General features: G+C 51.8%; 8 protein-coding genes and 1 long non-coding RNA gene across 21 annotated transcripts; 4 read left to right on the top strand and 5 right to left on the bottom strand.

Moving 5' to 3' along the window:
* Positions 1-34,298: 34,298 nt before the first annotated feature.
* On the bottom strand, positions 34,299-74,018 carry IGSF9B (immunoglobulin superfamily member 9B). Its single transcript, XM_055819428.1, is given in 23 exon segments — positions 34,299-34,647; positions 34,960-35,081; positions 43,652-43,968; positions 43,970-44,626; positions 44,628-45,279; positions 46,623-46,668; positions 47,415-47,576; positions 48,991-49,075; positions 49,225-49,451; positions 50,101-50,276; positions 53,068-53,179; positions 53,498-53,648; positions 53,749-53,841; positions 55,489-55,605; positions 56,955-57,095; positions 57,961-58,103; positions 60,528-60,673; positions 60,782-60,923; positions 61,754-61,871; positions 63,029-63,180; positions 64,682-64,828; positions 65,938-66,135; positions 73,734-74,018. Coding segments are annotated over 23 exon segments (4,392 nt in total). The 5' UTR covers positions 73,798-74,018; the 3' UTR covers positions 34,299-34,423.
* A 36,771-nt stretch (positions 74,019-110,789) lies between these two features.
* Positions 110,790-143,341, top strand: JAM3 (junctional adhesion molecule 3). The gene is made up of 9 exons (XM_055819483.1): positions 110,790-110,894; positions 135,448-135,513; positions 136,396-136,509; positions 137,359-137,511; positions 137,736-137,938; positions 138,286-138,385; positions 138,733-138,862; positions 140,092-140,146; positions 140,761-143,341. The coding sequence occupies exons 1-9, from the start codon at positions 110,849-110,851 to the stop codon at positions 140,794-140,796; spliced, it is 903 nt and encodes a 300-aa protein (XP_055675458.1). The 5' UTR covers positions 110,790-110,848; the 3' UTR covers positions 140,797-143,341.
* On the bottom strand, positions 110,902-131,617 carry LOC114011909 (uncharacterized). The gene is made up of 7 exons (XR_008749922.1): positions 129,447-131,617; positions 128,729-128,863; positions 125,710-128,100; positions 124,538-124,654; positions 114,579-114,869; positions 113,359-114,330; positions 110,902-112,447 (listed from the first exon to the last, which is right to left on the bottom strand). It is a non-coding gene; the product is annotated as an uncharacterized LOC114011909 (long non-coding RNA).
* Positions 143,342-144,365: 1,024 nt separating the features above from the next.
* NCAPD3 (non-SMC condensin II complex subunit D3) lies at positions 144,366-173,457 on the bottom strand. Of its 2 annotated transcripts, none has more exons than XM_055819476.1 (35): positions 173,304-173,457; positions 172,993-173,147; positions 172,144-172,306; positions 171,107-171,291; positions 170,067-170,246; positions 169,612-169,679; positions 169,263-169,350; positions 167,744-167,877; positions 166,965-167,037; positions 166,230-166,355; positions 165,795-166,047; positions 165,218-165,280; positions 164,964-165,047; positions 162,133-162,206; positions 161,061-161,195; positions 160,054-160,274; positions 158,333-158,524; positions 157,917-158,014; positions 157,670-157,785; positions 156,189-156,296; positions 155,560-155,674; positions 155,357-155,464; positions 154,121-154,359; positions 153,295-153,374; positions 151,835-151,972; positions 151,375-151,508; positions 151,021-151,220; positions 150,306-150,416; positions 149,730-149,888; positions 148,817-148,974; positions 148,449-148,582; positions 148,242-148,319; positions 145,361-145,435; positions 145,186-145,246; positions 144,366-145,093 (listed from the first exon to the last, which is right to left on the bottom strand). In XM_055819476.1, exons 1-35 carry the CDS (start codon positions 173,413-173,415, stop codon positions 144,970-144,972), a joined length of 4,542 nt encoding a protein of 1,513 aa, XP_055675451.1. In that variant the 5' UTR covers positions 173,416-173,457; the 3' UTR covers positions 144,366-144,969. The 2 variants fall into 2 exon arrangements, with proteins under 2 accessions (XP_055675451.1, XP_055675452.1); XM_055819477.1 differs by having other exon boundaries at positions 149,733-149,888.
* A 71-nt stretch (positions 173,458-173,528) lies between these two features.
* On the top strand, positions 173,529-184,137 carry VPS26B (VPS26 retromer complex component B). 5 transcript variants are annotated; one of them, XM_055819480.1, is made up of 8 exons: positions 173,931-174,067; positions 174,850-175,033; positions 175,636-175,703; positions 177,451-177,607; positions 178,439-178,603; positions 179,392-179,567; positions 180,246-180,388; positions 180,977-184,137. In XM_055819480.1, the coding sequence occupies exons 2-8, from the start codon at positions 174,957-174,959 to the stop codon at positions 181,121-181,123; spliced, it is 933 nt and encodes a 310-aa protein (XP_055675455.1). In that variant the 5' UTR covers positions 173,931-174,067; positions 174,850-174,956; the 3' UTR covers positions 181,124-184,137. The 5 variants fall into 5 exon arrangements, with proteins under 5 accessions (XP_055675453.1, XP_055675454.1, XP_055675455.1 ...); XM_055819478.1 differs by lacking the exon at positions 174,850-175,033 and having other exon boundaries at positions 173,529-174,067; XM_013298496.3 differs by lacking the exon at positions 173,931-174,067 and having other exon boundaries at positions 174,913-175,218.
* Positions 184,138-184,649: 512 nt separating this feature from the next.
* THYN1 (thymocyte nuclear protein 1) lies at positions 184,650-190,394 on the bottom strand. 5 transcript variants are annotated; one of them, XM_055819488.1, is made up of 8 exons: positions 190,245-190,394; positions 189,143-189,224; positions 187,886-188,115; positions 187,348-187,416; positions 186,570-186,662; positions 185,788-185,883; positions 184,992-185,142; positions 184,650-184,881 (listed from the first exon to the last, which is right to left on the bottom strand). In XM_055819488.1, the coding sequence occupies exons 2-8, from the start codon at positions 189,183-189,185 to the stop codon at positions 184,835-184,837; spliced, it is 729 nt and encodes a 242-aa protein (XP_055675463.1). In that variant the 5' UTR covers positions 189,186-189,224; positions 190,245-190,394; the 3' UTR covers positions 184,650-184,834. The 5 variants fall into 5 exon arrangements, with proteins under 5 accessions (XP_055675463.1, XP_055675464.1, XP_055675461.1 ...); XM_055819489.1 differs by having other exon boundaries at positions 189,143-189,227; positions 190,245-190,387; XM_055819486.1 differs by lacking the exon at positions 190,245-190,394 and adding an exon at positions 189,857-189,995.
* On the top strand, positions 189,980-196,982 carry ACAD8 (acyl-CoA dehydrogenase family member 8). The gene is made up of 11 exons (XM_055819482.1): positions 189,980-190,193; positions 191,244-191,344; positions 191,758-191,927; positions 192,658-192,767; positions 193,022-193,098; positions 193,377-193,514; positions 193,929-194,064; positions 194,167-194,264; positions 194,495-194,647; positions 195,198-195,300; positions 196,076-196,982. The coding sequence occupies exons 1-11, from the start codon at positions 189,980-189,982 to the stop codon at positions 196,126-196,128; spliced, it is 1,353 nt and encodes a 450-aa protein (XP_055675457.1). The 3' UTR covers positions 196,129-196,982.
* A 603-nt stretch (positions 196,983-197,585) lies between these two features.
* On the top strand, positions 197,586-222,795 carry LOC101915393 (beta-galactosidase-1-like protein 2). 3 transcript variants are annotated; one of them, XM_055819355.1, is made up of 20 exons: positions 197,586-197,722; positions 200,586-200,645; positions 201,904-202,101; positions 202,701-202,769; positions 203,086-203,181; positions 204,732-204,840; positions 205,144-205,236; positions 208,140-208,221; positions 210,721-210,785; positions 213,016-213,100; positions 214,104-214,241; positions 214,887-214,967; positions 215,201-215,307; positions 215,687-215,833; positions 216,257-216,328; positions 217,237-217,315; positions 218,526-218,613; positions 220,434-220,548; positions 221,481-221,597; positions 222,083-222,795. In XM_055819355.1, exons 1-20 carry the CDS (start codon positions 197,640-197,642, stop codon positions 222,167-222,169), a joined length of 1,971 nt encoding a protein of 656 aa, XP_055675330.1. In that variant the 5' UTR covers positions 197,586-197,639; the 3' UTR covers positions 222,170-222,795. The 3 variants fall into 3 exon arrangements, with proteins under 3 accessions (XP_055675330.1, XP_055675331.1, XP_055675332.1); XM_055819356.1 differs by lacking the exon at positions 200,586-200,645; XM_055819357.1 differs by lacking the exons at positions 221,481-221,597; positions 222,083-222,795 and having other exon boundaries at positions 220,294-220,544.
* A 127-nt stretch (positions 222,796-222,922) lies between these two features.
* B3GAT1 (beta-1,3-glucuronyltransferase 1) lies at positions 222,923-263,355 on the bottom strand. 2 transcript variants are annotated; one of them, XM_005236618.3, is made up of 7 exons: positions 262,891-263,355; positions 242,048-242,182; positions 241,767-241,913; positions 238,377-238,885; positions 235,070-235,366; positions 228,036-228,153; positions 222,923-226,787 (listed from the first exon to the last, which is right to left on the bottom strand). In XM_005236618.3, the coding sequence occupies exons 3-6, from the start codon at positions 241,876-241,878 to the stop codon at positions 228,067-228,069; spliced, it is 1,005 nt and encodes a 334-aa protein (XP_005236675.1). In that variant the 5' UTR covers positions 241,879-241,913; positions 242,048-242,182; positions 262,891-263,355; the 3' UTR covers positions 222,923-226,787; positions 228,036-228,066. The 2 variants fall into 2 exon arrangements, with proteins under 2 accessions (XP_005236675.1, XP_005236674.2); XM_005236617.3 differs by having other exon boundaries at positions 242,065-242,182.
* Between the last annotated feature and the right edge of the window lie 208 nt (positions 263,356-263,563).

Raw genomic sequence — 263,563 nt, 5'->3', positions numbered from 1 at the left:
GCCACTTGAACTGATTAACCAGCTGTTTTGTTTATTTGGGTCCCCGTTAAGCGATGCTGCAGAGTCTATATTGCCCACACAGCACCTATATTCTGGGAAGGAACAGGGTTTAAATGGAGATTTCTAGGAGATGCCAAGGGAAGCACATCAGTTCAGGACAGCGGACTCAGCACCATGCATTTCATCCCAAAAGAGGATGGTGCAGAGAGACAGCAAAGGGTGTTTCAGGCATAATTCAAATTGGGTACCTAGAGTCACTCGACATTTTGCAGGTCTTGTTTTATTTAACCAGCTCCGGTGATAAAGATAGAAACCATGACAGGGAGGAAATAACTTGGATCACTGCAGAAGAAATCCTCCCATCTTAATACTGACGGAAATAAAGGACCTACAAAAACCCACTGGCAATAGAAGATCAGCTCAAAGCATAAGGAAGGACCAGCAAAACCTCCCTGTGTATCTACTTAGCGCTAGCAGGCTGCTTTGGCATAAAATAAAGTGCTTTCTGGTTCTGCATTCACCTTAGCTTGGACAGAAAGTACAAGCACGAGAGGTTCCCTGAGGAAAAGCACCTCCAGACCGGGCCACACACTTTCTGCCCCAGATATGGAAATACCCAGGGACGCATCAGGTCTCCCAGCTTCAGCAGAGCTCTTTGTCTTTCCTCCTCCCAGGTGGACTCAGCACCAGAAATAGGGGATCGGTGGGGTCATTCTGGTCTAGAGGGGGAAGGAAACAGCCTCGCGCAGCACCCAGCTCCCCCATCACAGCATTTCTTTTGACACAAGGCTCTCACCCCACCAACCCTGAAGGCTGGCAACATCCCTCCCACCCGAATCACACACAGCCACGAGGATGGCTGCAGAGCAGAGGTACCCACGCACGACAGACCATCACATCCTTCTGAACACCGATGCTAGACCAGCCGGGCTGTGCAACAGCCCCACATCCCATGCAAAAGAGCGGGGAGTCCCTTTTCCAGCTGCGGAGGGAAAGATGCTACAGCTGTCTGCAGGCCTGGCGGTGACACCAGTCGAGATAAAGGAGAATTTAAGGTGCAGAGGAGAACTAAGCAGATCCTTGTAGATTGGAGCCGAACAAGATAAGGGAGCAATGATGAATATAGACACATTACGCTAGGACAATTCAAAGCACATGCAATTTTGGCGGATCGGAAAAAGCGATAGCGCAATGTACTTACAGTCCCCCAGCGATTTGCGAAGGCAGCGGGCAAGGTTTCCCCGTGTCAGCCTCAACCAGGCTCGGGCAGCCACGCTCTAGAGGGCAAAGAAAACAGACTTTTAAAAATCATCAGCACCTAACCTCAGGAAAGAAAGCCTACGCTTGACCAACAAGTGCATTCCTCAAAGCTTGGGCAATAATATTTTTACTTGCTGCTTATTTTACAAGACATCGGTGGAGCGCACAGCACAATTATCAAAGCCTTCAGCTCCCCCGGCTCCTAAATGGAACAGTCAAGGAAAATAGTCTAATTTGACAATTTTCAGTCGGTTGAAATGATACGTGGAAGAAAGAAAGCATATTATACACTATTTGATAAATTATCCCCATTATACGGATGGCAAATCCAAGCCCAGGAGATGTGCAGGGCTGCTGAGAACAGAACACATGTTTCTGGCAGCTACTGAAGGGCACCGCCGCCGTGCCAGGTGGAGAAGCCCTCCTTTTCCACTCAGCCCTTGCCCACAAAGCCGCAGGACAAACCTAAAGGAACAGGGGGCAAATAGTTGGCAGAGTCAGGTCCAAAATTTTTTCCCCCTCCTGCCACCTGCAGGAACCCCACTGCTCCTGGGAACGGTCTCATCTTGACCACGCTTTTCCGTTTTCCTCCTACTTCCCCCGTGTTCACCAATTCTCATCCCAGTATGTTGTAACAGCCCCATGCAAACACCGGTCCAGGTATGGATGCCCAGCTCCTCCCAGCCCCACATGATGCTGCAGAAAGGCAGGGGATGGCACGCACGCCCCAAGGGGATGCCCATCCCATCAACACCCCAGAGAAGGGGTCTGGGAGCCATGCAAACACCCCCTCCCCGTGGTCCTGCACACCGAACCGCCATCCCCATCGCTCCCGTTCTACATAAATGTATTCATGAATTCGTTCAGAAAGTTCTCCCTGTGCTCGAGCGGGTGCTGCTTGTAATTGCTGGCGGCCAAAATCTGTTCTGTTTTTTCTGGCTGAGGTACCAGGCAATCATCAGCTGTAATTATTTCGAGTCTTGTTACAGATGGATCTCCAAGCTTTCAGTCTTAAACAGAATTCATTATTCAAATGGCGGCTCCAGCCTTCTGCAGCAGGGTGGGCACGCGCGCTGCTGGCCCCCCGCAGTCGTCACCAGCAACAAATGGTTGCAGGAAGGCGAGGATGGTGGTGGGATCTGCTTGTCAAAGCCACCCCACTGCAGTTCCCCACCGGTCCCACCTGGCATGTGGTTTGGCTCAGGTTTGGCCCCAGGGGGAACATGGGCATCCGAGGGGAGCGGCGCTGGTGCTGGCTGGGGATGCGGTCAGCATCATCCATGCCAGCTCCAGAAAACCTCCAAACACTGGCTCTGCCTGTTTCCAAGCTCACTTTGGGTATGTGACAGCATGAGAGAGGAGCCCTGCGGGCTCAGGAGCAGCTGAACGCACCAGGGCAAGGTGTTACCAGACCAAATGGCAAAAGTGAAATTGAAAAGCAAATCAATTTGAGCTTTTTTTTTAGCCAAACTATCCATTTCAGCATTGTTTTCACAAAAAAAAAAAAAAAAAGGAAGTCCAGCTTTATGTACTGTACAATGACTTTCTGCTTTCAAAACAGATGTCATTTATTATTTTAAAATGCAATAAAACACTTTTGAAACTTCAAAAGTAAAACATCCAGAGATCCTAAAAATATACCAGAAAACATTCCCCGACCAAGGGGAAGCACTCGCAAGGACAGCAGCAAGCTCAGGGCAGGCGGGGGGGCACAGCTCACTGCCAACGATGCTCAGGCACAAACTACCTGGGGACCTGGCACCAAAAAGCCCCATGCTCACGCTCCAGGAATCCCAATTTACAGCCTGACTTGGCAGGATTTCGGCACAGCACACAGACCATCCCCATGAGAATCCGTGTCCTCCTGATGCTGAGCACCCAGGGCATGCAATGCACCACCGGCAGCCCAAAACCCACCACCCGGGAGCATCGTTTCATTTTGCTGATTGAGGCCGCTGAAATTTTGGCTTCTTGTATTAATGCCACAGAAAAACCCTCACGCTCGTCAGACTCAACTGGCTTCACTTGGCGAGGGTTTGCAGCTCCCGGACATGCCTCCCTCTCCTCCCCTGGAGCTGGCAGCATCCGCAGCCCCCCCATCCTTCCCCAGCACCCTTAAACACACACAGTGCATTCATCGCCTTACAGGCAAGCGAATGCACACCTCCTGGCCTTTGCCTATGCTCTTTGCATATTTGCTCACTGAAATATTCACTGAAAAAACACTGCAAGCGTTTTACGACATTTTGGGGTTCGGATCCTGAGCATGCACAAAGGAAAGGAGGGTTTTGGGTTGCAATTCCCAGCTCCTCTGCTGAGTCCCTGGGGCATTAAAGCCAGGCTCTCCTTCCCCCACCTCCAAAGAGGTGCTGCTCTGCTTTTGCGGGTACAATCTGGCTTAAACCCACAGCACATCCCCAGGCTACGGCAGCAAGCAGCGCAGAGCCCTGGCTCCAAGCTGTTGGCAGCCAGCACGGGAGCAGAAATCCACCTGGGAATGTGGGGGCTTGCAAATCTCTTCCTGCACACGGACCTTCGTGCACGCCAGCAAACCGTGCCGTGGGTTTGCTTGCAGGCACAAGCAGAGCCCGAGCCGCCGCAGAAAACGCTCAGCAAAACTTTTGCAAGCAAGAGCAAAGCCTTGCAGGGCAAAAGAACAAATCCTAACGTATGGGTCACACCAGGAAAAGCCAAGGGTCTGTGGCCACCCCCTGACCCTACACCCGATGCGCAGGGGGAAGGCGTGAAGCCCAGCAGCAGCGTCTGCAGCGGCCGCATGGCATCAGTCCAGCTGCACGCTTTGCTCTCCTCCGGCTTGACATTCCCTTTCACGGAGCCAGGCCATCCCTCTCCTCCCTCCACAGCCATGTGGGTATCGGGTTTGTGATGACATCTAGATTTGCAGGGAAAGCATCTCATTTCCTTTCAAATTTTCAATTTTTCTCTGGGAAAAGTAAAAAGCGTTGTTTCCTGGCTGCCTTCCAGGCCAGAGCGGGGGCAGTTTCCAATTTAAAAAGTCAATATTTTCTGCAGGAAATTTCAGTCTTGGGCTTTTTTTTTTTTTTTTTTTTCCTTTAAAAAAGATCATTTTTTGACAAAGTTTTCCAGGGGGAGGGGGACACTCGTAGCAGGCAGCAAAGTGTTGCTAATCTTATGCACATACAAAATGGAAACACTGCTTCCTGGTGGGATTTCTGGTACTTTGTTTTTATAAAAATTTTAATCTCTGTATCCCTCCTGCTACTGTTTGTATTTTTTGTGTGTCTATTTGAAAAGCAAACAATATTGCCTGCTCCTGCGGCGCTCTGGGTTTGGTTTTGCTTTACACTTATTTATTTTGCTCAGCAGTTTAAATTATTAGTCCCTGACCCTGCAAATATCTTATTGCACATGGATCTCTGTGCATGCAAGGAAGACGTGCCATGGGTTTGTTTGCAGGTGCAAGCAGGGCTCTTGACCCTGGTGGAGCTAAATGCATTTGAACCCAAGAGAAACAGACTCTGCTGGTACCCTCCCAGCACAAAGGCCAATTTCAGCTTTATTTGCACTAGCCCACCAGGTATCAGCTCCCCTCCAGTTTGGTGGACAGGCTGGAAATGGGATGGGGAAGGATGGGGCTGAGGGCTGTTTCTGTGGCCTGGGAGAGTGGGGAAGGCAAGCACAGGGGATGCTGACACCAAGGAAAGAAGGAGGAAAAATCCCCTCCCGCTCCATCCCCCTGTTCCAGCAGATGCTGGCTCAGGGACCAGACAGAGAAAATGGCAAAAAGTGCTGGTTTGTGTCAACATTAAAAAAAAAAAAAGTGTCTCATTTTCTTTCCTGAAATGAAAACCTAAATGAAACACGACATTCCAGGAGTGCTGGAGCTAATGAAGCAGCTTCCCTCTAGATTTCCGCCTGGTGGGTAAATGGCTCTGGTGCCTTGGGGTCCAGGGGGAGCCGAGCCCATGGGGCTGGCTGGGGGGGGGGGGGGGGGCAGTGGCAGCGCTTTTGGGATACCCCAAGCCTGGTTAAGTCAGGGTTGGTCCACAAATACACAGCATCAGGGTCCAAACCACACTGCTCACTTCCACCCCCCAGTTCCTTTTTCTTTCTCCTTTTCGAACCTTCCCCCCTGAAGCAGATGGCCCCAGCTCTCTCCTACCCCCCTAAACCCAGCGTGACACCCCCAGCCCGGGCTCGGGGGCACCACACGCACACACAGCCCCACTCTCTCCTTCACCTGCAGTTTGGGGGTACACAGGCAAGGGGGGTCCCTCCCTCCCCCAGGACACAGCCCTGCAGCCTCCATCCCTGGCTCCCCCAAGCAAAGGAGCCAGCCCCCCACGCTGGGCTTGTTAGCAGCTTCAGGGGCAGCGCAGGGGTGGGGGGGGGGGACGGGACGGGAGACACAGAGCCCACCAACCCAAACCCTGCTGGCACCAAACTCTGATTTTCTTCCTCTGGGAATCTGGGATTAATTTTTTATTCCTGCAGCCCCCAGGTTGGGACACATCGGGAGCTCCCCAGGGAGCTGGGCAATGCCTGGGCACACCTGGGGACACTGAGTGACACCAAACACAAGCCCTGCGCTGGCAATGTACGGGGGGGGGGGGGGGGGGGGGGCGGTATTTGGGGATCACTTCGCGGTAACCCCAAAGCCCAGCCAGCTTCTTTTTCGCATGGGGCACACGCAGAGGGGTCCCGAGGTACAGGGTGAATATCAGCTTTTTTATTTCCCTGGAGCCTTGCAGCCGCTCTGGGGCACCCCACAGCAGTTTGGGGAGCGATTTGCACGTTGCGGCTCTCTCCCAGAGGGAAAAAAAAAAAAAAACAGAGGGGAAAAACCACCAAAATCCTCTTTGCTGGCACAGCACAGCCAAGCAAAGGCGGCTGCACGCAGCAACAGTTGCACGTGCCTATTTAAAAAACTAACACACACCTTTCAATTGTAGCTAAAAAAATGTAGAAAACGAAACGAGAAAGAAAAACACCACTCACCCCCCGGCTCCTCCACATCCTCAGGCTCTCCCAGCGTGCAGCAACCCCCCCCCCCCCCAGGGGCTACTGGGAGCCCCCAGCCAGGGGCAGAGGGCAGGGCTGTGGCAACGACCCCAGATTGCCTGCAGCTGGGCAGCCCCAGCTGAGCCCCTGCTGCCTTTGCTAGCAAGTAAAAAAAAAAAAACCAAAACGCATCTGCAGCCCTGGAAGGGGTTTTGGGGAGGTGATATTTCCATGGTTTTTTTCCACGGTGCAAAGAGCTGCTCCCTGATTTTAGCATGCATTTGTTAGTGAGAGGCTCAGTTTTCCACAAGCAAAGTGATAGGGCTGGGGGTTGGGGGGGTGGGGGGTGGGGGGTGCGGCTTGCACTTGGCCCTGAAAATGGGCTGACCCCCCGGTGCACCCCCTGCCAGCAAGAAAAAATTGCATTACAACAAAAAGCGTGGGTGTAGCACCCCAAAGGGACCCTGAAAACCCCTAGTAAGGCCGAAAATGCAAAGAGCTTATCCTCAAGTTTATCACGCATCGATTAGTGAGAGGCTGTTTTTCAGAAGCAAAGTGATAAGGCTGGGGGGAGGGGGCACACAGGGCTGGTCCCTGAAAAGGGGCTGCCCTCCTGCAATCCCCCAGGCATAGCCCCCCTGAAAGCAAGAAAAAACTGCATCACAGTAAAAAGCATGGGAGTGTCACCCCAAGGGGACCCCAAGAGCTGCAAATGCAAAGAGCTGACCCTCCACTTTATCACCCATTTATTAGTGAGAGGCGGGTTTTTACAAGAAAATAGGGTTGGGGAGGGGGGGCTTCGATTTTGCCTGCAGCAATTCCCTGCCAGGCAGCTGACAAAGGGTGCAAGCCCACAGTCCTTGCCCAGACCTGGAGATTTGAGGTGCTGGGGGGGATCCCAAAGCCACAGGCTCCCCTATTAAAAAGATGCTGTAAAATGACAACAGGAGAAGCACAGAGAAATGGGGGGACCCCTGCAACCAAAAGCCCTTTGGGAGGGAGGGGGGCTAGGGAGCACATCCCCCCTGCACACAGTGGGTGCTGGAGCCGGGAGGGTGCACATCCCACCGGGGTCAGAGCTGGCCCCAAGGGGTGCTGCAGGCCCTGGGGAGCCCATGCAGGGCCCCCCCACAGCCACCCTACTCGAAAGCTCACCCGAAACCACACCAGCAGGGATATTTTCCTGCCAGTTTGCAATGCAGCCTTTGTGTCTCTCAGAAAAACAAAAGCCCCGAAGAAACGCAATTAAAATATTATAATTATTGGTGGTGGAGTATTTGCTTTTATCGGCTCCTATTTAAAAAGATGCAAATAGAGGTGGTTTTAGCATTCCAGTCAGCCTGGCTCCCTCCTACAGGGATGGAAATACTTGGTTTACTCAACTTTGTTGTGTTGATTTTCTAGTTTCCCTTTCATTTTTCTTTTCTTTTTTTTTTTTTTTTTCAGTACTCACACTCCTTCCTTGACAGCCTTCCATTTGCTGGCTCTTCTCCCCATGCTCACCCAGAACAGAGCCCTGTACTGGGGGGCTGCACCGAGCCCCCCGAGCCCCCCCCCCCTTGCCCAAAACAACTGGGCTGGCACTGGTGGGTGCAGGGCTTAGATGGGGAGCAGAGTGCTGGGCTGGGGGAGACAGCCTTGGACATAGGGGGTTGGATGGGGATGGGATGGGGATAAACGTGGGATAAGGGTGGGGATGAAGATAAGGATGAGGATGGGTTTGGGGATAAGGATGGGGATGGGGTTAGGGGGTGTTTGCAGGCGAAGCAAGGCAAGGGCTCGGCTGGGGCAATTGCAAGCCAAAAGCACCCTCCTCTGGCCAAAGCCCCCCCACCTACAGGGTGCTCGACAGCCCCAGGCCCCACCCCAGAGCCCCTCCAGAGCCCAGCACCACAGACCCCACACAGGACTGGACACCCCAGTGCAGTGTACAGTGTGCTGCGTACAGTGTGTGGTGCTGGGCTCACATGCACCAAGCATCCTCCTGCTTCTTTGCTTTTCATCAGTGTTAGAGATGACAAAGCAGGTGACTAAGAGGCCACTAAGAGCCCATGTCCCCGTGTGTCACCCCAGCTCCCCAGCAGTTCCATATCTGTGGCTGGCTAGCATGGAGCCATGCCAGGCTAGTGATGCCCAGACCATGAAGCAAATCTCCCCCCACCGGGGAGCAGAGAGCTGGCTTTATGCTGGGAGCCATCCCTGGGGACAGGACAAGTTGCAGAGAAGAAGGGACCAGGGGACAGGACAGATAAGCACCCCTCAGCTGCCAGCCCCCAGTCCAGCCAGCGATGCTGCCCACCACACTGCGCTGGGGGGCCGGCTGCACTGCACAGTGGCCAGCTGTGATCAAACTGGATTATTTTGGCCGTAGGAGGGCAAGGAGCGATGGCATGCTGCTGTACACCCCCGCCAGGGATGGGATGGGTGCTAGGAGCTGGTGGACACTGGGGGAGGCTCATTGCTGTTATTGCCATGTCTTTCAAAACTCAAATTATCATGCTTTGTGGTAGGACCTTTGAGGTGCAGGCTGCATAGCCTCGAAGTGGGGCAATGTACATGCTGGTTTTGTCATTGTTGGAGCTTGCTGTGGAGCCTAAACTTCTCCTGCTGCACCTCAGTGTGATTGCTCTAGTATTTTCTTTTCCCTCTCCTCTCCCAGCACCTCCTAACCCAGGTGGGACAAGTTCCCCCCCATCCCCACAGGAACACAGACCCATGCTGCCCACCTCCCTTCCCTACCCAGCATTAAAAGAAGGGCCCTGGGAGATCCCACACTGGATACTCACAACCCCTCACCAGCACCACCCATTAGAAAAAAGCAAATTTCTGCAGGATTCTGGTTTTTAGAGCTCAAGAAGAAGAAGAAGAAGAAAAAATAAAAGCCAACATCAGCAAAAAGAAAGGTCTTTGCCCTTCATTACACTCACAAAGCAGCTTCATCCATGTCCAACCACCCCCTCACAATGCAGTACATAGCTACTGAGGCTAATTAACTCACTAATTAAAGATTAGAGCACTGTTGTTGTTTTTTCCCCACAGGGACAGTCTTAAATGCAATCCTGCTAAGTATTATACAACGTCGTAGTGGTGGCTGTGGCCATCGGGTTGGGTTTGGAAAGGGCGTTGCAACCTACAGAGGGTGGGCAGAGCTCGGCAGGACACACAGCTTCCAATTCCTTGTCCTTTGCACTTATTTTGGGAAAACAGAGAGCAAAAGGCAGGGAAAATGCTCGTGCGGGTCGCTGGGGGTACACCCTGGCTGCATCATTCCCACCCTCTAGCTCTGGGTGCTGGTGTTAAGGCAGAACAGTTGAGTAAGGAGACGATACCACAGGGGGAATGTGATTAGAAATAACAGGTGAAACCAATTCCCTCCCCTTCTCCCCCCGCCCCTCCTCCCTCCAAGACCAGAAAATTGTGAAAAAAACCCAGTGTTTTGTGAAGTTTCAGACAGGCAGGGGGAACCAGTGTGGGTAAAACCCTGCAGGAGAGCAGTGGGGGCAAAAGGGGGAGCACAGTCGGGCTCCAGCTGCTCACCCCAGCTCTGGGGGTCCCAGCAGCATCCCTCCCTATGCCCGAGTACTCCCCCCAGCCCCTTTCCCCTTGCTCTCACTCCCTGCATAACCTCAGGGCAGTGCTGAGTAAGGCTCTTGTCCTGTGTTATTAAGTTTACCTCGACCGTAAAACCCACAAGATTATAAAAATGCAGAAAAGGCCATTTGCTCCTCACCTCCTTCGTCCTTTATTTTGCACTTTCGATCAGATTCCAGAACAGCTGATTCATTTCCTTGGTTCTCACCCATTTTGGTGCTGGGCTCTCCTGCCAGAGGGGGCTCCCCCAGCCCTGACCCCTGAGGTGGGGGAGCCCACCCAAACCCCACTTTTCTCCTAAAACTAGCCCCTCTCTTGGAGCAGAAACACTGGGATGTTTTCCAGGCAGCAGCAGTCCGGCTCAAAGCCCCTAACAACCATCCTGAGCCTCAAAGCAACAGGCTGATATAAATGAATCATACCAAGTCTTTCTTCTTTTTATTTCTCTATTGTTTGCCCTTGTTGTGGAGAAATCTATATTTTAACCCTAATTGTCTCCCGGTGGTAATGATTAAGGCATGGCTGGTGATTTGCATTACAAATGCCACAGGGCTTTTGGTCCAGCCCTGATGAATCCCAGGCTGGGTGTCCAAAGCCCATTAACGTATTCTTGTAAATGCCTCGCTGGAGAAGAAAGCTTCTCGCTCCTCCAGTGGTCACCATTTCTTGTTCCCTACCAAGCAGCATCAAAGAGGGGCAAGGCAGAGACTCTCAGAGTTTTGTTTTTCCCTTGGGGCAAGGGAATCAGCCTGGAGCTGCTTTCCTATCTCCTCTCATTGTTGCAGCAGGAGAGCTTGGTGCTGGAAAAGGTGCTGGCCCAGACCACCCTCGCTTGGCTTTGGTCACAGTTTCAAGTATTTTCGCAGGCTGGAATTAGCTGTAGTAATTCAGGAGCAAAATCTCTACTGGGGGAACAAACACAGCTAACCCAGGGCGAGGTGATGTGCTTTCAAGTCATCCCTCTGAGTCATCTCTCACACATCTGAGGGGATGCTCTGCCAGACACACACATACCAAGCCTGTCTGTCTTACACGTTTCCTTCCCCTGACAGCTGCGAGCACATCGCTCCAGCACCGCTCTGCTATCTGCAGTTACTACATGAAGGGGCAAGCAGTTCTGCTGCAGGCAACAGCCCCAGGGGTTTAATGCAACTTCTCCTAATACATTAGGGATGGCTTTTGCTGTGCAAATCTTCCCAGCAGCTCTACATGGAGCAGGAGGGCTGTTCTTCCCGCAGCTCACCTCCCGCTGAAACGAGATGTTTGCCCTGCCTGGGGATGTGGGGATGCTTTCCCCAACAACTTTCTCGCTGGTCCCCAAAAACATCAGTCATGAAGAAGCAGAGCAATACCAGCTAGCCAAGAGCCCTCCATCCACCACCCCAAGAAGCCATTGGCTCTCACCTCCGGCTTCCCAGGGGCTGTAAGCACACATACACATGGTGGTGGTTAATACAGCCTCCCGAGCAGGGGAAAACCCAAAACAGATTTTGTTGGGGGAATTTAAAAGTTATATTTGGAATTAAACACAATAGAACAAGATCATTACATAGCCAAAATACCTATCTAAAAAAATATTTTATATGAAAACGGCATATTAAAATAATTCCCACGAGGAATCGCACAAAGCAGCAAAAAATTTGAGAGTGGAAACAAGTTTGTAAATAATGAATATGTATTAGGGGAAAAAAATGAAATATATTCACTTAGAAAGTAGAGTAGTTGCTAGGCTGGTAAGTATCAGTCTATAAAGATCAAATTGCAGCACAGCCCTAGTTTATTTAGTCTTATGTGAGGTTTTGTAAAGGCTCTGTCCAACTCACTCAGCAGCTCCATAGACGGAGTTTTCCATTATTGTTTTGCAGATTAAAAAACACAGGCTGCTAGTTGAGGAAGGACATTAACCTTCTTTTTTATTACTTTTGATAAAATTACATAACCAGTTTCATTATATTTTCACATCTCAATGAAATGAGCAGTTCTGCTGGTCTTTACACATTCCCCTGCAGCATGTGAAACTTAGCAGTGTTGTTACAGGTTATGAGACCCCAGAAAGAAAAAAAAAAAGAAAAAAAAAGTCAAAGCATGTGTATCTTTATTCATATTTCTCAAAAAATGCAAAGATCCACACAAAAAGGATAGAAAACCAGTGCGCACATACAAGAAAACAAGTCTTCTGAGTTGGAATAAATTAAAGAGGGTGATGCAAATCCTGCTAGAAATCACCATTTGGAAAAGGAAAGGAAAAAAATCATGTCTCTTGACATTAAGAGCTAAAAACACACCCCCACCTCAAATTAGTTTTGGATCCACCCCCTTCCCAACAGGCAGGGCTGCTCATAGCCCGTACCAGAGTCACGCTGCATCCCTAGCTGCATTGCCTACTGCAGCCCCAGGGCTGCCCTGACACCCCCACTCCCACCGCCACCCCCAGGGAAACAAAACCCAGCTTCCACCAACACCACCCAGTCCCACCCCATTCCCAGGAAGAAATACCACCAGCAAACAACTGAAGAAAACCTTCAGGTTTGCTAAAAACAAGGAGGAAAACCAAATACATACATCTATTTTAAAATTACATGAGTTTGGGGCTGTTTCATCACGCAGCACAGCAGCCTCCCCAGCACAGGACACACCGCATCCCTCCAGCCTCCCCCCCCCAGCAGCCCCACCTGAGCCAAGCTCTGCCTGGAAAAGAAACTTCCCAAAAGCTCTTTCCTTGCCCAATGTGAGCCAAAGCACTGCAGCAGCAAAAAGCAGGACCCCCACACAGCACCATCACTGAGAGCATCCCTCGGAGTGTGGCTAATAAAGGCGAGGAGGAATTTCCCCCCTGTTCCTCATCGAAGCTGATTAGCATGAACCGCTAAGGAGCCTCAGTCAGCTGTGGGATTGGGTCTCTGCCTTTTGCTGCAATGGGAATGTTGCTGATTCAGCTCCCCCCACCCCACCCCCCAAAATCCTAGCCTGGGAGAGGGCAGTGAAAAAGGCAGCGCCTCACCCCAAAAGCTGGAGGAGAGCAGCGGGGTGCAGCATCTGGGGAGATTTGCCCCCCCCTCCATCAGCTCACCTCACCTCCCGCACTGCAAAGTTTGCCCAAGCCCCAATCCCACTCTATATTATCCCAAAATACGGAGCTTTTGGGGTCACAGAGAACAAAGGGACATGGTGTGGGGCATCTCCCAAGGGTTTCATGAGGGGACAGAGAACCCGTATCTGTTTCCACAGGAGGAGGACACACACGAGTGCCACCAGCCCTGAGCGATCCCAGTGCTGCTCTCAGGTCCAAGCTGGATGCATCCCACCAGGTCCCCTTGGCTGCAGGGACGGCACCGCGTCTGCCGCAGGGATCTGGGGCTGCGAGCTGGTGCTCTGACCTCAGGGCTCCAGAACAGCCCAGCGCTTGGTTTCATCAAAGCAGAGAGGTCTGAGCATCCAAAGCCCTGAAGCAGGGAGGGGATGGGAATAAAGAATAAGGAATAAAGAGGGCTTAATAAGGCTGGCACATATTTATTGATTGCATTTGAAACAAAACATTACAGTTCGCATGGAAATGAACTTCAGTCCTATCTGAGCCCGTGGAGAGGGGCCAGCTCCTCCTGCTGCTGGTAGCACCACACAGAAGTGACAGCTCTGCGTACGGGTAGCCACGCAAACACAAGCACATCTGGAAATTCAGCATTGCTGGAGGAAGCGGGAGGCCGAGCCAAGCCCGTCTCGTGCCGCAGCGTTAGGAAACAGCCCGTCCTTGCTAGCTCTGTGAAACGGGCGCTGCTGCGCGGGCTTTGCCTGTTGCTGTTGGTGAACGTAAGGGCAGATCTGATATCCATAAATCAACATATTACTCATTTTCAAGCATTGCAGCCTGACAGCTGTTACATGAGCACATTGTTAGGAACTGTCAGGGAGTGATACATAGTGCCTTTTACAACATATGTTGACTTTTATCTAATGTTGTTCCATAATTAGCCCCAGGGAGCAGGAATCTGGGCAGCCGGCTGGCTGTGTGATCTCGGCTAACCTTTCCTGCCGGGGAGAGAAGGGCAGAGCTGGGAGAGCTGTGAGCCAGGGATGGTTCGATGGATGCAGGAGAAGGCAGGTGGAGTGCCGAGGTGAGTGGTATGCGCTGCCCATCACCCAGGGATGGAGGGGGTCCTGTTCCCTTCCCAGGTCCCTAAGTGTTTTGGAGCCATCATAAGAGGTAAAATAAAGCCTCAAGGACTTGGGAGCTTTTCTCCTGGGTGGAGCCCTGAAGTTCAAGCTCAAAACAGAGTGGTGGCCCTGGGGGTTTGGGGTGAGGAGGGGACCCAGGGATACTTCTCCCATGCATGGAGGGAGAGGGAAGGCAGGGATGATTTACTGACTGGGATAGTAGATAAATGAAGGAGCAGATGGTGGAGTTAATGAGTGGAAAGGGTAGATGGATGGACAAAGAGATAACAGAAAATATGATAACGGATGGTTGTGCTTCCACCCGGCTGAGGACGAACGTGCTGATGTGTCCTCCCAGCCTGGATCCTCTTTAGGAGCTGGCGATGCTACCCATGGAGGACAGGCTCTCACAACAAGCTACTGGAAAAGCTGGGAGCAGGACCCTGTCCAGCCAAGCAGGAGAGGGTTCTGGTTCCTCTGCAGCAGCACAGCCATACCCAGCGTCTCCCCTCAGTCCAAACACGATGTGATGAGCCTGCCTGAGCTGGGCAAACCAGGGCAGGACCCAGCTCCCCAGACCATGCAGATGACTCTCCGGCATGCCAGGGCTGTGTTGCTCTCAGGCACATGAACACCCAGCAGCCCACAGCCACCTGGACCAGCCATCCCTGTCACCCTTCGTAAGCATCTTTGCTGTCACCAAAAATTATTACCCCTTCTCTTTGAAATATTCCCAGGCTCCTGCTCCAGTAAAATAAGCATCAGAGTATTCAGAAGATGTTGGTCTTTACAAAGCAGCACTCAGCTCTGTGGTTTCATCCCAGAGGACTGCTGGGCTGCGGGAGGGGGACCCTGTCCGACTGCAGCAGCCTCCCGGCCCCCTGTGCTGTTTTCCCTTCCTAGCCGCAGCTGCCCGAGCTTGAAAAACAGGAGAGGAAAATAAATCAATAAGACATAAAGATAAATATGCTTTTCAGCACTTGCATGTTGCAGCCGATTCCTCTGGACGTGCCGTGGTGGCTGCATAATTCATAAACTCGCCAGTAATATGCAAATGGTGCAGCTCCCGCCAGGCTGGCCCAGGCGGGCCAAGCTCTTCTCGCCAGCAGCCGTCACGTCGGGGGGCAGGCAGCAGCAAACACACCGAAAGGATGAGAGGTGCTGAGCCCCCCTGGTGCGCAGCGCTGGGGTGCAGAGCTGCCACTGGGGCAATGGGCTGGTTGGCAGGTTGGGCTCCAGTGGGTGCGTGGACGCCATCCATCGCTTCCTGCTGAGCTGCAACGCACATTGTTTTGGTGGGGTGGGGGGGAGAAAATATTCCCTCCCCCTTTTTGCGTGCAGCCCACCCTGCTCCAGCGCCCTGTGTCACCCCACAGGGCTCCCCAGCGTTTCAGGGCTGGATCCGCACGCTGACACGCCGGTGGGGGTATGTCCAGCGTGATGCTCATTCCCACGCAGGCTGGGTCCTGAGGAAATCCTCCTTTTGGGGCATGAAGCACTCATGGACTGCGGGACCCTGCTGCAGAGTGAGCCAGGAGCAGCCCCAGGTCTGGAAGGTGCTGGAGACAGAGGCATAGCTCAATCCACAAAAATCACCCTGGCCAGCCCCACAGCCAAGCACAGACCTGCTCAGCCCCTATCCATTTCCAAATCTTCAAGGCAGCGCTTTATCTCCACCCTACAACAGCCATTTCCACTGACGTCTCCTAGAATAAACCCCAGCCAGTACGTGAGAAGCTCTTACAAAGCAGTTGATAAAACCCTACACACTTGCCTAACGCCAGGCAGTCCATCAGCCAACTCCCCCGCAGCGCAGCACGGGCACCAAGCGGGGATGGGCAGAGATGAGCAGAGCTGCACAGCCCCCCAGGCCCTCTCACTGCCGGGTTGCTGCTCTTTTACTGGCCAAATAATTTTTTTCTCCAGATTTTTACATGGTTCCCCTCACACTGGATGAATGGAAGGTGCAGGGATGAGCCAGCAAAACAGCTCCTCGGAGGAGCTGCACGCCCGTGAAACCAGGGGGGTCGTGCCACCACCTCAGGGACTGGATGACATCCCCCATCAGACATCAACCCTGTCCCAGGGAGCCCATCTTCACCGCACAGCCACCACCGATGGGTCTGATCTGGGGATCTGGGTTTTTAAAGAAGAGGATTTGCGAGGCATCTCCTCCCAATCTTTCAGACAAACACAGCCAAGAAGGAAAGTGCCGGGCTAAGACCTTGATGCAGCAGAAGGGCAAGAAAACCTACCAGCTTTCATGAGAGATTAGGGCAAACGTAGCTGCATCTTAAGCTACTAAAGGCTTATAAAAGCCCTGAAGAATATACTGCACACCTTGGAAAAACCTTCCAGGGCTTCACTAAGAAAAGTCAATTTAAAGTTAGAGTGCAGCCTGCTTCGGTAGAGAGCCATTCCCTGCAAACAGCAAGCCTGGCCTGCCGGAGAAGAGAGCTTTTCAGGGAAAAAAGGGCTCTGGGTCCTCTGCACTGAGCCACGGTCCAGCTCTGCTCGCCCAGGAGCAAGTGCCAGTCTTCGTTACAGCCAGGAGCAATGGGTGTTAATATAAAACAACACTGGCTTCTCAGATGACAAAATATTAAGTCATCTTAACAGCATAGCATCGAGCTGCCAAAGTGGGGGGGATGAAAAAGGTCTGTGCCTCATCTAACCCCATGGAATCGCTGGTCAGCTGAGAAGGGCAGATCCAGCCCTTAAAAGGGTTTGTGGTCCTTGCACGAGCATCCACTCCAGCATCCCTCAAGCAAATTCCACTGTGTATTCCCTAGGAGAAATACACAAAGGATGAGACCATGGCAAGAGGGCAAATCCAGGGTGAGGGAAATAAAAATATAATAATAATTAAAAAAAAAATAAAATCAAGCATCTGCTAGACAGCAAGGCTGGAAACCAAAGCACAAACACCAAATACATCTGCAAGATGCAGGCAAAATTTTTAATTTTGGAAACTGGCAAAAGATTTGGGATGGCTGGAGAACAGTCAGCACTTCCTTTCATGCCTGGAGGAACTGACAACTTTGCATAAACAATTTTCCTTCCCCCTGATCTGGAAAGGCTGCCACCAAGCATCAGGAGAGGCCAGCACCAGTGCCTTGCCCAGCAGCTGACTTGGAGAAAGCCAAACGCAGCAGGATCCCTGGAGAAATGACATTAATGGCCCAAGAGCAGCGGGAAGCGGGTCATGCAATGGGAGAGGGCTCAGCAGCATCTGCCCCAAGCGCAGCTTCTGCTTTCTGGTCGAGGGACCCTGGGCTGCCTCCTAACCAGCAGCCCTCAACCCAGCCATCCTGAGCCCCACAGGCAAATCTATTTCCCTGCCAGGTTAAATGCCATCCACAGGAAACAAGGCAGAGGAATTAAAAATAATAGCCTGCCACAGGCAAGCCCCCACGGACTGTGCCAACCCCAGACGTGCGCTGGCACCAGCTTATTAACGCGATGCCTTTGCCTCAGCCATGCACCAGCTCCGGCATGAGAGAAGGGACACCAGGAACTCGGTTTGTGTTTGCCTAAGCCAAGCAAAAAATCTAACCAAACATGGCATCAGGGCTTGGAGGAGCTGGGGATGGGGCTGGAATATAAAGCACGGCTGCTTCCCACAGATCAGAGGGCAATATTAATAAACCTGTGGACAGGAACTAGAGGATCAGCTGGTAATATTGATAAATGTAAAGCAAAGACAAAGCAGCCAGGGAATATTGGACAGTAATGTTGATAAAAATGCAACGGGGACCTCCTTGACACCAGGCTGCAGGCAGCCCTGCCATCGCAAGCACCACAGCCACCAGCCTGCTTCCCAGGTGAGGGATGGCACAGGGCATCCCAAAGAGCCTCACAGCTCAGCATGGGGTGAATTTTGGCCTGACAGGCTGTTACCCCCAGACCTGCCACCCTGCACGTCACAGAAGCGAGGAGGCACGGGCACAGCACCTGGCATCAAGCCTGAGCTAGGAGCTGGGGCTACCCAGGGGGACAGGGAGCAGGGACAGCAGCAGCCAGGGGCTGTGTGTGGCAGCAAAACGGGGTGAGCTGGGGGCACACTGCACTGGAGATGCTCACTTCTTGCTCCATCGGCTGCAAGGATGTGTGCAGGTGCAGCAGAGCTGGGGCTGAGGGTGGAGCGCAGGGCAAGAGCAGCGCGGAGGGGATGGCACAGCCTCCGCAGCTCTTCGCCTTCCCCGGTTACCTGCAGTCCTTCACCGCATCTCGAGCTCGAGAGATGGAAAATTTTCTCCCACCCTTGTACAGTCTCTTTTGGAGCAAAGGAGCTGGTGGCAAAGGCACAGCTGGGACTCAGTGCAGAAATCCAGCACAAAGCCACCTCTCCATCTGCAAGGGACCTCCTGCAGCCGCTACCCAGCCTTGCCCTGGGCACCACACAACTCCCATTTTCCAGCAGGAGAAGGTATGGGGAGCAGGACAGGGGTCCCTTGGAGCCTGCCTGGGTGCTTGGCTCAGAGCCACCCCCCACCAAACACAGTGCGGCCCCCCAGCACCCAGCCCTGCCTGTCTGCACAGCTCCCAGGGGAGGGACATCGGCCACCAGTGACCTTGGGTGTCCCTGAAGCCCCTCTTGCAGGGATCAAGCTCCCATGGCTGCGCAGCCACTGCTCCGTCCCCTCACAGCACTGCTTCCAGCCACCCCTCCGCAGCCCCCCTGCCAGCAGCATATCTGAGCCAGGGGATCAGAAAGAGCCGCCGAGTGCATTTTAAATAAAAGATCACATCTTTCAGAGCTATTGGAGTGATGATTTAAACATGAAGTCAAAGCCAGTAATGGTGTTGTCAGAGCCATAGTGGTAACGCCAATCCCTAATTCACTGATGGGCAGTAACTGTGCCCCCAGCCAGACCTACCTGCGGTGGGCACGGTGCTCTCCCCTGGGGTGGCAGGTACATCCCCTCACCTTGGTGCAACCTCCCTTCTCCCTGCCAGCATCACCCCCCACCAGGGGAGCAGAGGTTTGGCCACCACCAGAGCTGGGAAAGAGGCAGGGGCCAGATCCACAGCCCCACTGGAGCAGAATGCTGCTGGGCTCTGGGAGCCAAAACACGATTGTTAACCTGGGGAACGCTGGAAATGCCTTGGCTTGTCGGCGACTGCAGCCCAAGTCATCTTCTCAGCTCCCGCACCCTTGGAAAGAGCCCAACCCACTCCAAGAAGTCCTAGCTCTCCCTGTGGGGCTTAAAAGCCCTGCCAAGGGACACCTGTGTGACTGCCCCCCCAGCCCCCTCAGCACAGCTGAGCCCCCCACCTGTGGCGGCTGTACTGGGGGTTCACAGCTGCCATGCATTCCAGCACTCCCCCACCCCAGCAAGCACCCTGCATCCCTGCAACACCCAGCCCCTCCAGCCCGTGACCCGCACACCCCTTCATCAGCTCCCGCAGCATCACTGAGCGACGCGAACGCGGGGGTCACAGCTCAGCAACCTCCTATCTGCCTGCTCATTTAATGCAGCACGGATCAGTTCCCCCTGCAACATAGGATCCAGAGGCCGGGGGGGCTGGCTCCCCGTCCTCCCGGCAGGGCTTCACCAAGCGTGGAGCAGAGCCGGGTTTGAGCACCTTAATGGCCGTAATGAGTCCTGAGCAGCCTGGCTGGGCGGGTTCATGAGGGGCAGCATCCAGGCTCTGCCCACCCTTGCTGGGGTGCAGGGTGTTGCGGCACGAGGGTCTGCAGTCCCTGTGCCCACAGAGCAGAGGTACGTGGGGTCCGTGTGGGAAAGCCCGGGGTAAGCCGGGAGAGGCAAGGGGCTGCCCTTGGCAGTTTTGGGGAGTGGTGTGTGGAGAAAGGTGGCCGGTGAGGGATGTGCAAGTGGCCTTTCCCTGCACCCCTGCTCACTGAGGGGATTTAACTGGGAAGCCCCAGAACTGGTACCCAGAGATGCTTCAGTGCCCCGAGCTGCATCCCCAGCACGCAGAGGGGTGCGAGGGCAGCACACCTTCCTGCAGATCATCATTGCAGGGAGGCTGGGGGGGGGGGACTCCTTGGGGATGCCAGCACCAGGGGGGGCAGCAGGTATGACCCAAGGGAAAGCAGGCAGACAGGCAGAAAGATGCAGCCCCTCCATCCCGCCCCGCTGGGGGATTCCCGGAGGGCAGAGATCTGGAGGTGGTCGAGGTGGCCTCTTCTCCCTGCCTCCTCGCCACCTCGCCTCTGCCGGCGCTGGGAGCTGCCGAGCCGGCACCGCCACCTCGTGGCACAGCCACCGGCAAGGCCAGGGACAGTGCGGCACCGCGCACCGCGCACCGCGCACCGTGCGCCGCGCACCGCACACCATGTACTGTGCACCGCACACCTTGTACTGTGCACCGCACACTGCACCGCACACCATACACCGTGCACCGCACACCATACACTGTGCACAGCACACCATACACAGCACACCATGTACTGTGCACCGCACACTGCACCGCACACCATACACCGTGCACCGCACACCATGTACTGTGCACTGCACACCACACCGCACACTGCACCGCACACCATGTACCGTGCACCGCACACCATGTACTGTGCACCGCACACCATACACCGTGCACAGCACACCATGTACTGTGCACCGCATACCATGTACTGTGCACCGCACACCACACCGCACACTGCACCGCACACCATACACCGTGCACAGCACACTGCGCACCACGTACTGTGCATCATACACTGCACCGCACACCGCACACTGTGCACCGCACACCACACACTGTGCACCGCACACCGCACACTGTGCACCGCGCACCGCACACTGTGCACAGCACACCATGCACTGTGCACCACACACCATGCACGGTGCATCGCACACTGCACACCACACCATACACCATACACTGTGCACTGCACACCATGCACCGTGCACCACATACCACACGCTGTGCACTGTGCACCACACACCATACACCATACACTGTGCACAGCACACTGCATACCGCACACTGTGCATCGCACTGCACCCACACTATACACCATACATTGTGCACCACACACTGCACACCACGCACTGTGCACCGCACACCATACACTGTGCACGACACACCATACACTGTGTACCACACACCGCACACCACGCACTGTGCATGACACACCATGCACTGTACACAGCACACCACACACCACGCACTGTGCACAGCACACCGCACACCATGCACTGTGCACCACACACCATGCAATCCTGGACAAGGCACGCACTCCATCGGTGTACAAAGACTTTATTAGCAGTGGAGCTGCCTCCGGATGAATCAGCGCCGAAAAGGTGGCAAAAAACTTCAAAGGTAAAGAGGAGCGGAGAGTGGGTCAGCCTGGGTAGAAGAACAGGGAGAGAAAGGGGAGCTGCAGCAGCAGGTGGGGTGGGCTCCCTGGTCTCAGGGGAGACAGTGAGGGACCCAGCTCGCTGCCCAGCCTCACCCTGTCAGGTGGGTTGCGGGTCTCTTACCTCCGAGTCATCACTTGAAGCAGGACCTCAGCATTGGTGGTGGGCATTGGCATTGGGCACGGTGTCCAGCTTGGCTTGGAGCGACAGCTGGGACATGCTGCAGCAAGCCAGGGTTAGGGGGGTGCGTGGGACCCCCTGCCCCCGGCAGGCAGCCGGGACCAACCGGCCCTTTCCCCTTGCAGGGGATGGGGGTTTGAAGCCCGTGGACTTTACTTCCCAGGAGCGGGGTGAATGAGAGCCTGGGCTTCACCTCGCCAAGGGCCAGCAAGCCAGAGCACACACCGTCTCTGGGTGAGGGGAGCCCCAGGGAATGTGGCAGCCCCCCCAGCGGCTGTGTTTGGGGATACTCACAGGTTTTCCATTTGCTCCAGCCCTGCCTGCACTGCCTCGTCCCCTGGCATGCTCAGCATGCAGCAGACCTGGGTCTGGCTGCAAGAAACACACCGGTCCCCTCAGGTGCTGCAGCCACCACTGCTGAGCTCCCCAGCCCGGGGCAGTGGCATGTCCCACCCTGTCCCCAGCAAGTCCCAGTGGGCACCACCAGGCTTTACCTCTGCCTCAAGAGCTGGATCATGGTCCTGTCCTCCAGGAAGGAGTGGCTAAGTGACCGTCTCAGTCGGCACGCAGTGAGAGCTGCATTATCCTGCCGAAAGGAGAGGGGGGGAGAGGGGGGTGAGGTGTTCGGGGCCTTGGCACAGGGAGCCACAGGGTGCAGAGACCCTGGCCATGGCACTGACACAGGGCGGCTGAATCCTGCTGCCTCCAAGGGCGCAAATGGGAAGGTTTCTCATCCAGGGGTGTGTTTAATCCCAAAGAATCCCCTGGGACCCCCTCCAGCTCCTCCCAGCTGCACCTCCCCGAGCCCCCGGACACTGCCGTGGGGCATGGCCACGCTCAGCCCACAGACCCCAACCTGTGGGTCCAGCCCGCTCGCCGCTAAGCATGCTGGAGGAGCCGATGAGGACTCTGCCCGCTGCGCCACCGCACCAGCTGCCATCCACCTGAAGAAGCTGGAGGTCCCGTTTTCAACCTGCAAAGGCAGAAAAGCCGCCATCAACGTCAGGCACCTCAGCTGGCTCCCCGGGGACCAAGCATTGCATCCTGAGCACCAGCCCTGCCTGGTGTGAAATCCTGGGAAAACCTCGCTGGATTTAAATCCCAGGCTCCCCTGGGTTGGCATCGGCATTCGCACGCCTCAGCCTCACCTCATGCAGCAACTGCTCCATCGGTGAGACCGCTCCCACGTCCACCGCAGGGATACCCTGGAAGAGGTGCAGCCACTGAGCGCCCCAGCCAGTGCCTGGGGCGGGGGGGTTGGAACAAACCTGCTGCAAAGTCCCCAGCGCCCCTAGCAAAGCCCCTTCCCCGCCCCAGCGCTTACTGGAGCACTGGCAGAGGGGGAGGCAGCACCCAGCCCTGTCCGTGCTGTGCTGCACGCCAGCCAAGTGGAAATGATGGCCCCTGGCACATTATGAGGTCAGAGGCGGAACCCTCACCATGACACCCGCATTCCAGCACGGGGCTCTCAGACACATGGGGCCAAAGGAGGGCTGTGGAGAGCAAATCCCAAGGGTGCCAATCCCAATTCAGGGCACCCACAGGAGCCAAGAGCATGGCACTAGGCTATGGGGCAGGGGGATGTGGGGCGCAACCCTCCTAGGCTTTTTCATAACTCACCCTGTGAGCGTGGCTGAATGGGACAGCAGAGAAGCATTGCTGAAGGCTGGGGAGACGCTGCAAGAAGCCCTGCGTGGCTGTGTAACTCAAAGAGCCAGCAGGAGGACATACCTCAGGGTACCCCAAGACAGGGGAGAGTCCCCCTTATATCCCATGGGATGCTCAGGGCAAAGAAAAGCCCAGCATCCTCCCACATCCCAAGGGAAAAGCATCCTCTCCGCAAAAGCAGCCCACCTCCTCCCCACAGCCCTTCAAGCCAGATCAATAACATCTACAAGTCAATTTTTTTTAATTTTTTTTTTTTAGGAAATGTTTATTTATATCAAAATACAAAACATTTCTGAAGCAGGGTGATGTTACATGAGGAGCAAGTTAATCGATTCCAAAACCCATCATTCTCCTACAGCATGGCTAGTTGTACGTAACATTGCAACACTGCCAGAATTTCTTATAGTGGGTACATTGAAATAATAAAAAACAAAACCCAAAAAGTCAATCTATGAACATGCAATGTTACCGGCGATAAATTGTTCAGTACTCAGCAGGCCTTAAAATCCCAACAGGCAGAGACCGAGGGACCAGCTACTCCCAGTAAGGCAGGGCTTCAAACTCGTGTCTTCCAATGTTTGTTGGCTTATTAGTGTTTACTCGTTAACTGACAACAGTCCAAGAGCCAAAGGGACCCAACTTTCTTGGCAGAGTGGGATTATTGCTTAGCGCTATCAAAGCGGACCCAGCTCCCGGCCATCCCCAGGGAGGATGGATGGGGAAGGGCAGGGACCAGGCTCGCAGGGTGAGAGCTGCGGAGGTCCGGCTGAGCTGGAAGATGTGGAATCCCCCCGGCTGAGAGGGCTCATCGGGTTGTTATCCCCTTAGAATTAAGCTCTGAGTTTGCTGCCTGCGGTGGGGGGCGGGAGGCGTCTCATTAGCACCCAGTTGGAAGGAGAGTTTGGGGTGAGGGACCCCCCACTCACGCCCCTCATCACACACCTGGGGAATGATGCTGAAATTTGGCTTCCCCTCCCCATGGTCCCGGACCAGCTTGGGGCAGGGCTGCCGATGCCGAGCATGCTGCCATCGGTCCCTCCTGCTGGCATTTGAGTGGCCTCGGTGAGCACAGAGGCCGAGAGCAACAATACAGATACAGAGAGATTATATAGAGTGCGGAATAAGTTTCGTATAAGGCTTTGGTACAGCACCATCATGTCAGATTTATTTGTAAATCGTTTACAGAAAAAAAAAGCTTACTGAAAAAATAGTGTTTTGTTTCTCTTTTTTTTTTTTCTTTTTTTTTTTTGTTTTCTTCTTTTGAGGAACATACCTGAAGTTCAAAAATTAACCCTCTAGTTGCCGTCTGGGCTCCCATCCCATGCTATTTTTGCTGTGTGCCATTTGTAAAACAAAGCAACTCGAACCCAACTCCCACTAACCTGTTACACAGCCCGCCCAGCTTGCAGCGGCCAACGCTTCGCAGTGCACGAGTCAGTAATATCAACACCACAGAGAATCGGCAGCTGATTGCTACTCACTGTTTAGTAAAAATTAAAATCATCGTAATAATAAAAAGAAAAAAAAAAAAGTCACGACGACAAACATTATGGAACCAGTGGTACTAAAGTTTCCTTTATTGTTATTGTTATTAAAAAAAGTCAGTTCCACTGGTTACCATTGAAACAGCACCAAAGAGCACCCTAACGTGTGTTATACATCGTAATACTAGACATTCAAGAAATGGAAACGAGGTTGGATGGTCTAGTCTTTATATCCATAGGCAAGAAGTTCTTCTTAAAAAGAGGAAAAAGTTGTCTCATGCAACCAGAGACCTGTTGGGTCCGGAAGAAAATCCTGCCTTCAGGAAAAACACTATGGAGTTAGGAGGGAATTGAATCAAGAGCTACCTATGGAGGTCTATGAGGGTTCGGAGACTCTACAAACCTATCAAAGGGGATTAAAAAGTCAGAGCTTCCCAGGAGAGCCAGGGATGCTCCTCTGGGAGAGCTGGAGATGCTCCCTGGGGGATCCAGGGATGCTCCCGTAGGAGCTGGCACACGGGTGCGATCTCCAAAGGCCCAAAGGATAGCTCGAGTAACTTACGGCAACATAGGTGTGTCCACAAGGATTTAAGGGCTTTCCCCACGCGGGAAATGCAAAGGGACCAGAGCGCACACAGCCGTATGAAGGTCCTGCAGCACCCCCGGGGCCATGCGAGCATCCCCTGTCTGCTCTTGCCAGCCCCATGGTGGGGGAGGGGGAGAAAAAAAAAAAAATTGGCCTTAAAGTGCATCTGGGAGGGCAGGGAGCAAGTGCCGGCATCTCCCACCAAGCCGAAAGCTCCCCGAGCAGAGACGGGCGCTTTCCCATGGAACTCTTCCCCCCGCTCCCAACAGCCAAGTGGGAAGAGCCTGGGATGCGGGGCAGGAAGCAAAGACACCCCAAAAAGCAAGCTCCCGTCAGATGCGCGCAGCTGCGGTGGATGGAGGAAGCAGCGTTGCATGTACAAAAGAAAAACCTAAATAAAACCAAGGGAAGCAGGACGATGCTGTCGGCGCAGCCGCCCCTTCATCCCACGGCGCCCGGGGAGGAGCGGCTCTTTATGTGTCTGTTTGGCATCCAGAGGGTTAACGGTACTGTGGGAAGTGTGCTTTGTAAACATTTATTTCTTTTTTTTTTCCTGTTTTTTTTCTGTAAGTGATTCTAGGGGAGATGGGGAAAGGAGAAAGCTGCCTGCCCCCCAGCCCACCCCCAGCAATACCCCAAAGCCCCACCGGCTGGGGGGCAATGCAGCCCCCAACCCGGACACCAACTGGCGAGAAACCTCATCCCTTCTCTTTCTCCTCACATCCTTTTTTTTTTTTTTTTTTTTTTTAAACATATAAAATACTCACTTATGTATTTACCGCTAATAAATGCAAGTTAGTCCCATCAAACATGCTTTGCTTCGATATCAAGAATTGGTGCTGAACAAATCTTGGCTTGATATTAGAAACATCCCCCCCCCAACCCTCCCTCCTCCCCCCCCCTCGACGAAGAAGACAGAAATATCATGGAAAATACAGGTGACACCTACGGAGGACACGGTGCCGCTGCGAGGGGGCCAGCTCCCGGGCATTACATTCGTGCCTCAGCCCACCAGGGACGTGGCATGACAACGGTGGGGGACCCCTGCCCAGCCCCAGAGGGATGGAAGCACCCAGGGGCTGTGCCACCGTCCCCCACCTCGCTGCAGGGACATCTGAGCCCCAAAACCAGCATCTGGGTTCCCCACAGGGCCAAGGACTGCAGGACCCAGCCTGAGGGGAGCAGGAGCACCCCTTGCTAATGCCCAAAGGCAATCCTCAAATCCCACCGCAAGGAAGGCGGAGGGGATGGTTTGCCACTCCCAGGCATCACTAGGTACCAAAACTGGCTCTTCTTCCCCTGACTGCTTGTGGGGAAGGGGGCAAGGGGGGCCGGCGGGTCCGTACTGCTTTGCAGAAAAAGCCCCAAGCATCCCCGACCCCTTCCCCACCGTGCCGGGGCTCAATGCGGTTTCACCCATGGGGGCAGGGAGAGCCCCGCATCCCACCGTGGTACCCAGCCGGGTACCGGCAGCCTCCACACCCCCAGTAAAACCCTGACGGTCGGAGACCTTTTCCTTGCTGTAGAGGTATTGACGTGCCTACAGAGAAGGTGCCCCGCTCCGGCTGGGTGCGAGGACCCCACCGTGGCCACCCAGGTGGCTCCGCAGGGCTCCACAAGCCATAGGAGGGTTTCATAAACCCGAAGGATTTATGACGGTGGCGAGGACAAGTGGCCGATGGCACCCGGCGAGGTAGCAGCGTGGGGAGCCCGTCCCCACAGCATGTCCCCCCGTTCCGTGCCACCCCCAGCCGGGTTGCAACCAGCCTTATCCTTCCCACTGAAAATAGCACCCTTGGAGTTGAAATTCATCTTATTTCTCTGAAAAAAAAATAAAAAATAATAACCCCAAGCAAGACACAGCCCACAGCGGAACCACCACCACCTCGCCACAGCATCGGGCAAGCCAGCAGCAAACAGGGCACCTGGGCTCCCCCCATCCCTGGGCTTTTCTCTCTTTTTCCATTTTATTTATTTTTTTTTTCCCCGCTATTGAAACAGCAACACGACAGCAAACAGCAGCGATGCCGAGCCGGTGGTGGGACGGCAGCCAGAGCTGGCGGACACCCCCGGAGCCCTGCGAGCCCCCCAGCCTTGCCCAGCCCTCCTCTCCCTCGCCACCGTATTGCTCAAACAGCACTAGGCATGGATACAAAAATAAAACAGCTATGTGACTTAGATATATATAATTTTTTTTATATATATATATATTTGTATATATATTTTTGTCTATTTATAGGTGGATGGAGAAGCAGAGAAGCCGAAGCGCAATATAATGTAAAAATACTCGCTCTGCTCCCACTGTTCAGACTCCCCCCACCTCTGACAGCCTCTCTCATGCTGCACAGAAGTTTCTGACACCTATTACTAAGGAATTATTTTAAATATTTATTCTCCCCCCCTTCTAAAATAGAAAGTAAATATATATTTGTTTAATTTTATATACAATGCAGTTTCAATACACCAATATCATTTCTTTAGAGATACTGGGGCTCACTTCTCAAGTATTTATTTTTTTTTTTTCAAATGTAAGTGCTGGGGGGGAGGGGGTGGACATCAGAGGAGCTTTCAGACCACAGGACTGCCTTGTCCCCCTGGGAGGATGGACACCCCCCCTTTGCAGCCCTCTTGGTCCCCTGTAACCCCAGGAGAACAAGAACAAAAGCCCCTCTGGGAGAGAAATTGTCATTTTGATGGTAAAGCAAAAATGTGAGCAAACTCTCCTCCCCAGGGGATGCCAGCCCCTCTGTACCACATGTCCCACCCCACTGCAACCAGTATAAAAGTCCTTAGCTACCCACTACAGTGCATGCTTTCGACATCTGAACCCCCTAAGCCTGGACCAGCCTGTCTGCCCCCCGCTTCTCTTGCCCACCCCCTCCCCAGGTACGGTCCTTCATCCATCCATGCACGTAACAAAAGACACCCAGAGCCCTGGGGATGGGGGATGCTCATCCGCACATGTCCTGAGGTCACCCAGCGCCGCCGGGCAAGTCACCTACTGCCACACGAATGAGGAGGAACAGCACAACCTTAGACGGCACAAACCTGCTGGGCCAAAACACATATAAATATGGAAAACCGGGAAAACACAGCACCGGGTGGCTCCCGCTCATCCCAGTCACCCACGGGAACAGGCTCCTGTCTCCAGCGCTGTTCCAGAAACTTCCATGCACCAGCCCTCGCCACGCAGGGATGTACAGACTGATGGAAATGAAGGTCATGGCTAAGTTTCTCCAGGCACCTGAGTGTCTCCAGCAGGTGACAGAGCTCAGCCGTCACCTCCAACAGGAACAACTCGCGCTCCCCGGCCTCTCCTCCCCAGCAAACACCGGGAGAGAGGAGTAAAGATACTCAGCAAAATTACAAATAAAACCCCAAACTAAGCCGAAGGGGGGAAATGGGAGTAAACAGCCTGTTTTCTTCGGGGGTTGCCCCATGCCCAGACAGCATGGGGATGGGCTCCTGGGGAGCAGCGGGCATCCAGCAAGGAATCTGGCCGCCCCCATGCCCAGCACCAGTACACATTGCCAGTACCGGCTCTGGCGTCAATGGGGAATGAATCCCCTCTATGCTTCGGATCCTAAAAGTCCTGCTAATGAGGGTTAAAAAAAAAAAAAATAAAAAAATCACAACCCAAGGACGTTGTGAATAACATCTCGCCCCACCGAGGAGCCACTGCTGGGACCGGCTGGCACAGCCGGCGCCGTGTTCCTCAGCCCAAGGGACAAATTTAGCCGTATCCCTCTCATCCCTTCTGACTCATGCTTTTCTGGGAAGAACAGATGCAAAGCAAAATGCTTTCACATGAGTAACTGGAGAGCAGCATCTAGAGGGACTTCAAGGGAAGGGTTTCTGCGTGGAGGTGCTTTTTCTTTAACTGATCGCACCAGAGATGAGGCAACGTGACATCTCTTCCCCATGTCATGTCCCATGTGCATCGGACACTCAAAGGAGAGGACCTGTCACTCCTGCTCCTCAATATCACAGCTCGGGGTGAGTCATAGACAATGAACAAAAAAAAAAAAAAAAGAGGGGATAATAAAAAAATAAGTGATCTGGTTGTGTGCAGCGGGGATGCAGCGCCTGTCGTGCCTGCCATGGGGCAGCTGTGCCTTTCCATTCCCCAATCCCCCCAGGCTCCAGCTGCTCCCAGCCCCCTGCCCGGCTTCGTCCATCCCAACCCCCCCCCTCCACCGCAGCTCTAAACACTCTCCCCTAGAGACAAACATAACCCCCGACATGCAAATCTACTGGACTTCTGCATACCTATCTATCTTTGTCCTACACTTCTCTATGTATTTATATCTCATATATACAGTGTGTTTTACTCCGGTTCCTTGAAAAAATTTCCTTCCACAAAAAGCATTGACTCGGGCAGCCTGGGGCCACAGCGAGCCCACGCGGGACATGTGGAAATCCCTAAAGCTGGCAGCCGGTCCAGCCTCACCGAAAAATACCCCCAGCCAAGAACTACAGCTGAAACCAACCCCAAACTCAGCAAACTCCCCAACCGACATCACTGCCTGAGGCAGGAGGAGAAACCACAGCCCCAGGCAGATTTCATCCTAGCACAAACGGCAAGGTAGGAGCAGCGAGAAGTCTCAAATACGTGCGCTGTGCCCGGGTGCCACGAGACATGACAAAGCCCTGCCGAGCACAAACCCTGAGCCCTCACAGCCCTGCAGGTAGGTGCAGCAAAGCGTTATTCTCTCTATATTCCCTTTATTTATTTATATATCCAAACACCATCACCTCCAGCCTTCCTCCAAAGCGGCTGGTCCTGAACCCGCTGACAAGGAGACAAACCCCAGACCAACCGCCTGGAAGCCACCAGTGACCAAAACCAGCCTCCAAGTCGCAAGTGACCAACGCACAACAGCAGCGGCGAGCATCCCACTGCATCCCACGCTGGGAAAGCCATCGCCCGCTCGCACCAACGTTCCCCACCACCCCCAGGAGCCTGCGGGGACAATTCCCTGCTTGGGGGGCACCCGGCAAGCTCACCAACTGTGCCGGTGTGTCCCAGCCCCGGTTCATACTGGTCTGTGGCACAGCTGGGAAGAGACCACGGGACCCTCCAGCTCCCCCCATCCTACAAAACCATCGCTCCAAGTGCCTGTGGGTGCAGTCAGTGGCTGGCACCGAAGCGGGGCCCCCAGAAGCCAGCCCTAAATGCTCCTCTCTCCCCACTTACACCAACTTGCATTTTCCTTCACGTCAACATTGCAAAACCAAAACATCAGTGGGTTTGCACAGCAAAGTCACCTTACAAATACGTGGCCGACTGCTCAGCAGCTGCAGCTGGGAAAGCAGGCAAAGCCTTTCCCTGCCCCGCCGCCTGCCTGCAAGGAGGCAGCACGGGGCTGATGGAGAGCGTGCGAGGCATGGCTCCCCACGACCACCCCCTCTCTCTGAGGGATCTCAGTGATGTGATGTCCCCGTACCTACCTCTCCGCGTCCCCTCCCCTGGCTCGGGGCGGCTGACTTCTGTAACCCCCGCAGTGGTGCGAAAGCGGCGCTGGAGCATCCCCACTGCAGCCACCTCACAGGCAGAGGCACCTGCAAGGACCACTCAAAGCTGGGACGGTGCGCGCTGCGCTGACACCTTGGGGGAGCCCAGGGACAAATATTCTTGTGATTCAGAGGCATTTTGTCACCATGGCCAGGGATTTGCCAAGGGACCTGATGAAACACATCACGTTCGCAATGCGCAAGGAGGAATCATACGCTTACTGATAAAGCAAGAGCCGTCTACCTCAGACAAGCTTACAAAATAAGAGAGTTTGGCCCAGGAAGATAAAAATCAAGATATATTTTGCAGCATGAAAGAAAAAAAAAATAATAATGAAGCAGCAGCAGCAGCTGTGTTTGCAAACCACCAAAGCGAAACGAAGTTCAAACAGGGATGAAATGGGGGAAGCGTTTGGCATCGTCTGACACAGCTTCGATGTCCCAGGTCCGCGGGAGGAGAGAGGAGCGACCCCCTGAAGGGCATGGAAACCAGAGGGTTGGGAGAAGCGAGGAGGTTGCCAAAGCAAGAGGCGAGCCCGTCTGCCAAAGCACAGCCCGAGTCTATCAGAAGGTAACTCGGTCTAGCGGGGAAAGGAGTTAAGGATGGTTTTAGGGAAGAGCCGCTTCCATGAGGCGCCCGGGCGGGATTTCCCACTCCAGCAGCGTGGCAGGTACACGGCTGAAAGAGAGAGGGCTGCCGCTCCAGCCTCTAAAGGGCGAAGACCATGAAAAGCAGGGGGCCCAGCGGCTCAAAACACCTGCAAAAGGAAAACAACTCTCAAAAGACTGACCCAGCAAGCCAGCGCGCTCCGTCAACCTTCCCTGCACTCCGAGTCCTCTAGAGCTCCTTAAGATGGGACAGGGGCACAGTCCCGAGGTAGCGACCTCAAGAGCCTGAAGACAGCGCCTTGCCCATACAAACGGGCGTCATAAATAGTTTGGAAAGCACTCAAACGAGAAAACAACCTTCTGTTAGAGAGGTTGAGGCAACGAGAGCGAAAGGAAGAGCAAGTCAGCCGTGGCACGGCCAGCACAAAGCCTCCACGCCTCCCCCCAGCCGGGGCGTCCCCCAGCCCCGATTGTCACCTGTCCGTCGGGGCAGCCCGGCTCGCCACACCGCTGACGTTACCGGCGAGCTGAAGTGAGCCAGGCAGAGTTTTCCCCGCTGCCGAGCGGGCGAATGGCATTAAATCAATTCAGATCCGAGCAGATTCTAGGGAAATCCCTAAAACACACTCAAACAAAAGAAATTCGCAGTCATACTGTTAGCGAAGTTGAATTCTCACTTCGATAGTTGAGGTTCTTACATCAGGTCTCTCATCACGTGCTCAATAAAAAACCCTGGTGCAGGCTGGAAAGAGAGGGGCGCTTCTACAAGACACCCCCCCCCCTTCCCGAGACAAACCTGCTCACAGTTTGAAGACCACCTACACGAAGTTGTTAAAGCTCGGAAATATCTCGTTCATGATTTAGAGGATTCATTGTCAAGTGGTTCAAACCAAAGTCAGGGCTTTGAGATTGGAAAAGACGCGGTGCTCTGCTTTTCGTGGTTGCAGGTTTCCAAGCATCCTGCTGGAAAAGGAAGCACGACCTCTAAAACCAGATGCTTCTGGGCAGAGGGATAAATGGGCTCCGACCTAAAAACTGCCCGGGAGCGTGGCGTGGTCGGGGTGCCGCATCCCGACCGGCCAGCTGAGAGCTCACGTCTTTCTCCAAACATCTAAGCCCTTTGAGGTTCAACCAGCAGCAAGAGCAATAACCAAGGCAAAGCAGAATTAAAGGCGAGATTACAGAGAATCTCTTGGCAATTCTACCTGGGAATAAACAAAAGTTTAGTATGCAAATGGAGAGCCTGGGGCAAAAAACATGCCTACAGGCTCTTCAATTCTCCTGACGCTTCTTCTACAGCCTGAATCCACTCAAAGCAAGAATATCCACATGAAACACTCGGAATTTTATTCCCAGGCAGGCTGGAGGGTTTAGCACTTTACCGCAGAGGAAGAAGTGTGCAAACCTGGATGCAGTGGTTGATTTTACCACTTAAAAAAAAAGAAATCTCTAAATATTTTAAAGGTAGGAATCACTTGGTATTAGCACTCAGCATTTACATAGCACTTGCAGTCTGTATGTGACCAAGTGCTTGTCCAAAGTGCTCAAATATGACTTTATCCCCATTTTACAGATGGGAGAACTGAGGCACAGAGAGGTTGAGTGACTTGCCCAAGGCCACGCAGTCAGAGAGTGGAGGCAGAGCAGGAAAGCAAGCCCGGCTGTTCTCAGAGCAGGCTACACCTTTCCTGCTAAAAACCAACAACCACAAAAAAACCAAACAAAAAAAAAAGGCCTATGCAATCCAGAAAACCACCGGCCGCTAAACCTACCCTAAGCATTTTGAAGAGGAAATACATTCTGGTGAAGAGTTAGAACAGCATTACCGGGAGGGGAACAGCAGGTCTCCTCGGATGGGGCAAAGGGAGGGACACGACCCCGGCGGGTGTCACAGCCTACATGGCTGGGCTGGAGCAAGAGAAAGAAGGGGAAAACAGTGAAACCAGCAGCAACGCATTTTAAGGTGACACGAAACGCTGGGCTTAGCTTTGCACAGTCGCTCCGAGGAGCCATCCATCTCCATCCGCAGAGCTGGGGATTTTTCCAGCCCCTCTTGCCCGGGCTCAGCATCTGCCGACGGAGGCTTTGGGGACCACGCAGCCAAACCCCCTTTGCTCACACACCTGTGGCAGCATCTCCCCATTTTGCAGTTATGAATAAAGATGACAAACGTTACCGTAGTAAGAAATCACATTACTACACAGCACTGAAGAACATTTGCCAGCGATATACAGAGCGTCAGGCAGAATTAATCAAAACCACCCTCAGCAAAGCTGACACACACCGTATCTGGGGGGAAAACACCCTCAGATGAAAACAGTCCCGCACCTGCGTGCTCACACGGAGTTGAGCACGCACTAGGTTCAAATGCATTTGCACAGACAACTGGTGATTTCTCACATCTCGGACTGATTCGAAGGCTCGGGGTCTTTCTGGGTTTCCCTTTCAGAGATAGGTAAGGAAAGATGCCACGGATGGTTTTGTTGCTGTTGTCTTCACATAAAAGGAGGCTGGGAAGGGGGACGCAGGGAGGTTTTCACAATTACAGCTTTCCTGGGATTATTTGGTCATGTTTTTATCATAATCAGATTCATGGGATTACCAGTTCCCGTCTGGGTTGTTAGTTTCTTGTCAATTAATTACACCCTGTGTCATTTAATTTCTTCCGGCGATTGAGGGCCAGCTGCTCAATTCCACACTTTCTCCCTACTCGCGTGCTACGGAAGCAGATGTTATCAGCTCCACCTATGCCTTTTAAGCCTAGAGATCTTTCCCGAAACCAAGGTGCAAAACGCCACCCTTCCCACCCCACCGAAGCCACCTGGGTTGGGGGCGGGGGGAGAAGCAGATCCAAGGAGCGTCCAGCCCCAGGCATCCTCCCCGTCCCCCCCAACCTGCCCCAGGGTCCCCCCCAGCTCATCCCCGCCACGAGTCGCCGAACCCCCCGGCGGAGGCAGCAGTGTGGGGGTGCCCCCCCCCCTCTTCCCCATAGCCTCCGTCCCCCGGCAGCACGATGTCAGCTCCCTCCACCCCCTCCTGTTTAACCTTCTCGAGCTGGCGCTAGGCTAAAGCAACGTGGCGTGCCCGCCGGTGTCGTCGTGGTCCACGCTGTTGAGAATGGCCGTCTGGTCTTCGGGGAGCTGCCGGTGGCAGAGGTCGTCCTTCAGCGCCGAGAGGCGGGCAAAGGGGTCCTGACGAGGGTGTCTCTTCTTCTTGCGGAGGCAGACAGCTTCGTCAGGCCACAGTACCTGAGAGCTGGGAAGCTGCTGAACCTGGGAGGCAGAGCCGTCTGCAGGGGGAGAGAAGGCAGATGGGGCCGCTTGGCGAGAGGGGAGAGCACTGCGCGTCGGGGGAGATCAAATTAACGCTCAAAAATCAAATCCGAAACAGATCACTAGAGATGGGAGAGGCACGCAAGGGGTAACTCCCTTTGGAGCAGGGGAGGGACAGCCATCCCTTCGGGGGGACAAGTGGTGAGGGCAGCATCCCGCCACGGGCTTGGAGACCCCCCCGGTGCTGAGGCTGGCAGGGACGTGCCCGAGCTCTGCCCACGGTGGGACAGAGGGGATGCTCTTGGGGACCGCAGGGTCCTCACACTCACTGGGTTGTTTTCTGGATTTCGAGGAGCCCTTGGATGACTTTTTGGGCTTCTTTATCCGCTGGTATTTCAGTGCTTCGAGCCTCTCAGGTGCAGCAGCGTCCCCGGACGGAGATGGACGTTTTCTAGGAAGGAAAAGCAGACAGGCGCCATCAGCGGCTCTCAGCCACACTTGGGACTCTGGACGTCCCCAGTGAGGGATTGGTCGACCCCAGCCAGCTCTGCCATGGAAAAGGAAAAGGTGAGAAACCCAGGGCCGAGGGATCGGGGCCAGCCAGGCATGCCGGAGCGCAGGGTGGAGGAAGCGAGGCGCCCGCACGTGCTGCTCTGCGGGGTCCCCGCCGTCCCCCTGCGCCTCCTCCACATCGCCGAGCAGTGCCACCGGTCCCACCGGCCACGTCCAACGCCCACCCGGCAAGAGAGCCGCCGGCACCCCAGCTCACCTGCCTGCCATGCCAGCACCGCTAAACAAAAAAAGGACGGGGCAGATCCTATGTCCGATAAGGCATTTCTGGGAAGTGGTGGGAAACCCCTTGGGATGGAAAGAGAGGAAGAGACAGGCAGAAGCGGCACAGCAGCATCGACACGGGCACCATGAGCCACCTGGGGTGGACAACACCGGCACCACAAGCACCAGGGAGGCAGGATCCTGCCCACCCTGCTCCCACAGCCAAAAAAACCAGGGGCCACACGACAGACAGGGACACGAAGGGCACACGCCGACACAGCCGGGAGCAGTACCTCGTACCCAGGTCCCTGCTATAGGCGACAATAGAAACGCAACAGCATGGGAGCATCTACTCCGTTCACACCAAGCGGCTGGGAGCTGGGTTTTCCTGCCCTGTGGTACAGGACATTGAAATGAAAACACTGACAAGGTTCGATTGTGAGGGACAAGGAGGGGGTTTGCAAAGGGGTCTTTCCTGCAGGACAGCCAGCAGTTGTAAGCACTACTTTTCCAGCTTTAGCCCCTGAGTAACTCTTCTACAAGAATCAGCTCATGGTTAAGCGGTCTCCCCTTTGCAAAGGGATTTTTTTAGTTGGGTTTTTTTTTTTTTTTCTGTTTTCTTCACTGTACCTGTTTTTCCAATCCAAGGGCTGGAAAGCATGACTGCTGTAGGGAACAGAGGAAAACCTTTTCCTTAGGACAGCGGTCATCCAGCTCTCATCTATAACACATCACAGCATCCCCCCCTCTTGCTGCTTTCTCATTTCCTTCCCTCTCTCCATTTTACATTCACAACCCTCTAAGTTGCACCAACGCTTAATGCCACAGAAGGCTGAGGCTGCAGGTAACGACCTGGGATCAAGCCAAGTCGCCATCAAGCAACCTGCATACGAGGCATCCAGAGGCGACAGAAGAAGCACCCACAAAGCACCTTTCATTGCAATAAAGCCAACGCTCGAAGCCAGGCTCCAGAGAGGATGGATTTAAACCAGCACACCTCTAACAAGCCTGTCCTACCCTTCAAAGGAGGAGATGACGCTCTTCTGCTCTCACAACTTGGTCACCAAAGGTCAGCGACCCAACCTTTTCAAAACAGCCACGGAGGGAACAGCGCTCATGGCAGCTCCTGCATTTTCAGGCGTCTGTGACTGGGGCAGGGATCAGCCATGGGCTCCTCACAAGGCACCAGGATGGGCAGGCAGAGGAGCCGCCTCAGCTGGCTGCAAGGAGGCAGCACCAGTGCATTCAGACCCCTGCTTTCACCCAAGAGCCGTGGATGAAGTCAGCCCGGTCTGTCAGTAAGCTGCAACCCACCGAGCACTGCAAAACCCCCGAGGGTGCTGACAGGAGCAGCAGTGAACGGGCGAGCACACGGGCACAGAGCCCCAGCATATCCACCGAGGGTCAGTTTGGAGCTTCTCCTCTCCCCTGGGTTTCAGGTGGAGCCTCACCGGCCCTGAAGACACCCTGCAGGCTTTCCCCTGCAAGTCCCCACATGTGCCACCGCTGCAGAGCGCGGCATGACAGCAACGCTCCACTCTGCGATCCCAAGCGGCTGCTGGAGCAGCGATACTTCAGCTGGAGTGGCACAGGCGAAGAGCTCCTGAGGGATTCTTCCCCTTGGGAAGCAGAAAGGGATGTTTTTGAAGACGTCTGTGATTGCGAAGCTTCTCAGTTCTGCTAGCAGCGTTGGAGAGCACCATGAAAAGCGCAATGTGAATTGATGAAGCAGCTGGGGCACAGCAGATGCAACAGAAGCCCAAACACTGGGTATAGAAAAGCCCCTTTTCATGTTTCCCATCGCAACAGAGACATCAAGGCGCGGATGCTCCTGGAGAGGCTCTGTTCCAGCTCTCAGCAGAGCAGCACATCAGCTGAAGATGAAGCAACTCGTTAGACAAGCTGGTAGTCCTGCTGGCTGGATCCAAGCGAGAGCTTTCCCCGTAGGAAAGATGACATTTACACACCCATACGGTCGCAGTGCTTGAACGCCTTCTTTCCCAGTACAACCAGCCTCTCATGAGAAATGCTGCGAGCGGCGGCTCCCAGTTCTGTTGGGGCGCTGCCCACTGAGCTCCACCACCTCCACCACGCTGCACCCTGTGCACACAGCGGCTCAGAGAATGACCCCAGCGCCCCAGAGGGGCCAGCAGCATGGCACCTCCCTGCAGTCATTCCCACTTGAATGGTCAATAGCAGACTCTTCCCCATTTACATCCACCATTCTGTGATTTGTGCAACAGTTAACATCCATGCAGGTGCTTGGCTAACGGTGACCTCAGCTGCTCCAGCCCCAGTCCATCTCCCACAGAGCTCACGTGTGCCAAGCCCTGGACATCAGCAAGCTCGGTGATCCTGCCACCGTCCTGCCCGTCGGCATCTGCCTTCCACCGCCTGTTTCCACCACCCAGATGACTTTGCTAATATTAAAGTTCAACTTGTAGAAGGCTCTTACTCTTTCCATATTTTTTTTTCTTCTAAGACGATGCTACTGTGGCATGTTGACAAAATTAGACAGATTTACACAAGGGATTATGAGGAAATTGCCTGAAGCTCATTTCCACGAGTTCTCCGTAATTGGACTTGTATTTATACACACATACATAAACAGCAAGCGCACTGAACCCATGTGTCACCATAAATACTGTCTGACCTCTGGCAAGGAAGAGATACAGAGGAGGATGAAACGATGCTACTCACCAGCCAAATTTTATCTGCTCTACCCACCCTTTATTTCTTCACAGGATTCCAATTCTTTCAAATTAATTTTCATTTTAAGCTCAGCCAAAAGCCTCTTCCTGCCCCCAGAGTTAGCATTTTGGGCAGCTGCCCGTACACGACAGAGAGCTTGAACACCAACAGACGAGAGGTTCAGGGAGGTGGGTGAACTTCTAGAGACTTCAGTGTAGAGCCAAGCAAAGGAGCTTCAAGAAGCGCACATGAATTCCTGACGCAAGCCTCCTGCAAGGTGCCACAAACACCCGGAGCAGTAGTTTTCCTCAAATCTTCAAAGGACAACCCTTCTGAACGAGCAAGGCTCTGAGCTGCGCAGAGAGAGGTGTACTGGAAAGGATGCAAGGGTACTGGGGGACCTCAGAGAGTCCCAGGATAGGAGGTAAGCAGGAGGGGAGAAGAGCTACGCAACCCAACAGGCATCTCAGCTGCTCTTCTTCAAACGTCTTTCCATGTACAAAGCAAAGATGTAAGGGAGAAGGCCCATGAGATCATCACTAACCTCTTCCCACCCAAAAGGGGGAATCCACATAAAGGAAAGGTCCAGGAGATTCAAGGGCACAATACACGTCTTTCACCTCGTGGAGGTCTCAACACACATTCCCTGCCTCCTCCCCTCTTTGGGTCAAGCCACACTGACATCCAGGAATAGTTTGGACATGTTAGAGCATCCACTTGGACCAGTCAGAGCATCCACTTGGACCAGTCAGAGCATCCACTTGGACCAGTGCCCCCCATGTCTCAGCCACCGTGCCCTTCAGCCCTTCATCTTCCTCAGATGAAGAGCTCAATTTGCCTACACGAGGCTCCATCCCAGGCTCAAGTCCTGTGTGGTCCCATGAGATGTCCTCCAAGTTGGAATTCCCCCTCCGCTCTGAGACAGCGCTGGCTGCTGCCTCCATCCCAGCATGCCATCGCGCATCGCTTGAGATCCTTCAGCGCGAGAGGTGCTCGAGAAACACAGCGGTGACGGCCCCTTGCCCCAGAGCTGCTGCTGCTGCCAAGGCACCATAACGAGGGAGGCAGGGGCTGGTCACAGCAGAAGCACACCAGAGAAGGGGGTCCCTTCTACAGGTCTGCAGACACCACAACTCATCTACACAACAGACTTCACCATGCTGACGAGAGAGGAGCGGGGCGGAGAGAGGGCGAGGGAAAAGGGGCCGGACTGGAGAGGAAGAGGGGGATACAGTCACGGGGAAGGGGAGGGGGAAAGAGGAAGAGAAATGAAAACCAGGAGTAAGAAAATATATAAGTAAATCAAAGAGACTGAAAAGAAAAAAATAATAATAATTAAGAAAGAAAAGAAAAACGCACTCAGACAAGCGGACTCACAACTTCTCCAAGCGGGAGGAGGCATGAAACACATGCAGAGGATCAGCACATGGACAGTCTTTAAAGGGGAACCTGTTTTCTTTCAAGCGGGGAGCGAGGGGTGCTCCTCCTCCCGCACGCCTGGCGCCGACATCCCTTCGTCACCCAACGCTACGCCGCAGCCAAGCACCCGACCTCCCGGCATCGGCAGCGCTGCCCCGGCAAGGGGGGGCCGGGGGGGCCACGCAGGGCAGGCTGCGGTGCCGAGGGACGGGGGAGCTTGGTGCCTTGTCTGTGGTTTTTGGGTTTCCCTCTGCAGGGAGACGACAGCCTCCTCTTCCCAGTGAGGAAACGCATCGCTGCGCGCCGCATCCAAAGAGAAGGAGATGGGAAAACTGCTCGTGCCGACTCAGGAACGGCACTGGTTAAGCCTGCCCGTCGGTAAAAGCTCCCTGACCTTCAGCCAGCAAAAGCCGCTGTGCTGCAACCGCCACCGAGCCCCGCAAACTGCCTCTCCCTCTCCTCCTCTCAGTTTTTATTACTGCAGCACAGAAATCTGGCTGGCCTGGTATAAAATCCCTGTGCTCTGCACGCACTGACAATTTTATGACCCCGCATCATCAAGAAATTACTTGGCTGGGCTCTTTACAGGATTTCTCGCTTATTAAAGTGAGATTTATTCTTCTAGCTTCCCCTTTTTGGGGATGACGACTCTGGAGTCGCTTGGGCAACTCCCACCCCAAGCAGCATCTCTGAGTAGGGCGCACGGCTGCTCCTCAGCAAGCGTTCTGCTGGGCAACATGATCCTGCTCCTGAAGCCCCCATCAGCCCCCGACACCCAGCACCGGATCAGGAGCCAGCCAGGATCTGTGCAAGAGCCACACCGAACTCGGGTGTGAGCCTGGACTCGCCTCTGCTGTTCTAAAGCCACGTTCACTCGTGTCCCTGAACACTCCCGGAGCAGGGAAGCGCCACAGAAAAAGAATAAAGAGCCACATCCTCAGTGAGGCTTCCCTGTTTCTCCAGAAGTCTGGCACAGCCCAGACCTCCCCTAGGCTTGGTGCTAGCTTTGCTCCTCGTGGGACGCTTTGCTCCTCATGGGACACCCTGCCCTGGGATCAGCAGGGAAAACCAGAAGGTGATGGCCAAGCACCCAAGAGCTTTGGAGGCTGCAAGGCTTGAACCGGAGGGGTTTTGCCATGCCAAGAGGATGGCTCCTCCATGGAGCACACATCCTGCACCTGCTCCCAGCACCGGGACCCAACACTCCTTCCTCACCTCTCCTGCTCTCCCCACCCCAGAACAACCCTCCAGGTCAGGTGGAGGAATTCGCTTTCTCCTGGAAATATCCACCTGGTTTCTCTAGGCATCCTATCCCTCTCTCGTGAGGCTCTTTTCCAGTCCAGCAAGGCTCCTCGGGCTGCTAGGAAAGCATCAGCCAGGACTTCGACTCTTCCCGTCCAAGGCAGCAAAGCTTCAGTTTTTGTAAGACCTGTCCTAAGGAAGCTTGGGCATGGCCAGGCCCTGGAACAGTCGCATCTGCAATCCCACCTCTCCCTTCATAACCAGCCTGGCTGACATTCCCTGGGGTTGGGAACGATTTATCCCGTTAGGCTTTAGCAGTTTTAGTGAGATTCTCTGCTTCTAAGGTCCGAAAACCATCTCCCGATTACCTCACCTCAGTTCTAGGGATGCCTATGGCTCCATCTAGGAAACCAGCCCCGTGAAGGCAGCTCAACAGGTATTTTCTTGGGAGACTCTTCCAAGATCTGCTTAGGGCTGTTTAATTACAGCTAGGTCAGAAGAAGTCTTAAAAGATTTCTCCAAGGAGTATTTCAGAGGTGGGGCGGCACGGTTTGCTATGACTACACTTGTGATGGGAATGATAAAACATCTCACTGGCAGCCTGGAACCGTAGTTACGCTGCTGCCATCCATGGCATCCCACCCTGAGAGACAGACTTCTCCTGTTTTCCGTGACTGAGGAGAGTTGGGAAAAAGAAAACAGATCCAGGTACTGATGGGAACAAAATTCTCCACGGCCTGGACTGCAATCGGGGACTGACTTTCAGAGCCCCACTCCAAGCTGGTTGCTCCAGATGTGGCTGTTCTACCTGGCTCCAGGAGGTGGCCATGAGCTCCTCCTGGTTCAGATCATCTGGGACAACCCCACCTCCACACATACCTCCCTAACACCACGCAAGCCCTGCCAGGGCCGAGGGTGCCACGTGTCACCGTCCCCCAGGGAAGGGTGGCCACGGGGAGACCGCAGCTTGGCTCATCCCAAATCCCAACGCGAAGGCACGGCTGCCACCACCGGGCTTCTCCAGCCCCACCGCCTCCCCGAAGGCAAGGGAGCAGCGGCGTGCTGCTGGGAGGGGAAACCCAAAAGCCACAGAGACTGTGCGTCCAGAGGTGTTTCCTAGTGTTTTCGGATTCCTTATTCCCCTTTAAAGGAAGAGATGGTATTGGAAAAGCCCCTTCCATGTCCCCTCTCATGCCCCGCTCCCGGCCACCCTCCACAGCACCCACACCATCCTTTCGGACATGGATCACCCTTACCTATTGAGCTGAGGAGAAGCTTGTCTCGACAACACTGCCCAGATAGCTGAGATTAATCAAAAACAAAGCAGTTATCAACACCCGCAAGGAGCCGAGCTCCGCAACACATCAGCACGTCAACAACTCCAAAGGAAAAAGGAGGGAAAGAAACCAAACCAAAACACAAACGAAACGAGGCTGGAGAAGAAAGGGGGAAAGAAACAGAAGAGAAAGGAAAAGAAGAAACGAAAACAATAATCAACAAAGCAAATGGAGACACTGCATAAAAGCACGGACAACAGTGCTGCTCTAACACAAATCTCTCCTGGAGCTGGGTCTCCTCGGGGTGCCCCAGCTAGGAGACATGGACCTACGTCTACGTGCTTAATTGCCTCGCTCCGTAGCTGTGTTTTCCAGAGGCACACACACGTCCTTTCAGGCTCATCCAGCTCCTCTCCCTCCCCATCCTCTCCCCTGAGCCCTCCTTCCTTCCCCCTGCGCACCCCAGCCGTGCCGTGCCGGAGGGGTTTTCTATGGCCATAACGCTTCCAGGTACCAGAGGGAGGGAGTGAAATGCGGAGGGCACTGCGGGGTGAAACGCTGCCTCCCCCCTCCCCGAAACACACGCCTCTTCTCCGTACGCCTCCGACCACGCCGGCTCCGCGGGGCCGGGAGCCCTGGCCCCCCGACTCCTCTCTGCCGCAAGCCGGAGAGGGGGGGTTCGACCCCACCAGACAACAAGCCGAAATGAAGCGAGACGAAAGGATGGGACGAAAGCACGGCTACGGGGTCTGAGGTGCTGTGAAAGACTGAGAGAAAGAGGAGAAATACAGAGAGAGAGAGAGAGAAGGAAAGAAAGAAAGAAAGAAAGGAAGAAAGAGGAAGAGAAAGAAAGAGAGACGCTTTTTGCCTGGAGCAACCCTGGTACCTGGAAAACCAGCCGCTACTGTCTAGTGCAGCCACATCCCTCTTTAGGGCAGGATCTGAGCGTGCCGGCAGCCTCCCGATCTCCGCTGGGGTTAGTTTATTTTTATTTTTCCTCCTCTCCTGACATGCTGCTGGTGTGGCTAAGTCCTTGATCTCTCCCTGCCCGCGTCCTGGGGCTGCAGCATCCCTTTTGCAGGTGGGGCGGTGACCATGATAGCTGTTTCTGTCATGCATTAAAGCTCTCTAGACTCCGCGGGAAGGAAGAGGAGGAAGACAGAGGCGCGGCGGCGGCGGCCCTAACGTTCGAAGAAAGCCAAGAGCCAGCAGCTAGAAGAGGAAACAACTGCCAGTGACACCAGGACACTTACCTACGCGAGCCGGGAGCCAGGCCTTTGCACGCCTGGTAGACGGCCCATAGCCCGAGTCATGGCGCTCTCAGGCTCCCAAGGGAGCAGCCGGGGAGGAGGCAAGCGTGCCACCGGCACCGGGATGATCGCCTGCCTAAAACCCAGCTCTCCAGGGCAGCGGCCATGCAACCCGCGCCCGCGGCACCAGCCTCTTCCTAGCAAAGCCCGCGGGATTCCGTCTCCAAAAGGGATGCTGCAGCGTGCCCAGAGAGACCCTAAGAGTTGGGATGGCGATGGCGGGGAGGGAGTCAGAGGGAGCAGGTGAGGCAGGGTGGGGGAAGCCGGGGAGGGGGCCGGGGGGGGCACCATGGGGCTCACGCACTTACCCCGTGGCGGCTACCGTGGTGGATGTCGGCTCTGGTTGGAGAATCTCCTCGCCGGCCCTCCTTGGAGAAGGGATGTCTCCGAAAACATCCATGGTGTCCACGGGCAGGGAGGAGCCCTGGGAGCCGGAGAAGCCAGTGGCCAGGGAGGCGAAGGTGGCGGTAGGTCGGTAGCTGGGGCTGCCCCCCTGGCTGCTCGGCGCGGGGGATCCCGTCGACGGCGTGGACTTGCGGGAGAAGCTGACCGCCGCGGGGGGCTGCAGGGTGATCTCCGACACCTCCGCCTGCTGGATGATGCCCGGCCGGGGCCGGGCACGGGCGGGTCAGCTCCGGGGAGCTGTTGCGGGAGCTGAGGGGGCTTTGGGTCAGAGGAGAAAGCCTCGAAGGTTGTAGCACCACCTGATGTAAACTGGGCTCAGCCCTCCTGACCTGCCGAGGGCTGGGCCGAGGTCGGGGTTGGGGCTCGTACCACCTGGTGTCCAGGCTGAATGTGCTTGTGCCGCTGGGGCCGACGGGCTCGGACGGTTCGTGGTAAGGCAACACGGGTATGCCCATACCTTGGCTGGTATGTCTTAGCTGCCCTTGACATCCCATGGGTTGCATAGGTTTGTCCTGCCACTTGGTGGTGGTGGGCACAGAGGGTTGGCCCCTGCCGGGTGACTTGCCGGTCCAGCTCTTTGGTGCCTCCAGGGGCAAGATGCCCGGGTAGGACGCGGGGACCACCTGGAGGGAGGTGGGGGGTGGCCCTCGAGGAAGGCAGCCGGTGGGCTGGGTGCCCTCGGCCGCCTCGCAGGGCTGGAGCTGGTGGGGGAACGGCGCGGGGGCCAGCTCCAGGCTGCCGAAGGGGAACTCGGCCCTGCCCCAGGGCTCGGGGGACCGGCCCCCCGTGGGGGTCTGGGCCAGGGGCAGCGTGCTGTTGGAGGCGTTCTCCCCGTTCTCCTCGGGGATGGTGGGGTGTCCAAAGGGCCCCTCGGGGGGGCAGCGGTGGGGAGGACATGACTGAGCTCAGCGGGCTGACTTCTGGCATGTAGAAGGGCGGTGGGTCCACCTCCCCGGGGCTGCTGCTGCTGAGGTAACCGTAAAACTGGTGGTGGAAAGCCCGGGGGGCCGGCGGGCGGGCCTGGCCGGTGGCCTGCAGGGTGCCGGGACCCTCCAGCGCCCGGTGGAACCGGGGGCTGTATGCTGGTGGCTGAAGGTAGGACTCCTGGCTGGAGGAGAGAGGGGTGAGCTGGGCTTTCAGGGCGGTGACGGAGGTGGGGACGACGGGGTCGTCATTCTCCTCGTCCGACTGCCTGAACTCGGGGTACATGTCAGTCTCCTCCACGAAGGGGAAGCCCTCGATCCGCCGCGTCTTCAGGGAGGGCTCCATCTCCGCCGGGTCCATGACAAAGCGGCCATCCGGCCCGCGGCTGATGAGCTCGATGGGGGTGGTGGCCTCAGCTTCGGCCTCCGCCTTGGAGACGCTGTACTTCTTGCTGCTGATGGCTCGCTTGGTCTTCTTGTAAAGGGAGAGTTCCTTCTCCTTGGTGGGGCTCAGCATCCGCTTGGCCTGCGGGCCCTGGTCGTCAGAGGACTCCGAGGGTGGACGGAGCGTGCGGATGCTCTCAGGACTCACCTTGCCGGAAGACAACCTAGACCACAGGGGAGAAAAACCGAGAGAGTCACCCAGGGGAGGAAAGGAAATCTCGCCCAGAAGAACCACCGGCCGGATCCGGAAAACAAAGCACTACCAGCTCTCAAAAGAAGAACCACCGGGAGAAATTTGCGGAGGCTAACCAGGACAGCAGAGCCTTGCCCAGCCGTGGCACAGGCCAGAGGACCAGCAGCAGCGCACATCATCCCCACTCCTCGGAAGCGGAGCTTGGCACACTTGGCATCCCCCCCGGGGCAGGCAGCTCACGCCAACACCTTGGAACAAGTTCCACCAACGCCTCACAACAAGCTCCGCAGCCCCAGCAGGACAAAAGACAGATCCAGAGCTCACTTCCAACTCCTTCAAAAGGTTTCCTACATTCACCTGAGCTATCCAGACCCAGGAAAGCCCCCGAGAGGAGGGATGTCAGGCAAACGTCCCCTCCTGCAGAACTCCGCATCTCACTTGGAGACACTGACAGATCCATTCCAGACCAACTTTTTCCCCCATTCTCAACACTCAAGGCTGAGAGCCTCAAAAGGCAGACAGCATCGAAAAGTTCACTCATCCCTATCCAGAAAGCTCCGGACAGACAGCACCGAAAAGGAAAAAGTAGCAGATCCAACAGAGACAGCGCAGGCATGGTTATCTCAGTGCAATGGACGAACCGAAAAAAAAGCAAAGATTAAAGATCCACCAGCACTGGGACATCTTACAACAGTCGAGGAGCCAAAGCACGAGGCATCCGCATGTCAGACCCTCACGCTCACATCGGGAAGGTGCCCCGCTGTAGCAGCTACACATGGTTTTGATGGGCTCTGCAAGGAGCTGCGGCTACTCCAGCACCACGAGCCACTACCTTTGGGCACATGTGGAAAGAGGCTTCAGCGGGGCACTCTCCGTGGGGAAAGAAAAGATACAGGTGTAAGATTCTCTGAATTTCCCCAAGAAAAGAGCCAGAGAACGACTCAAAAACTACACCGAGTTTGCACACAGGACTCCACAGGCAGCAGGCTAGCCCTTCTCCTAAGGAGCCCCTTCAAGCTGGGGGTGTAATTGAGTTCCAACAGTCAACTCCAGCTTTGGTCAACGTTCACAGATCCAGCGGGGTCATCTCTTAGCTTACGGTCTGCTGTGTTTTTTTCCTGCTGCTTTCTGCTCCAAAGCCCATTGGCCTCTTGTGAACTGTTGTGTTCCCTCAGGTTCAGGGAACGCCCCAAACAACTCATCAGAAGCAACCAAACAAGGTCAGACTTTTCCATTTGAGTCTTGCAACAACTGTAAGGAAGGTGGCACCTTGAAGACCCACAGCTTGGTGCTGCATCTAAGACAGATACTTACGGGGACTCCAAACTCTTCCTGCAGTGGGTTATCGAGAGAGGAGGGTCTGGAAGAGAATAAAAAGGGGAAAGAAGAGAAAACGCTAAGGAGGCGCAACACGACAGAGACAAGACAAACAACATCAAGACCACAAAAGACACTCAACAAGAAGCCAAGGTTTCATTGCTCCAGTGCTTTAATGGTTGCTGACAACAAACAGCTCCCGTCACAGGGTCCTGGCCATCCTGCTGCCGCAGCCTCGCAGGCTGGAGGAGAAGGAGCCGATTCCCCTGCCCTCTCCAGCTCCCCGGCCGCCCTTCTCCCTACCGGCCGCTCCGGCACGGCGGCCGCAGTCCCAGCTTTCAGTGAGCAGAGCGGCAGGGTCTCCTTTGCGGGGCTCTTCTCTAGCCTAGGGCGGCCGTCGGGCACTGCCCGCCGCGGGCTGGGCGGAAAGCAGCTGGGGAGCCCAGCTCCGGGGGGACCTCGAGGAGACAAGCGGTCCCCCGCATCTCTGGCCCAGAGGACACCCCAGCCCTAAGCCCCCAGCTCTAGGAGTTATCACCACGCCAGAGCGCTCCCTCGGAAATCCCAGGCTAGTTTCTCTGTCGCCTCGTCACCCACCCTGCCTCTCCCGCTCCCGACCACGGGCGCTTTCAGGCACAGCCGAGGGATGAAGTCAGGGCTTCACCTGAGGACGCGCACGGACGGAAGAAGAGACAGACAGGGAAGAAGGTTACCACCACAACACAACCAGGGGAGAGAAACGAGGAGGAAGCGGGAGGGAGGAAGGAAGCACACGGGGGATGGGCTCACCTTTCTTGCGCTTGAGCTTGCGTTTGCGTTGCTTGTTGACGAAGCAGGCGGCGAGTGTGCTGAAGAGGATGGCGGCAGCCAGGAAGCAGATGGTGGCAACGATGCCAGCCAGCACTGGGCGGGCTAGACCCTCGTCCGTCAGGTCAGGCTGAGGGAATACGTCTGGGGGGGGAAAAGCCCAACAATTAGGTGTTACGAATATACTCCTGCCTGCTGCCACCCCCAGGGACCTACGACAGTGTGCAGGCCACTGGTACTAGGAACAATAATCGCTAAGTAAAGGGTCTGCCTTCAGCCCAGCCCACCCAGGGAGAGCAGTCAGCGCAGCTGCAGGCCACTGCCAAGGGATTTAGCAACCTCATACCACATAAACCTTTTGGCCTTCGCTGCTGGACACCCAGGGAAGAAGCTTCCAAGCCACAGGAATACACATTTATATCTACGTGCACACAACTGCACCAAACCTGCAGTTATCTCCTGGCCAAACAACCCCCTGCAGCAGCACAAGGTATTTTGCCCTGTTTGTCCACGCTTCCTTCCAGCTTTGCAATGAAAAGTGGGCTCCAGACCCTCACAACACCTAACCATGAGCCCATCTGAACCGCCAGCAGAATTCTGCTGCGGCCATTTGCAGATGCCAACCCTGCCCACCGCAGGGCTCCTGCCCTGCATCCGTACGCCCCATCAGCACCCATTCACCTGCCGGGATCCCCAGCCTTCAGCCTGCGAGGGCACAGCTGCCCGGGGTAGGGGCACATGCCCTGTGGGTGCTGCCAAACCCCATCAGAAAAATGGTGCGAGAGGAGCAAGGGCCGGCAAGTAGGCAGGCAGGCAAGCAGGCAGGCAGGCAGGCAAGCAGGCTCTCAGCACCGTGCTGGCACCACGTGGGGGCAGAGAGAGACCGCTGCATTCCTGCGCACAGCCGCGCTGGGTGGCTCCTCAGCTCTTCCACGAGGGCATCAACGAGAGCATCAACGCAAGGTTCCCCGCATCCCCATCTCCTCCTGCCACCCTCACCTTCCCCATCGCAATCACCTACCCTCCCCTGTCCCTTCCCCAAGGAGCATCCCTCCAAGCACCCAGGGTGCAGGGTACTGCAGCGTGTTGCAGTCTCCTGTTGCAAAGCTTTTTTTTTCCTCCTTAGACTCTGCACTGCAGCGCTACGTTTCCCTCTCTGCACCTTTCATTCCCATTTCCAGGCTGCGCAGTGCCTGGTCCGAGCTTTGCTCTCCAGGCACCCTGCAGAGCCAAGATCCGCTGCCACTCTGCACCAGCAGACGCCCGACAAAACTGCGCTCGGCAGGAAGGACTAAATAGGGCGGTTTGTCCTCGCCGGCTCCGAGTGCTGCTGGTCTGTTTGCATCGGGAGGCAGCACAGGGTTAGCAACGTGCCCAGGACACTGATCACAACTGCGCACCCATCAGCCCAGACCACAATCCGAGCGCTTCGGGCAAAAGCACAAAACCAGCCACCACTGTCATAAGCAAGCACTGATGCATGACTCCAGCACCAGCTCAAGCACCTGCAGAAGCAGAGATGCTCCCACAGCTGGGAGTAGAAGGAGCCACCCCTTACCTGTACTGGACACGCCAGCAACGTTGCTGGGTTCGCTGATGAGATCCTGCATGACTGCCAGGACCCGGAACTCATACCAGGTGTCCTGAAACACCAAGCACACCGGTCAGGACCCTCACTGCAGCCCAGCATCCTGAAGACCCCAGCACGGGGACTGAGCCACCCCAAAAGCTTCCCCAGGGCTGCAGCAGATGCTGCAACACCAGAGGTATGGCATGGGCAGGCCCTGCTTACCTGGGACAAGTCCTTGGCAAAAAACTCGCTCTCAGTCCCCAGGATGCCATCGTCCAAGATCTCCCACCTCTCCGCGACGCGGAACTCCATGATGTAGCGGTCGATGGGGAAGCTGTGGTTAGCGGGAGGAAGCCACGACAAGAGGACGCCTTGCTGTGTCCGGTTGGCTGTTAGGCACCTCGGTGGGGTAACCAACACCAGAGGCTCTGGAGTTGTTACAGGGAATGCTGGAGACAAAGCAGATGGGACAGGGACACCTTTGAGACGCAGCAGGGGGGAGTGCAGAGGACGCTCTCCCCACGTGTGCCCCATCAGCGGCAGATGGACCACCGCAGCGACGGCGGATCCCACCTTCCAGGAGTTTAGAGGACATCTCGGGCACGTGCTTTCTTATCTCAGAGATATGAAAGTGGCCTTCCAAAAAGCAGGGGACTAACGATGGCGTGGCTCCAGGAAAAGGGGCACAGCATTACAAAACCTCCTGCTTCCTCCCACCTCCGCCTGAGACAGCTCCCAGGCAGGCACCAGCGCAAGGCCCTTTGTGATAGCTCCCACTCGGAGCTGCACGCAACTGATTTTGTGCTCTATTAATACCTCCTGACCCCAGCTGAACTTAAGGAAGATCTGAAAGGTGACTGGTACAGTACAGCTCTCCCACGCCGTCTCTGAGGACAAGCTTTCAGGAGCTTCATGCATCCAGCAAAGTCTACGCACTTCATCCAGGACCCTCCACAAACTACCTCCAGAAACTACTGCTGCTGATCACCATCCCTGTCCCCAGCAGACAGGGCACACGGACCAAGGCAAAGGGCCATCCTCTCCCCAGACCTCCTGAATCCCTTCCCACTCCTCCTCTTGTGCCCGTGGAGGACCCACCTAGAGTGTTCACAGTGACCACCTCACTGAAGGAGCTGGTACCCAGCTTGTTTTGAGCCAAGACACTGAACTGGTATGCAGTCTCTGGTTCCAAGGTATCCACCAGTAGCCAACTGGAACCAGCTGGCACAGGGAGAGACAGCCAGTCGTGGGGGCCAAACTGGGCTCTCTTCATCCTGCCAAGAGAGAAGGGAGTGCCCTCAGGGAAGGTGCTTTTGACAGGGAGGACAAAGAGGCAGCATTAACTTCTCAAGTGAAAATGGAGCTTTCCTGAGCAATGGTTTGGTTTGAGAGCAGCGATGTGTATGGACGTGGGGCAGCCACTCGCCACCCAAGAGCTGACTCGGGGATGGCGCACACGAGGACTGCCAGGCACGGGGCAACATCCCGTTGTGCCGCACCAGCATTCCGCGGCTCATACCGACACTGCCACCAGCCCTCTCCCTCCGCCGTGCACCACCGGCACCGTCCGAGCAGGGTCAGGGATGAAAGCAGTGCCAACAGCCCCACTCTGAGGTTATCTCCGACAAATTTCTATGGGCAAAATTGGAAGCTGGTGCGTTTTTACTCTAGTGAGTGCTGAAAAGGGGATGGCTGGAGCAGGAGATGGCCCCGTTCCCATTCATACCTCGACAGCTCCCGAGCCAGAGCCAAGTTTTCCCTCAGCCGTAGCCCTGTGCATGCAATCCCACAAGAGACATTTACCTAAATCACCATTTTTGCCATATTTGCAGAAGTCAGGGGCTGACAGCACAGCCCAGGGCAGAACTCGGAGTTTGGCAGCACAGCAGAGGCACTAGCAGGGAGCACAGGACAAGCCTCCTTGCGGGGGTCTAACCCACCAACCCAGGGCAAAAAAACCACTCCCAGTGCCTTCCCAGCATGATCCCAGCACACGCGAGCGTGCAGCCACCTCCACCGGCCATAACCCCACCCGGAAGCAAGAGCCCCACACCCCGAAGTAGCATCACCACGCTGCAATGATACTGCAAGTATCTGCGCTCGTGTTAGAGAGATGCTCTCGGGAGTCCCAGCCCTTGGCTGCAGGTTTCAGCAGTGTCCGCGGAGGATTTGGGAAGGATTACTGCAGACGGTCTGTTCTGCATAGGTAAGTGGGCATATCTATAGCCACCGGCATCCAGCCAGGTAAATCCACCGAGTAGGAAGTAAAAGATGGAGCGAAGACAAATAATGCCGCTGTAAAGGGAGCAAAATGTGAGGCAGGAGAAGCAGCAGCAAGCTATGGAAAGGAGCGAGTTGGTGGAGAGCCATGTGCGTGCAGCGTGCCTCCACCAAACGAGCGGCTGAGGGCAGGAAAGCCAGTGTCGCCCAGCTCTGGCTGGGACTACAGCTCCCAGGATCCCCCACCGATGCAGCAGAGGCATGGAGGGGAGCAGCTCATTGCCCCTGAGCAGGTTTCGCTGCAGCATTCAACACCACCACCTTTGCATCCCTTCTCCCCAGTGCTGCAGCGGGCAGGCACGCACGGCAAGGGGCTGAGGGTGGGGAGAGCAGAGGGGAAATGCAACCCTAAATCGCTGCCGGAGATGGGAGACCATGTAGGCAGGCAGGATGCTGTGGTGGCCCTGGCCATCCCTGGGGAGTGGGGTTTGCATTTCCAGCATCAACAACCACGGAAGCGGGAGGAGAGCGTGATCTCCACAGGAGGTGAAGCCATGTTTTGCTTCAGCATCCCATAGCCACAGCAGGGAGGAAAACACACAGCTGGCCAGCTCTCCGGGTGGTACTAGGTGACCCAGCATCGTCCCAGGGAGCAGCACAGCCAACAATCAGGGCAAGACGGGTCTCTCCCTATGCCAGGTCCCCACAGCACCCTGCAAATTCCCTGCGGCAAGCGTGGTGCAATTCCCGTGCTGGCTGCTCTCCCCAGTGCGGGCTCTGGAAGAGCCTCGAGGAGGCAGGAACCTGGCAGCAGGTTGCAGAGCAAGAGCTGCAGCAGCTGCCACCTCTCTCCAAGGTGAGCCACATCCCCGGAGAGGTTTAACCACTCCCTCCCAAGGATGAGGATGCTTTCATCAGAGCAAGGTCTGCACCGCTCCGCACTCCCTCCATCCCTCCTCCTTTCCATCTCTCAGCACAGCAGAAATCATTACAGGCAGCATCTACCCTATCTCCATTCTATCAGCAGTCTCCATCAGGGCAAAGCGAGGCAAGGAAGGAAAGGGAGAGCGAAAAGAAAGGCTGAAGAACACCAGCCCAGGTCTGGGAAGGGGAGGCAGTGTCCCTTCCACGTTTCCAAGGGCTCTTCAGAAGACAAAGCAAGTGCAGAGCACAGAGCAAACCCCAACCTCGCTGCAGTGATGTTTCACCCTCCCGTGCCCGGGGAAAGCCAGCAGGGCCCAGCCCAGCCCCGTGATGGGAGGGCAGGATGCACCCACTGGCTTTGGGTACCGGGTAGCGTGGGCTGGCAGAGGAGCGACGATGGGAACAGCCTCACGAGGCTCAAACCCAGCCAGCATCTCACAGTGGCTGGCTGAGAACTCAGCTGGGATTTAACCTCCTCCAGGGAGCCACAGAGCAAGGAGAGATCATTTCTGCTTAGTCACAGCTCTTCCAGGACGCACTCTACAAAGGTTGCATTTTCCAGCCTCTCCCTGGCTGTTAAGCTCCATAAACAGTTTATCTTGAAATTAGATGCCAGAGGCAAAGTTACATGAATGCAAAGTATCTCCCTTGTACCATAAGCAGCATAAAACCTGCTGGGGCAGACAGAGGTACTGGCTAGCAAGGAAGGGAGAGGAGACACAGGAACTACGTGATCCCACCACCACCCACCTCTCCAAAGCACCAAAGAGGAGCTCAGCCCTGTGATGCCCAGGGACACAGAGCCGGGCACGCCACCCTCCCCCCCCCTCCTCCCCCCCCAGCTGCTCGAAGCTCGGATCGGCTAGGAAGGAAAAGAAGCAGAGAGCAAAGCATGCCGGGATGACTCACAGAGGGCCGTACCAAACTGAGAAAGTCTGCTCGTATCCACCGTCGTAGCCGGGCTCCCAGGAGACGTTGGCTGAGGTCATGGCGACCACAACGTGCACGCTGGTCGGAGCGTGAGGGCTCGTGCCTGCAGGGAGAGAGGGGACGGGTTCAAGGAGAGCAAGACCACATGGCTGGCCAGCACAAGCAAGGGGGCTGGAAGGGGGCTGCTCCCAGCGAGGAGTCATGGGGACCAGCCAAAGGCCACTGGGAATTTCTGCTAGGAACAGCTGTGCCCACGGGGGGCCAGAACAACAGCGCAGAAAAAGGCAGCTCCACCTGTAAATAATACTTAAAGCAGACATTGCTCTTGACGCGAAGCATCCCCATCTCCTGCCTCGCCTGGGGGACTTTGACCCAGACTCCCACCACCGGCCGTCCCCCAGGACCCGTCCCCTGCCCGTACCTACGACGGTAAGGTGGGTGCTGGCAGTAATGCTTGCGACAACGTTGGTGGCGACGCACTCCCACTCGCCGTGGTCGTCCTTGCCGAGGGAGCGGATCTGCAAGGTGCCACCGGGCAGCGTGTTGTGCTTGCTCCTGCTGGGCTTCCCTACCTTGGGCAAGGAACGGGGGGAGCCGGGCAAAGAGAGAAAAAACACGACTCAGAAGCAGTTTGCGGGGCAGGGCGAGGTGGCAGTGGGGTCACTAAGCTACCTGCGCGGGCCAGGGGACACCGCCGGCCACCGGCAAGGGGTCTGGTCTCTCCGGTCGCGGCAAGGCAGCCGGTTCCCCCATTTTCGAGAGGACCTGGCAGGGCAACGTGAGAGGCATGCGTCAGGGAGGCTGGCGCTCAGCACTCACACCCAAGCGGCAAACCCCACGGCACTCGCACAGACACCGAGCCCTGCTCAACCTCCAGCATCCAAAGCTGAAACCGCTGCAGAGGAAGGTGCTCACCGGCCGTCCCCAGCACCCTCCCAGGCACTGCCTGCCCCAGGAGATGCCCAAACTGCCCCTCAGCCAGAGGCAGAGGAAAGGCAGGACCCTCCACGTCAGTGGTTTGGGCAGCAAGGGCCCCACAGGGATGCGGGAGGATGGCGTGTGTGGAGGTGTCCGGGAGCTCTCAAGCCGAGTGGAAAGATGGATCTTGTAACAACTCATGTCTACACCCATCGGCCAAAGTTGCGCAAATCCCACGTTGTCCCAAGTCCTCTCCAGCTGTTCTTCACACAGGGGTCTCCGGTGATCAACACCGGGACCCACCGTTCGATGTCATGCAGGACGAGCAGAGGAGCGGACAGGCACAGAGGCTTAACCGTGCCAAGCCCAAGTCTTCAGGAGTCCTTCAAGAGACTGGTCAGCACTGGTGGGCCAACGGGAAGCGAGGGACCTTGCTTCTGCCACTGGGAAACTGAGCCCAGCCCAAGCCATCCCTGACTAGTCAGGGTGGGGATAAGCCCAGAGTCACGACATGACGAGGATCGCCAGAAGGCACAAGAGGAGTTGAAAAGAAACCTGAATAAGAATGGTGAAGGGTGGGGGAAGAAAAATAAGATGGAGAAAAAGACTAAACAGCCAACAGGTTTTAGGTAGGTCACCTGCAATCTAGGTGAGTCATGGTCCTCCCCGTGCTGGTAAAAGGAACTCAAAGAGATCCAGCATCTCGCACCACAAAGACCGAGGACGGTGCCCACTGGGCAGCACAGGGTCCCTGCTCACCCTCAGGAGCCCTAAGAAGGGGATGGGGGGCGTGGGGAGAAGATCCTGACAGGGGGACAAAAAGCCCAGGAGGTCCCCTGCGCAGTGGCTTTCCTATGGGAGCAGTGAAGGTGGGAAGCCAAGGGAAGGCTGCAGGAAGACTGGAAAGCCCTTACTGCTCCCAGGCTGTGCCACCACGCCGGGTCCTACCCCGCTCTACAGAGGGACAGCCTGAAGTCACCATGTCCAGTCCAGCATCATTAAAACAGCTTCTTCCCAAGGTCTTCAAAGCCACGGGGCAGCAAAGCAGCTGCTGACTAGTCCAGCCCCTCGCTGAAACACAGCCAGGAGACCCCCCTGACACACTCTGGTGGCACGTCCATTCCCACCGCGGGAGGTCCGCGGCACCAGAATGGCATCGCCGGGGCTGCCGTGTCCTGCCGGTGACCACCTCGCAGGCAGGCAAGGAGGGAGGGTGTCCTGTGGGCAGCGCTGGCAAGGAAGAGGTGGGGGGCCAGGGCAGGGGCAGCGCTCAGCTTTGCGGATGCTGCCGTGACGGTTTCACGGGATTAAAGTAGTCAGTGGCCACAAGCCGGGTTTCCCCCACCCACCTGCGGGACAGGACGGCAGTGGCTCAGCCCAAAGCGAAGCAGCTGTACCTGCAGTTTGTTCTTACCGGGACAGAGTGTGGCTTCTCTGTCTGCAATATTCACCAAAAGCCAAAGGCACTGCAGATTTGTCTGGCAGGCCGGGTACCTTTCTCCAGGCGATGATGGGAAAGGGGTCTCCGGCAGCAGCGCAAGGAATCAACAGCTCCCTCCCTGCCTCCTGTCTGTACTCCCAGCCTGGTAGCACCGTGAAATAGGGGGGGTCCTGCAGCCAAGGGAAAAGGCAAGGAGGGTCAACCCATGCCAAGTCTCCCCGCGCGCAAGCGGCAGCCCCACCACCAAAAGCAGCCCCTCTCCAAAACAAATCACCGGTCGGGGTAAGGTTGAGGCATGGCAAGGAAAGCCGTGGCGGAAAGCGTGCACTAAGGAGGCTCTACAGCACACCAAACCACACCATACAGCCAGAGGGAAGTGTTCTCCAAAGAGCCACTACACTAGAGCATCTTACTTCAGTTTTAAGGAGGTAAACAGGAAAAAAACCCACCCACGTGACACCAGACATCAACCTGATTTCATTGACTCCGCAGCCGCCTTAGCAGATACGTGTGTCTACGATATACAAAGCATTATCATGTAAACCTCAGCCAGACACCATGAATCACCGCCGCTCACAAGCACAGGACTTTTTGTTCCAGGAAGGGAGAGGCAGCAGCTCCCACCACAGCCACACCGGGAACTGCACTGGGAGCCCAGCGTGCCTCGGGCTCCGCACACTGCAAGAGCACACGGAGCATCTCTAGAGCTCACATCATCCATTTATTAAAACCCTCTGTGAACCCAAGCCCGGGCCAGCAGGGCTAAGCCTTTCGACGGCAAAAACGCCATCCCAGGGACATGTTTCCTCAAACTGCCCTGGTCCAGCACTACCATAGCCTTATACTCATCATACACTGGCTGCGGGCCCAGCCTGTGCCAAAACCCGTGCTGCTGCTCCAGCAGGATCCTTCCCCTGTGCCAGGCAGGGTGCACTCAGGGTTTGCCTGTCCTGGTGGGAAGCACACCGCTGACCACAGCCCAGATGCACCTTCACACTCAACCTCTGCGAGTCGCCTTCAAGGATGCTCACGAGGGCCTGCGTTCACTTTGCTCAGCACAAGTAAGAGAGATGAGGCTCAGAGCAAAAGGTGACAGGTCCTTACTAAGGTCAGTAACGTTGGTGGGAAACTGGACAACTCTGGGGGCACGGAGCCCTTCCTGAGCTCTTTGCATAGAGAAGCGCTCAGAAAAGCAAAGTAAAACCTGAATTTCTGCACAGAGTTAACCACCAAATAAGCAGCACGGGGAAAAAGAAGAAAAAAACCCCATCCCTTCATCCACCCCTGCAGCGCTGTGCTGAACAGGCAGGCAGGGTGAGCGACATGCACGCTGCAAAAACCGTGTTCAAAAAAGCCCATCTACAGCGCGAGATACCTCTGCAAAGCGCACACGCATTCACACCGCCTGGCCTGGGACTCCAGCACCCCGCACAGCCCCGGGAGCTCCTCCTGGCACCAGAGGACACTACTCACTGCAAACATGCCAGCTGCAGAGCAAGGATTTTAGCAGGCAAGTTACCTTCAGTACCAGTCGGGCAGGGGGAGACTGGCCCATCGTACCCAGGGCGTTATAAGGCACACAGGTGTAAGTGCCGAGAGCATCTTCAGTTGCCTCCTCTATCCGGATCGACCCGTCTTCCAGCAGGTTCCAGCCAGAATACTGCGGCAGCGAGAACGAGAGAGCTGACTTATCCTACACCCACCACGGCTTATTATTTCCCCTTCAGCCCAGCCCCCCACCTACGTCCAGGGCGGCTGTCACATCCCCGGGAGATGCCCAAGTCGATTCCCATCCAAGCCATCTCCTCAACTGCAGGGAGAGGAAACATGGGCAAGACCAGCCCTCCCGGGAAGGGTTACCCTACCCTGCACGCACCCGGCGACGTCCAGGTTTATCTGGCTGCTGCTCTCCTCCCTGCACGCTGCCAGCCTTCCTCAAGTAGCCCAAAATATTTAACATCAGATTCTATCACGCTCCCAGTAAAACTCACCCTGGTGGCACCAGGAGACAACCTCACCCAAGGGGCTGAGGGCACCAAGGGCCAGGAACCCCCACAGCAGCAACAAGTTTTAATTCCATTTAAACCTTGGATCGTTAATATTTAAGCAAAAAAAATTTCAAATACTGAGCGTTTGCTTTAAATATTTAATGGCTAATATCCTTGCTCAGACTATCAAACCGTGATTATAGGAAGACAAGAGACTTGTTAGAAGACCCTTTTAACCATCAGGTGCCATTGGAAAAAAAACCACCAGGTCCATCAGGAGGTGACTTTAGGGGGAAGCAGGCATTAGGTCTGAGAGATGCAGACAGCGTGTCTACACGCACCCTGGGCTCCGCGCAAGAACCCGAAGCGACTGTCCACAGCTGATAAGGAAAAGCATCCTCCCGCCCATGGGACTTGGCCACTGACGGGCAGGCTGGACCTGCAGGCTGCCCGGTGATGCTCACTGGTGTTTGCAGAGGATGTGAGGGCCAAACCCCCTCCGTGCCCCCACACATCCCTCTCCAGGGGCTTCGTTACCTTCTCGATTCGCAGGGGACGTCCGTCTTTGTTCCACTTGACCAGCGTGACTGGGGGCTCTGCCTCGACCGGGCAGCGGATGTATCCGTGTATCCCGATGGGAACGTAGATGACGGGGGGCATGTTCACCACGCGGGCAGGATCTGGGAGAGCAGCAGCAGCGCATTAGCACGGGGACAGAGCCTACCTCTCCCCCACCACCTGGCTTCAGAGGACCTACATTGCTTTTCTAACGAATTCCAAACCCAGCCCCCACCCTGGCTCCCGCAGGCTGTTATCTCCAGGCTTGCTACACACAAATCCGCTGTAATACCTGGCATTTCTGGGAGGCTTTACTCATGCCCAGGTTGTTCCTACCTGGGGCTCATTAGAAGTTGCCTTTAAGAAGAAACATCAAATACAGCTGCTCCCACATCCATACCGACCTGCACCCTGCTGAAGCCCAAGCTGCTCCACCACGCTCAGCCTGCAGGACACGTGCAAGGCGCCGGCCCTGGTGGCTTTTGCACACCAGCAACGAAAACTACTTTGACTCCTCAGCTTTAAAACCCACTGAATGCAGCAACTGAGATGGGAGAATGCATCCATGGCCGAGCTGCGGCGAACCCTTTACCTCCTGTCTGTTTGTATTCGTAGCCTCATCGAGGCTGGGTCGCGTTGAGCATCAGCCACCTCCACCCTTTCCAACAGGATGCAAAAAGCTTAAAATATGTACCTAACCCCCCCCTGCGCTGCACCACCCACGCAGAGAGGCGTCTCGCAATCCTCCAGTCTAGAATGTGTCATTAACAGTGCTTCTAAGAGCTTTTTAATTAAGTGCGAGTGGGTTGGAGAGAATCTAGACTTTCTTTAATAAGCAGCTTTTTAAAAAAAAGTTACTTTTAATAAGAAGAGCGAGTATTTCTACAATCTCGTCTAGACGCCAGCAGCACGAGGTTATGGGAAAATCCTGACAGGGCTTACGCTGCATTAAGGGATGAAGGCAATTTTTTGGGGGTGCAGCATCCCTGCACTGCTGATGCAAAAGCGCAAAGCCAGGCATAAAGGTAAGGTGTTTGGGAGGAAGGGATGGAGGATGCAGAGGTGCCCTCTCCTTATTGCTTTCTGGGAGCAAAAGCAACCAAGTTTGGGAGCTCGGCTCCCTCCCTGCTGAAACGCATAAGCTCAGCCACTCCCCAAAACCGTGCGCCCCCGGCAATGGCACCGTAACCCAGATTGCCAAGTGCCGCATATGGAGCGGGCTTTGCCCCCCTCTGCTTAACTCCACCTCTTAGGAAATGTAATCAAGGGCTCTGGCAGCGCCAGAGAGGGTAATGGGATCGAGCCTTTCACTACTAGGTCACTGGCTGGGGGCCAGCCCGGCTCACTAATGACCCAGAGCCACGTTCCCGTCCGCCAGCTGCTTCGGTGGGTGGGCAGCCTCCCCCCCCCCCCCCCCCCCAGGTGTCAGTTTTGAGAAGGTTTGCTCCAGAGGAACAGGGTTTGGCAGCACAAAAGGCCAAGCACATCTCCTTGCGCTGAAGCCTTGTGGGGCCAGCTGAACAGCAGATTGTCCAAACACGGGTTTTTCCTGCCGTTAGAGCTATTTTTAACAGCTATCAGCCTTGACAAGTGGTCCTGGATTAGCGGCAGGGCAGATGTAACGGCCTGAGGCTGCAGCTTTCCCAAGCCAGGCACATCCAAGCCCTGCATCACGCCTCTGCCTGGCCACAGCCACACCGTCCCCCTGCCCTTTCATCCAGCCCCAACAGGGAAGCGATCGGACCCACCAGCCCTTCCCATCAGGGCTCCCCGCCGCCCCGGGACTTCCCACTTCCCAGCACCGGCTCTACAGGCAGCAGCTCTAAGGCAGCCTTCAAAACCCAAGTTGCGAGCCCACTCTCTTCAAGCCTGTCTTTCATTATAAAATAAAACCACCGCAGTCTTTTACAGCGGAGCAATATTGCAATTGCGAGCAGCAGCAATTGAGGCCATTACTGTCGAATGCCACACTACCCATTACCGCCTGGGGAGCCCAAGAGAACAAGCGTGGGAAGCGACACTCCTGCTACAGCCCCTTCTCCTCCGCTTGTTTAGATCAGTTACCGCCTGAAAAATTGACACGCAAAGCTACCGAGCTCACAGAAAAACCGTGCTGCGGGAACAAGCCCCCACAATAAATACCAAAAAACACAAGCAGGTAGTAGAGATGGAGAGCCCCGATCTGGTGTTTCCCTGCCCAACGCGACACAGCTGATGAGGACAGCGTGTCGGCAGCAGGGCTGGGAAGATGTCCACCTAGTCAAAACCCACTTGGACCCAAGGTGGACGCTGGTCCTGCTGGAGCGGTGCTGCCCAGGATGCTCAGGCTGTTTTGCTTTCTTGCTGCCTGCACCCTACAGGCACACGTAGGATGCTCTCAGCCCTTTGCTGAGGATGACCACATGCTCACCCAACGGCTGCTGTCCCATCAACCCGAGCCTCCCAGTATTCTAAGGGGAGCACAGAGCCTCTGGGGCTGCCTCAGAGCCAGGTATTATCAATCCCAGCCCCATCCCTCAGGATCGGGCCCCGCTGCCCACACTCACACTGCACTGTCAGGTAGGCAGAGGCAGATGGCGAGCGGCCCAGGCTGTTGCTGGGGATACAGGTGTATTTTCCAGCATCTTCTGGCTTGACACGGAAAATGATCAGCGTCCCGTCAATCAGGATTCGCACCCTCAACTTCAGGTCGCTGTGGGAGAAGAGGGGATGAGGATGACGGGGAGACGGGGGGCAATGCCCACCCTGCTGGGAGCAGGAGGAAGAGGAGGACATGCTGCCTCGTCAGCTGCAAACTTACTTCTTGAAGTAGACGTTCTCCTCCTCCCAGTACCACAGGTAGGTGAGGTTCCCGGGGTATGCCTCAGCTTGGCAGGTGAAGAGCGCATCCTGGGAGATGTTGACCGTGATGTTCTCCGGAGGGGAAACAATAAAGGGAGGTCCTGGAGGGAGGAGAGGAAAGCGTCACCCCCACCAACCAGTGCAGCTGTCCCCACAAAGGTTGCTCAGGTTCAGCTCCATCACAGCATCGTTGGCTGGGAGCTGCTGGTGGGCTCCAGGGCAGAGCTGCCCCCAGTCCCCTGGGACCACAGGGCACAGGGGCTGACCTCGAGGAGCACGGTGCGCCCCATTCTTCCCAACCCCCTCCCCTGATCTCCACGGCTTTGGAGAGGGGGTCCCGCACCCGCATCGCACAGCTCTGCTGCTCCCAGGGCACGTGATCTCATGCCTCCCTTCATCCCGAGCACTTTTCCAGGATCGCACCACCCGCGGGAAAAATCCAGGGGGAAAAGCAGCAAACTGCCGGGAGCCGGCAGCGAGCGTCCGCAGCTCGCCACAGCGGCAAAAGCAGAGCAGAGGACACCCCGTGTTCCTCTCTCCACCGGTAGCTGTTGACCTAATTAAAGATTTATTTAATAAAAGAGGGAGCAAGGAGCGGGAGGCCTGCCATGCATCACTGCGATCTGACAAGGCACTTTGTGACAGCCTCAATCTTTTGCCCGCTTCCTGAAAAAAAAAAAAAAGAGCTGCCGTCGGGGCCTGGCTGTTCATCGGCACGGCCGCTTCACCACGGTGCCCCAATTAAGTGGATTCCTCTGGCACGGGATGTGGAGCCACGGCCACGGGGCAGCCGGCACGATGCTGAGCCCGCAAGGCTTGCGGGTCACTGTGGGGGTGGCACTGTGGGGAGCCCTGCGCTCCGTGGAGTCACCCCCTCGGAGTCCCCTCGGGATGCCAGTGGCCAAGGAGGAGCCGGGCTGGAAGAGCTCACCTTGAACGAGCAGGCGCGTGGTGTGCACAGCCTCCCCCTGGATGCTGTACGCCCGGCAGGTGTAGGCACCCCTGTCCTCCCGGCTGACGGAGAGCACCGTAAGGCTCCCGTCGCTCACCTGGGGATGACAAGGGAAGACCCTGGAGCGTGGGCAGGGACCCCCAGGAGGGCTGCGCCCTAGCTCCAGCTCAGCATCCTCCCTCCCTCCCTGCTTCCCACAACGGAGAGCTGCCAGCGCTTTTAGGGCCAGATGAGAAACGGGTTTCCCCGCTCTGCAAGACTTCAGATATTAATAAACCAACACACGCGTTGCTGCTTGACGCCAAGGGGAAGGGAAAAAAATAAAATAAAATAAATAAATAACCCTCGCAATGTATTCATCTCCCGCAGAAGTGACTGGCAGGCAGCAGACTCCAAACTGCTCCTACCAAGCGCCCCGGCATCATCAGCGTTTCACAAGGAGCAGGATGCCTCGCCAGAGCATCCCCTGCTCCCAAGGGACCAGCTTCACTGCTGGGGTAGGGTACGAGGGAAGGGGAGAGCCCAGCTCCGCCACCGCCCTCCCTGCAGGGCCACCACAAAGCTGCCGGAGCGGCTCGGGGATGCAGCAGAGGAAGGATGGGCAAGGGAGAGTCACCCTCGGGGTAGCAGCACCCCCACACACAGGGAGCCCTGCTCCCAGCCAGGCTTTCCCCCCCACCTCATTCTGCCTCATCCTTCTATTTCAATTAGTAACAAATGATTCCTAATTACTCTCATTAGTGCCTGCGCCGATTCCAATGCCTGATTTACCAATTACAGCTCAGGGGGGAATCTCTGCCCAGGAGCCTCTGGGATACAAAGAGGGTCCTGGAGGCTGGGGGAGGGGAGGGGTGGGAAATCCTCCCTACCTAAACCCCCATGCCCTGCATCCATCCCTGCCCGGGGACACCGCATCCCCCGGTTCCAGCCCCCACCCCATCTCCAGGAGCCAGCACAGCAGCTGGCCCCCAGGACAAGAGTCCCCAGGGAGCAGCTCGGGTGCAGGAACAGGGCTGCCCTGAACGCCCGGGGGGGTCTGTACCCCGCGCCCAAGGGTGGGCAGCGTTAGAAGCTGCTGCTCAGAAGAGATGCGGTGGGGAACGGGCATCTCAGCGAGAAGTGCTGAGAAAGCACGCCCGGCTCCAGGCACGGCAGAGCTGCCGCCGCCGTGGTCCCATCAGTACCATCCCCGCCGGCGGGGTGACCGGGAGCCCCCGGGCAGCCTCTGTCAGCCCCCACCACCCACCCACCTACCTGGTACTTGCCATTGGCACCCAAAAGGTCTCCCTCTTTCAGCCAGGTGACGATGGGCTTGGGGTTCCCGAACGCCATGCAGGTCAAGGTGACGCTGCTGCCCTCCTTCGCCTCTACGTACTGCGGCGGCGTCTCCGTGAAGGTGGGGGGAGCTGCGGGACAGGGGACACCACTGTGACCCCCCGTTTCACCCCTGGCCACTGTGGGGGGTGGGGGGGGGCTGCCCTACAAACAGGGGACACACTGCACATCCCCACAGTGGGGCTGGGATCATCCCAAAGGCGCAGGGGGATGAGAGGGGAGATGGTGGGTGTCGTCCCTGGGGATACCCACCAAAGGCAGCCCCTCCCTGCCACATCACACCCTGGTCCTGTCCCCTCTCCCACCCAAAGCTCCAGAGCACGGCACCACATCCCACATCCCCCATCCCCCCCGCCCCCCCCCCCCCCGCACATTAACTTGCTATTGTCAAAACATGGGAAAACACCGCAGTGCAGATCGAAAGGCTCCTTCCTGATTAAAGAGGCTGGCAGGATTACAGCCCGCCTCTAATTACCAGCAGTTGTTAAAGCCCACTTTAGAGGAAGACAGGTTGGCAATTTAATCTGCTCGGGGAAAAAAAAAATAAATATATTTTGTTGCTCCCCGAATTATTTCTATTTTCCCCTAAGAAAAATGAAGTGTTGTAATGCACCAGGGGAAAGCCACAGCCTTCCCCCTGAAAGCAGTTCCTCATGGTGGGAGGATTATGGTTATTATTTTGTTATCAAGCCCCTGCATGCCCCGTGCTGCATAAACCCCCGAAAGCGCCCCATTTTGCAAAAAGGGTTGAGCCCAGGTAGGGACCGGGCACCTGGGGCACCGACAGCCACTTCCAGCCCCTTGGGCTGGCATTTTGCAGGATCTGGGCACGTGGTGGAGGCGAAGCAGGCACCATCCTCCTCCTCTCGCTTCCCCCTCGCCCTCCTCCCCAAGCCCTTCGAGCTCATTAGCAGCCAGGAGGAAGGCAGGCAGGTAGGGACAGGGCTGCTGTGCTGCACGGCCCCGCTTGCAAAGCTCCCACTCGCTAATTGGGCTCAATTAGGTGGCTCTGCTCCACACGCAGCCCAGCCTTCCCCCCCGAAAGGTTAAATTAATTGTTCAAGGTCAGGCAAGACCAGCAAGGAGCTGCCGGTGCCCACATCTCCTCTCCAGCCACCCCACTGCAGCAGGAGAGGCACAGCCCTGCTGCTGGGCTAAAAATAAAGACCTCTCCTGATGTGGAGAATGACAATTTGCTAATTAGTTTAATATGCAGCCTTAATAAAATGAAGAAGTAATTTGAGTAAATCTCAATTTCAGGAAAACAAAGATTTGATTTTCTGATCTGTTTGTTAAGAGGAGATGCGTTCCCAACCCCATTTCTTGATGTCTCTCCTTTAAACAAGCTCCCCGTAATTAAAACTGCAGAATCCCTAATAAAAGTTTGTCCCTTTCCAAGTCACGCCCCAGCTGGAGCACAGTCAGCCTGGATGGCTTCGGGCTTGCTTGTCTGCGAGGCGCAGATAGCATCGAGGCTCTGCATCCACCAGAAATCAAAAGGGAAACCCGTTTCAGCACAGCAGGTGACCCTCCGGCGATGCCACAGCCCCCCCCCCCCCCCGCCCAGCTCACCGTTGACCGTGAGATGGACCCAGCTGCCGTTGTGGAAGGTGTCGTACTGCTGGTCCAGCATGAGCACTTTGCACTCGTACCAGCCCTGGTCCTCAGAGCGGACCTGCTCAATGCGCAGGGAGGCTTTGTCGTGCAGGCTGGCCCGGCCTGGGGGGAGAGCACAGCCATCAGCGCCGTGGACCCCCAGTGCTGCACCGGCCCCCCCAGCGCATCGCTGCGAGGGATGCTCCAGCCTGCCGCGGGTACCAAGCAGCTGCAGCAGCGCTGGGATGGGACAGTCTCCCATTTTTCCCAGATTTGGGTCCGGTGCGGCCGGTTGTAGCCAGCCAGCCATGCGCTCGCCCATCTCAGGAGGGCAGAGCAAGCTGCCGCAGCCAGGCAAGGTGCCTCGAGTGGTGTCTGCCCACAGCGACACCGGCCTTCTGCTCCCAGCCAGGGGCTGGCAGCGGTACAGCCGGCAAGCAAGCGTGCCCCAAAGCTTTTCCCGGCCTGGGAGCCTCCCAAAAAGCAGGATGGCCCTGAGCTGACCCTGTGCACAGCCCAGGAAACTGGACCAGCATCAAAGCATCCCCAATCTCCGCCCCAGTGCAGTGGCCACCAGGATCTGGCATCTCTCATTCATGAGCTGAGTTTAGCAAGGCTCAGCCCAGGCTCAGCTGCTGCCATCCTCCCCGCCACAGCACTCCTCAGGGGAAGAATCTGGGCAGAGGAAGCCCTGCAGACCCTGGAAGCAGGGCAAGACCCAGGGAAGGTCCCCACGACAGTGCTCTCCAGGGAATGGCATATTGAAATGGGTCTGTTCCACCACACCAACCTCCTCAGGGCTGGTCCCCAGCTCAGAGACCTCACCAGAGGTCACTGGCCACATGGGACAGGTGGCATGCTGGCCACCAGCCACACGGGCTCTGCAGCTCCAACCTGCCACCTCTACCCAGCACGTGGCCCTGGCTCCATCCCCACCATCCCTCCAGAAGCTCACAGCTGCTCCAGAGCGCAGCAGTGGCAGCAGCCACCGCCGCCACCACGCATCACCCTGGGTTTCTCTGCCTCGCTTGCTCCCATCCCACGCAGCCCAGCTGGCTTCCTAGCACTGCTGCTTAATTAAAACCAACTGGTTGGAAAGCGAGCAACGAGAGGCAAAGCCTGCGTGGTTTCCGACGGAGGAGCGGATGGAGCAGAACCATGCATCCCAGGCTGTGCCAGCAGCTGGGACCCGGCATGCACCCCCCTCATACACCCGCACCCCCCAGACTCACCGGCATACTCTGGGTCGACATGGGGAGGGTAAAACCCAAACTTGATGAAGATGGGGATGGGGACGCCAAACTTGAACCACTCCACGACATAGGGAGGGGGCTGCCCTGTGAGTGGGTGGATCACGTCGCATCCCAGGATTACGCTCTCGCCAGCGCGAGCGGTCACAAACTCGGGCTCCTCCCTCGAGCCGAGGGCACCTGCAAGGGGGCGAAGGAAGAAACTGTGGCTGATCCCGCCACCAGACCCCTGTGTTAGTCGGAGGACCAGGACCCCTGGGAGACCCACAGAAGAGGTGATGCCTGCCCCCACTGAGGACAGCCCCAGGGTCTCCCCTGCCCCAAAACCAAGGGGAAATCCTCAAGCCCCTCCACTCAGCTCCAGGGCCACCCCAAGACTCAGGACAGCGGCCACCAGCCCCCACTGCTTGGGGATGGCTGCTGCCCTCCACACCAGGACGAGGGTGGTGCCCAGAGCCCCTGTAGGGGTCTTGGAGACCCCCTGCTCTCAGTGCAGCATGCCCAGTGTGGCTCCCCACCTAGCAGGGCCATCAGGGCTGCCCGGCATCCCTGGCACAGGGAGAAGGCTGCTTTTACAGTCCTGCTTGTGCCCCCACAGCCTCTGGCGAGCACAACCACCAGCCCACAGCTCTGGTGTGCCAGCCTGGGGATCTGGCTTTCCCACAGGAGCCGTCCCACCCAAGGGCAGCCCATCCTCATCCTCAGGCATCCCTGAGAGCCCCAGGCCTGAAACCCGGCTGCGACCTGTGCATCAAGTCTGGCACCCTGCTCCTCCCGCCCGGCCCTGGCTGGGGTAATTAAACAGGGCTTTGGTCTCAGACGAAGGCGCTGCTCCACCCTGGCTGCGCCTCCCTGCTCAGCTGCAGCCTGGCGTCATCCTGCTCTCGCCATCAGCAGCAAAGCTGCATCCTCAGCACAGCTTTCAGAAAGGGAGAGGGAAACCCAGGGTGGGGGGAAGCCAAGGTTGGGCGGGGGGGGGGGGATGTCCCCAAACCGCAGGCAAAGGCTTCAGCCTCACATCTCCCATCCCATCAAAAAGCCCCTCTTTTCCTGGCACACGCAGCCACCGCCTGCTCCGGGGGGATGCTGGGAGAGGGATGCTCGGGGAGGGATGCTGGGAGAGGGATGCTCGGGGAAGCACGTTCCCACTCCTCCGCGCTGCTCTTCGGGGCCGCCGGTGATTGGCGGCGGGTGACATCACCGCTTCCCCGCCGCGAGCCCAGCATCACCGGCTATTTTTGGCTCCGGCACAAGTGTGTACCGGCAAGAGGCCCGCGCTGTGACACCCCAACGGGCTCGCCAGCCCAGTGACCCCATAGGAAGGGGCCAGCAGCCCCGGCCGTAGCCAAACCCCCCTCCCCTGACACTGTAGAGAAGCACAGCCTGATGACCAGCCAGGCATCCTCGGGCTCCACACGGCCAGAGAGCCAGGCACGGGGCTGGCTGGTGGCTGCTTGATGGGGAGGGCTGGAGGGCTGCCTGGGGGCAAGGGGGAAGGGCGATGCTGGGGTGCAAAGCTGCGAACCATCTGCAAGGAGCAGACGCTGCACTGCACACCCGCTGCAGGCACCCGGCCCCGCTATGGGGGTCCTGCATGGCCACGTACCTGCCTGGACCCCATCCAGGCAGGGGGAATTGCTGCGCACACACGTGCCATCTGCACACACGTGCAATGTGCATGCACACACCCCCCCAGCTCCTACCCCCCCACTTTGCACCGCCCTGACAACACACTTGCACCTCTCCATCCCTCGTTATCGCTGCATCACCAATGAGCTCAGGCGTTCGCACCCTGTCAGCAGGGATGGTGTGTCACCCCTCCCCTGCCACCCCGGCAAAAAACCGCGAGGACCTGTCCCAACCCCGCTGCGCTCATCCAGCGGGGCTGTGCTGCGGGGCTGGGAACCCCCCTCCCTGCCCACAGCCCTCCTGCGCCGATCAGGGACAGCAGCTGTCACGTGCTGCTCAAGAGCATCCAAGGACGCGCGCTTCCCCACCCGCCTTGCCCGAGCGAGTGGGTCCCCAGCACCTCACTGCCTTCAAAGGATGTTCTTGCTTCCCACCAGCAGCAGAGGATGGAGGGGGCAGCACCCAGCCCCTCCCCGAGCCCCCTGCCTGCCCCAGCCCACCAGCTCCTGGGGTACTAAGGTGGGTCTTGGTTTTCAGCTCCTCAATGCCAAACGGAGCCTGGGATGCTGACGCTTGCCCAGCTGGAGAAGCACACCACCCAGGAGGACACCCAGACGTCCCAGGGACGGGTGCTGGGGAGTCACACTCGCAGACCTACACCCCGCCTGGCTCCCCAGCAAACCAGTGGGTGATATCCCCAGGGTGGTGACGAGCCAGCCACTCTGCCGGACCCACGCCTGGCCAGGGCTGCCCGGGTGTAGGAAAATAGGTCAGCCCCGGCAGCTCGCAGTGCCGGTGTCTGATCGCAAGGCCGGTGGGGAATTGTACGCACGGCTGAGCATCACCTCCCCACGCGCATGGCCGACTGGCAGCCACGGTGGCTAACCGGCCCCCGGCTCTCCCCAGCTGCCACCCACCCTGCCACCGGCCCCCGTGCCCTCCTGTCCTGGCTTCCACAGGCAGCAGGAAAGCAGTAGGGAGATGTTTTAGAGACCCCACCTTCGCTCTCCCCAACTTCCCAGCCCCAACCAGGTTTTCCTTCCCAGTCCTGGCCGCTGAAGGCATGCAAGCAATGGAGACCGCAGCTCTCCATTTAAAGAAGCATTTCTCACCCCCACATTTGTGGGAAAACGCTTGAAAACAACCCGCAGACACCAGAAGAAACAGAGCACAAACAGACAGGGTATTTTTAAACCCACTTGATTTTCCCAGCCAAGTTCAGAGGGGTTTCAAGGCTTAACCTGCAGGTTGGAAGTAGGGTCAACATCAGCGATGCGAACCCCAAATCCCCCTCGGTGCGGGAGCTCGCACAAAGCTGGGGGATGCCTCGTAAAGAAAAACAAGTAATCAACAGGCTTCATCATCCAAGCAGATCCAGGAAAAATAAAAGCACGCTGTGTGCCAGGAGGCAAGAATACAAGATGCGGAGGTGGAGTTGAACAGCATCCCAAAGGGAGAGGAGGGAAGGCTGCTGCTGCGTAGAGACTGTGCCAACGCCGGGCTCCCTGCGACGGCAATGACAAGGCTGGGAAGACCCTCGCCCAGCTGCGGGCATCCAGTTCCTCCCATCCCAAGAGGGGAGACGTAAAGCAACACAGGACTCAGTGAAGCTGGTGGTATCCAGCACCTCGGGTGCACTCGCTGAAGCAGGACCCTTCCCCGCAGATGCTTCGTGGCATGGACGTGGCCGGAGCAGAGCAGGTTCCAAAAGATGTAACGCTCGGGAATGCTGTCCTGCCCGGCACGGCGGGCACCCATGCCCCAGGGTCAGAAGGGGGATCCCATCCTGACCCACCATCACCCTGCAGCCTGCTAACAGGCACAGAGGCACCACTGTCTGCTTGCAAGGCTCCCCCCAACCCCCCGCGCTCCCCCATCCCCCCATGGGGAGGGCTGAGGAAGCGGGTTCAAGGCCCTGAGCTTGTGGACCTCTCCTCCCTGCCGAGTGGAGACGAGATCTGCTCTGACACATCCCGCTCACATCGGCGGAGGCAGGATACGGCTGGGATCTCCGAGGACAAGGCCACCAGCATGGCATATGGAGGCCAGCAGGGAAGGGGAGCAGGCAGCCGCAGCCACAAAACAAGGTGGGCAGCGATCGCAGCCCAGGGTGGGGGACGGGAACTACTTGCTGCAGGGACCTGGGCTGCTAAAGGGGTACCCGCAGCCCCCCAAGAGCATCTGCCTGTCCCCCGGCAGAGGGGAAGCCCCTGGGACCGGGAGAACAGTCCTCACCCCCTCCCCCAGCTGGAAAGCAGCATCTGGGCTTTCAGCACAATTCCTGCGTTTTAAACCCGATTTTCCAGATGGATGGAGGGCAACGCGCAGGTCAAGTGACATGCCTCAAGGTCATGCAGGGCCAGCGGAGGAGCAGGATTAGCTGCGAGGGGTGGCTCGGCGCCTTGTTCACGGCGAGATGGTGACTTTGAAACCCATCCCTGGGGACAAGGGGTGTCCTGGGGACCTCCACCACCACCCCCCCACAGGCAGGCAGCTGCCCTGGCACCCCCAGGAAAGCAAGCCTGGCTGGGCTGCTGCCCCACAGCAGCCCCCTGCCCACCACGGTGGGTCCCCACTCCCCAAAATGACACAGGTGGGACCATGCCCGACTGGGTGGCAGCTCAGCAAGCACGTGTGCTAGCACAGGTCAGTGCTCACAGGGGCACAGACATGAAGCATGCCAGAAAACTACTTCCCCACGGTCACCCCACTCCCATCAGGGTGTCCCTAGTGCCCCACTCCCTCTAAATGCCACCGGCCTGGCGTAGAGCATCTCCATGTGCCACACAGCAGACACCTCACAGGAGCCATCATCTCCCAGCAAGAACCAGCAGCTCCCTGCACGCTCCCCATGAGCCCCCTCCATGCACCACGGGGCCGAGTGAGCAGCTGCAGTGGGGGGAGGCTGGAGCCAAAACGGCTCCTGGGGGGGCGGGGTGTCCTGGACCTGGAGAGCACTACCAGGATGCTGTGCCCCCCAGCCCAGCGCATCCAGACCCACATGGCACCAGCAGCCAGGAGCAGGCTGCCCGCATCACCTTCCCCAAGAAGTGGCATGTACCACCCCGATGCCTTCACAGCCTTCCGACTGGCAACTGGGATGCAGGCAGCACTCCGAGCTGCCCGCCAGCAGCTCCTGAATCACGCTGTTCCTGGCTCAGGCAGCCCTCCCACCAACGCCAGCCTCTCCATCGTGAAGCAGGAGGAAGGGAGTCCTTTTCCCGAAGGCCAGCTGGTCGCTCAGGGCCCCCAGCTCCGGAGATGCCTACCGCAGGGGAAGGGAGAGGGAAGGACTTCTCCATCGGCACGGCACAGAGCTGGACCTGCTGCTCACCCATCTGCAGGGCTGCTCTTCCAGCCTGAAGCCGTGACCTCCAAGACTGAGGATGGGAGGCGAACGGGAGCTAGCCCATCCTGCCACAGCTCCGCGGAGAGGAACTTGCAGGGTCCACCCATCACCACCGAAGCATCTTCCAAGTCAAAAGGCAACCGAGGCAGGAAAGCATCACCACAAAAGCCCTCCGGCAAGCCAAGTCAATGACTGGGACACACGCATCCCTCCCTGCCATGCGCGCTCCCAACAGGTCCAGAGGAGCAGAAATCCTCCAGGGAAGGATGGAAAAGGGAGTTGGGCCAACCCTTTGGCTGCTCCCAATGCCAAACCATCCCCTTGCCAGAGGAGAGCGGGGCCAAAGCCGCATGTGCCAAAGCCGGGCGGCTGCTGGTCCAAACCCCTCCACCGCTGAAGAGGCACCAGCTCTTGCATGCAACAGCTCCATGCTGGGAGCGAGTAGGGAACGCAGCACCAGCACAGCGAGCTGCTCCGACCAGCCAAGGTCAACACCGCCAGTGTCACCTGCCGCGGTGTCGGGGCAAACCGCTTTGATGGGAGCCCTCGCCCGGGGCTGGCAAAGCCAAGTCCTCCCTCTGCAAACCGCGCCTGCTGGATCCACAAGCATCCCCGGTCGCCGTGTGATGCCACGTCACGCTCGTGGGAGAGGGAGGAAAAGCCCCTCAGCGTCACCGGGAACGCCAGGAGGCCGGATCCCTCCTCCAACACCCACTCCCGTCGCGGTCACGTCCCGGCTCTACTCCCCCACACCGTAAGAGGGATAACGCACCCTCCTTCCCTCTCTGAGCCGATTAACGCCTGGAAAGCCCTCAGAGAGCCAGGCCAGGCCAGAGGCTGCCCAGGGCCTGCGCCGTGGCATCGCAGCCCAGCTCGGCAAGGAAGAAGGAGGTGGGAGGAAGGCCACGGCAAGGGGGAAATCCGCGGCGAGGCCATCACACATGGCAAGCCCCTGCCCCGCTCCAAAGCCCTGTCCCCAAGCGATGTGGGGTGACACCCCCACCCCCCCCCAGGGGAGGCCAGCGCTGTGACCGAGGGGCTGCAGCAGCCGGGGCTCCCCATCCCCACGCAGCATCACCACCACCACCCCCCACCCCCCCCCGCAGGCCGCAGCGCCCCCTCGCCCAGCGCCCACCCACGCATTACTCACGGCGCACTCATTCATCACGTACGCGCTGCTCTGCTCCGTACGCGCAGCACCCCCGCGCCTGGGCTTCCCGGCACCCACCCACCCTGGCATCAATTCCGGAGCCCCATCCCAGTGGCTCTAGGGTATTCCCAAGTTCCCAAGACACTGAGCTTGCTGCTCTGCTCCTCTCCCGGGCAGAAGACCCCTCTACAAACCGCTGCTGCAAACCACCGCCTCTCCACGCCGCAGGATGCATTTCAGGCAGGCAGCGGCCAGCTGCAGCTGAGCAGCAAGAGGGGCCCCCCCCCCCTCAAAAAAAAGCAGCCTCATCCTGGCCCCCCTCACCTCTGAGGAGCCAGCTACCAGGCAGGGATGCCACGGGACCATAGCAGGGTGCAGATGTGACCCCACACACTTGAGAAACGCTGTGATGGGGGGGGGGGGGGGGGGGCTGCCGAGGTGCCCCCTCCCTCTGAGGCGGTGTTCCCCCATGCCCCGTGGAGGGGAGCGGTGGTGGCTGCCAGCCAGGCATCGCTCGCTGTCGGCAGCCACCGCATCCCCACAGGTAGGGCTCGGGGACACCCAGGGAGCAGCTCCTGGGAAGGGACCACCCTGTGCCCAGCGAGGTACCAGCAGCAGAGATGGGAGCGGGTGCTGCAGCAGCGGCAGGCAGCCCCCCCCTACCTGCAGGGATGGCTGGGGGGGAGGGAGGGGGCTGGCAGCTGAAGGAAAAGAAGCCAGAATAGGAAAATCAGGGTTATTCCCTGCCGCTGTCTCCCTCCTGACCTTGGACAACCCTGTGCCTCAGTTTACCCCAGCACAGCAGCCAGCCTGCAGTGGCGAGGGGAAGGAGGGTAGCCCCCCATCCAGGCAGCAGGGAGGGGGTGGAGGGGGGCAAAGTCACCCCCAAACCCACAGCCAGGAGGACACGGGCACAGCCGGGGAGCTGCAGGGAAGGCACCAAATCCCTCCTGCAGTTCTCCTTGCCCAGCCAGGCTACCCTTGCAGGGAAGGGCAAACGCCGCCTGCATCCCTCGCTGCTTCCCCCAGCCCGGGGGGTGACATCGGGGAGCAAGGGACACCTGGCCGCCCCCAGGCCCCAGGCGTGCCCCCCGCCAGGGCCGGCACCGGCTGCCTGTTCCCGAGGGAATTGCCCAGCCTCCCGCACCAGCTCCTGCCTCCCCAACTTCCCGAGTCGCAGCCGCTGCCCTTTGGGAGGTCACTGCAAAAACCGCTGCGCACATGGGGAAGATGCGGCTTTTTAGTATTATTATTTATTAGCCTAATTTATTATTATTATTATTTATTACATTATCTTTTTATTAGCTTGTATTTCCCTTTGGTTTTTTTTTCTATTCCCCCTGCAGCAGGGAATAAAGACACAGCGGGCGCCTGGCTGCAGCCCCCCCGGGGCCACGGGCAGCGCTCAGCCCCCCCCCCCCCCAGCCCCAGCACAAGCCCCTCCGGAGCCGCAGCGCACCGCCCCCCCCCGGCCCCCTCCCGCCGCCAGCCCCGCGCCGCACGCCCCCCGCCCGCGGCATGCACGTCCCGGACACCGGCGGCGGGGGGGGGGGGGATGCTCTGCACGCAGGGAAGCCCCGCCGCCGCCCCGCCGAGCCCGGAGGACCCCCCCACCCAACCCCGTTGCGACCCCCGCGGCCCCCCACTCACCTTGCACGGGCAGCCCGCGGGCACCGAGCACACTTGCTACCAAAGCGGCCACATACCAAATCATAGTACTACCGGCCTCCGGTGCGCAGCATCTTCCGCCCGCCGGGCGGCCCGGCCGGGGCGGGGCAGGGCTGGCCGGGCCGGGGCACGGCTCCCCGGGCCGTCGCGGGGCTGGCCGGGCCGGAGGGGCGGCTCAGGGCCGGCCGCCGCCCGCCGCCGCTGCGCCCATGCCCGCGCCCATGCCGCCGCCGCGCCGCACCTGCCCTCCGCCGCACGGTGCGGGGTGCAGCCTAGCCTGCGCCCTTTAGCGGCTCGGTGCCGCCCCCGCCCGCCGCCCATTGGCCGCGCCCCGGCGGAGTGGGCGGTGATTGGCCGGCGGAGCGGCCCGGGCCCGTTTCAAGGTGGGTTGGCGCGCACGGGGCCCCTGCGCCGCAGTATCATGCGCACTGCCGGGAGCGGCGGGCGGTGCGCCGGATCGGCGCGGCTCGGCTCGGCTCGGCGCGGCGCGGCTTGGGGTCACCTCCGCCGGCCGGTCACCTCCCGGCCGGCTCTGCCACCCGCCCTGCTGCAGCGGCTCCACCCGGCCTCCAGATGTGCCCCTGCACCTGCGCAGCGTCACCTTCCCGTCCCCAGATGTGCCCCTGCGCCGGCTAAGTGTCACCTCCCTGTCCCCAGATGTGCCCCTGCACCTGTGCAGCGTCACCTCCCTGTCCCCAGACGTGTCCCCGGCACCGGCTCAGCGTCACCTCCCTGTCCCCAGATGTGCTCCTGTGCCAGCTAAGTGTCACCTCCCTGTCCCCAGATGTGCCCCTGCGCCGGCTCAGCGTCACCTCCCTGTCCCCAGATGTGCCCCTGCGCCAGCTAAGTGTCACCTCCCTGTCCCCAGATGTGCCCCTGCACCTGCACAGCGTCACCTTCCCGTCCCCAGATGTGCCCCTGCGCCGGCTAAGTGTCACCTCCCTGTCCCCAGATGTGCCCCTGCACCTGTGCAGCGTCACCTCCCTGTCCCCAGACGTGTCCCCGGCACCGGCTCAGCGTCACCTCCCTGTCCCCAGGTGTGCTCCTGTGCCAGCTAAGTGTCACCTCCCTGTCCCCAGATGTGCCCCTGTGCCGGCTCAGCGTCACCTCCCTGTCCCCAGATGTGCCCCTGCGCCAGCTAAGTGTCACCTCCCTGTCCCCAGATGTGCCCCTGCACCTGCGCAGCGTCACCTTCCCGTCCCCAGATGTGCCCCTGCGCCGGCTAAGTGTCACCTCCCTGTCCCCAAATGTGCCCCTGCACCTGCGCAGCGTCACCTTCCTGTCCCCAGATGTGCCCCTGCACCTGTGCAGCGTCACCTCCCTGTCCCCAGATGTGCCCCTGCACCTGCACAGCGTCACCTTCCCGTCCCCAGATGTTCCTCTGCACCGGCTAAGTGTCACCTCCCTGTCCCCAGATGTGCCCCTGCACCTGTGCAGCGTCACCTCCCTGTCCCCAGACGTGTCCCCGGCACTGGCTCAGCGTCACTTCCCTGTCCCCAGATGTGCCCCTGCGCCGGCTCCGCATCACCTTCCTGTCCCCAGATGTGCCACCTGCCTGGCACAGTGGATGGGAGGTCCCAGTCCCCACCTCTACCACCTGTCCCTGCTGCCACATGCCACCCCTCTGACATGCCAATGCCACTTTGCACCCTCGCAGGGTTACCCACCTCCCTACCATGGGCTGAGCCACCTGCCCCCTGCACCAGCTCTGCACCACCCCAACCAACATCAGCTGTGCCATCTGTCCCTGCCACCCTGCACCACCTTGGGGTGACATGCTTGTCACCTGCTTGGTGACACTGTGACCTTGTACATCAAAGTTTCATTCAGGCATCAGCTCGGGGTAACATCCCCGCCACCATCCGTGCCCCCAGCAGAGGTTCAGGATCGTCACCCCACCACCCTGCATCAGCCGTGCCACCTGCCCCCTGCACCAGCTTGCTTTCATCTCTGCCAGGACCATGCACCTCTCAGTCACCTCCTCACCACCTGCCACAGCCTGGTGTCATACTCACCTGCCACCTCACATCCAGCGCTGGCTTGGTGCCACTGCCACCCCTTGCACCAGCTGTACCACCCCCTCCTGCCTCCCTGCACCACCTGTGTCACCTCCCCCTGCTCCCACTCCGCTCTGCTTGCCCCCGTCCCTGCACCCTGTGACAGTTCCCCGTCACCCTGTCCCTGCTGCCTGCCCTGCTGGGCACACCCCTCCATTTGAAGAGAGAATCGGGGTCAATCCAATGGAGAAGAGGTGGAAAACAGAGAGTCCCCCTGTGCTCTCCCATCCCAGCCCACCTCTCCTCCCTGCAAACACCTCCGGTGATGCCAGATGGGGAAACAGCTGGGCTCGCTCCCCGAGGAGCATGCCAGCAGGAGAAATGGGCCACTGCACTTCCCCCGAGATGACAGGCAGCCCGGGAGGGGACAGGCTTGCACGGAGAGAGTGGCACACCATTTTGTCCCCAGCGCTCACCATCTTCCCCTTGCCCGCACCGTTGGGCGAGCTCCCCACTGCGAGGTCTGAGCAGCTGCAGACCTCCCCACCTCTGCCCACGCGCCTCCCGGGAAGAGGCAAACCCCCAACCCTTGCAGAGGGTGTTTGAGGAGCATCCCGCACCTTCTGCCCGCTATTACGCTTCTTGGGGGTCAGGCATTGGCACAGCCCCGGGCGTGAGGTGAGAGCCGGTGGGCAGCACGGGGATGAAGGAGAGCATCCCCCTGCCCAGCCCCAGCTCACGCCAGCTCCCGGGCAGTTTGCTTCCCTAGCAGAATCCAAGACCTCATAAAAGTCTGACTCAGCGCTCAGTCCTGAGGCCCAAAGTGAAAGCTTGCAAATCTGCGAGGTGGGTTGGCGGGGCTGGCAGAGCCAAGGATGGCCCCTGCGCCGGGGTTTAAGCTGCTTTCCGCATCGGGGCGGTCCAGCCTGTTTCCTGAAAGTCAGGTTTGCAGTAGCCCGGGAGGGCAGAACCCTTTGGCCAGCACCCTCCCCGCTCCGGTCCTGCTGGCTTCAAAGCACCCAAAAGATCCCAGCCATCACCTACTGCCCGCGAGGGAGCAAGCCCAGGGCTGGCAGAGCTCCATCCATCCTCGCCCATCTGGGCAGAGGCAATATATCCTGGTCCATGCTACCAGCCAGATCATCTTCATGTCTTTAGCGGGCTCTTCCACAAGTTCAGAGGGAAAAAAAAAAAAAAAAAAGGGTGTTGATGCCACCTACGCCAACACAAGCCAAGCCAGGAGGCACTGGAAGCCCATGGTTAGATGGGGAGGACCCAGCCCCACTCCCGGCGCATTCATCCCAAGCCAAGCACAGCACAGGGCCCCCCCAGCATCCCTCCAGAAACTGGAAATCTGGGCTCAAGTTGGAGCAAGGCTGCTGGTTCACACCCTTGTTTCTCCAGACTAATTTGCTGGTTTTATGAAATCCATTCCCCACTGTTTTCACACTTCTCTCCCTCTCTATTTATAGCTGGGTTTATTTACATGAACAGGGCACTCCGTGTACTTTCACGTCAGTCTGTGGTGGCAGAGCCGGGAGCAGGTGAAGGCAGCAGGCGGCACGGCAAGGTGAGGAGCACCCAGGTCCTCGGCCACGGCCACCTCCTGCCCATCACGTGGGAGGCAGGCAGGCAGCCTTCCATGCTGAAACAGGAGCTGCCAGGGAATGGGCCAGAGCTGGATAAGCCACGCATGCCCCAGACACACACAACCCCCCGACCCATCCCTGTCCCCGCAGGGCACAGCGATGCAGCTCCCATGGGATGCAGGCACCTGGAGCCGGCACCTTCCCACCCCGCAGGTCAATCCTTCCACTTTCCAAGGTGGAGCAGTGTTTCGCTGGCCTGAGCTGTATCCATCTTTCGTGATGCTGATCCGGGGATCCCTGTGGCACCCCCAGCTCAAAAAGGGACAGAAAGGGGAGGGGGTGGGAATCATTGCAGACCATGGCTCGGTGAAACTACCCTTGCCCCATGGTGCAGCCATAGAGAGCACAGCCTTCCAGGCACAGCTGAGTCACTTGACAACTGCCCAGCGATAAATTTACCACTCTGCCTAACAAGAAGGATAAAAATGCCATTGCTTTTTGGTTTGTTTTTTTTTTTTTTTTTTTTTAAACTCTGACAGATGAGGCAGGAGTCCTCAGATTAGCACAGGAGCAAGAGGCTCAGGGGATGCGGCTCTCCCCATCCTTCGTGTGGTTGTTTGGGAGAGATGCTGCCCCAGTCAAGCTGCTGCCAGCTCCCTGGGACTTGGCTCTTGGAAGCAGGGACAGAGGTTTAAGTCTGGATATCGGCACAACAGAAGCAGGAATGAGCTACAAGTACAGGCTGGGAATTCGGGGATTTTCAGCACTCAGAGCTGCAGGGTTCTGGTTCATCCTTCACACAGGGCAGCAAAAATACTTGCTGCTGGAAAGGGGTTGACCCAAAAACGGGTCTTCCTGGGGTGCTGCTTTCCTCCTAGCTCCTCGCTGCCGGTGACCCGGCCAGGAGAGCAGGAGATCTGGACTCGGCTGCCTCCTGCCCGGCCGCGGGATGCTCCAACCCACGCGGGGCTGAGTCTCCCTGCACAAGTACATGATTATTCACAGCCTCCAGCATTTGCATGCTGGAGTCACGAGTCTCACAACACCTGATCTCCTGGGAGAGCTGCCTCCTGCACTTCGGGAGGCAACGGCCCACATTCAGAAAGTGGGACTCGGTGTCTCACGGCATCCCACATCACCCAGCTGTCACCTCCTCCCCGCTCCGCGAAGGGACCGGGAGAAGGGAGCCCTCCCCATCCCTGCCACCGTGGTGAGGAAGATGGCTTTGGGGCAGGGACACACAGGAACCCTGAAAACGCGGGAGCTGAGCATGGGAATGCTGAGCCAGCCTGCAGTGTCGCTGTGTGCGCAGCCAGCCTGCCACAGGAGCGACCGTAAAAACCCCTCGACGGAGTCACTGAAGGATGAGCAGGCAGATGGGCTCGGCTCACGCCAAGCTGGGGTTAGACTCATTCCCTCCCTGTCCCCTCTCCCATCATCGGTGGCTCATCACCGGCGCGTGACTCTGGCTGGCAAGCAAGGAGGAATATAGTGCCATGCCTTCCCGGCTCCACATCCAAGTCGTGGAACAATCCACCTGTGGTATTTCAGAAAAGACACACTAACTTCTGCTGAGAGGGGTCAGTTGAGTCACATTAACAACTTTTTCCTCCTGTTAGCAGGTCTCCAACGTAGCTGATTACTCATCAGCCCACTAATAGACTCACTCACACAGCACTCCCTGGATCAAGCAGCAGCAATTGTCTGTCTTGTCTTATTAACCTCAAAGAAGCATCCGACTCGGTAACGCGATACCCCATCCTTATCTCGTCAACTACTTCTCCAGCCAAAATACATCTCTCAGAGGTGCAGGGCATCCCAATCCCGGCACCAGCTCTGTGGGGCTCAGCCTCATGGCACTGCTCCACGGCACCTTGGCTGGGGCAGATGCAGCCCAGGTGCTGTGGGAGACCCCAGACTCACAGCAGCCACCTCCAGACACCATGGGCCAGGGTTTGCTCCCCCAAAAAAGGGGCAGCAAGGCACCACCAGCCTCCCCTGGGACCCGTTTCATCCTTAGCACGAGGGGGACTGTCCCGACGCTGGTGCTGTAACCCCTCATTCTATTGCCCAACGGTGGGGCACATCCCCCCCTGGCAGCAGTCGTCCCCCCCCAGCCCTAAAAGGATGCCAGAGAGTGCTCTGCTTGGTGCCACCGACTGCAGCCCAGCAGCACCGTGCTGCTGCTCCCACCCCCCCACGGCACCCTGGCACTGCCGCCCACCCCATTACTCACTGGGCCTCTCTGGCACTGGGAACACACCTCCCTGTGCAGGGAACATGGGCACAGCACGTGCTCCTGGGGGCTGGGGGACTTGTCATCAGCGCTGTCATCGCCATGAGTAACGACACTTTGCCTTGGCTTCCCCTCACACATCCCCAAAAAGCCCGGAACATGCATCTCTCCCGGGGGGGTGGGGGGGGAGGGGCACAGCCCCACGGCAGCTGCTCACCTACCGCCTCCCCTGCACCGTGGGGAAACTGAGGCACGGGGCTTGGGCAGCAGCCAGAGAGCTGAGCCCCTGGAGGGAGAGGGGTGGGATGGGCCACTTCAACCGTGCTATGGCACCCCCGGGGAGGAGAGGTGACTCACTGAAGGTCGGGCAGTGAGGCTGGCTCAGCACCGTGAGGCAGACGCTGCTGTCCCGGTGCTCCAACCTCTCGCCCTGGCATCCTTTCCAGCCCCTGCACATGCAGCGTGTCATCAGCTGTGACACACTCTGCTGACGTCCCTGCATCATGTGGCATCAACCTTGCCGGTAATTACCAGTGGCAGGAGCTCTTCCCCCTTCCCTGTTCCCTGCTGCAGCTGGGTGTGCTGGGCTCCCCGGTGCCCACGGCCGGAGCCCACCGCAGCCCTGCATGGCTGCTGCCAGGCCAGCAGGCACCCCTAATTGTGGGGGCTGACCAGCACGCTGAGCCCCCCCGTGCACACAGTGTATCCCCAAGAACCCTTGCCGGAGCCAGGCAGGGAGCACCGGGCTGCAGGACCCTCTGCCATGCAAGCGTTGCCCCCCAAAAAATCCAAGCAACAAGGGCATGTGCTGGTCTACGAGGGGACAAGCATGTTGGGGACACCAGCACAGCTGGAGCCCGCAGCGCCCCGGGAAGGGGACGGGCAGGCAGGTGCCAGGCTGGGCTCCAGCCACCCAGGCAGGGCTGGCAGAGGACAGCGAAGGAGACTGCAGCCCGCCCGGGGAAGTGGGGGCCAGGCTTGGAAAGGGCTTTTGCTGCCGGAGAGAAGGGCTCTCTTGTAACGTGCCAAGAGGCAAGGGAGGCTCAGAGCCGCCTTTGTTCGGAGGGGAGCAGACGGCGGCTGTGGGGGGCCGCAGCCACGCACCTCCCTGCCCAAGCTGCGCCAGCCACTGTGCTTCCCCTCCCTCAAACCGAGCATCCCAGGTGGGGGCTCAGCCGGGTCTCAGGGCAGCCCCCGAGGACCAGGTAGCTGGAGACCATCCCCACTTTCCCCACGGCCATGCCAAGCAGCCCCCAGAAACTGAGCTGTGGGGAACAAGTGAGGGGGCTACATGGAGCAGGCAGAGCTAGGGGGGGACCAGCCGTGCCCCTCCAGCCAAGCCCCTCCCGTCACCTCCCACAAAAAACAACCACCTGAGGAGCAGAGAACCTGTAACAGGGATGCTAGAGGCCACAGCCCTCCGAGCTCTCTGCTCCTGCACACGCACCTGAGCCCAGGCAGAGCGAAAAGAGGCCACAGCTCTTGCGTGGGTGCCCTCCAGCCCCAGCCCAGACGCCACAATGAAGGGCTCAGGAAACACGGTGTGCCTGTTTCCCCTGCTGCCCCACAGCATGCAGCCCAGGGCTGGTGGCTCAGTCCTGCTGGAGGCTCCGGGCTCAGCACCTTGTGCCCCCACAGCTCAGGGCATCGCCCCAACAGCCTGAAGCCTTCCATAGGTCAGGAGAGACCTGGGGGGCGAAGGTGCAATGACCAGGTGACACTGCAGCCGTGGGGAGCAAGACACCGGCCAGAAATCACGAACGCAGTGAATGAGTCTGCAGATCCCGGGACCCCCCAGGTCACCCTTTACAGCCCTGCCATGGCACTCCCAGGGACCAGGAGGCAGTCACCACCACAGGGAGAAGTGACAGCCCCCCAGGGCCCTGCTGGGGGCATGAGGACCCTGCTCCAATGGGACACACCACTCCTGAGACCATTCCTTCAACCCAGACTGGCACAAACTAGAGAGATGAGTTGGCTAGTCCTCAGCTCGTTGCTGAACACCCACCCCCCCACAGTGAGCCAGCCTGGATGGGGAGCAGCGCGGCGGCTGCTGCCATCACTTCCCTGCAGCTGTGCTTGGCCCCAGTCGGCTCCCCCCTCTCCCCAGCTCCCTCCCCGCCAGGCAGCAATCAGCCCTGCATTCAGAGGGCTGCCGGGGAAGATGATTAGGCAGCGAGTCAGACCACTTTGGGGACAAATGTGCAATCAGTCCCGGGGAGCACGTCTTACTCCCCTGGAAAGGTGGCACAGCTCCAGGGGATGCTGACTCTCCCCCATCCCCAAAAGCAAACCCCCCGGGATGCTCACCCACTCCTGCATCATTCTCCTGAGCCACCAGCTCCCAGCTCGGGCAGGAGGACCATGAAGGCCCCTCCATCTACTCATCTTCATGGAGGAAAGGGCTGAGGATGGTCCCGGGAGCGGAGCAGCTGGAAATCCTCAGCTCCAGCCTGTTTTCACCCCATCAGAGAGCAGCAGGACGACTTTCGGTGCCCCGAGAGCCTGGGCGACTTGCGACTGCTGTGTGCCCTCAACCCCTCTCAGCTGCAATAGCACCCCCAATAACAACCCCAGCAACACAACAGCCACGCTTTGACACACCAGACTCAGGGAGAGCCCCCTCCGCTGTTGCCCTGGCCCCGATTCCCGTGGATTTGATCCCCCAGATAACAATCATTTCTCTCTCCATCTCAGACACTGGTGCGTTGCTACTGCCGCACACTGACATTTCTTTCCCCGGATGCCACATATTTATAGCATGCCTGACCTTTTCCCCAAGTTTACATCCTCCTTTCCCTTCCCTTCCACCCACCCAGCGCTGAAAACCACCCCCGGCTTTCTCCCAAGCCCGGATGCATGCAGACATCCCCTGAGGCCCAGCCGGGATGCAGTTCTCCAGCATCCCCATGGACAGCACGGGAGGACAGAGCTGGGGGAGTCCATCAGGCACGAGCCCCCTCCTTCCTTCTGCAAGGAACAGCTTCCAATTAAACCAGCTGCCCGGCTGCTCTTTGAAATCCAGATGGCCCCGTAATTCTTGCTGGGGAAGAGCAGAAAGGCCATTTCACCGCAGCCCCCTGCGAAGGCAGAGCTGGGGGAAGCAGCAGGCTTGCTCTGTGTGGGTGGGATGTGCCAGCGAGTTGCAGGCAGGCTGGAAGGGCAAGGGAGAGCCAGAAAACCTTCAGCACACGAGCGTTGCAGCCCAGCTCATGGCTTTTTGGTGTCATTTCCGTGAGCTGCAGGGAAATGTTTCCCGTTCCCCCTGCCTGTATCAAGATGTGAAACCCGCCGGGGTCCCCCATCACTTGCTCCTTGGGGAGCGCAGTGGGACCCTGAGGTCCCTCCCTTGCAGGCACCTCCCAGCACCCAGCCTCTGCCCCACCTGGCGCTGGAGGTGCTGCTCCAGTGGCAAGAGGGAGGGAAAGCATGCTAGGAAAGCGCCTGCCTTCAGGAGCCAGCTCTTAGCAGGGCAAACCACCTTGCTCCTGCCAGCCTTGGTGGGGGTTTGGATGCCGAAGGGCATCCCAGCTGCTGGGGAAGCAGGAGCCAGCCCCTCGCCCTCCGTGCCATCCCTCCGCCCCTCCCCAGGCAATGGGCTCCAGTGGCCCCCCCAGCACCTCGACCTTGTGGCAGCTGGCCCACGCCGCCTCTGCTGCTCTAATTACTCCTCCTGCACCCAACGCTGAGCCCTCCGACCAAATTACCATCGATTCTTCGCTCCAGCCCAATCGATGCCATTGACTGAGGCTTCAGAAAGACAGATCTGGGCTCCCCCCGCCCCCCCTTCCCCCCCCCGGGAAGGCAGCAGCTGTCTCGCAGCGGGGGATGCCACTGCGGACGGTGAGATGTGGGATACACAGGGTCGCCTTCACTTGATGCTCTCCATCCCTAGAGCCATATGGATAGAGCAAACACCTTTGAGGACCTGAAAGCACCAGCTCACTTGTTTTCTGGCTGCTGGATACAAGACAACCAGCAGCAAGGATCAAGCTCCTGGACCACACAGCCCTGATCAGCCAGAAATCCCCAGTGCTGAAGGACTTCTCTCCCAAAACCTCCTCCCCCTCTGCCCAGCACCCACTCCCATCCGTAAGGGAAAGGATTTTCTCTCAACCTGCTGAATCAGCAAATCCAGCCTGTAACCAGGGCTGCATCCCAGCCACCTAAATTAAGCGGCAGTGATATTTAATAGTGCAGGCAGCTGATGAACCAGCTAACCTGGGAAGGGAGAGAGCTCATCCAGGGAGCACTCAGCCCTGCATAGGATGGGGAGGCCATGGTCCTCCCCTGCCCTGGCACAGGGATGAGTTGTCCTTCTCCATCACACCACGCCAGGAGCCAAACCCCAGCCCAGGGCTGCGCCCCCCGGTAGCCGCAGGCAAGGCTGCAGCAGGGAATAATTGAATCAGAGCCCTGACAAGGGATCACTGGCTAAACCTCCCCCTGGCCCAGCATTACACAGATGGGAAAGGGCGGCGGGGGTGGGGGGGTGGCGGTGGGGGTGCTGCCCCTGAGCACCCTCCTCCTGCACCTCCCAGGAGCAGATAATAGACCCCACATGAGGAAATTACAAGGAATTTGCAGCCATCCCATCTAATCCACAGGGGAGACATCTGAATCCTACAAGGAGCATTTGGCTTCTGGGTACAGAAGAGCTTAGAGACATGCAGAGGCATTAAAAACACACATGGGGATTAAGCCGGCAACTGGGAAGGGAGAGCACAGCTGGAGACCATGGGTGGCTGTGGGAGAAGACGGCTGGGGCTACCCAAGGGCTGTGGGTAAACAGGCTTTAGGCAACGTTGGAGTGTGCTGATCCAGCCTGGCAGCCCGAGGCAGCAGGGACGGAGGTTGAAACTCACGGGATGCTGCAAAAATAGGTGGGATGTGACCATGGTGTGCAAAAGCGAGGTGTCATGGGGTGTGGGGCTCCAACACCCAAGCAGGTGCCGAGCACTACAGCCCATGTCCAAACTCACAGCCAGGTCGGAGCACCCAGCTCCAGGGTAGGGCAGAGTGAGCCCCGAGCATCCCCCATGGGCAGGTCCATGCTGGTGGGGTCTTCCAAGGATAGACTTTGGCAACGTCCCTCATCATTTGGGATTTATTGTGATCATCTCTAATCCTTCGCCTTGATTGCTGAGGCTCCCAATCTCATTAGCTGAGCTACGCTGGGTCATTTTTTATCTTGGAGTGAGGGGGGGCATGCTTAAAATTGATATTAATCCCATCTCGATAATCTGGCAGTTATTGATTTTTATTTTTAACCTCTCATTTCATTAAGATGAGCCGAGGCAGCTCGCTTCTTGTGGGGGCAGCCCCAGCCCTGTGCCCCCAGCAAACCCTTGGAGGTGCAGCGTGCGCTGCCCTGGTGACGCCAAATGCTCCCAAAAAGCTGGTTGACCCCAACCCATGGAGGAGACGCTACCTCTGGCCTTTGCAGGCTGTGAGCATCACCGGGGACACGTGAGCTGCCAATGTACCCAGCGGCACCGAGCCCCGGTTGCTCTCCTTTAAGCCTGTTATTATCATTTTTCTTAATTATCACAGAAAGAAGCAGCTTCCGCTCGGCGCGTTTGGGGACATCGGCGCCTGCGATTGCCTGATGAGGAAGGAGCCATTAGCACCCCGTCACAACAGCTTCTCAAAAATGAGCTTTGACAAAATTGTCACAGGAGACGCAGGGGGAGCGAGGGAGCCCAGCGCAATTGTACATCATTTTGACAGCTCACATTAAGGCAACTTCAGGCACCTCTGGGAAATTACCTCCCCGTTACACAGAGCTCGCAGCAAGCGCAGTGCTTGGGGGGCCACCTCAGCAGTCCAGCTCCCCCGGCAAAGCCACCACCGGGCAGGATTTGGCCTTGCCAGGGCAAACCGGGGCAGGAGGGTGCCCGGTGTGCACGTTTGTGCATGGAAACCAAGGGCCCATCCTTCGGTTTCCCCGAGCGCAACGTCCTCTTGGCTCCGAGGGCAAACAAGCAGCAACGGCTGCTGCTGCTGCTGCAACCTGGCTGCTCGCAGGGGGATTTTCTCCAGCCTCCAGCTCCCCTTTTCTAACTCACCTTTTTGCTGCAGCTCAGAGTTGATAGCTGTTTACCCGCCTCCTCTCTAGACCCTTGGCAAAAAGCAAAATGCCAACAACTTCAGGAACAGCTCATGTTTAGCTTGGCAGGACGGCTATTGTTCCTATATTGCAAATGCATGTATCACACAGAAATGTTTTGAGTGAAAGCAAACTGTTCCCCCTAGTCCTGCTACAGCAATGGCAAGCATCATCTTACAGCTGGAGACATGTCAAAATGGGATTTTCAGGGTGAAGCCACCTCCAAAGGCTCCCCAAAATATGAGGTGGGAGAAAACCAGCTGCAACATCACAGCCCAGCCCCATAGCAAACCCATCCCTCCATCCCAATCCAGCTGCTCTGGGCACGTTTGCACTCAAAGCCGGCAGACTTTTTGCACGAGGTAGGAGAAAGCTCGATGGAGCAAAGCCAGAGAGTCAAGCACCAGGATTGCACCAGCTCAACCAAGTGCCTCGAGAAGCTCATGGGGAGAAAACCAATGCAGAGGTGACAGTCCAAGGGAGAGGTGTGGGGACAGAGAGGGCAGCTCGGTGGCCTTGCTGTATTTTTAGCTTCTGGTTTTATTCAAGAGCCAACGATTTAATAAGGAGGTTGTTTTAATTGGAACTCCAGTCCCTAAGAAAAACACAAGGGGAGTAAATATATAAAAATAGTCAGGTTTCTAAAGGTTCTGTCGTACTCGCCTAATTAAATGGAGTGTTTTAATTACAAATCAAAGTTAGTGCCATTTTAAAAAAATAACCCGCAGGCATTTGCCTTGATTTGAAGAGCAGCTGACACCAACTTGGAAAAACAAGCTTGGACCCACTTGTTTGCAATGGCATCACAGCAGATTTGGAAAGAGCCTGGGATGGGCCACAAGCACAGTGGGAACTGGGAGAGACAGGCAGGCACTGGCACGGAAAGGTGATGCAGAAAATCAGCTCCATAAAGAAAACCAAGAGCTGAAAGGCAGAAGTGATGCCAACCTTTCCTCTTAACACCCAGTACTGAGGAAGCCAGGAGGAGATGCACCGTTTGGAAAAGAGGTGGGTGTTTGATGGCTGTGCCTGGTTACCCTCGTGGGGTGGCTTTCCATCAAGCGGCAATGCTGCCCATGCCAGCGTTGAAAGAGGGAGGGTGGAATGTACCAATTCCCAAAATGTTGGGTGAAAAGTAGCTTCAGAGCCCCAGCAGCCCCTCTTGCCAGGTGGGTGGTTAGAGGAGACTGATGGAGACTGGGAGGTTTGGGGTCAAAACCCACCTGCAGCTCCCAGGGGTCCCTCACGCGCCGTTCCTACCAGGGAAACCCAGCTGGAGGTCCTGATTGTCATCCAGGCCCGAGGCAGGAGGTCACTGTCACCTGGTCCAGTGGCAAAGGAAGCTGGTGGTGCCCATAAGATGCTCCTCAAAGCCAGATGCTCATGCTGCAGGATCTGGGGAAGAGCTAAGAAGCACTCAGTAAAATACTAGAGAACATCAAGACACGTGCATCAAGATGTCAACCACGTGGGCACCCATGATGAGCAAAAAGCCACTTCCCTGTGTTCCAGACATTCTAGTTCCTGCACTGCTGGTGTTGGGCATCACCTCTCCAGGCACCAGGTCTGGATCCTTTTGGAGGCTAGACAGACCCTCAAGAGCTTTTCATCCCTTTTCCCCCCATACCTGAGTGATGCACAGCTGTCACTGGTGGCCATGTGACCAACAGCTCCCTGTCTAGTGCTTTGAAACCTCACTCCCAGCAATTACCTCTACAAAAAGTCATTAAGAAACATCTTTGTCTGGAAGGGATTAGAATGGCACTCATTAAAAAAAAAAAAATTGGCATGAAGAACTATGTATATTGCAAAACAAAATGTGTTGCTTTCTAATATGTTTTTATAACCCAAACAAATTTGTTTCTCACACTCCCAGGCTGGAAAAAGGAGCCGTCCGACAGTTTAGGATTGCAGTTTGCAGTCAGCTCCGCCAAAGAATCTGTTGCAAAGCTGTCGCAGCAAATAAATGCTGTTTCCCTGCTGTGCTGCAGCTCCGCCGGCGCTCTGCTCGCTGCTCCATGGCTTGCACGGCAGCCACAGCTCCCAGCACTGCTGTAGGGCAGCGGGGAAGGCGAGCAGGAGCTCTGAGCCACAGGGAAAACATCCCTGCAGCAGCAGCCACACGTACCTGCGTCACCCCCAGCTGACAAGGACGCGGTGGCCTTGCACAAGGCTTTGTGCGGACAGCACAGCCTCTGCAGGGCACTGCTCCATCCCCTGGTCCCGCTCGCTCCTGCTGCATGGGCTGCACCCAGCTCCACGTGCCATGGCCTCGCCGGGGCAGCTGGGTGCTGCTGTGCCAGGACTGGGAGGACAGAAACCCCGGGCTGATCTCCCCCTCCCCATCCCCATCCCTATCCCCATGTGCTCCTTCCCCCATCAGCACCTGCATTTCCCTCCTGCTCCCTGGGCCTGATTCCTCATCAGCAAAAAAGGGAGGCAAGAATTGCAGCAGCTGATTTTACTGATTTTTTCAATGGAAACAAATGTGCAGCCCCAGCTCCTTGAACCCTTGCAGGGATGCAAAGGTATTTGAATATCCCAACATCTCCCCTCGGTGCTGCAAAGCCAGAGGCTGGCTGGGGGGACACGGTGCAAGGCACGGCCAGAGCAGCCTTGCAACATAAAGCCAAGGCAGGCTGGCCTGCAGGAGAACACCCGTGGGGACCTACCAGTGCCCTTTGGGTCCCCACCAGTGCCCTTTGGGTCCCCAGGGCTAGTCCCACCAGAGAGCAAGCCATGGCAGGGGAATGACCCCCATATCCTCAGGCAGCTGGGGAAACCCCCCAGAACTGAGCATCCTTCAGGAACAGGGGGAGGCAGGGAAACCCCCCAGAACTGAGCATCCTTCAGGAACAGGGGGAGGCAGGGAGAACCCCCAGAACTGAGCATCCCTTGGAAGCAGGGGAAGGCAGAGAACCACCCCAGCCCAGAATGGAGCATCCTTCAGGAACAGGGAAAGGCAGAGAACCCCCCCCCAAGAACCGAGCAGGAACAGGGAGAGGCAGGGAACCCCGCTGCCTGCAGCAGCAATGCTCTACACATCTTGCCCCAGCAAAAAAGTTACCTGCATTTTATTATCTGAGCAGTACGATATGGCATGAGATGCTGCTCCCAAATTACCTGCACAGGCATCGCAAGTGCAGGACCCAGAGATTCCCGGCTGGTTGCCTGAGGGGGTCCAAAGGATTTACACCCCCCCACTGCCGCAGGAAAGCTGCCTGCAGCAGGCAGGGAGCCATGCCAGCCAGCCCCCGGGGGGGACACACGATGCCGGGAGCTCCCTCCGCATTGTGTGCAGAGAATGACTGATTCACGCTTTTTCCAGGCATCCCCTGCAAAACCTTGGATGAAGACAAAACTCAAAGCTGAGAGGGTGTCTCCCACAGTGCGCCATGCTGGGCTTCCCTTTGGGAGGGACGCTGTGAGCCAAAACCATTTGTAAAATGTAAAATGTTTTTGTAAAAACACAAGAGAAGGCCTTACAATTTAATCCAAGAGGACCGCGCGCCCTTGCGATAAATCAGCCCAGCCCCAGCCACCTGCTGCTCCCCCCAGCTGTGGCTCCAGCCCTCAGAGCCTGCTTATTTTTAGGCAGCACCAAAAAAGTCAGGTTTATTTTAACAATATATTTTTGCGCTTCATTTTAAGTCCTTAAATGATGGAGAGCACCAGATCGAGAATGGTGCAGACTCAGAAAAGGAGCAGGGATCCCCTAACAGGAGCCAGGTTAAATGCTAGGGGACAGGGAATAAAGACAGTAAAAAAAATTCCGATGTCCTGAAGAGAGGAAAAAGCCAGGACAGTTTTCAGAGCACTTTCTGCCTTAATAGGGCACGCTGGGCAAGGAGCGGGCAGAGCAGCCAGGTACCCATGGGCCATCCGCGGGGACTGCGCACCCACATGGAGGATGCTGAAATGGGGGAGGGGGGGGAGCTCAGACAGGAGGGGATGCCCCCAGGGGACCGGCAGGGCAGGACAGACCAAACCAAACCAGGGCAACCAGCACCTCATCCTGCCTCCAGCTGCGGCCAAGCCTGGGAAAACCACCTCCTCGTGCTGCCTGTTCTCTGAGCACGGCCGGGGAGACGGGGACCTCAGGTGGCATCACACCTTGCTGGGAAACCCTTGGGACTGGGACACAGAGCCACTTCCTTTATTTATTTATTTTATTTTATTTTCTATTTAATAGCTGTTGTTAGGTACTAACGTGTGCCTGCACCTTGCTTCATAAGCATGTAGGGCCGTGTTCTCAGCACAGCCACCCTTGGAAAGCAGCCGGAGCCTTGGCGCGGGACACGGCGCAGCGCTCCAGGGCTCCTTCCTGGGCGATGGCAATCGCACCTCGAAGCTGCCGGGTGGGAGCGGGAGCAAGGAACCAAGGCAAAGCATGCATAATTTCAACCCCATTTGGCAGAGCTCAAAGAAGAAAATAATTCAAGCCCTCCAAAGCTTGCTGCGAGCTGAGCAGCCAAGCACAGGAGGGGCAGGGGGGCTGCAGCCTGCTGCGGGGCACAGCTGTGACCTACCAGAAACCCCCCAGGGAAGCTTTCCTGCACCCTGCAGACCCCCTGTGCATGCAGATCAGCTGCAGGGACAGCCTGTGCTCTTTGCTCCACATTTCACATAGGGGTGGCCCAGCCCCCTCCCCATCACCCCTGCAACCTTCCCATTGCCCAGGCCTCCTCAGATGCTCCTAGGCTGCACCTGAAGGCACGCACATGCGGAGTTAAACAATAGCACCAATGCTATGCTTTATTAATTTGCAAGGATAGAGGCAATTAACAGCACTTGGCTTTGAAAAATCCTAATTGGTTTTCTGCTGAATCTCCTATGGACATGGGTCTCTGCTCGGGTAACTCTTCACACGAGCAGCACCGTGAGAGGATTAGAGCAGTGGGACACGCAGATGCCAGCAGATATTTATGACCGCTGCAAGATAAATAGCAAGGTGACGTGGGTGATGCTTATCCCCCAGCAGCGCTCCATCACCGCAGCCTCGCTGTACTGAAGGCATGATAATGGCTCCGAAACGTTTGGTGTGATGGATGCGGCGGGAGAGTGACAGTTGCTGGGGCAACCGGCTGTGGAGGTACCCAGCCCTCCGCTCGGACAGGCTCCAAAACAGACCAGGTCCCCTCACCCGGGCCAGGTGGGGACGGGCTCATCACCCAGAGCGCAGCGTCGCACGGCACACTGAATTTTTATGAGTGACTGCAGGTTTAATGGCTTTGGTGGGGCTTACGGGTGCATTAGCAGGAGCAATATTAGGGATGCACTGAGGGTGGGAAGGACCCCCCGTTGGTGCTGGGACTGGAGTCACCCAAATTCACCACTTCTCAGTGAAAGCAGCTCCCCAGCCACCGCCGTAACCCCTGGGCACCGCAGCCAGGAGCCCAGACCCAGTGCCTGGCTCTGCCATGTGGCATCTGGGAACGAGCCACCGCATCTCTCTGGACGATGAGGTTTTCTTCCCCAGGAGGAGGGAGCACAGCATGGGTACGTGTGATAGCGCCTGCAAAGCCACGTGGAACAGCACAGCTGCAAGGGAAGGACCTTCTCTGCCAACTCTCCCCACCCCAAAGCACACACCAAGGCCTCTTTCCCAGGGGAGGGGACCCCCTCCCGCACCCAGCACTGCACAAAGCCAGGGAGCGCACCCCCCAGCGCACAGCCTGGCGTGTGCCGGTGCCTGGCCAGGAAGGCCTGGGGTCACGGAGCCCGGCAGGAGCGGGGGCAGAGCAGCCCAGGGGCTGGAAGAGGTCCTGCTCGGCTATTCAAAGCTTTATGCTCCACAGCTGTGGCCCCCCCAGGTTTGGCAGGCCCCAGGTGCTCCCCGTCAGGGCTGCTGTCACTCCTGCATCCCTCCCCACCCTGCATCCCGCTCCTGCTGGCAGGCGTTCTCTCGGGAAAGCTGTCTGCCTTCATCCCCCTCATCCATGGGAGCACCCGTGCTCCCAGCTCCTGGCAGTGATGTGCTCCCCCACTTAAAATCCCTTTCTCCACTTGAACCCACATGAATTATTTTCCTCCATTAAGAAGCAGCATCCGTGGCTGCCAATCCACTGGCGGCTCATCCCTCACGCCTGCCTCCCCTCTCCTGCACCCTTCCACGAGTGCTCCATCCATCCCAGCATCAGCCTCACCAAGAGTTCCTTCAAAGCCCTCTAAGCCAGGAGTGAACCTCGCTGGGGGGATGCCTGCACCTGGCCCACCAGAAAACCCAGCCCCGGTGTGATGCTGGCCCCTACACAGAGGTGTGCCTGTGCCCACCAGACTCCAGCAAATCCCACCACCCCAGTTGTGCCCTAAGCACTGCCACACTGCCTCGGGCACACTGCAGGGGTGGGGGCTTGGGGACGTCCTTTGGGGAGCTGCCTGGAGGTCCCTGGGGCAGAGGAGAGCAGTGCAGGGGTCCCGAGAGCAGGGTGTCCATGGGCAGCAGTGTGGTGGCCCAGCAGACCATCAGCATCACTGAAATCCCTCCTGGGCTTGCTGGGAATGTACCCACTGGCAGCACTGGGAGCAGACAGGGACGAAAGTCAGGGCCTGGCACTCATTGTGTCGTCGTCCCCAGCACAGCCTTCCAGCCCCAAGGGACAGTGCTGCGGAGCTGGGGGCCATGATTAGCCCCAGTGATGTGGCACAGGGAGAACCGGAGACACCAGTATCCTCCCCAGCACTGGTAGAGCCCCCTGCCCCAGCATCCCCCCAGCTGGTATCCCCCCCTGGGTAGCAGTGACGCAGGGGGGAGGAGGAGGGGGCTGGAGAGGGGAGGCTGGCTGTCACCACTCAATGGGAAAAATAACCCCCCCATCCCCCTGCCCTCCTCCTCCCCGGTCCCCCAGGTTGATGTGCGAAGAATAGACCCGTTTGCTGGCGGGGCTGAGTAATGTGCTGAGCAGCTCCTCCCCGGCAGTGAGTAATCACACTTTTGTCTCCCTCGCTGGCACGGTGTTAGCCAGGGACACAGTGCTCCCAGTCTGGCCCCACGGCTGCATCAGCCCCCTGCCCCACGCAGGACCCAGGGCAGCATCTCGGAGGTGACACCTCAGGGGTGACACGTGGCGGTTTCATGTCATGTGGTGCCACCTCTGCCCGTGGTGTCGTGACAAGCTGTGCCCTTCTGGGGACATCTGGGGGACATTTGGGCAGCACCCTTTGACCGAGCTCCCTCTCACCGTGGGTGGCCTGGGCTGGTGTGCCCATGGTGGAGGGGCACCCTGGGGTCCCCTCGCCGGGCTGCTGGACCCCACGAAGCATCAGGTCCGTGAAGAAGCACCTCCCTGCTGGGTACCATGGAAACGCGGCTCCTGTGGAAGAAAAAAGTCTCCGCTTCCACCTGGTTTTTCCTCCTTCCCGAGGAAACACTGGAGGTGTGAAGGCTTTGACCCCAGCCTCGATGGGCTGCCCACAGCTCCCACCCACAGCTGGCCCCGGGCAGGGGTTTGTCCCCCAGCTGTCCCTCCCGGGGCACCTCTCGGGGAGTGCTGGGCAAGCACCGAGAGATCCCAGAGCACCTCTCCCTCGCCGGTGCTGAGTCACTTGGTGCCGGCGGTACCGAGGCTGCAGCGGCAGCGCGGGGCTGGCGGGCGGCTCCTGCTCCGGCACCCACGCGGCAGATGGCAAGCCTCTCGCCTTGTGATTTTTTATTTTTTTGTTCTTAATTTTTGGCTGTTATTTCAGTCCACGGCCCCCTCTCCCCCCCTTCCCCCTGCCGTGTCCTCTTGCCACCTCCTCGAGGGAGGAGAGGAGAGGGTGGCCGTGGTGAGCACCAGGATTTTGCGCAAGGGAGCGGAGCCCGGCTTTCGGTTCCTCTCTGCAGCCCTTGGTGGCTCCCTGTGGGACATCATCAGCTGGCAGCGTCCCATGTGGGACAGCACTGGCCCAGCCAGCCCCCAAGCTTGCCATGGCACCCACACCACCGCCAGCCAGTGGGGGTGATGCCCGCGTACCCCGGCTGAGGGCTGCATGTTCCCGCTCTGCACATCTGACAGTGGCCCTGGGCACAGGGACCTCCTGCGGTGCCCCAGGTAGGGGACAGGAGTCACGAGCGCTGACAAAGAGACAAACTCCTGTCCCATCGCTGCCCAGCACCAAGCATGTCCCTGAAGGGCCACCAGCGGCACGAGTTTGCTGGGTCTCAGTCTGGTTCCCAGCAGGCAAGTGACTGGTGTCACCAAACCGATGTGACAAGCAGCACAGCCAGCCGGAGGGACATGCCTCCTCAGGGCCCAGGCTGTCCTTTGCAGAGTCCCTGAGACCCCGGTGCCACCGCGAGGACTGATGCCCCTCACGCTGACAGCACCTAACGAGGTCCCAAATGTGGGTCATGTCCGCCAGCAGCGACCTGATGCGCACCCCCCGCAGCCACCCGCCGGGGGTGATCAGCACTAACGAAGAGCGCGCTGACGAGGCTCTGGGCTGCTCCTGTGGGGATATGATTTCTCTTCCACTCCCTTTGCCATGGCTGTGTGCAGCCGAGCTGAGGGAGAAGCCTCTCCGCGGTGTTCCGAGTTCAGCAGCTCAGCTGTGCCGGGGAAAGAAAAAGAGAAAAAAAACCAAAAACCAGCGCGAGCAAGACAGACTATAAATAAAAGCTGGAGAAGTGGGAGGCAGCAGCTACAAGGGCTTTCTGAAGCAGCAAGGAAAGCAGGTGCATGTTGGCTCCGGCACTCGATGCCTTTGTGTTTCCCGAAGAAGCCCGGGTATCCCTAATAGCCAGGCTCGGGGTGGGAGCTGCAGTGGGGAGCGGGGCCGGGCTTCCCTCCCGCCAGCCAGGAAGGCACAGATGTCTGAGGAGAGAATACTCGGCAGAATGGATGGGAGCATCGCTGAGCTTGGGGAGCGGAGGGAGCCGAGGAAGAGGAGGGGAGGGAACCAAAGGTTGCAAAGGGGCTGCTGGCACCAGCACAGCCCCCACGGCTTCAGGTGTAATGGGAGAGGGGGGATCCTCCGGCCAAAATTTGCTGCTGGAGTTCATGGTGGATGGAGGGGGCTGCCGGAGGTCAACGCATCTCAGCCTTACGTGCATCCACACCAGAGTCCCCCCAAAAGTGCCCCCACAAGCACGCGGCCATGTGGGGGTGGTGGTGGGAGGCAAAATGCCTGCCACCCTCCAGGGTCACCTGGAGACGGGACCCCGTGCTCCGCCGGTGCCTGCCAGCATGCAAGGAAAGGAGGGAAGAGAGGAAGAGAAGGAGACAGATGGGCAGCGATGGAAACATAAGTTAACTTGAAGGAAGCGGATAAACAGCAGGCAGGGAGCAGATCCCAGCACATATGCTGCTCCGCAGCCAGCCAGGCGCAGGGACATTCCTTGCCATCCCTGTCCCCATGAAGGGACCCAAGACACACAGGGAGGTTGGCGGTGGGAGGGGGGCGAAGGCTTGGGGCTCGGGGTGAAAACCCTGGGGGTGTTGAAGCCAGGGCTCGCGGGAGTGCAGCCTGGAGCGGCCGGGATGAGGAGCTCGGGTGTAACTCATGGCCATGGGGCGTTGAAGCCAAAAGCAAAAACCAGTCAGACCCACAGAAGAAACACCCATGAGATGGACATGAGTCCTGGCGGAGGAATCACAGACCAGTTCCCTACGGCAGCTGGGGTGGCTTTGGCCAGGGAGAGACGGTTTCTTCCCCGCTGGCAGGAGCAGGGCAGGGTGGGCAGTGGTGCTGGGGCCAGGCAAGGTCTCCTGCCTTGGGTTTCCCAGCCCGGAGCGATGCTCACGCCAACGGCAGGCAGGGCCCTGGCCATGCAGCCCCAACACCACTCCCGGTGCTGGTGCAGCGGCAGCCGCAGGTTGCTGCTGAGGACTCGAGCAGCTGATGGGAAATGGAACAAAGTCGAGCTGAAGCTGAAGCAGGGAGGCTGAGACCCTCAGAAGTCCTTGAGCCCTGCAGCACAGCGCTGCCTGCTGATTCCCGGGTACCCCAATGCCAACACAGCATCGCCGGCTGCTCCGGCCGTGCCACTGCGGCAGGAGGGAGACCCCAGCCACCCTGCATTGCCTCCGCTGCCCACAGCAGTGCAGCGGGGTCTCCACCGAGGGGACTTTCCCGCTGCCGCAGCCCCCGACTCGCCTGGAATAACAAGCAGGCAGAGGCACGGAGCTGCTGAGAGCATCTCTCCAGCAACATTCAGCCAGGTGCTAATGAGCCCTGGGCTCTCCGATCTGCTCGGCGAATGCCACAACCCAGATTAATTGCTCAAAAAGACACCCAAAGGTGGCTAATAAAAGAAAAAAAGGAGGAAAAAACCCCCAACAACCAAAACGCAACAAGCCCCCCCCCCCCCAATAGCCAGCACATCCCCCCTTGCATCCCAGCCCGGAAAGCCCTGCCTGTTGCAGGAATGCGTGTCGGGGCGACGGGCCAGCGAGTGCGATGGGTGCACACAGCTGCCCTTGTTCCCTGCTCCCCGGCAGAGGGTCAGAGCTGCCGGCCGTCCTCGCCGCACAAGGGGAAGCCTGTTCGGAAGGATGCTAATGCCTTCCCAGCGGTTGCCAGCACGACCAGATGCTGCTGCGGGACCCCTGTGTCCCGGTGCAGCCCCGTGCCTCTCACTGCCAGGGGGCTGCACCTTTCAGGGGTACTGCTATCCCCTTGCGAGGGAAACCGAGGCATCGGGGAGCCAGATGCTTCAAGGGATGTGGCTGCTTCACCGAGAGCTTTTTCAATGTCACCCTGAGTCCTTGCTGGCACGGGGTACTGCAAGCAGGTGGCTTTTGCATCTCCATCCAAGACCTCCCTCCCGAGAGCAGCCTTTCTCCTCTGAGCCTGCAGACATAAGCATCCTCCAAGGCTTTTTGGTTTCCAGGCCCTTCAGCAGCGTGCAGCTGGCCCTCGGGCACTCCTGTAGCTGTTGCTCAGCCACTCACTACCTCCACGCCGATTCAGCACTCCCCACGCTGCTCCCGACGCTTTGTTTGCAGCATCCTCCAGCTTGTGATGTGCTTCACAGGCCACTGCCACCGCTGCCTTTGCATGCCCAACGGTGTCCCAGCAGATCCTCCCAGTTCCACATCAGTGCTGGGGTCGGGGAACCTCCGCTGGGGAGGCTGAACCCAAGGGATGCTCACACCGGGACAGACTCCCAACAGCCGCTGGCTCAACCACATGCCACGGCTACAGCCCCCCTACATCACCAGCCCTGGCTGGCGGGGCCATAATCCATTTACTGCAGGAAAATACCTCCCGTACGGAAAGCAGGTCCTGATCATCCCGTGGGCACAGCAGCTCCTGCTCCTCCGCAGCCCTGAGGAAGAGGAGGGGGCTGGAGGGTGTCCCTGCCCCGTCAGCCAAAAAAGCAGGAGGAAAAGGAGAAAAGGGAGTGAAAGCAGACGGGAGATGGCCACCCACCCGGCTGCTGCTCTCCGGTCTCCAGGAGTCCTGACCTGGTTGTTAGCCAGGGAGGTGAAGCACAAAGCGGAGAGGGATGGGGGCAGAGCCCAGGCCCAGGTTTGCAGAAATAAATGGGTGATGGACAAGTTAAGCGACGGCCAGGGAGCTTCCCAAAGAGTCCGCCAGACGGACCCTGGCTCTGAGCCACCGCAGCTCGTCCTGCTGTCGGTCATGCCGAGCCGGCGAAGAGCCACAGCGATGTTTCAAGAGTCGGGAGAAAACACCTTCTGACAAGAGACTTAAACTGCTGCACCCACGCAGCCGAGCGGAGATGTGGGGGCTGCGATACCCCCGGGAGCAGCGCTGCCCGCTGCGGGCGCTTCAGTCTGCCGGGAAAAGGCAGCATGAGGAGCAATGGCTGGGAGAGAAAACCAGGCTAGCTCAAATTAGAGTTAATAAGGCACAAATTGTTAGTGGCAAGAGGGATTAACGCTGGGAAGAGGCTGCCAAGGGGCACGGGGAGAGAGAGGCACCTCCTCCGGTTTCTGCTCAGCAAAGAGGCGCATCTCCCATCCCAGCAGCAAAACAGGAGCCAGCCCTGGCCTGGGTGCATCCCAGCACCTTCAGAAGGGAAGACTCAGCAGCATCCCCCAGGCTCTCCAGGAGGGACAGCCATGCCCTGGGACCCGCTGCAGCCTGCACATGCCAAACCCAGGATCTGCACCATGCCAACATGTGTTTAGCGACGCCAGCAGCCGGATCCTGACCTATTTGGGGAGCAGCTCATTCGCAGCAAGCAGACCAGCTCTGTCCCTGGCTCCTGCCCGGTGCCGGGCTTGGAAAGCAGCTTGCAGCTTTGTCTGACAGGCTGAAGCCTGATTCCCAGCCCAAGAGCATCACTGCAAGACAAGCACCCAGGATCTCACGGATGCCCACGGATCTGTCCCTGCCGGGCAGCTGCAGCCGCAATTCCCAACGTCCATCTGGGCGTCCAGTAGCGTGTGTCGGGAAGATGCTTTGCAGCACTGCCCACATCACCGAGCCACCTTTGGAGACCGAGAGGTCGCACGCAAGTGCCCGCCGGCTTCCCTCGCCTTTCTGGCAGCCCCCAGCCCCCAGCCCGGTAGCAGCCCCTGTGCGGTGCGGGCTGCGGGCGGCTGTGGCTGCAGCGGAGGTGGGAGCGATGACTCAGGAGATAATGAGGCAGATCAGAAGGAGGAGAGGAGCAGCGAGCGGACTTGGTGGGGAGGCAGCTGCGTCCTTCGGGCCTACACCCGCTCCCCCGAGCAGCACTGCAGCTGGGGTGCGGGCACACGTGCCCCCGGCCCCTCTGACTCACCCGGAGGGCACAGAAGCACCAGAGTTGGGGGGGTAATTTTAGCCCCAACCCTCGGTACAGCCATCCCCCCTCCTGCCAGGGGTGGGGGTCCCCAGGCGAGGGGGTGAGGCGGAAGTGGGGCTGCATTTGGGACACCATCAGGGTGATCCCTCTGGGGTCCCTCCAGCCACTGCCCACCTCTCTCGCTTCTGCGCTGCCCCACAGGAGCCCACGGGCCAGCAACCCTCGCTCTGAGCAGTGCCTTTCATCTGCAGCGCTCATCCTGCTGCTGAACCTGCTGGTTCCCCAGCTCCCAACGGGTAAACAGCCTCTCCTGCCTGGGAAACTGAGGCAGAGAGACACCAGACTTGCCCAAGGCTGCTGTTTGCAACAGAGGCAGTGAAGGAAGCCAGGAGTCCCGGCTCCTGTGTTCATTTTCAACCCAAGCTCATTTACAAAGTCATTTGCCCCTGCATGCCAGCAGCAGAGCAGTGCTAGCCACCCGCGGGGTGGCCAGCGTCGCTGGATCACCCTTTGCTGGCCCAGCTCATGGGTGGCTTTGCCCCCACCCAGCACCAGAAGGCGGCAGCCTCTGCAGCTGAGAGCTGCCCCCACCTCACCGTGCGTCCTGGGGCATGGCACACCACGTTTCCCAGCCTCAGTTTCCCTTCTTGTCCAAAGGCATCCACCTGCTGCAGAGGCAGACCTGGCGCTGTCGGGTGCCTCGGTTTCCCCCAAGCTGGGGTTCAGCCTTGGGCCCCAGCAGTGCCAGGAACACCAGGGACCCTCCCCAGCACAGCCCAGCTGGTCTCCATCAGCTCACAGCATCTTACTTCCCCAGAAGCTGAGCCTTGGCAAAGGGAAGGAGCTGCTTATGCAGAACAAATGGAATCAATCAAAACAAAAGGCAGCGGGCCTGCTTCTATTTATTACCCATCCAAGGGTTTCAAACACATCCACAGCCATACAGAGAAGGGGAACCCACCGAGGCCATGCCAGCGGGCAGGGCAAGGCAGGGCCAGCCATGCCCACGGTGCTCGGCCACAGGCTCGCACCCACTGGCCAGCTGTGCGCCCTGCTCTGCCCTGGGCTGCTCCACCGAGCCCTTGCCCAGGGTCTCCTTCCAATCCCTCACAGCTTTTCACCCCTCTGCATCGCACCCCCAGCCCGTTCCTGGGGTCTGCACCGCTTCCCAGCCCCCTGCCGCTTAGGGATGATGCCACCAAGCAGCCGGGACATGCGGAGCAGAGGGAGGATGAGGAGTGGGATGCTGGCGCCTGCCCGAAATAGCTGGTGCTGGGTGCAGCGCAGCCCCTGCAGCACCACCTCCACGGACACTGTAGGCACTCAGGATCCATGGTGGAGGCTCCAGCAGCAGGATCCAGCCCACACTGCTGAGTGAATTGAATCTATGCCTGCTTTTTTAGGGCTGCTGCTCATGCTGACAAACCCCCTGAGCTCCAGGTAGCTTCATGCCTCAGCAGCTCATGGAAGAGGTGATGCTGGAGGTACGTCTGCTCCCTTCCCGGCTGGGGCAGCGCTGGCCCTCTGGCATCGAAACAGCAGTTGGCAGTGGTGTGGAAAGCTGGTGAGAGATGGTTTATTAATGTGCTGATGAGGTGGCAGCCAGGCAGCGGCGTGGCAGGGGCTGCACACCAGGGGGACAAGCCATGGCCAAGAGGACCTGCAAGGCGAAGGTGCTTTTGTGGCCGGGGCTGCTGTAAAACACCACAGGCTCTCGTCCCAGGGGCATGGGCAGCTCCCAGCTAACAGTAGACCTGGGCATAGTTGCCTCAAGGTCCTGCTCCTCAGGCTGGCACCTACGGGTGAGCCATGTTGGGGTGCAACTTGCTCTTCTCTCCTATGCATGCTCTGGGATGTGCTTCAGTTTCCCCTTGCTATCAGACATTGCCTACCCTCCGCTGAGAGCCAGCCCCGGTGCAGCAGCAGGATCTGACCCATCTGCAGATCCCAGGACCTGGTTGTTGCAGAGGGGGGGAGAGCGGGCTCCTGGGGGTCTTGGCTCCAGCTCACAGCCCCCCAGTAAACCCCAACCCGGCGTTCAGCCAGGCCGTGCATCGAAAGCAAAATGACGCCACGCCGCTGCTCCCTGCCAGCACGTGGGGCGCAGCCATGTGTGTGCAGCCATGACCCAGGCAATTAGGAGATGCCAGCTGGGCTTTGTGGTGATCAGAGAACAAACCAGGCCACGCAGCTCCCCTCGGGCTCCTCCTTGGCTGAAGCTCCGTCCTTCCCACCTACCTGGCATCACTGTCGCATCCCTCTGGTGCCCCGCTGCTGGACCTGCACTGTTTCTGGGCTGGCAAGGGATCCCGAGGAGGGATATCTGGGGCAGGGTGGGACCCTTATATAGTGCTGAGGGTGCTGAGGGCTCAGCTGGAGCTGGTGGCTGAGCATTCCTGTGGGAGCCCGACAGCTGCAGGTGGGGACAGCTTGCTAGCTGCTCTGCCCGGCGACCGGCAGCGTGGCCCAGCTCAGGGCGGTGACCCACGGGGATGCTGCTCCCCGAAGGATGCTGCTCCCCGAAGGATGCTGCTCCACGGAGGATGCTGCTCCCCGGGGGATGCTGCTCCTGCGCAGCCGAGGGCGCCCCCTGGCGGCCCCTCCCGGAGCCCCCGGGCAGGTCTGGCACGCCGTACCGGCAGCCCCCCCGCCCCCCCCCCCCCGCCGCCCAAAGCCCCCAGACCCCCGGCGAGGTGCAGGCCGGCGGCACCACCCCACCCCCCCAAATCTCCAGCCAGCAAAGACTCACCTTAAGCACATTCAAATCAGATTTCAGAGAGGCTTAATTAAAGGCTTTTGCACCCAGGTGCTTCCCAGCACCCTAACGGACCTGCTGCACCAAGCACGAGAGGCTGGGACCCCACCTGCTGCACCCCATGTCAGTGTGCACCCCTGCTTTGGGCTGCGAAGCCCCCATCACCCCAAGCGGGAGGGCAGCCCCCTGTGTTGCAGCACCTGCTGCAAAGCTGCCGAGCACACAGCACACAGCTTTTATAGCCCTCGGGTTTGCTGCCATCCCCTATAGACACCCCTGGGACCACCCAGCACCCAGCCCAGGCCCCCGCTCAGCACCGGTGTGCCGAGGGTCACCACCAGTCGGCAAGGATTTTTGCCTCCAGAAGACTAAATCTGATAGGAATTGAGGGGGGAATGGGGAGGGGGGGCAGGAGGGGAGGGAGAAGAGTTACTATTTTCTTTTTCCAATTTGATCTTATTAAAACTTCATTTAAAGAAAACGACTTTTCATCTCAAATCTCATGCAAGTTTCATGGCGCTGCAGATGGTGGAGTGGGAAAACGCCTGTTGGAGAGTTTCAGGGTTCCTCGCTGGGGAGGGCTGTGCCGGCCAAGCAGAGGCCCTGCTGTGCACCCAGAGCACCCCCCCCACCCCCCAGCACTTTAAGGACTGTCCCCCCATCCTCTAATCGCTTTGCTCTCATTCTTCCTAGTTAAATCTGCAGCACTCTCGCATTAATAAATCCCCCTCGATGTGGCAGATGCAGCAGCGAGCGCAGCCTGCTGCAGCACCAGCCATTAGACAATCAGCACGGCTGGACCGTGTCCTGCTGTCACCCCTCGCCACGCACCGTGCCTCAGTTTCCCCTTCCCTCAAACAGAGATCGCCCTGTGGTTCTGCTGGGAGGGGAGGCAGCGAGCGATGGGAGGTGGCATCACTGAAGCCTCTCGTGGGACCTGGGTATAAGCGTGCTAAGCGGTGTGGGTGCCTGGGTGCCTCAGACATCTCCGGAGCCCAGCGGAGGAGCATCCCACCCCCCGGCAGGAGGGGAGGCTGCCTCTGGCTCCGTGGGAGCGGTGACTAAATAGCATCCCCAATACAGTCATTAATAAACATCGATGCCGCCCGGGTGCTGCTCGCCTCCGCGCGCGGAGCCCTGCTCAGCACTGCAGCGAGGTGCTGACTCACCACAGCTCGCAGGGAACCGGCTCCCTTCGGCTACAGCCTCTCCTCACAGCAGCCGGGCAAGGATGGGGCTCAGCCAGGCTGTGCACCGCTCCGGCCTGGCGCAGAGGAGCCCGCAGAGGCCTTCGCTTCACGCCTGGATGCTGCAGCAGCCACAAACATCATTAGGCAGCTGCAAAGCATCTGGTTTCCTACGTAAGAGGGAAGCCCAGGCTGCCTCCCCCGGCTCAGCCGCCCAGAGGTGGGTACGGAGGAGCCGGGGTCTCAGGCGGCAGGCGCTGGCGGTGCTTGGCTGCAAATATTGGGGTTACCCACCGTAAACTGCCCCCCCCCCCCGCCGTAGCTCCTCCGTGCTGTGGGGCAGGTCTGCACCCTGACCTCCCCATACTGCCACGAATGCAGCAACAGGGGACATGGGGTGTTTGGAGGGAGCCAGCCCCCAGGGATGGGTGCTGAGGTCCCCAGTGCTGGGCACCTGCATCCCTCGGTGCCAGGCAGGTGGCAAGTGGGGCGAGATGCTGAGCTCTGAGCTCCGCCGAGCCGCACATCCCCGCGGCCGCACCACCAGCGAGCCCAGAGCCAGGCGCTGCGCTGCAGCCTGTCAGGTAACTGCACACCCACACCCGCTGTGTGGGGGCTGGGGGCACCCTGGACCCCCCACCCCAACACCCAGGGGTGCTGCCCCTCAGCCGGCGGCACGCAGGATGCCTACGAGGCACCGGCGAGCTGCGGCTGCGCACCCACCCCAGCGCCCGGGGGGAGTGGGGGTCTCAGCCCTCCTCCAGCTCCGGGCCGGGGTCCCCCGGCACCCCCAGCCTGCTGGGGGGGGGGCAGCTGCCAGCAGGGCAGCCGAGCCAGGAGCATCTTGCCACAAGAGGGAACCCCCGGGCTGGAGAAATTCGTCCTAGAGCCGCTTCAGGGCTTGGCGCCCACAGCCCCGGGATCCAGGGAGGGGGCTTTGGCCAGGAAAGGATGCTCTCCCCTCCCTCAGCTCCCCAGCGAGGGGTCTCGGACCCCCTCTCTTGCCTCAAACTACCTGCAAGCACAGCCCGGCACCCTGCCCAGGGGAGATGTGGTCCCATGGATGCACGCTCTGACCCAGGTTTTGTTTTCCTGGGATTCTGCCTGGGATCTCCTTCCCGGCTGACCTGATCCAAGGGATGAGGGTCAGGCAGGACACGCAACTCACGCTCGAGATGCGGGAGAGAGCTCAGCCCAACCAGGCTGCGCAGCAGGGCAAGGTCTCTGAGGGATCTGACAGTACCACAAGAAAAAGCCACGTATTCTGTGGGGGTGGATCAGCCAAGTGAGGACAGCTGGGACACTCCTAGCATCACTGTGAAGGAAAGCTGGCAGGATTTCCAGGAAAAATGTAGCTGACCTGGCTCCAGGTGCCGTCCTGTAGCACCCACACAGGCATATCGGGAGCAGGCTTTGCATCCCGGCGGGATGTGCAGCACTCCGGAGGAGCCCAGGGTCCTTCGGTGCAGCAGAGATAAGAGCCACCGGAGCCCAGCACCAGCCCCTAGTCCTGCCGGTGCCATTCAGCTTTATATCCCCAATGGTGCTGGGAAGCCAGGCCAAGCTTTGTGGACATTGCTCTCACACGTGGACACACATCTCCCCCCTCCCCAACTCCCCGAAGGCTCTGACCACACACACACACACACACACACCCCGAGAAGAGCAAGGTATTTAGGTTGGCTACGTGGCTCTCCAAACAACGGGGCAGTTGCAGGCTCAGGCTCCCTGTGCTGCTCTTAGCAAGGAGCCCACGGGAGTGTCTGTTTAGGTAAAAGTATTGAATAAACTCCAGGCTGGGCAGGCTCCAGCGCTGAGCATGGCTGACCAGAACCGGAGCCAGCAGCTCAGCGCCTGCATGGTCCCCTCGTTTGTGGGCTGCTGCCTGAGCCCCCCAACCCCACATCTGGGGCCCTGGCAGAAGCATCACCGACACGTTGGTGGCAGGGCACCAGACAAGCCTGGAAGGGACCTGGGCAAAGCTTCATCACATGGAGCAGGAGCACCAAGGGGGGAAGACAGGCAAACAGAGGTGATGAGAGCTACAACAGGGTTGGGAAGTTGTCTGTCTGAACCCCTAGGGTGACAAAATTCTCCTGTAGCTTTAATCTGCACATGGACACTTCCAGGAGAAGAAAAAACTTGGAAGACAAACTAAAACTTGGAAAAGAAACTAACACTAATGTACTGGGAGAAGGGTGGGGGATGCTGGGGAATTTGCCTGCCCCACAAGGCCAGAGATGCTAGTACCAGGAGCAAGGGAAAGAAAAGCAAAGCAGGAAAAGAGGAAGAAAAATGCCAGGAGGATGGAGAACAGAGGCATGGACCAGCAGGATTAGCATTGATAAACTACAGCTAAACTGGACTTATGTCAGGGTGTATTACCCGAGAGTGACAGGAGTGATGGGTTTGCTCATCTGCCATTTATAAGTGGCAAATTCTCGCTCCATCCTGTTTACTATGAATTAGCTGGCATATGTCTAATCGTCTTTGCAAATGCAACTCAACTGGCAGAGATTAAAGCCCTGCTCCTCCTCCAAACCAAGCACTGCGCTTCACTGCAAGGCAGGAGGACAGTGCTTTTACCTGGCTGCTCAAGGGCTGCGGGCAGGGGAGGTACGAAGGTGGCACCCAGCTATGCAGAGCAATTTCCCCCTGTTCTCACAGGCCTCCAGAAGCCCAAAGCTCTAACGCAGCCAGGCCTCAGACCAAGAAATCCCTGCTCTGACCAGCTGCCAAGGGAACCTCGGCAGCTCACACCAGGAGGCAAGCCCTCCTCTCCGCCTGCTCCAGATCTCAAGGCATGGGATGCTCGTCACCTGGTTAACTCCTCAGGTAGATGGGGGTAAGGAAACAGCACTAGCAGGTACCTGGGAGATCAAGAGGAACCAAATTCTTGACTCTTTTCCAAGCAACCTACTGCACTTGAGCACAGTTGCTGATCCAGAACCCGACGCAGTGCTGATTTCCATGGGAGTCATTAAGAGCTGTTAAAACTGGCTTCAGCTGGGGAGCCTTGTGCCGTCTGCTGGAGACACGGAGAGGAGAGCCGGGCTGGTGAAACCCAAGGCACTTATTAAACAATAAAGCAGTGCAATAGGCGTGTGCATGCGTGGGGGGTGTTTGCATGGCTAACTGCTTGCCCCAAGGCGCGTGTTGGCTGGCGAGCAAGGTGCTGCTTGGGTGGTGGGAGACCCTTGGCTGACACATCAGCTGCTAGTCAAGCATGTCCAAACAGCCTTGGAGAGTTTGGAAAATTCAGCTCGTGGACAAGGCTGCTCCACCACCTCAGCATGAGCCCTCGGAGCCAGAATAAACAGCGACTCAGGAAGAGAACGAGCAAAGGTGGTTACAGGGGGATAGGTCTGCTGGGAGGCAGCGAGGGGGGCTGCAGAAGCAGCTCATCCTTACCTGCATGCTGTGGGTCTGAAGACCCCACTGCCACGATGCTGAGGAACCAAGCAGCATCTTCAGCCCCAGGGTATGAGCAGCCCGAGTGTAGGATCAGGACTGCGGGAGCCCCGAGCTTTGCAGGACAACCTCACTCCCCTTAAGCCAATGCTTTTTCCTCTATATCACTTGTCTTCTTGCAAGGACAGAGGTAAATGCAATAGAGCGTTAGCATGTCGTCAGCATGCTTGTGAACCGATGTCTAGGCGGGATCAGGAGAGAGAGGGAGCATCCCCTTCCCTCTGACCATCGAACCTTGATCCCACACCCCAGGCAGAGGAAAAAGGAGTAGTATTCCTCTCCTCCACCCAGTCCCGGCCTGGGGGAAGCGGTGTTTGCTATTGCCAGCGAGGTGGCCGATAGCATTAAGACCTGAGCTGGGTCACGAGCCCGAGCGCTCAACCTGCCACTCTGCAAGCTGATGCCATCTCCCGGGCTCGCCTTGGCAAGGGAAGAGAGCAGTGTAACGTGATAATGACCAGCTGGCCTCCTAATCTGCAGCTCCAGTTTGCTGGGGGATGGGGCAGGAGAGAGAGGACTTGGCTGTGAACAGAGCTAAAGGAAATCTGCAGCATGATGCACGCAGCCCGAGGGGTGCTCGCTGCCTAATGGGGCAGCCAGATGCTGTTTGTTCATCAAGGAGAGAAAAGGACCGCGCACACCAACCAACGCGACGGTGGCCTCGTGCCTCTGTGCTGCACTGGGGCTGCTGGGGGGATCACAGCTTCCTTCCCAATCTGCACCTTAGGAGGATGCTGAGAGCCAGGTAGACAGTGATGCTCGGGCAGCAAGGTGCTGGGAAGCCAGGGAGAGCAGGTTCCTAATGGGGAAGATGGTTCAAGGCCGTGTCTAATCAGTATCGCTCTCTCCTCCACCCCTGGACCAGCACAGGGTAAGTGAGCTCAGCTCGGGGATCCTCGGGGACGTGGGCTCCTCCAGGTCACGAGTACTAACTACAGCTTGGAGGCAGCTGCAGGGAGCTCTGAGCAGCCCTAGGCAGTGGGCTGCAGGACAAGAAGGCAGCTGTGGCCATCTCTCGGGGGGGTTAGCTGTCAGCCCACCCTGCTGCTGCACACAGACACCCCAGGAATGCAAGCCTTCGCCCCCCATCCCGGTCTCTCTGAAACGTGCTGCTGGGAGGTGAAGGGCAGCGTATTTATTTAGCAGGAAGGTTTCTATGCACAGCCATTTACTGCTTGCCCTGCTGACCACAGACGTGAGAGCTCTTGTGCACAAAATATCCAGAGAAAACTACCTCTAATTAGAGGGTAGGGTTAAAAATATCCGTAGTCCATAAACAGAGGGAGGCAGACAGGGAAAAGGCACATGCCAGTGTGACTGACGCCCCAGGAGGGAGACGAGATTAGGAGCGACTCAGCCTCACACATACAAATGATTCAAAATAGACGAGCATATGCCTGAGCAATGAACTAGGGAAAAATGATGGGACTGGTGTAGGAGTAGGGTCATGGTCTGTGACACCAGAGAATCAACAACTTGTCTAGACTACAGCAGACAAAAAAAGAGATGCTGCCTTAAGCTAGGAGCGAGAGGCACTGCAGCACGAGTGCATCCATAGAAAGCTGCCCTAGCAGCAGAAGTGGCGTGGAAGAGAGAGGGACGCGGGCCGGGTACCTGCATCTATTCCCAGAGCTGCTGAGAATGATCTTGGGTAAATGCCATATCTGCAAAGTGCTTTGAGATCCTCAGATCGGAAGTGGTATATGTACACATGGGCGTCTTTTTATCTGCAGAACCTAAAGTCACTCTAAGAACAACCCAAGACAAGGCAGGATTTTGCTTCCAAATGTCCTACCCAGTTAGACCGAGGGGTCCTGTCCAGCCCCCACGAAGGCGATCGGCCTCGTTCAGCCAGGGGTACGATACGGCTCCACTTGGATGCGGTAGCATCCTGCTCACCCGACTGCAGCTCTGGGGAGAGTTTCCCTCTCTGATGGCTGATTCTGTCCCCTACATCACCTACGACCTTCCCTCTGTCACACACAAATCTGGCTCTAGAGACGCTTCAGATTGCCTGAGGAAATCCTGCCTGCTGGCATTTGCCCCCTGAGCAAACGCGGTGGCCAGGCCCCCCTCCTCTTGCACGTCAAGAAGTTTTTCTTTAATGCTGGACCAAGCAGGTGGCCTCCAGAGCTGCTGTCCTCCCCGAGAGGCTGCACAAGCAGCTCCCACCTGGGAGAGCAGCCGAACCCTTGCACCGAGGCGGTGTGTGCCAGGACCTCCTCCTTCACAGGGCGGCGGAGCAGCCTGCCGCCGGCATGGCTTCAGAGCCCAAGGGGGCTGGAGCGAACCCAGGGAAGGTCCAGATGGGCAGCCCTGCGGCCTCAGACACGCAAGGTGTGTCACAGCTCGTTGGCAGAGTCCTTGGAGCCCCAGTGCCTCAGATAATAACGTTCCTGTCTGCCATGTGTGTTGCTATTGAAAACTCATCGTGACAGGCACAGCCTGTTATTACAGGTTTGAGCAGCTTCTTCCCAGCAGGGCTTGAACCTCAGTTTGGGCCTCCGGGCACTACAAGCATCAAAAGGATATCCATTTTTTCTGAGTTGCCTTCAGAGCCCACTCAGTGTACAACATGCTCCGTACAACTTTTCAAAATCCCTAAGGTGTTTTTTTCCAGTTTAGCCCTCGGTCACCTCCCCCCCGTTCTTACAAGCGCCAGGAGCGAGGCCCCGCTGCCTTCTCCTGCACATCTCCAGGGCCACCACCGCTGCTTGTGCTTGGGCTGGGTCATGCAGCCCTTGCTTCTCCATCACTCCCACCACAGGCTTTTGCTGGAGCTCGGGAAGGCTCCTTGGCAGGACACATGCTCCCTCCCTCTCATCCTGCAGATTCCTCTCCTTGTTTTAAGCTCTTCAGAGAACAAAGAAATCAAAGAAGAGACAGGTTTATGCTGCCCCTCATCATGCCTGAATACACCCCTGCACTACACAGGGCTGCCCTTAGTGCATACTTTATTCTAGTTACTTGTTTCAACATTAAATAATGAAATGGGAGTTCCATTTGTGTGTGAAAATCAATGTTTTGCAACACAGCACTTTGCCGTTCTGGTTTGATGTGCGCTACAGTTCTTGTATAATATTTACTGCGACTCCTTTTGCTTGTTGAGTTTCCCATTTCAGATGGCTCCTCAGTGGCGATGGCAGATCAAAAGGCAGAACCTCACTGTAATAAAACCATGGAGGCAGCATAAAGAGAAGCGCTGGTACTAGTCGTATCTGCCTGAGATGGGCAATCGGCACGTATGTCCTATGCGAGGACGTATATACAAGATGATGTTCAAGATTTCACACCCTGGTGTGTTATGACGGCGCTAAGGTCGTATCTGCTTTGCCAGTTGACTTCAAACTGGCCTCTGCCTGCACTGATTATTCACAAACATCTCTCAGTGCACACCTAGGCTAAGCTCCAGCCGCCTCGGGAGGGAAACCAAGGCTGAGACGAGCCCCTTAGCACAGCTCCAGCTCCCCATCACGCGGGCCAGCTGGCCTGGGAACAGCGGCGCAGCACAGCCCGGCCGCCGCTTCCCCAGCACGGCTCTTCCCCACTCCCGCACGGATGGGATGAGCCGGGTTTCCCATGTGGAAAGCCCAAGGTGCTGCAGGCTGTTCACAGGTCCACGTTTCACCTGGCCCTGTACATACAGCTTGGAAGGCCAGAAGGAGCACAGGGGCTAGACCCCCCTGCCCCCCCCCAATCCTTCCCTGTTCCCCCTTTCTCAGCTCCACTTCTTCCCTGATCAAGCTGCTGCTGGAAGTTGAAGAGGAAGCTGGCAGCTCAGTGATTACACTTTCTCAATGATTATACTCTATGTCATCATATTTTACACCTCCTGTCAGGCCAGTCTGAACGGACTGTGTTAAAATGACTCCTTGCTCAACAAAGACCCAACCCAAAGATTGGTAGAGTCAGATTTTAAGCCATATAGTGTTATTAGGCGATTCCTTCTCCTTCATCCCCAGTGAAATGTCCCATCTGGCCATTAGAATTGATGAGACTCTGTATTAATTTCACCAGGCTCAGATCAGCCCTTTAAATCTACTCATTAGCATCTTGAGTTGGATCTGCTACATTATCAAGTTAAATACATTTTTACATCCCTTAATTTCTACCAGCTCTGCCGAGCCGGTTTATGGAACAGAGAAGAGCTCGGCTTTCATTCCAGCTGCTTCATCTTCAGCAGCATCTTAATTACATCCCCATCACACACTACTGACAGTGACGCAGGAGCCAGCATTAACCCAGGCTGACTCGCTCCATTTGGGGTGAGTGGCCGGTGCTGATAATTTTTGTTTTTTCCTGTTAATCAAAGAAAAAAGGTTCTGGGACACTTGCAAGGGCTGCGCAGTGGCTCGGGATGCTCCCTGTGCAGAGCCCCTTGCCAGGGCAGGATCCCTAAGGGAAACACGTGGCTGCGGCCGGAGGGTTGGGTACCGCTTGAGGACTTGGGGAAGCTCCTTGGGAAAAGTCTCTGCCCTGCTGGCTGTTGGCCTGGCTTGCTTCCTCTGAGTTGGTCAAAAGTTTATAGTGAAAGGCACAGCTCAGTGTGAGGCAGCATTTTAGGGGGTTTTCACCGAGAAATCCCTCGGTTTAGGGTCTCTTATTAAACCCAGGGGGAAGCACCCGCTCTAGAGCAAAACTTGGGTGGGTTTTGCTCAGCCAAACATTGCCTTCCAGCTCCTTTTCCAGCTTCTGCCGGCTCAGCACCACGCACAGCCCTCCCAGCGCTGTACTGGCGGCCAGTTTCCCCCGGCGGCGCCCAGCGAGCGCTGCGCCGGCGCCTCTTCCCACCCGCACGGGCCCGTTTTCCCGGGAGGCGGCGGGAGGACCCGCGGGATGCGCCCGCCTTCGGGGCTGCGGGATGGGGATGGGGGAGTACCCCCTCCCCGCTCCAGCCCTGCCCTCCGGGGCCTGCCCCCTCCGGCAAGCCCTGCTGCCGGCCCCCCGCCGGGATCCGCGCCCCCCCCGCCTGGTTTCCGCGGCAACGGGCCCCGCGGTCCCCCCGCCCCCGCCGCCCCCCCGCCCGGGCAGTGCGCAGGCTCGGCGCGGCGCGCTCGGCTCCGCACACCCCATCATGGCGCTGCGGCGGCCGGCGCTGCTCCTGCTCCTGCCCCTGCTCGGTGAGTCCCGGCCACCGCAGCAGGCGACAGCGGGGACACCCCGGCCCGCGGGACCCGCCGCGGCGCGGCCCGGGGACGCGCTGCCCCGGGTCGGGGTCCCGGGGAACCGGGGAAGGGGGATGCGCTGTCCCTGGTCGGGGTCCCGGGGAAGGGGGATGCTGCCCTGTCCCCCGGTCGGGGTCCCGGGGAACCGGGGAAGGGGGATGTCCGTCCTCCGGTTGGAGTCCCGGGGAACCGGGGAAGGGGTATGCGCTGCCCGGGGTCCCGGGGAAGGGGGATGTTCTGCCCCCCGTCTGGGTCCTGGGGAACCGGGGAAGGGGGATGCGCTGGCCCGGTCGGGGTCCCGGCGAAGGGGGATGCGCTGTCCCCGGTCAGCGTCTTGGGGAACCGGGAAAGGGGGATGCGCTGCCCGGGGACCCAGGGAACAGGGGAAGGGGGAATGCCCTGGCCCGATCGGGGTCCCGGGGAAGGGGGATGCGCTGGCCCGGTCGGGGTCCCGGGGAAGGGGGATGGTCTGCCCCCGGTCTGGGTCCTGGGGAAGAGGGATGCTGCGGTGCCCCCGGTCGGGGTCCCGGGGAACCGGAGAAGGGGGATGCGGTGCCCCGGCCCTTGTCCTGGCGCAGGGAGGGGGAGGATGCGCACCCCGGCCCGGGGAGATGCAGGGACGGGCTGCTCACAGCCGGGCCGGGGGTCGGGCCGTGCCGTGGGGTCCGGGGCCAGCCCCGACCTCACCGGCTCCCCCGGCGGGAGCGTGGTGCTGCGGGGAGTGGTGGTGGGGGGACGGGACGGGACGAGAGAGGGGGGAAACATCCCAAACCCCCAGCGCAGCGAGGAGCGGGCCCAGGGCTGAGGGTGCCAGGAATGTGCAGGCTCGGCAGGCAGGCAGGGCGGACACTAGTGCCTATTCAAGACCAGGCACAGGCGCCTATTGTTCCGGGGGCCCCGCATGAATGTTTGCAGTTTTAATTGCAAAAACATTTGCTAATTCCGCTCAGGAATGAATTTGGGCTCATTTGTTGTCTGGCTATTAATAGTGGGGGGACGAGGAGGGGGACAGCAGCCGGTGGGCTTGCATTGCCCTCCCCCCCCCCCCACGCCCAGATGGCAGGAGGAGAAAACGGGACAGAGTGGGGTTAGGGTGACAACCAGCAACTGATTACTAAAATGCACGGGGCTGTGCATGCATGCACGTGTGTTACACACCCCCGATAACTGTTTCGGGTCGACTCAAGACTGAAGTGTATTGAAATATTTCCAACAGTTTACCTAAGGACAAAAAAATTCTCCAGTGAGTTGAAAAAACTTGCGGAGCCTCTTGGGCCTCCAATAAAGTGAGATTTGGGCACTGCTTACCAAAAAAGTGAGTGGAGAGGTGAGAAGATGACTCTGACACACATTTGCGATGAGACGGGTGTCATGGGCTCCAGGGTCTGTTGTTCGCTTGCTTTGCTGTGGTCTGTAGCAGAAACAGTTTCAGCAGAAGAAACTGGGAGTTCCTGACCCTGGAGCACCGCATAGTCTTCCAGGTGCTAACTCTGGATTGGGATGCTCCCCTTGAAGGAGAAAAATGACCAGCTTAGCACAACTCTTCCTTACAGTGGGGCTGCAAGGTAGAAGGCCGCCCCGTTTCCCTCCTCTGTTACGTGAGCAGTGCCAAAGTGTCCTGTTGAATTTGGCCTAAAAGATAGCCAGGCTGGAAATGAACTACAGATACTTCTGCCTTTCTTTAGACACACAAAAGTTGCTAAAAACAGCCAAAGACCACTCATTTCATACCTCTGCCTGAGAACATTTATCTGGTGAGCGAACCAAGTGGCAACAGGCTTTGCTCTCCTTTTAAATACAAAGGATTAGGGCCAAATCGAAGTGCCTCGTCCTGTAGTGATTTCCAGCTGTTTTCAGATTTGTGGTCATAAGCCCAGAAGAGTGGGAAGAAGCGAGGTCGAGAATAAAAAGAAGTTTGTTCCACTATGCTTGACTTTACACACTGGGGAACATCCCCCTAAGTTAAGGTTACGCTGTCAGCAGTACATAAAATTAAACATGTACTGCAGGGTTGGTGATGGATAGTGGGATAGGAGCGTGACTGTAAGGATGTGTTTGATGCCAGCTGACTACTTGGTGCAAGAAAAGGCACAGAAGGAAGGTGACAAAGCTAACGATGCTGAGATCCCAAGCTGCAAGACTGACCTCTATGCTTTAGGCAGTCGGTGCTGCTTAGGCTGTAAGTGCTGCAGGGCAGGGATTGCCCCCTCCTGCAGCACTGGCGCCAGAACAGACCCTGCTCTTGACCATGGCCTGAACACTTTGCCACAAAGCAGTAGCCCATGAAGCGTGGAGCACTCGGTGCATACCCAGCTCCGGGCACTGCAGGCATCTAAAGCTTCTGCACATCAGGGAGAAGCCACGGTCATAATTAAACTAGTGGAAGTTACTGGCATCAGTGATGGAAAGTGGGGCTTACAGTTGATATCGATGTTACGTCCTACTTCAAGGTCTCTGTTGCAAGCTTCCCCGTGGAAACAAACATTTGGATTTTGAGGATTTCGCATGCTGTGCTGAAGGCAGAGCTGTAGAGACTTTCCTAAAACTCTCAAGTATTTTCTATTGAAAATAAAACATGTTGATACATTATAATCCTTGATAGGGAGATAGGGCAGGTTCTTGGCACGTTTCAGTTTTAAAGCTCAGTATATTCAAATCTCCCTTTGATTTGAATCTGAGGTTTTGGTAATATGTTGGATTTTGTAAAAGGTTTCTCAAACTCTGTACAGAGTAGAAGTTCTCATTTCTTTTTTTTTTTTCTTTTCTTTTTAATATCCATCTGTCCCAGCCACCAACAACTGTTCCGAGTCAGCTGTCAGTGCCAAAAATCACTTGGTGGAAATGTTGTTAGCTCTATTGCAGTTATGATAAGTTGCTTGTTGGCATTTTCTGATGGGAAGTATTTGCAGTATTGCTTTCTTTTCAACAGGCAGTAAAAAGTAGGGACGAACGGCTTTGAGAGCCATGCCAAAATCAGACACTTAATAACCTCTTCAAAAAAATTCTTGGGAAGGGCTTGGTGTTCCTATTTGGGTAAGCAATATCTGGCATCACCACCAAAGAGGAGTTGGATGCACATCTACTTTACAGCTGTTGACAAAGAACGTGACACCAGCACATTCCCTCTTGCTCTGAATACTTCTGGGAATTACTCGGTTACTGAAGCACAAGCAGATTCAAAGAGTAAAATGTGTTTTCTTTAGTGAGGAGAAAGAGCTCGGTGGACTGAGATGTTGCTCTGATCGTGAACTTAGGTTCTTTTCCTGACCTGTTTATTTTCCTTGTATGAGTTGAATCCTGGGTCTCTTGGCCTGCTGCAGCTGTTTTTCAATTATCTGTCCACACACTGAGGGTTTGCACCGGGAACACATGTTGAATCGCCAGAAATCACCTAAACAAGTAAATAAAGCGGAATGAGCTCCTGCATTTAGCTTCACACATAAGGACAAAAGCTGCTCTGCATAAGGGCTGTGGGTGGGTGGGCCAGATTTCTGAGCCTCCTGCCGGTATGCCCCTAACCTCAGTCCACCTCAAAGGAACCGTCAAGAGTGGTTCCAAAGAATGTTTACCGATATGGTGATAGGCGCTTTATACATATAAATATAAATATACTATACCGAGGGGTAAACCATTCCTTACCCCCACTTGCTCCTGCTTTCCTTGCGGCTTGGATTATTATTTAAGTTTCTCTTGCAAATTGCGCTTGCTGCTTTACCATCTTCTGCGATGAGTCTTTGTGTGTTGAAGCAGAATTGGCCTCCCAGTCGTATATTTAGAGCTAATGCTTCACAGTTGATTGCATCAAGCCCTGATGATCCGGAGAAGGTTCATGAACTCCTTACGGAGCAGGCCTGAAGTGGTGGGAGGGAGTTAGCAAGGGGAAAGATTTCCGGAGACCAACCAGGATCCCGAGTCCTCAAGAGTCCTTTCCTGCAAAACAAGAGCGTGCATTGCTAACATGCCCCTCAACAAGATAAAACAACTGCTCTCTGCGTAAAAGCTGGTGGCCTGCTTTGAAACTGCTGTTTATATAAGGAGATTAATTCGAGATATAAAATTAATTAGGATAATTACATTCTCAATCTGGTTTATCTATCAGTTGGAATATGAACTACACCATCTTTTTCCAATTGATAAGGGCTGTTTGCCTTCGCTCTGAGCCCCCAGGGAGTATCATGTTTTTACGAGACACAGGATCAACCACTAAACATCAGTTGCACGTAGTGGAGGAGTAAGGGTGTGTGCAGCAAAAGCCATTCCTTCGCTGAGTCAGGACATGGCCTAAGAACCAGTTAATGGCTTTAATTGCAGTAATGAAAGTTCTGGACACGGTTTTAATTTTCACCCAAAGGGGCTGGATTGCTGTTTGGGTGCAGTTCTGTCCATAGCTGTTCTTGGAGCAGAGGAAATACCTGCTGGGCTGCAGTTCTCCAACTCCCACGCTGGCAAGGAGAATTTTCAGTTTCAGAAAAATAAACAGTAACATAAAAACTGCCCTTTTTTTTTTCCCCCCTTTTTTTTTTTTTTTTTTTTTGGCTGGAAAGCTCAGGTCTCTGTTTGCTTATGACCCTTCAGAGTGCTAACATCCACAGTATTAACTTGAGATGAGATCAGAGGTATTGTTTAGAGAGTTTCATTCTTTTTTTTCTAGAGACTTAGCCAGCGAAAGAGTCCCATCTGTGGGGAACAGGACAGCAAGGTGCTCCATGGACTTCGCCAGAACGTGGGTCTCCAGGATAACCAGCTCCTCACAGATTTCTGCATCTCATTTTAGATAAGCGGAGGCTGAGCAGCCTTCCTCTGGGGATACACATTGAGGGAGCTATACATTAAAGATGTTTCCTGCAGGAGAATGGTCAGCTGAGGTTCTGTTATCACTTCTTTCTGGTCAGTCACTCACTTTGACTGCTTTGCTGTGTTTCATGCTGTAAGAAAGCTTTGTGTGGCTCCTGTGCAGAAGCTCAGCTGTTTAACACACAGCTTCAAAGTGCAAAACCAAGACAGCTGCGTAACTGAGCTGGTGCCCAGTGCTTATTAGAGCAGCATCTTAAGCCAGGCCTCCAGATTTCTTAGAAAAAACACGCAAGAAGCAAGGTCTAGAGGGGGTGTTCCTCTGCAGTTCTGCAGTGTTTTGTCAAAGCTCCTTCTCTGCTGCGTTGGGTATCAAAGGAAATTGCTTCTGGTACATGTTCCAAACCAGGCAACTGGCAGAGAAAAGAGCAGCAGATGCAGGAGCAAAATTTATACAGGGGATTTGGCAAAAAAAACCCCAACCACCACCCAGACCTCTGCAATTTCCCCTGTTCCTGAGAGCACAGTTGGGTAGGATTCCCATGAACTCACCTGCAAACTGCTGAGAGCTGTCAAACGGGAGTCCAGTCAACACTGGGCCGGCATTAACTAATTAAAAAGAAACCCAGCCACATACATGCTGTAACCTGACAGCCCACAGGTACTTCAGATAAGCTCAAAAAAAAAAAAAAAAGGAATTGTTCTGTCACGCAAGAATCGCTTGTCAGTATAAATAATATAATGTATGGAGTTATGTAGTGTCCCTCGTGGAACAGAGCACAGGGCTTAACACAGAGTCGGTTACAAGGGGAAATGAAGGTTTCAGTGCAGCGATAGATGAAGTAGATGAAATTAAATTGTGTTCAGATAATGCTTAAGGTTTTCTTTTTTTTTGTTTAAAGTCATAAATCCCAGGGATTTCAGAGTTAAAGCCAGAACCTACTCCCATCAATGTACCTGATTATTACAACACAAATGTAAGATCAGCAGGTTTTTAGGAGCCCTCTTAATTCATTTGGGTGCAGCTGGCCCATTTGAACACACTGGGCTTGAAAACTCCAGTGTGCCAGGGACTTACTCTAGCTTTGGCACGCGGCTAAAAGGTAGCAGTTGACAACGTTCAGCAGTATTTCAAGATTTGTAATCGCACCATTAAAAATTATTTTGGTGGCCTAGGTAAGATTTTCTGCTGAGCTGGAGAAACCCACTGAAATCCAAGGGGATTTGTTCCCGTTACTGGGCTGTATTTCTAATGCCTGTGGGCTCTTCTGAAAATTCCCACCTTAATAAAATTTTGGGCCAGTTTCTTAGCCCTTCTTCTCGCGGCTGGCATTTTACAGGTGGGATGTGAATTGGGGGTACTTTGGTTTAGACTCTGTTCTGGAGGGTATAAGTATAATGCTTCTAAAAATTTAGCTTGTTGAAAGCGTCCGACTTCCCTGCCTGCTCCACCTGAGATACCTCATTCACTTGCCGTTTTTGACAGTCTGGTCCAGTATGTCTCAAGATGTGTAACCATGAAGTCCTTCAATGGTTGCTGAAGGAGCCCATATTATCTTAAGTCAGAATTTTTGTTTCATTAGCAGTAAGGAATAAGCCTGGTAAGCAATGTCATGGCAGAGAGCTGTTTCGGGAAACCCAGCTTACCTTTTGACAGAGCCAGCAGTGCTCTGCACAGCAGTCCTGCTTTTCATTCCCTGCTTTGCATTCCCTGCAGAAAGGTTCCTGCCACTTCCCACCTCCCTGGGGTGGCTGCATGCTCTCTCAGACCCGCTCGAGTGGAGCCAGTTGCACAGCTGAGGACGTAATGATTTTGTCTGCACATAAACGTACAAGGCTTTGCTTGATCTTTTAGGCCAAGGTCTGCCATGGAGACAATATTTTCATTTTCCTAGGATGTCATCCTTGAAAAAAACCGCCGTGACAGATGTTACTGCCTTTACCTGCATTACAGTAGCATGTACAGCTTCTGTTTGCAGATCAGTGTTTGTCTTTGCTAGGTGATGTCAGACAAAAAAACCCAAAACCAAAAAACCCCTCGCCATACCAGTTTGTGTCCTCCTCACTCAATGAAAGCCACCCAAAAGACTAATTCATCGCACTGTTGGGCTGCCATAAAGATGAGGAGCATCCCTGAGAGTGCTGGATGCTAATGGCTGCGTGAGCAGCCCTTGGAAGCGCAGCAGTGGAAAGAAGCGGAGTGTCCGTAGGCGAGGTAGCTACCACATACCCCGAGGGTCCATTAAGGAGATTGCTGCCTGCTAATGGACTTCCTCCTGAGGGCTCTGGCTGCTAACACTCTCTTGAATGATTTCCGGGATTTTACACAGTTCACGGCAGGGAAGGTGTTGCAAAGTCCTGCAGTTCTCGCTGCCTTCTGTAAAACAGCTTTTATCCCCTCAAAGGATCTTATCAACAGCTATTTTTAATACACACTTAAATCTTGACTTTAATCTTTTCCTTCTGCATTGATCTCTGCAAAAGCCCGAAGATAAATATTTATTTATACCCACCATGTTGTTTGGAGTTAGTTATTTTTAGAGCCTGGAAAACATCTGCTTCATAGTAGCAAGGTCCTGTGCCTCAGTGACACGCGTTAGAAAGGGAAGTCCCAGCTCCGTGCACTGCAGCGACTGGCACCTCTGGAGCACGCTGACCTCCCCGGCCACCAGCCCCCTGTCCTTGGGGGAGTGGGTTGGTTTGGTTGAGGTGTTTATAGATACCAGGGACCAAAGCAGAAGGAGTAACACCCAGCCCCTGGTTAGCATGAAGGATCTGTGCAGATGTCAGGACTGGATTCACATGCCACGGAACAGGTTAGCTTCAACCACCACGGATCTCCTGGTTGACCTAGTAGCTCCTGCAGTAGAGGAGGTGCTGGTTTCTTTCCCTCTTTGGTCTTAGCTACCCTGCTGAGATTGCACAGTGTATAAGGACGGGGCTGGTCTGATTTCTCAGGGAGCAAGGAGGCAATGACTTATCTCATTTCTTGTGCATGAGCAAACAGCTCTTAGTTAGCTACGGCTCGGTCGGTGCTGATGGAGCTCCCTTTGAACAGGCGATCTGGAGATGAAAGGCAGAGTGCCTTGTGATCACCTCCCGAATCTCAGGGGCTCTCCCTTGAGCAGAACGGGCTACTTGGGTTAGTCAGCATCCTTATGTATCTGGAGTTCTCCCTTCATTTTGGCCGGTTTTCAACATCCCATAAATAACAGGGCAGCTCTGCCTGCCGGAGCTGCCTCATGCGTGCTGGAGGGGAGGTTAAACCAGGTACCGACTTCTCTCTGCTTCCATCCAAACCCCTCTGGTGGGCCCGGCCAACACGCAGCTGTCCTCACCCACAGGCACCGCGTGCTCTCCCATGCAGCGGGGCAAGATGAGCCCTTTGAAGTCCACGGTTGGGCTGACAGCGGCTTCTAAGGCGCTCGGGTGCCCCCTCTCCCCATTGCCAGCTGTGCCTGGAGTTCTCCAGATGAACAGCTGAGCTACGGTGGGGTCTGACAAGTCTGCGGTGCTGGGTGGCTGGGGCTGTGCCAGGGGATGGAGGGGACTCCACATCCCGGTTTATTCCCGGTGCCCTGCAAGCATGGGAGGACTTGGGGGGCTTTTTCCTGACGTTGTGCCAAGCCATGCCCGCTGCTCACTGGCAGCCCGCTGGTGGTCAACAACAGGGATTGTTCTCCTCACCCGGGGAGGCTCCTGGGGTTCTGCTGCAGGCTCCTAGATCCTCCTCTTTCCGCAAATATTTGGAACAGATCCTGTTTGGCCGTTCTGAGGGTTTGACTCAGCTATTAAATGACAAAGGCAAGCTGACCCCAGGTTCACCAGGATGGAGAGGAGATGAGGGTCAGGTTCGGCGATGAGGCAGCAGGCTCTGTCGGAGAAGCCCAGAGGATGTGCAGTGACCTGGTCTCATCTGTTAGAGCCAGGGCAGGGTTGCATGCAGCGGTTCTGTCTGCAGCGTGGAAGGGGACCGCTAACCTTCTTGGCTGTAGCACCGCACAGTCTCGAGGAGAGCGTGTTTTTGGAGCTTCTTATGGTCTAGTGACAAACATGTCAAAACTCTGGCTGCTTCAGTATTTCCCAGGAGCTTTTAAATTCCTGGCTCATCCTCGGTCACTTCTGAGACACACATGCCATACGTCTCACATCTGTTGCTCAGCTCCACATTCTGGACGTGAGGCAAAGCCTCTCCTTGCTGCAAAGGCTTCCTGCTTTTCCTCCCTCCCTAGTTTTCTTTTCCTAATTGTGTCCCTCATTGAGAAGCAGTAGCTCCTTCAAAGAAATGCAAGGGAGCCCATTTGCAGAATTTACAGCTGCTTTCTGGGGCTTGAGTGTCCTCCTCTTTAACAGCAAGCCATTAAGCATGTTCTTAAGTGGGAAGATAAGTGGTGTTACGATCCTTTCATCTTCTGGCTCAGAGCAGGCTGGAGATAACTGGTAAGGGGATGACAGCAAGGAAGATGCATAGGCACCTTTGGATCTAATTCCTACTTTGCAAGGCAGTCTTTAAAGCACATCTCTGGTGGGAACACAGGCTGGTAAAATAAAGCTGGTCCTTCCTTTCTCAGCATATGTCTTTTCCTCATGTCTCTGAGGCAGATCCTCTGTCTGTGCCAGCAGAGCTGGTGCAGAGTGAGCTAGGTTCTCCACTTCAGAGCCTTCCTTCTGGTGCTGACATTCGAGGGACTTGGCTTGAGTTGTCTCTAGACACTGTTTTGGCTGGTGGTTTCATTTCCACATTTCTTTTTTTTACAGCAGTTCTTTGCAGGTTTGTGCTGTACTTTAAACAGGGCTGCATTTGCAGTGTGGGAGTAGCAGTTGTGCACATGATGGGCAAAGGTGGCTGCATCTGCAAGGATCGGTAAGAGAGCGCGCATCAGCGGCAGCTTCACGTGAGTGGCAGTCTTCAGACCATTTTTTTAACAGAGTGTGCATTGAGTTCCAGAATTCCTGGTTTAGTCCCTCATCTGCTGGCTGAAACAGGTGGCAAGCACATGCCTGTAAGGGTCTTTATTGGGGGTGGTCTCCAAGGTCAGCTGTATCCAGCCCACGTGCCAGCTGAGTCCCTCTGCCTCATCTTCCAACCTAGCTGGCTGCGGCCATCCAGCCCAGAGGTTCCCAGCTGTGGTACACACGCTGCTCGTTGAAAACAAACCACTTGAAAGTAGCGTGTCAGTGGCCCAAGCCTGGGCCAGCCTGCTGCATTTTTCTCCAAGGAAACGGGGACAAGTGGTTGGGGCAGGACGTGTCAAAAGCTCAACAATGCCTCCAAGGCACGCAGGCTGCCTGGTGTGGCAGAGAGCCGCTGCTCATCCCACATTCAGGTGAGATGAGACCGGCACCCGTGCAATTCCAGGATGTGGCAGGGGAAGCTGCCTGCACAGTCTCTGTTGGTAGCCACAGTAGCCGTGCAGGTGAAGTTGCCGAGCTGCTGGGCATGTCAGACCCAGGGGCGTAGGTAAACATTGAGCTGTTTGAGTCAGGGAGCTAAAAGCCTTTGGCAGGGTTTTAGCACAGTTTGCAAGCAGCGTGATCCAGAGGAGACAATGCCTACTGCTCTGAGAAGACCAGATCCAGGCGCTGCTGTTGAGGGGGCTCCAAAGGAGCTCTAGCTAGCACCAGGCTCTTTCCAAATGCCTCCTCTTCTCTCTACTGTTGTGTTAAACAGCAACTTCTGCCCCCAGCACTCTGCGTGCTCTGTGTGGTGGCAAGTCTTTTCCAGATGAGGCTACAAACCTTCCCAGAGCAAACCCCTGTCTGTCTGCCGGGCAAGCTTTATCTGGGGAGCTGCTGCAGAGCTGAGCAGCGCTGGCTTTTCCACCCTCGAGCTCTTGCATCACAGCCCAAAGTGTGAACAGAGGCTGCAGCCGCCCTCTCAAAGCAGCCTCCAGTGCCTCCACACCTCGCTGTTACTCAGCACTTTCCACTGACAGGGAATTAAGTAGGATTTCTAGGTCATTGTGGGCCTGTCAGGAGGAATCGTCTCCTGTAGACCTCATTATCAAGGCTTTCTCCAATGCCAGACTTCAGAACAATTGCAGCCTGGTTCCCTTAAACACTAACTAATGAGACAGAGCTGTTAGCAGCAGTTTGCTAAATAAAGGCTGTTTCTGCCTGAGACAGAATGAAGCCAGACTGGATTTTCTTAGCTGTCTCTCACACAGAAGGTATTTCAAAGGACCCTTATTAAAATAATGAGCTAGATGTTGCTCTTGTGGTGGCTGCATGGGGTCAGTGCTTGATGCTAGTGCCAGGTGCTTCCCCATCGCAGTGACTTCAAGCAGCTTGTGCTCAAGTGACCTAAAAACCTCTCCAGCACCCTTGGTTTCAAGGTATCTTGAGCATCGACCTGAGCTCTTGTGACATTGTCCTGCTCTGATAAGGACTTGCTCATGGCGGACAGGCTGCTTGTAGTTCTCTGTGACCTCCGTTTCCTTGGGTGCCATAGGAAGATATTCTCTGGTCCCTGGGTTGTAGCAAAGCTTGCTCGGCATTCACGCACGGGGCTTTGGAAAGGTAAGGGATCCAGCATCTGAGCAGGCGGGACAAGTGGGACTGCCAGGAGGACTGTCTTGTATAGCTGGTTTTGAAAGGAGATGGAGTTTTGCAGATTATGGGTAGGAGACAGGTGAGATTTCTGCTTGTACTGGATGCCGAGCAGAAAGAACACAACCCCCACTAGAGCAGGCTGAAGCCAGGTAACTTCTGTGGATGGTCCTGTAATGACATTTTTCATCCTGCCTCTCTTCCCCTTATCAGAAGGGCCTGGATTAAAGGTGAACTCTGAAGCATGATGGGATGGGTCTGACAGCCTCTGGCTGGCACAGGAGAGCTGGGTGGGGATTATTCCTTGGCCAGTTTGCAGGTTTGTTTGATGTGGTGCTTTGATGTGGCAATGGGAGCCCATGGAAGGTAAATGGTGTCTGGACAGGTTTTTCTCACTCTCTGTTGTCTCTGAAGCAGCAGAAGCGGTGCCAAACAGGCTGAACGGCTCCAGGATGCGAGAAGCAGAGCTGTATCTAGAAAGATGGAACAGTGGTTCTTCAGGAGAATCCAAGCCAGCTCTCACCGAACCCTTGTCGAACCTCTTGCAGGTGGAACTGCTCCTCTCTGTGCCCCGTGCACGGCCTGGATCAGTTAATTGCAGCCAGGATCAGTTAATCGCAGCCAGATGCTGCTATTGAGAGTGAGCAAGGGGAAGTCCAGGAGGTGGCTGGTGTTTCGAGGTGAGCTGGCCTGGCAGAGCAGTACAGGAGGGTTCTGTTATCCCGTGCTCTGGTCGGCAGGGTGGGGAATCCAGGATGTCAGTCAATTTTGGCAGCATTCGGAAAGGGATCAGGCTGGCTCCCGCAGTACTGCGCTGAGAAATGACTTCCTCAGCTTGGCTAGCTGGGTGCTGCCAAGACCTGCCCAGCAGAGCTGGCCTGCATGCCCAGTATCAACTAGCCAGTGGTTCAGCTCTACTGGGAGGGGAAGAAAAGGCAGGGCATGATCCGGAGAGATTTGTCACTGGCTGGCAAGCTGTGCTCAGCGCTGCCTTGGCTCTGATGTGCCATGTCCCCCAGGCTGTTCGGGAGGGGAACTGGAGACAGCATTCAAACGCCTATTGTCTGTCCTTCAGCTGGGAGCAGAGCCAGGAGAGAGAGAGGCTCTGGCAGCATCTGATACAGGGGGCAGATGTTAGGGGAAACATACTCATCTGTAAAACGCTGGCGCTGGCATTTTTAAAGGAGCCTCAAAGGTTAAGTGCCCATGTGGTGGAATGTGTATGTGAAGGTCAAGAGAGAAATCCGGCGCTCCTGGGATTCCTGCTGGGCCTGGGGAAGCTTTTTGAAGGTAGCTCTGGCCACTGGGACAAGCCCTTGTGCAGCATCTGTGGGTTGTCCAGGTGACTGCGGTTCTGGCCCCATTTGTTGAAGCAAACCAGGGGGAAGGGCCAAGCCGTGCCGTGCCAGACTGCGTCTCTCTCGTGGGGACCTTCAGAGGTGCGCGGCTCAGTTCAGCCTGGCTCCCCTCTCCTGCAGCCAGCCGCCAACTTTTGCAAGCACGAGCTGAAAGCACAGTATTTCCTGACCCTGCCTGTCCTCTCCCTTCACCCCTGCCAAAGAAGGGCTCGGCCACAGGTTTCAAGCAGAGTTGGAAACTTGGCACTGAGGCGAGGAGCAGAAAAGAGCCCAGCTTGCTCTTCTGTGTCTGGGTTGGCTTCTGTACTGCTGTGGGGAGTACAAATATGTTCCCAATCTGTTTGCTTCACTGACGTGACTCCAAGACACACAGGCAACAGATACACTGACCAAGAAGGGGCCATTGTTAGAGGGACCTTCTTGACTGTGGCTCTGCTGTAACCAGCCGACTGCTGCTGCTCTCCAAGCGCAGGACTGCAGCCTTACCCGTGCTTCCTTCGCAGGATCTGGAGCGCTTGATCCTCCTGGGTCCCCCAGCTTTAGTTGCACATCAGCACAGACAAGTCAGGGGTTCACTCCCATTTTGCTCGATTTGTCCATCCATGCGCCCTGTCGTGGCCTTTTGATTGACATGCCCCTCTCTGGCAGGCGGGTATTAAATCAGGCTGTAGATAAAAGAAGTCACAAGCATCGCTTCCCTGCAAACCGCCCCACTGAGTGACACAGCGCTCACTGCACGTGGGCAGGCATCCTGAGCAGACAGATAATTCGCTCTGTGCTGGAGGCTGAGCAGCGAGGAGCCAGGGGAAGGGAGTGATGGATGGACAGATGGACAGGTTAGCATTTTGGCTAAAGAGGAATAAAGGCCCCAAGAAAACCAGAGAAGAGGAAGGGAGTTACCTCGTTTGTTTCCAGCAGCCAAGGCAGGGTTCTCCTCTGAGAGGTATTTCCTTAAGCTGTATCCAGTCCGATTTTAGTTGCAACTTTTATGAACAATACCGGCTTCCCTTGGAGGAACTGGAACGAATCCAAACAGATTTTAGTGCCGAGAAGCAGATCCTGTTATTAATGTCAACCTAATAATTTCTTTCTATCTCCTTCCCACCTTTTTTGCCATTCATACTCCTAAAAAAGCCTGCAGGTGGTTCTCAAGTCCTGTCCAGCCTCTTCTTTAGCTGCTTCTGAAACAGTGGACCAGAGCGCAGCCTCCCCTGGCTTTTGGGGTCTGTGAGAGCATTGAACGTTCCTGCCCCAGGCTGGGCAGGGGGACTGTCGTCCCCCCCTGCCTTGGGAGAGAGCTGGCAGCACAACAGGTAAACCCCAAAGCTGCCAGGGCAGTGGAACAGAGCTCAGCTGAACTGGGGACCAGCACATGGTGCTGGGCCGGCATCTCTCTGGGAAAAGGGCCTCTGACCAGGACTCAACTGGGAACATTCAGCTGAGAAAATTCTCTGCTAAAAATAGCAGCAGGAGATGTTTAAGGAGAAAAACAAGTCATGGTCTGGGAGAAGTTAGTTCCCAGATATGTGGCTAATTCAGCTCCCCCAGGACAAGTAATCTTTTAACCCCTCCATGCAAGGCTCCTTTCTGCTCTATTAAACAAGCTTGCCATGGTCAGGAATCCAGGTTGGGACAAGCCAGAGTAGCTTTTGTCCTCACTCTTTGCTCTGACATGGCATTACTTTCCTCCCTTTTCCCCTGCTGATTTATGCCAGCATCTTCCTAATAGTGCGCATTGTCAAGCTTTTCATCTTTGTGACTTCATTTGGGCTCCCTTTAATTCCCCATGTACTTCCTAAGAAAATAATCTCTGTTGAACCCGGCAGTGCAACTGCCTCTGCAGGTTTGCAGCCTGTGCTCAGGCTGATGTTAACAAGGTAAGTCTTTGCAGATCTGTTTGCGTGACTCGGGGCTGCCCCTAGAACGAGATTCCCCCAACTCGCACGTCTGCGGGCGTGCACATGGCTCGCGCAGCTCTCCGCTGCGTGCCTCTTTCCCTCGTAGATCTGCATCCTTTGTTCTGACAGATTCACTGCAAAGCTTCAAAGCTGCCTTACAGAAGACGGCCCCACCTCTCCAGCATGGAATGACGGCAGTAGTTTCACAGGCTCTTGGTCGCACGCTCATAGGCAGATGTGAATGTTCCCCTGGCGCCTGCAGTCATTCTCTTGCAATGTTCATTTGTACGTTTTGTGCAACGCCATTAACTAGACAATTGTGGTTTATACCCGAGGCTAGAATTATGCACACAAAAAAGACAAAAATAATACTGTAAAATTGGAGAAAATGTTCTTAAAGAGAGAGCTGTTTTCAGTCATGTCATAAATGATTTCTCTGTGTGCTTGCTCACGCCTTCTCCTGTTCCCTTCTCTAGCCTACTCTCAGCTCTTGGCTCTGATGACTGCTACTCTCTTCCCAACTCCCATTTTCCACAGGAAGATGACATGGTCGGTGGCTGATAAGCAGAACTTCAGATCTGTGTTTTGCTGGTCAAGCTCTAGGCTGGAGGAGAACGGAGGATCAAGAGATTAGAGTCACAGACAGAGGAATAGAGGATTATAGGCTAAAACCCTGCGAGTCTCTGTATTGATGGCTGGGACACAGCCAGCCACTAAAGAGTATTGCAAAGCGTGGTGCTGATAGCATATCCGCTTATTTCCTGTCTTTGCATTTCAGGCAGCTTTTGAGATATGTGTCCTCATCAAAAGCCAGGGTCAGGCAGGTGCCGAGCATCCCAGCTCCTGTCGAAGTCAAATACCTGCTGAGATCAAGTCTGTGCGTTGGCTGGCGCTCAGCCTGGAAAACGTCACTTTGGCTTATGAGATTCACAGCAATCCTTGAGTCAAATTCCCACACAAGACAAAAATAAAGGAACTTGCCCCTTTTCCCATTATGGATCATTCTGTCTCCCTGATCCTGGCCAGAGATCCCTGCCATGTCTCACTGGCCTGACTGCCCTGGAGACTTCCCTTAGCATCTGTCTGCTGCAACAAGAGCCCTGCCAGGAGGAAGGGAAAGGACAGGAGGAAGACCATTGCCCCTGGCTCTCATCACAGTTATCTGCTGGTTCCCTCCCACTTTGCACTAATTTGGTATCAGCATCTGCCACTTTGGGGAGGAAAGGGACTTGCTGAAGTGAGAAATAACGTAGGATGCGCCTGTGTGGCAATTCTTGGGGCTGGCTAGGGAAACAATGGAAGGCAAGTGGGAATAGGCAGGAAGGGTTGGTTTCAAATCTGCCCTGTGCAAATATTCCCACTTCTTTTCAGCGCTCACCATTTTTGTTCCTTGGCTTTGCTTTTGCTGTTGCAAGGCGCTCTCATCCAGTAGAGAGATCGCAGAATGTCACATCCACTGCCGGCTGAGAGAGCGTGTTCCTTATTCTTCCTGTGACTTCCCATTCCTCAGTTTTTCCCTCCAGTGAACTGGAACCGTACATCTTTACTGAATTGCAGGGGACACTGAATTTGAAGGGACTGAGGCTTAAACTGGTAAATGTACAGCATTTTAACAGATAAAAACGATGACGGGGAAACACCGCATGCAAGAACCTCGGCAGACATCCAGGGCAGAATTCAGTTGCATCCCATGGGTTTTCCTGCCCTGAAGCAGAGGTGGGGATGCGCTGGCCTCCTGAGATCCCCTCATGTCCCATTTTCTGTGAACGCACTAATTTTCACGGTCTGTGTTGGCTGTGAGCCAGACCAGTCTGAAGATGTAATTATGCTGTCCATTTGTTAATGAAAACGGCAAGAACGGCGCTTGGTACAACGTGACTGTTTTGATACCTTCCTAGCCAAGTGATCTGTAATTGTTTCCTTGTTGCCTTATTTCTCTTCTGGTTTTTGCCAGAGTCTTGGTGCAGACGTAATTAGAAGCTCTCCTGCCTAACGACCTTCCCTCAAAGCCACACAGCAAGGCCACCTGCCCCTGTTTTTTCCTCCTGGAGAGTCAGCGTAACATTGTGAGCCCAGAGCATCTGTGTCAGGGGCTTGACCTCTGAGGCCAGTAGCAAGGCAAAATAAATTATCTGGGCAGGATTTAATCCCCCGGTTAGTGGTATCTAATGCAACGCAGGAGCTTCATGCCCTGTTCCGTGTTGCTTACCCAAGGAAAATGAGACTATCGGTTCAGCCTTGCGTTTCTTTCTTGGGAAGGGAGAAACTATTCAGGAATGCAAGGGCTGATAATAACAGCCTCTTCTATGCACAGCATTCCTTTTCATGTTTCCTTTCTGGTCCCTCTCCATTACCCTTCATCCCAGGTTTTAAGGGGCAAGTTTTAACTCTTTCCATCTTTTCTTTGAGCTGAAGATGGCCCGAAATACCTTACAGAAAGAGATGCAATCCGACGTGCTGGAAGCTCTCTGGCCTTGCTGCTTCCATCTTAATCTCTTCTAAGTATTAGGTATTAGTCATCCACCCAAGTATTGCTTCCTTCCCGTCTTGCACGTACATTCAGTCCTGTCCAGGAGAAAAGCCAGAAACCAGCATACGAGTGTGGGAAAACAGGAGAGCTAGGACCAGATCGTGCACAGATTAAGATGTTGGGCAAGACACGTGCAGCCATATCAGCAAAGTATTAAATGCCCATCGATGTCAACAGCATTGAGATACCTTTGTGGAACTGGCTCTTGGTCTCTTGAGCTATGTCTGTTCCAAAAAGCTATTTCAATCCAACGGGCTAAGTGTCTAGCCCTTCATCTGGGAGCTTTTCCCCCAGGTTGCCAGCTAGCGGCTCAGCTCTGGCTCTCTCCTAAAGCATCTGTGCTCCCTTAGGGAGAGCAGAGCATGAGAACCTGCTGGTGGACTAGGTTCAAGCTCAACATGTCCAGCCAAGAGCTCAGACTTATGCTAAGACCATGAGTAAGCTTGGAGTCTTCCTGTTCAGACAGCTCTGCAGCATGGCTCATGGTGCCTCCTCCTAGTGTGGGCCTAAGGATTTGCAAAGTGGGTGGCGTGCACGTCTGATCCTGAGAACAGGCTGTCTCATTTTTGTGAAGGTGCAGATATGCAGGGCTGTAGTATCTCATCTCTAAACACGCTGCAACGCCGTGAGCAAAACAGCAACCAAAGATTGTGAAATCCTTACCTCCAGGAGCCCTTGTCAGATGGATGCGTGAGCCAGTGTATCTGCAGCTGCATCCCAACGTGACGCGAGCAAACTTTGGGAAACCATTAGAAAGCGCCGTGTGGTCTTCACCAGGCAACACCTACGCTGGCTTCCCTGCATGGGAGAGAGGAGGAACGTTTGTCTGCGGAAGGAGGCTGCTTTGCAAAGAGGCTTTTGACTTAAGAGGGCTCCGTATCTCCTTGATAGCGACCTGTTTCACTACTGAGGGTGGGGGTGTAGGCTGTGTGTGTACCAGTGCCTTTGCTGGCTGATTAGGAGGTAGAACAGTAAAGCCTCCTGTCTGAAGGGAGTGGGGGAAATTAAAAAAACCTGTACAAATGGCCTGGATTTTAATGGACCTTCTCTGCAGCAAATACAATCAGGTCTTTAAGGTCCCAGTTTAAATCAGTGTGGTCCACCTGCCTGCTGCTCCCTTCTATCAGCTTGAAGGGGCTTTTAACCTGCAACTTGGAGCAAACATACAGCCAGCTCCTTGGACTGGAGGCAAGGGCTGAAAGTTAGGACTGAGTTAAAATCAGGAGATTTAAATCAGGAGATGTAAACAGGTTAAGATTTCATTCCAGAACTGTACGTACTCTTATTTGCAGACAGGCATACCTGTGCCTTCTCTAGTGGTGAGCTGGAAGAGTGAATTAAGAGCAAAATCTGAAATTCTTGTATCTTCAGATGAACCTACATGCTCAATGCTCTTCCAGGCAACTTTGTCCTGTGGGGTCCTGGTACTGCTGAGACCGCCAGCGACTCCCTAATTATCAGCATTTCAGAAGAAATGAGGGCCATTGGCTAGCTGTGGAAGAGAGGAGAAAAGCAAAAGCCAGAACTATGTGGAATGCCAAACACTGCTCTGTGATGTTGCGTTTGCCTTCTCTAGGTTAATTATGCTTCATGTTCCCGGCCCAGGCGGGCACATCTCCTCTGTTTGTAGGTGTCTATCAGAGAGCTGGCACCCTTTTAACTGAGCGGTACAAGCCATGCATCTAAAATAAGTCATGCTGTTTTATGATAGCTGGTAAAAATAAAGCCTTACTAGCGCAAGCAGCTATAACAGCACAGAGGATTTACAACTGAGTGGGTTTTTTCCAGGGTGGGCTGGCCACAGTCTGGTGATGGCCTTTTTATAACCGTTATCAGCTCCCACACAGACCAGGTCCATCTGTTACTTAATTTGAACGGAGACACTCCTAAGCTTTTGTTAACTAATCTCTCGCTGCACATCTACATTGTTCTCTAGCAGGGCAGCCCACCCGTGAGTCAGGCTTGGCTTGCTGACCTCGGCTGGGGAGGCGCCATGGAAAACTGGAATAAAAGAAAAGCACGCAGCTCGCTCTGGTCACTTGCCCAGCATGGTCCACCTGCCTTCTCCCTTCTATCAGCCTGAAGGGCTTTCAACGTGCAGCTTGGATGCCAGAGCAAACATACAGCCAGCTCCTTGGGCTGGAGGCAGGGGCTGAAAGTTAGAAGATTGAGTACTACAAAACATTTACACACCCATTACAAGTCCAGTCTTTATATCTCACAAGTACATTTAAGTCCCTTAAGCTATTCCCAAAACCCCAGCCAAAGGACAGTTAGACAACCCCCCCAAAAAACTTCCCACGGCGGGTTAGGCATTTTTTGGTATCTCATTCCTGTGCCATGCTGTGTTGCATATCCTACACCACCTTGTCTACACCGACATTAAGTTACATTTTGGAATCACAATGGGATGCACTGGGGATAGAGAGGAGGAAGGATAAAGAGCCTGAAGCGCCAGGAGACAGGATGGATACTTCAAGGTGCAGACGGTTGGATGTTCCTGGAAGTAAGGGTCTGTGATGATTTCCTCAAAATATGCCGAGGGCAGAAACCAGGTCTCCCTCTCCCTTGTCTTACCCAGTCCAGCACTGTGCTCTTTCCCTGGAGGTTTCTCACACATGTAACAGCTTCCTCCACACCGCGTACACACACCACTTCTAAAGCAGGGACAGTCCTGGGGTCAGCTGGGCTGCCCTTGACAGCAATGCTCGTCTCCTGCTGCTGCTCTGATCATCTCTGCTTTCCTGTCCTTGTCGCCGTTTCCTTCACTGCAGCTCACAGCACTGAGGGTGGATGCTCTAGGGGGCATCTCCAGACTGGCAGCCATCGACACGCTGACACGCAGAGGGTTCATCTAACATGTTTCTAACACCTAGCAATATATCAGTCGCTCACTCAGTAGCAGTGCTACACAGAGTAACCATCCAGAAAGCAAAGATGCTTAACAAGGCGTGTGGTTTATAGCAGCATTCCCATGTGGCTTAGATGCATTTGGAATTGCAAATCAAGCAACGGCTTAGTGATGATGGACACCTCAAGCGAGGCATATTTTTGTTGCTTTAGTGGGCAGGTGTTTAAATACAGCTGCGTGTTTTTGTACTGCTTGTGCCTGACAGTGCATTAACTAAAATTACCGTATCAGATAACTGCAATATCGGCAAAGAAGCACTGAATGATACTGCGGCATGGACTGTTGGCACCAACTTATCTGATCTGTTTCCTGGTCATCTTTTTTTACCTTGCCTATAATACTTTAGGGATACTTCACCTCTTCTTCTGTTTCTGCCTAGACTTTTTAAACAGAGAAGAGATTGGAATGGAAGGAGATGGAAGGTCAGACTTGACTTTAACCCGGTACAGAGAGAAGATTTAACGCAGTATCATTGTCTATAGAGCTGCTAGGGTTTTTTTTGAAAATACAGTTTCAGTTGTAGCATTTTAAAATGATTCAGATAACATGAGTCACAGAACAAGTACGGACTGGATCTCTTTAGCTGAAAGAAGTGCCATAAGAATATGATATAGACTTCACTGCCTTGTCCTGGATTCTATTTTGGAGAACTGATGGCATTTGGGATTCAACTGTATGTCTGGCTGAGTCTGTAGCACATACAGATCTGGTAGGTATTCAGGGACGTAGCACATACAGATCTGGTAGGTGCCTCTGTTGTGGCATGCGTGCTGCTCTGCAGAGGAATGCATGTCCGTGCCCGGCTGTTCTCCAGATCCTGGGTGCTGAGGCCTTTGAAGTGAGATTTACATAACACAAACCCTTTGCTGCTTATTTGCACTGGGCTGAAAGAAGCCTGAAGGAACATCTTTGGGATATTCTTTGTAAAAGGTGGCAGTTGGCCATTAATGATTCAACAGGCAAAACAAAGCAACCCTTGAGTGTGGTCACCCAAGAGCCAAGGCTTGCCAGCAGCAGGGAGATGGGACAGGCATGGATGCCCCGGCTCCTTGAACTGGAGAGTGCCAACAGCTGGGAAGCACTGGCTTGGGGCAGATTCCTCCAGCCCCAGGGAGACTGGTGAGCAAGGAATACCCCAAGGCAATGCTGAGAAGAGCTGGAAAGGCGTTCTGCTCCCATTCCACAATCTGGTGGTCACTTGAGGTTTTTGGTTTGCTTTGCTTCCTGCACGGCTGTGGCCTTCTTGTAACTCAGAACATGCTACTTGCAGTATTCTTCTGCCACAGACAGAAGAATAAATATGTCTTGGCAGTGATTTAAGGAGCCACATTGATCTCTGCCCACAGTCAATAGGTGTAATAATGTCAGAACCTCTCACACAGTCTCCAAGGACTCGGCTTCTGTCTAAAATTTGTTGCCATCCTGCTTTGTGCCTGAGGGAGAGATCTAAATCTCTTGTGTTTAGCGAGTGGGAAAAAGCCTGCTGTGAACAATTTCCGAGAAATGAGATGGGGCTGGAGTTTGATGGAGTCCCACTGTCTTGGAGTAAATACTTTTAGAATCATAACTCCTTCACAGAAACACAACACGGTGGTATTACAATCTCCACCTTCAACGGAACTTACATTGTAGTTACAGTAGGTGCACTTTGGTAGGACTCTTGATGTAACACAATTTTTCTGGAAAAAGATCATGTGTAAGCAAGGATCTGTAACAAAAACCAAACCAGTACATCAAGCTTCTTTTAAGGAACGAGGAGCCCTTTTCCCTCCCCATCTTTCTCTAGCTTTTCCAAAAGGAGGATTTATGGGATAGTACAGAGGGGGTGGACACTGGCAAGCTGCTTTCTGCGGCTCTCCAGGTGCAGTGCAGGTCCTGGAAGAAAGCGATCATTTGTAGAAGCATCTTTGGTAACGCAGCTCTCTGATGAAGGAAGGTGCTGGTCCCTGAAAAAGGCAGAACCTACAACTCTTCCCCTGTTTGAAAATGGAGCCAAGTGTATTATCAGAGCCACCTGTCCCAAGGAAGCCAACCAGGATCTCCACAAGAAAAGCTTTTTTGGTTCCAGAAGCAGGAATCTGGCAGCAGAAGCAATCAAACGCCTTGTTTGATCAAGTGCCCTATGCTGTTGTTGAAAACGTGTCCAAAGATTTCAAAAAGATTTCCCCAAGGTTGTTTCTTGTCTTTTGGTGACTAGCTACTTCTGATGCTCTCGGGTTTTGCTGGGATCTGTGAAAACTGTTTATGCTCAGGAGGGAGCAAAGCAAGGATCACAACCCCAGATGAGCACCTGAGAGGATCAGAGGATGAGCAGAGGGAAAGGAATGTGTCGGTATCTTGTGGCATAATTACCTTTTTTCAAGGGGTAGGTCTGGAAGCACCAGGTCTGATGAAAACAGACTCTGCTTCGCAGCAGACTTGAACAAATAACTTGTGGCCGCTCAGACCACCTCCTGATGGAAAGAAACCAAGTCCAGAGCACCTGCTTCGACCTGCCGAGAGCCAGCTCTGGAAACGGCATCATCCCACTGGCTCTCTGAAGCGAAGCATAAGCAGACTGAAAGCAAAGTGCACTGCCCTGTTACTTATTTCAACTCTGATAGCCAAGACTTCACCCAAACAGCTACAGTCCAGAGCACTGTCATCTTAGTTCGATACTGGATTTCTCCCAAATGCTCCATGGAAGTCTCAAGTGCAGGAGGGGGGAAGGGTGGAAAGGTCTTGCTAAGAGCAGTTTTGGCTGGGCCAGCTATTAGTTTGCATCAGCTGGTGGCTTTTATGTGACTAACAATTATTTTGTACACAAAGGCAGCTTCTAAACCGTGCCAAACTTCAGCTCTCCCCAGTGGTCCTTGGGCTGTAAGGGCTGAGAGCAGAGGCACAGTGGAAAGTGTCAGCCTTGAACAATGAGGGATAAGAATCGGCAGGGAACATTGGAAAAATGCTGAAAGGATTTTAGGTGTTCAAGGCCCTGGAGATTTCAGTGGGAGTGATTTCACAGCTCTTGGGTATTTCTCAGGCTGCTGCCTTGCTCTGTTACACGTATCTGATCCACTCCAGAGGAATTTTGCCCCTTCATGGTCAGATTCTCTCTGTCCAAAAAGCTTCCACCCTGAAGGTCAGCACACAGGAATTTCCAACTGTGTGTTGTGATGCTGGAGATCCTTTCTTTCTCCACATCTCCCTTCAGCTGCCTTTTTTTTTGTTCTATTCAGGTTTGATAGGACCTTTTTAATCCAAGTAAGACAGTCTTAACCTTTAGATATATCTCTTTTCATGTCACTGAGGCACCGGTTTCCATCATCTTTAATTTGCTGTCTCATTGAATGCCCGGGGAAGTCAGTAGGCATCCTCCTTTAGATGTCCACAAACTTCTGATGGGATTTGTACCAGGGAAGCTGCACAGGGGGCCATGGAACACCCCCGGAGCTGATTATTTGGCACTAATTAGAGTATGCATCCTCCTCCTGTAAGACAGGGCTTTGGAGCAGCCTGTGTTTTGTGAATACCATAGTCTGACTGAGAGGCGATAGGCTTTGCAACAACCAGAACACCCGGCTCCCAGATGCCCTCTGCGATGAAGGCATGGCTTGCCTCTCCTCTCCGGGTCACTTTCTTCCCACTGTGCCGTGCTGGAAACTGCCTGCTTGTTTCCTTCTCCCTCCAGAGAGCTGTTGGCCTGTGGTACCTGAATGCTGGTGGTACCTGAATGCCGTTGGTACCTGCTCTGATGAAATGCAGAGCAGAAAAGACATGGAAGGGGCAGATTTTTCAAAATAAGACACAGAAAAGGGAAAAGACTGTATTAATTGGAAACATTTTGGTGCTCAGAGCAAAGACAGAAAACAGAAATAACTTGTGGCGTAAGGATGCCTTGCAGCACTGCGTGATTGAGCTTTTGTCCCAGTGTCAGTCTGGCTGGGACTCTGCCCAAAGACCTGAACTCCTCATTTTTCCTGAAGCACAGTCCTTTCATGATTCACTACCTCACATTTTACTTTACCACACTGAGTCTTAAAATAAGATTTAATTAGCAGATGTTAGAGGCCTGGCACATTTCATCTTCCAGGAACTGCCTGGCACTCTTGAGGTTGGTCTGCTTCCTGTCTTCTCCTGATCATCAAATTAATTTGCAAAATAATACCTTCAGCCTTGCATTATCCAAGTAAGAGTTCCTTTACCATCTAAATAAGCGTAAGGCACAAGGAAATGGCTTGTGCTGGCACTGCTTTTGTGCCACTATGTTAATCCTTCTCTTAAATTGCTACCTCTGACAATTAACATTTTCCTGTATTTACACCAGATCCCCTAAATAAACTTCGGCCTGCTGGACTGGCATTAGTAGCCCGGTTTTATCTAGGGAAGTTAGTCCTGGTAGCTGGCTGAGAAGACTGCTCAGCAGGCAGTGTGTTTCTAGCTGGGTGGCTTATGAGCTGTGCTATTTCTTATTACCTTCTGTTTATTTTTCCAGGCTGCAGACTCTTGGCTGTGGAACTGACATCCAGCAACACCAAGCCCGTGGTGCAGGAATTCCAGAGTGAGTGCTGCAGGGGTGCGCTGGCTGCCCGACACGGGGGCTGCAATGCCCTCTGCCTGGGGATCTGTTCAAAGAATTGAGAAAAATTTCAGTTCTTGCTCATGGTATCTCATTTCTTGGGGGAAGCAGGACTACTGAGAGCCCGAGATTCAGAAAAGCACTTGAGAATATGTCTGTATCTCTCCCTGTTTAGCAGAGCACTTGATTGAAATGGTTTATTGAAGTCCCCTGCAAGCCACTGGCATCGTAGTGTCTGTCTTAAGTGCTTTTTTGAACTGGATCCCAAAAGGAGGAAATGCAGTTGCCTTGCAATTAATATGCTGAAAAGGGGGTCGGGAAATTTATATTTTATCTTGGCCGTCCGACAGACGTGCAATGCGATACTGGGTAAGCCATCTCTTCCCCCCTGCTGCGATGCCCTCTTCTGCAGAGGAGGTGGACATGACAGTGCCTGCTTCAAAGGGGAGAGGGTTTGCTGAATTTATCCCCAGGCATCATGGGCCTTGGTACATTACCAGACACCACCCAGGGAGATTCTGCATCCCTGACTCACATTGTAGGCTCTGATTAGCAGCAAGACACTGCTGTGGACTCACCCTGTCATAAGGTCTTGTTTGTCCTAAGTTAGAGCCTGTAGAGAACAGCGTGTTCATTTCTCTCCATAGTTGATATCTGTTCGACTATTATTTTTGCTGGCCAAAATCCACCTTCCCCAATAGCTCCTGGAACCCAGCGGTGTTTCTGTTTGTGAGGCAGATGAAAGAGAAGGGCTTTGCTTTGTGGGCAGCATCTCCTACTAAAACACTGCACAAGGCTGCTTAAAGCAGAGCAAAAATACAGCTGCTTCCTATTAATCTGTATTTCCTTTATTTCTCCTACTAGGTGTTGAGCTGTCCTGCATTATTAAATCCACCGTAACACCAGATCCCAGAATCGAGTGGAAGAAAATCCGAGATGGCGAAACCTCTTATGTATTTTTTGACAACAAAATGCAGGGTATGAACTCATTGTTCTTAAGACTTCCAAAACAGCCTCAGAAAAAATACAACTGAGAACAAACAGGTCTGTAAAAAGGCAGGACCTGTGGCTGTCTTGCTGCTTTCTTCTGGAACTAGAGTTCGTCAGTCGAAATGTAGGATGGAGAGGGAGCAGGATGTTCTTTGCTCTCTGCCCTCGTTATTGACAGCTCACAGTAGTGAGCCACAAAAAGCTGGAGTAAGATCCTAGGTAGGAGATACTGCTTGTGTAAGAAAGCGAATGCCGCAGCTTCCCTCCTCCAGCACCTGTTGGTCCCACACAGTCGCTGGGTGTCTGAGCTCTCAGGACCAGACACTCCCCCCTCCCGTCTTTCCATATGACACCTGAGGGCTCCACCTGAGCAGAAGGGATCTCTGGCTTGAGCTGTCGGTGCGTGCTGCTGAGGCAGAGCGGTGCTTTGCAGCATCCTGGGAGCGTGTGATTAGAGCAGACCCTTGGGCTTGATGGTGAAACTCGGACTGCCAGTAGGGCTTGACTCCATCTGGGATTACTGCAGCACTTTAGATGGGACCAACAGCCACATCCAAAGGAATCTTCCAAAGGAGACAAGACCTGAGGCTGTCTTGGAAGTTTGATTTTGCCACCGTTTTTGAGATTTGGAGCGGTTCATCCTCTTACATGGTTAGCAGTATTTGTTTCCTTCGTGGTCACTGGTGAGAGGAAGGCTCTTGGCTTTCAAGCATCAAGTTCCTTTTAGGTGGTTCTCTGGACTCCAGAAAGAGTCCAAGATCAACCACTTAATTCAGGTGCCTAAAATTACTCTGTGACTACCCTGATTTTTTTTCCTCTTTCTTTCCTCTGTATCAGGAGACTTCGCAACTCGTGCAGAAATTCTGAGCCGGACATCGCTGGTGATAAAAAACACCACCCGGATGGACACTGCCACATACCGCTGCGAAGTGGCAGCGCCTTCTGATACTAAAACCATAGATGAGATAAATATCCAGCTCACAGTCCAAGGTATTACTTTAAAACCCAGATACTCCACAAGCACTGCTAACTAACAGGAGAGGCTGTGTCTCTCTCCAGCGTTGAAATAGTGGCACTCTAGAACCTGTTTAAAACCAGTTGGAAACAGCGGAAAGTTTTGATACTGTTGTAGCACAGTCATCGTAGAAAGTATGTCAGAAATGATTTACTTCTACTCAGCAGGGCCTTTCACGTAGTTTACGTTTTTCCCGCAGTGAAACCTATGACTCCCAGATGCACCGTGCCTAAAGCTGTCCCTGTTGGGAAGACAGCCTCTCTCCACTGCCACGAGAACGAAGGTTACCCAAAGTCCACTTACAGCTGGTACCGCAACAGTGAACCTTTATCACCAGACACAAAATCGAATGCCAAATTCCAGAACTCCTCCTACACCTTGAATCCCACCACAGGCACTCTGGTAATGCCCATACAGACGTGTTCAAGACTTGTTTTGTTTTGCTGGACGGGTTATTTTTAAGGTTGCTTGTAAAAGAAAATAGCCATTGCATGGCTTTCAAGGAAGGAATAATTTGAAGAAGGTTAGGTGTTCTAGGAGCTGGGCGAGTTGGGAAGGGGAAGATCAATGATGGGAGAAGATTCTAGCTGTTTGGACTTGGTCACTGCCGACACCACTTGCCTTTTTAGAAAGAGGGAGGGAAGATGTCTCACAGCCAGACACTGTGAAGCCTGGAAGAGTTGTTTACATGTGCTTATACAGTGCCCTCTGTTTCTCATGTCCTGCTCCCTCCCTTTTCTCCTCACCAGGTTTTCCATGCTGTGCACAAAGGCGACACAGGCCGTTATTCCTGCATAGCCACAAACGATGCTGGCTTTGCCAAGTGTGAGGAGCAGGAGATGGAAGTCTGTGAGTGGCTGCACCTGTTTTTCATCCATGCCGATTAACAGTTCACCATAAATAAATTGTTGTCACCATAGGGAAAGAAGGGGGACATCCTAGAGCATTAAATCTTTACTGCTTTCTCATGGCCCCAGACACAGGAAGAAAAAAACCAAAATTAAAATTTCAGGGAAACATTAAAACACTGTCAGATTCATGAACAGTTTTAGTCTGGGAATCAGGGACTCACTTATTCCCTAAGAATTACTGAGGTTTGTTTAAAATATTTGAGAGATGTCATTTTAGTGTGTGTAAAGCTAGAATATCGCTACTGTCTTAAAGAAATACTGGATGATGGCTTCTCTCTTTGCCAGATGACCTGAATATCGGTGGGATAATTGGTGGAGTCCTGGTGGTCGTAGCAGTTTTGGTGCTCATCACTCTCGGTATCTGCTGCGCCTACCGACGGGGTTACTTTGCCAACAGCAAAGAGAGCGCGGAAAGGTAAGCTGGGCTTCAGAGTGGTCTGACACCCCGCGCCCACCGCCAGCATGAAGTAGCCTGAAGAATGGCAGAAATTGGCGGCTAAAATGCATTTCAGTGCCTGACTGGCATATTTCTTCCTAGTTCCCTACTAAGGACGACAGGCCAACCCAGTTCTTGAAGTATCTGGTTCCCCACCGTAAACCCTGCACCATGCCCAAAGTTTATTTGCAAAAGGGAGAATTTTGGTATGGTTCCTCTTGTGTTTGCTGCCAAGACCAGGCAAGAGGAGTGAAAGCTGTGCTCTAACACCCTCATACTTTGCACCAGAAGGCAGCACGAGCACAATTAAATGCCTATAGGCATATATAGGCAGTGTTTGTCCAATAGGTTATGTGCTGTTGGCATAACGAGGTCTACAGCGTAATGAACAGAGCTCACTGCAGAAGTAGTTCAAAGCAGCAGATTATGCACAGAAAATATATGCAGAAAAGTAGGCTCTCTACAGGAAATCTCACTAGTTGTGAGAACCTAAATTTGGGAATAAATCCAACCATTTTAGAATGCACATTAAAATGTTAAGAAAAACAGCATTAGCATCAGGAACAAGCCTTGATGTCCTTACAGAATCCATAGAGGAGGTAATATATGTAAAACCAAGATTCTCATCAGATGGATGTGTTCCATGTTAAATGTTGATTTTCAGCAGAAGTCCTGTCTTTTTTGGTTTGCTTTTCAGAAAAAGCTCCAAATATCCTATTTAAATGCAGCTGAGGGTTGGCATACACTGAACTTGACAGTCGTATATAAATTCTGAATTCCTATGAGATTGCAAACAAGTGGTGCTTCCTTATAACTAAGGAAAACGCTGAAGGCATCTGGCAGTGCAGGTTTAAAATGAACTTTGTAATTGCCACAGAAAACAATGCAGGAGGCACCTGGAGAGGTAGCGCACAGGGAGCAGAGCAGGAGAGCCCAGAAAAGAATCAGTTAATCTCTTTGCAGAGCTGGCCTCGTGGAAGCGTACAGCAATCTTTTTACCCTGTGCTGAAGGGGAATTTAGAAAAAATCCTGGTCATGACGGATGATGGAATAAGCACAGATTGATCATTTCAGCAACGAGCTGGGTTTCTCTGTGCTGTCTTTTCATTCAGCTGTTCCTCCTCCTCATTTTCATCTTTCTCAGCACCTCCCCTCCAAAATCCTGCAATCTTCTCATCCCAGAAATGAGATCTTTTCCTTTATTTCAGCTACAAGACTCCAGCAAAACCTGATGGCGTTAACTATATCCGGACAGATGACGAGGTAATGATTTGCATGTAACATCTCTCTGCCGAGGAGAGGAAGAGGGTGGGCAGAGGACTGCTGGCTTTTTTAGGGCACCGCTCAGAACCAAGGAGACAGAACAGAGATAAAACAGAAGGGTGAAGGCTGAGTCATTTCCCTAGAAACGATGAACAGTTTAAGTTGCCTTAAGCGACCGATGCCAAGAGCTATCAAACGCAGCTCTGTCTCAGTTATCTTCTGGCTTGACCCCCTTAGGATGAGTTTCATTGGATTAAGTGGGCAGGCCATGATGCTTTTATAAGAGAATTTGCGTTTTGGGATTTGAATAGATCACTAGGCTTAAGATCAGAAAAAAAGCCTCTCCCTGTTAGCAGAGACATGGAAGAGGGAATGAGAAAGTCCCCTGCCGTGCCTTGGTACGTGCGGAGGACAGGAGGAGCAGGAGCACCTGGCCAGTGCGGCCGGTGCCTCCTTCTCCTGACCAGCTGGAGGGGGGATGCTACCTACACAGAATGCCAGTAGTTCTACAGATTGGATCTGCCTTTTCACGGGCAGATCGCAGCTGGGGACAGCAGCAGAGCTGCCCGGAAAGCCGCTAGATCCTCCCTACATCCAGAACTGTTTCATTGCAGGGTGACTTCAGACACAAGTCTTCATTTGTCATATAAGACGCCAAAAGAATACTGCAAACCAGCAAAAGCAAGTGTGAAAATACCTCCTCCAGGAACTCAAAGCAAGAGCAAAAGATTAATTAAGTGCGCTTGGAAGAGTTTGGAACACACAAGAACTTGATAGCTAGCTATCTGTATATCTCTTTTTTCTTTGCCAAAGTTTAAAGTAACTCCTCACTGCCCAACCTGCGTCTCCCCTGCCTCCGGAGATACCAACAGGATCGCCTAAACCTTTCCTTGGACTAAGGAAGCGTTTTAATACTTTCCAAGAGGCTGGGCTGTGGAAGTTTGTGGAATTGCCTTCTATTTGTGCTGCAGGGACACAGCCACAATGCGCAAACCAACCAGGGGAACAGCATTAGGGAAACGTGTAGTAGACATTACTAGTACGTACTACTAGTAGAGGAAAAAAAGGTGCTGGTACAGCAATAGACGGACTTCAAAGAGTAAGATTTATCCATGCAAGGGGGAGTCTTTTCCTCTCAGCAGCTTGTTGCCCAGGCCTGGCTGGTGACTTTTACACGTTTGTGATTGTCTTGCGCTTTTGACTCTGACTGCTCAGGTGCAGAACGGGGTATCTGAATAGCCTACAGTGCCAGATACCGATACGGTAAATGCTACTAATGTTCTCAGCCCTTTTGTAAACTTACTGAATTCTCGTTAACTCCATTTAACATGAAACAACGGGCAGCATCAGGCCAGAAGGACTGCTTCTGTTCACTGCTTTGTAGAAAACTCACTGCACGCAGGTAACCCCTCGTTCTAATCTGCACAAAGCAGGCTCGCCTCTTGCGTCTTTTGGTGTTTTAAAGAGGCTTAGAGTGGAGGCAGAGAACCTAGTGCTAAGACATCCCTTTCAGGAAAATTAAAGCCAAATACTTTCATGGGCTAAGACTGCCGTAAAAGGTACTGAGATATCTTCAAGCTTTTTTACCTTCTCCATTTATTTTGTAAAATCCCACATTCTAAATTTTTTGCAAAGATATATTTTGATTACTTCAGAAAAGGTAACGTTTCTATTTAAAGTGTAAATACGTGATGCCAGCAGTGTTTAAGTAACGTAGCTATTTTTTTACTTTTTAAGCTACTGAGAGGAGCTCAAACGTTGCTAGAGTATGGCACTGTCAGAGCATATCAGTATTATTGCAAAGCGTGATAAACTGCAGGTGGAACAGCATCTCTTTCCTCTTAAGCTAGCTTCAGCAATTTCCTTGTCACAAGAGGTCTTACCAGACACAGAACAGAGTCACTCAGGGATAGTTTTTTAAATTTATGGCAGGAGCTATCAACTTTTTTATATAGAAAACTTACTTTTCTTGCCAGTGACCAACACTTTGTTTTTGTTGTTGCAAGAAATATCCAGGGATGGCTTTTGGATTCAGTTCCAACAAGGTGACAGAGTGACTTCAACGTTTGCTACCCCTCTGCAAGTTCCCTAAAGCACTAACACAGCGTGACAGCTACGGCAACTTTACAGGCTTAAACTACATAGCCAAGGCAACTGTTTCTGGAGTTGGGAAAGCAAAAAGCTCGATACAAAAGCACTTCTGTAGTGTCAGTTGCAACTTTTCTCTAGATGGTAAAAGAAAAAAGAAAAAAAATAAATATCCAGTTCTCTCTGCTTTAGAGGGAATAATTGGAAACACGTGTTTCCCAGAAACATACATGTTGATCGTGTTGAAAAGCATTGGGTAATATAAGACTGCAAGATGTGGATGCAACACTAGAACTGTGCTGTGGTTTATGAATTTTTTTTTTTTTTAAATGTAGCATAATTTAGTGTTCTTGTATTTCCAATATGAATTGAGTTGTCTTAACTTTTCCTGTATACAGTATTTTGGATACTTGACGATTTGGACTGTCGGTGTTATTTTTTAGTGTTCTGCATTAATCTGCTTTGTTTCCTAGGGGCCTCGCTGGACATGCCATTGCTGCATTTGTTTTGCCTAAACAAAGCATTACCACTTCTCCTTTTGCTAATGACAGTAAAAAGAAGGATGGGGCAGCAATAACCCGAGTGTAACTCGGACGTTACCACTGCTATCTTGCAACTACATTATGGTTACCTTTTAAGATGTGCTCTTCGGCCAAGCCGGGCAGTACTGCTCACTGGCTGCATGCTGCCTCTAATCGTTACGACAGTAGTGAGCGTAACATTCCTTTGCACCTTCCGTACATCCACTACTCCTTTTCTATGCTGCTTGTAGGATACCTACAATAAGGGAGAGAAAGAAAAGGGTTGAATCAGGGTAGCTCTGGGCACTATGGGAGCACAATCTACAGTCTCACCATGAGCCAAAGGCGGCCTTCACGTGAAAAGCCAGCAAGCTAAGAATCGAGACTTATTTTTCAGTTCTAAAATGTGACAGTGGCATCTCTAACGAGAGAAGGGGCGATGATCCCCCTGATACAGCTCATGAGATCCGATTGATGGAATTCCTTGTATCGTTGTGAATAATATTCAGGTTTGTACTAATGTATTACGTTTAACTTTGCCAAGAATGTTTTACATAAATACCAAGCTATAAAGCATTCTTGTAGGGGTTTTTGTTTGGGTTTGGTTTTGTTTTTTCAACAGCCATAGTATTGGAGGCTTCTGTTTTCAGTTCAATGAAATAAGGAAAAGTCTTTTCTGTCAGAGCACTCACTTACTTGTATCGGGCTGAAAATTACAGCAAGTCTGTGGTAGGTTGCTATCAGTTTATTCCTGGGCATTTGTGTATCCCTGGTTCTTCCCTAGAGAGGTCAGATTAATGCTCGCAGGGCTCATCTCAAATACTGCCGGAGGACAGAACAAAAACTAGAAAAGCACAAGTCAGGAAATAAACCCTTCCAGTTTACCATCTGAAGTGGTTAAATAGTATTTTAAGGCAGGAGAGAAGGTAGGAAATGAATGGACATGGCCATAACTGACCATCGTTTAAGCTGAAGGCATTCCCTATGTCCCCTGTTCCCAGGTTTAGACTTCGATTTTGAGAACGAAGCTTAACCGCACTTGAAGCTTCGTTTTTCTGATCTTCAAAACAGCGTAGGGAAAGTGAGGCCAAATTATGGGATTCCAGCATAAGAGGTAAGTGCCTCTGCAAGGGCTGTGGCAAAAGCTCCCTCAGCTTCTTTGTTTCCACTTGTGCAGAAAAGCCTACTCTGTTTCTGTTATTCATGCCTGATTAAGACAAAGCAGCATGAATAAAAGATTCCATTTTCAAGTTTCAATGAAATCTAGGGCAAGAGCTCTGTAATAGAAGTCAACAATGGAAAAACTTCAGTTAGTTTCACATGGCATCAGAGATACTCAGGAATGGTCAGATTCCAGCAGTTACACAGTGCATTTATGATGAACAAGTTATCTGCACAGAGAACAAAGCTATGCATATGACTTACCAACCTCAATTTTAGTGAGTTACTCATATCCTGCTTGCAGTCAAGTAAGTCTATATTTAAAAGCCCAACATTAATTGAACTGAGTGCTTAAGATACCAGCGACGTAGTAGAAGAGACTTAGAGGCTGTAGAAATCTATAGAAAAAAATTTCTCTCTCAGATCAAGAAGAGGGGAGAAGCTGTGGGTGGAATTAATTCTGTAACCATTTATTTTCATAAAATGTTAATAGTTGAAAATAACATAGTTCAAGAATGGAAATATTCCATATAAAAGAACATTAACGCTGTTCATACACACAGGAGTTTGCACAACAAATAAGAGGTGATGTAGCGTGCAATTACCAGATTTAGGGGTGTGGCAGTGACAAGCTGTTTCACCTTTGTTCAAATTAAAGCAACTCTAGTATATAACCAAGAGGGACAATGAGGGATCGAGGGAACAAAGCTGAGCCACTCACTTCCCTGCAAGCTGTGATAAATGAATTTAATGCTAAGCTTGTGGCAGCATTATGCTCTTACTTTTCCAGATGGACAAATTATACATCCTGCGAGTGAAGAGCAAGCCTCCCTTTATACCGCAGTGTTCTAGCACTCCAGTAAGCTTTGTCAACAGCGGCAGCTTATAAATACATCTGTTAATGCAGGCTTTGTATAGGGCCGTATTCTAGACAGTTTCATGGAAAAACCAAATAAGAATAGATAAAGAAGGAATGACGTGCCCACAATGATTTATAATTGCAGAGGAAAAGGACAGATTCTAGGCAACATGGTGATTCTGTACAAAAAATGTTCAAGGAAAGCAACAGTTGTCTGGTTTCAGTGGAGTTCGCCGCCGGGACAGTCTTAGAGGGACTTGCTGGCTGCTTTTTTTCCTTGCTGGGGATTCTACTTTCCACTCCCGTGGCAGGGACGGGCTAGAAGGAGGAAGCAGAGTCACCATTTATTGTAAAACACTTTACCAGTCTTTCTCACTACGATTGCTGTTTCAGAACTACATTGAACTTACGGTTTCTCTGGTGCTAGCAAACAGATGATACCTCTTGACTCACAGTCAGCCTCTTTATTCTCTGCAAATAATGCATATATTTTTATATGTCAAAAAATGCCACCAATTGGATCATTTGGATCACTCACCAACCCCACCCCCAACCCCTCAAGTTTAAATCACAGAGATAACTTGCCTAGAGCTGAACCAGGTGTCTCCATCAATCTGATGTTACTGAGCCCCGCACTAAAAGTGAAGTCATTAATGTTCTCTGAAAGAAAAAGCACGTATTAGCAGTCTGCTTGTGACACAGCCAGAGGGGCAAGACATGCTGTAAAAGAACACTTAAGTGTCACAGAGCAAGTATACCCAGCTAATTGCAAGCACATACACATCTCGCTTCACCAGCCTGGCAGCTCTCAGTATTTCCCATCCAGCCTCAAAACGATGCGCTGAGTGCGATGGGTCAGTGGTGCACATCACCTTCACACTCCACGCTTACAGCCTTCCTTGTACGAGGCGGAAATTCATGTAAATACGGGAGCTCGGCCATGCGCCTGGCTGTCCTGCCTAGGTGGGAGAGCCCCACCTCCCACAGAAGCTTTGCCATCTCTGACAGCACGCCTGGTGCAGACCAGCTGCTTGGCCCAGTCAAGGCAGAACGTGGGGCCCCTGAAGCCGGACAGAGGACCTGAACAGCCGCTCCGTGAGGAACTGCCTGCAGCCAGACAAAAGGAATCTCTTGACAAGCGAGCTAGGTAGAATTCAGCTTGCCTGAAGAGGCTGTAGTTGTCAGCTGTCTCTTTCCTGTCATTTATCTCAGGAGAGATGTCACAATATTCAGATTTTACTTTACTCAGCGCTCTGTTTTACGCTTACGTTTCCCAGAACTTTTCACAAGGAATTAAGGGAGAAAGTGCTTTATAGGGCAGGAGCTGGAAACTCTGCTACAAGGCCTTCCCTCTGCAGACTAACTGGGTTTGCTCTTGAACTGCTTCCCTGTCCTCGAAAGGAATTGCTGACGCTTGAAGTGGAAATCCAGCTTGATCTATCCGCCGTAGCTGGCCTCTGCACCTCGCCAGGCTGACCTGCAAGTGTCCTGACTGCACAGTGTGCGCCTTAACCTTGGGTTAATGAGAGGTTTATGTGAAAGGATGAAAATGGTAAAGAACTGTCATCAAGAAGGGCTGCCCATGCAACCAAAGGTGGTGTCTTCACAACACGTCTTCCTGTACCACCACGAAGCAATCCACACTTGCCCAGACCCACTCGGCCATTCTCAAAGTAACAAGCAGGAGCTGAGGAGCCCCAAAGACAGCAGGAGAGCGTGACAGCCAGAACAGTCAAATAAAGAGACAGCTGTTCTTAACTTCTCAAGTACAAAGCGGTTTACAAAGAACTCCATCTCCAATAGTTTCAGAATGATACGCCGGAGAAAGAAAAATGTTTTATTTTGATTGTCTATCAGCCTGCAAGACCTGGTGCCGCCATGCAGATGGCTCAGCACCCGCTAACTGAAGTGATGATACTGCTCTGTACAGTTTGTCTCCCTGCTGAAGGACACATGCTGCCTTGAAGCAAAGTAGAACTCAACCTCGGTACTGCTGCAGATTAACATTCTTCCTCCCTTTTCACCATATGGTGCTTAAGTGAAACAGCCATGCAAACTTCCAGACAGAGATATGGTGCTTAAAGATTTCTGCTCTCTAAAAAACATGCCCCTGATTTTTTTTTTTTTTTGCACGAAGATCACTGCTTGTTGCTCAGGCAGCAAAGAGAAACATTGAGGCAGACAAATCTAGCCCAACAGTGGAGCATACAGGAAGAGAAGGGTCAGATTTTCCAGTGGATGCACATCACTGCCGCTGGTTTGCTCCTGCCTGCTTGTGGATGTCAGGTATTTGCTGCCTGCCTTATGGGCTACGTGGTGTTTGCTCTCCTTTGTGTGTGCAGGTCAGGTGTTTGCACAGACACAGGCAGAGTGCAGCCAGATAGCTACGCTTCTGCAGCGCTGACCCTTCCCCCCAACAGCTCACACCTGCCGAATGAGAGGTGGCCCGTCAGGCACTCACCCATACTCCCAACTGAACAGGAGCTCTCATCACACAATTCGCACCACAACAGAGATGCCCTAAAGGACTTTAGCAGCAAATTGACATAAAGGAAGGGAATCTACTGCTGGAACTTGGCTCCATTTGTGTTTTACTGTAGCTGCCTCTTATGCTTGCAGAAAGCGACACTGCAGAATGCTGCAGCGCCATCAGAAAGCATTCCAGTAAAACCTAACTTTTGAAGGTCAGGTTTTGTGGAATGGCAGTTCAGCTGCAATGGACATAAGCATAGCAGACTCACGATTTGTGTAGTAGAGATTCCTCTTTGTGTATTTTTACCTTAATTTCCACAGCAGAGTAAGAAAAACAAACCATTCTCCAACGCTCAGTTCAGTTCTTTCTTAGGGCAGAACACACCCCCTCAGACACGACCATGCAGGTTATTAATCCTACTCGAGCAGGTCTCTCATCTCTTGCAGCTGCCACAGCTCACTGCCTGCTCTAGAAACAGGTTGTAGCTCACCCAAGATCTTTCGTTTGGACAACAGGAATCCCCTATCTTAGGGCTGAAAAGGACCAGACCTTGAATACTTCCCTCTGCAGCAGGGTTCTGTAATTCAGTCTAAAAATGCTGAGCTACGCTTCCAGAGCGCGGTGCCTTGGCGCAACAGAATCCTGCACACTGGGCCACGCAGGCTATTAAGGAGCCACGACAGCATGCCTCCTTGGCACCCCAGAGCTGAAGGAGGAAGAAAGGGCAGTAGCTCTGTTACTTCAGCAGCCCAAAAATCCCGTGACATGTAAACGGAGACCACATTGGACTGTCCTTTCCCATGTACATCATTCATCTGAGACCTTCAGTTTCAGAATAGTTCTTATTTACTACTACCATTTAGATAAACAAAGAATCTATAGCTAACAACGACTCATTTTCTCTGCTATTTAGGGGGGCCATGCGTTGCTACCTTTCTCAGAGAATAAGCACTCAGGCCCAGTTTAGGAAGGGTCCCTTTGGGTTATACTTACGTTTTGGTGTGCTTATTGCACGGCCCACCACAGAATCATTTATTCTGGTAGACTGTCGATTCAGGCTTTGAAAGGACACTGGAAATAACAAGGAAATAATTAAGGCTAGAAATGTATTCACTCAGAGACCTCGAGGGTCTAACAATCAGGCTGTGTCAACTAGGTCTTCTAGTCCAACGCCAGATCAGTTTGCAGCCAGCTTCCTACCTTGCTTGCTGCCAGCAGTGCTTAATGGAAGTGATGAAGCCGTTCCTCCGACGCTCTTGCTGTGTTGCTTGCTTCTGGCTTCTGTTTCTTTCTTGGCAGAGTTCAGGATGGACAATGTGCTCAAGGATGCTGGCCTACAGGGCACAAAGCATGACAGAAACAGTGATTTCCTTCCGCAAGCCCTGATGAGACGCATGTAAAGAGGAGAGAGACCTGTCCCCTCCCGATCCTTATGATCTTAAACACCAAATGTAAGGGAGAAGATTATGCTGCAACACTGGTGACTTTCATACCACTAAGTACGGAGCGGATAAGCAAAGCAACAGCCCTGCAGAAACATCACCAGTAACGTAAAGGGAAACCCATACCTGCGACTCAGTAGTGGGTGTTTCGGAACACCAGGACTACGCGCAGTAAATTCGGAATGCACAGAGAAAGGACTTGATCTAGGTAGCGAGGACCGTTTCCCACTTGCATTACTACTGCAGCGACCAGGAGTTGCAGCTCTCTCCAAAGACGGAGGTTGCTACAGAGAACAGAAGAAAAGATCATCTGTCTAACAACAGATACAAGCGTAAAAAACCTCTAGATACTAGACACTTAGACACACTGCGTGATTAAGAACGGCCCTTTCTGTAATGGATGTAAAGGGGTGCAAAGGAGAAAGAATTTATTGGCCAGAATTTTAACAAGAAACAAATAGGAAATTTTGATGGGACACACACGCCCTACTTTAGAGGTCTATATACAGGCGCTCTTTTAAAATCAGCAGAAAGGTACTTCCAGGGTAGAAGTCATCTCATCTTAAGGTAGGTATCTAAAATAGTTCAGGACAACTGACCCAAGCACATACTTGTGTCTTTACACTGACTTTGAAAAGGGGATCTGCATGACTAGGACAGATACGTTGCTACTTTGTATACACCTAAAGTCAGATAAAATGAAGCCTTTTTTGACCTGTTTGTCATATTTATCACTCTGGGAGCAACATGTAAGCAGAGCCAGTGGCAAATTAGACTTAGTTTTCCTTTTAAACTGAATTCTTTTTACATTAATTGTTTGCTGCTCCTCTTTGCCTAATGTGTGTTGTTTGTTGTCATTCTAAGCATATTAAAATGACTGAAATGAAAGCTTCCGTCAGCAAATGTGAAGAAGTATGAGAACATTACATAACCATTCTGTTAAACATGTAACAGGGTCCACAGACACACAGTCTGGGCGTCATGTGTACACAAACTTTAGCAGAGGAGGCAGTACGGGTACAGATTTAATGGCACCAACCACCTCAGGCTGCGCTGCCGAGTCCTGCTCTTGGTCTGCGTTCTTCTCCCTGGCCAGCTGCTCTTCATATTTCTTCATATCGTACTCCAGCTCGGCTGCCAGCTGCTTGTCCACAGCAAAGAAGTCTTTGATTTCATTTCGGTAATCTTGCATCATTTCCTGGAGCAATAAGGAATGTTTAAACTCTCAGAAATCTCTCCTGACTACTGATTCACTTCCCCATTCAGATCGCAGCTGCTTAAGCGCAAAAGGAAATACCAGTTGGTAGAGCCGAGGTGTTTTTAACAGACTAAGTGTTTCGATTCCAATTTGTACTTCAGAACATGAAAAAGCTTTCCAGCATTCAAGCTTTCTGCCCACGTTCCACTGAGGAGGCTCACACGTAACACACTGCGAGATCCTTATCTAAAATCCCTCCACCTCCTACATTATTTAACACAGTGGCAGTGTCACAACATCCTATGCCTTCCAAATTTCCTTCCAAGAAGGCTGTTCATTCCATTACTGGTTGCACATCTAACACTAACTGAAGAGAGGGAAAAAAAAAAAATTCAAGAAGAAAAGACTTCGCCTTACCCGCAGGTAATTCATAAGGTCCTTAACAGCTGGGATCCTCTTCTGCTCCATCAAACACTTGAGTGACGTGATTACTGGGATGATGTTTTCTATAAAGTTCTTCTTTTGGACCTTGGTTTGAACAAAGCATGAACATTACATGATGCAGTAAAGGGGAAGCCACTCTGTGGTTAGATAAATGGCCTAAGCGAGAGGAGTCGCCACTCCACAGCAAGGGAATTGCCACAGCTAAGCCTGCTCTTATATCGCATGCACGCCCGTAGGCTTTTAACCTAAGTGGAGTCTTTCAAGATATATCACTTAAGTCAAGTCAGTTCTCACATTGAAGGCAGATTGCTAAAAGGCGCAGCAAAACCCACGTTGTTATGCTCAAATGCTTTACCAATAAGAGATCTGTGGAATAAACTCACCCTAGCATAGCTTCACTGACTTCAGAGGAAAGACGTTTCTGATCGCTACAACCGACCCCTCAAGTACAAGCATCCTTCACAAATCTACCCTTCATGGTTTGTTTTTCCAACACAGGGCTTCCACAGGTGCCCTCAGATCACACTGGGCTGCAGACAGAGCCTGAATAACAGCCTGTAGGCACTCTATGCTGTGGCATTATTAGGTTACTCGGGTATTTTTTGCGCGTTTCTCCATCGCAGAAAGGTAAAATTCCCCGCAGTATGGTGGCCAGCTCTCTTCCCACACCACATCAAGCGCCATTCACCTGCGAGATGAGCTTTTTTTGTGCTGCCTGTATGACAGCATTGGCCATTGCCATTTCATCTTCATCAGGCTGAATGTCTTCATCGGGTTTTGATCTCATCGTTGATAGCTTGATTTCTTTGCAGCTAAGGACTTCAAACGTATCCGAGAGCAGCTCACTGGCTTCCAGGTCCAATGGAAGGACGTTATCCACAAAGTACGCTGGAACACACAGGGAAGAAATAAGAAGGATCTTACTGGGAACAGCAGTGCCAGTAAAGACAGGAAGATAACATGGTTGGAATGAGAGAGAGCCTAATAGTTTTATAGAGACAGCAGTTCTTTCTTTGCCAGATTTCTAAAGACAGAGCCTTACCTAGGACACTGTGGCTGATCTTCGTTGTAATGCTGAACCTCTGCTCATCCGTAAAGTGGTCTAGCAGGAACTTGTAGATATGCATCCTTTTTTCTTTGTTATCTTTCCCCTTCAGAGAGAAGAGATTCTTTGCCCTGTGGCAGAACAAGACATTTTACAAGGGCCAAGTCACATTATGCGAACTCACAGAAATAATAAGACTTTAAATCAGCAAGGAATATTTGAATGTCACTTTCAAGACCCATAAACCTGTTAGGATACCACACACTCCCACAAATTACATGCAGAAGTCCTCCCAGAAGTGTCACAGGGAAGGCAGGACACTCTTAAATTAACACTGTTTCCCCTAGCTGTTTTCACCCTACTGCATACATAATTATCAAGTGCCACCGGCGCTTTGCTGCATGGCCAGACATCCCATCATCTAGCAAAAAAGGAGATACAAATGTGCTCAACTGACCGCACACTCTGGGGGAACCTGTTGTACTTCTCATGTTTCTCATAGCTATTGAAATGGAAGATGCACTCAATGAAGTACTGGGAGAACATTACTGGATTCCTCTTCAGTAAGAGATGCACCAGGCAGAACTCAGCAAATCTGGAAAGGAGGAAAAGAAAGAACTTACCACCAGCTTCTAAAAGCCACCCCTAAAACACAGTGTAGGGTTCACAGGCCGTAAAGCAAGAGGATGGTTTTCCTCTGCTAAGTCTCCCCCAATATCTCATTTAATTCTTGCCCAGCTCCATCTGGGCTTGAACAAAGATACCAGCTCACTGACTTTGAGCTTTTTTCATCCGGAAAGAGACACGACCTTTTCAGCATCCACAATAACTACTTGATTTCTTTGCCATTGAAGTAAACAGAAACAGGAATAAATTTGAACTTGAATCCAGACACAACAGTATTTAAATAACTTAACTTCCATTGTGGCTGAGACACGTACAGAACTTTGCAAAAAGTTAATCACCAAATGTCCTGCAAGAGATGCAAGTCAATCCCAGACTTAAGAACACGTTTTTGGTCTGGATGCAGCCGCTGAATGCAGATGCAAAGAAAAAGGCTCCCAAAGAAATAGCACCGTGTTCCTTAGCTCTAGGAACGTGATGTTGCAATGTCACCATCTACTGGAAAGACATTTTTACATACTAGAAAAAAATAACATCACTGAAGAGAAAAGAAATGGTGGCTATGCTCTCGTAAGCAACGGTAGGTTGATGGCCCCGGACACACCACGCTTCAGATTGATTGTTCCAGGTAGAAACAAGCAGCAAAGGTGTCCAAGCCTCCTCGGCATCCAGCATCCCTGCACAATCTACCGCTCTTTGAGAAACTTGCCTCACTCTTGTTTCTCATCTAACAGAGCAGCTTTGAAACTTTGAAACCTACAAAACCATCATAAACATGCACTTAAAGTCAGCGCGCATAAATCCTCTTACGTGCCAGAGTATTACCTTTGTACCACTTTTGTGGTAGAAGGCTTAAAAATGCAAGGCATGCCATATAAGAAAAAAGAGAGTATTTAATCCTATTCCTAAAACAAAACCAGCAACTCAAGACAGAGCCTATTAGAAAACCATGAGGAAGATTTCATAAAGGCTTGTTTCAAAAATTCCTCTTTTCTGGATAACTGAGAGTCAAAAGTAGAGCAGAGCTGAATGTTTTGAGGACAGCCAAGAACAGCAAGCCAAAGCTTGCTACTTTGGGACCTTCAAATGACTTGGAAAGAGGGTCACCGCTCCTTTGCTACTGTTGCAGACTCTAAAGCATGTACAACTATGGAAGTGAAGAGGTTTAACAGGATAATCATCTGCTCTCTCACTGAAACTTTTCTTCACGCGCTGGAGGTGCAAGACTAAGACTGGTTTTGAGTACATCTCTGATCTTCAACTCCTTCATTATTTTACAGATGAGTATTTTACCTGGCAATATCTGGATTTGGATCGACCAGGACACTGACAAAACGGAAGAAGAGACAGTCCTTCCATTTCACAAACTCCTCCTGTAAGAAACCAGCAGACAATAAATGATCAACCTGAATCACAACTAACGTGAACCTTCAGACTGTAGTCAGGACAAAGCCTGAGGGAGCCTAGCAGAATGTACACCAGGCAAGTGAGCAAGTCAAAAAACTTCAGCTGAAGGTACATAAAATAACCCCCCCAAGATGACAGTGTTTTGGAGGATGCTTTAAACAGCATGAACGCCACAGCAGCAGATACCAGAGATATCAATAAAAATATAGAAACATGAAAAATATGTTCTCTCATGCCAAAGCATCCATGCCCTTCGATACTGTACTCAGCACCAAATGCACTCCAAATCTGCCTTGACTGGCTTCGTATGAACATTGAGAGGGTAAACACTTATATCTTTAGAACAACAAGCAGAGACAGCAGGAGAAAAAGGTGCTGTGATGCTTGTTATATTCATTCATTCATAGCAGGAGTGAAATTGTAAGGGAATTCAAAGAAACAAAGATAAGACAAGAAAAGAGGTAACCCCTGACTGAAAAGAATATCATTATCTAATTGTGTTAAGTGTCCTTGATAAGATTTCTGCCTAGCTAGCAAAAAAAAAAAAAAAAAAGAAAAAAAAAGCAGTAACAAAATACATAGTTTAAAGTCTTCTTGACAAGTGTAGATTAATCAAGGCATAAGCTATACAGCGACTGGACAGGCTGCCAGTAGTCAGCACGACAGAGGTACTGCAGCGGGCTGTCAGTGCGTGCTTAGCACCTCTGTTTACCTGCAGAAGGTTGGTAAGCAGGATCAGCGTCTGCTTACGGATGAAGGGGTTTGGGTCCTTCAAACACAGCGAAATGTTGGGAATGTATCTGTCCACCATGGATGCGTAGCGGATACAGAGATCACACATAACGATGACAACATTATTGCGAACGGCCACATCATGCGACACCTCCAGCTCTCGCGCTAGAGCTGCAATGCATTTCTTTGCCAGATCCTCGTGCTGTAAACACAATTTACCTGTGAATCAGGGACGAGACTGTCAGTGCTGTGAATATATTCTTCTTCCTAACCACCAGAGCCCAACTTACTGCCCCCCTTGAGGCCAATATGAGCATGAAAGGAATCAGGAAATAAACAAGAAACACATGCTGAAACTTGATGAGCAATCTGCACGATCTCTCAAAGAAATGATACTTCAAGGAGTTCTTCCAAACTCCTCTTAGACCTATAGTGTGGGTCTCCGTGCCAAATTCCCTCCTTCACAGCAAACTATTTCTGTGTACAGGGTATTATTCAAAGCAGCTAAAAAGAACAGCCCCAGCTGTCATAGGCATAGCAGGGAGACACCCACCTCTAAGAGCATCACTAAGCCAACCTAAAATAAAATAGCCTGCATTCTAACATTACTTCTCCCTAACTGCTTCTAAGCTCTGTACAAAAGTATTAAGCTTCCCAAAGCAGTTAAGGAAAGAATATTGTCTATCTGGAAGAGAAGAGACTTGTTCCTAAGCACAGAGGTACTACAAAACCAGAACTTTCACCAAGTACTCTCCGTAACACTGAGGCACAGGCTGACCAGGCTTCTCGCAAAGCAGCTCTTGAATCATGCTGAGGAGAACAAGGCAGCATGCGCAGTCATTCTGCTCTAAACTGCATCAAAAGCACCAGGTTTTCTCCATCCTCTGTAGAGCACCTTACCACGTGTAAGATGACCCTCCAGCTAGCCAGCAACCAACTCCGAGTACAGAGACAGTACAATTCCGAAGGGCCTTGCTAATTATTGATCACCATTAATGCACTGACCCCCGGCGAAGCAGTCACGCAGATGGCGGTATTTTTTATGGTGTGTGCAACTAGTTACCATGGATATTTGCATTGCTAAAAGCTATGAGCAAACATGGAGCGCTCTGGCTATCTGTTACAACTGACAGAACTTTTTTGAGCAGAACTTTAACCCAAAAAGGTTCAGAACTGGATACACAAGGGCACACTTCTACTGCAGGACGGCACTTACCTAGAGTAATGAACGCATGAGCTCTGACCACCGAAGGCATGACCGATCCTCTGAATTGGGACAGTGGCTGAGAAGCTGAAATTTCCTCACAATCTGGAGAAGCAGACACTAGGAAAGAACAAGTCAGGCATGAAAACATGCTTTTTCTGGTCACAGCGTTGTCTGTAAATGCAAAAGTAAAGGCAGTAAGGAGAGCACCTCACCTTGGTCCTTACTGACAGGAGAGGCCAGAATGGACTGGATCAAAAGAAAGATGCGCTTCTCCACTTTGGCTGGACACAGCTGTGCAGCCTCTCCCAAGATGAAGAGGTGTCTCACCTACACAGATAAAACAACACTGCAGTCAAAAGGCAACGGCTGAGCTGCAAATTCAGTCAGCAGGAGCTAGCATGGTACTTGTCCAAAATAGACTTGAAATTCCCTCAGTCCTTTCAAGACGACAGTGGCTGGAGAACAGAAGGTGAAGCTTTGAAACAGAAGTGGTGTGCGTGTTTCATACGCTGTAATTCCCACACATCTACTAATAATATTAAAATACTCATCAAAGCATTCTATGTGCTTTACAGACTTATTTCTCAAACAGCTCATCGACAAGTGGAAAATCAAAGAAAAAACATGTCATTTTATTAAAAATACATGGGCTATCATATCTGTAAAGCAATTGCTGATGTATAAAACCGTTCTATGCTCCCAGGCCCATAAATACCAGAATTCATTACAGTTTACACACAAGGCATGCACATCAGTATCTTCCTGGTGTGACCTCGAAGGAACACCAATTTCAAGTACACCTACATCCTTTGGTCAGTCTGTGAAGGGGAACCAAACTTACCAAGAGATCTTCTTGCAGGTTCTCTGCTCCACCCTCTTTGAAGACTATATTCGAAATATAGCTTTCACAGGTGGATACTAAATCTCCACACACCTGGTTGAGCAGCTCCTGTTCCATAATTAAACAAAATTAATTCAGCACTTAATTAAACAAAAACGTAGCTGTAATATCTGTCCACACATGAAGCCCTAATCTTAAAGTCCTTCTACGCTTTTAATAATCTAGGTCCTATTGAAATCAATCAGACAGTGTGCCATAGAGCTTTAAAATTCTGCCTGCACATCAAAGGATGCATGCAAGTGTCAAAACACCTTGGAGAATCTGGCTTTTAATGATCCACAGGACTAAGTGTACTTCATTATAAAAATCACACAGATTTAAATAAAAAGGATTCAGGCAACTGTTTCATGTATATCCAACACGTTTGAGGTTGTCTGTGTGGATTTTTAAATGTTGTTTGGAAAACGCAGTTCCATTCACATGAAAACACGATGCAAATTCCAAGAGAGGGAATGGAAACAAAAAAAGCTAATTGTCTACCAGGCTGCGATGAAAATAAAGCATCATTTCTCTTTTTCTACCATCTAAAACTGGTTATCTAAGAAATCTAATACATCTATGTGTGGCAGGTAAGCTGTTAGATCTGATAAAGTGACCAGTGTACAGGAACATCTGCATTTGATTGTAAGCCAACATACTGCGATACAAGGGAGGATTTTCTGACTGTCAATTTATAAAATGAGAAAGCATCGATCCGCCCTGGCTTCTGAAGCCTAGCATGTGCAGTTTTACACACGATTTACTAAACTTTATTGGGATGCCTATTATAAAATAGCTATGATCAATACTAAAAGAGAAATATAACACATGCAGAAAGAGATCATTAGCAAGAGAGGCCTGCATCAGCTTTAGCTTCTTTGCAACTGTGCTCAGGCTGAGATGTCTATTTTACCGGCAAAAGATAGCTTACCTTCTCACTATGGGAGTGGAACAAAGCTATGGCATAAAACAAATGGGGGCAGAAAAGAGAAATGTGCAAATGATGTGTTATTAACTCCTTGTTTGGTCCCATGAAAAAGCTAGACCTAGATGTGTATCTGCAAAGCTCTGGTATAGAATAATCAGAGTTTACAGTATAAACCTATAGCTTCAAACTGGACCGAGCCTGCAAAATAGCTGATACCACAAAGGTCTCCTTTAGGAATTATGTAAACTTTGACAGAAGGCAAATGCAAGGTATTTCAGGGTGGGGAAGAAATCCTTCTGAAGAAAGAAGATTTCTTACAAGTCCATCCTTAGCTACAGGATGCTCTCCAGCACAACAGCAGTAAAGCAAGTCAGAGAGCTGAGCAGAATAGACTCAAGATGCTGGGGTCAGATCCTCTTTGTTTAGAGAGCTGATCAAGCTACAGACTGGAGACAGAAGCCGCTTTCAAAAGACAGCCCTCCTAAGTCTGAACCAAGAGTATTTTAAGTCACACCTGTGCCTCCTCCAGCACATCTGCACACACATGGCAGAGCTTCTGCAGAGTTTCTACAGCTGGGCTAATCACCTCCAAGGGACACTGAAATTCCCACAGCCAGCACTTGATATTACCTGAAAAGGAGATCACACGTACAAAATGAGCATTTTCTAAGCTTGTCAACTGCTTATAGAGAAGAAATGACTGTTACAATGGGAGGTGTGAACCCTGCCTTCCCTCTGCAGTTTTTCTCAGGGCCACTCACCAATCAGCCTCTCACAGGTGCTTTTAGGGAGGTGCTTTGCAACATGACCGATGACACACAGTATATGTCCTGTAGTATCAGCGCTCATGTCCTGCTGCCTGAAAAACAGTGGAGCAGATAAACTAACGTTAACACTAAGGAACAACACCAAATCACAGCAGAAAAATCCTTTCATCTGGGATATGCATTATTGAGGCAGACTTCTCAACCCAAATGAAAACTCAGGTTAAGGTAAGAGTTGGTTACTGCATATACAAATCTGCAGGCCATTGCTTGCCTCCTAGCTGCAGAACTTCAATAAAGAGCTGCGATCTAAGCAGCTGAACAGCCATCTGCCTGTGGAAGGACAGAAAGTGCTCACTCCTCCTCTTCATCTCCTTCCTGCAGGATGGAAGGTGTTCAAAGCACACATATACCTGCTGACATTGTCCCAGGATTCAATGACCTTGGAATAATCCAGCTGGGGTGAGGAAGCTGCCACCTTCGCAAGCAACATCCAAGCCGATACAGCATGCTCCGTTTGCACATGAGACATGACATTATTAACAAAAGTGGTGGTGAACTTCTTCTGTTGGGACCATATATGAAAAGCTTTGTTCAAGTAACGGCTACAAGGAAGAAAGAAGAAAAGAGAAGTTAAAGGAGGGTTAAACAAAACACTTGATCTTAGACACTGGCAGTAAAACCCAACATCCCTGTCCAGGATGCACTGGGCAACACAACAAAGCTGCTGTTCCTTGGCATTCCCACTACTCAGAATACGTAGAGATTTGTACTATGTATTTTACTACCAACATTTTCAGTCTTTCAGTTCATAACCTGGACGCGCTACAGACCTGGCCTACATGCATGGATGTAGTACTCTGTGTCAGTAAGATCTAAGGCCCAACTGATACCATGATGCATCAAGAAAATATAATCTCAGCAATCTGTAATAAAGACTTTCTGGTAGTTGTTATTTATTATCCATAATGGGACAGGATACATTAATGTTAAGGCATCATACCTTGCTCATTTTTCTATTTAACCCTAATTACCGACTTCATGTTGAAAGAGTTCTGAGATTTATCAAGCTGCAAGGTACTCTAAGGTCCTGAAGAAGAAGGTGCCATGAATCTGCAAACTATGTTATAAAATAGTCCAAATTAGAACATTGTCAGTTTCACAGATTGGCAAGGCAGCACAACCAGTATCTCATTTGCTATTTCTGAGCTATTATGCCCTGTTGACTAATAAACATACAGCTGCCTTTAATCAATGTTGTGTCCTTGTCATACTGTGTGTCATCCCATTTCTTCTGCTTCTTCCCACAGCATTCTGCAAAAGGCAGAATAATTCTATTTGTCATAAGACAAGTAACATATTGTACATCACAATTAATAAAAGGCGATGTTCTCCTTTCTTTATATATCCTCTCTTACTTCTGTCATCAGAACACCTCCATTTGACTTAAATATTCATGCTGCTACCAACACATCACTACCACTCCTATAAAGACAGGGTGATGAGAGAGTTGGGGTTGTTCAGCCTGGAGAAGGTTCCAGAAAGACCTTAGAGTGGCCTGCCAGTACCTGAAAAGGCCTACAGGAAAGCTGGAGAGGGACTTTTTACATGGGCATGCAGTGATAGGACAAGGGGTAACACCTTTAAACTGAGTGAGTAGATTTACATTAGATATTAGGAAGAAATTCCTCACTATGAGGGTGGTAAGGCACTGGAATTTGTTGCCTGGAGAAGCTGTGGATGCCCCATCCCTGCAAGTGTTCAAGGATGGAGCTTGGAGCAACCTGCTCTAGTGGGAGGTGTCTCTGCCCATGGCAGGGAGTTTGGAACTAGATGGTCTCTAAGGTCCCTTCCAACCCAAACCATTCTATGGTTCTATAATGGTCTGTGGCTGCACAGTGAATGAGAGCACTGAGAGTACAAACTCATACTCTTGGTCCTCCAGTCAATAGACAATTTCCTTCTGTAAGGGAAGAACCGTGTATTCTAATGGGATTAAAAGTAAAAAAAAAAACCTCTGGGTTTTGTCCCTGAATGCTAACATAGTAAAGGCAATAAAAAAATCTGATGCAGCAGACAAAGGGTTATTATGGAAAAACCATCAGAGCCACAATGAAGGGAAAACCGCACTTACTTTATCTCCTGGCTTTCTGAAGTCAAGAGGGTAAGGAGATCCCACGCTAAAGCCTGCTTTGCATCTTTACTGCTGAATTTATTGTAATTTTTTATATGTTGCAACAAGAGCTGATCAAGGCAATCCAAGGCCTTTTCTTGGACAGAACTTTCAGTGTCCATCACAACAGGCACCACCCCATTTAACCAGGCCTTCTGCACCAGAACATTGTTGTGCTGAACCTGAGAGAGACACACGCATTTAGAAACTTTTTAAAATCATTAAGGGGGATCCTACGTGCATGGGTAAGATCAGCAAAGGCCTAGAAAGCTCCAGATTCAGCTACCAACTATGAAAATACATTTTAATAAACCTCAGCATACTGCTCAACTGCCAGGTGGCAGCATATGGGACAAGGGAACTCATATCTCCTTGACACCACAAGGTATTTGATCACATCTATGATCAAGCTACCTGCTGCTTCTGTTGAAGTACTGTAATACTTTGTTTTGAAACCCTATAAATAATTATGACAGTATCGCAATAAAGCTGTACAGCAGATCATTTAAACAAAAAAACCCCAAAACCAAAAAAAAAGAGCTTTGCTTAATATAAACCCTATGCTCCAAGTCTAAGTTACTAACCTTTTGTGAATAAATAAAGAAAGAAAAAATTGCAGCGCTATCATCTCCACATTACACCTTCATAAAGTGATTCAGATATTTTTTTTTTAACTTGAGAAGGCCAGCAACATAAACATTTTCTCCATGACACATAAATCAACAGCCAGGAAAATAAATGTTTCCAACAGTTAGAAGTATTCTACATAAATCACAAGTATGTATAAGAATGAGTCATGACTTCCGAGTCAAAAGGTAATAAAAAAAATTAAAACACAGTCATAAAATGAAATGCGCTGAATGAATAACTAACTGATGGTATACCAGATTTGTCTGTTTCCTCCTCCTTTTAACCCACAGTTCACTCATCTCAGCTCTGCACAAGAATTCATGATATTTTTGTCTCACCACAAGGAGCTCTGTTATAGAATGCAAGGCCTGCTTCCGCACAGAAACAGCAGGGTCCCGGCAACGATCCTGAAGAATAGACAGATCTTCTGCAGTAAAAGGGATCACTTTGTGCTTCATGATGTTCATAAAAACCTGGATGTCAAACAGCAGCACGACTTTGTTGAGAATACAGGCCATGCGCACCAAGTAGCAAATAAAAAATACAATCTACCCCCTACCAACTTTAACTAGAGATTAATTTATCTCACAGAGAGCGAAGCATCACATTAACAATTTATGAGTACTGGGCACCACCAGAGGTGTGGAATGAAACAGGAAGCATCTTTTCAGTCATTTCATTTTTATAACAGCATTTGGATTGAATGAATGTCACAATTTCCCCTTGAAAATAACGTGTGTCTTGTACAAACCATGGTTTTTACCTGGTAATAAGGAAGAGGAGATTATTTATTTATTAATTAGTCAAAAAGCATTAAAACAAAATGATTGTAAAACATTATCTGGAGAGCTCAAATCAGGACATGAACAGAGGGGGCAGAGCTGGGGTGAAGATGACTAGCAGAGGCAGGCAGTCAACAGCAGACGCGTATTTTTTAAAATGATGACATTGTCATTGAAGCGTATCTCTTTAAAAGTTAATGATTTCATTAAAAAAATGAAGCAACAAGCAAACCAACACATACCGCAAAAAGAGGCTGGATATAACCTAATCGCTTTGTTAACAAGGTCAAAACAAACTAAGCAGCTAATATGCTTCAGTTTATAAGGAAGCTGCTTAATTGAAATGCCTATTGACATTTGAAAAGAGCCTCTCTTTCTAAATGACAGAATAAGAGAATGCCTGCAAGAGTACTAGAAAAATTTTCCATCATCATGCTTGCATTATTTACCTATCAGGAGCTAGTAAACAAGATCTTTTTAAGGCCTGTAGGCACTCCGCAGGAATAGCAGGAAGCTACGGGTGGGCGAAGTTACACAGAGTTTTGCTACAGTGCTATGGCCTAATTATTTATGTAACGGCATTCTGGGTAACCACCGACAACAGGGAAGCATACAAACCCCGCCGCACCTGGAGAGCAGATTTCCTCACGTTGGTTTTCTCATCTTTGGCTCTCAGTCTCAGCATGGCCATGAATTCTTTTCCTATCCAAAACAGTGATAAAAAGAAATAACCCCCACCATCGTTTAGCAGCACTAAGACACTGAATGTGGTGCAGCAGCAAGAACACAGCTCTGAACTCAAATGAGCGACAATTTATTGCCTGAGACTTTCAGAGGGCAAGAGAGGAGGACTGAACAAAGTACAATAAACCGCCCCCCCCCCTTAGAATAATCCAGAATGAAGTAAAAGCCAGGAAAAAAAAAACCAACCACCCAAACAACACTCAAGCATTTTTCCAAGTTCTTTCACTTGAAAATGTATGTTAGGACACCCTGCAAAAGTAAATGACACACCAAATAATTTGATACACGCAGCAGAAAGAAAAAAAAAAAATTAAAAATCCGTCATTTCAGACCTATTTATTTGCCTCCATAAAAGACGTTAGGCTACCTTCCCAGCTGGAAAGCTCCTCAGGTAAATCACACACAGCTCTCACAGGCCTAGCGCGGGTCACCCTGCCGTCGCTGTGAGAAGCGTGCTGAGGGCAGACGGGTCAGCACAGACTCAAGTTCACAGACTTGTATGCCGAGAGCTTAGGATGCCTACAACCTCTTGTGAGTTACGCCTCCGAGCTCCACACAGTATAAAGTGTTACTGTATGAACTGCTGTGGTTCAGAGAGGGGAAAGTACTCCATTTATGAATTGACTGAATTTCTTGAGGCTGCAGAATGGCAGCTGCGAAGAAGAACGCAAGAGTCTACAAGGAAACGAGAACACATCTCCCCTACAAGGAAACCAGAACTCATCTCCCCTCCCCAAATGGCAAGTTAGGCCTCTAATTGTACTTTCCGTGGCCATATTCCTACTTATTTCTGCATATTCTCAGGAAAATACATAATCGAGACAGCAGTTTATTAAATGACACAACTGAATACACAGAGCCACAATCAATTATTTCTGACCTTTTGAATCATTCAAATGGACTACTGACAACCTGACAATGACTGAAAATGACTTCAAGCATTTTACCGTTACTTTTCAGGTTTCTATTTATTGCTGTTTACTTTTTGCTGTAAAACTTTTTAGAGCATTAAGATTTCTCAAATATATGCCAAATTCAGAGATGTGTTACTTAAAGAGAGATTCAAATGGAGATTCACTCTGTTGCCATTCATAGGGTTAGTCACAAGGATCTAATAAAAAGTAGTTTGAAAATAAATCTTTCCCAAAGGAAGCAAAGAGACTTTGATCTGTGCTTTCTTAATGGGCACCTAACTGCAATCACATCCTGCTGCTGAGAACAGCTTGACAGAAAAAGCACAGATCCTTTTTATTGCAATATTTTGCCATTAAAATAGTCTAGCTCTGGTGAAGGTGACCAAATTTGCTAAAATCATCAATGTTAATTGGCAAAGTGTGATTATACTCACAGAGATATAGAAGAGAGGATAAAAAAACCTCAAGGCAAACCACCAAACAAACAAACAAACAAACAACAAAAAAAAAGTTCTAAATGGGAGAGAACCATCAAGGGAACACAGCGTTGGTATCCTGGGCAGTGGTAATTCTGCAGTGCACACCTCGCCTTGCAGATAATCCCCATCCTTCTTATCTTCACCCACAATTTATTCTGCTTCTAAAATATGAGCTGTTTGGTCTTCACAGACCAGAGTGTAAAATTAGCACAGGCATAAGCCAAACAGAGGCGTGTGCCAGCCAGCCTTGCTAATGCACCTTGACTGACTGGGAGAGCCCTGAATTTCGGCTATCCTCTTGAGCTCCGGACAGTCTTTCTTCATCCAATCCTTTTCTTAATTTGTTTTGCCAAGTGTATGCTCAGCTGGGTATCAGATACAAAACCAGGCATCCCCTGCCACAAGGAGTCTGCAACTAAACAGGGAATACACAAAACCTTAAGTGGCCTGGAGGACTTTCTATCTGAGAGAGCAGATTAATGAAATTTATCAGCAAAATGTTTTAAAAGCTTTCAGTGGAGAAGGCTGGAGTCTGGCTCATGGAGATAGGGAGAGAGATCCCATGTGAAGAGCAGCATGAGATGTGTAACAAAGACACAAATGCAGGATGTGAACCAAGCAGCAAATTGAATTGTCAGCAGTTCAAGAGAGGTGAACAGCGAGAACTGAGAGCAAAGATACTGGCAGAAGCCTAAAGATTAGGAAGAAAAGCTTTTACACGGAAGAGGAAAAGAAAGGAAGAGATTCAAAGAAGGTACAATGTGGCCACAAAAGCCAACCTACACGCCGATTTCATGCTACCAACAAATCAGAAATAGCTGCCTGCCATTCTGCATCAGTGCATTTAACCTCACGCTTTGCTTTCAACGCCAGTGTACCTGACACTACAGAGAAGTGAATTCATCTCTACCTAACAGTGCTAGTCAGAGGTACTGTGTTTTAAGTAGCAAAAGTGTATTAGTTCTTTATGCACTGGAGCAAGAGATTTAATTACCCTTAAATTTATGGAGTTACAAGTATTACACCCCGCATCAATTATCACCCTTTTCGGAAACAGTAAATTACCTGCTTTTCAACAAGTGTTGCCACCACATTAGTAAAAATGAGCATCAGTATTTCATATATAAATATATTTTTCAGACTTGAGTGGAAATAGCATTTCTTTATGGCTGGAACTTCCACTCCCTCCGTCACCCATAAGCGTGTTTTAACAACTCTCTCCACTTTCTTTGAAAAACGGACAATGAATACACTTCAGAAAGTCTAGTTTCAATTAAGGTTTTGAAAAGTTATCTGAACAGGCTAGTATAATTCTGACATACCATTAAGCACAGTAGTATCACTGCTGTCTGTCAACTCAATAGTTCTGAAAGTTGCTAAGGTCTTCACTGTATGGTTGGACGTAGCTGAAAGAGAAGTTAGATGTTTCAGAATAAAAAAGGCATATGTTCACCGAGCAAGATGGTTCACTGTTAAACAGGCTCATGCATGCCCAAAGTTTTACAGATATGCCTATTTTTAGAAAATGGCATGCCAAGATAAGCCTGAGAACTACTATAAGAGAACAGCTCTATACCTTCTGCACTGACTGTCAAATTCTCAGTGTTTGTGTTTTCTTCCAAGCCTGTACAGTCAGAAGCTGCCAAAAAGAAATAAAGAAAGAAATTAAATGAAATATTTTCATTCCGCATATTCTGTCATTCCAAATCTTTTCAAGCAAGCAGTCTAACCATAGGATGCTAAGTGCATACTTCTGAATTGTACCATCTGGCCTTTACCACACCTGAGGGAGTTCAGAATGCCAATCATGAACAAAAAACTTAGCAGAAGCAAAAGCCAACTCAAGATTTAATCAACTGTCAGGCAAGAACGAACTCCCCCCCCCCCCCCCCAAGCAATTTCAGTCATCTGTAAATATCCTTCAAATGTATCTCACTGAAGAATCTATTTAGAACCAATATACAAGAATAAATCCCTCGCAAATATAAGGCTTCACGAGTAACAAGACTCATCTATTACTTCTTATTATGACACAATACACAGGGACACATGCAGATTTAAGTTCCTGACAACCAATTCTCCTGTCTCCCAGTAACTATTCCCCAGAAAGTTCACGAAATATTTTCACTATCTAATTTATCTATAATACTTACAGCTTTGTAGTAAGCCCCGCACACTCTCCAAGTCAGCAGCAGTTTTCATTTCAAGACAGTGGGCAAAGACACTTAAAGCTTTGCTACGGATGACGGCTGCTTTGTCCAAACACCTGCCAAACACTATGACCCGTACTAAAAACTTATGATCTAGAAACTTCCGATGATCCAGGGACAGGGAGCTGTCCGACTTCCTCTCTGGCACATCCAACAGAGCTAACACTACGTCAAGAGCAAACATTCTGTAGGCAACCTGGAAGAGAAAGCACACAAGGTGCTCTGTTAATGTAAACAAAGATACAGGCATTGCCTACTCAGTTCACCCGCCTTTAGGTACCAGCAGTAACTACAATGCTATTCGGTACTGACATCGAAGCCTTCATCTTCAAAACACTGCTGTATCTGAACCCTGGAACATCAAGGAGATGTACTCACTTTGGTGTGGTGTGAGTACTTATAAAGCCAAGCGATGAAGTCAGCAAACTCTACGCAAGGGAGTTTATTCAGCAAATTCACCAAGGCCTGTGCAGCGTATGTGCGATAATCAGCCTTATCTGGGATCTGAAAAACAAGGACAATTGCGTGGTGTGATACTTCGATGCTCTGCTCTAGAAACCAGAATCGCATTTCAGGACTTATGAGAAGTATTTCTGTATTTAACGAGGCAATACATTCACATTCAGCAATGACTGGGACAAAAATTATGGCTTCCTTGGTCATTACTTCAGCACTTACCCACAGTCACACAGCAAGCTCCCCAGAGGCAAAGGTGGAGCTTAGATTAAATCCAGAGGCAGTATTTCTACATGGCAATCTTCAGATAGCTAGCTAGGCAAAGAGATCTCATAACCCTCATTTTCCTGTACCAGTGGTAAAAGCAACTACAAATTTTGGAAAGGTCACAAGTGGGGTACAACCAATTGTGAACAGGCAGGGGGAAGCGTTCACTTCCAGCATTCTCCTAGGGCCTGACACTATTTTTAAGAAGTCTGAAAATTCTGATAAAAGGCCAAAACATAACATAATCAGGCTGTCAAGAAATTTGCAAATGGTGAAAATCTTTTCACTCCTTACAAAAAGTTGTGAAAATGGACCTCCTAGCTGTTACAGGTACTGCAACGTATCCATACCTAAGTTCTTCAGCTCAAGATGTAACAAAGCGTAGCATACCTTGGTACAGATATGTTGCAGCAATATTCGAAGAACAGGAAATACAACTTCTTTCAGCTCATCTACTACAGAACTGCACAGAAGACAAAACAAGCAGATTTTAATAGGGTTGGCTTTACAACAGAGCAAAAATCAAATCAAGGACATTCCTTTTGGAATGCATTTCAAAAGCTGGGAAAAGTGCACGTTCTGGAATCACAAGCACTAGTGCAACAGGAGACAGACCTACTTACTTTCTACATTAACTTGGCTTTGCAGGCAGCAAACATTTCTCCCAATACCTTTCTACAAGTAGGACAATATGAAAAGCTTCTCTATTCTCACACTACTTACTATATGTTGCCTGGCGATCTCTGCACAAGCTACACTTTCTAATAACATAGACCCCTACCCAGGGGGAGTAATAAACATAGGCAAAACATATCTTGCAGCAGGAGAATGCAAAGAACTAAGAAATAAGCTCCATATTAATCTTTCATTTCCTTCACAATATTTTGTACTAAACCCCAAGACCTGAAAAACTGACACAAAGCAAAACACAGAGTCCCTTCCACCCACTGCCACTTTTCTGTCAAATGGCACCTGCCTTCCCTTCTGCGAGCAAGTTCAGTAAATTCCCATTACAGACATTTTAATTAAACCTCATTTGCACAAAGAACTTCAAAGTCAGTGCCAGTTTGCCTCATCCCTTTATCAACTGAACAGTAAAGAGAAGGCGTGCCAGAAGAGCGAGCAGACATACCCAGGAAGGGTAGTGCCAGCGCCCTGTTGTACTTCACCTGATGAATTTTATAGCCTGATTCCTGGCACTGATCACAGCCGGCGTGATTGCAAGGACTACACTTCTGGAAGACACATCGCTTTCCAGCATAAGAATGATATTGAGAATTCGCTGGAAGACACAACGAAGAATCTGGAAAGAAAATGTTCAGGTTATTTTCAAGTTAATTTCAGTAGCAACTGGAGCCCATGGACAAGCATTCTGACCAGGTTCATGAAATAATTCTGAACCAAGTAAACCTAGACCCAAATAACAGCACCTCTCAAAATATGACTCCTAGCAGAATAATTCAAAGGGGACCCATTCTTAATGCACATGTCTTCCCTAGTTGTGATTTCTCATACAAGTTCAGTAAGGCCTAGGAAGGACTTCCTGAAAACATCAACAGATGCCCACCAAAGCAGTGGGCTTCAATTCACCAGAAATGTTCGGAATTTGAGGGAATTCATTGTTTTTTGCACAGAAGACATCTTAAACTAAATGCACGTTTTTACCACCACATGCACTTAACTTTGGGAGCTTCCTCCTGCCACACTTTTGGGACCACGGCATGCCTTGTTATCCTGACATTCACTGAGCAGCCAAACAGGAGAGGCAGGGAAGATGAGGCAGGTCTTGGCAGGGGAGCTGCTACATCTTCCTAATACCACAAATATCAACAGCTCTGAATTGTGCTTGTGCTGCACTGAGAAACCAAGGAGGTTGAAACACATGGGTCTAAGGCTGCTAAATGTGGGCAGACACTCAGGTATACGTCAGGTTTACATGTACTAAGCTTCAGGCTGTCCTGACTAGACAGCTGCTAATACCCTGGCTTGCTAGCTCAGAGCTAGTTCAGATGGGTTTACACAGACGTGCAAACACAGCGGCATGGTCACACCCAAAGTTCAAAGCCCCATCCATTGGAGCAACACGCAGGGAAGCAGGAGATGACACAGCGTGCTTGACAATTTAAATAAAAAAATTACAATTTTTTTTTACAATTACAAAATAAAAATGTAAAGCTGCAGACACATTTCTGGTAGAACTGGATGTTCCATGATGACAGAGTATTCTCTGAATAAGGATCAACCTTGCTTACCATCATCTGCGCATAACACTTTCCCATCATGCTGCACAACCCAATGCCACAGCACCTTCCAAGCAGTGCTGGAGCTCCATCTAGCAGGACACAAGAAAATTCCAGGCAAATGCGGCAACCTGGAATTCTCTTTAAGATACAGAGATCTAATGCCACTGTAGCTATCCTCTGCTTTCGATTCATTTGCCACAAGAATCACTGGAGCACAGAATTCAATGCACACAAAATGCATCATCATACAAGCCAAAGGAAATAAGGACTGGGGTGGAAAAAAGCATCTTGCAAACCCAGTGCAGCATGCACAAGCACAAAAAAGTAAAACTAATGTGAAAAGTAAAAAACTGCAAGCAAAAATGATGTGCAGAGAAGGAAAGAAACAACACTTCTGTTCAATGCTGCAGTGAGGATTTTGAAGATTCTTTTTCCCAACTTTTACCTTATCTTCTGTACCGTGTAGAAGGGAACACAGTAACCACAGCCCATGATACGCCAGCTCGGGAATGTACTTGGCTTTGTCGACATTCCTAAGCAAAAGAAGACAAAGAGAAGTCTTCATCTCTCATCAGAGAAACATTTACTACAACCATTACAAATAAACATGCTCATTGACTGGAAAACATTCAATATGCACTAAATGTTATTTACTGTTAGCTATGTAGAACATGTTCTAATTATCTGTAACAAAACAAATCACCGCTTTCGTTTTCATATAAACAGGATAACACAATCATTGAGCACTTTATTTGTTCAAAGCGCCACATAAACATTAAAAATTATTTGCTCACGTTGCTACTGAAAACTCGAACTCAAACTCCTGTACCGTCGGCTCAAACCTTGCCATTGCAAGGAAGACCTGCAAGGAAAGAAAGCCAAGCTTAGCTACTTCACACATGGGGAAGATGTGCAGGTCTGCTTGGGGGTCAGACCACAGAGAACTTGAGTCTTAACTTTCAAACCACAGCACCCGCCCTGAAGCAGAACGTGAGCACACCCCAAAGCCAGAGGCTCCATACCGCACCTCCTTCCCCTGGGTACAGTGAGGGTTAAGCACCTCAGAAGTGGTAAGCACAAGAGGCAGACACAGAGCAGGCACTCTGCTCCGAGATTTACACCAACGGTCTGATCAGGGGCCAGCTTATGAAAGGCAGGGCTGCCACCATTCCTGTGGCTGTGGAGCATTCTGCACCCACCAAAAGGTGGTGTTAGGGGACATACGGCTCCTTGAGCTGAATCTTCTTACCTGCAGGCAGTTCTCCACACACTGAGGTTTTTCTTTTAGGGATAATTTAGGCAGAAGTCTTAACAAGTTTTTCAGAAGAATGAAGATTGAGTTGCGAATTTGTAGAAGATCATCCGTTGAAAAGTAAGCATTTTCACAATTCTCTTCATCCTCATGCTCCTCTTCCAATGACTCTTCCATCTACATTGGTAGAAAAGAGAAACGGTGCCATCCTGTCCCTGATCTCTTTTGCACATTCCAGTGCTTCACAGAGTTCTCAGGCTAGGTCCTACACAATTTCACACCAAAAATTCTAAACCTTTTCTTTCAGATTAATTAGCAGACTTAACAGTGGGGGGGGGGGCGGGGAACCAATGAAGGTTGGGTACAAAAAAGAAAGTGCCAACACAGCCTGTTCTTGTTTTGAAGGAGAAAGCCCATCAGAGCTGAAGACAATTATCTGAGTTCTAATCTGACACCTGGAGATTCACCTCAAAGTAATTCCCACTGCACCTATGACCTTCCCCCCCTTGCTTGTCATGACCTCGTGGCACCAATGTTCCCACAGGATTCCTGATGTGTAATCCTCAGTTCCATCACAAAAAAACCCCACAAACCAACACAGACCAAAACCATATAAATGTTAGAACGAGCAGCTGAGTACAGCTAGCTAAAGCATTTAGCCCTTAACTTCCCATCAGTAAATTGGCAAAGAAACACAAATGCCATTTGCAAGGTGGTCACACATAGTAACTTGGAGGTCTGTTGAAGAAGCTCATCTAAATTAGTTCCTCCCTCTGCTACTGACCTAACAACATGCCACAGACAAATAAACTATTTTTTCTTAGTCAGCAGCCACAAAACTGCAGCTAATTCTGAATCAGCAGACTTCTGGAATTCCTAATAATAGGTAGAGGACCAAGAGCACAGCTGAACTGCTGAATAAAAGGTTAAGAACTAAAAAAAAAGAGCTGAAAAAGAGGCATAGAAGTGAAATAGCCTGCCAACAATTTGCTTATTAACAGCGGCTTACATCCAAAGAGATTACACAAACGTCTTACATCGGATTTGCCATTCCTGCATGGTTTTCCTTTCTTTCTATTTCTTTTTGCATTGGTCTGAGAGCTTTGAGTATGCATCTTCTTTCTTTTCTTCATCAGATCCTGTTCTTGAGGCCAACTTTTTGTCAGAGTGCGAAGACACTTATCAAACATCACTTGATGGAACAGCTGGTTAACTACGCTGCCTGCCCAGAAAAGACAACATCAGCTATCTTCCAGACAAAAGAGAGAGAGAGAACATCAAATCATCCGGCCATCTCTCCATTTGCTTTGACAGCCAAGGAGATGGCCAGGCCAAAGGCATTGTCCTGAAAGCCTAAGAAAGTTCAAGAGAAGAAAGAAGTAAGGAAGGAGAAAAAAAAAAAGTAGAAAAAAAAAGTATTGTTTGAACAAAGGCAAACTGCATCAGGATGACAGGTCATCAGCGATGACATTATCAGGTAGGATCACCAGCTGATTGACCCCTTCTAGCTGGTAACATGCTGCACAACAAAGATCTGCAAAACCGCAGAATATGCGTTAGCCTCGAATACAAAAGAGTACTGCTGTGAATTAACCTGCTAGAAACCTTCAACTGCTGGTTATTTTGAACAAATACTTTTGTTTTCACAAATGAACCCATCCAAAAGCACACTGCACAGTGAAATCCTCTCTAGTTACAGAGCGGGAACAGGAATAAGCTCCCACCTCCACTGCATATTATGTCAAACCAGAAGGCTACGTGTGGTTCCAGCTCTGCGTACTGTGCAGGCTCCTCTGTCAACCTTGTCACAGAGCTACTGAGATGTACGGCCACACAGACCCAGCCTGAGACCATCAAGCCACTTTATGACAGGAGACCAAGCTGCTATCAGAAAATAACAGCTGTTCAGCACTCAACACCACGGCTGAGTTTGATCCCCGAGGATTTCAGGGAGATCGAGCGAACAGTTCAAAAGCCATCACGCATTCCACCTGCAATTCTTATAAATGTGAGAAAGCTGATTTTGTCTGAACCACGATTTATCCAACAATAAAGAGGCACATCCCTTGCTCACCTGGGATCTCCAGCAGTAAGAAGTACAACCCAGCAGCATGAAGAGCGTAAACCCTCTGCTGTGCTTGAGCTCTTTTATGCTGCCCTGCTTGGACAAAGTGATGCAGCACAGCCACAAGCGCTTTATGAGAGAAGTTGTTTTCAGCAAACACGGTCCAGATATTCTGAGGCAAAACACATGTGTAGTAGTGAGAAATAACATAGCTCTCCACAAGTGGGCATTATTCACATTTTAACGCTTGCCACTGCAACCACCCCCCTATATATACTGTAGTATGCATTTTTTTAATAATTATGTTATAATATTTTATTATCTTAAGATCTTATTGTTCTCTACAGCTACCTGAAAGGAGGTTGTAGACAGGTGGGGGTCAGTCTCTTCTCCCAGATAACAAGCCACAGGACAAGAGGAAATGGTCACAAGTTATGCCAGGGGAGGTTTAGATTCGGATTTTTGGAAAAATTTCTTCACTGAAAAGGTGGTTAAGCATCGCAACAGGCTGCCCAGGGAGGCGGTGGAGTCACCACCTCTGGAGGCGTGTAAAATATGTGTAGATGCAATATTTAGGGATATGGTTTAGTGGTGGCCTTGGCAGTTAACAGTTGGACTTGATCTCAAAGGTCTCTTCCAACAGAAGTAGTTCTATGCTTCTACCTAATACTATATAAATACATTTTTAAGTGTGGGAAGAGCATCCCTCTGGAGCATTCTAGCACAGATGACCAGAACTGCCTTGGGCAGCCTCAGCCTGTTTTGCAGGCCTGAAAGCAGGCCCGGCTCACACCCTCGGGAGCAGAGCTGGCCCGGTGGCACAGCGGGAGCAGAGCTGGCCCGGCGGCGCGGCCTCACCTCGCTGCTGCCCTGCGCCTCCGAAGCGAAGGGCGCCAGGCACTGGTAGAGCCGGGTGAAGGCATCGAGGCCGTCTCCCGCGATGTCGGCTGCCAGGTTGGCGTCCAGGGGCTCGGTGTCCGTGAAATCCAGGTCCCACACCGCCTCCACCCACACTGCGAGACACAGGGCTGCCAACGGTGAGCCAAGCGCCCGGGGAGGCGGCCTGACCGCCCCGGGGCAGCAGCCCGCAGCAGCGAGACCATCGGGCCGCCGCCCCCTCCGCGGGCCGGTGCGCCGCGCTACCCACCCCTCGCCCCACCACGCCGCACCTGGGCTCACGTCCCGCAGCTGCCACCGCGCCAGGGCGGCCGGCAGCGCGGCCGGTCGCTCCGCCGGCGGTAGCTCCCCCGAGCGCTGGCCCCGCCGCCCGCCCGCCGCCATGCCGCCCGCCGGCCCTTCGAAAGGACCAATCCCCGTGCGCCTCCCGACCGGAAGCGGCCGCCCGGAAATGGGGCGGGGCGCGGGGCGGGACGTAGGGAGCGGCGCGGCCCGGGCCGGCCGGGTGGCGCATGCGCGTGCACGGCCCGGGACGGCGGTGGCGGGGCGCGCCGGGAGGCGGCGGGCGGCGATCGTGCGTGGCCAGGTGGCGGGGGGGGGCTGCGCGGCCCGGCCCGGCCCGGCCCGGCCCGGTCTCCTTCCAGCGGCAGCCGGGCAGGCACCGGGACCGCAGGGTCCCGCCGCCCAGCCCGCCCTCCCTGCCGCATTGCGGGCCCCCCGCCCCGCCGCCGGGCGCCGTGCCGCTGGCCGCGGTAGCCCCCTCCCCGGCTCCGCGGGGGCCGAGGGCGGGCGGGCCGCCGCCGCCCCGGGGCCATGAGCTTCTTCGGGTTCGGGCAGAGTGCGGAGCTGGAGCTGGTGCTGAGCGACGCCGAGAGCCGGCGGCGGGTGGAGCACAAGACGGAGGAGGGCAAGAAGGAGAAGTACTTCCTCTTCTACGACGGGGAGACCGTGTCGGGGCGGGTGGTGCTCACCCTCAAGCACCTCAACAAGCGGCTGGAGCACCAGGGCATCAAAGTGGAGTTCATCGGGCAGATCGGTGAGCGGGGCGGGGCGCGGGGCTGGGGCGGCCCGGCCCCGGAGGTGGCCTGCGGGGCCCGGACCCCCGCCCCGGCCCCGGGGCCTCCCGGCGAGCCGGGGCCGGCGCCTGCCTGCGCGCTGCGGGCCCGCAGGCGCGTTAGCGCGGTGCACCGGGGCCTGGGAATGCGCGCGGGTACGCGGGTCCCCGGCAGCTTGTGCTCCACGGCTGCCCCGAACGGTTCCACCCGCCGGCCCGGCTGGGCCCAGCTCATCCTGGCGGCTGGAGCGGAAGGGAGGGAGCTCCAGTGTTTTTCCAGGTCATTGTTCTCTCGTCCTATTTTCTCGCTCCTGCTCGGTCACCGGTTTCGGCTCCGAACCGCACGCGCCCGGGGGCAGGGTGGAACTGGGTTTCCATCCCGCAGGCGCAGGTCTGAGCACAGACACCCCAGTAACACCAGCTGTCGGGTGGTGGTCTCCAGGCTGCATCTTCTGTTTGCGTTTGTTGTGTGCCTATCGATCTAGCTAGCACTGCGGTTCTGCAGAGGATGGTGAATTGGGTGGGTTTCACCCATATGTCTCAGGTCACCGGTTGCACCCCCCCAGCCCATACCCCACAACACATTCCACCCCAGAAGATCAGCTTTCTTGAGGCCCACGGGCTCAGCTTGGCTGGTTCCATCTTTTACTCTCTTGTGACTGCCCACGCGTCCCTGCACAGTTAGTCCGGTGGCTTCAAGTTGTTCAAAACTTGTGGTTGTCTGTGCATAACCCATTCAGATTTAAGATTTCCTGCTTTCTTAGAAGAAAGGTAGCTGCCACACCCACTCTTCCATCGGAATGGAGATGGCCGTATTTCATGGACATGCACAAGTCTAGCAAGGCGAAATAAGTTCAAGACATTCCCAGTGATGCTGCTGTGCTCGGGGTGTGCGGTGCCTCACGTCGGTGGCTCGCCGTACTCGGGTTTAACACTCCAAATCATTGCATGAGTTGTGGGCCTGCAGCCTTTGCATTGCAAATCGTGCGGTGTACCAAAGTGAACTAGAGGTTTTTCCACCCAACCCCGATGCTGCCGTTCAGTGTTTTTGCTGGCCTTGCTCGTACATGATGCTGCTTTTTGGAAGGGAAGGGGAGCACAGGCAGCGTGAGCCTGTATACGATGGAGTGTAGGTAAGCCCGTTTGTCAGGAGCTACCTTACGACCTCCTATTTGATTATGATTGTCAGTGGAAATTAAGCATGAACTTTGCTTCCGGCTCCGCTCTGTCTCCTCTGTGCTTCTCGTCCCCCGTTTTGGAAGACTTGAGCCATGCGTATTTAGAATAACTGCTTTGAATTCAGATTATTGCCCAAGCACGGTGTATTAGGACCTGCTGTGGCTGCACGTTAGTCCTTTCTTTTTGCCCGTTAGGCCCCTTTAATATAAAATGCTGCTAAAGTTTGTACCGCTGATGGCGCTTCCTTAATGCTTTCCATCTCAAAACAGCTTGCCTTACCGTCTGACTTCTTGCTGCTATGAGGCTGGTAACTACACGTGACAATTTTATGGGCAAGGGAGACTGAGATGTAACGGAGTGATGTGTTGCAGGGAAGAGGGATGTTGCAGACCGGGTACCAGGGTCCAGGCTGTGAACGCTGTGTCCTGCGTGGTCTCCGGTGAGCATTTCTAGAACCAGTTTAAGATTTCGTTTCGCCTGTGGTTACTGTGTCCAGAGCATGCCACCAAGATGTTGGCAGGTTATTTTCTTAATCTGGAAACCTTATAGCTCTGGAAACCTGAAATTACCATTTATACCTGTTTGATATGCTAATGTCTTCTGAAGTGTGGGAAATGTCAATCCTGCCTCTTCTTAAGGCTGCAGAGTGCCAATCTGTGCCCTTCCGAGACAGCAGAGAACTTAAAAGTTTGCTGACATTGGCGTCCCCTTGCTTTAATTTTGATTGTTGCCTTCTGCATTGTGTGGCAAGATGATATATCCCTCTTTTTATGTGGCACGTGGCTTCTCCCTGTCACATCAACAAGCACTTTCCTCTCAATGGACACGTATTCAATGCAGAGTTGGTTTATTTATGTCACCTGCCTGCCCAGCCTAAAGGGCTTGATGGCACTCGCTGTTTTGTGTGAGAGGTGTTCCAGTGCCAATATTTCCATTACAGAGATAAGGTGAGGAAAGGGGTATAAGAAACAGACATCACTTAAAAGCTGAAATCTCATCTTGCGTCTCAAGGAGTGGAGAAGCAAGGCTGGCTGCAGTTCCTGAACGCTACTAATACCTCTCAGGATCCTCCTCTGCACAGTTTAGTGCTGACAGCGAACTTGTGTGTGTGTATACGATTGTCTGATGACTTAGGTTTTTGTTTCTTCATCTAACCGTATCAGATTGGCTAAGGCTTTACCTTTTAAGAAGGACTGTGTAGGTGTCTTGTAGTCACACCGCTCACACGCAGGGTTGGGAAGGGCAGATTTCATTGATGGTTGTGTGTGATACAGAGCTGTTAATGCAAATGGCAGAGGTTTAAGTTCCTGTTGCTTCGACTTACGGGAGAAAACTTTGTGGGAGTGTAGAGAGGATTACTTCCATTAAATGAGGAAACCTGTAGTAGTTTCCTGCTGACGCAAGAAGGTTGTGGGGAAAACTGAAGCAATGTGACTGTGTTGGTTACTTGAGCTAGTTGAGCAGTGCTTCCAAAGGTGAATGCTCTTCCCTCGTCGGTGTTCACAAGGCCGTTGACATGTTATCCAGGGGATGGTGGAGCAGTTGCCTTTGCTGCCTCCCCACACGCTTGGTAGTTGTGTGCCGAACACTGGCTTTGTGCAGAATCGGTGAGGATCTCCACGGTTACGCAGTACCCAGTGCGAATCAAGACCACTCAAAGTCTTTGTTGTCAAAGGATAAGCAGGAACAGTTGGAAACCTCAGCTCTTGTTTTTTTGCTCCGTCACTGTTTGCTGTTCCAGAGAAGCAGCCGTGTTTTTTCCTCTCTTTACCGTAGCAATGCCTTTGGCCTGCAATATTGTGTAGAGAATCGCTGGAAGGGATTGCGTGAGCTGCCGGCTCCTCTTCTCAAACAGTCTGAAGATAATGAATATTGATAATAGGTGACCCATGTCACTCTTAAGGCAAAGCGAGTTCCTGATTCGTTGTAGTATGTGAGGCTGTGCTGGCCTTTTCCTTCCTGTTTCAGGGAGGAGAGTTCTGGCTGGCACCTGCCTCTGCCGGAGAGCAGTGAACAAGTGCAGTACGTTGCAGCCACAGGCTCCCCTGGTAGGTTCTCTGAATGGTGGTGAAGGAAGTAGAGATCCGGACAAGATGGTTGCTTGTAGCTGTGGAATCTCTTGCTTTTCCTCATGGTGTCATGTGGGATTAAGCACTGCTGCTTAACCTGGACTTATATCTTCCTAGAACTCTACTATGACCGAGGAAACCACCATGAGTTCGTGTCTCTGGTGAAAGACCTGGCCCGTCCTGGTGAATTCACTCAATCGCAGACATTTGACTTCGAATTCACCCATGTGGAAAAACCTTACGAGTCCTACACGGGGCAGAATGTGAAGTTACGGTGAGTCTTCTCCCCTTGCTGACCCCTGTTCTTGGTTCTGTGCAGTGTGCAAGTAATGATATTTACTGTGATGATACTGGAGGGCAGCATCTCTTCCCAGACATCCTTGCATGTTGATGATGACACTCAAAATGAATTTTGGTGGACTGAGATATAAAAGGCTCTGCTTTTATAAGCATGCATCAGGCTTCAGGGAACTTGTGTTGCCCCATTTAACTGACAGGAGAAATCAGCCCCCTCTGAATCAGCCAAATACTTCCTAATTTATTTGGTGATCCAAATCCCAGAAGGAATGCTTTAGTTTAGTCTCCAATGGGAACATTTTCGCTGTCTTGTAATGAGCCTTGCCAACTTTAATTGTGCTCTATATGCAAGCAGGTGCCTAGCTTAAATCTTGTTCATGTGTTGCAAACTGTATTTCACATCTAGGCACTCCAGTTGACTTGAAATCTAGTCACTGGCTTCTAAGGGAGGTTGGAAAATTCTGAGATCTGCCGAGAGAGGTGTGTCTGTGGGGACTGATGTGATCTAATCTCTTGCAAGAGGGCAGTGGTTTTAACGTGTGCAAGGTGTTATTCAGATCCCCAAATGGTGCTTGGGCAACTCAGGCTCACAAATGCATGAAAGCTTAGTGAAGAGCTAAGAGCCTGCTTTTCCATTTGAAAATTCCCTTCTGTCTTTTCCAACATGAGGCTCTGGTTGTTCCAGAAGCCAGGGCACCAATAAGACTGCTTGGATAGGCCAGTGCAATCCGCTCAGCCCCGTGTCCCTCCCTGCTTCGTCTCTCTTGCTGCTCGTACAGCCCTAAGAGGAGGGGGACTCTCCTTGCAGGTATTTCCTCCGAGCGACTGTCAGCCGCAGACTGAACGATGTGGTGAAGGAGATGGACATAGTTGTGCACACCCTGAGCACCTACCCAGAGCTCAACTCCTCTATTAAGATGGAGGTGGGGATTGAGGACTGCCTGCACATTGAGTTTGAGTATAACAAGTCCAAGTAAGTGTCTCAAGAGCAGCCAGTGGCTGTGGGGAACCATGTGCTACAGGGAACAGTTTGGTCTGGATGCCCAAGGCATGTGTCTTGCATGTGATCCTTAAAGGGATTCTTTGTTCCTGCACTCCAGCGAGGCTGGCAGGCAGTTCAGATGCTGGTTAAGGATGTGTGGGTTCCTCTCCTTGCCCCATAGATGTGCTTTCTGGACCAAGGAGTGAGAAGCGGTGGCTGTGGCTTGCTGAGCTTGGAGCACAGTGCAAGGCTGTTGCAGTAACTTCGCATTCCCTGTATCCTCAGCAAGATCAGTATTTCCAAGTGTCTTCAAAGTACAACATCTGCTCTTTACCAGATAATACAGCTGAAGTGGGACCTTAATTCAGACACAGAAGTTGGAAACAGCTCTTTTAAACTACTTTTAATGCATCTCTCCCAGCTGATGCTAGCAAATCTCCCTTCAGTGTAACATTTGGGTTAGTTTTAATTGACCTAAAAAATTGGTTTGGGAGGCATTGCTGTCGCAGGGGTTTCCTGTAGATATTCAGCCTGAAATTCTGTTTTTAATTTATCAGATCATGCTAAACGTTCTTGGTGATTTCCAAAAGACCAGAGGATGAAAGGTGAAGCGCTGTTTACAGCAGCCTCATGGAGCTGGTTGATAGGCCATCTGAAATTTACAGCTGGGGCCGCAGATAAGAGCAAAGTGCCTGACAAGCAAGTTCCCGCGCTCCAGGTCTGAGTCCTGGTCTGCTACACAGTGTTTGATTGTGGTGCTTTCTTCCTTCATGTGCTAGGTATCACTTAAAAGATGTGATTGTTGGAAAGATCTACTTCCTGCTGGTGCGAATCAAGATCAAACACATGGAGATAGATATCATCAAGAGAGAAACAACAGGGACCGGCCCCAACGTATATCATGAGAATGACACAATAGCTAAATACGAGATCATGGATGGGGCACCTGTGAGAGGTGAGAAGGCTGATGAACCTTGCAGCATCCCTCTTCTGAAGTCTTTTGGGGTGGGAATAAGAGTCCTGCAGTATCTTCAGCTGAATCCATGTGCTCAGTAGTAACATGTGTCCTGTTGCACTGGTGGACTCACGGCAGCTTACGTAGGTGATTAAATATGATCCCCTTCCTTCTGTGGTATGCTGAGGGGGAATTGAGGCATAATGAGTTGCAGTGACTTAATTCTTTTGATGCAGTGGCAAACCAGGAATAGATGTAAATTCACTGTTGGTGTGGTCACCAGCTGGTATTGCTGCAACTTGGAGCCAGAAAGATGGTGTTTTAGCTCTGTGCCAATCTCCTGTGCCGCTTGTTTTCCAGTTCCATTGCCCAGCAGAGTCACCTGCCAGAGAGAGTGTCTCCTTACTCATTTTTTCTGGCAGTGTTGTCTAGATGCAGGTCACAAATTGAGTCTTTATGCTGTTAAAGTGGAGATGGAACTGCTGTCAGCAAGGGCAGGATCTGGCTATGGACCATGCATGCTGGTTTGGAAGGGAGCTGGAGGAAGTGGAGCTCATCTTACTCCACTTGTGGAAATGGTCACAAAGTTTGTGGCCTAGTGAGATTCTGTTTTGCTGGTGCTCTGCTAGTTGTTATCTGTGCATTCTGTCTGTGCTGATGGTTCTGTGCACTTTGTAGGGGAGTCCATTCCCATCAGACTCTTTCTGGCTGGCTATGAGCTGACTCCAACGATGAGGGACATCAATAAGAAGTTCTCGGTGCGTTATTACCTCAATCTGGTGCTGATTGACGAGGAAGAGAGACGCTACTTTAAGCAGCAGGTGAGAAACGGAGCTGTTGGTTCTCAGACCTGTAGACTGTTGCTTGGGATACTATGTCCTAAGGAGCTTCTGAGAATTTGGGATTCCTGTGGGGGAAAAATCATGTCCTTGACAGTGTCTGCAAAGACTAGGCAAATTAAGAGTGGGCAGAGATGGTCTAGAGGGAACGGTCCACACAGGTCAGATGCGTGTGGTGGTGGGGATGCACGCAGAAGGTGCCTACTTTGGACTTCTTTTCCACTCTGTTGCCCTGTGGTGAAGCTTCTGTGCTTCACCTTATCAATTCGAATCTGGTAGCTGAGGGCAATAGGACAGAGCTGCCCTAGATGGCCAGTGGGTCCTTCTGTGCGCCCAGATCCTGGGGAGGAGCGCTCTACCCAAATTTTCAGGATGGCTGCATTGCGAGGCCTCCACGTGCCGCTGCGAGCGGCCTCACGCACACGGCCATGGGTGGAATGTGGCAGCATAGGCCGAGCTCTTGCTGGGTGCGAGCTGCTCGCCGGGCAGCGTGGTTCAGCTTCTGGGTCTGGGTGGGGCGAGGAGAAGGTCTCACAAGCCCTGACGAGGCCTCCGGCTGTGTTACTGCAGGAGGTCGTGCTTTGGCGGAAAGGAGACATAGTGAGGAAGAGCATGTCCCACCAAGCAGCCATCGCGTCCCAGCGGTTTGAGGGGACATCCTCGCACACCGAGGCCAAGACCCCCAGCCAGCCTGCAGAGAACAACGGCCGGCAGTGAGAGGCCGCGCAGAGGAAGGCTGCTGTGGAGCCACTGGGGACAGCAGCAGGGAGGAAGAAAAAACACTTCAGAGACTTCATGGAAATAAATAACCGTTTTTGACTTAATTCCTTTCTTCAAAGGACTCATAGGGTGGGAAGGGGAGGGGAGGGCAAGGCAAGCTGGAGCACTGGTGGTGCGAAGCTGAAGGTACCTCAGTGCTTCCCAATCAACTACATTCCTCTGGGGTCGGCTGCTTTGAGGCATGTGTCCGGAGGCTGCGGAGCTGCCTGATCTCCTCTTTGCCCCGAGACCCTTTTGGTGTGGCAGCGGGGAGGGAGAGAGCAAGTGAAGGCCAAATCTGCTGCTGCTTCCGAGCGGTGTGGAGGTTGCTTTGGGGCTGTGTAGGATGGATATTTTTCTTGCCTTTCTGAAATCTTCACAAGGGAAAATGACACAGTGATTAGCTGGAAGATAGAGGGAGTCAGGCTGAGGTGTGGCCTACTTTAAATTGCTTAGTGTTATCCCCTCGCTGCCTCCCCTTCCTCTTCATGCTGGCATTGGATTCCTGGTCACAAACAGTTCTGTAACGTGGTTGACTCAGCCCTGGGACTGCCACACAGCCGCGCAGAGCACGGGCAGCAGGCGTGCTGTTGTGTCCTTGCTGTGGAGCTCCTGACTGTGTTGTTGCATCAAGGGAGAGCTGTGGCTGGTAGGAGGGAGTGAGGCACGCAAATGCAGTAGGAGGTGGCACAGGTTGGGCAGAGCGGTGAAGGTCCCAGCGCTGCTGGGTGGGCAGGAAGGCAGCTGGCCAAGAGCAGTGCCTTCCTGGTCTTGGCCTGGCAGCTGCCTGAGTGCCCCTGAGATTCAGTCTCTCTGGTTGCTGCACTCATGGAGATCCCAGTTGCTGCTGCAGAGCAGGAGCAGAGCAGCCTTGAGAGGTCTAGAGGATAGTTTTGGAAGGTGAGAAATAAATGGGGGCTCTCTTGGGAGTGGGCTTATGCTGCACACACTGCCCTGCTCGTGTCTGTGTCCTTGTGACAGAGCAGGCTTTGTATTAGGGACAGACAGCGGTATAGAAACGTGTGTATTGTTTTGTATTTGTTCCCTCGCACCTGTGGGATGAGGGTTATTAGTAAGGACAGAAAGTGGATGCAATTGTTTTAAGAAGCTCATGGCCTGTGTATGCTGCTAGATGAAGCCAGGCAGCAACTGGAAGGATGGTAGAGCGCTCTGATTCCAGAGATGCATTCTTGAGGCCTGAGCTGAAGTCACCAGTGAGGTCTGAGGGTATGACATGAACTGAGAACCCGAGTACAAGTTTTTTATTTTCTAAAATAAGCTTCTTTTAGTCTACAGCTAAGTAGAATCATGAGAACGCTCCCAGAAGGGAGTCGCTCCTCCATTAAAAATTAGTCGTGGCTTTGTAGACTTGATTGGCAGAGTCTGGAGAATATCCATCCTGTTTAGATGCCCTTCAAGGAAGCAGGCAGTTAGACCTCCGACCAGACGGAGAGAGAAGCCTGCACTAAATGCTGGGGTATGAGCTCTTATCAATTGGGATTTGTCTGCATTTCTCTGGGAGTTTGTGGCTCGCTAGGGTTTTGTCCAGCTTCCTTTTGACTCTGGAATGAATGTCCTCTGCCTCTGTTCTGCAGCTGAATGTAGAACGGTTGTCTTGCAGCTGGGAAATGGAAGTATCTTCTGCTTTGTTTAGTGGAACAGTGCTGGTGGAGGGAGTGGGGCCTGGGTGGGAAGGGGAGCTTTTTATGTAATAAGACAGCTACTGTATTTCAGTGATAAATGTGTGTTTCTGCTTGCCAAAGTAAGTTATCTTTTACTCACCACGTGTAAGGTTGTGGTTTTTAGTAGAGCTGGACAGTCTCGCTCTGTGTAGAGGACACTAATGATCTCATCTCTGCTGAATGCTTGTGTCACACCATGTTTCTGCTCTGTAATAGTGAAGACGTGGCTTGCTTTTCTTTACATGAGAAGTCTGTGCTATGGGCTGGAGCCATGTCTTCCTAAGACTGAAGCAAAAGCTTACTTTAGACAACTACCTTGTTATGCCAGGGCAGGGGGTGGTAACCTGCCACAGGTCTCACATGGCTAAGGAATCTGGATGTTTTACTCCTGACACTCGCTCTACTCCCCGCTCTGTGTAGGGGGCACCACCTGTGCTGTGGCAATACACAATCTCTTAGCGACAAAGCGAAGCTCCAGTTGGGAGCCTCTGGGGATAGCAGACTTAGCTTTCCATGGCTGAGCTGAGCACAGCAGCACCCTAACCACCCTCCAGCTTTCCCTCAACTCCCATACCACCTACATTTTTTTTTCCTTGCCTGTTCCTCTTGTTTGTAGGCCATGTGGTATTAAAGAAATGCTGTGGATGGTGTCTGTGCATTCCAGGAGTGCTTTGTTTACTGGCCAAACAGCATCAGTACTGGATGTAAGACAATTGTCTGACAAGACAATGCACTGTAAGGAGATTTCTATTGAGCATCTGTTCATCACTTCTGGAGGGTTTACTTGGAAAAGGCGCATGAGCCTATATGTTGGGTTGGGGGTTTGGGTTTTGTTGGTTTTTTTCCTTCTCTGTGCCCCTCTCCCGTGTCCAGAATTTAGAAACAATCCCCATTTTTACTTAATCTAAATGGACCATTCAACCCATTACCTACTATGCCCTCTGTTTTTCTGGGGTGGAGCAGATATGCTGAGCATCTTTAGAGAGAAGTTGAAGCTTAAGGTCACTCCGGGACAAGGTACTATAGCAGAGCGTTTCATTAGCATGGGAAGGGGCAGAGCAGTCCCCCTGAGCTGGGTGGTTCTGTTCAGTACTTGGGTCATTCCCTCTCTCCCAGGCAGAGTCAGGCAGGGGGGAGTGCACAAGTACCAAGCAGTGCAACTTGTAATTAAGCCTCTGCTGTGTTTACATGTTTCTTAATTCGTCGTCTTTTCAATGGCTGTATTTTAAAACTTGGGGTTTTTGTCTCTTCAATTAAAAAGAGCCAGCCCTGGCTGTCAAATGCTGTGCATGAGTTTGTCTGATATGGTTTATATTGCCTGGCCCGGGTCTGTTTTGTGTTGGTTTGGGGTTTTTTTTACGGTATTAAGGCATTTTTCTGTAGTGCCATACTGTGCAGCCCTCCAAACATACTTGAGGAGTTTGCCCTTTATGCTCTTCATAAATTCTTGGCTTTCTTTAAGCTGTGTCACTGCTTAGAAGCTGTGCTGGTGGAGGACCCATGCAGCTTAAAAATTAGTAAGCGAGCTTTATTTTCTTCTTTTTTGCTGATGTCAGTACTAAAATAACATGAGAAGTTTTGTGCCTGTGATCTGCTTTGCAGCAATCACGTTGAATGTGTACATACATGTAAATTTTCTTCTAGACAGAAGCTTAGTTATACCTCTCTGCGGAAAAATGTCCCTCTGCAGTACATGGAACTGCACTGGATCCTGTAGTAAACATCTTCAAGGAGGATGTACCTCTTTTGTCCTTCGAGAGAGATCGCAGATTTTTCCACTATTAAAAATTGAGGAGCTGCAATTGATTCTAAAAGGCTTTATTTAAAAATAAGCAAAAATAACAGTGTGTCAGAATAAGGGACATGTAGCTGCAAATCGTGTGCGGGCATGTTCTTGTTGCTGTGATTGAGCAAGTAACTTGAGAATGATGCTGGTTTAGGAGGAGGCATCGGCGGGCTGGGTAGAAGCTGTGCTGCTGTCAGTTTCTTAATGTGGCTTTTCCTCTTCCAGGCTCAAGACAAAATCAAATTCCTCTGCGTTGAAAAGGTAAGGAAGAAAAAGCCGTAAGTGGAACTTACAAGTTGTCTGAGTGAGGGCTGCCTCTGGGAGGGAACGGCACCAAAAGTCCAAAGAAGGTTCTTACCTTTTGTCAGTGGTTGGATGGAAAGACGTTGTCTTGTGAAAAGCATCATGTTCTTTAGGGGGCCTCCGTCTGCTTTATGTGCCAGGTGGTGAGCCTTGATTTCAGAAAGGGGGATGAAACGTTTTGTCATCCGCACAAACTGGACATCCACCTGGGAAGCGATGGACAGCAAAGGAGCATGTTTGGAGAAGGATATAGCCTCCGGGTGTGACATAAGATCTTTGGGGGGACAGAGATATCAAACCGAAGCAAATGGCTGATGGCTACTACCTATAATGATATGGAAGCTTTTCCTTGCTGAAGGCTACAAGAACTTTCAGATACTTCTGGCAGGTGATTTGTTTACATGAATCTTAGTGCTGTGCACCAGCAACATACATTCATGTTGTCACAGACAATAAAAATTTAAAATGTGGGATGCAGCCAACCTGTGAACAGTCACTTCCCTATAATTTAGTGTGCCTCAAAACTACAGCTTGCTTTGCTGTAGACTGAGCGTGGGACTTAAAGATGTTCGTTCTCTTTCCTAACCCACAATTCTGCCATGTATGGAGGTCAGCTCTGCATCCAAGTAAGGTCTGAAAATTTAGGGAGATATATTTTGGTAGCCTCCTGGATGAGATGGGGGGGGAAAGGTAGAGAAAACAATAGGACTGGATTTTCTCAAGAGAGAGAAAAAGGTAGCTAGGGCAGGACAGAAGCTTGAGAAGATATGCAATACGATGCAGAGAGGCTTCTACCTTCATTCAGCTGGCACACACACCTTGAAACAGCTGTATTTAGTTTACTACATTACCATGGACCATTTGGGGTTCTCTTTTCTGCTGGAGGAATCATAATGAGGATCCTTCTGATCAAACTGTGTGTGATCAGGGTATGCCTCCTTTACGATCTGAAGCAGAAGAGGAGAAGAATGTGAGACAAGTTCCCATCAGTTAAAAACTATTGTCAGCAAAGGGTACGAAATGCCCTTGAGCAAGCTGTGACTAGACATAAGGAACAATCCTCATGCAAAAACTAGCCTTGTTTTCCCTGAATGCCATTCTAATGGTGAGAGATAATTTCCTTTCTTTACATTTCTTGGGTGAAAGCACTGCAGAGCAGTATGGCTGTCCATGAAGCACCATCACCTCTTCAGAAAGCAATGGGGAAAAAGCAGAGGCAACAAAGGAAAACTGAGCAGATGATAAGTCTTTTGTGATGAGTTCTCCTCTTAAAGAAAAAGCTTTTCTGTGCCCTAGGTTTTACATGGCTGCCTTGCAAGCTCAGCTGACTAGAATTTAGTGAATCAGACTGTAATTGGAGTGTGGAGCAACTCTTGACTTGGCTGGAAGTGCTCTGAAATGTCAGCAGGAAAACAGCAGTTTAGTTCCATTTCTCTCATGAAAGATGCCCGGGTCAGCCCTGCTGTGACATACTGTTGAGCCTGGATGCCCTAGGCTCATTCACTGCTCTGATCAGACAACTTTTGGACTCCTTTGGTGCTGAGACAGAAGCAGGGCTAACAAGCTGTTCGATAACCCATCGGCTATTGCCTTCCCCCCAGCCCGAAACACAGACTGAGAAAGAGGCACTCACCTTGACAATGCCAACAATGCCAGGCTCTTTACAGTTACTGTGGTAGAAGAAGGCCTGCTGCCCAAGTTTCATGGCTCTCAGGAAATTCCTTGCCTGTCAGGTGTAAATGAGAGACTTTGAGCTCTTTGTGTCAAGCTCTCAGGGTTTTATTATAAGCAGCTAGGGACAAGAACTAACAACAAGAGAGGTATATCTGCTTCAGAGCTACTCAGATAAGGTTTCCTACAGTTGTTGTATGGAAGTTTTGTGTTGCAATGAAGTAAAAACCAGGCTAAAGAGCAAGATCCTGTTGCTTAGAAAGCATGTGGGAATTCAACAGCTCAGCTGCCCTCGTTGAGAGACAGCAGGTGACTTAAGTTAGCTGTCAGCAAATAAGCAGCAGAGAGGATCATATATAGGGGAGAAGCATGTATAGTAGGGGGATCATGTATAGTAGGGGAAACATGCGTGGATTTCTTCTGCAGAGGAAAAAGAGAGCTGTATGCTAATAAGGTATAGTCCTTGGGTAAGTACGGACTTGCTAAAAGGCATCAAGGGAAATAAAGGCTGGTCTAAGCTAAAGAAAAACTGAATGATTTGACACTATTATCCAGCCTGAATCTATCTCTGACTTAGAGGCAATTACGCAGGAGTTCTGACTCCTGACAAAATGCACCTGTAAAAAAAGGCAGAGTTACTCAAAAGGAAATCCTTCAGGCAAAGGGAAGAATCTGTGGGGGAGAGCCACCTTTTTTCTAGTGCTATTTCAGTGACTTCACCTTTGACATGTGCTCCTTACCTGGTAGTTTCTTACTCCATCCCAAAAGGTTGTCTGATTGGGCTGAGCTTTCAAGTCATCAATGCTGAACTGCCAAATGGAATGAAAATACAGGTTAAGTTCAGGAGGTATTGTGTCATTGCCTACGCTGTGCCTCAACATTTGTTCCTAGTAGCTCCTTCAATTATAATACAAACTTGACACAATTATTCTGGTTCCCACAGCGAGGGCTAAAGAAAAGCCTTCTCAAAGGAGGAATGCTGCAGCAGTCTAAAGGTAGAGTGTAAAAGCTGCCCCTGTGATCAGCAGCTACACATCCTGAGGACCCAATTTCCTCTTCTATTACAAGTACCGAACCTCAGGGTTGTCACCCTAGAAGAGAAAAACGGTATGTCTATTTCCAGGAAGGCAAATGAATTTTGAGAAGTCACAACAGTGTTAATCCTGCAAACGATCTGAATTGCCTGATCCTGTAACTCGACATTCAGGCACTAACACTCTGGATAGTAGTGAAATTGCTTCCGTACTTTGCTGAGTAAGGATGGGTGTTGGTGCTTACTTTCACATCCACTCCCTTCTCAAGTCTGCTCTCTGGTTCTGACTTCAGAAGCCAGTGACAATACGTTATCTTGCTTTCCTCCCCACCAGAGTCAGATTCTTTTGTCTTCTTCCAGTTCTTCCATCCTGACTTGGAACTCCCAGCTGGAGGTTTTGTAGACTTCTCTTCCTCCTCCTTATCTGGAGTCTCCTCCTCAGTTTTGGCAATTTTAGCATCGGGCTCTTTTTTATCTTAAAAGAAACAATAAAAGAATATTCAGGTAAAACGCATTTTGTTTCCAATACAGACTGGTGGTGAAGCGTTTTGGTTGTCCAAGCTGGTTTCACATACTGGTATTTGATCGCAGCAGCAGTTTGGTGCACCCCAGATGATAGGGGTAAGCATTATGCACCACTGTTTCTGGGTATTTCTAGTTTTCATCTGGAATAAGGATATATGGTTTTGTGTGGTGTACGCAAATGTAGTTTAATTGTCATAGTTAATCATACAGAAAGCCGGGACAGACCATGCTGCCCCCATGAAGTGTAATTTTTTTTTTTTTAATTTATCACCAAGAAATCGGCTGCAGGCAACCAAGTTTATATAGGTGAGTCTGGTGAGTAACAGGAAAATCTGGCAGCAAAGCAAGCTACTTCAATTACTACATTAGCTGGAAACCATAGATTAAGCCTCCACTGTGCTACCTGTTCAGAGGGGGTCCATATCCCTGTTTGTCCAGCACTCAAGACAGCAAAAAAACCCCAGTAAGAAGTGATTAAAGGATAAGAAGGTGGTTAGTTGCTGGAGTCGATTCGATTAAGCAGATGAGTGGCACCAATAAGCCCAGTGCGATTTCTCATCTTTTGCTTTAAACACCACATACATGGTGCCTCAGGTGCAAGGGTTTTGCTTTTTTGGTTTTGTTTTGTTTGGTTTTTTGGGGTTTTTTTTGCAGACAGTACCACATCAGCTTCCTGCCACTACACTGGGTATACTTTGAATGACAATCTCTAATGCACAGGACCTGAAAGCTCTTCATAAATGGCAATGAACTACATTTCTTAGCTACCTTGTGGTGAGAAGACATCGTTGTCCCTATTGTGTATCTAGCAGACTTGTCAGTCACACATGGATGCTCAGCCCATTTGTACAGAGGAAATGCTGTCTGTAAGACAGGTGGCTTTGAAAGACAGATGGTTAAGATGACTGTCGGTAGTTTCACTATAGTGCGGAACCTCAAGTGAGAGATGCTAAATTAGTTAGGATGTCAGCACAGACCTGCTACCGCTCCTTTGTCTCTCTTTCTGCTCGGCCAGGGCATCTCTGGTCTCTGAATTACCTTCTCTTCACTGAGAAGCACCTGCTGAATGAAAGAGGAAGAATTACTGCTTATTTGGGCAGGCTGAAAAAAGTAGCAATATCTGAGACTGAGCGCTGTAAAAGCTGTACAGTAAGTGGAAAGTAAATAAATCTCCTTCCTTGAGCTCAGCCATTTCCTCTATCAGTGCAAAAGCTGGCACTAGTTGAGGACCACACCCTTGGTGCGCTGGAGGCAGGCAGGCCCTCCACAGCAGGGCTCTGATGGACATCAGCAGGAGGGCTGCTTTTCTCCACAGTGGCGCAGCTGTTGGAGGGAAGTCCCCAAGGTGCTTGGACAAAGTGTGGCCCCTCCGTCCCACGCAAAAAGGAGCCGTGCTTTTGGAAGAAGGAGAACGGCTTGCCTCCAGAGCTCAGGCCAGCCTTGTGCCAGGGGCGTCTGGCTCAGCTTGTTGCTCGCAGAGATCACGCGTGCAAAGTCCCTTTGCGAAAGGGAGCAAGTTGGCTGGTCCAACCCCTGCCCCCTTCTGCCAGCAGCCCGTTAGGAGGCTTTTGGCTCTGAGCTGGCCTGCTTCTGCCAGAGAGGGTGGCATCAACTTTTCCACCTTCCGTGCCAAGCTTCTTCCCACCCCCCACCCTCCCCCACCCCCCCCCGCCAGGCTCCCCCTCACCGGCTCTGGCCGCAGCAGCCCCCTCGCCTCGTCCTGGGGAGAAGGATGCTCTCGCCTCGGCGCAGGAGGAGGAAACACGCCGCCCCCCGCCCTCGGAAGTGGGTGACCGTTATGCAAAAGCTAAGGCATGGCCTGCAGGCTGCTCCTTCCCCGCAGCCCCCGCGCGGGCGGGAGGTACCGAGGGCAGGACTACAGCTCCCAGCCTGCCCCGCACCGGCAGCCGCTGCGCTCCGGCCCCGCCATGGCCTGGCCGGGACACCCCCGCCTGGCGGCCCGGCTGCTGCTGCCGCTGCTGCGCTGCCCGGCGGCGGGGCGCCGGGGGATCGCCACCTGCATCGACCGTAAGGCTCCGCGGCGGCGGCCGAGCGCGGCGGGGGGAGCCCCGGACCCACCTGCCCGGGGGGCTGCCCGGCGTGTCCCCCCCTGCGGCCGGAGGGAGGGAGGCGGGCTCGGGGGAGGCTTGAAAGCAGGTCGGTGAGCGAGGGTCGCCAGTCTTGGCCGGGAGGCGGATGTCGCCTGTCACCAGCTGTGCGCAGGGCGGCGCGGGGCCCGGCCCTCCGGACACCCGCGGTGGCTGGTGGGTGGGACGGTGCCCACCTGCGGCGAGAAGCTCCTTCCCCTTCCCTGTACCTTCGCAAGAGCTTCACGGTTAGTCAGGCTCTGCTGTGAGTCAAGGAATAGCGAAAAGCTCGCTGGGGAGGGCGGCCAGGCTGCCTGTACCCCTCTGTATGTCCGGGGTACCCTGTGGTACCCGAAGATGACTCGGATCACTGAGCGTGCCTCTGGTGACCGGGATAACAGCTGTGTCTGAGCCGGTCTCCTCCTACGGGATTCCTGAACACTTCCCAGATGAACTGCTTCAATGCTTAAATGTTAGGATTGAAGCAGCAGCATCGCGATGAATTTTGGGAGAGGAACCAACAAAACAATGTTGGATCTATGCGCAAAGGAAGAAGATTTCAAATGCAGGATCTAACTAAAGGCTCAGATGCTGTTTCCAAAGGGCTGCTGTGTTCTTTGCTTGCTTTTGAGCATCACTTCTTGAAGTCCCAGGACTGTGTCCTGGTGTTTCTGCAGCACAGACCCAGTGCGATGAAGTGACAGCTGCCATGGGCTATGCTGCCCCTGCCCCGGTCCTCCAGCGTGGTTAAGTGTTGAGTAGCTGGGACCTTGGCTTTGTTTTCCCCTAAGGCAGCCCCTCCCAAAGCCCACTGCCCCCTGTCAGCAGTTTGTGGTGGCCCCAAGGAACAGAGGAATGGTCTCTGCAGCAGAGACCCTCAACTGTTCATGTAAGTTAAGGGATGCTTTGAAATCGTTTGGTGTATGGAAGAGGTGGTGGTGCTTGCTTTCCTGCAACAGACACATATTCTGATCTCTTCCTGCTTCCCTAGCATCTGCCGGCCTGACTGAGGAGCAGAAAGAATTCCAAAAAGTTGCCTTTGATTTTGCTGCCAAGGAGATGGCTCCTCACATGGCTGAGTGGGATGAAAAGGTATGACAGCCTCAGAAGGGTTGTACTGTTCAGTTTTTCCTCTCTTAGGATGTTATGGTCCTTGGGTCTCATCAGAGGGGTTCCTGCAACAGTGCCTCGGTGCTGTAATGCCATCTGTAGAGATCTTCTCCAAAGCTGCTGCTGTAGCTGGGGTGGGAAGCCATCAGAAAGACCCTGAAGCTATAGCTTCAGGCTATAGCCAGGCTATTCAATCATCTTGACACCTGGATTTACCCCTGAAGATGGTATGGCTCTGTCTAGGTAGCTGCATCTTCTTTAACCCACCCAGTTAACCTAAACTCTGCTTGAGTCTGGGACTGGACTTGGTAGCCCAGGTGTCCCAGAAGAGATTGAATATTGAGCTTGAAGCGATCATGAATATTCACCTGTGATATCTCTGCCTGTCCCAACAGGAAATATTCCCTGTGGAAACAATGCGGAAGGCAGCCCAGCTAGGATTTGGTGGGATCTATGTGAAACCAGATGTTGGTGGCTCTGGATTGTCACGCCTTGATACCTCCATAATCTTTGAAGCTTTATCCACAGGATGTACCAGCACCACTGCTTATATAAGCATCCACAAGTGAGTGTCTGCGGAGTGGTGGATGGTGTCAGCCTGGCTGAAAAACACAGTTGTTCTGCGGGCTCTAAATCCAGCTGGAGACAGCTCTCTTGGTGCTGCTTATTACTTAAAGTTGGCACCCCAAGGAGACAAGTCCCTGTGAGGATCTCTTGATGGCAGTAAACAAAACAGGCTACAAAAACTGAGATGCCACCAAGAAGTAATTTTAGCTTTGTGGCATGCAAGATGGGATTAAGTTCTGGATTTTGTTCCCTGCTGTTTCACTTAAGCTGTCTATAGATAGTAACGTGCCTGGAAAAAGCCTTTGTGCTTTGGTGACAGAGCCAGAGGCACCAGCTGATACCGGGGCCCTTTCTTGCTTGTACAGACATGTTCAGTGACAGGCTCGCTTTGCACGGGAAGGTGGGGTGGTGATGCCTCCTCCTTCCAGGTGAGGTTTTCTGAAGAGATGGTAGGGCTTAGCGCTGAGGGGAATGCTGAGGCTATTAAATAGGAACCTGCTATTCCACAAGGCAGCAAGCCTGTGGTGACTGGAAGGCAGTCTTCTTCCTTCTGGTTTCTGTGGCACCTAATATCATTCTGTTTTGAGGCAGAGCAATATGCTTTCAAGCCTCAGTGCTTTTGACTGAACCCCATGGAGCTTTGTTTTCTTTAGCCAGGGATGCTCTTAGATGTTCTGCCCAGGGCTGTGTTCACTTCCTGTAATGCTGCACCTTCTCTCCTGCTCCAGCATGTGTGTTTGGATGATTGACACCTTTGGCAATGAGGAGCAGAGGCGCAGGTTCTGCCCATCGCTCTGTAGCATGGAAAAATTTGCTTCTTACTGCCTGACTGAGCCAGGTGAGCATCCTCAACCAAGAAATCTCCTTTCCCATACTCCGAATGTAGTTTTAACTGGACATGAATGCTGCGCAGAGCTGGATCTGAAAAGTTTCATGTTCATTTGGGCAATCACTGGGAAGTGGGGAAGGGCCAGATGATGATTGCTGAGATGCTTGTGGTACAAACTCAAGCGTCGATGGGTACGATCCCCGAGAGATTTTGTAGGCTCTGGACCTGCTGCTTCACTGGCTGCTTCCTTACCTCCCGAACAGGAAGTGGGAGTGATGCAGCTTCCCTGCTGACCTCAGCTCAGAGGAAAGGGGACAGCTACATCCTGAATGGCTCCAAGGTACCTCTTTGCTCCTCCTAAAGCTGCTGGATGGCACTGCATGCACAAGGGGGCCTGGGTCTCACCATCCTTTCCATTTCCTACTGTCTCCTCACCTCTGTGTATTCTCCCAAGGTAGGATGTGCTCTGCAGAGCGTTCACCAGAACTTAGTACAGTTGGTCCCTAAATTCCTCCTGGCTGTGGGGTGTTTGCCCTTCCATCTTTGTACCCCAGCTGCTGCTGCAGGCTCAGGGTTAGCACACGAAAGCCGCTTCCTTCTTCTCATGCCCTTCTGCAGGCCTTCATCAGTGGCGGAGGTGACACCGATGTATACGTGGTCATGTGTCGCACAGGAGGCCCAGGCCCCAAGGGCATCTCCTGCCTGGTGCTGGAGAAGGGGACACCAGGGCTCAGCTTTGGCAAGAAGGAGAAGAAGGTAAAAGGCTTTGGTTTTACTTCCCATTTGCTTGAGGGAAGTGCAGGACAGAGATGAGCTCGTCTGTGCAAAACATTAGGGATCTCTTCTTGGATGGGACCGGAGTCCCAGCCTGGCATGTTTTTTCCAAGCCAAGTCCAGCTTTGGTGAAGTTTGCCCAAAGTCTGTCCTTCTAGTAAGTGAAGGGTTTTAGTCTCAGGAACATCAAGGTTCATTGGATCTGTGCCTCTTCTCAAACACATGCATTCCAGTTCCCAGCTCAGCACACTAAGACCAAACCACACAGACCACAATTGCTTTGTGGCAGCTTGGCAGTGGGACTGAGGGATTGAGAGCAGGCTGGGCAGTTCTCTGCCGGGAGCTGGGGGCATGCTGCTCCTCAGGCAGTCTGGAAGGTGCTCTGTTTTTTCCCAGGTAGGCTGGAATTCCCAGCCAACTCGGGCTGTGATCTTTGAGGACTGTGTTGTTCCTGTCAGCAACCGGCTGGGAGCTGAAGGGCAGGGCTTCAGCATTGCCATGAAGGGACTGAATGGAGGCAGGATAAACATTGGTAAGAAAGACATCTGAGAGCGAAGGGAGGAGGGCAGGATTATCTTGTTACCTGCCTGCATGAGCTTCATATTCACTTTATGTCCTTGGCTTCTCCCACCAGCATCTTGTTCCTTAGGAGCTGCTCATGCCTCTGTTCTTCTGGCTCAGGAACATCTCACTGTCCGCAAACAGTTTGGGGAACCCCTAGCAAACAATCAGGTAAGCTCTCCATCAGATCTGTGCTCTCAGAGCTGTGCTCTTTCTGATCCTGGCTGAACAGGCAGCTCACTTCACAGAGTCTTCCCCGGAGAAGTCAGGAACATGTTTTTCCTGAGTAAGAAAGCGTGTCAGGCCTGAGACCTGCCTGAAGGTAGTGGGGATGTGGTTCAGGGCGCAGGCCCCCCCGAACATGCTGGCCTAATTTTTCCTCTCCTGCTGTCTGCTGGCAGTACCTGCAGTTCAGGCTGGCGGAGATGGCGACGCACCTGGTGGCAGCACGGCTCATGGTTCGCAATGCAGCGCGAGCACTGCAGGAGGGACGGGAGGACGCGGCTGTGCTGTGCTCCATGGCCAAGCTCTTTGCTACTGATGAATGCTTTGCGGTAAGCAACTCGAGTGTCAGTTGGTGGCATAACTGGAAGCCTGGAGACCCCTCTTGGTGGCCAGGATGTCAGAAAGAAGTTTGACATGGTGGTGACCCAGATCCAAGCATGTTCATTGAGCCAGAAAGGTCATTTGAGGCCTCCTGGCTTCTGGTGCTTTCCAGGAGAAACCAGAGCCCTGAACAGATTCCTTGCCTGCCTGACTGGTAGATGTAGTGATCTGGCATTTGGGTTTTTGCATCAGCAGCACCACAGAAATGCAGCAAAATTTGCCTTAGTTAAGTATAGCATTTTCTGGGTATTTCTATGCTATCATGTTCACATAAATGCACCATTAGCATGAAAGAGCACTTAGGTAACATGATAGCACTGAGAGCTGCGCTGCTGGGGACTGCGAGTGCCTTGCTGTCACACCACGCTTTGTTAAAGACATGAGATTAGCTGAGCAGAAAAAAAAAGAGCCCAGGTTCCTGGGTTCTTACCGAATTTCTGTCACTGAGTTGTCCTCCACACCACGCAAGTCACTTCACCAGTGATGCTATCTCCTTAGATCTGTAACCAGGCTCTACAGATGCATGGGGGCTACGGCTACCTGAAGGATTATGCTGTGCAACAGTTTGTGCGAGACATCAGAGTCCACCAGATCCTGGAAGGTAAAAGACACTTTTGCTACCAGTGACTTAGCAGTGGAGGCAGGAGAGAACAGACCCTCCGGAGGCCCCCGCCTTTCCACATGACTCTCTGATTCTTGGGTTTCAGAATCCCGTTTTGCTCTGAGCATGAGGTGTCCCTGGATGTCACGTGTGTGAATCCCCTGGTTTTGGAGCAGTTACTGTGCATTTTAAGAGTCTTACAGCAGGGGGAGATAGCTAGTTATCATGTTAGCGGTGCCTCTGTCCAGTTTCATCCCAGTACTCCTACAGACTCCGCTCCCCAAGAATTCCTTTCCTGAGATATTCTGGTCTGCCTTCACTCTTTGACATTGTGTCTCTAACAGTGTCTGGCCTTTTCTAATCTCAGTTCGGCCTCCTAACCATTTTAGTTTTCCTCCTTTGAAATCCCTTCACCTACAGCCAGGGTACCTGATAAGGGATATACTCTTTCCAACGCTAAGTGAGTCTACAGGCTTTCTGTGTGTTGTGTATGTGCTAAACAGTAAAGCAGAAAACTCAGATGTTGGTATGTATCCAGTTCTGCTTGAGGCCTGGTGCCCGTATCCTCTCAATGCCCAAATAAAAAGAAGTACCAGCATCTACCACTCTGAAGCCTTCCCAAGCAACATGCTGGCGCTTTGGCCCAACACCTAAATGCCACCTCAGCTGGTGGGAAGAGCTTTTCTGTGCTGTAGACTGCAGATCAGGGAAGAATTCTCTTTGCCTTTATTGTGGGAAAAATTGGACCATCCCTTAACCATCTGTCCTGCTGCAGGTACCAACGAGGTTATGCGGATGATTGTGGCCAGGAGCCTGCTACAGGGCTGAAGCCAGAAGCCAATCCTCAGCCTTAAAATTCCTCCATCTGTTACAGTTTGGGCTGTTTCCCTCCCCTGTTCACCAGCTCTCTCCTGGGGAGCGGAGAGGGGGATACCCCAGTGGAAACAGCCTTTCTGCCTTATATTGACCAGGAGCACAGCTGGACGCCAGCCACACGCTGCCACAGCTGCACTCTGTGCCTGGCAGAGCAGCCCTTACTAGGCTGGTATTGTGCAGATATGTGAAGATATTGTGAAGATAGAAATGGCAGTTGTGAATGTGAGCCTCTGTCTCCAAATCTTGATCACGGGCTGCTTGCCACCCATCCTTCTCGGAAACACTAGACCTGTTGGTCATCTCTGCTAAATCAGGACTGAAAGGGGAACTTCAGGCAGAGGTACAGCCTAATCCCATGGGATCCCTCCTCTATCGGTGAAATCTTTAGTTCGAGGGAACTAGTTGATCTGCTTAAAAACCTCTGCTAGGTGCTGACTGCACCCCTGGGAACAGAAGCCCAAAGTACTGCAGGTCTAACTGCCTGCGGGGTGCAGGGGCTTTTTAACTGGGGAGCGGGATGCCTCTCTGTTATCCAGAGGCACTCGCTCCTTTCTCTTTCCCCAGCACCTTTCCTAATGTACCAACTGCTTGTTCTCGTCACACTCCCTCCCCCATACTGGTGGTTAATCTCCAGAAAGCCTCTGCAGTACCAGAGGCACAGATCTCAGAAGCTAAGGGCCTGCACAGACACACTGAACTGCTGCCTCAGATCAGGACTCCCTGCTGCATACAACATAGGGGGAGTAAAAATACCGGTAAATTATTCTTTCCCCTCAGATTTGAAATCAATAAAGCAATGACGGCAACTTTCCTGTCAGAAGCTGTATTTCTGTCAGAAGGGGTATTTCAGGCATTTTACCAGAGGTAACCGATTTTTGAAGTCGGGGGTTGCAAAAACGTTCAGCTTCTGATGGGCTTTAGCGCCTGTTCACTGCCTCAGGTGGGCCAGCTGCTCTTGTCTCCCGGCGCCCGGCCGAGCATCAGCAGCCCACAGGGACGGCTGTCGATCTTGGACTGCTGCCGGCCGCCCCCTGCGCCTCCTCCCCCTGTTACCTGAAGGCCCTGCGAAGGGGCTTCTTCACGCCTCAGGCGGCGCCCGGCGAGACCCGCTCCCAGGGCGGAAAACCGCCTGCCGGGGCTGCCTGCGCGGGTGCCGCGGCGGGAGGCGGCCTGAGGGGACAGACCATTACCTCAGCGAGCCGCGCTACCTGCCACCGATGCAGGTGACCCCGCCGCCTCATGAGTGGCACGAACGCCCTCGCCCCACCCTGCGGGCGGGCGAGGCGGCAGCCAATCGAAAGCGCCGGAGGGGCGACGGGGGCGGAGCGTGGCGGCGGGCGGCCAATGGCGGGCGAGCGGCGGGCGGAGCGGCCCAAGGCGGCGGGCAGAGCGGGGGGGGCGCGGCGGCGGCGGCGGCGGCGGCGGGGCCGGGGCCGGGGCCGGAGCCGCGCCGGGCGGCCGCCATGTGGCCGTGCGGCGGGCGGAGGCAGCGCCGCCTCGGGGGCACGGCGTTCCTCCTCCTGGTGCTGTGGCTGGTGCTGCGCAGGTGAGAGTCGGCACGGCCCCGGCGAGGGCGGGGGGCGGCGGGCTGGCCCCTGGGCGCAGGTCCCCGCTGGGACCCGGGGCTGGGTGCGGGGCCACGGCGCCTGGATGGGGCGGGGGGGGCGGGGGCTGCCTTGCGGCCCCGCAGGGTGGCGGCGAGCGGAGCATCGCGGCTGGCCGCGGGCAGCGGCGTGGGGAGGGCGGGGGGGGAGGTGGCTCCGCGCAGGGCGGGCTGGAGAGCTTCACATAAATGTCACCTGTCACCTGTCCCCGCAACTTCTTGTCCCATCCGAAGCGACGGGTGCGGGCAGCCCAGGCGGCAGCGCCGCACATCCCGTCCCACCTGCGGCTCACGCTGCCCCCAGCCTGCGCGCTCCCGGCCTTTCCATCTGGCCATCCCGCGGATGGTGCAGTTGGCGGAGCGATGGCTCCATCACACCCGCGGCTCTGAGGCTGCCACCGGTGCCCCCGACGCCTCCGACGCCCACACCGCGTGTCCCGCTCGCCCCAGTGCTGCTCTTCCCGGTGGCGTCAGGCCTGGGGGCCACCTCGCCTTCCACAACCCCCTGGACTTGCTGCTTCTGGGCCCCTTTGCACGCTCCAGGCCGAGGGCCATCCCTCTGGAGCCCACCTGCAGTAACAAGAAGTTACTGGAGGTTCTTGCTTCAGTCCCGTGTGGTTGAGGTCATGGTCGTTTGGGGGATGATGCTCTTCCCAACAAGCGTGTCCCATGATGCTGCCGGAGGGGTATGTCTGCACCGGGAGCTTCTCCGTGCCAGGTGACGGGAGCTCTTCAGTCCCTGAAGTCCCCAAAGTGCTGGAGATAATATTGAGGCAAGGGAAGATGTGGTTATTTATTACCACTCAGATCCCTTTTATAACTTGGATATTTTATGACGGGTTCTTTAATTCATAGTAGCAAGTTACCTGATGCTCAAAACTACAGAAATGCCTTGATAAATCTTTGCACAATTAGAAGTAAAGTTCTTTTGTAGCTGGTCTTGGGTTTGTGCCACGGAGATTGTTAGCTGAGGATTATTGCAAGCTGATACTTGATAAAAGCATGGAAGTCTGCCTCCTGTGAGCGTGTATCTATAAAACACTGTCTCCGTGGGTATCCAGTGCTTCCCTGGGTGGCCCAGGGTGCCGGAGAATAAATGCTACTGGAAAATGCAGTGCTGGTTGGCGCAGCCGTGCTGAAAGAGCACCTGGGGCTCCCCTGACCGGCACAGGACCTCGGCTGCAGCTCATGGGGGAAGGCAACTCCAAGCTTTCACTTTTCCCTGGCCAGAGGAAGCCCGGAATAAACAGCAAAGCCCTCTGAGGCAGGTCTAAGTAGAGCTTAGGGATTAACTGTAAAGTCCAGGTCTTCTGAAGTGCATCCTTTAGTACTGGCAAAGCAACTAATGGTCTCCATACATGCTTTTTGCCCTGTTTTGTCTGTCTTTTGAGTTACCTTGTTCTCCCTGCTCTGGATATGCGGTAGACCAGCATCAAAGCTAAATCTCTATCTCACGTAGAGGTGACTTCAGCTAGGTTTTTGTTTTACAGGCATGGATGCCTTAGCGTAGCTGGTTTGGCAGTTAACTGTGACTTTCCTATTCTGCTTGGAGTGTTTTGCACTTCAACTTACATCTTATAAAGACAGATCATTTCATGAAGGACTAACTTGTCCAACCCAATATTGAAGCTGCTGTTCTAGGGGAACTTGGTCATCCCATGCTATTTTTTTGCCAAAAAAGAGACTTTCCTGAAGCAGGGAGGAAGTGAGGGACCAAAGTAGGCCAGTAACCTTTAGCAAAGACAAAAAAAGATTCTTGCAACCTGTGCTGTCATTATAGAAGTGAGGAAAAAATCAACGGGAAGCTATACAATGCTCTCAAGAGGAAGCACAGGGCCCAGGTGGGCTTTGAGCGGTGGAAATCCAGTTTGGTAACAGGATGAAGCTCTGCTGAGTTACAGAAGTTTTTTTCAGGAGTCACTTGAACAGATCCTAGTGAGACATGTGGGTTTCAGGATATCCAGGATAATATGTTGAAAACATTGGGAGCCTGGGAGCTTCCTACCTTCATGAGAAAAACCACTGGAGCCGGGGAGTTTTAAGGTAGGAAACTTGATGGAAACTTGCCAGCTAAGTTATGCCCAAGGTTAAGAAGATGAGCTTAAGTGATTTGTTATTTTTATCTGCCTGTGTATGCTTCCTGAGTACAGCCTTCATTCTGGCACCAGTGGCAGTTAGCAGTACTGTTGTGTGCAGGGATAATTCAGGGCTGTACCTAGCTCAGAAGCAATTTGGAAACTTAGGTATTTTCCAACGTAGTCTTTAAAAATTGGAGTTTTGTGTCTCCAGACCCCTTTGAGCTTCCTGCCTCAGGCTTGCCACCAAGCAACAGAAGCAGGTATAGCTGCTCTTTTGAGCTCTGATTTGCAATAGCTGCAATCTGTGGAAGATGCAGTTCTAGGACAATAGAAGGGCAAGTAGCCAGAGGATATCCTGTGTGTGGACTGAGAACCACCTCCTCTGCTGGAAAAATTCACAATAATTCCTTGGGAGCAATGCCACCATTTCCTAGCCTTACATCATCATTCTCTGACTGTACCTAGTTTCTTGTGTAGATGAGCATTTTTCATCCTGCTTCTACTCAGGCGGTCATCCTTTAAATATGACAATTAGGTATTTCGTGCTTATTTTTCCTACTTCGAGCTGCACTGTCGTCGTAAAAGCTCTGTTATTAGTGCACCACCTTCCGAATGGGATATGTTACTTTCTCCTCGCTCAGCACTATTTTTTGTAAATGGTTTGACAATAAATACCTGTGAGTGCTCATTGAAGGCAGTGAATATCTAATCTAGGCTTCCTTTTCCAGGTATTACCCATGCCTGCTGCCGGTCGTTTCAGAGCCCTGTGAGAATGCTGTGCTATACAGGTACCTTCTGTGCTTGTCAGCCAGCCTGTGCAGTATCCTGGAAGTCTTAGATTTAGTTCCTTTGTAGTCTCCTTGTCTTGTGTTGGAGGACAGCTAATCGCTGAAGGCTCCTGGTTAGCAATCCCTGTAAACTCTGCGTTCTGAGAAGTCCTCACCCTCTGCACATACCCGCTCGACGTGTAGTATAGAAAACAGCTGGAGGCCTAGATATTTCCATCTTCTCCGAATGTGACATTTCTCTCAAATGTGTGGGCCACCCTTGCTTTGCTGAGACAGGAATTCATTTCTCGCATCTGGCTGTGATAACGTCTCAGAGGAACAAGCCGCTATTGTCTAACTCTTCTGTGTATTCAGGGTTGTGGAACTGGGATGGTCTCGTGCAGGCAGTGTAACTGCTTTGGATCTGGACTTGTTGATAAAATGTTTTCTTGGTTCAGCCAACACAAACCAGGGAGCTGTGTAAGGCAATAGAGGTAGATTTTTGCATGCAGGAACAAACCCGAGTAGGGCTGTGATAGCATGAGTACTACAGCTGGTAAGTGCTGTGGACCCTGCCATCTCCTTTGTTCTGTTTCTTTTGGCAAATAACATATTAAGGAGTTAGTATAAGCAGCAATGCGGGCAGAGGTAAGTTTGTGGTGACAGCTGGCGTAGTCTCTCCTGAGTGATGAATATCATCCAGGTGGGTTCTTTAAGGGGAAGGTTCTCTGTTCACAGTGAATGGTGGGGTCTTTATTTTTCCCACGCATTGAGTTGGAAGGTGCCAGAGACCACAAGGCATTCAGGGTAGCAATGCTGACGTGCAGCTGCTGTTGGAACAGGGAGCTGGAAATCAGCCAGCATGTGTGATCCCACTGCAAAACAGGGAGATCTTACATTTCATAAGTTATGAAAGTGTTTGCTGATACTCTGAGTGAAAACTTACCCATCTTATATTTTCAGCAGGTTGGTTTCATATTCTGTGCCTGAGCAGTGCTACTTCTTGGTTGTAGAGTGTGGCAGAGGGGCTTGGGGCATCCAGGTTGGAAGCTACTAGTGAAATGAATATTAAATGCTCATCTTAAGCAGATCTTCCATCTGTTTTATAGTCTTCTGAAAAATCTACCTGCTCTATATGACAAAAAGCATGATTTATATAAGAAGTAGGAAGGTCAGAGCTGGTCCTGCCAGGTAGGGTGAAATAAGCAGCCTCTCTCAGGGGGACAGATTCCTCCTTCGCTACAGCCTGGATGCTCATATACTTCTCCTTCTTTTCTAGGTTTAACTGGAGTGAGCTGATCCCTCTGCAGTTATGGGGGAGGACCCTAGGCTTGCAGACAGAAAACTCTCAGTTCCTCCTGGAGGGCATGCCCTTCCGTATATTTGGAGGCTCGATGCACTATTTCCGAGTCCCCAGGGAATACTGGGAAGATCGCATGCTTAAAATGAAAGCGTGTGGCTTAAACACCCTCACGACGTAAGTGTCCTCACTCCCTAGGCTCTGTCACGTACCTTGCAGCCTCTCCCCTCTTCACTAGTAGTTGGTGGGACTTTGTCATTAATTCCAGCGGGCCATGGCAATGTCTTTCTGTACTTATTATGAGAAAGACACAGAAAAGAGTAGTGGGGACTCAGGTTTTCTTTAAGCATCACACACTGCAGTATCCTCAAATACGGGCCGGAACAGGCAGCTGTCAGACGTACTGGGGAAGTGCCACCCTAATGCTGGCGCAGTGCAGAAGGGTCACGCTCTGAAACAGTCGCTCAGCACTCTTGCCATTTAGAAATTGCTCTGGTTTGGAGAATGAAAGATACACCTAGAGACCACATTTGACAATCTTGAGAAACTCAGATGTAGCAGAGCATAGGAAAAGAGTGCAACAAAGTAAAGACTTGTCAGAAAAACGAAAGGAAGGCACAAATTATATGTAAATAGACACTTGCAATGTCTACATGCAGTCATCTCTGGATCTGTTACTGACTAACAAAGGCAGTGCATAGGTTTTTTTTCTGTGCTTCACAAATGCAACGGCCTTTGCAGCCCTTTACCTCCACTGCCCTAACTCTGCATTTCAGGTACGTGCCGTGGAACCTTCATGAACAGGAACGAGGGAAGTTTGACTTCAGTCGCAACCTGGATCTAGAGTATGTGGTACAGACAGCTCTATTATTAAATACCTCTGTTTTGAGGGGAGGGTGGGTGTGTTGGTTCCAGCTGAAGGTGTCATTTCCACTTTCTGAAGTGAAGCCCGTCCCTTGTTCCATCAGTGGCAGCTCTCATTCCTTCCCCTGCTATCTGGAGTCCTGGGAACCTGCAGGTTTAGTACCAGTTCAGTATAGTTGCTTCATCAAACAATTCTCTCCTGGTTTTGGTACCTAAATTTCATGGTGATTGGTGTATTGGGAGTGCATGGAGTAGGAATTTGCAGTCAAACAATAATTATGCTGTCTGTATCTCTAGGGCCTTCCTTTCACTGGCAGCTAAAAATGGACTGTGGGTGATTCTGCGTCCTGGACCTTATATCTGCTCTGAATGGGACCTTGGTGGGCTGCCCAGGTAAGTGTTGTTCAGCTGAGGCAAGCGTTTAAGGCTGTGGGGAAAACAAAAAACCCAAACAAAAACCTCTGATCATACAGTTGAGCCTCCTTCAAAAATTTAGAATGGCTGGCTGTTAGGTGGGAATATTTATTTTCTGCGTCCCCAAAGCAGGCAAATATTCATTATGTTACTGAGCTCTCCTAAGCAGTACAGATAGTAAGCCTGGAACCAGATTTTTTTTTGAGTGGTTATTTTTTAAAATAATAATTGTGTTATGGCATAATGGTTACAGCAAGAAAACAGAATTGGGGAAACCTATCTTCCGTTGCTGTTGCAACTCGACTCTGTAATATCAATAGTAGAATTTGCAGCTCGATGTAAGAATTTGCTTCATCTCGGGTCCATTTAAAACTCCTACTAGAACATACATATTATATGGCTGGCAGTAATAAAGACCCATAACTTCTCCAACCTCCTGTTGTATTTTCTTCTAAAGCACAGAGCTTGCTGGTGAGCGGCTTTGAGAGCTGAGCTGTATACATCAGCACTGAGACTTGCCTGGTTACTAGATCCCAGTGGAACCAGTGCCAGGTTACGTACCACTTGTTTTCCTTACCATCGCAGAGCATGAACCTCAGTGGAGACACTTGACAAAATTTGAGGATTATTTCTTTTATTCTTTTCAGTTTTTAGAATGCCCTGCCTGTGGCATCAGAGAGTTCAGGTGCAGAACTGTGAAGGTGTGTCAGGGAGTTACTCCTGAGAGCTTGTGGCCAGAGGCAGTAGCTAACTCCACATTATATTATGGGAAGTGCAGATATTGTCAGTCATTGCCACATCACCTGTGTATTCTTTTTATCCGACGGATAAAAATTCTGATAAAGAGTGACAGTACTATTCTCATTTTACAGATAAAGAGGTCATGATTTTGTAAGCTCACTGAGCTGCGTATAGCATACAGGAGTTGAAGCTTTCAGACCTCTGGAAGCACTGTTAGTTACTGTCTCCTTTTGCAGAGACAAGGAAGGTACAAGCTCACTCTGCTTAAGTGGTTATAGAACTACATTGTTCTGTTCTTAAACAAATTGCCCTTTTCTGTGCTAATCCCAAACCAGCAAACTAAGTCTTGTAAATCAGCAACAGAAACCATGAGAACAATTACCAGAAGCTTTGTTTTGAGCGAAGGTTGGGGGGTTATGAGGGAGCACTTGGTTATAGAGGGCCCTTTGGGATGCAGGGTATTCCAGAGTAACCAGGTTAGCCTCTGAAATCTTAGTGGGAAAGTTAATGACACGAACCTAGGCACAAAATATAGAGCAAAAAGAAGGGGAACAGTTTGGCAAGTGCAGTCTGGACTCATTTAAAAGTGTGAGTGACAGATAGCCTCACATGGTGCCGTTCACTGGCTCACGATGTGGTCCATACCTGCGCTGCAAGCTTAGCCAAGTGACACAGAAAGATCAATGATTCCTGCCCAGAAGTGACTTGATGTCGGTGGGTGGTGTCACCTCTGGCAGCCTTGACTGGAGGAGACTCTTAACAGACTCTGTTTGCTGCTTTTCTCATAGCTGGCTACTACAAGACCCAGAGATGCAGCTGAGGACAACGTACAAGGGCTTCACAGAAGCTGTGGATGCCTATTTTGATCATCTAATGCCTCTTGTCGTCCCTCTCCAGGCAAGTACAATCCGTTGCCCTCTCTGTCCCCAAGTGGGGACTGTCTGCACAGATGAGTGTGAGCTGTGTGTAATGGCAGCAGGTTGAAGCACCAGCAAATCTATCCCTTCAGGACCCAGTATGGACTGTAGCCTGTCAGCTCTCCGGATCTAGCTGTACCGTTAGGCATAGACTTCGGGAGGACGAGAGGGTGGAGCTGGGTCCGTCTGAGACTTGTGCATCATTGCTGCAAGCCAGTGCCACTGTGATTTCGGTCCCTCTGATTAGAAATCATGGTGAACAACTCTTTTTTGTTCCCAACAGTACAAGAAGGGAGGTCCCATCATTGCAGTGCAAGTGGAGAACGAATATGGTTCCTACGCCAAAGACCCAAACTACATGACCTATGTTAAAATGGTAACGTTGGCACATTTACTTGTTTCTGTGGTGAATCTCTCTCATGAACCACCATCCTTATACTATTTTCTTTCTTTTGAAAAACTTTTGTGCATGGCTTCAGAAACTCTTGAAAGTGTCAGTGCGTAATCCAGTGCATTTTCCTTGGTGTTTCTTCCTGGAGTGGAAGAGATGGCATGTGACCCTCTCAGCACTGATAAGCCTGTGTTCTTATGTCTTCCAGAGAAGAGGGTGACAGGGAGATGGGAGAGTGTCTGTAACACACAGCTGGCCTTGAGGAAGCTGCCTGCAGCTGGTCCTTTTTAGCTTCTCTTAGACAATGTTAGAGAAAGGTTTCTCTTTGTTGACACTCCTGGGGCGAAGGTGTATGTGAACAAGCTACCAGCACGCTCCTAAACTTGTGTAACCTGGAGCTCAGCATCAGGCAGGTTAACTTGCCTAATGCCTCCCTTACCCTTGTCAAACAGAGACTAGACTTTGCCCTGGCTCCTGCCTCTGAACTGAATGATAAAAGAGCTGGCCAGTGCCCAAAGAGACTGAAATATCCTGGTGGATCTGACTTGAGTCTGACTTGTTCATTTGCCCCCAGCACAATTGCAAGGCAGACAGTTAACAAGATCTGCAGTATGTCCTACAAGGTGCGTCGTTTCTTTTCTTCTCACTGAGTGCTTAAAAGCGTTGCTGCACGTGAAGGGGCTATCCATCCAGTGGTGCCTATGTGCTATAAATTGTGTGTTCCCTGCTCTTCTGCTACAGCATTATGAGATCCTTCTGAAACCCTTCGGGTACCTCAGCTTCGCCCTGAGCAGCCTGAGGTTAGCTCTGGCCGAGGGTGTCCTATTGCTTGAGGTGTACAGAGGCTCTTCAAATCCATCGTGTGGCAGGAGTCCTCATCTGCTTAGAGTGCTGTCTGTCCTGCACTAACTCCATCTCATGGAGTGAGTTAACATTGCTTAGAAGGTTAAATATGAAGCGTACATACCAACAAGTTAAAGAGTTAGCTGCCCCTCTGAACTGGTAATGTCAGAATTGTCTGTCTGCCTAGTTTCCCTCCCTGTGTCCCACCAGTGGCAAGCCTATAAACAAATGGCTTCCAGAGCCCTGAACGAATGGGGCATAGAGACACTGTTGTGCCTGAACAGCACGTCAGCTCGGGGCTTGCTTTTCCATATCTCAGCGATGAAAGAGCTTCTGATGTTTCACAGACTTGTCAGAACAGATCTCCTTGCCAGGCCCGTGGGTGTATTTTTGCAGGGCTGTTTCGTCATATTGTGGTGTTGCGTGCAACTTACAGCTGAGGAAGCCTATTATAGTGGTTACAGATGAAAATGTGGGAAAGCAGGATTCGCAGGGCTTCCTTTTTGCTTGGAGTGGTATCTAATGTGAGGTGGAGCTCCTAGTCTTGTTCTGGTTTGGGTCTTGAGCTCTGAATGTGGCAAGCTGATTAATTCACATCTGCGTCTAGCATATATAAGTGTGGCAATCTTCCTGGAACTAATATACCCATTAAAACCCCCCCACAACTCAAGACTAAACCTGAAATCCCCGTCTTTATCTCACTTTTTTGGGTGCAGCGCCTTTGCCTTCCAAAACGTGAAGGCCATGAAAGGGTGTATTGGCACCTCCCTCCCCACAGAATGCAGGAGCTGGGATTAGCTGAGCACACACCTGTGTCTGCCTCAGACGCTGTTTCTATTCCTGGTTTCTCTGCTGCACCCTGAAACCCTGTAATGCATTTCAATGTGTGGCAGCTCCCTGCCTTTTCTCCATTCCGCACTTACACTCAAAGGGAGGGGAAGAAACTTATTACTAATGCAGTGCCCAAAGAATTCTCTCAATAAAATTTGTTAGAAATTCCGTTTCCCTCAGTAGCTGAATTTTGTCAGATACCAGCATCTGTTCAGGTGTTGATTTAGTGACGATATGTTGATAGACTAACCGGGCTAAACACTAACTCTGAATTGGGTTTGTCTTTAAACTCCACGTTGTAACGCCTCTCTAACGGAGACTGTGTGTCATGCTCAAGTCTACTCTTTGTGCACAGGGTGTGCAGGCGTGTGCAGTACGCGAAGGTTTCTTCAGACACGCAGCAGGCGTTAGCTAGTTGGTGCACGACACAGGTAACTCCTGTGCGAGCTGATGCATCTTTACCACCATTTTACAGTTAGTAATTTACAATTAAGAGAACGAAGGCTTGTTTTCAAAGCTCCTTGAAGCTGAAGGAGTGACTTCCAAGGCAGGTTCAGTGAAGAGGGGGGTTAATTTGCAACTAGGATTTCCTAATCCCTCCTTCAAACATCAGCCACTGTTCCATAAAAAACCAACTGTAAGAGAACAATCCTGTCAGGAAGAACCTTGTGTGTGCATGTGCTTTTTAAGAACCTTAGAGTGCTGTTTCATACAGTGCTGCGATATTGAAGCAGCAGTAGATGCGTTCAGACTTGACTATTTGAGAACATCAGTACCTGAGCTGTCCTGTGATGGCATTCACTGGCAAACCAGCTATTTTCTCCTTTCAGCTTCCATTGCTGAGGCAGGAAGGGCGAGCAGCTTTTCTTTTTCTTCTTCTACCTGAAGCCCTCTTCTGATGGAAAGCTGTGAAGCTATTTATTAAACTTATCTCAGAAGAAGAAGAGAAAATCCTGAAGCTTGATGCATCAGTGAGAAACCGATCCAGCTTTCTAAAACCAAATAATATTTTTCAGTTGTCTTTAAGCTGGAAAAAGTAGGCAGGCAAGCTTCAGCAGGAATGGGAGATGTCACAGGAATAGTATTTCTTACCAAGCCACCGCCAGTTTCAAGCTATCCCCAGAGAAGGTGATCGTGGACTTTAATGCTTTAATATCCTGACAAATACTAAACTCGGGCTGTTAACACAATGGCTTTTCCTCTTTTTAATTTAGGCCCTGTTAAACAGAGGGATCGTGGAACTGTTAATGACCTCAGACAACAAGAACGGGCTGTCATTTGGCTTAGTGGAAGGAGGTATGTGCATAATGCAAAAGAATGTCCGTTTTCCCTTTGCTTTTTAAAAAGTGTAATTCTATCAAGTGTTTAAAAATGCTGCTTAGCACCCCTCCTGCTTTTCTCTGTGAAGAAGTGGAGGTGCAGCTGTTTGAGTTTCACTGGGCCCTAAATCTGACTGTTTGGAGCATCGTGTATACTGATTTTCAGATTTCCACATCCAGCTCAGCTGAGATTTACTATGTGCTTGGCCTCTGCTCTCTCCTCTGTTTCTGCCAGTTGCCTGCCTGAGTAGTAATTGCTTCCCTGAATTAAGTGTTTGCAGGGTGCAGTCTTTTGAGTGCCCCTGTCATCGCTCAGTCATAAATACTGTTCATTTTGTAATCTCAGGCATGGAGATTGATTAAAGGGAAAGACCTTTCCCTCCTCTTATTTTTTTTTGCCTCCCGTTTTCATATGTCAGCGTGAGAGGGGCAAATTCAGTAACGCTGAAGTTCGTGGCCCTTCACCAGTACAGCAGTGGTCTCAATGGTATTTTTGTTTGATGTGCAGTAGTTTTCAGCCTTGACCACACAGAGTCACTCTCTCCCTGCCAGAGAGCTGACATGCAGCAGGGTTGGGCTGCAATCCCTGCCTAGCCCTCACCATCTTCTCTGGGAATGTTTACTGCCTCAGAGCTCGTTCTTGTTTGGAGTTGTCTTTTCCAGTGTGTTGCATGCTGAGAGCTCTTTGATACCAATTTGCCTCTTAGATGTCATAACAATCTGCTCATTAGAGTCAGCATGTCAAGTAATCAGATGCGTGGAATAACTAGGGCTCAAAGCGGTATAGCAGCAAGGTGGTTACAAAAGCTGTAAAGGAGACAGAACAAAATCCTCTGTCGAAATGCGTAAGAAAATAGAGAGAAGACTCCATCCTGGAGCTGAAAACTAATGCAGTGATTCTGTGATTATTTTTTTTTTATTCTGTTCATCAGTGGTGTACTGATTTCTTTCCAAGAAGCATCTGGAGGTTCCTGTTAATGCCAGGAGCAGTCAGCCTGGTGCTCTGCAGAGAAAACTGTCTGTTGTAGAAGGACCTGCGACTACAGCATTGTAGCCCTTCTCCAGCAGCTTTTTCATTTCAGGGGACAGGGAGGAAAGCTTTTGTTGTTGTGGGTCCCTTCGGGCTCATAGGTATAGAAAAAAAATCACAGTCAGCCTCCAAGTACCTGTGCAGCACCTGCAATCCTCCTCCCTTCACAGGCACAGCTGGTGGCAAGAATCCCAGCCTGGGTGGCTCTGGTCTGACCCGTACGGCCCTTCTGAGAGCTCACGGGTGACAAAATAAAACCTCTGGTTTGCCTCCAAGCCGTGGCTGAAACGCCACAGTGGAAAGCTGTGTGCATGTGAAAACCACCCACTGGGGAAACGAGGAATCAGGCTTTGGGGACTGGTTCTCTGCACCTTTACACCATTTTCAATGGTGTGCTGCTAATCTGCATGAAAAGCAGAATCGGGCATGTTTGCCTTCAAGATTGCCAGCTAATGTATTACATCAGTGCTAAACCCACATTTTATTTTATTCTCCCACTGTGTTTGCCTGTGTGAAATTTTTCAGCTTAGCACACTACATAGGTCAGCCTATTAAAATCAAGGTATAAATAGTGAGAAGTGAGCTTTTGCTTATGTAAATATTCCATTTGAAGTGCTCTGACACAACTGGGGCTGGATTTGATACCAGCTCTCTTGTAAGAAGTCAATTTTTAATACCCAATTATATCATTGCTCCTGCATTTTCCAGGTTTCTTGGGAGAAATATCAATGCGACCAAGGGCTAGAAAAGTATGAAAATGGTTCAAACGTGTAGCAGGGGCTGGGGCACTGATACCGGGTTGGGGTCTTCTGGTGCATCAGTGCCTGCAGCCAGGTTTTCCCACTCCGGTGCTTGAAGATCATGCAGCAGCTTTTGCTGTACATGCAGCACACACAAACTAGTTGGTGATTCCTCCGTGCTGTGCAGGGCAGAAGCACAGATAAGTCTTCCAATTACAGTTTCTATCTGGTTCACTTGTACTGTGGTTTCTCTCATCCACCCCCACAGACATGACAAGCTGTAAGATATTGCCAGGGTAGCTATTCCTGCAGCTAAAGCCTGGGAGATCAGTGTGGCATCCAGATATGACTTTCTAATAATAAGTTTGCCTTCATGTGGTGCCTTTTATCTGAGGATCTCCAAGTGCTTTACAGCCTCTAATTAAAGCTTGTGACACCCCATGAGCTGCTCTGATGCTCTCTCTTTCTAAGTATCAGTGAGTGTTAGAGCTAAAATGATGGCCTGCAAGTATTCCTCTGTGTGCTGTGGTCCGGTTGGATTCTGCATGCCAAGTGAAGACTTTGATGGTAAATGTCTGAGGAGGTTGTATTGGTGGTTCAGAAGATGTTCCAGTTCCCCCGAGCTTGTGCTGGGCTGAGGCCTAAGCAGTCTGTCTCCTGGGCATTTTGTGTCTGAATTAATAAAACCTTTTTCTTTTCCCAATAGCACTGGCCACTGTTAACTTTCAGAAACTGGAACCTGGGCTACTGAAATATCTGGACACAGTACAGGTAAGATGCAGAAAAACTTTTTTTTTAGATTTTCCAGGTCAGCATTAGAAATGAAGCACTGCCAGTCTGTTTTGGTTTTGTGTGTTGGTTTGGGGCTTTTTTTGAACAAATGTTTGGGCTTCCTTCTCACTGGCCCAAATCCTTCTGGAATCAGTGAAGATACTTACGATGATTTCTCTGGAAAATGAGGGAGGTTTTAAGCATGCTGTTAATCCAGCACCTTCTTAAAGGCTTTCCATTCAGCTGTGGCCTGTGTTTAGCTGTCGGGGGTTTGAGTTCTTCATGCTTTCAAGTGTTGATGCCCAGTAGCATCCTACCTTGGAACTGTCAGACTTCTCTCTTGGACTTCAGTCATCTTTTTTCCAGGCTCTTTTAGCCTGATGCTGCGGATGCCGTCAAGAGCATGTCTGAAAACTGTAGTCTTCAAATGCTGGGTGTGATCTGCTGTGGTTCTTTCAGTGTATGCTGTGAGGGCTGTCTCTGTCCTCTCCAGTGCCTCCTATTCAGTGTAGATATGTGAAGTTGTATTAATGGCATGCTGTGCAGAAGAGAGGATTGGCTCCACTAGGCATTTGGTCCTGTTTCAGTCAGAGGAACACTTTAATTTCACATATGCTTCCACAGTAACTTCACAAAACACCTTCCACACAGCGTGGTCTCAGGCTCTGCCTGCCTTCTCCGCAGCCCAGCCTACCTGGCATTTAACAGTGCTCCCTGCAGAAAAACATTCCAGTTTTGTGTGTCGCTTGAGCTTCTTTAACCCCCTGTGCTGTCAGAGATGTGAATCAGGGGCAGGGAACTGCCTAATGAACACTTGATGCAAAAAGCATCTTGATTGCGTTGAGGGAGTAGTGAGGGAATAACAAGTTTTGCGTTTTAGTGACAGGTTCTCTCTCCTTGCATCCTCTGTCGTCTGCCTTCCCTGTTGCTCTGCTTGCTCCGAATGTCAGCCTGGAAAGATGTGAAAAACTGACAGCTGCCCCTGGCCGTGATCAATTCTCTTCTGATCTCTTCCCTTGTCTTTTGCCTGGACTGTGAAAGGAAACCTTGCTGCTGGCATGCTGAACGTTGAATCCTGCAGCTTTAATTTGTTTTCTTTTCCTGTACAGGCAAAAGAGGCTCTGCTGCAGGTGCTTTCGCCTTCTTTAGGTCTTACAAAATTCCCCAAACCCTGCAAATGAACAGAAGGTGGCACCTTCCCCACCAGCTGAATGCCACACGGCCCAATAAAAGCAGCTCCTCCTTTGCCACACTTACTAATGACAAGATAGGAAGCCTGTCATGCATATTTGTAAGGATTATGAAGCTATGTTATCTTTGCCTTGTTACGGTCTTTTATTCCAGAGGCTGATAAAACTCCTTCTTCAAGCAGTTTACTGGGGACGGATTGATTAAATGTATTTCCAAGAGCTGGTCTGAACCTGGAACAATTAAATTATTACAGGCACCTGCAGTTGTTTTCTCCTAATGAAACATGAGTTTCTTTAATGCCACTTACCTCGGCCATTTCACGTGGCATCAGATAAAGCCCCTATCAAATAAAGGGCAAAATTGCCTTGTCTAGAAATAAATACCATGAGGAAGGAGTGCCAGCCAGGCTGAGCACATGTTGTCCTGTCTGGTGTGATGGGGCTGGGTGGAATTCTACAGGAGCTGAGGGAGCTGGCAAGCGGTGACAAATGGGAAGCAATCGCTCTGTGTGCACAGCTTTTTTAATGAAGACCTAATTCCTGCAAAGGCTAATTCTTTCCTGCCAACACCATATGCGGCATTAAAAAGGCATTAAGCCGCTAAGGTCTGCTGTTCCTACCTTGGCAAGCGCTGGCTGCGGTGCACCTGCAAACCCTCCGCTGGCAGTGGTGTAGCTGATAAGCAGACATTTATAAATGTGTATTTCTACCAGAAGCTAAACAGTGACAGTGGGTTTGTCTTTTTGCTACAGCTCTACCAAACAACAGTATCCAGAACTGTTTGGTATCACCCGATTGTGTGCTGTGCTTTTTGCTTTGTGCCTAGCAGAGGAGTAGTCCGCTTTGCTTACCGGTTCTGGGCTTTGCTGGCCCACAGCATCTTCTTCAGAGCTTCTTAGCTTCTTTTCTATGCCAGCTTGAGAAGAAAACACTCTTGTAAACAGCGTTGCCAAACTGCAGTTGAACAGTGCTTCTCTAGAAAATAGGGATGAGGGCAAGACTGATCTCCATTTTAACTCTTTGGGTTTGTTTTGGTACAGAGAGATCAGCCAAAGATGGTGATGGAGTATTGGACCGGATGGTTTGATAACTGGGGAGGCCCTCACTATGTCTTTGATGCAGACGGTGAGCACCGTATACTCTTCTTGTAGCTAGGGGGGCTTAGTGCTCAGCAAACGGTCACAGAAAAATGAGATACAACCTTTACGTATTTCTGTCCCACTGTAACCTTTGCTTTGTGTGACTCTTTGTAAATGAATAATCTCTCCGCGAGTGGGTCACATTGCTGTGCCTTGGATTTTCTTTAGTAGTGTTAGTAAACAGCAGCTCTTTTTTTAAAAAAAAAAAAAAAATTCTTGAAGAGGAACTCTGTGGGGCGTGCAGAGAGCCAAACATCTGAAGATATTAGTGACATGTCCTAAGACCTTGTGCCTAAGTTGATTTAAAAAAATGCAGCCGAATGACTTAAATCATCTGTTTCACCTCCTGAGCTAATCTAAATCTTGTGAAGACTTTATCTGTATTTTGTAAAGATGTCACAAGTTTTGTGAAGCATCCATAACAGCGTTACTTGTCTGGCCAATAAACACTCCTCATAAATGATGATGAACCTAAGCCTTTTGCAAGTATTGCACCTTCTGAAAAGCGTTAGGTTTTTTCTAGTTTAAAAGCTCACTAGGAAGGAAGACAAGTACTGAGAAACCCCAACAACCCCAGAACCTCTAGGGCATCTAAAGTACAGTGAAAACAGAGCTATATAAGACTATTCTAATGACTCTCTCATTCTCCTGCAATTGTCTTTGTAATTGGGTCATTAGTGTGTTGAGCTTAGGAGTCTGGTTGAGTAGTCCTTAAAACTCTTGTGCTTCAAAGCAAAATTCCAGCTCAAGTACATGAGCTTTACCCTTTTTCACCTATAGGAGAGATATATTTGAATGTATTACTATGTCCTGATGTGTCAATGGACGTGCTGCCCTTACTGAGGGCAAAATACAAATTGTTGTAATTACACAGGCGTGATTGACTGACAAGGACCACCAGAATGTTTGTGGTGTCTGCTTTGAATTACTGGAAGTGTTAGCCTAGCTTCTTGGTCTGTGGCCTTCCTGGCACTGCCCTTCCTTTGCAGAAATGGTGAATACTGTCGCAAGCGTCCTCAAATTAGGCGCATCCATCAATCTCTACATGTTTCACGGAGGCACCAACTTTGGCTTCATGAACGGTGCTCTGGAGGCTGATGAGTACAAGTCAGATGTCACCAGTTACGGTGAGTTTTTTGTCACTGCCTTGCCCATGCACCTATTGTGACAGTGCAGTGTAGACTACCCTTTGGGCTAGTTACAGTTGGCAGAAGCACTGAGAAATTATTAGTACAACCACTTTGTCATGGAGAGACGAGCTGGAGCATAGCTCAGAAGCAAATGCCTGTCTCAAAGGGGGCTTACAGTAGTGTCTCCTATTTCCAGACCCCTTCCAGGATGTGGAGCATCCCCTCATTCCCAACGGGAAACAGAAGGTGCAGATGATGACTTTGCTTCATGTTATCTCCATGCTGGCCCTTCCTTCTAGGGAAAGATGGTGATCCAAGATACAATTCTGGTTTTTAATTGTACCGTAAAGCTCTTTTCATCCCAACAGCCCTTTGTTAAAATTGTTAATTTTTGACTTTATCCTGTGATTATTCTGGATACATGCAAATTAGATCTCTAAAAGTACATTGCTCCTTGTCTCCAAATTAAGCTCATCTCTGGTTGTCTAGCTACATTTGCACAGATAAAAACGTACAGGTTTCCACAGTACAGACGGTGCCAAGAAAATTGTGTCTTGGGCTTTTACTTCTTTGGTGACAGCATACATGAAGGGTGTCCCAGAGCTGCTGTATGTTTTTAAAACACGCGTACTGCTTTTTCAGATTACGATGCTGTGCTGACAGAGGCTGGAGACTATACATCCAAATTTTTCAAGCTCCGACAACTCTTCAGCATGATCATTGGTAATTATAAATCCAAGAACCAAAATACTGTTTTACCTACAGTGTTAAATTAGAGACTTGTTTAAACTGGCCCTTCTGCTGGAGCCCTCTGAAGCTGCCTGGTCGACTGGCTGGGTGTTTTTTGCAAAGGATGGGAGGGAGGGCCAAAGGAGGCCTGGAGGGGGCTTAAATCTGTGTTGGGTTTTTGCATCTGAAATAGTTGTTCCATCTTTCTCTTTCTTTTTGCATCACAGGCCAGCCTCTTCCTCTCCCTCCCATGATTGAAAGCAAGGCGTCATATGGTGCTATCCTGTTGCATCAATATATCCCTCTCTGGGATGTGTTGCCATCTCTTTTACAGGTAGTACTACCAATTGTAATGCATCTCAGTAGTAAAAGGTGTCACCTCACAGGTGGAAAAGGTGATTAGTGTGCTGGTTTGCTATCCCATGTTTTGCCAAGGACGTGCAAATCTTTTACTTCACCTTTTTTACTGGTGCTTCTGTTCTCTTGGAATTCCACTTTTGCAGGTCCTTGGCACCCTTTTCTGGTACCTTGGTTTCATTGCTGTAGCTTTCATAGAGTCGTAAGGTAATTCAGGTTGGAACAGACCTCAGGAGGCTTACAGGGTAAATGTGACCTGTGGCAGAGTGGAACACTGATCCGAAATGAATTGCTCCTACGTGGCCTGTCAATGCGGGGAGGCCACTTCTGCCATTGCATTTGTTTCTCCTTTGCAGCCCATTAAGTCAGAGTTTCCCATTAACATGGAGAATCTGCATCTAAATGACAGCAGTGGGCAGTCATATGGGTATGTGCTCTACGAGACTGTCATATTCGGTGGTGGACATCTGCATTCAAGGGACCATGTCCGTGACCGAGCACAGGTAAGGAGCAGAGGGTAACTGTGACTACGTTCAGTCAGATGTAAATGCTTTGTTCTTGGCAGCTAGGTAGGAAATGGGTCAACCATGAAGGAAAATGGGAAGTTTTAGATTAGAAGTGTGATTTGCCCTTCTCAGTTCTCAGCTAAACTCCAGTCCTTATCATAAATCATAAATCAGCTTGAGGTTCCAGTCTACTAAAACTTACAATATCTTTAAACATCAGAATATTGAATGTTCTGAGAAATGTTGTGATTATTTTTTTTCCCCACCTAGACTGGATCAGTGACACCGTTATGGATGCTGAGTTCTAGTTTCAAGTAGAGACAATTTCCTCCCCAAATACAACTTCGGTAACCTACGCAACGCGTGATTACAGCATAATTGATGAGAAGTTGCTCTCCTCTCTTGTGCTCTGTTCTGCAGGTGTTTGTTAACACCATGTACGTTGGTGAGCTGGACTACAACACAGTGGAGCTCTCCCTTCCTGAAGGACAGGTAAATAACTGGAGATTGCTCACGGCAATAGTATGTGGATAACAGAACCAAGACCGCCCAACCTCCCACCTATTCCATTTAACTAGCTGATACGGTAGCCTGACACAGGGAGCAGTTGTTATATACCCTCATTAAACCCTATTTCAGTAGTGAAATACAGCATGAATTACTGCCAAGTTACTATTTGTGATTGAGAAGGGGTTTTTGAATACTTTTGCACGGAGAAAATTCATATTGTCATGCTTGCTGCACAAAATTTGCCAGCTTTCCTGCCACACCCACAACTGGAGAGATCGAGTACTGGCACCCTGCTTGTGCAGATTAAGTCTGTGTAGGCTTCATCTTCCTTAGCACAACGCATATTTTAAGGGTTTTGGGGGCTTTTGCACCTTCTGGGTCTCAAATGAAATGAGGGGGAATGCCTCTAGCTCTGAGAGTAGTCTTACGCTGGTGGAAGTTGGCAATAAGACTCGTATATTGATTGAATGCATGTCAACAGCGCTGTGCATGGCTCCTCAGAGTAGGCGGGTGGGTTAATACACTAATTGTTCTTATGACTTGTGGGAGAGCTATATGACATAAGCCTGTATTATGTCAAACTTCATTTCTGGCTCTGTGGGTGATATCAAGATGGTACTTAAAAATACAACAGAAAAAAAGACTTTCATAAAAAGGCTGAGAGTTCCTCAGTGGCATAACTATTTGTAACAGCTGAAAGGTAGGGGGACACTGTTCTGTCACACAATCTAGAACTTTGAACAGATAAATTGCAGCTGCCAAAGGTATCGGTGCCACCTCCCCTCTTAAAACACCTCTACTGACCTCTGTTAACCAAGTATTATGGCTGATAGAGCACGTACTGCGCACTGGTCCAGGCAGATGCTCTTCCTTTTTTTTTTTTTTAACAGGGATTCAGGCAGCTAAGACTCTTGGTAGAGAACCGCGGTCGTGTCAATTATGGCCTGGCGTTGAATGAACAGAGGAAAGGTAAGTCAAACTGTCCTAGATAGTTCTCTGAGTTTAAACACTGCGGCACTGCCTTTCTCGTGTGCTTTACACAGAACCAAACTGAAGACCCAATGCAGCTATCGTAGTGCTAGCCCAGATTACTGTCTGGAGTTGGTGGGAAACGGTGTGATGGAGGAAATGTTAAAAAACCCATTTCATCACTCCCTGTCTGCAGCAATCACAGATGCTGCTTGATGGCTTGCGTTAAGGCTTCTTATTTTATAGGGGGACAACTACGCCCAAGGCCATCAATGGATCTTACTCTGCTCTAGATTTGCCCAGTGATGTTAGGGTACCCTTTCTCTTGCTCTGTGAGCGTGTTACTTCACAGGGAGAGAAGGAAAATACCTTTTTTAATCTGTGTTTTCCCTTAGGGGGTTGATATTGGAGGATTGCAACATTTAAAATTGACACAGTATTAGGGGGAATGAATTTTACATCCTGCTGAGCAGAATTTGCTAAAATGTTCAAGTCTATCACACACAGTTGTAGAGCTGGAAGAGGTCAGAACCCCAGGATTCTATTTTAGTGGGGAACTGTATGCAAAAAACTATACAAAATAGACTAATGGAGTTAGGCACGTGACTGTACTAATTTTATTTTACTGCAGAAGAAGACTTTACTGCATAAAGCCTCTGCACTGCTTAGGCAGGCTCAGCTGCAGTCCTGTAGTTAGGAGGCTGGATTAGGACCTGGGCTCTGCCTGCTACATGAAGAATAACTTTATCTAACAAGAGAGTGTTAAAGGTAAATTAGTTGCTAAGGTGTCTTGAGATCCTTGGATGGCAAGCAGGGGATCAGCACTGGACATCAGTGCTCGCCCATGTTGTATTTTGCTGTGCCTATTAGAGAAGTAACTGATTTACTACTTTAAAAAAAAATGTGTACATGGTCAGCTAACTAAAAAACCAACAATAACAACAAAACCCCATCTGCTGCGTGTGCCAGCAATGTTTTCTGCTTGGAGGGTGCTTAACAACTTGGTGAGTTGAAGCAAAGGAGAGAGTGGAGAGGCCAAGGTATAGTAATGTTCCCCACTCAATCTGGATGAGCAATGGGACCATATGGACTCTAATTCCATTGCAGAATGTGGCCGCTTTCCATCTCCTGCTGTTCCTCGCATTCAGATAGGAAAATCTATCAGCTTTAGCTGTTTTTCGGCTCTTCATTACCCCCATTGCTCTTGCAGGCTTAATTGGTGACGTCTTCTTGAATAAAACCCCCTTGAGGAACTTCAAGATTTACAGTTTGGAGATGAAACCTGGCTTCATGAAAAGGTTTGTTGGATTTAAATTCGGTTTTTTTTCCTCATTTGAAACAAACTGTTTACCAGCAGTACAAAATCTAATAGGTAGCAGTTAAATCTATCAGAAAGGCAACCCAAGGTAAAGCGAGGGAGGTGGATTTTTGCACTGCTAGGTTCCTTGCTGATGCCTTTGCCTGAAATAGCGCAGAAAATGGTGCTGCTTTATCTATACCATTATTTGGGGATGAAATGTATTCCCACTGTGGAGGATTTCAAGAATTCCTCGCAGCCTGTACCAGCAGGGTTAAGTTGGGTAGGTGGAAGCATGGCTTACCCAAAGGGGTGGCTCCCAACACACCCACATGTTGGAGAAGTTTGTGTCTTTCTTGAAGTTCACAGTATGGCTGATATATTTAGCTATTTAAACTCACAAGGGATGGATTAATTCTAGGAAGCTACTAATAGTACATTAACAAGTCCAGATGGCTTCCTCTCTGTTAAGTTATTTTGCTTTAATTCAAGAAAGACAGAAAAAGAAATCTAATGGGGTAAGCCAAGGAGCCTGTTAGTAGATATAGAAAACCTTAGGAAGCGTTTAAGGCAACAGATGCCCTACGGACGCTGGCCACCATCCAGACGGTTTTCAGTGATGTTGTTAATACCACAAAGTAACACATGTGCATCCCCCAAGATATCCCCCAAATCCTGCATTTTGTGTAGGAAGGAGAGAGAGGCCATGTTAAACTGAAATGGCTTTAAAAAAAAAAAAAAAAAAGTCTACACTTTGAAATTTCTAAGGACAATCTCAACAGGTGCTGGGGGGCTACCTGAAGGGTTCTTACTGACAGGGTAACTCGCGTAACCTTTGACTGCAGGGTTTTAGAAGAATATTTTCAGTGAGGAATATTAAAGCAAATGAACTGCCATGCACAGACAAAAGCGAGATTAGTCAACGCTGCAATCAGTTACTGGCAATTTGAGCAGCAGCAATGAGACACAATCAGCTTCCAGTCACTGTGCAGGAGGCTGGAGCACATGGTACTGTGAAAGGAACTGTCGCAGGCTTTTAGCTGAATAATTCAGTAGCAGTCAAGCTGCACTGGATCAATAACTTCCCTGAATGCAAGAGATGCAGTTTGTAAGGGTCGGAAGGAACATGTTCTGCCAGAAGCTGAAGGCTTTTGTGGGACTCCTACAACCGTTATTTTCTCTTCTGTTTTTCCCCTGCTCCCGAATTGTTGCCACAAGTAAGAAATAAAGCCAGATTGCCCCTCATTACTGCACTCCCAAGGATGTGTTCGTGTTCCTCGGTAGGAGCGTGGGCAGAAACGGCTGTTTTGAATTTTATCAATTCTGCAAGTTTTCCTTTAGCCTGTGTAAGCCACGTGCATTTAAGGCATACACGATGGCACCGTCATATCTGAAGGAGGACAGGCACTTGAGCAGCTGATGTGAAGCAGAGATCTTTATGTTGCTGTAAAATATTAGAGACGGTGATAGCCCTGTACATCCCCTTCTTGTACCAGCAACTGGTGTGTCAGTGATGTGGCAAGCCTAGGATAATGAAGACTGAAACGCACCACCCGTACACTTCAGATCAGCTAGGTGCTTGCCTTGAATGTTTACAGGAGATGAACACTTCACCCCTTTCCAGCGTGAAGAGTGTTACCTTTAGGCCCTACCACTAGAAAGCAACTGCTTGACATTTCAGGTGTGCAAGGGGACAGCAACCCTGTTGTAACAACATCCATCTGCCGATGTAAGCAGTGGTTTGAAATGGTCTCGACATCGGTGTGGTGTCTCTCAGTGCTGCCTGGTGCTTGCCTGCTGTGTTTGGTCATTCTTTTACAGCTTGCAACATACTGCTGGATGGAGCGCAGTCCCAGATTACTTTGTCGGTCCAGCTTTTTTTCGTGGAAGGCTGTGGATAGAGCATCAGCCACAGGACACTTTCTTGAAGCTACAGGCAAGTCCTATTTTTCTCTCCCCCCTATTTTTTCTTGATCTTGATTTTCTTGGGTTTTTTTCTAAAAGCTGGTTTAAAACACACTTGTGTAGTAGCTCTGAGCTCTGACTTACAGTCTGTAGTTTTGTAGTCTTCCTCTGATCTTGCAGAAAGAATTATTTTGAGGGTGTAGAAGTCTTCTCGTGCTGGCAGGTAATTCTGTTCAGCCTGTAGAGGTCCTGATGAGAAAACATGTGCAATACTGACCCTGCAGAGCTGCTAATGAACAGTTATGTCTTTTTTTTATTGACATACAAATGCTATTTCTTTTCTAGTTGCAGAGGAGTAACAGGCACAAAGAACAAAGGAGGCACTAGTTTTCTTCCTGCCTCCTCAATGGGATGTGGAGTCACTTCTTTGTAGACATGGCATGAGAGTTAGCGTTCACATCTTCCTTCTGTGGAAGATTGCTGCTTTTGCATAGAACTTAAGATGAGATATTAAATGCTATTAAACTTCCTCCTCCGATTTCACTCCCTTAGAGCCAAGGTTCATGCCAGTCATTATTGTACTGCTCACTCTTCCATTTATGTTTTGTTGTAAATTACGCTAGTCAGTAGCGATACGGTATTTCTGTCACCTGGGAAATAGGTGAGAGGAGATATTCCATGCTTGGGAAGAAATAAAGATATGTCTGTTCAAAAGGATGAAGTTTCCTGTACAAGCATGAATCATGACTTGCACATTTTGGAAAGCTTTATCCTTTTAATTAGCACAGTAAAGGTAACTCCTGTTCAGCAGGGCTTGCTTAAATGTTCATGGCTTCAGGGAGTGGCACAGGGAAAGCAAGCAGAAAACCTGCAGAAAGCAGCCGGAAAGAATGCGAGTTTCCTGGGGGAGTGCTAACTGGGTGATACAGCTGCATCAGGAATTCGGTGTACTCTTGATTCTAGGGCTGGGAAAAAGGAGTTGTCTTTGTCAATGGTCAGAACCTGGGCCGCTACTGGAAAATTGGACCTCAGGAAACACTCTACCTTCCTGGCCCCTGGTTATGGAAAGGGAGCAATGAGGTAAGAGGCTTTGGTGGGATTTCTCTTTGCTTGTTGGTATTATTAAAGATCCTGCTCTGAGTCATGTCCCAAAGAGCTAGGGGATTTAATGCAGTAAATTACTTGCCTATCTCTAGCTGAAAACCAGCACAGCAGAGAGGAAGGAGACTGTTATCTCCCAAGATCTGTGAAAATTAGGGAAGGTGCTGCTCTAAAGCTGCTGCTGTAGTGGCTCTGACAACCATTAAGACATGATGAGGATGGCAGCTAAACTTCAAAGCACTGCATCAAGTCCAAAATCAAGACAAACCTGATTAGATGCTGGTTCATTTTCTGCATCATGTGGTGCTGAAGAAGAATCACAGTTACTGTTCAGACTCATATTGATTGATGTCTTTAAATGACGCTTCCTTCCCCTGCTGTGATTGTATGCCTTTTCCTCCTAAAAATATTTGAAGTAACTTAGCCTTTGTATGAAGAAACTTCATGTCTCTCTCTTTCTGCAGATTGTAATTTTTGAAGAACGCACTGCAGGACGGATAATACAATCTGTTGACATACCTTATTTAGGAAGGACCCAGTATGTGGACTGACGAGAGCTTCTTTCCCATGTTTGGTTCATCTTGAATACTCCTGGTTGCATGTCTGGGGACACGATGGCCCAGGCACTTGGGCATGTTAATTTCCACTAGACCCAGGTAAAGGATTTGCTCTTTGGCAGTAAGTTCAGAAGAGAGAACGGGCCCCGAAGGAACCAGACTCCATTGTTTCATAGATGGATGCAGAAGCTCGTCTCCCTGGACTACTGAGGACCCGCAGCTTGGATGGCTGTGTATGATGTTACGGACTGTCTGATGAATGTGGGGGAGTAAAAAGGTGCTGGAGGCAGGAGAGAGAAAGAACTGGAGCCATCTGAACTGAAAGCTGAGCTCAGCTCTCTAGTGACTTTAAAAATGTGTTATTGCTGGCCTCCTCATTTTTATAATTAGATAGGGAGAAAATAGCTGGTGAACATGTGAGTAACCAGGTGTGGAAAAACATTTTGTTGTGCTTCCAGGCAGAATTTAGCAACTCACTCTGCAAAAAGGTCATTACTTGTTCACTTGTTGGAAGCCAAGCTGGTTGTCAAATTACTTTAATTTAAGCTTTTTTTCCACTAAGTTTTACTATGGAGGTTGTCTCTCTCAAAAAGGGAAAAAAAAAGTTTTAAAAAGTCAAACGTGTTTTGTCCTCTATCAAAGATACCATGGTGTTTCAGCCCAGGCAGGAATGAGAACGTCCAAGGAGGAGGTGCAGGAGCAGAAAAGGACAAGTTAGTCTTCCAGTCATCCACCCCCTCCCTGTTCTCACTGGGATGCACCTTAAGATGAAATTTCCCTTGTAAAATGAGCAGGGCTCAGATTTTGGCTGGGATAGAAGGGGTTGCATACATAGTTGCAATGGGAGAGCACACCCATACTTTCTATTTAAACCTGCTGTGAAATCTTGGGAACTTGGGTCCTGTTTTCTTTCTTTTTGTCTCTCAAAACAGAAACACGGGATTTAGGAAAACATCACATGTTTTTTTTTTTAACTCACCGGCTCCACAGACACTGAGAAGCTGCCATGTCTTTAGGGAGAGGAAGAGCTCAAATTCAAGCTGCAGATCTGCTCAGTATCTCCAAGAAGTCACTCAGCCCCTGTTTTCTGTTCCAGTAACCAGAGGATTCAGGCTATGAGGGAAACACCAAACATGTGCACTGTCTCTGATAATGGAGTTTCAGGGTATTCTGGCTCTTAGAAACCATAATTTTATTTAACAAATTTAAATACAGTTTGTTTAAAACTGAGAACAGACAGTGCAGCTGTAATACACTCCATCCTGGCCAGAGCTGGTCTTACTGACCATGGGTATCTGCTCCCGAGGACCACGGTAGCCTCTATGCAAGCTGGAAGGGCCCAGGCTCGTGTGACCAGCCTTGAGGAGAGTGGAGTGTATGTGCAGGGTTGTGTTCAGGACTCGATCCTTGACGTTTTCCTGAAAGTTATGTTCCTTCCAAAGAGGGAAGGTTGCAACCGAGCAGGGACTGGAATTAAGATTAGTGAAACAAAACATGCAGCTAGGAGAGGACAGCAGTTGGCAACTATTTAAATGGTATGAAAACTTTGTAGTCCTTGAAAAATGTCTCTTTCCATTCTAGGGTTTGCAGACTGAAGGGAACTTGGAAGGCTAGTACAATAACAGAATATATCTGCTGGAGTGCAGAGCTACTGATTTAATACAAGATAACAACACCCGTTCCCATAGAGCAGCCAGTAGCATCAAATGCTTTTCTATCCAAGTCGTGCTTCAGCCAATACGTCTGAAAGGAACATTTTTGTAAAGGCTACGTCGCAAGGCTTCTGTGACTGGGAACTAAAGAATGAAGCTTTTCCCCAATGGTTTTGATATACACTGAGAGAAAATAACTTACCAAAAAAAATTTGTTTTTTTTTTTAAAATATATGAAATACACAATGTCATTAGTCCAAGGGGAGACTTCTGCACTGTGAAACTAACAATCAGATCTATAGCATTTTAATAGTTCTATGTGTTAGGGCTAAAGATAACAAAGTCTATTTCCAGGATTACATTTTCCCTCAATTCAAACATAAAATTGTGCTTCAGACTTTTTGGAAAGAATTGGGATAATAGGGGTTGAAAGAACTGGGATAATGGGGATTGATCAAAGTTTTGACAACTATGAACGGGGAGGTAAGTTTTTTGTTTGTTTTTTAAGGGGCTGGAGGTGGGGAGAAGGGGTATGTTGTACCTCAGTTTCTTCCTAGGCAAGTTTGTCACCTCAAATACAGAGTCAACCAAGGTAGTAGCACCCAGGTTCTTCTTCTGCATTGGTCAGTCCTGTGTCTCTCACTGAGAAACAAAATACAGTTTCGTCAGAGAGCACCCTTTCATCAACGCTGTCTCAGGTCCTTTGATGTTACAGAACAGGGATGAGATGATTAATGTTCTACATAGACGGTTTTTCAACCTGCCTCAAGCCAGGTGCTGAAGAAACAGAGCACTAAGCACAGGATCCCCTTCACAAGGGTGCTGCTTGACCCATCAGAAGTTAACTCTCAAACGGCTCCAGTGTGGCTTTTCACGCCAGTAGCTCTGCAGTAATATGGCATGGCCCTGAAAAAGGGGCTAGGGCTGAAGGATACATTCCAGTAGAATAGTAAATGCACTAAAATCGGCTTTGATTATTCAATCCCTGGTTTTAAGCAATTAACTCTATGTTTTAAGAATGGAAATTTGGCTTTATGGAGGAGCACCCTTCAGAGAATCCCACACCTAGTGCTCATGTGAACCCAATCAGAGCTAAACAGAACCAAGATCTGAGCCTGGATGAAGTATTATGGTGTGTGGCCACAACAATCTCATTAAAACCCACTTCCAATTATTTTAGCATGGATGAATAAAGAACCACATGCTGTAAACGTAACTCCATCCAGGAACAGTGGTCAGCTAGTAGTGGTCAACTCCATGTCCAGGTGGAGATTGGTGATGAGTGGTGTCCCTCCGGGGTCCATACTGGGACCAGTACTGTTTAGTATCTTCATCGATGACATACTGGGATCGAGTGCACCCTCACCAGTTTGCAGACCACACCAAGCTGAGCGGTGCGGTTGACAAACCTGAGGGATGGGACGCCATCCAGAGGGATCTGGACAAGCTCCAGAAGTGGGTCCATGTGAACCTTACGAGGCCGAACAAGGCCAAGTGCAGGGTCCTGCCCCTGGGTCAGGGCAACCCCCGGTATCAATACAGGCTGGGGATTGAGAGATCGAGAGCAGCCCTGCTGGGAAGGACTGGGGGTACTGGCGGATGAGAAGCTGGACACGAGCCAACGTGTGCTCACACCCCAGCAAGCCAACCGTACGTACCCTGGGCTGCATCCAAAGCAGCGTGGCCAGCAGGTCAGGGGAAGGGATTCTGCCCTTCTGCTCTGCTCTCGTGAGACCCCACCTGCAGCCCTGCGTCCAGCTCTGGGACCCCCAACATAAGGAGGACATGGACCTGTTGGAGCAAGTCCAGAGGAGAGCCAGAGGGCTGGAGCACCTCTCCTGTGAAGAAAGGCTGAAAGAGTTTGGGTTCTCCAGCCTGGAGAGGAGAACGCTCCAGGGAGACCTTATTGCAGCCTTTCAGTAGTCAAAGGAGGCTTATAAGAAAGATGGGGACAGACTTTTTAGCAGAGCCTGTTGCAATAGGCCAAGGGGTAATGGTTTTGAACTAAAAAAGGGTAGATTTAGACTAGATATAAGGATAAAATGTTTTACAATTAGGGTGGTGAAACACTGGAAGAGGTTGCCCAGAGAGGTGGTAGATGCCCCATCCCTGGAAACATTCAGGGTTAGGCTGGACAGGGCTCTGAGCAGCCTGATCTAGTGGAAGGTGTCCCTGTTCATTGCAGGGGGGTTGGACTAGATCAGCTTTAAAGGCCCCTTCCAACCCAAACCGTTCTGTGATTCTGTGAGCACAGAGGTATGTCAAGAGTGCCCTCCAAACCGTGAAACTAATGAAGGGAGAGGACAGAGGGGAAAAAAAAAAAAAAAAGAGAACAAAGAGAACAGAGTTACTGAACGGGTTTGTTCTAACCTGCCTTGCTTTTCACCCTCCCTGAAACCTTCCTGTCTTGTGCAGCGTAATAAACACTGATTAAAGTAGGTTTAAAATTAAGGGCTAAGGTGCCATCTCAGAAGGCAGCTGTCCCCTCCACGAACAGAGAGCTGCTTAGGCTGTTGCACACATAGCCGCAAGGTACGTGTGTCTCAGGAAAAACGAGTCATCGGGGGCCAACACACTCCTGCGGGCATTCTCACCCTTGCTTTCAGGTCCTGTAAAACTGCCCCCTCAGTCTAGACAGCCATTCCAGCTGGGCCACGTCTTCAGCGCGTCATGCCCTGCATGCACTTCTCCCAAACTGAGCACCTCACGAGGCAGCTGGTCTTGTACTGAAGCTGACGTCAGTCCTGTATTTTCTGTGCTTTTTCTCCACCTCCAGAGCGTCTGGTTCTGCTCAGAGTCCAGGAGGAAGGGCAGGGGAATCCGGGTAGTTTATGTATGCAGTGTTGCTTGTTTTCAGTACGCTAAAACTCTTGGAAGTCAGCAGAGGTCCTGGCTACTGCATGTCTGGCTGGTTGTATGCTGTGGAGAGGAACCTTGCAGGCTGTGCACGAAGAAATCTCCTGCAACAGAGACACAACCAGCATGTGTATTACCCTTCTGCCTCGCTGCAGTTAGCTGCCACCCCTTGGAACTACCCCAAAACCCACCTCAGATTGCAGATCTGTGAGTACTGCTGCTAGGCAACTGGGTGTTGGTGGAAAGCAGTTGTGACAGCGCTGAAGAGCTATGGCCCCTCTGCAAAGCCGCTATATATAGCACAGATAATATGCAGTGCAGGCTTTCCTCTGCTGTCCTGCCAACGGGCCGCAAAGGCAAGCCACTGCAGCAGGCAGGGCTCCATCCAGCTAGCCCGAGGGAATGTGCTATAAGAGAGCTCATTACTGTTAAAAATATACTGCTGCTGAGCAAGTCTACCCCTTTCCTTTGCTGCTCTTACTTCTCTGTATTTGAAAGGAAAAGAGAACAAGCAGCAACCGCCTCTCCCTTCCAAGCCCGGTTCTACGCTCCACTTAAAGGGAGTTGTCCATTTATTTTTTCCCCCCACAATAATGAAGCACAGCAACAGAGTCTGGATGCAGATACAGCCCATCCTCCACTCGAGCAAACCAACCGCAGAGTGCACTCTGGAAATAGAGCGGATTAAATGCACCAGGGTGCTGGGGTAATTAAGGGTGAGAAGCCAGGGCGTGAACAAACGAGCAGGTCAGCCATCAGTGTGCGCCGCCTCGCCTCCTTTCCACTGAAGAAGACACTCCACGCTCACCCTAAGTAAACAAACACCGCACGTGGCGTTTAATCCACGCTCTCCCTCACTTGTCACTGACTTCGGGTGGCTTTGATGGGGATATAAATTAAACTCTTTCCCTCAGTGAAAGCTTCTGCCTGACTTAAAAATGCTTTCACTGTTATTACTTTAGCTTTCCTCGGGTGTTTGCAAGTGGATGAATTCACATCCTTCACCCTCATGCTTTAGCTATATTAGTACAGTTGATAAGGCAACCTTCTTGTTTAGACAAGGGTTTGGTTTTTTAACCATGTAACTTCTGCCTAAACTCTCACTCCCCGGAGATACCTTTACCCTGCAACCTCTCACCAGATATTTTCCCTTTAGCAGCTTGTCTTACAGATAAAAAAGAGAGATTAACTAATGGTCTCGAGAAGTTTTGCAGTAAGGGAAGGTCAGAGATGTGAAAAATGGAAAATAAAAAGCACGTTTACAAGAGCTTTTGTCTTTTTCCTGCCGTTGTCAAGTATTTTCCTTTTTTACTGTTGCTTCCCATTACTGTCCAAAAATGTAGAGGTCTTACCTGGTGTTGGTGTCCGTTCAGCCATGCACAGTCAGATTTCCACATTGGGATCTGTGAATCCTTTCTTCCCCTCATTCACCAGCACAGGCTTTTCTGTCCTTGTATGCCAGACTAAAATCTGAAGAAGCCAACAGCAGTCATTAGCCGCACCTCTTCACTGCACTAACAAATATTCTTGCACATTAAATCAATAGTGCAATTTAACCATCTACCCTGGAGCCTAATGGCGCATTCACAGCTGAAAGGAGGTTTGCATAAAACTTCGTTTAGGCAGGCCTACCGCTATCCAAAATGCACAGCGCACAGAAATTACCCATTTTACAGTGTACTGTCTTGGGACATTAACCTGCTCCTTCCATGTAGTTATCAACCATCTTCCTCAAAAGGCTCATCAACCTTTTCAATGAGGTAAGGCAGTTCCTTTATAACCACAGAATCACATGCATGTTTCCCCATAGACCGAGTTCCTGACTCTGGTTCTTGGTTATTATGTGACTACATCCTTGGCCAGTGTGGAGTTACTCGCGAGGCTCAGAGTGGAAATGCAAATTCTTGCCACTTTGGGTCACATTGTGCCTCTTGCGTTGGAGGGCAGAGGCAGTTACAGCGAGTGCCGCCAGCTGCTCCAGGTGTCACCATTGCCTTTGGTTGTGTGAAATATTAAAAAGGATTTTTCAGTGCTGAAAATCCATTATTGGAGGGAAGACATCAGTCTGCTCCCTACCCTCACAGTCACTTCTTTTTCACTTTTAAATTCTTTCAAGACCCTAAAAAGAGATGAGAGTGACACTGATGGGAGAAGTACTTACCGCTGCTACAGTTCTCTGTTGCAGCCTCTGCTGCCTCAGAGCTGCAAGATGCAGGAGCTGGTTACGGAACGCTCCCTTCCTCCCACACACACTCTGGGCTGTACACGGCCCCTTCATAACCCAGCAAGCGTTAGTCCACCACGTCACCTCAACCCCACCCCCCCCCCACGCAGGTCCTTTGAAATGCTGGCCCCACGCTGCCACCCACTATTCCGTACCAAATACAATACGCTGCATCACTTCAAAGCCCCCCTCCAACTTGCTTAAAACAGAACTGAAGCTTCTACTAAAAGCCTCCCTCAGTCTTAGCAGCAGAGTTTAATATAGATGAACACATCTGTGGAGAAGAAATGGAAAAAATATAAATTGAAGAGGTGGCCTGACGTTTTTGGAGGGGCGGGGGGGTAGTATTGTAGGTAAACAGTTTCTACTAGCTGTGCTATACTGCTGGCACAGACAGCTCTGGAAGCTGTTTTAAATACTCTCCCCTCACTAGACTCAGTTATACTTACTGCTTTGCTCCTGGAAGCTGAATTGCTGGGAGCAGCTTCGTTCCTTCAGAGCTACAGTTTCCTGCTTCCCTTCACCTGCTCGCAGGGCTATTTCCTACCTTGCGGGGGTTTCCCTCTGGTTGCTATGACAATACTCCGCACATTTAATCCAAGTATCTGCAGACCATTTCATACCCAGTCCCTGCTTTTCTGAAAAATGAGGGCACGTTCTGTTTCTAAAGGATGAACAAAGCACTTTTCAAACCCTTCTGGTTAAACAAGAGCACCCACACCTTCCCAAGAAGCTGTTTGACCAAATTTGTCTCTGATGTGAGCAGTCACCTCCCGTGCAGGGCTTAAATCTTGCCTGTTAGTACTAAGGCAGGAGAGACCAACTGCTGTCTGGAGTGGGTCCAAAAACCCATTTAATCGCTCCCCCACAACCACTTCAGAGCCCGCTCATCAAAGTTCGCCTTTTATTACAGCCCTGCTCACCCACTGCAGCAACGCTGCTGCAATTACGGCGCTACTTTCCTATGAAAAGGCAAACCCAAACAGGTCTGTACAAGTGGCTCTCGGGGCTACACCAGCATCAGTTATGGGCTTCTCATCCAATAAACAGAATGTGCAAACCTTAATGCAGTCCAGGTGCTAGAAAACCCTTGTAGCCAATTCTCCTTTCCAGCAGGAGCAGGTAAGAGCTCTTTCTACTTCTGACACATAAACACTCAACCCTGCTGAAGGCCAAGGGCTGCACTCTGCCAGGAACAGGACTCCCACTTCAGCAACTCTAACCACATACTCCATAAACAGAAGACCACAACTACACATTATTAGCTTTTCTTTAAACTGGATCCCACTTCTGCACTGTTAAAGCCAAGTGCAGTAAAAGACAGCTATACTAAATTAACTAAAATGGACCAGTTTTCAGAGTTCACAGCTTGATAGAGCAGCTTCTACCATTTTTCATGCTGTGTTCTTTAACTTGGGAGGGAAATCACTGATTAGCGCAAAACCACCTGCTTTTCCTCTCAGCTAATTGCTTGATTTTGTCCACAAGCCGTGTGTTTGTTTTATGCCCCAAGCTTCGGTTTGCGCAAAACGTACAGCTTGCAAGGGAGTAAACAGTGAGGAGGACCAAGTGTCTGCCCTTCCCTGAACAGTGGTTTCACATAGGTCACCTGAGGGAGTCCCCTTTAAAAACCTCTACTGCTGCAGAACATTTCCAATCCTTTCCAGTCCTGCCGTTCAAAATCACAGGACTCAAAAAAGAGCTAAGAGATTATAAGAATTCATCTCCATAGCAGACTTCTTCACTGTCTTCTAACAGGAAATTAAAAACCCAACAGGCAGGTTAACCTACAGTTGGAGGCGACCACAGGGTTTTAAGGACACTGACCCTCCACGGAGGGTTTCAATAGTTCTTATTTGAAATGGAGACTACACAACATGAAGAAAAAGAGACACTGAGCTGAAATGACAGATTTGCTTCCTCCCAACTACTGCTAAACCAAATTTCTGCAGGCTCTCTTAGGCACCGTGGAGGCCCTCTTCTCCCAAAAGCACATCCATTGGTATGACAAATAAAGATTGCTTCTCCCTATAACTCCTGCTTTTCTCATGCCACTGCTATTAAATGAGCCAGAGCTCTGACAGTAATCTTCAACTGTGTAATTACACTAGCTTGAAGATTTGTGCTTTGTGATGGGTATTACAGGCAAAACAGACAAGACCACAAGAGAAGAAAAGGTCACAGCGGTCTAATCTGAGCTATTGCAGCTGCAGCACAGATCCGAAGGTCCACTGTGGAGCAGTGCAGGAAGACAGCGCTGCAAAACCCACACCACTCCGATGTAAATTACAGTTTGCAGCTTTGGTACAGGGAATGGCGTCGGCACAGCAGTTCTGGTGACTAATCAAGTCAAGACAAAGCCAAAAGAAGCCTCCCAGTTCTGCATGTCGGTTGTAAAAACCAACAGTTCGAGCACTGGTGTCTTCACTGGTGCATGTGTGAAGCTTAACCGACAGTGCTGTCACACAGCAGCCAGGGTACCGAAAGTTCACTGCCAACCACTGCTCACAAACCCACCCAAGAAGAAGAACCCAGTCTCAGGAATTTAACCCAATCTAACCCAAAAGGGGACAGATCTCCTCCGTCTGTACCCTGCTGCTCAGCCCCTCAAAGGCACAAAGAGCTCAAGAAGCTGATGCCCCTGCCTGCCATACGTAATGCCCCAGGATAAAATCAGGAGGAAGCAAAGTCCTCCTTTTCAAGCCTTCTTGCCTTCAGCTGACGTTTCCTCTCTCTTCTGCCCATTCTGAGCCAGTCTGAGCTGGTTTAGATCTGTGACACACCACGAAGCAGCCAGTTTGGGTTGCCTTTCGCTGCGCAGTTTCCTGGCTGCTGCTGGGCTGAAAGGCTTGGCCTCCTCCATCTGCACGAGGATTTATTCCCCTCCCAGAGCCAGTTCCAAGATCCACAGTAGCCACCGTGCTGGTATGTGGCTCAGGTACTGCTGGGAGAGCTCTCTTTTCCCCCTGTCCTCTTGCCTGTGTCTGACAGCAATATATATTAAAGATACCGACCGTGGCATCTAACAGTGCCCACGAGCACCTCGCCTCTAAGGCTCAGAGGCAGCCAATTCCCTTCCATAACACCCACCCAAACACCAAGCTCTAGCTCGAAGATTTAATCTCAGACTTGACTCAGCCAAGAGATAAGGAGAGAGGAGGAATGACTACTTCTAGCCACCACTTCAATGCCAGTGAATTGCTACCAAGACCACTCGAGTGCACAAAAGCCTGCCTCACCCAAAGAAATGTACCTATGCCCATCTCCCTGGAGAAACAAGTGGCTCCAGGAGCAGCTGGAACGAGACATCTGATTTCCAATGACCTTGTATTTTGTGGTCTGTCCTCTTGCGCCAGTTTAAGCTGAAGCTTTTTCCATAGCTGGGGCCACTCAAAGTCTCTCTCCTTGAAAGGCTCCCTGGCTGAGCATACTGCGGCTTGTTTCCTCAGGTGTTAACAGAAAATGAGGGGCAGAATATGTCCCAGTTACATCGACCTCGTGGGAATACAGAATTTCAGACCTCTAATCTGTGTCAATGGATTGAAGAGAGTGTAGTCTGTGCTGCGGGGGGCAGGCTGGGGGGGAACGCAGGAGCAGCATTACACAGAAATACATAGCCTGCTTCCAAAGCCTTGTTTCTTTACAACTCCAGTATAAACTAACCCTTCCCTCCTGATAAGGAGGGATAACTCTCTCCTTTCTCCTTGGCAATTAATATTGACTTCCTTAATTTTCTCCTTCATTTGGGCAGTTCCCAAATCAAAGAAAATAAGCAGGATATATGTCTTTGGCCAAAGCTTAAGCTTTTTTTGCAGGAGTGTGCATTTGTGGGCTGAATTCTGATAAATACTACAAATACCAGCATTGCACACGGGGCAGGCAGCATTTATGGAGCTCAGATGTCTGTGCTTACCTTACATACTTCTCTGATCGCTCCTTAATGACTCTATCTGAGCATATCACAATTTTTAATGTAAATCTCACTGCAAAGAAGGAGTATGGTTATGTTTAACAGAAGCAAACTCCACCAGCTGCCGGAAGCGCACTAGCACAATGAGAAAAAAGTCTGTGCTTTGATCTCTGAGCAGGAGGACCCCAGACCACAGGCCAGATTTGTCCTTCTCTACTGCTTGTCTGGACTCTCCTCCTCATAAAATGGGTAAGCACAACAGCAATTGGGAAATGGAGGCTGCTGGCATCAGCTAAAAGCAGAAATGCAAAGCTCAACCTGCAAAGCTGCAGCCAGAGTTTGCCAGGAGCAGACAGCATTCAGTTCACAACAAGGACCCTTGTAAGATCTCCACAGCCTAGCCAAAAAAAGAAACACAGTCTGCTTCAAATCCTGGCCAGCAGTTCCTGCTTCCTCTCCATCTCTGACCTGCAGCTCTTGTGTGACAGCACTGGCAGAGCAGCCTGTCTGACAGCACCATTTTTTTTCCTCCTGCCTGGAAACAACTTTTTTCTTCTGCTCCTTCTTCCATGTGTTCCTCCACAACTGTCATTTCCTACCCCCAGACTTCTAACGCAGTTCTCTCCAATAGTTATTTGCAGCAGGCACAATATACCGAAGATTGCGTAAGTGGCCACGGAGTAAACACCCCTAATCTTCTGACCACCAGCCTTGAAGTGACCCGTGCAACTCCCTCCGCCTGTTGCAAACACATTTGTTTCCAGCCGGTGCTTTCTTCTTAGCTAGCAGGGCACGCAGTGCCCAAGAACAGACATCTAATTTTAATCCAATCTCTTTTCCCACCCTTGGGAGACCATCTGTGTTATTTATCCCAGTGCTGGACAGCCATAACCACAGACATGTAGATTTTATAAAACAAGGCACAGCAGGTATCAGATAATAAACGGAGTTGCTCCTCCCTCTCAGCTCCTCTTCCTTATTCCCAGACTCCTTGCCTGAGCACTGCCGAACATTGAGATCCTTGTTTTTTTACGTGGCTGGGGGCTGTAGAGCAGTGCAGATAGAAAGCAGAGAAAAAGGGTATTATTCAAAATCTTTTCCTATCCTAAAAAGGGATGGAGATCTGATCAAACACTGGGGTTTTTTTGCCAATAACAGCTTATTTGCAAAAAAAGAATGGTCCTCCTGGGATAATTAAGCAATAAAATCTCCCTAAGTCAGGCTGCCTGGTGCCATGAGAGTGCTATACAGGGGTCTGTGATCTCAGAGGGACCCTCTCCACACCTACAGTGCCCAGCAGACCCATTCACGAAGCTTTCAAAAGCACTTGACAGCACCTCTCTTGCTGTTGTCTTATGATTGATGCCTGTCACACTAGCCAACATTGTCTCTCGTACTTCCCTGTCATTCCAGATAGATATCCGTCTGTTGTCTCTTATTTTAGACTGGGAAGTCTTTCGGGCAAGAACCATCATTGTGTTCTGAGTTTCTACGTTATCTAGTACATAGGGCTCCTGCTTCATGACTTGGTGGCTCCTAAGCAATGTGTACAGTTAAATAATTAGCAGTCACTTTGACAGCAGTAACATCCCCCCCAAATGACACTTCCTGGAAGCCTCCTAGAGCTCAGAGCAATATCCCAGGCATTAAAACATTTCCACATTACCTCTGACACAGAAAGATCCAGGTTATTGTGGACAACTACAGTGATATTGCATAGATGCCAAGAGGGAGAAGGCAACTTCGCACTAAGGCAGTGATTGTGTGAGCAGTCTTCCCCTGCAGCCAAAAACCACTTTTTGTGGCTGGTACTCCAGGGTCACAGTTCAGATGGGTTCCAGAGGGCCATATCTTATGTGATGCTAGCTTCTCCCAGGAGTACCAGTAATCAAAAGCCGCAGGAATTCGCATAAAGCAGCCAACGTACATTTCACCTATGGTGTTCCCTGCTCCAGAGGCTTAGCAAGGCCATAGGTAAGTCCATCTTGAAAATAATAAGGATATATACTAGAGGTAGTTACAGGGCAGAGAAGACTCCATATTTCAGGGCCTATGGCAACTGCTAGCAGCCCAAAACTGAGAAAGACAACTGCCCTCCACACATTTTAATACCTAATGACCCATTCTCAGCCCCCTTGCAATGGGGGTCTGCCCTCATCAGACGCAGAGGACAAGTGACTGAACGGTAGGGCTGAACGGGCCTTCTGCTACCTCTGGATCCTTACAACCGATGTATGAAGAAGAGACTGTACCTTAGTGCAATTGGCAGCTTTCGGCTCAAGGTCATTCAAGGTCACTAGTTCCCGGAGCAGGCTGCTCTCCTGGTAGCCTCCCTTCACTCCTCGCAGTTTGAAGTAAGCCTGAGATCGCTGGAGAATCAGTCTGAGGTTCACAGCAAACCCTGCCATGTCTATAGCAAAGGGGCGGTGGGGGTCGAACACAGTTTTCCAGCCATAGACCTTCCCTGCGGCGTTCACTTTGGGTGACTCGTAGCGCAAGCCACCGACGAAGGCTACTGGCCACACTGACACCTTCCTGGTGCTGCGCATCTGGAGGCAAGGAAAGAGAAGGGTACGGTGGGTGCACACAGAAGGATCGGCCGCACACGGCTTCCAACACACAAACCAGCACCACCAGTTCCAAGACACAAACCAGCACCACGAATTCCAACACACAAACCAGCACCACGAGTTCCAAGACACAAACCAGCACCACCAGTTCCAACACACAAACCAGCACCACCAGTTCCAAGACACAAACCAGCACCACCAGTTCCAAGACACAAACCAGCACCACCAGTTCCAAGACACAAACCAGCACCGTGAGTTCCAACACACAAACCAGCACCATGAGTGCCAACACACAAACCAGCACCACGAGTTCCAAGACACAAACCAGCACCACGAGTTCCAACACACAAACCAGCACCACCAGTTCCAAGACACAAACCAGCACCACCAGTTCCAACACACAAACCAGCACCACCAGTTCCAAGACACAAACCAGCACCACCAGTTCCAAGACACAAACCAGCACCACCAGTTCCAAGACACAAACCAGCACCGTGAGTTCCAACACACAAACCAGCACCATGAGTGCCAACACACAAACCAGCACCACGAGTTCCAAGACACAAACCAGCACCCCAGCAGAATGACTTCACCCTGCTCACTGGATGTCCTGCAGGACACGGATGGCCCTGGGTTTCAGAGGATGCACACCCTGGAGCCTGAGCAGCAAAGTGCTTTGGAAAGTGGCAGCTAACAATAGCAATAGTAATGGGTAGCCACGGAGCCAAGCATGAGTGCAGCGCTAAAAACAAAGCTGCCAGTTATAAACTTAACTGAGATTTAGGAGGGGGTTTTTGTTCAAAGGTCTTTAGAGCTGTGGGGCATCAGTCTTGCACATGGACAGTGGGGGAAACAAGGACACAGAGAAGCACTTTGCCCGAGGCCACCTGGAAACGCAGGAGTGGCATATCTAGGAAGAAAGGTGTGTTCTCTGAACGCGAAGTAGTTTGAGCTGCAGTTTCAGCCTGTGAGCTGCAGTAAGGCTAAAAGCATCTTTAGAGCGAGGCACTGCAGCCGTAGCCCATAACCTCAGGGACAGCTGCGAAGCACAGCCTCTTCAGAAACTCCCAGCATGCAGGACGGTGCTTCGTAGCTGCTCCTGCTACCCAGTGGAAGGACGCTGGATGCCTCTGCTCCCTGTAGAGCCAACAGAAATAGACAGGAGCCATCAGGGGACACTTCAGATACCGGCACTTGCCAATGCAGATGCTCTGAATGCCAGTCTGCCTGCTCGCCCCCGCCAGCACCCTGCCCTGCTCTGCTGGCAGGCTCAGCCTCACGTTCTGCTCTCAGCCCAGTCTCTTAGATCAGGGATCTCCCAGAGCTAATCTCATCACTGTTAATTACTGCAAACGAGACCAGAAGAGCTCTGGCACTTGCCCTTCTGCATTATACACATGCTAACGGCAGCCCTGTCCACAGGGAACAATAGTGCGCGTCTTCTGCATTTCACAGCACATTTCATTGGCTCCATGTGACCTTAACTGCAGCTACACATCAAGGAGGAGAAGCCTCTACCAGCAAAGCACACCAGGTGAAGGAAGGAACCCTTTCTGCTTTATTAATGTGCAGTGTCTGTCTCAAGATGCTGCCAGAACCAGCCTCAAAGGGGACTGTGGAAGACAGACATTCGGTCTGAATTTCCTTTCACCTTTAAAAACATGTATATTCCTGTGGCTGTCCAAGCTGAAGGGAAACCATCAGGGAGGGGAAGGGGGCCAGATATGGAGCAAATAAATAGGAGATCCTTGGTATAAAACCTGGCAACTGGTAGGGAAGGAAGCAACCCTCCTTTTCTTGTTCCTTGCTGCAAAAGCTTGGCCTCAGGAGAGCAAGGGAACAAGGAATTTCTGAGCTGGAAGCCAGCTGAGGTACAGGTACCTGGCACTGTAACACCATTGCAAACCTGCAGACAGGGAAAGGCTCAGGAGTTCATTCAGAGCCCCTGATGGGAAAATCACATGGGAACCTTCCCCTGCTCAAGCCCGACAGGATTGTCAGGACATGCTGAAATTCAGCCTGCCATCACAGTTCCTGGAGCTGCAAACTTCCAGGCTGAGGTCTCGGCCCCATCGCCTACTTCAAACAGCCTCAGAGACCCTCCATCCCCTGATGCTGCGAGCAAAGTAGCTTCCGAGGGGAGCGCTGCACTCTCCAAGGCGGTGCGTGAAGGGCTCCACTTTTCTGGGAGGAGAAGCAAACGCTGATAAATGCACGCTCCTCCTGTGTGCAGCAAGCCAGAGCCAATTGCCCAGAGTATCTCTGAACAAGATGTCCTGCAAGCGCTGTGAGTGTGCTGGCACCATTCAGGCGTAACTCTGAAAGGGCGCTGCTACCTCAGCTGGGGATCTGTGCAGAGCAGCCACCAGGCTCTTGACAGCTGCAGAGTTTAACCAGTGGACACTCTGGGATGACAGCAAACAAATGCAAACAGCAAGCAAGTCCCCCCAGGGACTCCTCAAACAGAACAAACGTGAATTAGCAGCCAGCCAAGTGTAATACATAGGGGTGGTGGAGAAGAAAGGTAGATAACATCAGATCAGGAGCCAGGTGGCAATCTCCAGAGTGGAGCATGGAAGGAGGACGGCCAAGGTTTCTTTTGCTAGGCACTGTGCTTCCACACATGCATGTCAGACAGCAGGCGACGTTCCAACCCTAACAAGGCTCCCCACAGGGGATGGCAGCTCCTCATTACTTTCCTTTACAGTGAAAACTATCTGCCTCCTGCTCACATGCCACAGGATAAACTGGGGGTCCCATTACTTCGCAAAGGATGCCCTTGGGAAACATGCACTTCGCAGCGTGGTAACCGACCCCCAGAGAAAACTTCAGGGCAGCTGTGGTGGGATCACTATAAAGACAAGACTGATCCCGAGCTCAGGAGAGGATGTGCAACAGCATCTCGTCAGCTCAGTACACGGCACCTTTTACACCCCACGTGCTAATCTGTTGTGTTGAGCCAGCAGGGCCCTCCCCAGCAGCATCTTACCTCCTCAAAGAGCTCCAGGCTGTAGGTGTTATCATCATCAGCAAAGTAAACAATCCCAGGCTGGCTGTTATTTTTGTTAAAGGTCTCTCTCAACCATCTCAGAGCAAGGTTCCTCTGCATGGTCCCCCGGGGAATGCGGGGATCCCTCATGTCTCCCCGCAGCTTGTAGTTGCGGGGTGTCTCCACGTTGAGGTGGGTGTAGTTCAGCCCCGTGTCCCGCAGCAGCCGGGTGATGAGAGGTGTGCGCCGCTGGGAGTCCTCCACCAGGATCCAGTGCAGGTTTGGCACGTGCAGGAGGGTGTTGGCCAGGCGCGTCAGCTCTGCCTTCTGCACAGGCCGGCTGTAGGTGGGTGTAATGACGTGGATGGTGGGAAGGGTGTCTGACCACGGGGGTGGGCGGGTATAAACATATTCTGTCCTCACCACCTCCACAATGTCCCGGTCCGACAAGCAGTATTCCTTGGAGTCCAAGCCTGCAGTGAGATCACGCTGGGAGTCACCACCATCATCTGAGCAAGGGTACGAGAGAGAAGAAAAAGCCGCATGGACTCAGTCCTCCAACACCCCCCGAGTGAGCCAGCAGGCTGCTTGCTAATAGTAGATCGCCCTCATGGTTTCAGAGGAAAGGAAACAAGCTCAGATGGAGGCTTTAATAAATAAGTACACAAATAAATAAAGGAATCAGGGACAAACACACATGAGAAAAGAAGTTCCTGCTGTTAGAAAACCAGCATCAAACAAGGCTTGAGAGCCCAGGACAATGCTGCAGCTGAGTGCTCAGAATAAGCAACTTCAAAAAGCACCCAGAAGAGACAGGCTTGTAGAGCAATTAGATCTAGATGAAGAAAACAGCAACGAGGACTGACAATCTGTCATTCCTGTAGAGCTCCAGAGCTCTGGGCACCATGCTCAGTAGGACAGGACTCATGGCTCTGCACTCAAGCACTGGATTGCCTGGATTGGGAGGCAGGGAACTAACTGGTGGAAAAAAACAAGTCAGTAAAGATCCCCCAGCAGCAGCATCTGGCCAGAATACCGCAGTACCCCACTGCTCTCCTGACAGGCCTGGGATGGGGCACAGAGAAGTGGGGAAAGACACTCTCCAAATCCAGAAATGGAGAGTAGAAATTAAAGCCTGTAATTGTAGGCTTTTTCCTGCAGAGGCTTTCACCTGCCTCTGACTAACCTCTCCTCAAAAAGATCCTACCAGTCTCTGAAAATAACAGCCCATTCAGTAGTGTGCGTGTGAACAATGAACATCACATATATAAAATACACTGATCCAAACATACAAAATCCTTGCAAATAGAGACTTGTTCACAATCAGCTCAAGGAAAAAAAACCCAAACGTTCATGTACCTGTCGCTGTCATTTTTTTTTTCCAGGGTGCGACTTTCACACTTCCGTACCACTGTGGACCAGCAGGAATACCATGGTCTACAGTTAGGAACTGGCAGAGATGAAGGGGCACCTCCATTCAGCTGTTCTCTAGCGGGCATGTAATACTTTGAGCCATAGATTTTTGCAAAACCAGCTACTACCGGGAACTTCAGATGAGAAAGAACAGGAACAGACAGACATTAGATCTGACCCAGCAGGGTACTACCTATAGTTTTTTTCATAGCATGTTACTCTTCCAGCAGCACAGACTTTGATACCAGCCTTTCACCGAATGAAGGCCTTGTACGCCATAGCGTTGGTGGAGGGAAGGTCTGGATTTGGTGGGGTGGACGGGGACAAGGTGTCCTGCACACGTTTGTGTCGGGCCCTATGTAAGGCAAAGCACATCAGCATCACATAGCAGAGCTCTCTGAAAGCAGAGAACACTGGAATCAATTCCAAAATAAATCTGCAGAATGCATTGGACACAGACACAAATGTAATTAGCCAGGATGGTGCTTGAGACAGTTTGCAAACCCCTGCAGGTCAAACCCTCAGCTGTAAATCCTGGCATGTGTAAGGACTGCCATTCTGCCCTCGCTAGCCTATAGATGCACGTCTCTTTTTTAGCACCTGCTAGCCAAGGATCTCACAAACTTGTTACAAAAGAACAAAACAATTTCTCCCAAGAGCTTTCAGGTTGGTCTCTATCACCACTCATTTTCCACTAGGGGCTCAGAGAAGCAGTGGCAGAGGATGTGTCTTACCAGCATCGTTGATAAGTTCACGACAGTCAGAGCAGAGCAATCTCTGTGCTCTAACCTCAGTGTCCGTGGCCATTCACAAAAAACAGCTCCTAGTTTTCAGGGCATTGAATTAAACTGGTTTATAGACGGTGTATTCTTAGTAGTCTTTCAAGTTCTCTTTTAGAGCCCAGTAGATCCCTCATCCTCTGAAACACTGTCTACCTCCCAGAGGGGATCACAGTCATTTTTCCCTTAGGAACTGCCCAAAGCTTCATGGGTGGCTGTCAGTACTCCAGGAAGAAATGTAAAGCTGCTCAGGACAGACTCTGAAAATTCAAACTGCACATCAGACTGTTCAGCCAAAGGATAAGCAACTGTGGAGGATGGGTGCAAACATTAAAAGGAAAAGGGGAGAGAACCTCCCAGGGAAAGGGAAGTGGGAGAGAAAATGAGCTGGCCTTCTTCCCCACAGACAAGCCTCCCCAGACCGACCCACCTGCCCTGGCACTCAGCAGAAGGGCAGAACCAAGAATGAAGACAGCAGTAGGCAGCCTGGCTTCTTCCAGCCTCCAAGAGCTCTCACACCCTTAGGTGTTGCTGCTATGCAAAGAACACAATAAAAACTAGGACCCTTCTGGCCAGAAAGGATCCCTCAGAACTTCCTGCATTCATCTGATTTGGGCCAGGGATCTAATGCTTTGTGTTACAGGTAGTGTGGAAGCTGACTCTTACAGCATTGTAACTCCATCAGACAATCAGGTGAGATGCTGGCTCTTGCCTTCTCTTTCAAGTGTAAGAGCACCAGTTTGCTGCTTTGCTGAGGACACTTAAAAAATGTTCTTTGCCTCACGTCTCCCAGAGCAGCTGTCTCAAGTGGCAGGTTTGTTTGCTCTGCTCTCTGTTTTTTTTGCAGCTTTCCTGCTGGACTAACTTGTGTGGAGAACGCTGCAAAGGCTAGCAGGAAGGTACTCCTCTCTTATGCATCGTCAGGGAACAAGGAAAAGCATCTTCCTTCAGTGCTCTGGATTTAGGCCATAAAGAACCCTCCAAGTGTGGCCAATATCTCATGGCTTGCAGATCGATGCCTCTGAAGAACCCCTACGAGCGCTGGGCTGTTCCTACAGCAGAAGTGGGGAATCTTCTGCATGAGCATGGACTGGGAGCTGAGATGAGCATGGCTGCCATGGAGAAATGAAATGAGAGAGGAGATGAGGACGAGGGAGGGATGCACAGACTTGGCATGGGCTGGTTTGATTTCTCTCACCCTTGTGCACTGCAAGCAGTGGAGCAATGGTGCTCTGGTGCCAGACGGTGATTAGTAGTGTCCAGGGCAGAACTATCAGCACGATAGCCAGGATGTCTCGTCTCTTCGGCATCTCCAAGACTGACTGGACCCACAGCTCCTCATTACCTGACAGTGAAAACCCCAGAGACAGAACAGCAGAGCACATGGAGAACAGAAATAAATGGGCAAGAAGGAACAAGGACAGAGAGAGAGAACGCGAGAGAGAGAGCAACGAAGGCGACACGACTCGTAGGTCTTACCAGTGCTTACAACCCACCCATTGCAGAAGCAGGTTTGGAGGGGCCTTGGCCGCTGAGACCAGGAGCAGGAGGGCACTTCTACAGGACACTGCTGGAGCTGCCAGCAGGAACTTCAGGGACTCATTTGAAGGAAACCTGTAACACAGAGCAAAGGTGAGCAGGCAGAGAAAAGTAGCGGGGAGCTGCTCAAGAGAGTTCACAAATCCTCCTCAGGAAGAGTAAATCAACTGGAACAGGGAACAGCAGCAAAGTGTCCCACCCACCAGGGACAGATGCCTCCTGGGCGTTCAGAGCCTTGCTTTCCTTTGCGTCCCACTTGTCAAGCAAGGCCCTTGCTTCAGCCAAGCTGAAGTTGCTCAGTGCCACGATGTCTGAGCCATCCCCCAGCAGAAAAGCACCCTTCACCCACGCTGGCCAAGCCTCACAACACCACGCGCCAGGCCCGAGCCCCTGGGAGGAAGCAGGGACCATAATGACGACGTTACTTGTCTGACGCATCAGCAAGTGCTCAGACCCAGCCAGACCCCCTCCCTCCGCCAGGCACAGCACTGAGTCGCTGTACCCATGCTCCTGGGAACACGGCTCCAGTGAAGCTAGTGACCCTGTGTTTTGCCCACCACTGTAACCCCCTCAGCTCAGACCCCCCCGCTGGCATCTTTGACGCAGCCAGTTTTAACTCAGGCTTCCAGTGGCCTGTTCAGGTTCATTTCTTCCACCTCAGAGGTGTTGCGACTGGAGTATATTAAAGTGCCACAATGGCTTAGTTTGATTCAAGACAAGCACATACAAGATTTAAGCAGACTGTATTTTATCCTAGTATCTTGGCAAGCAAAGTACATCACTTAGCAGGGACACGCACGGTGGACAGTTTGCAAACATGGGTAGCAGTTTAGTACCACTGTTCCCATGTGGGGGAACGCATTAAGCCTGCTGCTAAAAGGGCTGCATTGCAGTCAAAGGAGAGCCCAGAGAATACCGCAGTCTGGGTAGCAGTCTGCTCTGGGGGAAAGCACCCATCTCCCACAGCACAGCCGCTGGCTGGCTGGTCACTCACTGCCACCGTGGTGCCCTGGAAACTATCAGATCCTCTCCTTAAATCAGCGGGAGCTCCACAAGCCTGGGCTGTAGCTACGACCCTACTTTGCAAATGTTTCCCGCCCCCCCCGCCCCCGAGAACCTCGGAGCTTGCTTCTGCTTGGTTGCATGGGGCAGTCGTGGAGAGATCCAGGTTCAAATCCCTGATTAGCCCAGCTTGGATTGAGCTGAATTTCCCTTGGCCGTGCCTCGAGCATTGGGCTGTACAGTCAGCCACCAGCACTGAGCCCAGTGGAGGACTTGGAGCAAAATGGCTCCACAAACCAATACACAGTTGTTTTAAAGTGCAAGCAAGCGATACTCAAGTGGCTGGACAGAACCTGGTTCTTCCAAATTAGCACTTCAATCACAGAGGTATTAATTTACCAGGGAAAACAAGGGGTAGGGAAAACATGGGTTGGCCTTTGCCCTTAAAAGGGACATGTAAATGTCCCTCAACAAAAGCTTCATCAAATCCATTTTTCCACACGTACAAAAACCCAACCTGTCAAAAATTTTCCAGCCAACTCTAGCAAACAGCCAGTTCCCCACCCAGACATCTCTCACCAGCGAGAGATCTGCCGCCTCCCATACAACAGCCAGTGCCAGAGATCATGGTGCCAGCATCTACAGAGCTGGGGACCCATCCTCCTCATGTGCACCTACCCTCCTCCAGTACCATGCAGAGGGTGCAATCAGCAGATATGGGGGCAAACTGCGTTTAGGAAATGCCAGGATCCAGCGGTGTGGAAGGAGGTTGTGGGGGATCAGGGCAAGCCGCAGCTAGTGAGGGTGGTAAGAGGGAGCTAGTCTTCTGGAAGGCTCTCCAGAAGAAACAGCAACAAACACCTACACCAGACACATCTGGTTCTACGGAAAGCAGGGTTTCCTGCAGTCAAGTACAGGGAACCAGCAGTAAACACCTTTTCACAGCCCAAGGATATGTTACGTGAAGCTGGACGCTGTGCAGACTTTCAAGGAAACATCTCCCAGCTACGCAGATTTGTCCCTATTTTTTCAGAAATGGAGAAAGCAGCCTCATCCAGACAAAATAAACCAGGGAGGAAGAGGAGGAATTATTCCAGCAAACACCAGCCTTCTGCTACATCCCTGTCCAGCTCTGAGAGCCAGAGAAATCCCGCTGGCCTAGCACTGCCAAAGCACACACTGCCCTCAGGAAAGAGCATCTGGCCTCATCCTTGCTGTCCCTGCAGTTGCTGTCAGTGCCTGAACAGAGGACACTGAGCGCTGGCATCCTCTGAATCCTCTAACAAAGCCAGAACATGCCCCTTGAGCATTCCTACAGGGCAGAGCCGTAAGGGGCAGCTCTGAAAAGCCTGAACACCTTGCCTAGGAAAGTGCTTTTGCTGCAAATGCACCATGGATGGAGAGGGGGTGGGAGGAAATGGCATGCCAAAAAAGCCTCTCAAGAGTCAATTCACAGCATCTGGCAAGCTGCCACAGTGGGCTGGCACCCATCAATTGCCCTGCTTGTTAAGGGCAGCTTCCTCCAGATATAGTGCTTTTACCTTAAGACACCTTTTCCCTGCCTCCTGCCAATCCAGACTCAAATTGTCAGCATCCTCCCGTAGGACAGGCTGACCCTCGGCTTTGTAGGATTGAGAACGGGCACCTTTGAGCTGGGGTGCTGCTCTGCTGTCTACCCCCTCCACACAGGGGAAAACGAACAGGCTCCAACGATTTATGCATTGGTCTCTTCAGCATCGATTCCTTTTAATTTGCTACAGAGCATTTAGCAGCTCCCTGGTCAATCATCTGTCACTGGTGCTCCAGCTGCCAAGGGCCAGCACAGCCCACTCGTGCCCCAGCAGAGACAGCCATCGGCTTTGCTCCACAGCCCTGCTGGGCTGGCAGCAGGGAGCTCCCAGGGACGGTGGGTGCTCTCTGCCGTGAGGAACCTTGCACCCATGTCCTCACGGGGCTGGCTGAACACTGAGCTCCTTTCGCACCGTCGGCAGTTGTGGGCTGCAGATGTCAATCAGGTACCCAGCACGCAGTGGCCGTAATTAGTGTTCCCTTCCCTATACACGGTGTGCTCCACGTGCCCAAAGAAACGCAACCCCGGCGTGGATCCGAATCGCAGATGTCGGTGGTTGGCTGGGGGGAGAATGCGGAGCCGCAGGCTGTGCCCTGACCCCCTGTTGCACACCGAGCCGCCCATGGCACCCACAGCATCCCAGGCACTCTGCTCCGCAGCAAAGACACTTTCTCACTGTTAATCCCTGAAGCGATTTCAGTTTATTGATGACCCTGAGAAGCCTGACTGAAGGACGTCGTAAGAATTCACTTGGGGCTGCTGGGAGCTCGATGAAATCTGGATCCCGATGAAGTATTGCAAGTGTGTTCCCTCTCAACACGCTAATGCAATTGAGGGCCTGGGTGCAGGGTGACGCCAGTTCTCAGTGTAACAAAGCCATGCCCCCACCTCAACCGTCACGTGTTAAAGCTGCAACAGGTAAAATCTGTTTTCTCCTGCGAACATCATCAGATAGGAAATAGATGGTTGCCTGTGAGTTTACACCACTTCACTTGGGCTGTGAAGTCACGGCTTCACAGCCCAAGACAAAGGGCTTGCCCTGCATCCAAAAAAATTTGCTATCAAAGCCAAACAATGATTTTTGTTGCTGTTTATGGCACAAGTGAGGCTAGCCAAAAATTAGTCTGGGGAAAATTATGCCCCTCCTCAAGGCGTTCACTCTAGCCCTGTCCCATCACAATGCCACTCTCCTTTTCCCATGGAAAATGTTCAAAACAAAACGTGGCTTTGTTCAGATTGTCAATTTTTAGGCTTCTGCTGTCTTCTCCTCCACAGGGAAAACAAGGAGGAGGAACAAATTTAAGCACGAATTGATAAAAAAGACCAAACTATTTTCCACCTCAGAAAGTATGCTTCTTTTTTTCAAGTTTTGAAAAATCAGGCAAAAGACACAAATCACCAGCTCGAATGTAAGCGCTCTGGGGGTTAAAATATTAAAACCAAAAGTGTTTTGCCTAGTTTGGAAAGACTTTCCTTGGCAGAAATGTATTTCGATGTGCTGAAAGCAGAAGGGCGATGCCACATGGTGAAAGATTTCGCATCCTCCGGCAGAGGGCAATGCTGTCAAGGCATGACAATATTAACAGGGCACCCATCTAACAAAAAAGCTTTAATAAATCCTGGAGCCACGTGTTATTAATATAGTAGATTATTAAACAGAGAAGGTTCTTTTTTTAAATCACGTTAATTGGCGTCAGCTCGCACACTTACCGTAGGGAACACTGATTTGATCTGCAAGATGGCTTACAGTCAGTTTTACCTTCTTCCTTTGGGGCTGATCAGCCCCAGCATCATTACTCCTCGGTTTTCCCACTCTAAGCAGCAGTGATTTAGAACATGTGAAACTAAAGAATTGCTTGAGTTGAATTTATATATATACCTGTCGCTGGAGTAAAAATATTGTCTTGATGTAAGAAAAACACACACCAAAAACCCAAACAAACATACCAAACACTTGTATTACAAACCAGCCAGGAAATAACAAACAAACACAGCCAAATCCTACAACAAAAGCTTTACAAGGAAAATAAACACCTGTACTTCAGGATACAAAGTATATTCTCACTAATAGCTTTTCCCCTTGGGCAAAGCACCCCTTAAACTTAAACACAGGGTTCCTTTCACCTTTGCAATAGCAAAGGTTCTGATCCCTGCTGGAAACTGATGTAGGAGCGGCACGAGCCACAGCAGGTCCCTCCGCTTCGCCCACCTCGATGCACCGAGCAGCTGGACCACAGCCCCTGCGACCCAACAAACCCTCCTGAATTCACATCCAGGCTCACACCTGAGCTGGTTGTCTTCTGCAAAAAATGACTGCAGGCATGTGAGCGTGCCACTGTCACGCCCATTCTTCAGATGGGGAAACTGAGGCACGGGGTAATTACGGCTCTCCCTTGCAATCACGTGGCACAGCAGGCACTGGGGGTGCTGGGTTCCCCCCCCGCGGGGACACCGGTGGCTCCTGGTGCTCCATGCATACATCGCATGGCAGGAGACAGGCACAACAAGCCTCTGTCTAAGATTTTGGTGTTTGGCAGAAAAGGCTTGTAAAGCACGGGCTAAAAATAAAGGTAGTAATAAAAGCCTCTTGCTCGTTAATTACTCTGTAAGCCATTACTGCCTAAAACCCCCATAACTTTAATGGGGGCTATTATAAGTGTAGTAGCAAAACTGTGGAGCTAATTACTGTTTAGTTATTAAGCAGAACGTAGCCAGAACTGAGTAATGAGCGTGCAGACTTGCTTGTTCTTCGAGGATTTAATCAGGGGTGCTAATTTCAACCTTAGATTCTCCCGACTGCCGAGAGAAAAGGACAGAGGGTTTACAGCCCAGCCCCCCCCCCCAGAAAGCTGCAACCGCTGCGACGGGCAACGCACCATCCTTGAGCTACAGCTCATCTGTACAACGTGAAGCTTGAACTGCAAGTCAGGAAAGGGAGTGAGAATGATTCAGAAATGTTTCAGACCACCGTTACCAATCTGCCAGCTAGAGGAGAACCGGATTCATCCTCAGGAATCAAAAATGAGCTAATGCAGACTGGGTCTGTGATGGTAGGTGAGGGTTTGCATCAACTCTTCACCCAGCATTTGTGTCCTTCTTTTAAAAAATTAGAATAATTCCTGTGGCCAAAAACAGAGAAATAACAACGTGGTTAGTTGCTTTTGTGGTTTTTTTTTGTTGTTGTTGTGTTTTTTTTCCCTCTCCCCTTCTTTCTTTCTTTCTTTTGTTTTCTTAAACACAAAAATTAGAAAATTCAGGAATATTGGAAAAGCCTGGAAAGGAAGCTTAGTTTTAGGAGGCTGTTCTTCCACTCGATACTTTTGTCCAGCTTCACCTGCAAACCCTAGGTCTGTCACTACACTTGCCTTGGCTACACACGCAGGGGCCACCTTGCATTTTGCAAGCTGTTAGAAAAACGGAGGCGCAGAGACTGCAGAATTTCCCCAACCTTGCAACAGTTGAGGCAAAACCTGACCTACTCTACCCTTCCAGCCCTGAGCCCTGTTGCAACAAATGGGATCAAGAACACAGATTATCTCACGGGAAAAAAATAATATTAACCAAGCTTCTCAGAACAACACTTAAAATTTAAAGCAAGCATGAGCAAAGTGGATCAAGGGAGCTCAACACAAGCACAATTAGCTTCTGTAACTTATTGCCACAGGATACTAAGAAGAACAAGAACTTAACAGGATTCGAAAAAGGATTAGTTGTGTATGTGAATAAATTGCATATCCAGAATTAGAATGAACCACCCACCAGTTTGGAAAACATATAAACCCTTGAGTTTCAGAGCTTCAGCCAAATTTTAACAAGCATCAGAAAGTTGTTCAACTTCCTTTAAGGTTGCTTCTGGGTGAATGCTGAATGAGCGCTGGGAAAAAAGTGCTCCAACAAATAGCTCATTTAAGGGCCTCTCCATCAAGTTGCCTCCAACTGGTGCCACAACACCTTAATTATCTCCTTCGTACAGCTCAGGCCACACCAGCATTGTCAGAAACAACCATATTTCCAGACACTCTATTTCCACCTCTGTGGTCTGCATTGCACTGCATATTTTGTGCACCGCTGACTTCTATAGATTTTTAAAAGTGACATTAACAAAGGCTGACCCAATTTCAACGTGATTGGACTAAATTCCACAGCTCCATAATAGGCTTTGCATATGCTTTGTCCAAAGGGTTTGAAGACACATGCTTCCATGTGGTGCTTCATGGAAGAGAGGCAGCAGCCCGTACGGAGCGAGTCCCACCAGCAGGCCAGCGAAGGCCACTGTTTCGGGATGTGCAAGACTGAATCACTGAGCCAAACATGGCAAGCTAACGCCAGGCTCCCTGTGGACTTGCCTTTCTCCACCCAAGGAAGTCTAATAAGTCAAATGTGTGACGTACCCGGGTGATGAAGGAACGGGCACAGCTGTCAGAAGAAAGACTGTGACGCCTGCTAACGCTGTAGTAAGGATTACCTCCCCACCATGTGGTTCACAGCTTTTGTTGTTAGTGGTTGAGAGAAGCCTCAGGCTTTTATATACTGTCTGAATTAAGGGTGTAAGGATTCTGTAGGTGCACCTAGAACCCTGGGCTGGTGGGATATGCTTGGGGCTGCCTCCCATTACACTGGCACCCGGGAAAGTTCACAAGTGTGGCCATCAAACATGAAGGGCTGTGCCCAGCAAGACACAAGCCCTATTTTATCTCCCAGCTGGCTCTGCAGTATGTTCCCGTTCCCAGACCCGGAGATGAGACTGCTCACCTCCCACATGCTGTTGCCTCTTGACTGGCTGGGGAGATGAGGCTGGGGGAGCGCAGCAGAGCCCACCTCCCCGCTCGGCTGCAGGCAGGGCACGGAGCAGGTGCCACACACCTTTCAGCATCAGCTGGAAGGTAGCTCATCAGCTCTGGACCTGAGACCTGGCTTCATAGCCATCAGTACGTACTTTTAATTACTGAGTTCTTCCCTACCCTGGAAAAAAAAAAATTAATCCTGCTCTAGAGTTATTAATAACCTGATTATAATGCATAAAAAAGGGGGAAAAAGAAGCCTTGCTGAGCTAGTGAGCGAGCTAGCCCTCTGCCCCTGCAGCACGCCACCACTGGGCACCTTGAACACCTTAAAAAGGGATTTAGTTTTTAAAAGTGTATTTTTTCTCTTTTGCAACAGCAAACATCAAGTATCTTAAACATGTGTTTTTTGAAGGCTGAGGAAAAAAATATGCAGGCACCCAAATTCTCTGTTACTTTTGAAAACACCAGCTGTGGTAAGCACAAGTGCCTGAAGATGCCACTGAAGTAAAAACTGCTTTGCAGGAGCTGTTGTCAGAGTTGTTTGATGGCATGCACAATGCCCAGGCTTCAAGGTGCTTGGGACAGGCAGCGAGGAGCACCCATTGCTGTGGGAGCACAAGGGTGCTGTTCCTGCTTAGGGGAGGCAGAGTGCTGCTAGCACGCTGCAAATTCACACACGGCTTCTCCTCCGCACTCCTCCCCACAACGCCACTTCCAACACGTGCTGCTCGTGAGGCAGCTGTGCAAGCCTGGAATTAGTGCCTTTGTATTTCAGAGGCACTAAGAGCAGCCATGCAGGTAATTCATGCTGAAGAGCTTCTGAGCTATAAATTCACATAAAATTGTCGGCCTTATTGCAAACCACCTTTTCACTGCAGACAAGCCTGCACCAGGGTCAGGGTTCCCAGGTCAGCTGCTGCACCCTACTCAAGTACGCTGTTCAAGAGTCCTTGTCAGCTGCTGCCCTAGCAACAAACACTCCAGCATCATAGCATACCCCAAGGCTGCAGAAATATATTTATATCGTAGCATCAGTGCTTGGCAGGACACAGTCACAGAAGTGTTTCTTGCAGGTTTTCTCTTCTATGGCCTTGCGGGGACAGATCTAGCAAAGACGCAGCATGGCACTCATTGCTCTCAGTTCCCTGGTTAGCAGTCGGTCAAGAAATCATAGCCAAAACCCATTACACAACCCTACGGAGAAAATCCCAGCTTCCATCCCCGTTAGAGGGCTTCTTTAAAGAGATGAGGCTCAAATCCTAAGCCCCACTCAGTGCTGTGTGGTCAAACAGGGCACAGAGAGTCCCGACAGCCCGTGACCTCTGCAAAAGTCACTAATGGGACTGAGGGATTAACATTGATTCTTTCATGCTACAGCATGGAAAGGGAAGGGGGGGTGGTGGTGGATCAGGAATGATAAAGCAAATGCCCAACTATAATTCAGCAGCTTACAACACAATCAATCGCTGCTTGCAGTTCTGCAGTCCATTAGTACAGCCACAAACCTACACAACCTTCTCCTTGAAAACAGGAAGGTCATTTTAAAATTATCCCCCTTCAATTTCTGGTCCCTTCCAGGGTCTCCTAACCCTACTGTGCCTGCTGAAAGGAAGCGCACAGGGCCTCCGGTGGGGTACTCGTCCTTCTTCCTTCACCTCCTTTTGCCACAGTGAACACGGAGGCTCTTGCCTGCCGAGGAACCTTTGAACGTGTCAGAATAACACGTGCCTGTCTTCCATTTGAGAGGCATTTGGAAGGAAACTATTTCTTTTCTTCTACTAGCATAAAAATCCCGTATGCCAACCCAATAAACCCAGGGCTGTTCCAGCATTGCCCGAGGAGGGTGAGATTTGGCTCCTGGTTTGTCTCTTAGTGGGAAAGGCACGGGCTAAATCTACCAGTTTGTCAGCTTCCAATCTAAGCCTGGTTCGGACTCTGGCTTTCCCCGTGGCTTAGTTTTTTTGGCTCACCTGCACCTCAGCTTGCTCTAGAGGTGAGATGAAAATAGCTGCCTGCTTTTGGACAGGAATCACAAGGCTCAAGTAGCTCACAGGCTAAATACAGAAATGGCACAGGCACTGATGCCTGAGGTGCTGGCAAAGCACGCTCACACCAACCTGGCGGCCTGGTGTGCATGCCTGGGGAAGGTCATTTCTCCTAATTTTAGAATCACCCAAGGGCCAAACCCAGCCCAGGTCTTTTCCATATGAATAAGAAATGGAGAAGCCAAACAAAAGCTGGAGACAGAATTAAGCCAGCACTTTCACAGCCCAACTCACAAAAGCAGTGAACAAGCAGCTCACACAGGGAAACAGGCACCTACGAGTGCCTCTCCCTGCTGCCCAGCTTCCCCACCTGTACCACTCACCAGCCCCTGCCACTTCCAAGACCATCTTCACCACTTGCAGAAGCTTGACCGGCTTGGCCAAGCACCATCCTGCCACCAAACTAGTTGGGACATAAGGAAATATTCCCTCTGGCCCGCAGAGTGTCTCAGCGCCAGGGAACTCTAATCCACAGGTGGCCGAAAGCATGCACGCGTTATCTGTCACAAAGAGAGACACAGGCATGACTGACGGACGGACAGACTACCCTGCAGGGTTTGACTTGCAAGGTGAGGAGCGAGACAAGTCCTTGGGGAGCTCTGAGAACCTGGAGGGTTTTGTAATGGCTGCTCTAAGAATATTGTAATCATGCAGTAATTATGGTGCATCTCAAATCAACCAGGTAAATTACATCGTTATTATTACGACTGTCACCAACCTTGCCTGGCAGGGACAGAGAGGCAGGCCATCCCTTGCCCACAGAGGGAACAGAGTTACGTTAGGTTATCAACAGGCTACGGCACAGACCCATCACACTCCCTTCAGGCCTGTTCAACCATGCGACGACAGCCTGGTAGCTTCCTCAAGTGACTAGGACCACATCTGTACTTTCCTAGGCTGTATTTCAATGTACAACACTTAATTAATCAGGTTGACTTTACCTTCTTTTAATTAAACAAATATCTTCAAGCACAAGAGCAGCCCTTGTCATTTGATTGGAACTGTCAAGTCTTTCAAATGTCATTCCTGCAGATGACTAATCTTTAAAAACAAGACTTACTAAACTCTTTGACTATGTTGATAATGAGCCAGAATAGTAACGATGGTCGAGACAGAGAGGGAGAAATCAGCGCTGCCGGGACTCAGAAGGACTCAGAGCTGCACGCAGCCCTAAAGCCTTTTTGCAGCTCGAGGGACTAGGGCGTCCTGGCAAATGCAGAATGCAGGCTACGAAAACGGGGGATGCAGCACGTGTGTGAGGACATCTTGACACACTTGCTCCTTCGAGTCGCTGTCATGTTGACAAAAAAGAGAATTTCCTCTTTCAGGCTCTCTGACTGTGGTGATTTTCTCAGCGCAGACTGAAGACCTCGTTTCATTCTGCCTCCTCTGCAGGCTCCCTTTTGAACCGGTTTCCCCGGACTCCCTGATCCTCCACCTTCCCACATCCACCCAATGTAACGCTGCTTTGGGAAGCATCCCAAGACTTACAAGCTGAACGTGCGCCATAGCGTTAGCGGCTGAGGAGTGCATGTGCTGGTCCCAACCTGAATGCAAACACTCGCCTATCCCACAACCCCTTTCCCCCGACAACCCGGGGTCTCAGCCCTGGGTTTGCTGCACAGTTCACAATTTGGTCTGTAACAAGAGTGATTCAGGCTGTTGGATGAGTTGTTACTCCAGCAGCCAGAGTCTCTTCCCATTAGAGCGGTATGGTACGAGGTGCCTGGGCGAGACAAAAAGGACTGCCAGGCAGAGCACCGAGCACACGGACAGGGATGAGAAACAATGTTGGCAGCATTATTAAAAAATAAATTGGAGGAAGAAAGGAGGTGTATGTGTGGGGTGACGGCTTCGGAGGATTGTAACAAATCCTTTGCCACCACAGGCTTCGCGGCTGTCAGATTTCCCAAAGCCAGGGGATGGGGCAGTGGCAGGGGGACAGCTCAGCGCCCCTGCTCTACAGGACAAAGCACCCCTCCCCCACACAGGTCCTTCTGGTGCAAACCCCAGAAGTATTCAGCAGCAACAGGTTTACTGTGTGCACTGTTTTCCTGACCCCAGCACCTCTTCACACGATTACGGTGACAATAACTCCGGTATCCTCACAGTGCCATGGACAGTTGCTCCTGCACAAAGGGCAGAAATTGGCAGCTCCCCCTCCTGCTGTCCTTTGGGCTTTTTTTATAGAACGGCACCTTTTATTGCCGTTTTTGCTTCTTCCTGAGGCTGGTCTGCCAGGCTGGAGGCAGAGATAGTATCTACACCTCCAGCATCCAGACAGCTCCACCTTGCTGCCAAGGGATTCATTTTAGAGTAATTTTATTCACAGTTATGCCTGCCAGGCCCCCTTCTCAATGCTTTTGGCTGAGCACTTGGAGAATTTCAGAGCTGAACTAATAACTTAGAGTAACTAACTCTGTCTAAAGTAGATGTGCCTTCAAACCGAGCCACGCAAGGGTGGGCTGAACAGGGTGGCTTCAACAGGCTCTTTGAACTGTCTCCTGCCACACCTGAATCTCACCGCTCAGGCCAAGCTAGCATATTCTAGCTTCCCACCGCCCAAAGAGCCTACCACTGCAGGGACACCTCACGCACATGCAGGTAGAGTTGTCCTGGCCCCCACCCTTACCACTCAAATTCCACCCAATCTTGTCAGTGCTCCTAATCCCACCCTTACCACTCAAATTCCACCCAATCTTGTCAGTGCTCCTAATTCTAGCATTTGCAATTTTTCCCCAGTAAAAATAATGCCAGAAATGAGCTCATCTAACTGACAAACAGAAACAAATACTTTCAAACCCTCACAGAAGGTCATTCCAGGAGCTGCACACTCTGAAAATGAATATGTTAGAGTCACGCCTTGTGGATGTGTCACTATTATAAGAAAGACACTGGAAGAATTATTCATTAGTAGTGACTTCTGTAGCTCTAATCTCCATAACCAGCTGCCGTTCATCCGAGTGGATCACAGCCCATCTGAATAAACCTTTGAATGCCCATACAACCCCACGTCACACAGCCAAAGTCAGCCTCTCCTGGGGCTTTACATCCCTGCAGCTACTGCAAGAGCTGAGGATAGGAAGGAGAGAATATTCCTGTACCTCACCGAGGCTGTAGGGAGCATGCAGACAGAGAGTGCCATAAACTGTCTGGCAGCCTTTCAAGGGTGGCAGGCTTGTGCCAGATTATACTTCTCTCTCCCAAATTAGAAGCAAAACGTGCCACTAGAAAGTCAGGTGAAACCTGTCTCTCAAGGAAGCAAGAGGCTGCCTCTCAGTATCACTGCGTGAGGCAGCATCTTAAAACACCCTGCTAATCTAAGCACAGTTGTTGCCTCCCCCAAAAAGCCCCAGCTCTCAGCGTCCAGCCTTGCTTTGTGCTGTCCCAAACCTGCCTGCTTGCCCTGGCAGACACACATCACGGGTTGCTGACCCCCAGCAGAAACTGCGGTAGGATTTAGTCATAGCATCATTCTCCTCCCGTTCACATATTCACATTGAGCCCTTCATGGAGGCAGATAAGTGGCATCATTACAAACACGTATCTTCCTCAGCCCCGGAGCCCGAGCTGGGCAGTGGTCTATACTGACTGTAGGAGACATGAAAAGACCAAACAAGCACCCCCCCCCCCCCCGTGTTAGTCATGCCTGTTCACCATCCAAACACCATCCCTACACAGTCCTGCCAGGCTTCCAGCATCCAGCACGCTCCCAGTCCAGAACAGGACTGCAGCTTGCTCCGTATGTCTCACTCCCTCCTTCAGAGACCCAGCCCACTCACAGATCTGCTTCTCAGCAACCATCATGTGCATCTATTATTCAGAAGGAGTGTCAACTTATTCATGAATCAAAATAGGTTCCAGGTACTGCACTCAATCTCTAACAAAATTCCTCCTGCAAAGCTGCTCTTTTCTTAGCCTGGACTGAACCGAGAAGAGTGCAGTGCTGCTCTCACTTTGATCCCTCTGGAGGGCTTTACAGCTTTGTTACGGTGAGGGACAGGAGTTAACAACCTTGTCAGGCCGCTCCCTCATCATCTGGTTAATGTACCTCGTTAATGGCTACGGCACAATATCGCTCACCTCCTGTACACTCCACAAACTCCAACCTTTCCCTTAGGCTTGCAGTGACAGTCCCCCCCAGGGACAGGGGGATGGCAGGGCAAGGAGGACATGGGAAGTGACGTGGTGCCCACAGGATCAGTGACTTATCTAGCATGCTGTCACAGGCCCCCGCAGAGTTATCCACATACCAGGAAGGCATCTAGCTACAGCAGGCATGCAGGGGCTCACACAAAATAGCAAAGTTATGCTTCCCTTCCATTCAGTCTGAATCTGAGTGTGGAAGTGCTGGACTGCTCAGGACTGTGTAACAGCTGCCTTGGATTGGACGATGGCTCCTACATCCAATGAAACAGTATGAATGATTTTTTTCAGTGCTGCTCCTCATCTACACGTACAAAAAATCCTTCCAGAAGTGCTACTCCTTTGCTGACGACGTGCAAGGCTGGATGGGCAGGCACAGAGAGAGAGGAGGAAGCAGGAGGAAACGTGCAAGCTCAGTGTATCTCCTGTTGCACTGTGAGCCACTCTAAAAATAAGCAAAGCACATCAGTGCAGACTGCAAAAAAGGCCTCAAATACTGCACTGGAGTGCTCAAAAACACTCAAAAAAAAAAAAAAAAGTTCAGCACTCTGAGGTGCTTCTGTGTGGGGATGAGCTGAGGGCCTTGGGACAGTGGTATTAATGCCTACCATAGGACTGCTGCATCAATACAAGGGTGGCACTACGTTTTTGTGGTTGGATGGGGAAGACATGAGTTGAAGCTGGAAAAAGCTCACTTGGATGCACTAGCCAGAAGCACTGCAGGGCCACCAGTGTCTCAACAAAGCTCCAGGTTTACTCTCCGTCTCACCGTCTGTGGGATTCAGATGGAATAATCATAGATGGTCACCTAGTCTGGTCCTGTGTGGCCAGAGCAATGTCACTCCCCAGCACCTGCTGGCTTTTGCTCATTCCCTGAGAAGGTGGACTCCCCCAAGGACCTTCCCATGCAGCCCCCAGTAAGTACAGTCCTGGCCCTCACAAGGCCACCTGCATAAAGAGAAATGCATTGGAACACATTTCTTCTTTAGCTTCAGAAGCTGCTAAACAGATGGAAAAACAAAGGATGAAGTCTAAGGAGTTTAGCCAGAACACTTCAGCACCAAGGTGGTATTTATAGACAAGCCCAGGGGGAGGTAACCCAGGCACCCACTCCACTGTCACACTGTGTTTCTCTGCAAGAGGCCATGGTGTGCTGCTCTGAGGCAGTGTTACTTGTGCAGTTTGCTCAGCACCCACACACATATGCAATCGGAGCCACTCATTTACAGCAGCACACAAAAGCGTCTTAGTCTTTGCTTTGTGCCACCAGGACAAGAGGACAGGGTATGCAAAACTACAACTTATCAAAAGTGGGATCCCTCTCCCACTGATAGTGATAGGAGTTAGGCTTTTTATTCACTGAGAGCTGGAGTGGGCCCCAAATCATGCTGGCATTATGTTATGATAATGCTGGAAGTATTATAAATGCTTTGCATGCCAGACAAATCCTCAAGCAGGCTTCCAAATCCCCTCAAAATCCCCACTTGCGTCTCTACATTCATCCATTCATGAAATCCAGAGCAGAGCCTCAGCATCCATCCTTTTGCTCCTGGTCTCTTTCCAGCTGAATGGAAGGTGAGGCAGAGTCGAGGTATTTCTTCTGGATTAGCCTTCTTTTGTCTTTCAGGTGCCAAATCGGAGGAAGAAACTGCTAGGGCATTTAAGAATGACATCCAGCAAGGCAGCTGAGACAAATCCCATGCCCCTTTTTCCCATCAGAAAGTGAAGTGTATCTCATTGTCGATGAACTCTGGCCCCCACAGCCACAGTGGGCTGTGGCACTGGAGAAACTGGGGCTCTGCCACCCACACAACATAATGTGTGGCATTCAAGAGGCTGGAGGAGGGAGACCTTCCAGCTAGCCAGGAGGAGACCTTTGTGCTGCAGCTGCAGTTGTAGACATCTGGCTCCAGATGAATTCCCACTCAAAACAGGTTAGATGAGAGCTGCGCTGGCCTTGCAGGGTCCACCCGCAAGGACCTGGGGTGGGAGACACCCATCCCTGCTTCGGGCAGTGCCATAGGGGTAGATCCCCAGAGCAGAGCTTCCTGGCTAGATTCTTTTTATCATTAACGGGGAGAATTCATTTGGCCTGTTTTAGCTGAATGCCTTCAGATGAGATGTGCTGCACCCTGGAAATGCCTGTTTCTCTTTCCTATACCGCTGAACATCTGCATCTTCAGTGCACTTAAGCAAAGGGGTTCCCACCTTTCTGGGGGGTAAGCAGACTTTGTTCTCCAAGCTACACCTTTCAATTCCCTGTCCACTGGGCTTTGACAGTGTTCCCAGATGGCAGACAGTGCAGAAGAGCAAATTTTTCTGACAGCCCAGCCCACTGGTCTAGAGTGCACAGGGCAGGAATGGAAGGAGAGTCTGAACTCTACTTTCCACATCGCATTAGCAGGGCACCAGCTGTTGCAATTTCAGAGAGGATAACCAGTCTCCAGCAGACACTGTGGAAGGAACTCAGGGGTCAGCGGACATCTCTCTTTTGTGGGTTCTGCAGTGGATGCATGTCTTTGCAACAGCCCGGAGCTGAACAGAGAGAATTCTCAATCATGACGTGAAGATGTGAATCCCCTCCCCAGAGATTTCAGACAGGTTTTTTTAGTGCCTTTCTGATGACTGTCCCATTCTAATTGGCAGAATTTCTTCTTCGGGTTCCCAGTCCTTGCCAGGGGACTCCCTACGTGATCACAGGCCAATCACCTTTCTCTTGTTAGCATTTGGCTACCCTTCCATCAAAACCAAGCATGCAGCATATTCTCTGTCTATCCTGTTTACTTACATGCTATGCTCCAGCGCAGAGACTAGATGTTCACAGCACCAAGGACTCTGGAGTATGAAACCACGTCTCAAGAACTAACAATAAATAGCATTCCAGGGCAGCATACAGGCTGGAGCTGGGCCAACAGTGACCAGTGCAGTAACACACCGTTTGAAAGCTAATACATCACCTGTTCTTAAAGAACAGCACAAGAAGCGCAGGAAGCTTTGTACAAAAGCTTAGCTCTTGTCCCGTCTTTAGGAAAATAGCACAGAGCAAGGCAGGAGGGGAATTTTGAGCACTTCCTATTTATTCTGCTGTCACTGCCAAGCATATCGCATTGTGTTCCCTATGGCTCATATGGGTAGGATAGCTGGAGGGGTTTCTCAGGTACTGCTGCAGCTGGCAAGTTGCTTAAAGGCTCTGTGGTACTCGGGCAGGACAGGGCATTTCTCAGACAGAAACACAGATACGTGTGCATCTGCACACAGCTGCACACGGGGAAGAACACACACTTCTATACACCGGCCAGGATGGAAACCACAGATTCACAAAGCTGCCTGTGCAAGCGTGCTCCAGGCACAGCACAGGTAGCCATAAGGTAGCTCACTGCACAGGAGTCATTTTATGAGCCTCTGAACCAATGTGCCTTGAAAAGTGTCACTTGGTACAATTAACATATCCGCAGATGGAGATGGTCAAGAACAGGAGGAGGAGTAAACTGGCTGAATCTGTGGGACAAAGCCATTAGCACTGCAAGGGACAGGGATCTGCTCCCTAGCGCAGCGAATTGTTCTCAGTTATTTCCTCAGCCTCTCGGTGCCTTGGTTCCCTGGAGGCGTGGAGTTCCCATTAAAAAATGTAGGAGGATATATTCAATAGTGACTAATATGCTGTATTACTTAGAGCACTTGGGGGTGGTCCACGTGTCTAGATTGGGATACGAAGATTAATTATGGGCCACACCCTATGATCTCCACTCAGCAAAGCCCTTATTAACTTCTGAAGGTGAATCCATCCCTGATGTCAACTTGCCAACCCAAACACAAACAGCTGGGGCTCACAGGAGACAGAGGGAGAATCTACCCTTGCTCTTCAGACCTTGGGCTTGGCAAAAATCACTTTTCTTGCCACCAGAGAAGCAAAACACTGGTAGGTAACCAATTCAGGATCTCCACAAGCAAAGCATAAAAGACAACATGTCACAGAGAACAGGGACCCATGAAAAAGACACTGCAGAGAGCCCTTCCAATGCCACTGCTTCACTTTGCCTTCAGGTGGGTTGAAGCCCCTCCAAATGCACCTTCAGCCCTAACCCCAAACAAGACTTACAGCTACAGCCCACCTAACTTTTCAAGGCTGCTGCATGCAGTGGAGGGCTGTAGAAAAAGTGGAGGGTGAGAAAGCCACAGAGAGCATCACCCACAGAGAAAGATGCTGACCAAGGCCTGCTGCATCCTCAGAAGTCAGAGATCTTGTTGTTAAGCCCTGGAAGCCAGGCAGCCTCTGGTGCTGCTCATCCTTGCAAGACAAAACGCAGTGATGCAAGAAAGGACCATATGCCTGTCTTCCTATGGATTCAAGGGTGTCCACTGGGTTTTGAGAAAAATCTGCTTTTGCATAACTTTTTTTTGGGCTAGTAGAAATAAAGCAAGGGCAATAGAGAGCAAAAGCATTGCAAAAGGCAAGTCTCCAAGAAACACTAAAAAATGAATTGCAACATTTGCCCTAGCATCCCTTAAAAGACAGTTCTTTTCATTTCCCAAGGTTTCTGCTGTTGCAGCGTGAGGGTGCTGGAAAAGATTAAAAGGGCAGATGCACGGTTTTCCTTTCAGAAGGTATTCTTTTGACACTGAGCAGCTAGCTTCGCGCAAGGGGAGAGCATGTGCTTCCACTTAGTTACTGGAAGATTTCTTGGTCAGCCACATCTCCTAGCTACAGCAATTGTTTGCCAGAAAGATGCAGCATTTGTGAGCATGCTAAAAACCGACAAGGCCCTGCATGCTGGAGGCACACACTGTTCTTCTTGCCTCAGAAGGTGCACAGTTGCAAAGCAAAAGCCAGAAAGATGCAGAACAACGCTGCAGGTCAAGGGAGGAAAGAGCAAATCCAGGCATTGCTGTAGTTGACTGGAGCTCTGCGAGACACTGCTGGGATGAGGCCAAAGCCACAGGAGAACAGAATGTGTCTTTGCCCACATATGCATGTGGCAGGAGACCTTTACCGATGCCCTCTCACTCTGCTGTCCTAGGGAATCGAAACAACACGAGACTTGGGTCCCCTCTCCTGCATCTTCCTCTGGTCAGCCCTGCTTGGAGTGAGCCAGCTCTCATTAAATCCGCTGCTGCGTTGCTAACGACTAAGTTCACAGTACTCCAACAGAGAAGCTGACAGCGTTTCACTAGGAATGTCTGGGGTGCGTGTGTGTGTGTGCAGCGAGGGATTTATAACTCAGCTGCCTGAAATGGGAAAGTACTCAGAACCAACATCACAGATTTCATTTTTCTTCCTCTTTCACATGCCCATACATAATCAGCCAGGAAAATAAAACTATTGATCAGCTACCTTTCCATTCTAGTAGCGCGCACTGTCCTGCTGGCTTTGGCCATTTCCAGAGCTCTTGGCCCCTATTTCCCTCCCGGGAGAGAGATCCTTCTTTTTCACTGGCTAATTATTCAATTCTTTTACCAGAACATCTTCCATATTCCACAATACTTTAAAGCTGACACAGAAAACAGAGTTGGGTGCTACATACAGAAAGAAGATATTTTACCCTCCTTCCCCGAGTGCCTCCATTTTCCTACATCTTTTTGATCCTAACTCTGTCGGGTAAGCCAAGCAATCCCAGCTAATGTAACCTTCTAGCCAAATCTTTGTTGATTAATTTGCATTAGGGATCTCTGTACAGAGAAGAACTATTTACACGAACCAGGCAAGTAAGATGAATCTTGGGTGAGTTATGAGAATTACTCCAAAAAAAAAAAGAATGTTTTGAAGCTCCCCTGTACATTTACACAGCCCTTCTTCCATATTTATGTGCACACACAAACGCACCCAGCCCCACTCATTTACACAAGTTAAGGACACCTCACTGTAGATGCTCAGGGACACTAACAATTTAGACAAGTACGTACGGACCCATGCAACAGACTGCATAGTCTCTTCCAGTCCAGAACATTGGACCATAAGCTCCTTAGATGTGCATACAAGCTCTTACGTCAATTGATGGCACACTGGGGCTCATGACTTTCTGCACCGTGTGCACAAAACTGGGGACCTCTGACACGTCATTATATAAGCAACCAAAGCAAATGCTTCCTAGCCCCATGCCAAGACCCACCAAGAACCCCCCGAAAGCAAGAGGAGGAGAGGGTATCTGATGGAGAGCACAGAACAAATGGATATTGCAGCAGCAAGATCCTGCCAAAGATAGTGAGGGCTGCCCAGCCAAGACCCCTACGTGCTGGGATTAACAGGATATGGGCTCCACAGCTGTAAACATCAGGTTCTCCACGGTGCTTTCCCAAACGTCTGGGCCAAGCCACCTCCCAATACTATTTGAAGTTGCACCTTCTGGTCTGACTGAGAGAAATCAGGACTTTCAGGTCTGCGACCCAGGAATTGAGTCAGCAAGAGGCCCAGCAGGGAAAAGGAAAGCATCATTTGTGGGTAGTTCCATCGATCACCACAGACTTGCCCCCCCCCTCCAATCACTATTTTTCATCTCCACCCACTCCCACAACACAACACAACACAACACAGAGATCACTCCTCAGATGGCAAAGCATCGCTCAGCCATCTCCTATTCCTCCAAAAAGATAGCACTCTGAAAGCTTTTCTCTTTAAGCAGCCTCAAAGTTGGCTCTCGCCACTGCTGGCACGAATGAAAGGGATTTCAGTTCCCCCTCCTACTAAATCCCATCCCTTTCTGTTGCAAAGAAAAGACAGAGGATGACCACGGGAAGAGAAAAGCAACTCTCTCAGATGCCTCTCACCTCCCTCCCATCTTTCTGCACGGATGCACCGGCGGGCTGGAAGGGCGCTGGGCCATTGTAGTCCCCACGCAGCTTCCCCCAGAGCTGCGCTCAAGCCCACGAGGGGAGCCCCAGAGCAGGTGCAGGTCTGGGGGGGCAAGGCTGGGAGCACAGTGCTCCTGGAGGCAAGGCACAAGTGTATTTCCCCACGACCCAGCCAGCCCTCCCCAGGCAAAGCAGCTTGGTGTCCTCAGGCACCCAGCCTGAAAAAGCGGGGGCCAAGTGATCTCCAGCACTGCAGCCCCCGGGACCCATTCTGCATTCTTTAAATACGCTGGGAGGGGTAGAAAAATCGCTTTGGAGTCTTTCCTGCTTCCTCCCACTCTCTGCCCGCTGCATACACACATGCACACACACACACACCCAGCCCTGTGCATAAAGGATCTCTGTCCTGCTCAGCTCAGCCATGCAACGCCGGCAAGAGGCAAGAGTTACCTTATTCCCATAGCCTGAACCGCCTTCTCTCTCCATCGTGGCTGGGAAGCTGCTCCCATTCATGCTTTAATCCTTGGGAACAGAGGCACGATTCAAAGCGGCTGTTCACCCACTGGAGTGGGCTCCCCCCAGCAACCTCCTCCTCCTCCTCCTCTCCTCCCTTTTTCCTCGTTTGTTGGGTCCAGATTTTTTTTTATTATTATTATTATGTATGCTTTCTTAATCCAGGCAGCAACCAAGACACTCCTTCATTGTCTCTCTGCCTCCTCCTTTCACTCGCAAAGAAACAGCATTCCTCCTCCACTGCCTCTGTGGACCTCCAGTTCCCCAGGTCTGCCTTTCTGCAGCGTGGCGTTAAGGGAAAGAAAGAGAGTGAAAGAGGGAGGGAGCGTGCAAACAGGGAGAGGGAGGAGGAGGAGGAGGAGGAGGCCAACGGGGTGCGGGAGGAAGGAGCCAGAGCGTGGCTGGCTGCTTTGTATCCAAAGCAGTGCTGACAGCCCCTTCCCTCCCCCCCACCAGAGAAGGACCTGCGCTGCTAATGGTCTGTACCAATTTATTCCACTTAGGCAGGGGCACTTCTCCCTGCGATGGGAGGAAAAGCCAGGGAAGGCTCTGAGATGGCCCCTTAAGGAATTGGTTCCTGCTCTCCTCACTCCACGGCATCACCCACTGA

This window comes from Falco peregrinus, chromosome 15 (assembly GCF_023634155.1).
Source record: "Falco peregrinus isolate bFalPer1 chromosome 15, bFalPer1.pri, whole genome shotgun sequence".
Classification (NCBI taxonomy): domain Eukaryota; kingdom Metazoa; phylum Chordata; class Aves; order Falconiformes; family Falconidae; genus Falco; species Falco peregrinus.
The sequence above is the reverse complement of the archived record's forward strand: the minus strand, read 5'-3'. Positions and strand labels throughout refer to the sequence as shown.

Excerpts from the sequence above, each read along its gene's own strand:
- JAM3 (XM_055819483.1), top strand. The coding sequence starts at position 110,849 with ATGGCGCTGCGGCGGCCGGCGCTGCTCCTGCTCCTGCCCCTGCTCG. Across the intron at positions 110,895-135,447 it reads CCTGCTCCTGCCCCTGCTCG|GCTGCAGACTCTTGGCTGTG; the intron begins GTGAGTCCCGGC and ends TTATTTTTCCAG. Across the intron at positions 137,939-138,285 it reads ATCCCACCACAGGCACTCTG|GTTTTCCATGCTGTGCACAA; the intron begins GTAATGCCCATA and ends TCTCCTCACCAG.
- NCAPD3 (XM_055819476.1), bottom strand. The coding sequence starts at position 173,415 with ATGGCGGCGGGCGGGCGGCGGGGCCAGCGCTCGGGGGAGCTACCGCCG. Across the intron at positions 171,292-172,143 it reads CTTACTGCTGGAGATCCCAG|GCAGCGTAGTTAACCAGCTG; the intron begins GTGAGCAAGGGA and ends TTTTCTGGGCAG. Across the intron at positions 170,247-171,106 it reads GCAGGAATGGCAAATCCGAT|ATGGAAGAGTCATTGGAAGA; the intron begins GTAAGACGTTTG and ends CTACCAATGTAG.
- VPS26B (XM_055819478.1), top strand. The coding sequence starts at position 173,544 with ATGCGCGTGCACGGCCCGGGACGGCGGTGGCGGGGCGCGCCGGGAGGC. Across the intron at positions 174,068-175,635 it reads GGAGTTCATCGGGCAGATCG|GGAAGAGGGATGTTGCAGAC; the intron begins GTGAGCGGGGCG and ends GATGTGTTGCAG. Across the intron at positions 177,608-178,438 it reads GGGCAGAATGTGAAGTTACG|GTATTTCCTCCGAGCGACTG; the intron begins GTGAGTCTTCTC and ends CTCTCCTTGCAG.
- THYN1 (XM_055819488.1), bottom strand. The coding sequence starts at position 189,185 with ATGCCCTGGCCGAGCAGAAAGAGAGACAAAGGAGCGGTAGCAG. Across the intron at positions 186,663-187,347 it reads ATGGAGTAAGAAACTACCAG|GCAAGGAATTTCCTGAGAGC; the intron begins GTAAGGAGCACA and ends TACACCTGACAG. Across the intron at positions 184,882-184,991 it reads CATCCAACCACTGACAAAAG|AGGAATTTGATTTTGTCTTG; the intron begins GTAAGAACCTTC and ends TTTTCAACGCAG.
- ACAD8 (XM_055819482.1), top strand. The coding sequence starts at position 189,980 with ATGGCCTGCAGGCTGCTCCTTCCCCGCAGCCCCCGCGCGGGCGGGAGG. Across the intron at positions 190,194-191,243 it reads GATCGCCACCTGCATCGACC|CATCTGCCGGCCTGACTGAG; the intron begins GTAAGGCTCCGC and ends CTGCTTCCCTAG. Across the intron at positions 195,301-196,075 it reads AGTCCACCAGATCCTGGAAG|GTACCAACGAGGTTATGCGG; the intron begins GTAAAAGACACT and ends GTCCTGCTGCAG.
- LOC101915393 (XM_055819355.1), top strand. The coding sequence starts at position 197,640 with ATGTGGCCGTGCGGCGGGCGGAGGCAGCGCCGCCTCGGGGGCACGGCG. Across the intron at positions 200,646-201,903 it reads GAGAATGCTGTGCTATACAG|GTTTAACTGGAGTGAGCTGA; the intron begins GTACCTTCTGTG and ends CTTCTTTTCTAG. Across the intron at positions 214,242-214,886 it reads GTCAGATGTCACCAGTTACG|ATTACGATGCTGTGCTGACA; the intron begins GTGAGTTTTTTG and ends CTGCTTTTTCAG.
- B3GAT1 (XM_005236617.3), bottom strand. Across the intron at positions 235,367-238,376 it reads GCCTGGAGCTCTTTGAGGAG|ATGCGCAGCACCAGGAAGGT; the intron begins GTAAGATGCTGC and ends CCTTGCCTCCAG. Across the intron at positions 228,154-235,069 it reads AAGCTGCCAATTGCACTAAG|ATTTTAGTCTGGCATACAAG; the intron begins GTACAGTCTCTT and ends TGGCTTCTTCAG.